Genomic DNA, 288,358 nt, shown 5'->3' on the forward strand with positions numbered 1-288,358 from the left:
TAATTTCCCTTACACATATGCCACACACTGTTAATGCCCTTATACACATAATGACACACATAATGTCCCTTACACATATGCCGCACATTATTAGTGCCCTTATACAAATAATGACACACATAGTGCCCCTTACACATATGTTACACATTATTAATGCCCTTATAAATATAATGACACATATAGTTCCTGGCGTGAGTTATCTGGCAGCTCTGCTAACGTTGGGTGCCTATTTTTTTATGAAAATGCATCTTATTTGCATTGCTATGTGGCTAGGATGCACAAGCAGCTTCTGCTGATTAAAATGATATGTGGCATGCCTATATACTGTGTGCGACTGCGGCTGTATCTGCATGCGAAATGCTACACACAGAATATAGGCATGCCACATATAATTTTAGTCAGCAGAAGCTGCTTGTGCCCCTAGGCATACCAGATGCCCTAGGCAATTGCCTAGTTTGCCTATACATAGGGCCGGCTTTGCGTATATTGAAAAAAACATGTATATTCAATCACAGCAGCAGAAAAAAGCTCTCTATATATATGCTTGTGAACATATATTATTCTACACATCAATCTGACGTTTAATGTATAAGAAAAGAACTACAATTTAGTGAGAGCATGCGCTAATCTTTATCATCATGAAGTCTGACATGGGCAGAAATTACAGCATAGGATTAATCATAAAATAAAAAAGATAGATCTTCTTTTGTCACGAGCAGGGTCCTCTTCCCTCATCTGCTTTCTTGTCCCTTACGTAACCTATCTTCTTTTCAATACTCCCTTCGATGGCACCAAATCCCTCAGTTTTCTGCCACGCTGATACTTATTTCAGTGTTGTCTGAAAATGCAACTATGTTTATATACCCTGTACATGTCCTATATTGTCTTGAATTGTAAGTCACTGTTTTCTTGTTTTGATTATTTGTTTATGTACTCTGTAATTGGGCGCTGCGGATTCCATGTGGCACCATATAAATAAAGGATATTGGGGCAGATAGAAATTGGTGGTGGTACTGTTTACGTGCGCACAATTGGGCAACTCTAATGAGCCAAGAGATATGGGATCACACCTAGGGTCCCCAACAATACATGCAGAAAAACAAATTTATCTCTGGCTCATATGTGCGCCCCAAACAGAAAAAAACAAATTGATCACAGATAATAAATAGATGTACTTCCCTGGTTTCATGTGCTCTCTAATGACTCCACTTGTCAATCTTCTAGAAACGATGTTTTGACATAAAAGAGAGAACAAAACACAGGGATCCTCGTGTGATACTGTTAGGTATAATTGCACGCATCAAATGAAATTAAACCACTTTACTAATACTAGTTTAATGATTTATGTCGGGGTTTTAACCCCTAAATCCAACCACTCACAATCAGAGATGGGACAAAAATGCTTATTAATTATCTTTCATCAATAAAAGCACTGAAACCAGGAATAATTTTTTTCAGGGGGTGCCCCCTACAACAGTGAACTCACAAATTAAAACTTGCATGTAGGCATATAGAATAATTCTACTTTACCAATTAACTCTCTGCGCTATTTATTATGGTATGGCTGGCGTTCAAATGATCAAACTGCAAATTTCACTATATTTTATATGTTTTAATACACATAAAAAATTAGACCGGTCTGATAAAGCTAAATATTTATCGTGTATATAACCCTTTATGAGGTCTAAGAACACGGTACGCTATCTACGTAAGAAGTACCGTAAGGGTACGCAAGTTGCGTATCGATCGCTTAGCCGTGATCGAGACGCTCAGGCGTCACGTTCACTCACGGCCAAGTGATCGCAGGCAGGCAGACTATTGGCTGTTGACTTATCGTAATGATTCGCTATAGCGTAGCAGCGCTCGGGACCACGAGGAGATCACCAGCGATGCAGACGCTCACAACGTTAAACCTTTATATCTATACCTTTAGTAATGAAATACACAGCAAACCTTAATGTAGAGACAAAGTGTAAGTGTAACCTTGTGTAACCTGATTAACTACAAAGCTGCTTGAGTGTCACCGATGCTCAGGGAGTACTTAACACTATAAAGAATACGCAGATACCTGGGCTTAGGGTCCGAAACCTATTATGTGTATTATGACTATTATACTTGCAAAAGGAATCACAGTACAAAGCATACACTACAATATAACATAAACCAACTAACCAGATAACTACACAGGAAATACAATACAATACAATTCAAGTCTAATCAAGGAAAAATACGAGAGAAAGAGAAGAGAGGGAGAGAGAGAAATGGCTCACAGTAAGACAATATGATTACGGAGAGAACTTACGCACAAGGGGAACGATCGCATGTGCCTCGATATCCAGCTCCCGATTATCAGCAATGAGAACCGTTGAAGAGAGTGAAGTTGGATATGGTCGGCCTGCTATTTATGCCCCACACACAATACAATTCAATGGTCCCTACAATCTCATTGTTCATTGGACACAGGAATTCGGCTTCGCATTATAACAAAAGGTCATAGGTTGATTCATACAGGTGGGCTGTGACTATTTCCAACTGCTCAGGTGGGAGGGAAACTGGGTTTCCCGCCGCATGGGTAATAAAGTGCAAATAAAGGAAATGTTCATAAACTTCTTATGTCCATAACTATTCGCACGAGCGATTGATCTGCTTCAAACCAACACCGGAATATTTCTAATTAAATATTCTTCCGATGGATACTAAACACCACTGTATTACTCCTATCTGACCCTTCGTATCAAACAAAGAGGGATTCCTCTGTTCATAAACATTCTATATTAACCAAACTTTCAGAATCTATCAAAGGGACCATGATCTACAAAATACATTATTAGTGAAAATATGTAATGATTGAGTCGCACGCTATGATCGCATAAACTCTACCGTAAATACGCATACCATGCGCCTGCGGGTGCCCGCGACTGTGAGTATGCGCACGTACGGGAGAGCGTACGCATGCGCAGCACGGACCTGTGTGAGGTGCAAATATGGTAGTGTGCATAGAGATATTTTTCTGACTTTGACAGTCCACCCTTTGGCAGTCAATAATAACTGCCACTTCCTGAAAACATTTCAAAAGGAGAAAAATATATGTCAGGGGTTAATTCATTTCCATGGTTGGGTAAGGGAGGAGAGAGGAGTAGGTGGGAAGAGGGTATGACCTAGTGAGATAGCAGAAGCATGTGTGTATGAGTCCATGTTTGGGGGGTCATGTATCATCGTGCCGTACGTGTTGTAAATCAAGCTTCGAGGTATTGCGAAGTATACATTTGAATTCCTTCTTATCCCGTGGTACAGGTCTGTGGATGGGCTGTCAAACTTTACCGAGCTCTTTTCGGATTTTGAACAAAATGGGGAGCACATTTTAGTTGATGATACATGAATGGGGGAATATGTGATTGCTGATATCTGTGCCTGTATTCCCTATACTATGTGTGTCATTACCTGAGGGTTGTAGAAATGAAGAAAAGACATAATTACGGTAAATGCGGTGGTATTCTATGTCAGGTTAATGTACATCTGTCGGTTGAAGTTTTGTTCGGTATCAGTTGAAAGTCGTCTTCTTTGCGCTGTTTTGCTCATTAAGCGTGAGCAATAAGCTTTGTCAATGCCATTAGATTTACAAAAAATGTTGGGCTAGCGTAATTTTAAGAATTCTAGGGAAACTGGGGATCCATGGCAAAGTTCATCAAATGTCCATATCTCAAGTGGTCAAAACTCCTTCTTTGGTCCATCCGTTGTCTGTATAGCGTCTCATCAACTTCCTCGTCCAAGGGGGTCTTGTTATCTTGGAGAAAAACCAGAAAAACAGGTGAAAGAAACGGACCGTAGAAATCGCATTTTCATCACATCATTGTTTCTATCGTTGGGTCGTAAATCAAATCCAGGTTAATTACAGTTTCCTCACTCCTCAAACTCATCACTCTGGTACTTTGTTTGCACCTCATTAAAGCCTGCCCGCATCTAAATATCAATCCAATCGATATAACGACACCTAAGATACATAGTAGAAACTTCCCAACATCCATTATGACTCCTTGTGCCCAGTCTCCTAAACCAGAGAACCAATTTCGCGGGTTCAACCATGACACCCATCCAGTCAGCTCATTACCTACAGCAGCAAGAGTGAGATTGTGTTTTCGGCGAAATTCCCACTTTAATTGGAGAATATCGTCCATCTTTTGGTCTATGACCTCTACCGGATCCTCGGTGCTATTTGTGATATACGTGCAACACTTCACGCCGTACTGTGTTGCCAATGTAACACAATATCCGCCTGTCACTGCTGTGAGGTAATTAAGAACCATTCTATGCTGTACCAGTTCTGTTTTATAAGCTTGAAGTTCTCTTCCAGTATATCTAAACGTGTCATCATACATTTCAGTGATATTATCTAACAAATTGGCGAGTGCGGAAATGTATCTATAATTCATCACTCCTCGAGCGGTGCGAGTGAAATCTAACGCCACCAGAACCTGAATCCCGGTGGATTCATGGATCAGATCAGAGGCCGGATGCTCTAACCTTTCTGACAGTTGTCTTTTAACGAGGTGCTCGTAATGAGTGTGAGTATAAGGAGCTTGGGCACCACGGTGTATGTTTTCATTTTATCATGAGTTACAGTCATTACTTCAGGCAATACTCTTCCAATATAACACAATCCTTCAGAGTTTGGGGCAAGCCACTTGTACGCCTTTCTCCCGCATATGAAATATGCATCATCGGGGAGAACATATGGGACGGAGAAAGACATTACCATATTACACACCTTCCAGGTGAAATCTCCTAGCCCTAATTCTTCCATCTGCTTAATGCACGTATCAGGTTGTACGATATGTGCACAGTATCCTGGTGATACTTCTCCAACTCTAGTAATCCTATTTCCTAAGGTGTATCTATACCGGAAAGATTTTCCTCTACTGGCTATGTGGCGTACAAGCTCTGTATCTGTAGGCATTCTATCTGCTCTATGTGAAAAGGTCATGGTGTGGTTACTCCATGATACTTCCCAATTTCCCGGCTTTCTGGGATTGGAGATGTTAAAACATAATAGGGACCTATCCACGTGGTATTGGTGGAGCTTCAAACTAGGAGGGCTGGAGATATTAAACCTCCGGTCCACCGGTCTCCCACCATTTAACTCAAGTACCTCCCCTATCGTTAAAGGAAATGGTACTAGCCCTGATTTGCTATGACCCTGAGGTACTTGAGAGCATACCCAACAATCTGTTTTGTTTAATACATTACCCACTAAGGAGTGATAATCACTCAATGGATGTCGGTCCATATGGATATTAAAACTGGATTGGCATTTCTTAATGCACCCATCTTCAATGACATTGTTACAGAGCCTACAGATACAGTTTTCTTCAGCTAACAATCCGTCACAATTTCTTCTGTGGTCAATGCTATCGGATCGTTTTCTGATACTCGCCTTTGCTTGTTGGTTAGGTTGATCTTGGAAAACTACGCCTCCATCTTTATCATCAGAACCCATTCCAGAACCTCTATCGACCTCCATGGTACTCTCGCCGGAACAGACTGCTCTGGTCAACATCATGGTCAACAGGAAAATCCGGATCACAGTCTCTTGGGGCAAGTCCATCTTTGAGGAGGAGACGAAGAAGAATGAGAAGGAGGAAAAATACATTTGAGGGAGAGGGGATGGGAAGTGGAAAAAAAAACAATAAAAGGGAGTGGGGAGTCGACAACAGCTCTCGGTCTTCAAGGCTCAGGTGCCGCCTCAGTCCTCCTGGAACAGACACTCCAGTGATACAACCTCTACCGTCTGTTCCTTATCACGGGACTTCTCTGGATCAGCAACCTTCTTGCAGTGGGATGAATGGACCCAAGTCTCTCTCTCAGCAACCTTCAATGCTGTCGTGCTAGTCAATAAGACCTGGTATGGTCCTTCCCATCTGTCAATAAGGCAACCTGAGCGTAGAAAATTTCGTATCATTACATAATCCCCAGGTTCAATGTCATGACAACTACTATCAGGTAGATCAGGAATCACCAACTTTAGATTATCATTTTGATTCCTTAACTGTTTACTCATGTTAATCAAGTACTTTACAGTTACTTCATTGTTACATTTCAAATCATCCTGAGGGTTAATCATAACATGCGGTTGTCGACCAAACAAGATTTCAAAAGGGGACAGATTAAGAGGGGACCTGGGAGTGGTTCTGATGCTGTACAGTACAATGGGTAAAGCTTCTGGCCATGTCAATCCTGTCTCTGCCATCACTTTACTCAATTTATTTTTAATAGTGCTGTTCACTCTTTCGACCTTCGCACTCGCCTGTGGACGGTACGGAGTGTGCAGCTTGCTATCAATTCCCATCAACTTACACATTCCTTGAAAGACATCACCTGTAAAATGGGTACCCCTATCACTTTCGATTATTCTAGGGATACCATATCTACATACAAATTCCTGCACAATTTTCTTAGCTGTAAACATAGCGGTATTTGTAGCTGCAGGAAATGCTTCGACCCAATTCGAGAAAACATCTATACAAACAAGTACATATTTCAAATTCCGACAAGGGGGTAATTGAATGAAGTCAATTTGTATTACCTGGAAAGGGCCGCCGGCAGGTTGGATATGGGATGGTTCTGTAGGTATTGCCTTTCCAATATTCTTTCTCAGACAGGTAAGGCATGACATTGCTCTTTTACTCGCATGAGAGGAGAATCCTGGGGCGCACCAATAGGCTCTTACCAATTTGCACATTCCCTCCTTGCCTAGATGAGTCAGCCCGTGAGCTGCTTCAGCCAGACATGGAAGATATGCTCTGGGGGCCACTGGTTTACCATGTCCATCCGTCCAGAGTCCTGAGGACTCTTGGCCACATCCCTTTGCCTTCCAGACTGCCTTTTCCTGTGTGGAACACAAATTTTGCATTTTACACAACTTCTGTGTGTTGATGGTATTGAATACCATCAGTTGTGTGGTGTCTGTCTGTATGGGGGTAGCAGCTGCTAACTTAGCAGCTTCGTCTGCTCGGCTGTTACCAAGTGATACCGGGTCTTGGCTATATGTGTGTGCTTTACATTTGATAACAGCCACTCTGTCGGGTTCCTGTATCGCTGTTAGAAGCCTTTTTATGTGAGCTGCATGCGCTACCGGTGTACCAGCTGCCGTCATGAAATTTCTGAGGCGCCATAGGGCTCCGAAATCATGGACTACCCCGAATGCGTATCTAGAATCGGTGTAGATATTGGCTGACTTACCCTTAGCCAATTCACATGCTCTGGTTAGGGCGACCAGTTCAGCAACCTGGGCTGAGTGAGGTGGGCCTAGCGGTTCCGCTTCTATGGTGTCTTGGTCATCTACGACTGCGTATCCAGTACACAAGTCTCCCGAGTCTGACTGTCTGTGACAACTACCGTCCGTGTAGAACGTGAGTTCTGCATCTTCCAGTGGGTTGTCACTGATGTCAGGCCTTGCGGTAAAATTTTGGGTCAAATATTCCATACAATCATGTGTATCTTCCTTTGTATTAAATCCTCCTTCCCCAGCACTCTCACCTTCCACCCTTTGTGCCTGACCAGGCACACCTGGGAGATATGTTGCAGGATTTAATGCACTGCATTTCCTTATGGTGATGTTTACGGGGGCCATTAGTGCTAATTCCCATCTTGTAAACCTCGCTGATGAGACGTGTCTGGTTTGGGCAGAATTCAATAAGGCTGATACCGCATGTGGCGTATGGATTGTGAGGTTGTGGCCTAGCACGACATCTTCGCTTTTTGTCACTAGCAATGCTATCGCAGCAACGCTTCGCAAGCATGTGGGGAGGGATCGCGCTACCGTATCTAGCTGAGCGCTGTAGTATGCAACTGGCCTGCTGGCATCACCGTGTTTTTGGGTTAGTACGCCTGCCGCGCAACCAGCACTTTCTGTTCCGTATAGTTCAAAGGGTTTCCCATAGTCTGGCATACCTAGTGCTGGTGCCTGCGTTAGGCACTGTTTGAGTCTCTCAAATGCTGTTTCGGACTCGTCTGTATGCGAAATCCTATCAGGTTTGTTCGAGGAGACCATTTCCTGCAAAGGTAACGCTAAAATGGAAAACCCTGGGATCCAATTACGGCAATACCCACACATTCCTAAAAACGTTCTGATCTGTTGCTGGGTTTGTGGCAGAGTCATGTCTCTAATTGCTTGAATTCTATCAGCGGTCAGGTGTCTCAGTCCTTGTGTTAGACAGTGTCCCAAATATTTTACCTTAGTTTGGCATAATTGCAACTTGTCTTTGGACACCTTGTGTCCGGTGTCTGAAAGATGAAACAGGAGCTGTTTCGTATCCTTCAGAGATGCTTCCAGTGAATCTGAACACAGTAATACATCGTCCACATACTGTATCAATACTGATCCACTGTCTGGTTGGAAAGACTGTAAACAATCACGCAAAGCCTGAGAAAATATACTTGGACTATCTATGAAACCTTGGGGCAATCGAGTCCACGTGTATTGGACTCCTCTGTATGTGAATGCAAACAAATATTGGCTGTCAGGGTGCAGAGGTACCGAAAAGAAAGCGGAGCAGAGGTCAATAACAGTGAAAAATTTGGCAGTGGGAGGGATTTGCATTAGGATGACAGCTGGATTTGGCACTACGGGGAACTGACTCTCAACTATTTTGTTAATCCCCCTTAGATCCTGCACTAGCCTGTAACCCCTCCCCCCACTCTTCTTAACAGGGAAGATGGGACTATTGGCAGTGCTGGACGTTCTTACCAGAATGCCCTGTTGTAGCAAGCGCTCTATTACTGGGTAAACTCCTAACTCCACCTCTGGCTTCAGAGGATACTGTGGGATTTTTGGAGCTATCCTACCATCTTTTACTTGTACAACTACTGGAGCTACGTTTGCCATTAATCCAGTGTCCTGTCCGTCTTTTGTCCAAAGTGACTCTGGTATCTGAGATGTCATCTCTTCTACTTGGGATGGATTCCTATTTGTCATAATGGTATGTGACATTAATTTTGATGGGGAGTCTAACATGTCTCGCACTTCCTGAGCGTGTTTCTCAGGTATGTCCAAGAATACACCTTCAGGAGTACAATAAATGACGCACCCCATTTTACACAGTAAGTCTCTTCCCAGGAGATTGGTTGGTGCCGATGCAGCCAGCAAAAAGGAATGCTTGGTATGCAAAGGCCCTATTGTAATCTCGGCTGGTTTGCTAACAGGGTAGTGCTGGACTACTCCTGTTACTCCCATGGCTGGAATTGTCCTACCAGTGGTCCTCATGCCCACTGTCGAATTTATCACTGACTTGGCCGCCCCTGTGTCTACAAGAAAGTTTAAAGTTTTACCAGCTACATTGATTGCGACCTCGGGTTCACTTTCAAGGTTGGCAATCAATTTCACTGGCTGCAGATTACAGGTATGGCCACACCCCTATTGGGTATGGTGACCTCCCTGAATCCCGCTGGCAGCAACTATTTGTGAGGGAGATAGTTGGGAACTACCAGAGGCATGCCAGTCTCTGTTTGGGGGATATCTTTTTGTTTCCCCTGTATGTGGCTCATAACTTCGTTTCTGCGGACCTTGCTCCCAATGTCGTGTGTCGTGTCGTTGTCTAGGGGGTTGGTATGATCTTTGCGAATTTTTCGCTCTACAGTCTCGTGCATAGTGTCCCTGTCTTTGACAAGAATAACATGTTATCATAGTTGACTTACCCACAGGGTTGGATGGTACATACGCAGGCTGCTTTGTGGTCAGAGCCTGTATACTTACTGACATTAGCTTATCACTCTGCGACTCCCTGTGTCTGGTGATGTTTCGGTCGTGATCAATAGCAGCCTCTCTCAAAGTGGACACTGACAGACCTCGCCAACATGGTTGCGTGGTCTGTACCCTTGCCTTTAATGTTTCCTTCAAACCATCCATTAGTACAGATACTGCTACTTCTCGATGGTTTGGATTTGTCCTAATGTCCTCTATACCAGTGTACTTTGCCATTTCTAATAATGCCCGGTGAAAATATTCTGCAGCTGTTTCTGACTCTTTTTGTTTAATGGAAAATATTTTGTTCCATTTAACAACTGCTGGGAAATGCTCCTTTAACTGTAAGTTTATCCTTCTTACGTTATCTTTGTTGTACACATCTGTAAGAGGTACATCCAGATCTAGTCCACAATCAACTAAAAATTGAGCTGAGTCGACATTGGAGGGTAAACAAGCTTTTAGCAATATCTGCCAATCTTTATTATTGGGCTCTAAAGTGTTTCCTAAGTCTGTGATGTATTTTTGGCTGGCAACTAAATCTTTTCTAGGGTCAGGGAATTCAGACACTATGGTCCTTAATTCCATTCGGGAAAATGGGCTGTACATGGCAATGTTCCTTATGGGAGTGGCTCCTGATACATCTGTTTTCCCATTGGGAACTGCTATTACCCTAACAGGAGTAATTCTAACAACCTCATTCTGTGTAGATTCTACAGCTTGTGGTGAAATAGTCTCAGCATAATGCATGGTGCCGTACTTACCAGTTGATACGACCTCACCTATCCCTCCGCTAGGGGCCTTTACTAATCTCGTGGGTGTTGCTGTGCCTACTGTGGTCTCTGCTATGGTGGCTGCTAGAGAGAGCGCTGAAATCGTTGTCGCTTCGTCCTCTTGATCACACTCCTGAGGAAAGTTCAAAACAGGGTACAACTTGCACGGGTTAATACTTGCATGGGTTAATGGGTTAACATTATCATTAACATTTACACAGTTACTAAGTGATTTTGTGTTACACCTTAGTGCGTCTTTCTCCGTAATCAACTTCTCTCCTGATATATATGGTGGCGGCGGGGCCGTGGCAATCAGTATTCTGTTAGAGCCTGATCCCGCCGCCTGAGCCAAACCTCTCTGTATCTCACCTTCCTGTTGCCACAACTGTAAATAATCATAATGCTGAACTCGTCTCTTTGTTGATTTTATGAGACATATCCTCCTCCTTAAATTTTGTAACACCTCTGGGCTGAAGCTACCTATTCTTGGGAATTTCTCCCGGTCTTGTACCGTCATTCTCTCCCATTCATCACATAAAACCTCTGTGTGACTTCCATATTTCTCACACATGATATACCTGGCCGACCCAATTGGTCGGACCACTGAATCAACCCGAACCGAGGTTGATCGCCCCCTACCTGAACAACTGGCCCCCATAACTCTGCAGGCGTTGCTTGCTCTACCTCTGATCTCTATATCAAGGTCTTCAGCGAACCCTTACAGAAAACCAGATTGTTCACAATAGGCTGACGGTGGCGGTTTACCGAGTACCCCACTCACTCGCCCACGCCGACCAATGCGACCTGATTACACCGATATGGTGCTGGCGCACTCGACCCAGGGCACCTATAAAAACCGTTGTTTACTGGAACATGCGAGGGTTATCCGCAGAACACTTACTCTTTCCAGTAAAGGTGAGGTTTGTCAGATAGTTCCTGAGTGACCAGCGAACTTCCCTTCTTGAAAAATAAAAAATTACACAAATCACGTCAGAATGTACAAATAGCGTTTGTGACCCCTTTACTCTAATGGTACTAGGTCAGATTACTAACTACTGTACACAATTACGTGCGGTCCAGTCGTTCAGTACACAAACAACTAAGCTTGTATACGGAAAGACCAATGGAATCGAAACTTACGACTGCGAATTCCTTCAGCCAGAGCTTGTACGGCCTGTATGGGTCTTGCACCAACCCTTCTCTTGGTGTTGTGCCTCTGAACTGTATAGCGGACTTCCCTGTTTACTGTACCTGGACCTGCTGGTCTACTATGACCTCCTGGTCTTGTTCTGTATGACCTCCTGGTCTGACCTCCTGGTCTTGTTCTATACTGGTCCGCTATACTCTAATGCTCAAATATTATGTTTAACCAAGGATGCCTCCCTAGCCACCGTGCACGTCACTTACACGCGTGTACCTCACGAGTACTCGACTTTTCTTGTGGTTCAACCTTTAAGTTATATAAACTTATGTGATACAAAAACACTCACTCATCACATGTACACTTTTGCTTCTATTTCTATTTCTGCGCAGAAATTTTTCTTTAGCCCAGCTGTGTTACCAATTAGGAGCAGGATCTGTTAATTTAAATTTTGGATTTCCAAAAATAGACTTGCGTTATTTATCGCCTGTGGCGCTATTTACCGCTTTGCGTTACTTATCGCGTTGCGTTAAAAATCAACTTATCGTGACTTGAGCTACGTGGGCGTAACCGGACGCTCCGTTGCGTAATGTACGCTGCGTGCGTCCGCCTTTGGATTGCGTACACAAGTCTTTTGTTAGGGACACGTGTACGCAAAGCAAAGATCCACCGTAACACAATTTATATTTTTATCAATGTAGATGATCCCTGGTCATCTACCACACAACACACTGACTTCGCCTTATCTCCCAGGCAAAACTGTGTGTTTGTCTATCTTTTAACTATATTACCTTTACTCTTAAACTATGAAATAACGGCAAATCTTTTTTTAGCACTTCTATCGACTATAAAACTGGCAGACAGGAGAGTGATATACGAAAATGAAAAAGAAAAAGAAATGCAGATATATATGTGTGCGTGCGTGTGTACGCAAGACAGAAAAATACAGTTTTAAAAGACACTAGCGTTTTGTTCTTACCTCCGGTTCCCGGATTCCTTCAGCACTCTTTTATCTAAGCGAAGCAGACGCTTATCCCGTCAGCACTACGAGACAACCTCCCGCCCTTTGCTGAGGGATAATGTCTGCTGATCTACCTAGTGCAGATATGTGAAGGACAGGACGAGCCGCCAATTGATAAAGCTAAATATTTATCGTGTATATAACCCTTTATGAGGTCTAAGAACACGGTACGCTATCTACGTAAGAAGTACCGTAAGGGTACGCAAGTTGCGTATCGATCGCTTAGCCGTGATCGAGACGCTCAGGCGTCACGTTCACTCACGGCCAAGTGATCGCAGGCAGGCAGACTATTGGCTGTTGACTTATCGTAATGATTCGCTATAGCGTAGCAGCGCTCGGGACCACGAGGAGATCACCAGCGATACAGACGCTCACAACGTTAAACCTTTATATCTATACCTTTAGTAATGAAATACACAGCAAACCTTAATGTAGAGACAAAGTGTAAGTGTAACCTTGTGTAACCTGATTAACTACAAAGCTGCTTGAGTGTCACCGATGCTCAGGGAGTACTTAACACTATAAAGAATACGCAGATACCTGGGCTTAGGGTCCGAAACCTATTATGTGTATTATGACTATTATACTTGCAAAAGGAATCACAGTACAAAGCATACACTACAATATAACATAAACCAACTAACCAGATAACTACACAGGAAATACAATACAATACAATTCAAGTCTAATCAAGGAAAAATACGAGAGAAAGAGAAGAGAGGGAGAGAGAGAAATGGCTCACAGTAAGACAATATGATTACGGAGAGAACTTACGCACAAGGGGAACGATCGCATGCGCCTCGATATCCAGCTCCCGATTACCAGCAATGAGAACCGTTGAAGAGAGTGAAGTTGGATATGGTCGGCCTGCTATTTATGCCCCACACACAATACAATTCAATGGTCCCTACAATCTCATTGTTCATTGGACACAGGAATTCGGCTTCGCATTATAACAAAAGGTCATAGGTTGATTCATACAGGTGGGCTGTGACTATTTCCAACTGCTCAGGTGGGAGGGAAACTGGGTTTCCCGCCGCATGGGTAATAAAGTGCAAATAAAGTAAATGTTCATAAACTTCTTATGTCCATAACTATTCGCACGAGCGATTGATCTGCTTCAAACCAACACCGGAATATTTCTAATTAAATATTCTTCCGATGGATACTAAACACCACTGTATTACTCCTATCTGACCCTTCGTATCAAACAAAGAGGGATTCCTCTGTTCATAAACATTCTATATTAACCAAACTTTCAGAATCTATCAAAGGGACCATGATCTACAAAATACATTATTAGTGAAAATATGTAATGATTGAGTCGCACGCTATGATCACATAAACTCTACCGTAAATACGCATACCATGCGCCTGCGGGTGCCCGCGACTGTGAGTATGCGCATGTACGGGAGAGCGTACGCATGCGCAGCACGGACCTGTGTGAGGTGCAAATATGGTAGTGTGCATAGAGATATTTTTCTGACTTTGACAGGTCTAAAATATCATAACAATGTAAAACAATAATAATCAGTATTAACAAAAATACTATAAAATTAACATAAGGAGGTGGAGCCAAGCTGATCTGTGCACAGTTCTCAAAATGGACAAATTATTTTAACTGTATTTCAGTCCGCATAATATACTTGTTAAAATGCACAATACTTTGTTTCTATAACCCATGTAAAGACATAAGTTCCTTAGATGTTTTTTGAAAATGAGCAATGTTCCATATTTAACTGCTCGTCAGCAAAGACAGAAATAGAGCATGACAATGCGCTCCTGGACGGAGCCTTACGTGTAATAACCGTCCGTGTTGTATATCGCAAATTGAAGCCCCAAAGGTAAGTGTAGCGGTCCCGGTTTCAGGGGATCAAGCGTCTGCAATGACGCCTGCTGATGACGAGGATGTCCAGCCACAGGGAACAACGAGACTGCACCGTTCCAGTGCTGCTTGCAAGCACCCAGGTCCTGGTCTCTCTACTCTCAATTGCTGATGGGCTAATGTTGATGGCGATGAACAGCAATATAGATGGGTTCAAAGAAAATATATGGGTCCAAAAATCCATACTACTGACGCGTTTCGCTCCTTTTACAGAAGCTTTATCCTTTATGCAGGCTAGGTGGGTCTTTTACTCTTCTTTAGAAATCCACATTCACCTCTTAGAATGAATCCTCGAAGTAAAGTGAAATAATACCGGTTTGGGATAGTATAAAACACTTTATTTTAAAATAACAATTTCTTTAAAACTCTAGGGAGCATACCCAGATTGGAGATTGTCCAGGGAATTGTTGATAAATGCACAGAATGGGGCCTCGTTTGAGCAATCCCAGAATCCTCTCCTCTCCAGATAATGTCCCTCTTGGTGCACAGGTTACCCCACCTACGCGTTTCAATCCTCTGGGGATCTTTGTCAAGGTGTATCAGTAAAAGACCCACCTACCCTGCATTTTATACAAGATCCAGTGTGTGAGTGTCTCGCTGAAGGGGGCATCCCCTGATTTCTTTCTCTTTGGAATAATGAGATAGAACTTTTTATGCCTATATACAAGTCATATCTTGTGAGTTTATCATTGAAGGGGGCATCCCCTGACTTATCCTTTGATTTGATGGAACTATAAGATAGAATTATTCTATATGCCTACATGCAAGTTTTAATTTGTGAGTTCACTGTTGTAGGGGGCACCCCCTGAAAAAAATTATTCCTGGTTTCAGTGCTTTTATTGATGAAAGATAATTAATAAGCATTTTTGTCCCATCTCTGATTGTGAGTGGTTGGATTTAGGGGTTAAAACCCCGACATAAGCCATTAAACTAGTATTAGTAAAGTGATTTAATTTCATTTGATACGTGCAATTATACCTAACAGTATCACACGAGGATCCCTGTGTTTTGTTCTCTCTTTTATGTCAAAACATTGTTTCTAGAAGATTGACAAGTGGAGTCATTAGAGAGCACATGAAAACAGGGAAGTACATCTATTTATTATCTGTGATCAATTTGTTTTTTTCTGTTTTGGCGCACATATGAGCCAGAGATATTGGGGCAGATGTATTAACCTGGAGACGGCATAAGGAAGTGATAAACCAGTGATAAATGCAAGGTGATAAATGCACCAGCCAATCAGATCCTAACTGTTTATTTACATATTGGTGCTGATTAGCTGGTGCGTTAATCACCTTGCACATATCACTGGTTTATCACTTCCTTATGCCTTCTCCAGGTTAATACATCTGCCCCAATAATAATAATAATAATAATAATAATAATACCTCTGCATATGAGAGTAAAATTTACTGCAGAATTTTTTTTAAATTGGGAACATGCATAAACCACACGCAGTGGCAAGCCTTTCTTTGTGACTGGAGGTCCTGCTACTTGCTGTCATGCAATAAAAAACCTATTGGGTTAGCCAGGGCCAAACACAGTCATTCATCTTCTGTAACTTCGCATTCAACACCTTCTCACTCTGAGGGCCTAATTCAGATCTGATTGCTCGCTAGTTTTGTTTTTGCAGCGCTGCGAACAGATAGTCGCCGCCCATAGGGGAGTGTATTTTAGCTGTGCAAGTGTGCGAATGCATGTGTAGCAGAGCTGTACAAACAGATTTTGAGCAGTCTCTGCACAGCCCAGGACTTACTCAGCCGCTTCAAACACTTCAGCCTGTCCGGGACCAGAATTGACGTCAGACACTCGCCCTGCAAACGCTTGGACACGCCTGTGTTTTTCCATCTGTCTCTTTTTATCTTCAGCATCATTACAGATGCCATGAACCCTCAGGTATTGTGAGAAGGGCAATCCCTTAATAAGCGGAGCCGGGTGATGGCTCGCCGCCAGTGTCGGACCTGGGCATGTAGGGCCCACCGCGGTTATGCAGTGGTAGGAGCCCATGTTTAGGGGTGTGGCAAATCTCTAGAAGGAGTGTGCCCAGCTGCCACATTGGTTTGCCTAACCATTTTGCATGGGTTGGGGCACTTGAAAAATATATACAGTAAATACTGTAGTGCGTGCGCGATAATGTTCTAGATTAATAGCAGCACAGTCTGGAACCTGATCCCTAGAGGAGGGAGTGGGTCACTAGCAGACCTTAGGGCCCACTGGTGGTTTCCCCTGTACCCCTGTGGGCCAGTCCAACCCTGCTCGCTGCTGATAATAAGCTGTTACTGTTAGGTTCCTGGTGCTCAGAACAAGGGAGATGTTACGTAGTGAGTCCTGAGCACCAGAACGTGACGCTGAAATAAGGTGTGGTGTGGAAATAGCCCCTAGCACCCTACCTCCGTTGTTTTACCCGTGTGGTCAGTTCACGCCTGAGTGACTATGGTTTCTTGGGCCCACGGCAGCCGCGTTTGAAGGGCGGATTATGTCTGCCCAACTCCGATGCCCCCAGGTCTTAGCATGAGACAAGGGGTGAACCGAGACAGGATAATAACAAGGGGACCTCTAACTAAAACAACAGAAAGCTAGGGGCTACTAACTACCCTAAAACTAAATATATGTGCGGCACGCCGCTAAAGGAAAAGAACAAAGGAAATGCTGTCCACACGCCGACACAATACTTTTGCGTACCGGCGGTGACAGCATAAGCAGAACCCTCTGCAAAACACCAGTAACTAAATATAACCAAAGAATACTGCGGCCTAGGCCGACGGACGCGGCAAAGCCGCTACTCACGGAACCGGTACAAATACTGGCAAATGGACAGGAACGCTTCACGGCAGGACACAGGATCAGACACTGGAATCGACACAGGAACCAACACTCAGGAACCGACACTGGAAGCAGCTAGACAGACACTGCTAGACAGGAGCTCAGGAACTGGCAGAGACTAGCTCAGAACTCAAGAACTCTGGAACTCAGGAAATATCACCAGCGTCTGTGAATTGCACTGAGCCAGAATATAACAGAGAGTCTTAATTAATTATGTTGTGCAGCTGACCTGCTGCACAACTGAGAGGTGCAATCAACAGACAGGTGAGGCTGAACACATGGGAACAAGCTGCAATTACACAGACTCACCACCGGCAGCAAACAAGAGTATTCTTAAACCAGAGCAATGGGAAATCCTGGCCTGCAAGACAACTATAAACATAAAATAGGAATGAACCACTACCTGTGGTTCATAACAGTTACAATGTGTTGGTTTGCTAAATACCAATCCAGAGCCTAGTCTGGTAATATCAACATCCAAAAAATGAATATTAAGAGACTGAATGTCAAATGTAAATGTAATATCCTCATCCAGTTGATTAACTCAATCCATCATAGATAGAAAAGCATATTTCGAGCCAGTCCATAATAGAAATACGATAAAATAGAATAGAAATCTATAGAATGAGTGTAAAGATGTCTGCAAGTTTTATATTCTTCCACCAAAAAGGAATAATCTCTTCTCAACCCCAAACATAAATGAGTTTGCGTACGCTGGAGCTGCACACGAACCCATCGCACACCCTAAAATTTGTACAAAAAAACTTGTTATTAAAGATGAAGTAATTTGTATTTAATATTAAACCAAGTAGTGTTAGAAACAATTCAATGTCTGGACCTTTGTACTGTGGTTCATCTGTAATGAGTTTCTTCACAGCGTCCAAGCCTCGTGTATGGCGGATATTAGTATACAAACTAATCACGTCCCCAAGCTCTTGTAATTTCTCCAAAAACGATGACGTGTCCTTCAAGTATGCATTGTCACATTGAATAACTGGCTGCAAATAAATATCTATGTATTTGGATACTTGTGAGAACAAAGAGTCCCTAGCACTAATTATGGGACGTCCCGGAGGCATCTGTAGACTCTTGTGAAGCTTGGGAATGGTGTAAAACACCGGAACCCTTAGTTTATTGTTAAGAAGAGCCAACATAATATTTTCTGGAATAATACCCTTATCTGCTGCCTCTCTTAAAAATTCCTTCCAGTTCTTTCATAAATTCATTAGTGGGATCATAATCCAATTTCTTATACACAGCTGTGTTGGACAATTGTGAGCAATTTTACCACTGAAAGTCAGAAACTGACTTCTGTAGCTAAGAGAGTTTGGCTGGTCATTCAAACAGACCCTGATCTGACGTCGTTAGTCTATACTTCGCTATTATAAACGTGGGAGAAATATCAGGGATATATTAGTACATACTGATATTTCCAAGTTTACATCTGATGCCAGTAGCCATTTCCTAACTATAAAAAAGTGAGTAACTACAAATGTATAGGGTGCACGACTTGCACTTATTTGGAGACAGGAGACTATGGGGGTAATTCTGAGTTGATCGCAGCAGGATTTTTGTTAGCAGTTGGGCAAAACCATGTGCACTGCAGGGGAGGCAGATATAACATTTGCAGAGAGAGTTAGATTTGGGTGGGTTAATTTGTTTCTGTGCAGGGTAAATACTGGCTGCTTTATTTTTACACTGCAATTTAGATTGCAGATTGAACACACCCCACCCAAATCTAACTCTCTCTGCACATGTTATATCTGCCTCCCCTGCAGTGCACATGGTTTTGCCCAACTGCTAACAAAATTCCTGCTGCGATCAACTCAGAATTACCCCCTATATTATCCATCCTCAGTCGGGATGTAAAATGTAAATTAATCACGTCTTAACATGTACTATCAGGTATGTTGTATATGTGATACATTGACCCCTATTATGTGGGTAAAACTGCATGTCAATTTAGGGAGAGTATGACACAGCACCGCAGTGCTATTGAACAAGCACTAGAGGGTAAATCTATAGACCAGCCCGTGGCTAAACTTTTAAACAGTTTCAACATAACCTTTCTGCATGATAAAACAATAGTAGATCATGTTCCTTTTGATAGTAGTGTGTGTGTGTTTGTGTGTGTGTGTGTGTGTGTGTGTGTGGGGGGGGCGCGGGGAATGGAGGAATAATCCTCCTTCAGATCAGAGCTAAATGGATACATTTACTGAATACGGTTTCCCCTCATGGACTAAATTAAACTCTGGGGCAGATGTATTAGCATGGAGAAGGCATAAGGAAGTGATAAACCAGTGATAAGTTCAAGGTGATATACGCACCAGCCAATCAGCTCCTAACTGTTAATTTACATATTGGAGTTGATTGGCGCGCGTTCCCGAAAAGGGGACGTGGCCTATGAAAAGGGGCGTGGCTTCACGGGAGGACCCGCGATCGCGAGCCACGCCCCATTTTCATCACTGAGGGGGCGTGCCCAGCGCTCTGTGAGCCCCTGGCATGCCCCCTCTCCCTCTGACTCCACTGAATAGACGCTGTGCGCATGCGCATTTGGAGAGGACGACAAGCCAGAGAGCCGGGAGCTGCGCTGAGCTCAGCCTTTCCGGCCAGAAACGCCAGATGGTCAGTGTTCACATGTATAAAGGTAAGACATTTTTTGTATTGTATTCCTGATAAAGATTCAAATAAATTGAAATGTAGAAGAAATACAGGTGTGCAGCTCCTGTTACTACCGGTTGAGAGTCCGTGAGATCCGCCAACACTGTATCTATCTATCTATCTATCTATCTATCTATCTATCTATCTATCTATCTAGTGAGAGGACATGTCTCTGTCCTCAATGTCTGTGCGGGCGGGAAAGTGGGGTGGCGATTATAGTGCTGTCTTGTGCTGCATCAGTCAGTCCAGTGACCAGTCACAGTGGTGGTGTCCTCTGATGCCATATGTCCAGTGCTGCTGTATAATAAGTCCCTTACAGTGTCGCTGTGTTGTCCTGCATCAGACCAGTGGTCATTGTGATGTTAGTGTATTAGAATGCTTAATATTTGTACACACTCCCTTACTAATGTTTGTAAGCCTGTATCTTCAGTGATGGTCCCTGGGACCAGGGGAATGCTGGGAAGTGGGTGGTCCAGTGTGCAGTGTGCCTGGAGTTGGTGAGGGAATAAAGCAGCACAGCAGTGAACATGTCTCTGTGTCCTGATGACTGGATTTACAAACATATGAACTAAACAGTCGTGTCCTGTGGGCTATATTATTTACTCCAACTAAAGGGGTTATTTACATTTAATCCAAATATAATTTTTACAGGGTTTGCCCTGAGTGGTGTAGGGGTACGCTCTCCTATGCCACATATTGTGTTATATCACTGCAGAAAAATAATGGAGAACAGAAATTTGGAGGACAAAATAGGGAAAGATCAAGAACCACTTCCTCCTAGTGCTGAAGCTGCTGCCACTAGTCATGACATAGACGATGAAATGCCATCAACGTCATCTGCCAAGGCCAATGCCCAATGTCATAGCAGAGGGCATGTCAAATCCAAAAAGTTCAGTAAAATTACCCCAAAAAATAAATTGAATTGTTCTGAGGAGAAATGTAAACTTGCCAATATGCCATTTACGACACGGAGTAAAGAACGGCTAAGACCCTGGCCTATGTTCATGACTAGTGGTTCAGCTTCACATGACGATGGTAGCCCTCATTCTCCCACTATAAAAAATATGAGTTAAGCTGGTAAAAGCACAGAAAAGAACTGTGCGCTCTAAGATGGTATCACAAATCCCCAAGAAGAATCCAAGTGTGTCGGCGGTTGCGATGCCTGACCTTCCCAACACTGGATGGGAAGAGGTGGCTCCTTCCACCACTTGCACACCCTCTACAAGTGCTGGAAGGAGCACCCACAGTTCAGTTTCTGATATTCAAATTAAAGATGTCACTGTTGAAGTACACCAGGATGAGGATATGGGTGTTGCTGGAACTGAGGAGGAAGTTGACAATGAGGATTCTGATGGTTATGTGGTTTGTTTAAATCAGGCACCAGGGGAGACACCTGTTGTCCGTGGGATGAAGAAGCCCATTTTGATGCCTGGGCAAAATGCCAAAATGCCTCTTCGGTGTGGAATTATTTCTCCACAAATCCGGACAACAGGTGTCAAGCCATGTGTTGCCTCTGTCAATCTATAATTAGTAGGGGTAAGGACATTAACCACCTAGGAACATCCTCCCTTATACGTCACCTGCTGCGCATTCATCAGAAGTCAGTGTCAAGTTGTGAAACTTTGGGGAAGAGCGTAAGCAGTCCACTGACACCTAAATCTCTTCTTCCTCTTGTACCCAAGCTCCTGCAAGCCACACCACCAACTCCCTCAACGTCAACTTCCTCCTCAGTCAGGAACATCAGTAGTCCTACAGGCCATGTTACTGGCAAGACTGAGGAGTCCTCTACTAACCGGGATTCCTCCGCAGGATCCTTGAGTGTAACGCCTACTCCTGTTACTGTCGCTGCTATTGTTGCTGCTGGGGGTCGATCGTCATCCCAGAGTGGAAGTCGGAAGATCACTTGTACTACTTCAACTAAGCAATTGACTGTCCAACAGTCCTTTGTGAAGAAGATGAAATATGACAGCAGTCATCCTGTTGCAAAGGGGATAACTGAGACCTTGACAGCTACGTTGGTGTTAGAGGTGCGTCCGGTATCTGCCAATAGTTCAGTGGGACTTAGAGAATTGTTTGAGGTAGTGTGTCCCCGGTACCAAATCCCATCTAGGTTCCACTTCACTAGGCAGGTGATACCGAGAATGTACAGAGACGTCAGAAAAAGTGTCCTCAGTGTCCTAAAAAATGCAGTTGTACCCACTGTCCACTTAACCACGGACATGTGGACAAGTGGAGCAGGGCAGACTAAGGACTATATGACTGTGACAGCCCACTGGGTAGATGTATTGCCTCCTGCAGCAACAGTAGCAGCGGCACCAGTAGCAGCATCTCGCAAATGCCAACTCGTTCTTAGGCAGGCTACGCTATGTATCACTGCTTTCCGTAAGAGGCACGCAGCTGACAACCTCTTACGGAAACTGAGGGAAATCATCGCACAATGGCTTACCCCAATTGGACTCTCCTGGGGATTTGTGATATCCGACAACGCCACCAATATTATCCGTGCATTACATCTGGGCAAATTCCAGCACATCCCATATTTTGCACATACAATTAATTTGATGGTGTAGAATTAAAAAAAAAATATTACAGGGGTGTGCATGAGATGCCAAAAATTGCATGCCACTTTCGGCATTCAGCCACCAAGTGCCGAAGACTGGAGCGCCATCAAACACTCCTGAACCTGCCCTGCCATCACCTGAAGCAAGAGGTGGTAACGAGGTGGAATTCAACACTCTATATGCTTCAGAGGATGGAGGAGCAGCAAAAGGCCATTCAAGCCTATACATCCACCTACGATATAGGCAAAGGAGGGGGAATGCACCTGACTCAAGAGCAGTTGAGAATGACTTCCGTCTTGTGCAAGGTTCTCCAACCCTTCGAACTTGCCACACGTGAAGTCAGTTCAGACACTGCCAACTTAAGTCAGGTCAATCCCCTCATCAGGCTTTTGCAGAAGCAGCTGGAGAAATTGAAGGAGGAGCTAAAATGGAGAGATTCCGCAAAGTATGTGGGACTTGTGGATTGAGCACTTCATTCGCTTTGCCAGGATTCAAGGGTGGTCAATCTGTTGAAATCAGAGCACTACATTTTGGCCACCGTGCCTGATTCTAGGTTTAAAGACTACGTTGTATCTCTCTTTCCGGCAGACAGAAGTCTGCAGAGGTTCAAAGACCTGCTGGTGAGAAAATTGTCAACTCAAGCGGAACATTACCCATCAACAGCTCCTCCTTCATTTTCTCCCACAACTGGGGTTGCGAGGCAGAGGATAAGATCTCCTAGCCCACCCGCTGGTGGTGATGCAGGGCAGTCAGGAGCGAGTGCTGACATCTGGTCCGGACTGTGTGTGTGTGTGTGGGGGGGGGGGGGGGGGTGGCGCTCGAGCAACATGGAATCCTATAATTGTACTTATTTTTAAATGGTGGCAATGTGTGTCTATATTTTCCAGGGTGCGGTTGGTGGGGTAGTGCATGTTATGATTGGGAGCCTGCCATTTCAATGTTATCCAGAGCCGTTTCTTGCGGTGGGCGAGGCGTGCATTCGCACGGGGCACCCACTGTGGCTTTAGGTGGCTCAGTTTGCTGCTTCCCCTCCTCCCCGTCATTACTAATCCATTCGGTGGGCGACGTTTCATTTAATGACGCATTTGCATTTTGATGTCATGATGCAAACGTGTTATTACATGAAACTCAGCCGCCGAGCGGAGTAATGATGACGGGGAGCCTGCCAGCAAGCTAGGAGGAGGGAGAGGCGGGCCGAAGAGCAGGACGCGGGAGGACCCCTGCAAATGTAAGTATAACTCTTTCTTTCTTTCTTTCTTTCTTTCTTTCTTTCTTTCTTTCTTTCTTTCTTTCTTTCTTTCTTTCTTTCTTTCTTTCTTTCTTTCTTTCCGTAATGTGTAAAATGGGGACTCTTGCCTGTCGGAATGTGTAAAATGGGGACTCTTGCCTGTCGTAATATGTAAAATGGGGACTCTTGCCTGCCTAATGTGTAAAACGGGGACTCTTGCCTGCCGTAATGTGTAAAACAGGGACTCTTGCCTGTCTAATGTGTAAAAAGGGCATTACTGTGTGGGGCTTAATATGGTAGAAATTTTTTTTTTGTCTTTGGTGTCCGTGATCTGTTGGTGCAGGGTCAAAAATTGGGGTGTAAGGTAGTCTTTCCAGGTGAGGCCACGCCCATTTTAATGACACCACACCCATTTTTAACAAGGCCACGCCCTCTCCGGGAGCATGCGCACCTTCAGCACAAGTTCTTTCTTTTTTATATTTATGGGGGGGGGGGCACATTTTTATATGGCAATGGGGGAGGGGGGGGGGGGTATTTTTAAATCTCGCTCTGGGAGCCAAATTGCCTAGAAACAGCCCTGATCAAAATTAATTATAAATTCCTTCGGGAAGGACCTTGACCAGCAATTGCCTACAGTAAGCACACTGGGACCTATGATGGTGGATTCCAGTGGGGACGAATTAATACTCTGTGAGGAGGAGGATGTACACACTGAAAGGGGTGATGAATTGGAGGATGAGGTCGACATCTTGCCACCGTAGAGCCAGTTTGTGCAAGGAGAGATTGATTGCTTCTTTTTTGGTGGGGGCCCAAACAAACCAGGGATCTGCAGGACGAAGCAATGGGCTGTGAAAGCCCTTTGAAAATGCATGGGGAAGCGGCACCTATACTGGTGCCTCAATGACAGGGGCGTGCATTCAGCCCCGATGAATGCACGCCCCTGTCAGTCGCCCAGATGTGCTTGGCCAGCGGCAGGGGTGAATTTGGACGCCGGATCAGTTTCCGGTTTGCCGATCCCGACGTCCCCGCAAGGTTGGTTCTAAATCCTAGTGGAAGAAGTGTCCCCTCAGTGGCCTTCACTCACCCCTGTGTCTGGCTGGCTTCTGCAATCGGGCAGCGTAGGGAGCAGTGTCGGCCTGACACATACGAGTAGCTGCGAGTTTCAGGGAATCCCGGTCCAGATCAGCTCAGTGCAGTGACCTCCTGCCACTGGGGAGCTATGTAAGTACGTCCCCATCCGGCGGCATGTCCGCGATGAGCTGTCAGCAGGGAGGGAGAGATCTTCCCGGCTTCCCGCTCGAAGCTGCTCCCGCACTGCCCGAAGGCTGTCAGCCCTGCACAGTGGCACTGTCTGTTTGCTGCTGTCACACGGGGGAGCACTGTGCAGGGCTGACAGCCTCCTACCTACCCCACTGCTGCTACAATCGGGTAGGGGGAGGGAGGGAAGAGTACTGAGATAGCTGCAGCACCAGCAGCTATCTATATAACTCAGGCTGCATAAGAGGGGGCAAATGTCTTTAATGCAGCATAAATGACCCTTTGCTCACTGTTTTTGCTTCCCAGCGGCAGAGGTCGCTGCAGGGAGCTGATCCGGTCCGGTGTTCTGGAAACTGGTCCTGGTCCGAATCCCCACCGCTGCTGACAGTGAGTGAGTCACCGTCACTCACTGTAAAGCACTGCGGCCGCCCTCCCGCCTTGTATACAGGCTGCTCTCATGCCCTCTCTGGCAAGGCCGCCTGGCTCACGCTGCTATCCGGGCTGCAGGTACCGTGATCACAGCGGGCACTATGTCCAGAAGTCAGAGAAGGTGAGAGCCACCATGTCTCTCTCTGTCTGTCTCTCTCTATTTCTCTCTCCCTCTCCCCTTCTCTTGCTTCCCCCTCTCTGTCTCTTGCCCCTTCTCTCTCATCCCCTCTCTGTCTCTCTCTCTCACCCTCCTCTCTCTCATCACCTCTCTCCCATCCCTCTCTCTGTCTCTCTCTCTCACCCCTCTCTCTGCCTCGCCCTCTCTCTCTCCCCCTTCTCTCTCTCCCATCTCCCCCCTCTCTCGCACCCCCCTCTCCACCCCCAGTGTTCTTGTCAATAATTATACCATTTATAAATGAGCCTAGTTTATCTAGTCAGTGGCAGTTCTAGGGGTGGACAACATGTAATTTGTACAAGGGGCTATACCATGGCATTATGTGTAAAAGAAGCTCTACTGTGGTGTAACATGTAAGCTAACGGATGCTACTGTGCTGTGTAATGTGACTAGCGGAGGCTACTCTGTAGTATAATGTGAGTAACTGACACTACTGTGCGGTGTAATGTGAGTAACTGACGCTACTGTGAGGTGTAATGTGAGTAACTGACGCTACTGTGAGGTGTAATGTGAGTAACTGACACTACTGTGAGGTGTAATGTGAGTAACTGACACTACTGTGCGGTGTAATGTGAGTAACTGACGCTACTGTGAGGTGTAATGTGAGTAACTGACGCTACTGTGAGGTGTAATGTGAGTAACTGACACTACTGTGCGGTGTAATGTGAGTAACTGACACTACTGTGCGGTGTAATGTGAGTAACTGACGCTACTGTGCGGTGTAATGTGAGTAACTGACGCTACTGTGCGGTGTAATGTGAATTGGTACTATTCTGTGGTCACGCCTCTTCCCCATGAAACCACGCCAGTACATATTACATTAAGCGGCACCAAAATATATTTTCGCTAGCCAAAAAAATTAGACTTGGGCAGGCCCTGGAGACAGCATGCGCAGAAGCTTAATCATTGTCAGATGTGCAGCGCTACCTCCCGTCCCTTAGCAGTCACAGGGAAGGAGGTCTCCACTACCAGTGTCTAGGGACCGTGCTGCGGCGTCCATGGCAAACAACCTCACTGCAGCACAGGTTCAGTGTCTGCCTGCGCTGCATGTAGGAAAGTAGAGGAGTGCCCCAGCGATAGTAGTGCAGCTGGTGCCTGCCTCAGCCGCCACACTGAACAACTTCCGCCAAATTACCAGGCAGTGCGTCTGGCCTGGCTGTTCCTAACTCTATTCATCCTCTCCCTGGCCGGCCCGGTCTCCTGCACCAACTTTCCAAATGAACCTGTCACCATGGAGGAACCGCCCCCAGCCACAGCCACCTAACCGAAGGTAAACAAACAGCTCTCTTCTCCTCAAACCCCCCTCCTCACAGCTCTCCCCCCTACTCAGATCCCCACACAAACCCCTACCCTCCTCATACAGAACCCTCCCACAGCTCTCCCCCCACTCAGATTCCCACACACAGCTCTCCCCTCCTCACACAGCCCCCCCACAGCTCTCCACCCCACTCAGATCACCACACACAGCTCTCCCTTCCTCACACAGCTCCCCCCACTCAGATCCACACACACAGGTCTCCCTTCCTCACACAGCTGCCCCACAGCTCCCCCCTACTCAGATCCCCACACACAGCCCTACCCTCCTCATACAGAACCCTCCCACAGCTCTCCCCCCACTCAGATTCCCACACACAGCTCTCCCCTCCTCACACAGCCCCCCCACAGCTCTCCACCCCACTCAGATCACCACACACAGCTCTCCCTCCCTCACACAGCTCCCCCCACTCAGATCCACACACACAGGTCTCCCTTCCTCACACAGCTGCCCCACAGCTCCCCCCTACTCAGATCCCCACACACAGCCCTGCCCTCCTCATACAGAACCCTCCCACAGCTCTCTCCCCCCCACTCAGATCCCCACACAAAGCCCTACCCTCCTCATACAGAACCCTCCCACAGCTCTCCCCCCGACTCAGATCCCCACACACAGCTCTCCCCTCCTCACACAGCCCCCCACAGCTCTTCCCCCACTCAGATCACCACATACACCTCTCCCCTCCTCACACAGCTCCCCCCACTCAGATCCACACACACATGTCTCCCCTCCTCACACAGCCGCCCCACAGCTCCCCCCCCACTCAGATCACCACATACAGCTCTCCCCTTCTCACACAGCTCCCCCCCACAGCTCCCCCTGCCCCACTCAGATCCGCACACACAGCTCTCCCCTCCTCACACAACCCCCCCACAGCTCTCCCCCCCCCACTCAGATCCCCACACACAGCCCTGCCCTCCTCACACAGATTGTATTTGTCACCGCCCGTCACTGAAACAAACCAGTCATTTCAGCCACTAATTTTGGTCGTGTGGCAGACCTTGTCGCTGAAATGATTGGTTTGTTAAAGTGTGCAGGTCCTGTTTATACAACATAAGCGTGGATGGGAGGGCCCAAGGACAATTCCATCTTGCACCTCTTTTTCTTCTTTGCATCATGTACTGTTTGGGGATTAGTGCCATCCTGTCTGACACTGCCATACAACTCCAGGGGTACTGCCGTATTCGTCCAGGGGTACTGCTGTATAAGTCCAGTCCAGTGGTGGTGTCTTGTGCTGCATCAGTCCAGTGGTGGTGTCCTGTGCTGTATATTATTTACTCCAAATAAAAGGGTTATAATATATACATTACTTATATTTTTATCCAAATAATTTTCACAGGGTTTGTCCTGTGTTGTGTAGGGGTATGCTCGCCTGTGCTGCAAATTATTATAATAGTTCCAAATAAAAGGGTTATTATTATACAAATTGATTTTATAGGTTTTGCCGTGTGTGTGGTTCAGAGGTACGCTCTCCTGTGCCACCAATATTGTACGTGTATTACATCTTGTCACGATCCGGGTATCTGGACCCCATTACCTGCCGTTTAGGTATCTTCTGAGACTGGTCCAGCGTTCCAAGTCCGGATCTCATCTGTGTCAACACTCTGCACATCTCTCCTGTCATTCTGAGACACTACCACAGCGGCGCCATGTTTGAATCCAACATGGCGACTCCCGTCCTCCGCGGCCTCCGCCGCCGTTACTGTGTTATTGCTGCAGGTTCTCAGAATCATGTATCATGCCTGCCGCGGCCTCTGCTGCCCTCCAAGTGTCTCAGCATATAACTGTCATCTGGCGTCTCCTGTCCTCTGCGGCCGGCGCCGCCATTATCACTATGTTTGCACATTTCATTTCAAACCAGTTTTCCCTCCAGGTTCCAGCATGGGCGCAGCCATGTTGGATTTGATCACATGCTCCAATTCCTCCAATCCACCATCCCTGGGAATCTGCATAATTGCCCAGCCAATGCCTTCATAGCAGCAGGTATAAGTATCCTGTGTCTGGGCCAGATAGATGTCAGTGCTTTGAATGTCATACCTTGTTCCAGTCTCTCCCTCCTGTGGTTTGTTTCTCCAGGTTCCAGTTCCTGTCTCCAGCATCCACAAAGAGACCCGCACCTGCTTTCCATCTTGCGGTGCAGCCTGACTCTACAGTCTTTCGTGGCTGTCCAAGTTTCCAGCTATCTACTATCTGTTTCCAGCAGCCAGCTTTCAACAGATTTCAGCTTCTACTAAACACCGGTGCTGATCCAGCGGATCCTATCTTACCAGCAGTATCCACTACCACCGGTAATCATTTATCAGCTATTCTGTTTCTACGTTCCCTAGCATCTCACATCATCCACTCTGTGTTTTATCACCTGGCTGGTTCCATCCAGCATCCACTCCGTGACTTTAGTACCTGGCTGATTCCTTTCAGCAACCACCCTGTGTTTCATCACCTGGCTGATTCCACTCAGCATCCACTCCGTGTCTTACCACCTGGCTGGTTACATCCAGCTGATACAGCAGCTTACTCAAGTTACCAGATTCACCTGTTACAACTACTGGCATGTTCCTTGGTTATTTCTACTACTACAACCAGGCCTGGTAAGGTGATTCCATCAAAGGACTTTTACATCTGTTCTAAACCTACCAGTGCTCTGAGATACCTTCTATGGTTATGTGTTCCAGGAACTGTGTTATTTGCTACTGTCTTTGCTGAACTTTGAATGCTGCTTGTTATCACACGGAGTCTGTTAATAAACTTTTATTTTGAATTTTAAACTGGTTGTCATGGTCACACCTTCGGGTAATCATTCTGCACTTACATGTCCAGGGGTCTGATTAAACCTCCCAAGTTTAATTTCATCTCAGCCCCTACAACTGAGGCTTCCTCCCGTCAGCTCAAACCCTCAGTTGTGACACATCTGGGCAAATTCCTGAACGTCCCATGTTGTTTGTGCCGCACACTTGTGTCGCTAAGCTTAGTCTTACAGCCACCTCATTGCACCTCTTTTTCTTTTTTGCATCATGTGCTGTTTGGGGCCTATTTTTTAAATCTGCCATCCTGTCTGCCACTGCAATGCCACTCCTAGATGGTCCAGGTGATTGTGCCGCACACTTGTGTCGCTTAGCTTAGTCATACAGCCATCTCGGTGCAACCTTTTGGCCTAAAAACAATATTGTGAGGTGTTCAGAATAGACTGGAAATCAGTGGAAATGAATATTATTGATGTTAATAATACCGTAGGATCAAAATGACCCCCGAATTAAGTGACTTTAGCTGTTTTTATGTTTTTTTCAAAAATCATCCAGATCCAAAACCAAAACCAAAACATGAAAGGGTGGTTTTGGCAAAACCAATCCAGATCCAAAACACGAGGATGGAGCCAGAACCAAAAACACGAAAAGTGCCCGCTGCACATCTCTAGTTTAAATGTATGTGCAGCACTGAGCTGGGATTGCAGGTCCCATGCTGCAGCTCTGCAGTGGGTTGAAGCTGGCACAACGTTTATGTGAAGTGTATTTAAAATGTATTTCTGCTGCAGGGTACACTGGGCTCCACAAGGATTGGACAATGGGGTGTAGAGTAGGATCTTGATCCGAGGCACCAACAGGCTCAAAGCTTTGACTGTTCCCAGAATGCACAGCGCCGCCTCCACTATAACCCCGCCTCGCTGCACAGGAGCTCAGTTTTGTAAGTTGGTGCTGCAGTAAGCAGGCACTTAACAGGAAGGCTGCTACAGTCAACCCTAAAAAGAGCTTTTTTGTGAGAAAAAAGTGAAGACTTCAAGGGCAGCAGCGGTGGTAAATGTCTTGTGACATTCTCTGCTGCTGCTCCAGCTCTCCCCAGCGGCGCTGTACACTCCCGAACCCTGTTTGCCGGGTACCTACAGCGGAGGCTCCGGTTTTCTTCACGTAAGACACACACGGCTGGGCCTCTCCAGGATCGCGTGGCCGTGCTTCGGGACGTGGTAAGTGGGTCCCGCTTGCGGGACCCGGTCTTTATCGCGATCTGGCGTGGTCGGTGGGAGGCGGGCCGCGTGCGCTGGCAGTGGACACTGTGACAGTACAGGCGATCCCACTAGATCACCAGGGCATGGGTGCAGGTCAGGTTTTCTCTCTAAACCGATTTTTATATCGCCCACAGTACCCGGTGGTTTTGCCAGCAAGGGGGATAAGGCTTAGACCTGAAGCCCCTCCCCCAGCCCCAGGGCGCCGTTTCTAGCAAGTGTTCCCGCCCTGGAGCTGCATCTCTGTCTTTTCCTCACTCCCTGTCAGTGTCTGCGGCGCCATTATCCCTCAGCTCACTGTTCCTGGGACTGCTTGGGCAAATCCTCCTATGTAAAGCCGCCTGGTTGTCAGCGCTGTGCCTTTACATGACACTTAAGTATTCTACCTGCCTTTTTTTAGTCAGTGTTAGTAAGAAAGAGTGCACTTAGGGGGGTCATTCCGAGTTGTTCGCTCGTTGCCGATGTTCGCTATACTACGATTAGTCGCTTACTGCGCATGCGCAAGGTTCGCAGAGCGAATGCGCTTAGTTATTTTACACAAAAGTTAGGTATTTTACTCACGGCATAACAAAGCTTTTTCATTGTTCTGGTGATCGTAGTGTGATTGACAGGAAGTGGGTGTTTCTGGGCGGAAACTGGCTGTTTTCTGGGAGTGTGCGAAAAAACGCTGGCGTTTCTGGGAAAAACGCGGGAGTGGCTGGAGAAACGGGGGAGTATCTGGGCGAACGCTGGGTGTGTTTGTGACTTCAAACCAGGAACGAAACTGACTGAACTGATCGCAATGTAGGAGTAAGTCTGGAGCTACTCAGAAACTGCTAAGAAATTTCTATTCGCAATTCTGCTAATCCTTCGTTCGCAATTCTGCTATGCTAAAATACACTACCAGAGGGCGGCGGCCTAGCGTGTGCAATGCTGCTAAAAGCAGCTAGCGAGCGAACAACTCGGAATGAGGGCCTTAGTCGGGGTTTCCTAGTACAATTACCCTGTGATATACATCCAGTTATTACTGTGTACTGTTATATCTCCTGTTATATAGCTGTGTAAGTTAGTCCAGTGCAGTATTATTGTCAGTAATAACCTCTGCATTGTACAGATTGTGACTATTTGTGTGTGTATTTGACAGCTGAGTGGTGTCCATTTCGTGTCTTTCACTCAACCTGATATCCCTATATTCTATAACCTGAGGGGGCTTGGTGCATCAGGTTTTATATTGATATAGGGTTTTCACAAAGATATACTGTATTACGTATTTTTCTCTGTGATTTAGTCACCATATCTCTCCTTTATCTCTGCTGGTGCTGACTTCACTGCGCAGGGGTTTGGGTTTAGAGGTATAGTGCTGCTGATAATTGTACTGTGTTACCTCATACTGCAAATTATATCATGTCTGCTTCTGAGCGTAACGGTTCTGGGCCTGAACACACTGCCGGTGTTGCTGAAGCCGCAGATAACTATGAGGAGAATATAGCAGCTTTGGGCTCTGGTTCTGGGGGCTCCTTGCCCCCCAGTGGGACTGTGGCAACGGAGGCACATACTGACCCACCGTGGGCCGCTTTTTCCACGCTTCTGCATACGCTAGTTCATAAACGAACACCCCCTATGGAACCCCCAATGCCGGTACAACCGTACGTGGTCCCTGCAGCTAACCCGCCGTGTGCGGACGATTTATCTGCTCAATTATAGAAGTTGAACCAGTCCCTGACTACTAAAAAGTCTCACTATGCTAGCCTAAGTCCAAGGGGTCCTCTAAGCGAGCGCTTATCTCCTCACAATACACTGCTGTCACTGACACCGCGTCTGATGAAGACACTGACCCCTCAGGTTCTGACTCAGATGAGGCTGACGGGGAGGGTAGTTCACATGTGGCTGTTCCTGACCTTTTGGAGGCTATGAAGTTAATTCTACAGATTACGGATGATCCCGAGCCATCCGTCCCTCCTGAGAAACCAGATAGGTTTAAGCATCAGAAGGTGGTTAAACAAGTTTTACCTCACTCTGACCACTTAGTGGATATACATCAGGAACCCTGGGAAAACCCGGGTACGAAGTTTGTGCCTCAAAAGAAGATGCTGGCTCACTATCCCCTCGGGCCAGAGCTGTCTAAGAATTGGGAAACGCCTCCTCCAGTGGACTCACATGTGGCTAAGATGGTGGTTTCCTCAGCTCTGCCTGTCACTACCGTCACGTCTCTAAAAGAGCCTACGGATAAGCGTATGGAGGGTTGTCTGAAAGCAATTTACACCCTCACGGGTGCTGCACAAAGGCCCACTATTGCAGCTACATGGGCTGCCGAGGCTATTGAAGCATGGGCCTTGGAGTTAGAAGCTGAAATCTCCTCTGACCATGCTAGACAATGCTTGTCATATATTGTCGCAGCTTCGGCTTCTGATGCCGGTATCCTAGCAGCCAAGGCCTCTACTACGTCAGTCCTGGCTCGCCGGATACTGTGGCTGAGATCCTGGTCTGTGGATCTGGACTCTAGAAAAACCCTGGAGGTACTCCCTTTCAACGGAGATATTCTGTTTGGGGAGGACATAAATAAGATAGTGGCTGACTTGGTTACTGCCAAAACTGCTTGTCTGCCAAATACCGCTCCTTCTGTGTCGAAGGCTAAAGGTACGTCCTTTCGCCCCTTTCGCCCTTCAGGTAAAGCAAAAGGTCAGGCGTACCACAAGCAGGCCCGCACTTCCAAACCTGGTAAGCCGAAGCCCAAAAGAGCCTGGGCTGCCCGTCAGCCAGCTTCCAAGTCCGATAAGCCTGCCGCATGATGGGGCGGGCCTCCCCCTGGGGAATTCCAGGGTGGGGGGCCGGCTTCTATGGTATACCCAGGAATGGTTGAAGACCACTTCAGATGCCTGGGTACGAGAAGTCGTCACTCGAGTTTACGCCATAGCCTTCAAAAACCGACCCCCTCATCAATTTTGCCATACAGACGTCCCGTCGGACCAGGCAAAGGCAAACACTCTGCATTCGGTGGTACAGACCCACCTAGATACAGGAGTTGTAGTACAGGTGCCTCTTGCTCAGAGGGGCCGGGGGTACTATTCTCCACTGTTTCTAGTCCCGAAACCGAATGGGTCCTCCAGGCCCATTCTCAACCTCAAGGCATTGAACAGGTTTGTGAAGGTTTCCAAGTCCCGTATGGAAACCCTTCGCTCTATAGTTCTGGCCTTGGAACCTGGGGACTACATGGTCTCACTGGACATACAGGATGCTTACCTGCATATTCCTATAGCAGCGTCACATCAGCAATACCTGAGGTTCGCTATTGGCAACCTCCATTACCAGTTTCGGGCGTTACCTTTTGGTTTAACAATGGCTCCGCGAGTCTTCACCAAAGTAATGGCGGTGATGACGGTGGTACTCCGCTGTCAAGGGGTCAGGATACTGCCGTACCTGGATGACTTGCTAAATCCTGGCAAATTCCCCAGAACTTCTCCTGTGTCATCTGGATATGACGGTCCGGTTTCTACAAGCCCACGGGTGGCTCATCAACTGGAAGAAATTCTCTCTGGTCCCTGCCCAGAGCATGGTGCACCTGGGAGCGCTCTTGGACACTCACAACCAGCGTTTGTTCTTGTCTCAGGAGAAAGTCCTGAAGCTTCAGGACAGGATTCGTTGCTTCCTTTCTCGTCCGCAAGTGTCGATACATTCGACAATGCAGATGCTGGGCCTCATGGTCTCAGCATTCGACATGGTGGAGTATGCTCAATTCCATTCTCACCCCCTCCAGAGGCTGATTCTCACCGGATCAGGTCTCAGATGATCTCCTTGACTTCGGAGGTCCGTCTGTCGCTACTTTGGTGGCTCCAGGGCCGACAGTTGTGCATGGGCCGTCCCTTCTGGATATCCAACTGGGTCCTGTTGACCACAGATGCCAGTCTAAGAGGTTGGGGCGCGGTGCTGGAGCAACACTCCCTTCAGGGTTGGTGGACCAAGGAGGAATCTCTCCTCACGATCAACATTCTGGAATTGAGGGCGGTCTTCAATGCGTTGAACCTGGCCCAGTATTTAATTCAGAACCGTCCTGTTCAAGTACAGTCAGACAACGCACCACAGTGGCTTACATAAATCATCAAGGCGGCACTCGAAGCTGTTTGGCAATGAAGGAAGTCTCACAGATTCTACGTTGGGTGGAACGCCATCTACCGGCCATATTGGCAATATTCATTCTTGGAGTCCTGAATTGGGAAGCGGACTTTCTCAGTCGTCAGGACGTGCATGCCGGCGAGTGGAGCCTCTATCCAGAAGTGTTTCAACTCCTACTGGAAAAGTGGGGTTTTCCAGATGTAGATCTGATGGCGTCTCGACACAATCACAAGGTTCCGGTCTTCAGAGCAAGGACAAGGGATCCTCAAGCAGCATTCGTGGATGCGCAGGCGGTGCCGTGGAGGTTTCGGCTGCCGTACGTGTTCCCTCCGGTGTCACTCTTGCCCAGGGTAATTCGGAAGTTCAAGCAAGAAAAAGGAAATCTGCTTCTCATAGCTCCGGCGTGGCCCAGACGGCACTGGTTCTCAGACCTGCAAGGCCTATCGTCAGAGTGTCCACTTCTACTTCCACAACGCCCAGACTTCCTTGTTCAGGGCCCCTGTGTCTACCATGACCTAGCCTGGCTGTCTTTGACGGCGTGGCTCTTGAAGCTTCCGTCTTGAGGGCTAAGGGTTTTTCTGAAGAGGTTATTAAAACTATGTTGCGGGCCCGGAAACCGGCTTCTGCTCGGATTTACCATCGGGTCTGGCATTCCTACTTTGTTTGGTGCGCATCTATAATTATGACGCTTCCAAGTTTAGTACAGCCAAACTTTTGGCTTTTCTGCAGCAGGGCCTAGATTTAGGCCTGGGTCTGGCCTCCCTCAAGGTTCATATTTCTGCCTTGTCGGTGTGGTTTCAGAGAAAAATTGCGACTTTACCCGATGTTCATACTTTCACTCAGGGTGTGTTGCGTATCCAACCTCCCTATGTCCCGCCTGTGGCTCCTTGGGACTTGTCGGTGGTTTTGGAGGCGTTACGGGAGCCTCCGTTTGAACCCCTGGGTTCAGCTGACCTTAAGTGGCTTTCCCGTAAGGTGGTGTTCTTGCTGGCTATTGCCTCTGCTAGAAGAGTGTCGGATCTGGGAGCCTTGTCTTGTAGTTCCCCATATCTGCTTTTTCACCGTGACCGAGCGGTTTTTAGAACTCATCCCGGATATTTGCCTAAGGTGGTTTCTTCGTTCCACCTTAATCAGTAGATTGTGGTTCCGGCCTTTTTCTCTCCTGATTTGTCTCCCAAAGAGCGGTCTTTGGATGTGGTACGGGCTCTCCGTATCTATGTGAAGAGAACTGCTTCTATTCGAAAATCTGATTCTCTCTTTGTTTTGTTTGGATTTCACAAACGTGGCTGGCCTGCTCACAAGCAGACCCTGGCCAGATGGATTAGAATAGTGATTGCACATGCTTATGTGAGGGCTGGTCTGTCAGCTCCTGCTCACATTACGGCCCATTCTACTCGGTCTGTTGGACCCTCTTGGGCGGCCCAACGTGGTGCGACCCTAGATCAATTGTGCAAGGCGGCTACATGGTCCTCTGGGAACACGTTCATAAGGTTATATGCCTTCGATACTGCCACTTCCCAGGATGCTTCCTTTGGACGCCGGGTTCTTGTGCCCGCTACAGTGCGTCTCCTCCCATTAGGAACTGCTTTAGGACATCCCTATTGTCCAATTATTGTGGAGCCCAGTGTACCCCGCAGCAGAAAACGAGATTTATGGTAAGAACTTACCTTTGTTAAATCTCTTTCTGAGAGGTACACTGGGCTCCACAAGGCGCCCACCCTGACGCACTTAGCTTCTTTGGGTTGGTATGGCATTAGTCGCTGACACTTCTCTTGTCGTGAGAGTGTGGTGTATGTGGCTTCTAACCGTTGTCGTCTCTTTTCCTGCTACTGCATTGGGCTGGTTAACTAAAAACTGAGCTCCTGTGCAGGGAGGCGGGGTTATAGAGGAGGCAGCGCTGTGCATTCTGGGAACAGTCAAAGCTTTGAGCCTGTTGATGCCTCGGATCAAGATCCTACTCTACACCCCATTGTCCAATCCTTGTGGAGACCAGTGTACCTTGCAGAAAGAGATTTAACAAAGGTAAGTTCTTACCATAAATCTAGTTTTTTAAAGTAATATTCACTTGCCTTTCTCCCTTGTGGTCTAGGGGGAATCCGGAGCGCTCTGTGGGCTGGTGGGCCCCACTAACATAGTCAGGGGACTCTGTCCGGTGACATTGGTTGCCCATATCTGGAGCGCAGTTTCAGGCTAGAGATGGGGAGCTGGGTCCCTTAGCAGATTCCAGGAAGATGGTTTTAGAGGAAACCTTCCTCCACCCCAGACATGCTGACCCCTGGGCTTTTCCTAACTCCCCGAGTTGGCCAAGACACAGAAAAGTGACCACTCCCCATTGTCCATATGGGACAATGTTAAAGGTGATCATGCCTTGGCCATGCACAACACACACACTTAACTTGATTGGGTAAAGACAACATGGTGGAACTACCTCCTGTGGTATTGTGTGTTGGAGGAAAATAAAATGGAGGGCTGTGAGCCTTGAGTGTACATCTTCTGTAACATCTCAAAGTACAGTATATACCTGCTATAAACATTGTGTATGCTGTACTCTCTGAGCAATGCATGCAAGGAGGAAGGGTCTTTTTTAAGACTGTGAGCAATAAACATATGAGGCCGAATGTAATGGCTTGCGAGACCTGGGTGGTTTTGCCTTGTAAACATTTGCTGCTTTAAAAAAACGTACGAGTTTGGCCAGGGTTTCGGAGCTCTGGCCGTCTCGCAAGCCAATACATCCAGCTAATGGTCTTCAAGAAAACTGCCTTTATCTTGCGACTACCAGGAATGCAGCAAACACAGTCCTGTTCTCCACCTGTACTGGGGTGAGCCAGCATCTCCAAGCTCCTCCCTCTGCCAGCTACTGATGCAGAACCTGGTCAATGGTCAGTGACCAGTGGGGGTCAACCAACACCAGTCAGGAGGTGGTCAGCAGCGTGTCCACACATTCACAGCAGCAAGCGGTAACAGGTGCCTGTGGTAGGAGCCTGGTGGTGGCAGTGACATACCCACCCACTGCTCAATGGGTGGTGTCAGTAACAGGTGGTTGCCCTATTGGCCCAGGTCCCGTGAGACCCTAAACCCAACCTGTGATAGCTTGGCACATTCAGCAAAGGCGCATCTGGTCACAGATATAGATAGTAATCATGTAATTTGTTTAATGCTTTTTCCAGTGCGCACACTGAAGATACACAGGGCAGCATGGATGGTGTAATGGTTAGCATTACTGACTCACAGCACTGAGGTCAAAGGTTTGATTTTCACCATGGCCCTACCTGTGTGTAGTTTGTATATTCTCCCCGTACTTGCGTGGGTTTCGTCCGGGTACTCCGGTTTCCTCCCACAATCCAAAAATATACTGGTAGGTTAATTGGCTCCCAGCATAAATTAACCCTTGAGTGTGTGTGCATGTCATTGTAATAAGTAGATTGTAAGCTCCACTGGGGCAAGGACTGATGTGAATGGCCAAATATTCTCCGTAAAGCGCTGCGGAATATGTCTGCGCTATATAAATAACTGGTAAAAAATAAATAATAATCTAATAAGATAAAAAGCAGAACACTGTCTCACAAAACAAAATGCCACAATTCTCACTTCCTAATATTCACATTTTATAGTCTCAATATCAGGAACCAGACAGAAAGAGCCCGAGCAGCCACCACTACTCTTATATTGCATTTCCTTTTGATAAGATCTTCTGAGGAAACATGGCATTGTTTAATATTATGAACTATTCATGTGTCAGTCTATTGTGGCTGAACAAGATAAGGGGAATTTGTTGCAACATTTTATTTTTTCTGTTTCATTATACTATGGATAAGGTTTCACCAATGCCCAAAATACTTGTGTTTATTATTCTAGTAATTATCTATATATTAATAGCAGAAGGGCAACTTTTTGGAGTGACATATTTCTATGATGCCATGGTCTGATCAGATCTTATACTGATCTTATACTGTATACCAAATGAAAGGTCTTGGTCAGTAGATTTGAAGAAAAATATTGGCATTGTAAATGGTTAGAGTTATGTGACAAAATGTCCGACTGCCATTTACAATGCATCACCATTGTGCTCTGGAAAATGTGACAGTGAACTCTCCCTGTGCACCTGCTGGGTGACCTGGAACATGTGACCCGTTGGGTGGTCTAGAAACTGGGACAGCTATTTATAGCAATGCACAAAGCAGGGATACTATGGGGTATCTACTCCTAGGGGGTTGAAAAGGGGTAAAATGTTTTGTTCAGCAAATCTTTGCCCTGTTGAAACTGGGCATGTCAGCTAATTATTTATTATTATTATTATTATTATTATTAATATTTAGATTGTATAATGTAAATGAAAAGAGTGATAGAGTTAACAAATATATATTCTATTTAATGTCAATTATTTTCAAACCATAGCCAGATTAACACTATAGAGAAGTAATGGGTAGAAATTGCATGTGGGGGAAAGAGAACAAAAAATATAGTATTAGGGCTATGCTACAAGCTGCCTGGTATTAATGTATCTGATGAGAAACTGTTACTTAAGCAAATTGAAAAAGCGGCAGGAGTAGGAGACATAAAAGTAATGGGAGATTTTAACTATCTGGAGATTAATTGGACAAATGATTCAAGTGATACTGATAGGGGTAATAGGTTTTTAAACTCACTAAATGATAACTACTTACTTCAACTAATCGAGGAACCAACTAGGTACAATGCAATCTTAGACCTCGTATTAACAAACAAAGGGGGATTGAAATCAAATATTATAGTAGAGGAGCCCATGGGAAACAGCTACAACAATATGGTCACATTCAATATCAGTTTTCATAAGCAGTCCTATATAGGCTCAACTAGGACTCTAATCTTTAGCAAAGCTAGCTTTGACATGATGAGGTAAGCTTTAAGGGACATTGAATGGGAAATGTAGTTTCAAGGAAAAAATACTACGGAGAAATGGGAGGTATTAAAAACCCTGCACGATAATTATACTCATAAATTTATTCACATGGGCAGCAAACAAAGGAGTAATAATTCCAAACCAATGTGGCTTAACAAAAAGATTAAGGAACTAATGGGCAAAAAGAGGCGAGCATTCAAAAAATATAATTCAGACGGGAAAGCGGAGTCATTCCAGTACTATAAGGATTGTTACAAAATATGCAAGAAGAAATAAGGGCTGCTAAAATAAAAACTGAAAAGCTAATAGCAAAGGAAAGTAAATCAAACCCCAAAAAGTTTTTTTAAATACATCCACAGCAAAAGATTAAAGAAGAAGGAGAGTATAGGCCCTTTAAAGGACAAGTTGGGCGTCTTAATCAAAGACAATAATGACATAGCAGAAAAATAAATTCATTTTTCTCATCTGTATTCACAAGAGAGGATCAGAAGGCGGGATTAACACATTACCTAAGTAACAATAATGTCACACTGCTTAGTGCTTATTTAAGTGAGAAAGTAGTCTATGACCGATTAAAGATTGATAAGTCACCTGGTCCCGACGGAATTCACCCAAGGGTTCTCATGGAACTACACTTTGAACTAGCAAGACTGCTATTTTTGATCTTCAATTACTCACTTACATAAGGCATGGTTCCCAAAGACTGGAATATAGCAGAAGTAGAGCTGATATTCAATAAGGGAAGTAAATCTGAATGGGTAATTACAGACCAGTAAGTCTTACATCTATAGTGGGGAAGTACTGGAAATTATTTTAAGGGATAGTATACAGATGTTCCTTGACACCAATAAGGTAATTAATAGGAACCAACATGGATTTGTGAAGGATAGATCATGTCAAACAAACTTACTAGGCTTTTATGAAACAGCGCGAACCTAGATCAGGGTAAAGAGGTGGATGTAATCTTTATAGACTTTGCTAAAGCTTTCGACACAGTACCACACATGGGACTTATCTATAAGTTACAAGAACTGGGGCTAGGAAGCACAATATGCACTTGGGTTAGAAATTGGTTAGATAATAGGGAGCACCGAGTTGTGGTAAATGGAACTTTTTAAAATTGGATTGAAGCACTAAGTGGTGTGCCACAAGGGTCTGTACTTGGACCACTATTGTTCAACATTTTCATAAATGATCTAGCAGTAGACCTAGAGGGTATCCGGACTCCAGGTCTACAGCACAAAGGTCGACACACTTTAGGTCAACACCAATTGGTCGACACACATTAGGTCGACAGGGTCAAAAGGTCGACAGGGTCAAAAGGTCGACAGGAACAAGGTCGACATGGAAAAAGGTCGACATGAGTTTTTCACAATTTTTTTCTTTTTTTGAACCTTTTCATACTTAACGATCCACGTGGACTACGATTGGAACGGTAAAGTGTGCCGAGCGAAGCGAAGGCACCATGCCCGAAGCATGGCGAGCGAAGCGAGCCATGCGAGGGGCCGCGGTGCACTAATTCGGGTTCCCGGTCACTCTACGAAGAAAACGACACCAAAAAAACATAAAAAACTCATGTCGACCTTTTTCCATGTCGACCTTGTTCCTGTCGACCTTTTGACCCTGTCGACCCTTTGACCCTGTCGACCTAATGTGTGTCGACCAATTGGCGTCGACCTAAAGTGTGTCGACCTTTGTGCTGTCGACCCTGAGTCCCAGACCCGACCTAGAGAGCATGGTGCCAATTTTTGCAGACGTTACCAAGCTCTGTAAGGTTAGAAATTCGGAGGGAGATGCTGAGTCTCTACAGAACAATTTATTTAAACTGGAAGCATGGGCAGCAAAATGGAGAATGAGGTTAAGTACAGACAAATGTAAGGTAATGCACTTTGGTAGCAAGAACAAAAATACCACCTTAATACTAAATGAGGTAAAATGAGGGATTCTGTACTGGAAAAAGACTTAGGCAAACAAGATATTAGCATGTATAAAGCAGGGAATTGAGGCAAGGGATGAGAGTGTTATACTCCCATTATATAAATCCCTAGTGTGGCCACATCTTGAATACTGTGTGCAATTTTGGGCACCATACTACAAGGATATCCTGGAACTAGAAAAGGTTCAGAGGCGGGTGACTAATTAAGGGGATGGAATAGCTGGAATACGAGGAAAGGCTTACTAGGCTAGACATGTTTACACTGGAAAAGAGGAGATTAAGGGCATAATTCAGACCTGATTGCTGCTGCAAATTTGTAAGCAGTTGGGCAAAGCCATGTGCACTGCAGGTGTGCAGAGCCGGCGCCACCGCTAGGCAGCTTTTGGCAGCAGCCTATGGGCGTCGGCCACTTGAAGGCAGCAGCTCACGCTGCCGATGAGCGATTCCCCTCTTCTTTAAGAGGAATGTTACGGGCGTTACCGCAGCGAGGAGCGGAAGACAGTTGCTATAGCAACTGTAACAATATCCGGCAGCACGCTGCTTACTCTATGTGTATAGAGTATTAGAGCTGCTGCCAATGGGTTACTCTGACCGTGCTGCAGGGATGCCGCGGCCGCCCAACTGTTATCAGCCGGCCGCATGGACAGTGTCAGTGTAACCCATCGGCAGCGGCTCTAATACTCTATACACATAGAGTAAGCAGCGTGCTGCCGTATAGTGTTATAGTTGCTATAGCAACTGTGTTCCGCTCCTCACTGCGGTAACAGCTGTCATACTCCCACCTTGCACCACTAGAAGAAGCTGCCACAAACTCACCCCACATATTACACCCCGCCCCGTGCGATTGTAAGAGCTCCATTTATTATATAAAGGGTCAGGGTGGGAGGGGGGAAATACTTAGGGGGTGGAGGATCATTAAATCTATACAGTAATTTAAATATATAAAAGGCAGAAAGGAATTACTTTTTTTTACATATATATATATATATATATATATATACATACAGAGGTGGTGATCCGGCACAGCCACAAATTGCAATGATAACCTGGGTGCCCTCACAAGAGAAGAACGAATAGCAGACTGATGGTGCGGCACTCCAAGGATTTTGACACTAACACTGAGTGGATCGTTATCGTTATATTAGTGTCAAAATCCTTGGAGTGCCGCACCATCAGTCTGCTATATATATATATATATATATATATATATATATATATATGTGTGTATGTATATATAATACACTAGTTACCAGGCCAGTCAAAATGACAGAACATCGTAACAGTAATGTCAGTGCCAGTGACTGTGTGCGCCCAAACAGAGCAACACTTGAACTGCTCGATCGGGCACCATATAGTCACCGCCAGCATGCAAAACACTTGAATTCCCCCCATACAGGTGAGGAGCAGCATTCGTCTTTAATTACATAGTGTGTGTGTGTGTGTGTGTGTGTGTGTGTGTGTGTGTGTATATATATATATATATATATATATATATGTATAGGTTGTGTTTTTTTTAAATGGCGTGCTCATGTTCCCCCCACCGCTGCTCCCAGTCACGGCGGTCGGTGCCGGAGCTCTGAACCCCACTACTCTCCAGCAGTAATGGCGGACACACACTCCCCCTCCCTCCTCCAGCAGCCGCCCGTGCACAGTGCCTCGATTCCTCCAATTACTCAACCGGGTGCCTCCAATTACTCAACCGGGCGGCCACGTCACCATGGGGCTGCATAGATGCTGGTGCTTGGATCCTCCTGCTGCCGGCCTCCTCTTCGGGCTGTGCCTGGGTCTGCGCTGCAGGACTCCCTTGTTGACAGTGACACCCTGCAGCTCAAGCTAAGGTTGACTGGACATGGCGGTGGTGAGTGACTGCTGGAGAGCCCTGTGCCCTCCTGCCCCCCCCTTTCCCCATGTGTATGGACCCTCCCTCTGTGTGCGGACACCTTGTGCCCCCCTGTCCCCCCCACTGCCTTTGTGTGTATGTCATCCAGTGCTCCTGTACGGGTTCACTACGGCTGGCCGGCGGTCGGGCTCCCGGCGCCCAGCATACCGGCGCCGGGAGCCCGACCGCCGGCTGACCGACAGCTTGGCGAGCGCAAATGAGCCCCTTGCGGGCTCGCTGCGCTCGCCACGCTACGGGCACGGTGGCGCGCTACGCGCGCCACACTATTTTATTCTCCCTCTATGGGGGTCGTGGACCCCCACGAGGGAAAATAAGTGTCGGTATGCCGGCGGTCGGGCTCCCGGCGCCGGTATACTGAGCGCCGGGAGCCCGACCGCCGGCAAACAGAATGCCACCCCTCCTGTACACCTGTTGCCCTCTGTGATGACCCTCCGGCCCATATATGGTGCTTTGTACACCCCCTGCATGTGTGACACCCTGTCCCCCATGTTTCGGCTCATTCCGTGTGCTATAATGTAAATTTCAACTCATACCGGGTGCTATAATGTAAATTTCGGCTCATACCATGTTCTATAATGTAAATTTCGGCTCATTCTGTGTGCTATAATGTAAATTTCGGCTCATACCATGTTCTATAATGTAAATTTCGGCTCATACCGTGTGCTATAATGTAAATTTCGGCTCATTCTGTGTGCTATAATGTGAATTTTGGCTCATACCGTGTGCTATAATGTGAATTTTGGCTCATACTGTGTACAATAATGTGAATTTTGGCTCATACTGTGTGCTATAATGTGAATTTCGGCTCATATCGTGTGCTATAATGTGAAAGGGGCACCAGTACTAGATAGTATAAGGGGTACTACACTGAAAGACATGCCCCCTTTTGAGTGGCCACTCCCCCTTTTCCGGAGCGCGCGCACCATAGGCACGCACATAATTGCAACCTTTACTTTTCCATACACCCACTTCAAAATTTCCACTTCGACCACTGTATAGATATATATATATATATATAGGCCCCCTGAAGGCTTAATCCAGCCCTGGTCTAGCGGTTCTCACGCACCCTGGGTTGAACGCCTACAGCATTACAGCAGCAATCTAACCTGAAGTTTCCACTAAGAGTCAGCTGGATGGGATGTACTAACAGGAAAATGCGATAAAACCTGTTTTCTGGGTATTACCGCATTTCCTGTATGTATTAAGACTCAATGTGTGGCAGGGTGGGGGGGGGGGGGGGGGGCAGCAGTCTGAAATTTTGCCTAGGATGTTGAGAAGCCTTGCACCGGCCCTGCAGGTGGGGCAGATATAACATGTGCGGAGAGAGTTAGATTTGGGTGGGTTATTTTATTTCTGTGCAGGGTAAATACTGGCTGCTTTATTTTTACACTGCAATTAAGATTGCAGATTGAACACACCCCACCCAAATCTAACTCTCTCTGCACATGTTACATCTGCCCCACGTGCACTGCACATGGTTGTGCCCAACTGCTAACAAATTTGCGGTAGCGATCAGGTCTAAATTAGGCCCTAAGAGGGGACATGGTTAACATTTACAGATATATAAGGGGACAATACACAGAGCTAGCGGAGGAGCTGTTTTTGATAAGATCAACACAGAGGACATGTGGACACCCGCTTAGGTTGGAGGAGAGGAGATTTCGTACACAGAGACGAAAAGGTTTCTTCTAGTGATGAGCGGGTTCGGTTCCTCGGAATCCGAACCCGCCCGAACTTCAGCTTTTTTCCACGGGTCCGAGCAGGCTCGGATCCTCCCGCCTTGCTCGGTTAACCCGAGCGCGCCCGAACGTCATCATCCCGCTGTCGGATTCTCGCGAGGCTCGGATTCTATCGCGAGACTCGGATTCTATATAAGGAGCCGCGCGTCGCCGCCATTTTCACACGTGCATTGAGATTGATAGGGAGAGGACGTGGCTGGCGTACTCTCCGTTTAGATAGAGAGTGAGACACTTGATTTACTGGAGCATTAGGAGTACTCAGAGAGTGCAGAGTTTTGCTGATAGTTATACTAGTGACCACCAGTTTTATTTATTATTTAATAATATAATCCGTTATCTGCCTGAAAAAAAATGATACACAGTCACATACCATATCTGTGCTCAGCCTCAGTGTGCTGCATCATCTATGTATATCTGACTGTGCTGAGTGCTCACTGCTCATACAGCTTAATTGTGGGGGAGACTGGGGAGCAGTTATAGCAGGAGTACATATTTAACAGTGCACACTTTTGCTGCCAGAGTGCCACTGCCAGTGTGACTGACCAGCAGTGACCACCAGTATATTGTCTGCCTGAAAAAGTTAAACACTCGTGTGGTGTTTTTTTTATTTATTCTATAAACGCATTCTGCTGACAGTGTCCAGCAGGTCCGTCATCATATAATATATACCTGTCCTGCAGTAGTGATATATATATATTTTTTATATCATTATCATCCAGTCTATACTAGCAGACGCAGTACGGTAGTCCACGGCTGTAGCTACCTCTGTGTCGGCATCCGTGCTGCAGGGATGCCGCGGCCGCCCAACTGTTATCAGCCGGCCGCATAGACAGTGTCAGTGTAACCCATCGGCAGCGGCTCTAATACTCTATGCACATAGAGTAAGCAGCGTGCTGCCGTATAGTGTTATAGTTGCTATAGCAACTGTGTTCCACTCCTCGCTGCGGTAACAGCCGTCATACTCCCACCTTGCACCACTAGAAGAAGCTGCCACAAACTCACCCCACATATTACACCCCGCCCTGTGCGATTGTAAGAGCTCCATTTATTATATAAAGGGTCAGGGTGGGAGGGGGGAAATACTTAGGGGGTGGGGGATCATTAGATGATCTATACAGTAATTTAAATATATAAAAGGCAGAAAGGAATTACTTTTTTTTACATATATATATATATATATATATATATATATATACAGAGGTGGTGATCCGGCACAGCCACAAATTGCAATGATAACCTGGGTGCCCTCACAAGAGAAGAACGAATAGCAGACTGATGGTGCGGCACTCCAAGGATTTTGACACTAACACTGAGTGGATCGTTATCGTTATATTAGTGTCAAAATCCTTGGAGTGCCGTGTTGAAATATGGACAACAGACTATGGTTTTGTTTATATGCATGTAGTTACCGTACAGGGGCAGCAGATGGCGCTGTATAGTTACAGAGATGTAGTGTTTGTCTGTTGCATATGTTATGTACTTGTTTGTTTTACCTCACATGTGTTTTCTAGAAGAGTCTCTGAGGGAGAAGGAGATAAGCTGATGATACTGAAACCTGTTGTATTGATCCTGCTATTTCAGTACTATATAAACAAGATATACATCTCAAGTCTCGTTCTGTCTGTATACAAGGTAACTCCTGAGGTAATACTTTATCTAAGGCTCCCCACTGCACACCTATGGTATCGATCCATCGCACTATACCAACAGGTTATGGGCCCAGACTGGAGTCTGTACAAGATAAAGTTTTCAGGAGTGCATCCTAAGCAGCATCCAGATCACGAGTCGCACTGCAAGTCCCAGCAGGCGCAGACAGCAGACTGTGTAACGCACAAGAAACAACCCAGGAGAACCTTGGAAAGAAAACTGTGAGTAAAACAAGTTTAATACCACAGAAGAATAGAGAGATCTATACAAGGAAGGGTTATGGCAAATTACACAGATCTCAGACTAGCTGCTAGCAAGCTTTCTAATGAGAACTATCAAACATGGAAGTTTAAAGTAGAAATGCTATTAACCAGAGATGATTTATGGGATGTTATAAATGCAGACAGACCTGAAGGAGAGGATCAGCAGTGGATTAAGAAGGACAGACAGGCAAGAGCCACTATAAGTTTACTAGTGGAAGATGAACAGCTTATACACATAAGACAAGAGAGTACAGCTAAAGGCATGTGGTGTGCTTTGCAGAGAGTGCATGAAGGAGCAAGTTTGAACAGCAAACTATTCCTATTAAGAAAATTATATCAAATGAGATTTAATAAAGGCAAGACAATGCAAGAACACATCAGTGCACTACTAGAGATAACCATACAGCTCAGGTCAATGGGAGAAGAAATCAAAAGCAACCACATAGTAGCTATCATCCTTTGCAGTTTACCAGATACATACAGTGCACTAATAAACGCACTAGAAATGAGACCTGAAGCAGAAATCACACCAGACTTTGTGAAGAACAGGCTCATAGAGGAGTATCAACGCAGAAAGGAGCTTACAGAGTGCAATACTGAAAGTGACACAGAGAAAGCACTTAAAATGGCGGACACTAAGCCACACACCAGGGAAACAAGAGCATGTTTCAGATGCAAGAAAGTGGGTCACCTGAAAAAAGATTGCACCATATGGAAGACAGAGCAGCACAAACCACCAGAAAGATTACACAAACAAAGAGCCAAAGCCACACTTACAGATACAGGAGCACACAATTGGAATGGAACATTTAAAGCGACAGTAACCCAATTATCAGAAAAGTGGTATGTAGACTCAGGAGCGACTAGTCACATGACAAATAACAAGGACTTCTTTACTGAACTTGATTTGAACCATAAAGAAACAATCTACCTAGCAGATGGAACAAATATCATTGCAGAAGGGAAAGGGAATGGCCAATTCCTATGCTCCAAGGGTAATGGCAGCTACGCAGAAATACCCGTAACAGATGTGCTATATGTTCCCAAGCTTGAGGGAGCACTGCTATCAGTAAAGAATCTAGTAGAAAAAGGACTTACTGTAAAGTTTCAGAATAATAAGTGTTTTATCCAAAACGGAAGAGAAACACTAGCTACAGCCAGAATAAAAGAACATTTATACTGTCTGGATATCGCAGCACAGCAGGCAAAGCTGAGTACACAGAAACACGCTGACTGTATTCACAAATGGCATAGAAGATTAGGACACAGACACCCAGATTGCATAAAGGAAATGCAGAAGAGAGACCTAGCCAGGGATCTAAAAGTGTCAGACTGTTCAGAAATGATGAAGTGTCAATGTTGCATAAAAGCAAAAGCAACGAGGATTACAATTCCTAAGAAAAGTGAAAACAGAGCTTCCAGACCACTAGACTTGGTACATAGTGATGTATGCGGACCTATGAAAACGCGAACCGTAGGAGACAAAAGGTATATGCTGACATTCATTGATGACTACTCCAGGTTCACAGTCACTTATCTAATAAAAAGTAAAGATGAAGTCTTAGAAAAGCTGCAAGACTATGTGAACATGACCAGAAACAGGTTCAAGAGGAATATGCTAACTCTTCGCAGCGACAATGGAGGCGAGTTCACAGGACAGAAAATAGAACGGTATTTAAGAGGACTCGGTATTGAGCATCAGAAGACAGTACCATATACACCAGAGCAAAATGGCGTATCTGAGAGGAAAAACAGATCACTAACAGAAATGATAAGGTGCATGCTTACAGATTCAGGACTACCTGATAAATATTGGGGTGAAGCAGCAGCAACAGCCACCTATCTTCAAAACAGACTACTTTCCAAAGCAGTAAGGAAGACACCATATGAGCTGTGGCACGGTAAGAAACCCAGCTTAAAGCACATTAGAGTTTTTGGATGCAGAGCCTTCGTTTACATTCCTGCTGAAAAACGAAGCAAGTTGCAGAACCGAGCAGAAGAGGGAGTTCTAGTCGGCTATAGTGAACATTCAAAAGGCTACAGAATCTTAAATCCAAGAACTGGAAAAGTAGTTATAAGCAACAGTGTGACATTCATAGAAGAAACACGAGATGATGTCATAATTCCAGTAGACTCTACTGAAGAAGAAGAAAGCACCAAATCCAAAGAAAAAGATGAAGTAGAGATCATTCAAGAAGTTGAAGTACAACACAAGACAAATACCAGCGACACTCATGAGAGTGCATCCGAGGGTGTGAGACGCTCTTCAAGAGAAAATAAGGGAAAAGCACCTACACGTTTATCTTACAAAGCAAAAGCCATTAACATACAAGAACCTGCATCATGGGAAGAAATTGCCAATTTTTCTGAAAGAGAAGCACAGAAATGGCTAGGAGCCGCAAAAGAAGAAATGGAATCAATGGAAGACAATCAGACATGGACATTGACCAGACTACCATTAGACAAAAAGGCCATAGGATGTAAATGGACTTTTAAGGTCAAGTATGATTCTGAAGGAAAAATAGAAAGATACAAGGCAAGACTGGTTGCTAAAGGATATTCACAGAAATTTGGAGAAGATTATGATGAAACGTTTGCTCCAGTTGTGAAGCACACTACCATTAGAACCTTACTCCTAACAGCAGCCATAAAGGGTATGCAAGTGAAACATTTCGATGTAAAGACGGCTTTCCTACATGGTGAACTAAAGGAAGATATATACATGGAACAACCACCAGGCTTCGTGAATTCTCAGAACCCAGATCACGTATGTAAACTGAACAAGAGTATATATGGTCTTAAACAAGCAGCAAGAGCATAGAATACAAAGATAAATGGAGTTCTGACAGAAAAGGGATTCATCAGAAGCAAAGCAGACCCATGTCTCTATACGAAGGTGATAGAGGAAAGATGGTTCTATGTATTAATTTACGTGGACGATTTGCTAGTTTGTTTCGAACAAGAAGGGGACGAAGTTGAATTATTACAAGAACTAAACCGTCAGTTTGAAACAAAAGACCTCGGCCACATAACGCATTACTTGGGAATGCAAATCTCAAGAGAAGGTGATGGAACATTCACACTAAGTCAGAAATACAAAATTCAGGAAACCATTGAGGAATTTGGTATACAAGATGCAAAGACAGCAAGCACTCCTATGGAGACAAGTTATGAAAAGGAACCAAATGATCAGAGCAACCTGTTAGAGGATAACCATCTATACAGAAAAGCTATAGGAAAATTGCTATACATTGCAACCGTCACCAGACCAGATATCTCCACAGCAGTCGGGATTTTAAGCAGAAAAGTCTCAAAACCAACAAAGATGGATTGGAATGCAGTTAAGAGGGTAATTCGTTACTTAAAGGGAACGATTAACAAGAAGCTTAAGCTCTCAGCAAACACAAGTCACAAGTTAACAGGATACGTTGACGCAGATTGGGCTGGAGACACAAGTGACAGAAAATCCACAAGTGGATATCTATTCTCTATTGGAGAAGAATTAATCAGCTGGACAAGCAAGAAGCAGTCTACCGTAGCACTATCTTCTACAGAAGCTGAATATATTGCAGCAGCTCACGCCAGTCAAGAAGTGGTATGGTTAATGCAACTACTATCAGACCTAGGAATGCCTCAAGAAGAACCTATCAAGATATATGAGGATAATCAAGGATGCCTTGCATTAGCGCAAACAGAAAGAGTGAACCCAAGAACCAAGCACATTGATGTCAAGCATCACTTCCTGAGGGATCTACAGGAACAAGGTCTTATAGAGTTGAACTATTGCCCAACAGAAGATATGACAGCTGATATCATGACTAAGCCTCTTACCAGAGAGAGACATTGGAGACTTACGTCAAAGATGGGTCTAACTGAAGAAACCCAGTCTGTTGAGAAGGGGTGTTGAAATATGGACAACAGACTATGGTTTTGTTTATATGCATGTAGTTACCGTACAGGGGCAGCAGATGGCGCTGTATAGTTACAGAGATGTAGTGTTTGTCTGTTGCATATGTTATGTACTTGTTTGTTTTACCTCACATGTGTTTTCTAGAAGAGTCTCTGAGGGAGAAGGAGATAAGCTGATGATACTGAAACCTGTTGTATTGATCCTGCTATTTCAGTACTATATAAACAAGATATACATCTCAAGTCTCGTTCTGTCTGTATACAAGGTAACTCCTGAGGTAATACTTTATCTAAGGCTCCCCACTGCACACCTATGGTATCGATCCATCGCACTATACCAACATGCCGCACCATCAGTCTGCTACATATATATATATATATATATATATATGTGTGTATGTATATATAATACACTAGTTACCAGGCCAGTCAAAATGACAGAACATCGTAACAGTAATGTCAGTGCCAGTGACTGTGTGCGCCCAAACAGAGCAACACTTGAACTGCTCGATCGGGCACCATATAGTCACCGCCAGCATGCAAAACACTTGAATTCCCCCCATACAGGTGAGGAGCAGCATTAGTCTTTAATTACATAGTGTGTGTGTGTGTGTGTGTGTGTGTGTATATATATATATATATATAAAAATGCAGAAAATCCCGGCACTCCTCTTGTGATCTATTAATAATGCTGCGGTGCCCTCCCAGAGGCAAAGTCCTCAATGGATATGGTGGAGAATAAGGGTGGCACTCAAGCAGGCTGTTGCAAATGTAGATGATCAGTTTTTATTGAACCGACATGTTTCGGGGACTAGCCCCGTCCTCAGGGCCTTAACAACCCAAACTGAGCAAAAACCAAACATTTAAACCCAACCCCAGACATACAATCATGTGAAAATGTCACTCACCTGCTCCACGCCGCCGTGCAGACTTCCAGACGCCGAACAGCTCATTCACGTCGCTCAACCCTGACGACATCCAGCGGCGCCGCGTCTCCATCTCCTAGGCAACCAGACGCTACGCTCGCTGGGCGCCTGGGGATACTCAGCTACTCCGTGCTGACGACCCGTGATGTCATCTTACGGCGTCCGTGGTGCGGTTACTGTGACAACCATAGCAATTCTAAAAAAATGATACATAACATACAAACATTAATAAGTAATTATAAAAAATGACACAGGTGAAATACAATGCATTACTCTCCTACCAACTGGCTGATAATAGATTAAAGACACGGACCGCCATGTTATGGAAGCTATAGATGGCTAAAGTACATTGCATTACAGTGCATTACGAATTTTGGGATGCTGCCCCACAAAGTGGTGTGTGGGACTCATATGACTAAGCCACTAACCTACGAGTTTAGTGCTGTGGACACGTAATTTATAGTAAGATAACTGTTTTTAAACCCTTAAGCTAGGTAATGATGGATAAATACAAGTTAAAGACCTCATAGAAAGCTCTATAGCCTATGTGGGTAAGACCATACGCCAGTTTCGTGAACGCATGGCTTTACATAGGAGTGGAATTAAAAAAGCACTAGAGAAGGGTCAGAGTGATCAACCTTTCGCTCGACACTGCTTAGAATTTAAACATGGAGTGGCTAGCATTAGGGCCATTTTAATAGACCATGTTCCCAAGACACTTAGAGGGGGAGACAGGGACCGAGCCCTATTACAGCATGAATCTAGATGGATCTACAAATTAGGCACCCTATCACCTAGGGGCTTGAATGAGAACCTTGGCCTCCAGAGCTTTCTATGAGGTCTTTAACTTGTATTTATCCATCATTACCTAGCTTAAGGGTTTAAAAACAGTTATCTTACTATAAATTACGTGTCCACAGCACTAAACTCGTAGGTTAGTGGCTTAGTCATATGAGTCCCACACACCACTTTGTGGGGCAGCATCCCAAAATTCGTAATGCACTGTAATGCAATGTACTTTAGCCATCTATAGCTTCCATAACATGGCGGTCCGTGTCTTTAATCTATTATCAGCCAGTTGGTAGGAGAGTAATGCATTGTATTTCACCTGTGTCATTTTTTATAATTACGTATTAATGTTTGTATGTTATGTATCATTTTTTTAGAATTGCTATGGTTGTCACAGTAACCGCACCACGGACGCCGTAAGATGACATCACGGGTCGTCAGCACGGAGTAGCTGAGTATCCCCAGGCGCCCAGCGAGCGTAGCGTCTGGTTGCCTAGGAGATGGAGACGCGGCGCCGCTGGATGTCGTCAGGGTTGAGCGACGTGAATGAGCTGTTCGGCGTCTGGAAGTCTGCACGGCGGCGTGGAGCAGGTGAGTGACATTTTCACATGATTGTATGTCTGGGGTTGGGTTTAAATGTTTGGTTTTTGCTCAGTTTGGGTTGTTAAGGCCCTGAGGACGGGGCTAGTCCCCGAAACATGTCGGTTCAATAAAAACTGATCATCTACATTTGCAACAGCCTGCTTGAGTGCCACCCTTATTCTCCACCATATATATATATATATATATATATATGTATAGGTTGTGTTTTTTTTAAATGGCGTGCTCATGTTCCCCCCACCGCTGCTCCCAGTCACGGCGGTCGGTGCCGGAGCTCTGAACCCCACTACTCTCCAGCAGTAATGGCGGACACACACTCCCCCTCCCTCCTCCAGCAGCCGCCCGTGCACAGTGCCTCGATTCCTCCAATTACTCAACCGGGTGCCTCCAATTACTCAACCGGGCGGCCACGTCACCATGGGGCTGCATAGATGCTGGTGCTTGGATCCTCCTGCTGCCGGCCTCCTCTTCGGGCTGTGCCTGGGTCTGCGCTGCAGGACTCCCTTGTTGACAGTGAGACCCTGCAGCTCAAGCTAAGGTTGACTGGACATGGCGGTGGTGAGTGACTGCTGGAGAGCCCTGTGCCCTCCTGCCCCCCCCCCCTTTCCCCATGTGTATGGACCCTCCCTCTGTGTGCGGACACCTTGTGCCCCCCTGTCCCCCCACTGCCTTTGTGTGTATGTCACCCAGTGCTCCTGTACACCTGTTGCCCTCTGTGATGACCCTCCGGCCCATATATGGTGCTTTGTACACCCCCTGCATGTGTGACACCCTGTCCCCCCTGTTTCGGCTCATTCCGTGTGCTATAATGTAAATTTCAACTCATACCGGGTGCTATAATGTAAATTTCGGCTCATACCATGTTCTATAATGTAAATTTCGGCTCATTCTGTGTGCTATAATGTAAATTTCGGCTCATACCATGTTCTATAATGTAAATTTCGGCTCATACCGTGTGCTATAATGTAAATTTCGGCTCATTCTGTGTGCTATAATGTGAATTTTGGCTCATACCGTGTGCTATAATGTGAATTTTGGCTCATACTGTGTACAATAATGTGAATTTTGGCTCATACTGTGTGCTATAATGTGAATTTCGGCTCATATCGTGTGCTATAATGTGAAAGGGGCACCAGTACTAGATAGTATAAGGGGTACTACACTGAAAGACATGCCCCCTTTTGAGTGGCCACTCCCCCTTTTCCGGAGCGCGCACACCATAGGCACGCACATAATTGCAACCTTTACTTTTCCATACACCCACTTCAAAATTTCCACTTCGACCACTGTATAGATATATATATATATAGGCCCCCTGAAGGCTTAATCCAGCCCTGGTCTAGCGGTTCTCGCGCACCCTGGGTTGAACGCCTACAGCATTACAGCAGCAATCTAACCTGAAGTTTCCACTAAGAGTCAGCTGGATGGGATGTACTAACAGGAAAATGCGATAAAACCTGTTTTCTGGGTATTACCGCATTTCCTGTATGTATTAAGACTCGATGTGTGGCAGGGTGGGGGGGGGGGGGGGGGGGGGGGGCAGCAGTCTGAAATTTTGCCTAGGATGTTGAGAAGCCTTGCACCGGCCCTGCAGGTGGGGCAGATATAACGTGTGCGGAGAGAGTTAGATTTGGGTGGGTTATTTTATTTCTGTGCAGGGTAAATACTGGCTGCTTTATTTTTACACTGCAATTAAGATTGCAGATTGAACACACCCCACCCAAATCTAACTCTCTCTGCACATGTTACATCTGCCCCACGTGCACTGCACATGGTTGTGCCCAACTGCTAACAAATTTGCGGTAGCGATCAGGTCTAAATTAGGCCCTAAGAGGGGACATGGTTAACATTTACAGATATATAAGGGGACAATACACAGAGCTAGCGGAGGAGCTGTTTTTGATAAGATCAACACAGAGGACATGTGGACACCCGCTTAGGTTGGAGGAGAGGAGATTTCGTACACAGAGACGAAAAGGTTTCTTCTAGTGATGAGCGGGTTCGGTTCCTCGGAATCCGAACCCGCCCGAACTTCAGCTTTTTTCCACGGGTCCGAGCAGGCTCGGATCCTCCCGCCTTGCTCGGTTAACCCGAGCGCGCCCGAACGTCATCATCCCGCTGTCGGATTCTCGCGAGGCTCGGATTCTATCGCGAGACTCGGATTCTATATAAGGAGCCGCGCGTCGCCGCCATTTTCACACGTGCATTGAGATTGATAGGGAGAGGACGTGGCTGGCGTCCTCTCCGTTTAGATAGAGAGTGAGACACTTGATTTACTGGAGCATTAGGAGTACTCAGAGAGTGCAGAGTTTTGCTGATAGTTATACTAGTGACCACCAGTTTTATTTATTATTTAATAATATAATCCGTTATCTGCCTGAAAAAAAATGATACACAGTCACATACCATATCTGTGCTCAGCCTCAGTGTGCTGCATCATCTATGTATATCTGACTGTGCTGAGTGCTCACTGCTCATACAGCTTAATTGTGGGGGAGACTGGGGAGCAGTTATAGCAGGAGTACATATTTAACAGTGCACACTTTTGCTGCCAGAGTGCCACTGCCAGTGTGACTGACCTGCAGTGACCACCAGTATATTGTCTGCCTGAAAAAGTTAAACACTCGTGTGGTGTTTTTTTTATTTATTCTATAAACGCATTCTGCTGACAGTGTCCAGCAGGTCCGTCATCATATAATATATACCTGTCCTGCAGTAGTGATATATATATATATTTTTTATATCATTATCATCCAGTCTATACTAGCAGACGCAGTACGGTAGTCCACGGCTGTAGCTACCTCTGTGTCGGCAGTCGCTCGTCCATAATTGTATACCTACCTGTGGTGTTTTGTTTTTTTTCTATCTTCTTCATACTAGTAGTTTAGAAGTCTGCAGTGCTGACAGTGTCCAGCAGGTCCGTCATCATATAATATATACCTGTCCTGCAGTAGTGATATATATATATTTTTTATATCATTATCATCCAGTCTATACTAGCAGACGCAGTACGGTAGTCCACGACTGTAGCTACCTCTGTGTTGGCAGTCGCTCGTCCATAATTGTATACCTACCTGTGGTGGTTTTTTTTTTTTCTATCTTCTTCATACTAGTAGTTTAGGAGTCTGCAGTGCTGACAGTGTCCAGCAGGTCCGTCATCATATAATATATACCTGTCCTGCAGTAGTGATATATATATATATTTTTTATATCATTATCATCCAGTCTATACTAGCAGACGCAGTACGGTAGTCCACGGCTGTAGCTACCTCTGTGTCGGCAGTCGCTTGTCCATAATTGTATAGCTACCTGTGGGGTTTTTTTTTTTCTATCTTCTTCATACTAGTGGTTTAGGAGTCTGCAGTGCTGACAGTGTCCAGCAGGTCCGTCATCATATAATATATACCTGTCCTGCAGTAGTGATATATATATATTTTTTATATCATTATCATCCAGTCTATACTAGCAGACGCAGTACGGTAGTCCACGGCTGTAGCTACCTCTGTGTCGGTAGTCGCTCGTCATCCATAAGTATACTAGTATCCATCCATCTCCATTGTTTACCTGAGGTGCCTTTTAGTTGTGCCTATTAAAATATGGAGAACAAAAATGTTGAGGTTCCAAAAATAGGGAAAGATCAAGATCGACTTCTACCTCATGCTGAAGCTGCTGCCACTAGTCATGGCCGAGACGATGAAATGCCATCAACGTCGTCTGCCAAGGCCGATGCCCAATGTCATAGTACAGAGCATGTAAAATCCAAAACACCAAATATCAGTAAAAAAAGGACTCAAAAATCTAAAATAAAATTGTCGGAGGAGAAGCGTAAACTTGCCAATATGCCATTTACCACACGGAGTGGCAAGGAACGGCTGAGGCCCTGGCCTATGTTCATGGCTAGTGGTTCAGCTTCACATGAGGATGGAAGCACTCAGCCTCTCGCTAGAAAAATGAAAAGACTTAAGCTGGCAAAAGCACAGCAAAGAACTGTGCGTTCTTCGAAATCACAAATCCACAAGGAGAGTCCAATTGTGTCGGTTGCGATGCCTGACCTTCCCAACACTGGACGTGAAGAGCATGCGCCTTCCACCATTTGCACGCCCCCTGCAAGTGCTGGAAGTAGCACCCGCAGTCCAGTTCCTGATAGTCAGATTGAAGATGTCAGTGTTGAAGTACACCAGGATGAGGAGGATATGGGTGTTGCTGGCGCTGGGGAGGAAATTGACCAGGAGGATTCTGATGGTGAGGTGGTTTGTTTAAGTCAGGCACCCGGGGAGACACCTGTTGTCCGTGGGAGGAATATGGCCATTGATATGCTTGGTGAAAATACCAAAAAAATCAGCTCTTCGGTGTGGAAGTATTTCAACAGAAATGCGGACAACATTTGTCAAGCCGTGTGTTGCCTTTGTCAAGCTGTAATAAGTAGGGGTAAGGACGTTAACCACCTCGGAACATCCTCCCTTATACGTCACCTGCAGCGAATTCATCATAAGTCAGTGACAAGTTCAAAAACTTTGGGCGACAGCGGAAGCAGTCCACTGACCAGTAAATCCCTTCCTCTTGTAACCAAGCTCACGCAAACCACCCCACCAACTCCCTCAGTGTCAATTTCCTCCTTCCCCAGAAATGCCAATAGTCCTGCAGGCCATGTCACTGGCAATTCTGACGAGTCCTCTCCTGCCTGGGATTCCTCCGATGCATCCTTGCGTGTAACGCCTACTGCTGCTGGCGCTGCTGTTGTTGCTGCTGGGAGTCGATGGTCATCCCAGAGGGGAAGTCGTAAGAGAACTTTTACTACTTCCACCAAGCAATTGACTGTCCAACAGTCCTTTGCGAGGAAGATGAAATATCACAGCAGTCATCGTGCTGCAAAGCGGATAACTGAGGCCTTGGCAGCCTGGGCGGTGAGAAACGTGGTTCCGGTATCCATCATTACTGCAGAGCCAATTATAGACTTGTTTGAGGTACTGTGTCCCCGGTACCAAATACCATCTAGGTTCCATTTACAAGGCAGGCGATACCGAAAATGTACACAGACCTCAGAAAAAGACTCACCAGTGTCCTAAAAAATGCAGTTGTACCCAATGTCCACTTAACCAAGGACATGTGGACAAGTGGAGCAGGGCAGACTCAGGACTATATGACTGTGACAGCCCACTGGGTAGATGTATTGACTCCCGCCGCAAGAACAGCAGCGGCAGCACCAGTAGCAGCATCTCGCAAACGCCAACTCGTTCCTAGGCAGGCTACGCTTTGTATCACCGCTTTCCAGAATACGCACACAGCTGAAAACCTCTTACGGCAACTGAGGAAGATCATCGCAGAATGGCTTACCCCAATTGGACTCTCCTGTGGATTTGTGGCATCGGACAACGCCAGCAATATTGTGTGTGCATTAAATCTGGGCAAATTCCAGCACGTCCCATGTTTTGCACATACCTTGAATTTGGTGGTGCAGAATTATTTAAAAAACGACAGGGGCATGCAAGAGATGCTGTCGGTGGCCAGAAGAATTGCGGGACACTTTCGGCGTACAGGCACCACGTACAGAAGACTGGAGCAACACCAAAAACGCCTGAACCTGCCCTGCCATCATCTGAAACAAGAACTGGTAACGAGGTGGAAGTCAACCCTCTATATGCTTCAGAGGATGGAGGAGCAGCAAAAGGCCATTCAAGCCTATACAACTGAGCACGATATAGGAGGTGGAATGCACCTGTCTCAAGCGCAGTGGAGAATGATTTCAACGTTGTGCAAGGTTCTGCAACCTTTTGAACTTGCCACACGTGAAGTCAGTTCAGACACTGCCAGCCTGAGTCAGGTCATTCCCCTCATCAGGCTTTTGCAGAAGAAGCTGGAGACATTGAAGGAGGAGCTAACACAGAGCGATTCCGCTAGGCATGTGGGACTTGTGGATGGAGCCCTTAATTCGCTTAACAAGGATTCACGGGTGGTCAATCTGTTGAAATCAGAGCACTACATTTTGGCCACCGTGCTCGATCCTAGATTTAAAACCTACCTTGGATCTCTCTTTCCAGCAGACACAAGTCTGCAGGGGTTCAAAGAACTGCTGGTGAGAAAATTGTCAAGTCAAGCGGAACGCGACCTGTCAACATCTCCTCCTTCACATTATCCCGCAACTGGTGGTGCGAGGAAAAGGCTCAGAATTCCGAGCCCACCCGCTGGCGGTGATGCAGGGCAGTCTGGAGCGACTGCTGATGCTGACATCTGGTCCGGACTGAAGGACCTGACAACGATTACGGACATGTCGTCTACTGTCACTGCATATGATTCTCTCCCCATTGAAAGAATGGTGGAGGATTATATGAGTGACCGCATCCAAGTAGGCACGTCAGACAGTCCGTACTTATACTGGCAGGAAAAAGAGGCAATTTGGAGGCCCTTGCACAAACTGGCTTTATTCTACCTAAGTTGCCCTCCCACAAGTGTGTACTCCGAAAGAGTGTTTAGTGCCGCCGCTCACCTTGTCAGCAATCGGCGTACGAGGTTACATCCAGAAAATGTGGAGAAGATGATGTTCATTAAAATGAATTATAATCAATTCCTCCGTGGAGACATTGACCAGCAGCAATTGCCTCCACAAAGTACACAGGGAGCTGAGATGGTGGATTCCAGTGGGGACGAATTGATAATCTGTGAGGAGGGGGATGTACACGGTGATATATCGGAGGATGATGATGAGGTGGACATCTTGTTTCTGTAGAGCCAGTTTGTGCAAGGAGAGATTAATTTCTTCTTTTTTGGTGGGGGTCCAAACCAACCCGTCATTTCAGTCACAGTCGTGTGGCAGACCCTGTCACTGAAATGATGGGTTGGTTAAAGTGTGCATGTCCTGTTTATACAACATAAGGGTGGGTGGGAGGGCCCAAGGACAATTCCATCTTGCACCTCTTTTTTCTTTCATTTTTCTTTGCGTCATGTGCTGTTTGGGGGGTGTTTTTTGGAAGGGCCATCCTGCGTGACACTGCAGTGCCACTCCTAGATGGGCCAGGTGTTTGTGTCGGCCACTAGGGTCGCTTATCTTAATCACACAGCTACCTCATTGCGCCTCTTTTTTTCTTTGCGTCATGTGCTGTTTGGGGGGTGTTTTTTGGAAGGGCCATCCTGCGTGACACTGCAGTGCCACTCCTAGATGGGCCAGGTGTTTGTGTCGGCCACTAGGGTCGCTGAGCTTACTCACACAGCTACCTCATTGCGCCTCTTTTTTTCTTTGCGTCATGTGCTGTTTGGGGGGTGTTTTTTGGAAGGGCCATCCTGCGTGACACTGCAGTGCCACTCCTAGATGGGCCAGGTGTTTGTGTCGGCCACTAGGGTCGCTTAGCTTAGTCACACAGCTACCTCATTGCGCCTCTTTTTTTTCTTCTTTCCGTCATGTGCTGTTTGGGGGGTGTTTTTTGGAAGGGCCATCCTGCGTGACACTGCAGTGCCACTCCTAGATGGGCCAGGTGTTTGTGTCGGCCACTTGGGTCGCTTAGCTTACTCACACAGCTACCTCATTGCGCATCTTTTTTTTCTTTTTTGCGTCATGTGCTGTTTGGGGGGTGTTTTTTGGAAGGGCCATCCTGCGTGACACTGCAGTGCCACTCCTAGATGGGCCAGGTGTTTGTGTCGGCCACTAGGGTCGCTTAGCTTAGTCACACAGCTACCTCATTGCAACGGTTTTTTTTTTTACTTCTTTGCGTCATGTGCTGTTTGGGGGGTGTTTTTTGGAAGGGCCATCCTGCGTGACACTGCAGTGCCACTCCTAGATGGGCCAGGTGTTTGTGTCGGCCACTAGGGTCGCTTAGCTTAGTCACACAGCTACCTCATTGCGCCTCTTTTTTTCTTTTTTGCGTCATGTGCTGTTTGGGGGGTGTTTTTTGGTAAGGGCCATCCTGCGTGACACTGCAGTGCCACTCCTAGATGGGCCAGGTGTTTGTGTCGGCCACTAGGGTCGCTTATCTTACTCACACAGCTACCTCATTGCGCCTCTTTTTTTCTTTGCGTCATGTGCTGTTTGGGGGGTGTTTTTTGGAAGGGCCATCCTGCGTGACACTGCAGTGCCACTCCTAGATGGGCCAGCTGTTTGTGTCGGCCACTAGGGTCACTTAGCTTAGTCACACAGCTACCTCATTGCGCCTCTTTTTTTTTCTTCTTTGCGTCATGTGCTGTTTGGGGGGTGTTTTTTGGAAGGGCCATCCTGCGTGACACTGCAGTGCCACTCCTAGATGGGCCAGGTGTTTGTGTCGGCCACTTGGGTCGCTTAGCTTAGCCATCCAGCGACCTCGGTGCAAATTTTAGGACTAAAAATAATATTGTGAGGTGTGAGGTGTTCAAAATAGACTGAAAATGAGTGGAAATTATGGTTTTTGAGGTTAATAATTCTTTGGGATCAAAATGACCCCCAAATTCTATGATTTAAGCTGTTTTTTAGGGTTTTTTGAAAAAAAACACCCGAATCCAAAACACACCCGAATCCGACAAAAAAAATTCGGTGAGGTTTTGCCAAAACGCGTTCGAACCCAAAACACGGCTGCGGAACCGAACCCAAAACCAAAACACAAAACCCGAAAAATTTCCGGTGCTTATCACTAGTTTCTTCACAGTAAGGACAATACGTGTTTGGAATTCCCTGCCTGAGAGAGTAGTAATGGGGGACTCGGTCAATACTTTTAAGAATCGGCTAGATAAATTCCTAATGGATAAAGATATACAGTGTTATTGTGGGTAGATCACGCACTATAGTTAAAAAAGAGGAATAGACACAATGGCCGACTTTTTAAGCATATCTTTAATGTAATGTGTCATCCTAGAGTCCCTGCTTGTTTCCCACCATGTTACATGATAATTCAGCCACTGCACTCTGCAGGTCTGGTGCATACTTGCCTACTATTGAAAAAGCATTTCAGGGAGACTGTGAAAGTAACATCTCTCAGCGCGGACGTGTACAGCTACATCTGAGAGGCGTGTCATGAAAATGACTGACATCCAAATGTAAATCAGCCCCAAAGTCAGTAAGATCTACTTGTTGAAGAAAATACACTGATATTTTGCAGGATTTGTTTGTGTATTGTGTTTTACAAGAATTTCCATATACTGTAAGTGGCCACGAGAAACCGTCTTTAAAATGTAGGTAGCCATAGGGATCTTTGTGCCTTATAACCAATACAGGAAAATTGCACTGATGATCCCATTTGAATGTATATATCTCTAATTTATCGCTAATTTATTTTTTTCTCCAAGAATGTAACAGCTATATAATGGGGGTAAGGTGCAACCAGGGAGATTGCTGGTCTATTCAGGGAGTCAGGGAGATTGCTGATATTTCAGGGAGTCTCCTGCAGAATGAGGGAGGGTAGGCAACTATGGTCCTCTGTTCTTAGACAACATGACATCCTGCATTAGCAAAGTGCAAAGTTCAATATGGCTTCTTCTATTCTCTGATTATTACTATTAGATGGAGAATATAAGGAAAACAGGACATCAGTGCAGAGTTATGTAAGACTCTTTATTTCAGTTAATATTTATATTCAAAGCTATATAAAAAACGTAAAATAAAAAAACTTTGTATTACTTCTTAAATGACAGTATCAGCCTACATTTCCATTTTTATCCACCAGGGGGCGCCCTGATCATGTTAGTTACCCACATAGTGATGCAGCTGGTACATTACAGTTAAGACTTTCCTATAAAGCCAACCTGGTAAGTAATACATGCTATGCCCAGAATCTACGCTTTTGTTGCCTACCGTGAGTTTATTCATAACGTTTGTGTTGATTTTATTATGTCAAATGCCGATTCCAACACGTCTAGCATTGGTAATCTATTAGGTGTGTGGCCTTTCTGCAAATCTGAGTGAACTGAAGGATAATCATTGTTTCTATGAACCACAGAACAGCGGGTATAATGCTGTATTGTTCGAAGAAGGGATTTTTTTGAGTAGTGAGGCGTTGTTTCGCAATGAGGGAATCCCATTGACCCGCAGGGCCACTCATATGACTATGTATTTATTTATACAGCACTTATATATCTCTGTAGAATGGTCATGTGACAGAAATTCCTTATCCCAGGCAGTCCTGTAGAACATTGGACCGACCTAAATGAAGGGGATTCAGGGGGAGGGGGTGCTTTTGGCACTAAAGCAATGGGATGGTTTGAGTTGGCCGGCTGCCCGCGTTCTTGCCCAGGGCGGTGATGTTTTATGCTGCATTTGCTTGGGCATGCCCTATGAAGATGTAGCACTGGCTTGTTTGGAAGACTTGTTTTAATACATTTGGGACACTGGCCTCAGAGGGGGATCTGGGAAGAGTCAGTGGTTTTATCATGCCCTTTTGGTTTCCTCTACCATTGCTGGTGTATTTTATCACACCTTCCTAGAACTTGTACCACCAGGCTCGTCCATTCCAGCCACTTAATAAGCCACTTATACCCCTTTCAGACTGACTTTAAAATCCTGGATTTTTGTGTGTGAACGAACATCAACCATGGAGTACTGTATGTCTGAAAGGCACCAACCCAGGAACCTGTTCCTGAGTCGGCACCTCCTGCTTTTTCCAGAACATTCGCCCCGGGTAGACAACCCAGGTTAATGGTCGATGGTTCGACCCAGGATTTTACTCTCAAGTCCCACTCTGATATGCTGTTCGGGGCTGCCTGGGGGTGGCGGCTGCCAGGAAAGGTCCAGGACTGTGCTTACACCCTGGGCTGTGTGCCGTCGGAGGTGCGCTTCCAGCTTTCCTCACCTGGTGTGTGTGTATGATTTGTGTATGTGTGAGTGTGACGTATGTGTGTATGACGTGTGTGAATGAGCGTGATGTGTGTTTATGAATGTGACATGTGTGTGTGTATGTGACATGTGTGTGTGTGTGTTTCTGACATGTATGCATACCTTCCAACATGACCCTCTCCAGAAGGGACAGTATACTCTGCTCCTGGACTTCTCTCTTCATTTACGATTGCCATCACCTTTGCTGAAACACGGGCCCTCATTCCGAGTTGATCGCTCGCAAGGCGAATTTAGCAGAGTTGCACACGCTAAGCCTACGCCTACTGGGAGTGTATCTTAGCTTCTTAAAATTGCGACCGAAGTATTCGCAATATTGCGATCACAAACTACTTAGCAGTTTTAGAGTAGCTCCACACTTACTCTGCCTGTGCGATCAGTTCAGTGCTTGTCGTTCCTGGTTTGACGTCACAAACACACCCAGCGTTCGCTCAGACACTCCCCCGTTTCTCCGGCCACTCCTGCGTTTTTTCCGGAAACGGTAGCGTTTTCATCCACACGCCCCTAAAACGCTGTGTTTCCGCCCAGTAACACCCATTTCCTGTCAATCACACTACGACCGCCGGAGCGATGAAAAAGCTGTGAGTAAAAATACTAACTTGATTGTTAAATTACTTGGCGCAGTCGCAGTGCGAATATTGCGCATGCGTACTAAGCGGATTTTCATTGCGATGCGATGAAAAATACAGAGCGATCAACTCGGAATGAGGGCCACCTTTCTTATCCATTAACCTGTTCAAAACAGGTTACGGCAATCATAAGTTAATAGAAAAGTCCAGAAGCAGAGCATTGTGTCCCTCCTGTAGAGGGTCATGTTGGGAGGCTGAAAGGGGACAACCTTGGAATTTCTCAGGTCTCAGGTAATGTGAAAGGGGGTCTCAAGCAAAAAACTGGGATTTTTGAGAGTGCTCCCTTGAGGTGGAGCTCTATGAGAGACTCCCACAGACAATCACAATAAATATCCTTAAATATTCCAGATTACTGACTTTTATTAATTTATATAAACACTACGTTCCTTCTGCAACACATTTCAGTTCCTCTTCTCAACTCTCTCTTCATCCTCTTCTCCAACAGCCTCTCAACATTTTTCCCATTCACGTCATTTCTTTATCTATACTTTATTACCTTTCTTTCTTCCTCTGAGCTGCACTATGGCCCTCTTTCCAAGTTGTTCGCTCGCAAGCTGCTTTTAGCAGCATTGCACACGCTAAGCCGCCGCCTACTGGGAGTGAATCTTAGCATAGTAAAATTGCGAACGAACGATTCTCAAAATTGCGATTACACACCTCTTAGCAGTTTCTGAGTAGCTCCAGACTTACTCGGCATCTGCGATCAGTTCAGTGCTTGTCGTTCCTGGTTTGACGTCACTAACACACCCAGCGTTCGTCTAGACACTCCCCCGTTTCTCCAGCCACTCCTGCGTTTTTCCCAGAAACTGTAGCGTTTTTCCGCACACACCCAAAAAACCTCCAGTTTCCACCCAGAAACACCCACTTCCTGTCAATCACACTCCGATCACCAGAACGAAGAATATACCTCATAATGCCGTGAGTAAAATACCTATCTGCATAGCAAATTTACTTGGCGCAGTCGCAGTGCGGACATTGCGCATGCGCACTAAGCGGAAAATCGCTGCGATGCAAAGAAATTTACCGAGCGAACAACTCAGAATGACCACCTATATCCTGCCATATTTTTATGACTGAACATAGGTAGGGATCAGGACACCCTTTGATACTTCAGCAAATCCTGTCATCCTCCCATTTTTATTTCCCTCCTTTTCCCCACACATGGTTAGGTGGAGTGCAGTCAGTATATACAGGCAAGAGTTGGCTCCCCAAGTGTTGGAGAACTACCGGTATCAGCATTCTAATAACAGCAAGAGAGAGCTACAGGTGTGTACCCAGAGCCGGCCCTAACCAATATGATGCCCTAGGCAAGAGTTTGGCTGGTGCCCCCTAGCACCACCGCTAGTTCCACCTCTGACCCTGCACCCCTTTCCCAGCACCATCACCCCCCACCCATAGCAGTCCTTTTTTTTGTTTTCCTACCCCATGTAATTTAAATAAGAACAGTGTGCACATTTGGCGCACAGCCCAAAAAGGTATGTGTTTTTGTTGGCAAGCGGCATGGCCACACAATAGTACCCTCAATTCAAATTTTGCCTCACAGTAGTGCAACTTTATTCACAATTTATCATAGGATAGTGTCCCTTATTCACATTACATCACACAGTAGTACCAATTTACCTTATATACGTTACTTCTCACAGTAGTGCCCCTCATTCACATAACATCATACTGAATTGCTCCTTATTCACATTACACCACACCATATTGCTCTTTATTCTCATTACACCACACCATATTGCTCCTTATTCACATTACACCACACCATATTGCTCTTTATTCACATTAGACCACACAGTTGTGCCCTTTTTATACGTTACGCCACACAGTAGAGCACCTTATACACACATAATGCCACACATTGGTAATGCAATTATACACATAATACCACACAGTAATGCCCCTTACACATATGACACACATTATTAATGTCCTTATAAACATAATGCACTTTACACATTATGCCAACCCTTATTAATGCCCTTATACATATAATTTCCCTTACACATATGCCACACATTGTTAATGCCCTTATATATATGACACACATAATGTCCCTTACACATATGCCGCACATTATTAGTGCCCTTAAACACATAATGATACACATAGTGTCCCTTACACATATTTTACACATTATTAATGCCCTTATACAAATAATGACACATTCCATAGTTCCTGGCGTGAATCAACTGGCAACTCTGCTAACATCGGGTACCTATTTTTTATGAAAATGCATCTTATGTGCATTGCTATGTGGCTAGAATGCACAAGCAGCTTCTGCTGATTAAAATGATATGCAGCATGCCTATATACTGTGTACGACTGTGGCTGTATCTGCATACGAAATGCTACACACAAAATATAGGCATGCTGCATATCATTTTAATCAGCAGAAGCTGCTTGCGCCCCTAGGCATACCAGATGCCCTAGGCAATTGCCTAGTTTGCCTATGCCTAAGGCCGGCTCTGTGTGTACCCATCCTATATTCTGAATCTGCTCATGACCCCATTTACCAGTTATTCTGGATATTTTATGATGCACGGTGGGCGCTAAACCATATCAGATCCAGAACAAAAGGACAGTTTTTGTTTTACCAACTATTTAAAAAAATTTCTTTTAGCAAAGGTGTAGAGCAGAGGTTCTCAAACTCGGTCCTCGGGGGCCCACACAGTGCATGTTTTGCAGGTCTCCTCACAGAATCACAAGTGAAATAATTAGCTCCACCTGTGGACCTTTTAAAATGTGTCAGTGAGTAATTAATACACCTGTGCACCTGCTGGGTTACCGGCAAAACATGCACTGTGTGTGCCCCCGAGGACCGAGTTTGAGAACCTCTGGTGTAGAGAGTGTGTGAATTCAGTCAGGGCTCACGTGGGATTTCTCCTGTATGGACCTACTCACAGGAGAAAACCTATGTTCAAGGTGTGACACCAGCAGGTTTATTTCATACAGGGTGAAGCAGTACTCAGGAGGCAAATAACAGGGACCAGAGTCCAGTCACAACGGTGGTATAAGTATTAAGGGCCGAATAAATTTGCAAGGGAAGGTTATAGGCAGCAAATTAATCAGGTGGCAAAAACAGGACATTATATGCAATAATGGTAATGATATAGATCCGAATGGAAAGTTAATCGCTGGATGCTGTGATTGATGGTAACAAGGTGAAGTCCAGAAAACCCAATTTAAACCCGTACGAAAATAAAAGCACAAAGTTGGTAATATAGACCTGATCGCGGCAGCAAATATGTTAGCAGTTGGCCAAAACCATGTGCAGTGCAGGTAGGGGGATGGAGGAGGCAGATATAATATGTGCAGGGAGAGTTAGATTTGGGTGGGGTGTGTTCAACCTGAAATCTAAATTGCAGTGTAAAAATAAAGCAGCCATTATTTACCCTGCACAGAAACAAAATAACCCACCCAAATCTAACTCTCTCTGCACATGTTATATCTGCCCCCCCTGCAGTGCACATGGTTTTGCCCAACTGCTAACACATTTGCTGCTGCGATCAGATCAGAATTACCCCCTAAGTCCCAATTCGCAATTGAATTACACACAGAGGGTGTAAAGTAGTGTTCCAGAAAACTGACTTGAGGAGCATGAAGACAACACATAGCAGTGGGCCAGAACCTAGAAGCAGCAGGAGAGCAGAGTGTACTTGCTAGAGGCATGATCCAGGATGCAGACACACGTACTTGACATAATGAACTGGCAACATGGAGCTTGTGTGGCTGATCTATATAGGTGTGATAGCTGGGCAGCGCCAGGTCATACTTGCCTACCTGACCCTCTACATGAGGGAGAAAATGCTCTGTTCCTGGACTTTCCTGGTAATGTATCATTGCCATCACCTGTGGTGAGCTACCGTATTTGCCGGCGTATAAGACGACTTTTTTGCCCTGAAAAACATGCCTCCAAGTGGGGGGTCGTCTTATGCGCCGGGTGCACTTCAGTTGGGATAGACATAGCTGCCATAGTGGCCTTCCGATACTCGCCCGGTGCCCATAGTGTCCTCCCGATGCCCGCCCACCTCATTCTACATACCATCCAGCATCGCGCGGTATCCAGTGCGGCCGCGGCGGGTCACTAGTGCCAATTACAGGGAGATGCAGGGACTGGCCGGAGGCGCTGCGGTCGCGTTGTGGCCGTACAATGGTGACAATGACAGGTACTGTAATGGCACTAATACTAATACTAATGGCACTCATGTGAAACCGGTAACAATAAATGCACACAGGGGTATACTTTTATTCATTTTACAACTTTCTCCTCGCCCCCTCCCCCCTTCTTATACATACCTTGATAAATACGCCCTATCCAAATCTCTTATCAGGTCATAATATACAGTATGTCACAAATCTGATGTTCTTTTAGGTTTTATTTGGTGTGTGGAAGGGGGTAGTCTTATACGGCGAGTATATAACAAACCCTATATTTTGAGTGGAAATGTTGGGGGTCGTCTTATACGCCCAGTCGTCTTATACGCCGGCAAATACGGCAGTTAATTGATAAGAAAGGTGTTTCACCACAGGTGATGGCAATCATACATTACCAGGAAAGTCCAGGAACAGAGCATTTTCTCCCTCATGGAGAGGGTCAGGTAGGCAAGTATGCACCAGGTTCATCAGTGATTTTAAAAGTATTGCACACCAGGACGTCTCCTCACATAAGCAAGCAGTTTATTCACAGTTCAGACAGATTTATCACGACAATAACATTTGATTTCTTGCACCAAGTGGGGCCTGGCACTGTGGGGCAATGTAACTGGCACTGTGGGGCAATGTATCTGGCACTGAGTGGGGCAATGTATCTGGCACTGTGGGGCAATGTAACTGGCACTGAGTGGGGCAATGTATCGGGCACTGAGTGGGGCAATGTAACTGGCACTGTGGGGCATGTAACTGGCACTGTGGGGCATTGTAACTGGCACTGAGTGGGGCAATGTATCTGGCACTGTGGGGCATGTATCCGGCACTGTGGGGCATTGTATCCGGCACTGTGGGGCAATGTAACTGGCACTGTGGGGCATGTATCTGGCACTGTGAGGCATGTATCTGGCACTGTGGGGCATTGTATCCGGCACTGTGGGGCATGTATCCGGCACTGTGGGGCAATGTGACTGGCACTGTGGGGCATGTATCTGGCACTGTGGGGCATGTATCCGGCACTGTGGGGCATTGTATCCGGCACTGTGGGGCAATGTAACTGGCACTGTGGGGCATGTATCTGGCACTGTGAGGCATGTATCTGGCACTGTGGGGCATTGTATCTGGCACTGTGGGGCATTGTATCCGGCACTGTGGGGCAATGTGACTGGCACTGTGGGGCATGTATCTGGCACTGAGTGGGGCATGTATCTGGCACTGTGGGGCAATGTATCCGGCACTGTGGGGCATGTATCCGGCACTGTGGGGCAATGTAACTGGCACTGTGGGGCAATGTAACTGGCACTGAGTGGGGCATGTATCTGGCACTGAGTGCGGCATGTATCTGGCACTGAGTGGGGCATGTATCTGGCACTGTGGGGCAATGTATCTGGCACTGTGGGGCATGTATCTGGCACTGTGGGGCAATGTATCTGGCACTGTGGGGCAATGTATCTAGCACTGTGGGGCAATGTAACTGGCACTGTGGGGCATGTATCCGGCACTGTGGGGCAATGTATCTGGCACTGTGGGGCATGTATCTGGCACTGTGGGGCAATGTATCTAGCACTGTGGGCCATTTTCAGTGGCCACACCCCTTCTGGAGCATAGACACACCCCTTCTGGTGTGTGGCCACGCCCATTTTCCCTCACAGCTGTGGTAACAGCTAATTACCAAGCTGCAGATACTCAGACCAGCGTGCTGAAGCACCAGAGCACAGAGCGACACACCAAGCACAGAAGAGAAACTACGGATTGTGACATATTCTGCTCAAATGCATCTGTGGAGGATTAGTGGGTGTGATAATCTCTAACGTGTACATTTATGGCTTAATGGGAAAGATTCTTATGAAACTGCAGTTGATTATACAAATAACACAATGGTGGCCATATTGCCTCTCCAGGATCAATGATTGTCAGTGTGTCATACCTCCCAACATGACCCTCTCCAGGAGGGACACAATGCTCTGCTTCTGGACTTCCCTGTTACTGTATGATTGCCGGCACCTGTGCTGAAACACCTTTCTTATCCACAAACCTGTTCAACACAGGGGCCGGCAATCAGAAATGAAGAGAAAAGTCCAGAAGCAGAGCATCGTGTCCCTCCTGGAGAGGGTCATGTTGGGAGGTATGAGTGTGTGAATGGTGAACATTGAGAAGAACAGGTTCCGCCATGTAGGATTACGGAAGCCATCCATATTCCACAGACCAGGTCTGTGCTACCGGTGCTGTAATATCCACCTTCTACCCGTTGCAGAACATCGCTCCTCTTCAACTTTCGCCCTCACACTGTAGAGGCATTTAATGCTGCCAGACTATATCCCCTAAATCTTTCTTCGGAAGGCAAATTATCTTTTCTTCTCTTCATGCGGCACCATACAGCAGTGCCAACAGCTGCAATTCCGAGAACAATTCCAATTACTGAGATTAGTATGATCAGTGTCTTCTTTGCAGAATTGTTACCTTCCGATGGTGCGCTGCCTATAAGAGAGGAGGAGAATACATAAAGGTGTTAATCGGATTATTGCTGCCGGACTGAAGCTGAATTGATGCCTCTAGCTATGGCATAGGGACATTTATTTATTAACAGTTACATTCCTGTTCAGTTGGAAAGAAAACAGTAATAAAATGAAACTGGGTAATAACAGACGGACAGAGAGATAATAGGACACAGAAATGACTTTGCAATCTAAGAACATAGAGTATATAACGTGCAGTACCGTACAGGTGGCCATTATCATTTATGCTTGCGTTTGACGCTTTGGTGGTGAGTGGGAATGTCAGCGTGGTAGGTCCATCTGTTCCCGTAGCCCCAGTTGGCTTTTGACCTCTAGCGTCCTGGCGCTGTGTGGAGACATCTTTATTGGCTACGGACCTTGTTGTGGAATCAGGGGATGTGGGGGGCTTCTCGTCTGAGACTTTGGGCCAAGCTTGCTGAGATTCAGTGTGTGAAGTCATTGCAGGTGGACTTGTCCCTGTGGGCAGAGCCGGCCCTAACCAATATGATGCCCTAGGCAAGATTTTGGTTGGTACCCCTAGCACCACCGCTAGTACAGCCTATGACCCTGCACCACTTTCCCAGCACCATCATCCCTCACCCATAGAAGTCCTTATTTTGGTGTTCCTACTACCTATATTTTAAATAGGAACAGTGCGCCCAAAAAGGGGCGTGTTTTTGCTGGCAAGGGGCATGGCCACGCAATAGTACCCCCAATTGAAATTACGCTACACAGTACTGCAACTTTATTATCACACTGAATTACTCCTTATTTACATTACACCACACCATATTGCTCCTTATTCACATTAGACAACACAGTAGTGCCCTTTGTATACGTAACAACACACAGTAGAGCACCTTATACACATAATGCCACACATTAGTAATGCCTTTATACACATAATACCACACATTACGGCCCCTTACACATATATACATATAACACACATTATTAATGTCCTTATAAACATAATGCACCTTACACATTATGCCAATCTTTATTAATGCCCTTATACACATAATGTCCATTACACATATGCTGCACATTATTAATACCCTTAAACACACAATGACACATAATTTCCCTTACATATATGCTGAAATTATTAGTGCCCTTATACACATAATGTCCCTTACACATATGCCGCACATTATTAATGCATTTATACACATGACACGCATAATGCCCCTTACACATATGCCAAATACTATTGAACAACCAACCCACTCACACACAGCACTCACACGGCCATTTACACTATGACCTCTGCTTGGATATAGATGTGTCCTCATAAATCTTGCCTCAATGCCAGAGCCGGATTAACAATGGGGCGGATGGAGCTGCAGCTCCAGGCCTCCCCATGAAAATAGGCCCATTCAAGACAGACAGGCAGAATTGACAGGAAAAAAAAGTTCCTATCAAAAGCTGCCCCGTGCAAACCCTGGTGGCTCTGGCTGTCCCCTCTCCTCCCTACTCCACCCAGGAGAATACAGGTGCCTGCATGTCCGCCTCCTCTCCTCCCGTCAAAGCTTACAGTGCAGCCGCGGCTGCCCCAAGTTCAGCGTGACCACCCGCGCGTCCAGAGGTTACAGTAAGCCCGGACTCCTTAACCCCCACCGGAGTTTGAAGGAAGCTACTGACCATAAAGTCCGATCCCCCTTCTCCAACCCCTGGAGCTTACAGTGCAGGCTGGACTTCCCTACCCCCACCGGAGGTTACAAGTAGCCGCGGGCATTAATCCCCGATCATCTCCCTCCTCTCTCCTCCTCCTCCTCCTCTACCCCCCCCCCCCCCCGCAACCCCACAGAACACAGTGCAGGCTTGACCCTTTCACCCCCCCCCCAGAGGTTATAGTGAGCCCTGGGCATTAAAGCCCGATCCCCTCTGCCGGAGCTCCTCCCCCCTACCCGAGGCTACACCACAGACAGAGCCTTAGGCAAGTATATCTGCAGTACCAAAACTGCTGCATGGCTGACGGAGGGGTCGTGCTTGGACAGAGCATCACAGTTCCACTGCTGGTGAGCCTCCCTCTCACCTACCATCCGTCTGTCCCTCTGTCTGTCGATGCCCCCCGTCCATCTATTGCCCCCACCATCTGTCCATTTGTCTATACCCTGCTCCTGTCCATCTATCCATCTGCAGTATGCCCCCATATGGTGTTCTGTCCATATATGCCCCCACCCCCAATCCATCTATGCCCCGCTCCTTCTATGCCCCCATATTGTGCTCTGTCTATGACTCCCCCACCCCCATGTCTGTCTATCTCCTTCTATCCTTTTATGCCCCCATATGGTGCTCTGTATGTCTGTGCCCCATCCGTTCATTTATGCACTCCTCCTGTTCGTCTATCCATCTATGGGGGTCATTCCGAGTTGATCGCTAGCTGGCGGTGTTCGCAGCGGCATTTCTGCACATGCATATGCCCCGCAATGCGCACTTGCGACGTACGGGTACAAAGTTCTTTGTGGTTTTGCACAGGTTCTAGCAAAGTTTTCATTCGCACTGGCGGCCGCAAGAAGATTGACAGGAAAGGGGCGTTTCTGGGTGTCTACTGACCGTTTTCAGGGAATGCTTAGAAAAACGCAGGCGTGTCTGGGAAAATGCAGGCATGGTTAGGCGAACACTGGGCGGGTGTGTGACGTCAAAAGCCAGTCCTCCAACGTTAGAATCAATGCACATGAAGAGTAACTACAGGGCTGCACTTGTTCTGCACAAAATGTGTTTGCAGGCACTCAGCTGCACAGGCGTTCGCACTTCTGCAAAGCAAAAATACACTCCCTGGTGGGCGGCGGCATAGCGTTTGCACAGCTGCTAAAAACTGCTGGCGAGCAATCAACAAGGAATGACCCCCTGTCCATCTATGCCCCATATGGTGCTTTGTCCATCCGCATGTCCATCCATGCCCCCATCTATCCCCGCCCCTTGTCAGTCTATCCATGTATACCTCCATATGGTGCTCTGTCTATGCCAATTCCCCCACCCCCGGTCTGTCAGTCTATGCCCCCATATGGTGCTCTGTTTGTCCATGCCCCCCTATCCGTCTGTCCTTCTAACATCCCCAACCCCCCCCTTTGTCCAGTGCTGTAGTCAGGTAGTGTCTCTTGCTTGCTCCTCCTCCTCCTTTCACCACCTTTCCCTAACTCTCTCTCTCCCAGTCTTTCTCTCTGACAGTATCTCTCTCCCTGACACTCTTTCTCTCTCCCCCTGGCACTGTCTTTCTCTGACACCATCTCTCTCTCTCTCCATGACTCTCTCTCTCTATGTCTCTCTCTCTCTCTCTCTCTCTGACACTGTTGCCTTCTCTCTCCCCCTCTCTCTCCCGGACACACTTTCTCTCTCCCCCTGGCACTGTCTTTCTCTGACACCATCTCTCTCTCTCCATGAGACTCTCTCTCTCTGACACTGTTGCCTTCTCTCTTCCCCTCTCTCTCCCTGACACCCTCTTTTTCCCTGGAACTCACTATCTTGCCCCCTCACTGATACACACTCACTCACTCCTACTTGCCACTTCCCTCTCCCTCTTGCTCTTCCCCTCTATCTCCCTAATGCCCCCTCTCATCCCTTTCTCTCTACCTGACAACCTCTCTCTCGCTCCTCTCATTCCCTCATTTTTCATGAAATCCTCTCTTTCTCCCCTTGGCGCCATCTTTGTCTCTCGCTCCCTCCTGCCCCCCCTAAGTGAAATGAGCCCACTGCCAGTAGACAACATTGATATTGCCCCGAGCAGCCTCTGCACCACCCAGCATGGCGTGTGTATATATATATATATATATATATATATAGCAAACACACATGCCCCGGCACTCAAATTACCTATCCAGGTCGTACTATGCTCCAGTGCCCTCCTTAAGGGGATTGCACCCCTAAATATGCAGCATTTGGAGGGAGGCGGCACACTGGAGACTATACACAAGTAAATCTCACCAAAACGTGTTTATTCTGTCAGACAGAATAAACACGTTTTGGTGAGATTTACTTGTGTATAGTCTCCAGTGTGCCGCCTCCCTCCAAATGGTGTGTGTGTGTGCATATATATATATATATATATATATATATATACACAGATTCCAGATGGACGGCACTCCTTAAGTCCCACAGCTTCCCAAGGTGCCAGTCAGAGCGGCGTTTAGAAAGTAAACAGGAGGCAGCACTAAATGGTCTTGAACAGCATGACAGAATAACTCAATACTCCATGATTTCAACGTTTCGGGTTTATTCCAACCCATCGTAAGGATTTGCTGCTGTATCCTGGCGATGGGTTGGCATAAACCCGAAACGTTGAAATCATGGAGTATTGAGTTATTCTGTCATGCTGTTCAAGACCATTGAGTGCCGCCTTCTGTATCTCCTATATAATAGCCCAGATCTGTGACTTTGTGCTTCATTTGCTGACGCTGGGCGGAGTCACAACAGTGGGCGGAGTTATTCAAATCAGTCACAGATCTGGACAAATCTATAGGACACTAGGAGCAGAAGCAGATAGTATGGGCATGGCACAGGCAGGGGTGCATACCTCCCAGCTTACACACACACACACACACACACACACCTCCCAGCTTACACACACACACACACACACACACACACACAAACAAACACACACACACACACACAGCGAAAAGGGGCGTGGCTTCACGGGAGGGCCCCGTTTTCGTCAGTGAGGGGCATGCCCAGCGCTCTGTGAGCTGCTGGCATGCCCCCAGGGGCGGATTATGAGTCCGGGGGGCCCAGGGCACTTGAGACAGGGGAGCCCTATCTCATTGCTGTGCCTGCTGTGGGTTGTGGGCGTGGCCTAATCTCGCCACGCGTTGCCACGCCCCCTTATGCAAAATCCAGGATATTTATTTTTTATTGGATTTTGGCCCCTCAGCTTGGGGTAAATCCAGAGGAGGTGGTCGCTCCCCCCTACACACCCGCACAGGCAGAAGAGAGCAGGGAGACTGCTGCCTCCCTGCAACACCACAGACCTGCCAATACGCAGCAGCGTGTGCTGACTGTAACACAATGCTGCCGTTGTTGCTGGGGGAGCTTCTGAGCTGGGACAGAGCTACTCCAGCCGGGGGGCCCCCAAAAACTGTGGTGCCCATGGTACGTACCCCCTGCCCCCCCCTTAATCCGGCTCGACTACTGGAACCCCCCCTTAATCCGTACCCCCTGATGCCCCCTCTCCCTCTGTCTCCACTAAATGCACCGCTGCTCTGCTAAGCAGAACAGCAAGTACAGGAGCTTTCCAACTGCCCCCCCCCCTACACACACACACATCAACACCACCACTACCGCGGGACACTGTGGCCCGCGGATGGGACAGCGGGACAGACCCTAAAAAATGGGACTGTCCCGCGAAAATCAGGACAGTTGGGAGGTATGGGGGTGTGTGAGGGGGTATGCCGTACAGACAGATGGGCACCGGCTCACTGTGTGCTTGACCCCCCACATCAGCATACTCAGCAGGGTCTCTCTGGCGCAGAGGAGCGTCACTTTCTTGCACACTCCACGCTTCTTAGCTGCAGTTTTGTGGGGCACCTGTCGCTGTGAGGTTCCGCACTGCCTCTGTTATCTCCAGCCCCGGCAACCCCACCGCTAGCTGCAGAGTTGCCACCTGCAGTGAGGTGCGCCCAGCTCCTTCACACACTTTAGCTGGCGGGTAGCGCTGCAGAAGTCTGCGCTGCTTGCAGGCTCCGACCCCTTCCACCCTGCAGCCGCAGCGTCTCCTGGGGGCTAACCAGCTCCCAGTCTCCCCTTACCACAGTGCCCAGCAGCCGTGAGGTCCGCGCCACGTGCATGCTATGACCCCCTCCTACCTCCAGCCGCAGCATCTCCTGGGAGCTAACCAGTCACTCCCAGTCTCCCCTTACCACAGTGCCCGGCAGCCGCACGAGGTCTGCGGTGTGTGACTGAGGAGGGGGGAGGGATGTGGACAGGCAGAGGAAGCAGGACTCCAGCCTGAGAGAGTCAGCCATGCCAAGTCTTCACCAGCAGCAGATCCCAACAGGTTGGAGTGGAACAGCAGCAGCCAGCAGCAGTGACTTCGGTAAGACACATCTGTCTGTCACCACTGTTCTGTCCCTAATACCAATCTCTCCCGTGCCCTGTGTTCTGTTATGTCCCTGTCACCCTTATCCTGGCCCTGTCACCCTTATCCTGGCCCTGTCACCCCTATCCAGGCCCTGTCACCCCTGTGCTTGCCCTGTCAACCCTATACTGGCCCTGTCACCCCTGTCCTGGTCCTGCCGCCCCTACCCTGGCCATGTCACCCCTATCCTGTCCCTGTCATTTCTGTCCTGGCCCTGTCGCCCCTGTTCTGGCCCCGTCGCCCCTGTCACCCCTGTTCTGATCCTGTCACCCCTGTCCTGGCCCCGTCACCCCTGTTCTGACCCTGTCACCCCTGTCCTGGCCCTGTTACTGCATACCCTCCAACTACCTTTTTGGCAGGTACAGTACCCGCAGCACCTCCAGACCCCTCCCCAATGCATCACACCTCTGCACCTTCCCCTCTACCACATGCGGCACCCCACCCCTCCCCCACACGCTGTGCCTCCAGACCCCTACACCACCCGCGGATTCCACTCCTCCGCCCCTCCACCACCCACAGCACCTCCAGACCCCCTCAACCATCCACCTCCCATATATGTCTCCACCCACACCTGCCCCCCCTCCACCTGCAGCATCTGCAGACACCCTCCTCCATCCGCGGTGCCCCCCTCCCCCACCCCTCCCCCACCTGCCCCTCCACCACCTGCAGCACCTCCGGACCCCCTTCCCCATCCGCCGCACTACCCGTACCTTCCCCTCCCCTACTCACGGCACCTCCGGACCCCCTACCTCCCCCCCAGCCCCTTCCCATCCCACAGCACCTCTGGAACCCCTCTCCCACCCTTGGCACCCCTGCCCTTCCCCCACCTGCAGTGCCTCCGGACCCCTCCCCCATCTGCAGCCCCCACTCCTCTATCCCTCCCCCACCCGCAGCATCTCCCGACCCTTCCCCCTCGCTTCCGCCACCCCCTCCACCCGCTGCATCTACAGACACCCTCCCCCATCCACTGTCCCCCCCGCACCCGCTACATTCTGTACATTGTGCCCTGCAGGTGGTGTTCACGCCGTCACCATCACCATCGCACGCCCTTTCATTGTGCAATATTTAACCACTAACAAAGGAATGCAGGTAATACTCCATATAATACAAATATTGAACCCCAGAAAGGCATGCAAGGGTTAAGGGGGAGTAGCCCCTTGCGACGGTGTGAAGAGAGCCCGTAGGGCGCGATGAAGCACCTAGTACTTTTATATATATATATATATATACCGCCATCCTGCATGAGGCAAGCCGCACACACCTAATATTCCAATGAGTGGAGTGCATACTTGCCTACCTGACCCTCTCCATGAGGGAGAAAATGCTCTGTTCCTGGACTTTCCTGGTAATGTATGATTGCCATCACCTGTGGTGAAACACCTTTCTTATCAATTAACTAGCTCACCACAGGTGATGGCAATCATACATTACCAGGAAAGTCCAGGAACAGAAAGAGAGGTAACCAATTACTTGGAAGGGGCGCTCAAGCTGTGGCTCCAATTTAACAAGTGATTAGCAGCTGTCTGTATAGGCTAGTCACGCCTATAACATAATACAAACAAAATTACCCAAAAAATGAGACAGCGCTGACTGAGATGAATTGTAAAAATAGTTTGCAATGTTATTTAATAATAATTATACAATAAAATACATAAAAAACATAAAATAAATGGATATCTCACTGCGCTAATGAGCTCATAGTCACCATATATGGGATATTATTCGTTTGCTGCTTGATGAAATGTCCCTATAGGATCCGCACATTAGAAAATCCCTTATCCTGGGGTTGTAGCACAGTCCCCGGGCCGAAGAATTTATGAAGACAACGCTGGAGGAATCACCTCCATTGGATATCTACTATCACTTGGACCCCTAAGGACTCCGCAAAAATAGCGCTATTTACACCCATATCCACTAACAAGGACCGAATATCAAGACTACCACGCATCACTGGTGAGGACCCCCCGTTGTATTGCCAAACTACTGGGACAGTTATTCCTCCAGCGTTGTCTTCATAAATTCTTCGGCCCGGGGACTGTGCTACAACCCCAGGATAAGGGATTTTCTAATGTGCGGATCCTACAGGGACATTTCATCAAGCAGCAAACGAATAATATCCCATATATGGTGACTATGAGCTCATTAGCGCAGTGAGATATCCATTTATTTTATGTTTTTTATGTATTTTATTGTATAATTATTATTAAATAACATTGCAAACTATTTTTACAATTCATCTCAGTCAGCGCTGTCTCATTTTTTGGGTAAGTCCAGGAACAGAGCATTTTCTCCCTCATGGAGAGGGTCAGGTAGGCAAGGAGTGCCAGGCTCATACAATGTTGATTTCAGATAGAAGTAAGCAGCCAGCAACATCCAATGCAAAATAGAAAAAGAGCCTTTATTCCCCCTTCCCCTTCTCTCCTTCCTCCTCTGGCGGCACACAATAGGCCCTTCAGACATTTCAGCTCCAGGCCCATGTGGACCTTAATCTGGCACTGCTCAATGCACCATGCACCAGGAGATGCCTGGCGTGGGTGAGCTGGCAGTTCTGCTAACGTCGGGCACCTTTTTTTTAATGAAAATGCATCTTATTTGCATTGCTATGTACCTAGGATACACAAGCAGCTTCTGCTGATTAAAATGATATGCAGCATGCCTATATACTGTGTGCAACTGTGGCTGTATCTGCATATGGGCCCTCATTCCGAGTTGTTCGCTCGCAAGGCGAATTCAGCAGAGTTACACACGCTAAGCCGCCGCCTACTGGGAGTGAATCTAAACTTCTTAAATGTGCGACCGATGTATGCGCAATATTGCGATCAAAACCGAGTTAGCAGTTTTTGAGTAACTCCAGACTTACTCTGCCTGTGCGATCAATTCAGTGCTTTTCGGTCCCGGCTGACGTCATAAACACACCCAGCGTTCGCCCAAGCACTCCCACCGTTTCTCCAGACACGCCTGCGTTTTTTCCGGAAACGGTAGCGTTTTCATCCACACGCCCCTAAAACGCTGTGTTTCCGCCCAGTAACACCCATTTCCTGTCAATCACAATGCGATCGCCGGAGCGATGAAAAAGCCGTGAGTAAAAATACTATCTTCTTAGTAAAGTTACTTGGCACATGCGCTGTGCGAACATTACGCATGCGCACTAAGAGAATTCTCACTGCGATGCGATGAAAAATACCGAGCGAACAACTCGGAATGAGGGCCATGAAATGCTACACACAGAATATAGGCATGCTGCATATCATTTTAATCAGCAGAAGCTGCTGGGGCCCCTAGGCAGGGCCGGATTAACAATGGGGCGGGTGGAGCTGCAGCTCCAGGCCCCCCATCAAAATAGGCCCACAGGATCTGCTTTGCTGCAGCCAGGGAATTTTATTCCCTGCTACAGCAAGAGCCGCCCCCTCCTGCCAGCAGCGTAGATGCCAGCAGCCAGCCATACCCACCTGGGAGCCGCTCTGGCAGCTGCAGGGCCGCTGGCAGCGCAGGGGATACAGGTCGGAACAGTCACAATGTCACTGCCGGACACATGACTCGGGGGCGGAGCTACACGGGACTCGGGGGCGGAGCTACAGGGCATGCTGCTGCTCACATGCTGTGAGAGGGGAGAGAAGAACGAAGCTGCTGCAAGGCATCCAGGGACGGCCCAGCCTGTGAGACTGCTGTAGTGTGTAAGGTAAGAGTGAATGGAGGAGGACACAGAGTGTGTGTGTGTGTGTGTGTGTGTGTGTGTGTGTGTGTGTGTGTTTGCAGGGAGTAGGGTAAAATATAGCACGAGGGTGAGGAAGTATGTCAGTGAGATAGAGTGCAGGCTCAGGGTGAGGGAGAGCGTCAGTGAGATAGAGCGCAGGCTCAGGGTGAGGGAGAGCGTCAGTGAGATAGAGCGCAGGCTCAGGGTGAGGGAGAGCGTCAGTGAGATAGAGCGCAGGCTCAGGGTGAGGGAGAGCGTCAGTGAGATAGAGTGCAGGGTGAGGGAGAGCATCAGTGAGATAGAGCGCAGGCTCAGGGTGAGGGAGAGCATCAGTGTGATAGAGCGCAGGGTGAGGGAGAGCATCAGTGAGATAGAGTGCAGGGTGAGGGAGAGCGTCAGTGAGATAGAGCGCAGGCTCAGGGTGAGGGAGAGCATCAGTGAGATAGAGCGCAGGGTGAGGGTGAGCGTCAGTGAGATAGAGCGCAGGGCGAGGGAGAGCATCAGTGAGATAGAGTGCAGGGTGAGGGAGAGCGTCAGTGTGATAGAGCGCAGGGTGAGGGAGAGCGTCAGTGAGATAGAGCGCAGGGTGAGGGAGAGCGTCAGTGAGATAGAGCGCAGGCTGCAGGGTGAGCGTCAGTGAGATAGAGTGCAGGGCGAGGGAGAGCATCAGTGTGATAGAGTGCAGGGTGAGGGAGAGCGTCAGTGAGATAGAGTGCAGGGTGAGGGAGAGCGTCAGTGAGATAGAGCGCAGGCTGCAGGGTGAGCGTCAGTGAGATAGAGTGCAGGGCGAGAGAGAGCATCAGTGTGATAGAGTGCAGGGTGAGGGAGAGCGTCAGTGAGATAGAGTGCAGGGTGAGGGAGAGCGTCAGTGAGATAGAGCGCAGGGTGAGGGAGAGCATCAGTGAGATAGAGCGCAGGCTCAGGGTGAGGGAGAGCGTCAGTGTGATAGAGTGCAGGGTGAGGGAGAGCATCAGTGAGATAGAGCGCAGGCTCAGGGTGAGGGAGAGCGTCAGTGTGATAGAGCGCAGGGTGAGGGAGAGCGTCAGTGAGATAGAGCGCAGGGTGAGGGAGAGCGTCAGTGAGATAGAGCGCAGGCTGCAGGGTGAGCGTCAGTGAGATAGAGTGCAGGGCGAGGGAGAGCATCAGTGTGATAGAGTGCAGGGTGAGGGAGAGCGTCAGTGAGATAGAGTGCAGGGTGAGGGAGAGCGTCAGTGAGATAGAGCGCAGGCTGCAGGGTGAGCGTCAGTGAGATAGAGTGCAGGGCGAGAGAGAGCATCAGTGTGATAGAGTGCAGGGTGAGGGAGAGCGTCAGTGTGATAGAGCGCAGGGCGAGGGAGAGCATCAGTGAGATAGAGCGCAGGGCGAGGGAGAGCATCAGTGAGATAGAGCGCAGGGTGAGGGAGAGCATCAGTGAGATAGAGCGCAGGGCGAGGGAGAGCATCAGTGAGATAGAGCGCATGGTGAGGGAGAGCGTCAGTGAGATAGAGCGCAGGGTGAGGGAGAGCGTCAGTGTGATAGAGCGCAGGCTCAGGGTGAGGGAGAGCGTCAGTATGATAGAGCGCAGGGTGAGGGAGAGCATCAGTGTGATAGAGCGCAGGGTGAGGGAGAGCATCAGTGTGATAGAGCGCAGGGTGAGGGAGAGCATCAGTGAGATAGAGCGCAGGCTGCAGGGTGAGCGTCAGGGAGATAGAGCGCAGGGTGAGGGAGAGCGTCAGTGAGATAGAGCGCAGGCTGCAGGGTGAGGAAGTGTGTCAGTGAGATTGAGCGCAGGCTGCAGGGGGAGGGAGAGCATCAGTAAGATAGAGTGCAGGCTGCAGTGTGAGGAAGAGCGTCAGTGTGATAGAGCGCAGGCTACAGGGTGAGGAAGTGTGTCAGTGAGATTGAGCGCAGGCTGCAGGGGGAGGGAGAGCGTCAGTGTGATAGAGCGCAGGCTGCGGAAGAGTGTCGGTAAGATAGAGCGCAGGGTGAGGAAGTGTGTCAGTAAGAAAGAGCGCAGGCTGCTAGGGGGAGGGAGAGCGTCAGTGTGATAGAGCGCAGGGTGAGAGAGAGTGTCAGTGAGGTAGAGCGCAGGCTGCAGGGTGAGGGAGAGTGTCAGTAAGATAGAGTGCAGGCTGCAGGGTGAGAAAGTGTGTCAGTGTGATAGAGCACAGGCTGCAGGGTGAGGGAGAGTGTCAGTAAGATAGAGTGCAGGCTGCAGGGTGAGAAAGTGTGTCAGTGTGATAGAGCACAGGCTGCAGGGGGGGGGGGAGTGCATAGGTGTGATAGAGCGCAGGCCACAGGCAGAGGGAGTGCATCAGTGTGATAGAGCGCAGGCCACGGGAGCTGGGAAAGCGTCAGTGTGATAGAGCAAAGGCCGCTGGGGAGGGAGTGCGTAGGTGTGATAGAGCACAGGCGGAGGGAGTGCATCAGTGTGATAGCGTGCAGGCCGCATGTTGGAGGGACTGTGTAAGTGTGATAGCGTGCAGGCCGCATGTTGGAGGGACTGCGTAAGTGTGATAGAGCGCAGGCCGCTGGGGGAGCGAGTGTGTCAGTGTGATAGAGCGCAAGCCGCAGGGGGACTGAGTGTGTCAGTGTAATAGTAAGAAGTCCGTGGGAGGAGGGAATGTGTGTGAGTGATAGGGTTCCGGGAATGTGTGAGTGTGATAGGGTGCAGGGGACGGAATGTGTGAGTGTGATAGGGTGCAGGGGACGGAATGTGTGAGTGTTATAGGGTGCAGGGGACGGAATGTGTGAGTGTTATTGGGTGCAGGGGACGGAATGTGTGAGTGTGATAGGGGGCAGGGGACAGAATGTGTGAGTGTGATAGGGTGCAGGGGAAGGGAATAAGTGAGTGTGATAGGGTGCAGGGGAGGGAATGTGTGAGTGTGATAGGGTGCAGGGGGAGGGAATGTGTGAGTGTGATAGGGTGCGGGGGGAGGTAATGTGAGTGTGATAGGGTGGCGGGGGAGGGAATGTGAGTGTGATGGGATGCAGGGGAAGGGAATGTGTGAGTGTGAAAGGGTGCGGGGGGAGGGAATGTATGAGTGTGATAAGGTGCAGGGGAAGGAAATGTGTGAGTGTGATAGGGTGCGGGGGGAGGGAATGTGTGAGTGTGATAGGGTGGCGGGGGAGGGAATGTGAGTGTGATAGGATGCAGGGGAAGGGAATGTGTGAGTGTGATAGGGTGCAGGGGGAGGGAATGTGAGTGTGATAGGGTGCAGGGGGACGGAATGTGTGAGTGTGATAGGTTGTCGGGGAGAGTGTGTAGGGCCAAGATTTTTTTCCTATTGCAGCTATTAAGTTTTGTTTCCCCCCGTTTGGGGTTCAGTGTGTCTTATTTTACCTGTAGTGGCCAATGTTTTTTATTTATTCCTATTGAGGCCATTATATTAGTTTTTTTCCTGTAGTGGGGACAGTGTTATTTCCTGTAAGTTTTTTGGGGTGATTGGGTAAAAACCAGAATGGTACGGACCCTAGAACGCCGGACAGGACCTGCTCCCTGCAGCAAACTGTAATTCTGGAGCTTGTAGTACTTGTCCTCATCCGGGTGGTGTTATGTTCAGGAGGGTGCTTGTGACAGCTGTCACCAGGGAGGCAGTGAGGGAGAGATTACAGCCTCCCTGTATGATTCCAACCGTTATGGCTATTACCCCATCTCTGGATTATACAGGGAGGTGGTAATCTTTACCTCCCCAACTCCCTTGCGACAGCTCCCCACAGGTAGGACACCCCCTGGACAGAGACAAGCACTACAAGCTCCAGGAAGCGGGTCCGGTCTGGCTTTCCAGGGTCTGAACTGTTCCGGTTTCTATCTAATCCCGTTTCTTTTTACATGTACAGTAGGTGCTGTTTTATTATTTTCCAGAGGGGAGAGAATGTGTGTGACAATAGGTGTCTCAATCCTCGCACATTCAGACGCATGCATGTACAGATGTAGCCAGTCAGTCTTCCCCCTGTTTGGCCCTGTCCAGGCGACACCCTCTCTCCAACCCCACTCCATCTATCCACCAGTCCTGATATCTCTTCTTCGCATAGCTGTTATTAAAAAGGTAAGGTCTTTTTTTACATATAGAAAGATTTCACATTTACAGTATGACATCACTAAGCAACCCGTAGCCTCTTTCATTGAGAGGTTTCATATTAGCGTCATCACTATATTTTTCATATTACGGTCATGTTAACAAGATGTTTTACTTTGTCCATTTGTAGATTGTCACATTACACTATTGATATAAGAGAAGAAGGGAGGGAGATTTAAGTTTTTCAAGATAGGCGCTAGTCACACCCTATGGCACAGGCCACATCCCCTGTGCAGACAGACCTCATAACATCAACCACACACCCCCATTACTAGTCATACCCCCACAGCTTTTTTCACTTCCTCTGCGGTGGCATATAATAGGCCCTTCATAAACTTCAGCTCCAGGCCCATGTGGACCTTAATCTGGCACTGCCCCTAGGCATAGCAAATGCCCAAGGCATTTGCCTAGTTTGCCTATGCCGAGGTCCGGCTCTGCCTGTGGGAGTCATAGATGGTCACATGTTATTCCAACATGTACTGTAATATAAATCAGAGACATCGGCCCATTGTTCCTAAGCTGCTAAGTGACAGGAGCTCAGGTGTTAAAGTGCCACAAAACATACATTAGAGTGGCTCTGTATAAGAAAACCCCTAAGAATCCTTCTGTACCGTATATGTACATTGATTGGCTGACAGCTGTGGATAATGTATTGATGTGCTGGCTATGTGTATTTTATTTATGTTTTCTCCTGATGGTGTAGTCTTTCACCAACATAACAAACCCACACATACATAGATGACGCAGCTTCAGCCAGTACAACACATCGTACAGGAGATCCGTACCTCCACCGTGGTTCTCCCAGCAGATCAGACACCTACAAAGGCGCTTCTGTGCCTATGCGTACCTACGGGTGCCATGGAAGAAACCTGGAACTCTGACCCCACTACAAATATATTTAAAATAGATTTTGTAGACAAAACATAATATGTTAATAAGATAATAAGATACAACAACAACATGTGAGGTGCTATGGCTTATACAATCATGTATCTTGATATGTGCATCATAGTTGCCCACTCCCTGCATCCTGCGGGAGACTCCTGATTCGCAATAGAGTCTCCCGCTGCCCAGTAGTGAATTTACCACTATGCGACCAAGCAGTCGTTTAGAGTCCAGACAGGTCCCAGGGGGCCTGTCGACAGGGAGTCACTGTTACTAGCACCGGTTTCCCGCAACGCACTACAGTGAAGAAATTAAAAAATAAACGACAGCTGCAAGCATCCCTTGCTACTGGGTGCGCGGGGCGTCACTTCCGGAGTCCTGTGCTGCACTCACATGACCCGGCACCCGAGAGATGCAGCTTTTGACTATCGGCTATTGCGCTGCATCAACACATTGTGCCTGTACTTATCTCTCCACTACGGACAGATATTTCAGCAGGCTCTCATCCTAGAGTATATCGGGGATGGCGGTCATTAGGTTGACATGAGTTAGGTCGACATACATTGGTTGACCACGTTTGGTCAAAATGCATTAGGTCGACGTGATCACTAGGTCAACATGGAAAAAGGTCGACATGAGTTTTTCACAATTTTTTTCTTTTTTTTTAACCTTTTCATACTTAATGATCCACGTGGACTACAATTGGGAACGGTAATCTGTGCCGAGCAAGGGCGTAGCTAGTAGCTACCATAGGTGCAGGCAGTGCAGCTGCTATGGGGCCCAGAGCTGAGAGGGGCCACCTTCCCTGTCACAGTTACATGTGTTATATACAGGGGAGTAGTTACCATAGGTGCAGGGAGTGCAGCTGCTATGGGGCCAGAGCTGAGAGGGGCCCTCCTTCCCTGTCACAGTTACATGTGTTATATACAGGGTTGTAGCTACCATAGGTGCTGGTAGTGCAGCTGCTATGGAGCACAGAGCTGAGAGGGTGTCACCTTCCCTGTCACAGTTACATGTGTTATATCAGTGGCGTAACTACTGCCCCCGCAGTCCTCGCGGTGGCTTGGGGGCGAGGGGCTGCGGGGCCGCCACTGATTTACAGCAGACTGACATGCGGACGAGCGTCCGCATGTCAGTCTGCAGTCTCCTTCCCTCCGCCGCTTGTTGGAGGGACACGGAGGGCACAGCGTGTGCCTCCCTGTGTCCCTCCTGCTGCATCATCTCCGGCGGCCGCGGGTCTAATAGGGGGAAGTGCCGTCCGTGAGCTCTAATTGGCTCACGAACCGGCACTTCCCCCTATTAGACCCTCGGCCGCCGGAGATGATGCAGCAGGAGGGACACAGGAGAGACGAGCTGTGCCCTCCGTGTCCCTCCAAAAAGCGACGGCAGGGGGGGGGTAAATATCTGGCACTGAAGGCATATATGGCACGGGGGGGGAGGGAGGAATATCTGGCACTGGGGCATGTCTGGCACTGGGGGGAATATCTGGCACTGGGGGAATATCTGGCACTGGGGGGGGATATCTGGCACTGGGGCATATATGGCACTGGGGGGGAATATCTGGCACTGGGGGCATATATGGCACTGGGGGGGCATATATGGCACTGGGGGGGGATATCTGGCACTGGGGCATATATGGCACTGGGGGGAATATCTGGCACTGGGGGGGGATATCTGGCACTGGGGGGGAATATCTGGCACTGGGGGCATATATGGCACTGGGGGGGATATCTGGCACTGGGGGCATATATGGCACGGGGGGAATATCTGGCACTGGGGGCATATATGGCACGGGGGGGAATATCTGGCACTGGGGGGGAATATCTGGCACTGGGGGCATATATGGCACTGGGGGAATATCTGGCACTGGGGGGGAATATCTGGCACTGGGGGCATATGTGGCACTAGGGGGGTATATGTGTACCTGGCACATGGGGGGGACGACTATATTTGGCACTGGGGCATGTAAGTACCTGGCACCGTGGGGGAATATCTGGCACTGGGGACATGTGGCACTGGGAGCACAGCCCTAGCAACAAGGACTACCTCCTAGCAACGAGCATGACACCCAGTACATGAAACACCTGGCAACGAGCATGACACCCAGTGCATGAAACACCTGGCAACGAGCATGACACCCAGTGCATGAAACCCCTGGCAACGAGCATGACACCCTGAGCATGAAACCCCTGGCAACGAGCATGACACCCAGTGCATGAAACCCCTAACAACGAGCAGGTAATTGAAAAGTAATTAGAAGCCTTACTGTAGGACTTAATGTGTAATGGGCATTACGGTGTGTGGCATAATGTATCACGGACATTGCGGTGTGTGTCATAATGTGTCACAGGCATTACGGTGTATGGTATACTATATCGCGGGCATTGTGATATGTGGTATAATGTCTCAGGGTCATTGCAGTGTGTGGCATAATGTATCATGGACATTGCGGTGTGTGTCATAATGTGTCAGGCATTACGGTGTGTGGTATACTATATCACGGGCATTGTGGTATGTGGTATAATGTCTCAGGATCATTGCAGTGTGGCATAATACATAAAGGGCATTGCGATGTGTGGCATAGAGTATAACGGGCAGGGCATTGCGGTATGTGTCACAGGCATTACGGTGTATGGTATACTATATCACGGGCATTGTGGTATAATGTCTCAAGGTCATTGCAGTGTGTGGCATAATGTGTCACAGGCATTGTATGTGCTATAATGTATCGGGCATTGCAGTGTGTGGCATAATGTATCACGGACATTGCGGTGTGTGTCATAATGTGCCACAGACATTGTATGTGCTATAATGTATCAGGGGCATTGCAGTGTGTAGCATAATGTATAACGGGCATTGCGATTCCTGTCATAATGTGTCACAGGCATTACGGTGTGTGGCATAATGTGTCGGGGGCATTACGGTGTGTGGCATAATGTGTCGGGGGCATTACGGTGTGTGGCATAATGTGTCGGGGGCATTACAGTGTGTGCATATTGTGTCGTGCATTATTGTGTGCGGCATAATGTCTAAGGGCCATTGCAGTATGTGGCATAATGTATACTGGGCATTACTATAAGGAGGAAAAATGACAAATAATGTAAGGGGCATGAATCAGGATTATTTTTCTTTCCTGTGGTGGCCAACGTATGGGCGTGCAGATTGCAAAACTGGGGTATAAGGTAGTCTTTTCCTGCAATGCCACGCCCCTTTATGCGAAACCACGCCCACTCCAACAAAACCACGCCCCTTTTTGGCGCGCGGGTCACCTTCCCTGTCACAGTTACATGTGTTATATACAGGGTGTGGCTACCATAGGTGCAGGTAGTGCAGCTGCTATGGGCCCCAGAGCTGAGATGGGCCACCTTCCCTGTCACAGTTACATGTGTTATATACATATTTTGCCATAGGGTGGTACGTAGGGATCCTTTCAAACTTTTTCCTTGTGTCCTGCAATATACCTAGGTATGCCTCTGGACCTGCTCATTGTAGTGTGGTATAAAATGAACTGGAGGGCATGTTAATATTACATAATATGACCCAGGGCACTGTGATGAGGCACAATATGAACAGGGGGCACTATATATAATGTGAACTGGGGGTACTGTGCGGAATAATGTGTACCGGCAGCTCTGAGATGTGACATAGGGTGAACTTAAGCACTACTGAGATTCATAAAAGAAACTAGGGCACTACTATGGGGCATATAATTAAATAAGGCTCTACTGTGGTTCAGAAAATGACCTACTGTACAGTACTGTAAGACACTATTACCTCTCCTGGCATTAGTAACTATTATATACTGTACATACAGTATATTTCACATTTTGTTCTTACTGATTATAAATTGGGGCATTTACCCCTTCATGAGTATAATTTGTAATATGGATACCTTCTTGTGTATTTAATTGAGCTACAGTATTTATTACTGAGCAAAATGTACCACTTTAAAGTATCGTTTATCATGTGGGAACCATTTTTGTGTGTATTTTATTGGATCATTTACTATTGAGGATATGAACCACTGAATTTACATATTTTTGTTCTTTGAGTGTTGTTATTGAGGTAATTCTACCTCAGGTCAATAGCTGTATATGTTATGTTTATATATATTGTATGATTTCATGCTATTAAACATTATTTGAAACTCTGAATTAACAGCTACGTTTTATTATTACCAATGTAACAAGAGAGAGTTATCTTTAGTTGGACCCACCCTATGGCCGATCATTGCAATTTGAGTAGTACCATCTTGCCTAGGGAGGGTAGGGGGGATGGTGGCATACACCGACTGAGTTGGGGGGGGGGGGGGGTTTACCAGACATTGGGGTATATTCAATTGGGGTCGATCTATTCCGACATGCATTTGTCGGGATGGATCCGACAACCCCTATTCAATCTCATCTCAATTCGACTTTTTCAAGTCGAATTGAGATGAGTGACCCAGGAGGAGAGGGGGGAGGGGAGCCGCCGACAGCCAGAGGAGATCAGCGCTACAGTAGAGCTGCAGGAGGATGTCACATAGCCGCCCGACCTCACGGCAGTATCCACCCGGCTCCAGCAAGATTGCTGGAGCCGTGTCAGGAATCGGCGCTCTGCTACGTCTCACCTACCAGCGCGCTGGTGTGCGGGCCTCCGGAGGTCATGGCCCCAGTTGCGGCTGCATGTGTGTATGGACCGCAAGCGTCATCTTCCGCCTTGCTGAGTACCCCTGAGTCTGGTCCTATGTGCATTCTGCTGTGTGCCGGCGTCCTGCCTGTGAGGTCGTTGCCATGACTCCTGCACTCAGCTGATCCGGGTGTGCAATCCAGCACTGTGTCTCCACCCAGAGTTCAGTGACCAATCACTGCAGAGCCATGGGTATAACTCCCAGTCCGTGGCTCACTCACATTGCCTCAGACAACGAGTCACATACAGTGTGCCTTGTTCTCCGGACTCCTGTGTTCCTGTTTCCAGCGATTCCCCGTGGTTACCTCCTGTCATCTCATCTCACTACAGCTCTCCTGTTTTCTTCAGACTTCATCCACAGCCAGTTACCAGCTCATCAAGCAGTAAGAGACTTTCCTCAGGTGTTACATTCATTACTACCTGTGCACTGCTAATTGCATACTATCTGTGCATCTCTGCAAGTATATCACCTTATTGCATAGAGACTGTCTCCTGCTTGGGCCTAGTGTGGCCATATGGACTTTGTTATACAGAAACTGTGTGTTTTACAAGTCTTACCAGAGTTCTGTTTATTTCATTTACATTCAGCATCAAGTCACTATATATTTCTGTTGCAAGAGACTTTTCAGTTGTTTCGGATTCAGTTACCAATCACTGTTACTTTATTGCCTGGTTTCAGTTTGTCATTCACTGCTATACCATTCACTCTGTGATCCCTGTGTAATAAACATCAGCGCTTATGCGCCGGACTTTCATATTGCCTCCCCGCTTTGTACATCGCACCAACACTGACCCACTAGTGCCCCCGCCGGGGACAGACAAACCCAGAGACCTGACAGTTTGTCTGAGGCCCATGGACCCGGACGGTGGTCAGAGTGTGGGGTCAGGGACACTCCAAGACTTAGTGTCACGACTGGATGGTCAAGAGGCTGCGCAGCAGCAGATTATACAATTTCTGCAAGAAATGTCTTCTCGCTTAGATACTCTGCAACAGTCATTTCCAACTTCAGTTTCTTCAGTGTCCTCATCAGTTTCTGCTCCTGTTCCTAGTTCCACAGTTTCTAGCTCTCCAGTTGCTCCTGTTCCAATGTCTCACATCCATCTACCTACTCCAAGTAAATTTGATGGTAATGCTAAGATGTGTCGTGGATTTTTGAATCAATGCGAGGTTCATTTTGAATTGCAACCACAGAACTTTCCAACACCTAGAACAAAGGTTGCTTATATTGTTTCTCTTTTAGCCGGCTCTGCCCTGAACTGGGTCTCTCCGCTGTGGGAGCGAGCAGATGCTTTGTTGAACAACTATACAGAGTTTGTTGCCACATTCCGACGCATCTTTGACGAACCTGGGCGTACGACCTCTGCTTCTTCAGACCTCCTTCAGATCCGCCAGGGAACACGTACTGTGGGTCAGTACGTTATCCAGTTCCAGACATTGGCATCAGAGGTAAAGTGGAACAACCAGGCATTGGTTGCCGCCTTCTGGCATGGTCTCTCCGACCGCATAAAGGATGAGTTGACTACCCGAGACTTACCAGAGCAACTGGAAGCTCTAATTTCCCTATGCGTCAAGCTGGATCTACGTTTACGCGAGCGAGCCTGTGAACGCTCTCGAGGTGATCTTCGCAAGCACCGAGCTATGCCTCCTGTACAGTCTCTACCTATTATTGCTGATGAACCCATGCAGGTAAACAAGTTTCGTTTAACACCTGAGGAGCGGTCCAGAAGATTAAAGGAAAGACTGTGTCTCTATTGTGCTGCTGCTGGTCATCTGATTGGTTCCTGTCCTGCTCGGTCGGGAAAACGCCAGGTCCTAACTTGTAGAGGTGGAGTCAAGTTAGGGACCTTGAATAAAGCTCCTTCTTTTCAAGACCTTACACTACCTGTCACTTTGGAAATGCCAGATGGACTCCAGTCTCTGTCCGCCTTAGTGGATTGTGGTGCTGCTGGGAATTTTATCACACAAGCTGCAGTGGATAGACTTCATCTCCCAGTGTCTAAACTGTGTCGTCCAGTATATCTCACTGCCGTGGACGGAAGCCGTATTCCTGAAGGTTCCATCATTCAGCAAACCAAGCCAGTGGTTCTGGGAGTAGGCTTCCTGCATTCCGAGCTTATTGAGTTCCTGGTTATACCTAAAGCTGGCTATGAGATCGTACTGGGTATGCCTTGGCTTCAATTGCACAATCCACAATTCGACTGGTCTACACTACAGTTAACAGCATGGAGTTCCCCTTGTCATCAGTCATGTCTGGCTCAAGTACTTCCAATCAAGTCTTCAAGTGTAAAGTCTCAGTCTGGCCTTCCGGAGGCCTATCAGGAATTCACTGACGTCTTCAGTGAGAAAGCAGCGGATGTCTTGCCTCCCCATCGAGAGTGGGATTGTCCCATTGATTTGGTTCCAGGGAGCAAGCCGCCTAGAGGGCGTACATACCCTCTTTCAGTTCCAGAGACCCAAGCAATGAGTGTATACATTAAAGAAAATTTACAGAAAGGGTTCATCCGTCCATCCTCTTCCCCAGCTGGTGCTGGATTCTTCTTAGTCAAGAAGAAAGATGGAGGACTTCGTCCCTGTATCGATTATCGGGGTTTAAATGACATCACGATTAAAAATAGCTACCCGTTACCTCTCATCACAGAGTTGTTCGACAGAGTTAGAGGTGCGTCCATCTTCACGAAACTGGATCTTCGCGGAGCTTATAATCTTATCAGGATTCGAAGTGGTGATGAGTGGAAAACCGCCTTCAATACTCGTGACGGCCACTATGAATATCTAGTGATGCCCTTCGGCTTGAGTAACGCCCCGGCCGTGTTTCAAAACTTTGTCAATGAAGTATTCAGAGATCTCCTGTATAAATGTGTGGTAGTTTACCTCGATGACATCTTGATATTCTCTCGTGATTTAGGTTCTCATCGCCAACAAGTAAAAGAGGTTCTTCGACGTCTTCGACAGAATCATCTGTATGGCAAGCTGCCCAAATGCACATTTGAAGCTTCTTCAATATCTTTATTGGGATACATTATTTCCGGAACAGACCTTCAAATGGACCCAGCTAAACTGGAAGCTATAGAGAGCTGGGCTCTTCCAACAACACTCAAGTCAGTTCAACGTTTCATAGGCTTTGCTAATTACTACAGAAAGTTTATTAAAGGCTTCTCCACGTTAATAGCTCCAATCACCTGCCTTACCCGGAAAGGGGGGAATCCTTCCCAATGGTCTGACGCTGCACTGTCTGCTTTTCATAAAATAAAACAAGCTTATTTCAGCTCCTGTGTTACAACAGCCGGATGTCAATAAGGCCTTCATCCTGGAAGTAGATGCCTCAACGGTTGGCGTGGGCGCAGTCCTGTCCCAGGTGGGCGTTGATGGTAAGACTCACCCCTGTGGGTTTTTCTCTCGTAGGTTCTCACCCGCTGAAATTAACTATACCATCGGTGACCAGGAGCTGTTGGCAATCAAATTGGCCCTTGAAGAATGGAGGTATCTGCTGGAGGGTACGAGATGCCCTATTACCATCTACACGGATCACAAGAACCTTCTTTACCTGAAAGCTGCGCAGTGTCTGAATCCTCGGCAAGCAAGGTAGGCCCTATTCTTTTCCTGTTTTGACTTTAAGTTAATGTTTAGGCCTGGCTCACAAAACGTTAAAGCAGATGCTTTGTCTCGCTCTATGAGCTCAAATGAGGAATCTTCAGAACAGGCTGCTCGACCAGTATTAAATCCTGTGGTTTTCGCAGCTACAGGGGTGTCGCAAGTTCCACCTCCAGGCAAGATGTTTGTCTCTCCAGAGCTTCGTTCAAATCTCCTGTCTTGGGCTCATACGTCCAAATTTAATGGTCACCCTGGGGTTCTCAAGACTTTCAAGTTCCTGTCCCAAACGTATTGGTGGCCTCGAATGAAAATAGATATTCAAGAATTTATAGCTTCATGTCCCAAATGTGCTCAGCATAAAGTTTCTCGTCAGGCTCCCGCAGGCCAATTGTTACCCAATTCCATTCACAGGCACCCTTGGTCTCACTTATCGATGGATTTTATTTCAGATCTCCCTCCATCCAAAGGGTATGACACCATCTGGGTAGTAGTCGATAGGTTCTCAAAAATGGCGCACTTCATTCCACTCATGGGGTTACCCTCTGCTCCAAAATTGGCACAGTTGTTTTGTCACGAAATATTTAGGTTACATGGACTTCCAACAGAAATTATATCTGACCGAGGTGTACAGTTTGTGGCCAAGTTCTGGAGGGCTCTGTGTTCTGCGCTACAAGTAAAACTAAAATTCTCTACAGCCTATCACCCTCAAACAAATGGGCAGACAGAGAGGGTAAATCAAGAGCTTGAGACCTATTTGAGACTGTATATCTCTTCTTCACAGGATGACTGGGTAGAATTATTGCCCTGGGCAGAGTTTGCTCATAATTTTCGTTATCATACTTCTACAGATACAACTCCTTTTTTCGCAGTTTATGGACAGCATCCTAGAGTACCTGATTTCCAAGAGTTACCCGTCATAGATGTGCCTGCGGCTGCTTCTGCTCTTCAGCGGTTCGCTCAAATTTGGAAGAAGATTCATTTATCTCTTAAAAAAGTTTCTCAACGGTATAAAATGTTTGCTGATCGAAAGAGACGAGCAGTTCCTAGTTTAAAACCGGGCGACAAAGTCTGGTTATCTACCCGAAATCTCCGTCTCAGAGTTCCATCAATGAAATTTGCTCCTCGGTTTATTGGGCCATTCCCGGTGGAAAGTGTTATTAATCCAGTGGCTTATAAGTTAAAACTGCCTGCTTTTTTGAAAGTTCCCAACTCATTCCATATTTCTCTCCTCAGACCACTAATTCTCAATCGTTTCCAGAGAACGCTTCCAGCAGCTCCAAAGGTACAAACTCATCGGGGCGTGGAATACGAGGTGGAGAAGATCTTAGACTCTCGACATCGTTATGGTCATTTGCAATACCTGATTGACTGGTCTGGATATGGTCCTGAAGAGAGGAGTTGGGTAAACGCCACGGATGTCCATGCTCCACGGTTGGTCCAAGCCTTCCACAGACTCTTCCCTGCCAAGCCTCGTGGGTGTTCGGTGCCCACCCATAAAGGAGGGGGTACTGTCAGGAATCGGCGCTCTGCTACGTCTCACCTACCAGCGCGCTGGTGTGCGGGCCTCCGGAGGTCATGGCCCCAGTTGCGGCTGCATGTGTGTATGGACCGCAAGCGTCATATTCCGCCTTGCTGAGTACCCCTGAGTCTGGTCCTATGTGCATTCTGCTGTGTGCCGGCGTCCTGCCTGTGAGGTCGTTGCCATGACTCCTGCACTCAGCTGATCCGGGTGTGCAATCCAGCACTGTGTCTCCACCCAGAGTTCAGTGACCAATCACTGCAGAGCCATGGGTATAACTCCCAGTCCGTGGCTCACTCACATTGCCTCAGACAACGAGTCACATACGGTGTGCCTTGTTCTCCGGACTCCTGTGTTCCTGTTTCCAGCGATTCCCCGTGGTTACCTCCTGTCATCTCATCTCACTTCAGCTCTCCTGTTTTCTTCAGACTTCATCCACAGCCAGTTACCAGCTCATCAAGCAGTAAGAGACTTTCCTCAGGTGTTACATTCATTACTACCTGTGCACTGCTAATTGCATACCATCTGTGCATCTCTGCAAGTATATCACCTTATTGCATAGAGACTGTCTCCTGCTTGGGCCTAGTGTGGCCATATGGACTTTGTTATACAGAAACTGTGTGTTTTACAAGTCTTACCGGAGTTCTGTTTATTTCATTTACATTCAGCATCAAGTCACTATATATTTCTGTTGCAAGAGACTTTTCAGTTGTTTCGGATTCAGCTACCAATCACTGTTACTTTATTGCCTGGTTTCAGTTTGTCATTCACTGCTATGCCATTTACTCTGTGATTCCTGTATAATAAACATCAGCGCTTATGTGCCGGACTTTCATATTGCCTCCCCGCTTTGTACATCGCACCAACACTGACCCACTAGCGCCCCCGCCGGGGACAGACAAACCCAGAGACCTGACAAGCCGGGTGGACGCTGCCGTGAGCGTCGCGGCTGTGAGACATCCTGCTGCAGTGCTGTGCTGTAGCGCTGATCTCCTCTGGCTGCCCGCGGCTGTCCCCCGCCTCCCTGCGGCTCTCCTCCCTCTCATCCTCTGGGTCTGCATCTCAGTCTGACATCTTTTGATGTCAGACTGAGATGGTCGAAAAGGGGGTCAAAACCTGTCGGTTTGGCCCTGCTGTATTGTTCTCTGTATTGTATTGCAGCTGAGAACAATAGATGAAGGGTTTATGCTAATAAATCATGTCGCGCCTAGGCGCAGAAAACTAGTTAAGATATTTGTGGACCCATCTGTATACTGCCGATCCACATGCTTTTTGCCAAGTCGAATTTCTCAACTTGTCGAAAATATTGAATATGTTGGAACCCCTTACAGCTGTCTTTTCGACAGACGGCAGCTTTCGACATCAATTGAATATACCCCATAGACTGACTGGGAGGAGTAAGGAGGGATTTGGCATACACTGACTGATTGGGAGGGAGATTGTTTGAGGAAGGGGGGCCTCACATCAATGTCTTCGTTAGGGCCCCATGAGGTCTAATTACACCTCTGCTGCTCCCAATGGAAAGTTAAACAAACCCGCCGGTTTTCCCCCTGCCTTGTCTGGAATCTGGATTGCACATGCACGAGTTCGGATGAGGGACCAGGCATCCAATCAAAAATAATCTCCCTCTCATTGCCCGGAGCAGCTGTGACATACAGTGCCTTGCTAAAGTATTCACCCCCCTTGGCTTTTTACCTATTTTGTTACATTACAACCTGTAATTTAATTTTTGTTTTAAATCTAAATTATATGTGATGGATCTGCACAAAATAGTCTAACTTGGTGAAGTGAAATGAGAAAAATTTATATACAAAATAATTTCTATAAATAAAAATTTGAAAATTGGCATGTGCATATGTATTCACCCCCTTCGCTATGAATCCCCTCAAAAGTTCTGGTGCAACCAATTACCTTCAGAAGTCACATAATTAGTGAAATGAAGTCCACCTGTGTGCAATCTAAGTGTCACATGATCTGTCAGTACAAACACACCTGTTCTGAAAGGCCCCATAGGCTGCAACACCACTAAGCAAGAGGCATCACACCATGAAGACCAATGAGCTCTCCAAACAAGTCAGGGACAAAGTTGTTGACAAGTACAAGTCAGAGCTGGGTTATAAAAAAATATCCAAATCTTTGATGATCCCCCGGAGCACCATAAAATCCATCATCTTCAAATGGAAAGAACAACAAACCTGCCAAGAGAGGGCCGGCCACCAAAACTCACAGACCGGGCAAGGAGGGCATTAATAAGAGAGGCAACACAGAGACCAAAGGGACCCCTGAAAGAGCTGCAGAGTTCCACAGCAGAGACTGGTGTATTTGCGCATGGGACCACAATAAGCCGTACACTCCACAGAGCTGGGCTTTATAGAAGAGTGGCCAGAGAAAAGCAATTACTTAGTTTTAAAAATAAGAAGGCAATTTTTGAGTTTGCCAAAAGGCATGTGGATGGCTTCCCAAATGTATGGAGAAAGATGCTCTGGTCAGATGAGACTAAAATTTAACTTTTCAGCCACCAAGGAAAACACTATGTTTGGCGCAAACCCAACACATCCCATCACCCCAAGAACACCATCCCCACAGTGAAACATGGTGGTGGCAGCATCATGCTGTGGGGATGTTTTTCAGCAGCAGGGAGTGGTAAACTGTTTCGAGTCGAGGAAAAGATGGATGGTGCTAAATACAGGGATATTCTTGAGCAAAACCCGTTTCAGTCTGCCTGTGATTTGAGACTGGGACGGAGGTTCACCTTCCAGCAGGACAATGACCCTAAGCATACTGCTAAAGCAACACTCGAGTGGTTTAAGCAGAAACATTTAAATGCGTTGGAATGGCCTTTGCAAAGCCCAGATCTCAATCCAATTGAGAATCTGTGGTCAGACTTGAAGATTGCTGTTCACAAGCAGAAACCATCCAACATGAAGGAGCTGGAGCAGTTTTGCCTTGAGGAATGGGCAAAAATCCCAGTGGCAAGATGTGGCAAGCTCATAGAGACTTAACCAAAGTGACTTGCAGGTGTAATTGCAACAAAAGGTGGCTCTACAAAGTACTGACTTCAGGGGGGTGAATAGTTATGCACGCTGAAGTTTTCTGTTATTTTGTCCTATTTGTTGTTTGCTTCACAATAAAAAAAAAAGTCTTCGAAGTTGTAGGCGTGTTCTGTGAATGAAATGATGCAAACCTTCAAACAATCCATTTTAATTCCAGGTTGTGAGGAAACAAAACTTGAAAAATGCAAAAAAATGTATACTGTAATGGTGTCTGTGTCTTTATTTGAATATTTATTTTGTTGCGTAACTACAGGTACCAGCGGGCCCTTTAAAGCCCAGCATGCTGATACTTGTGGTTCTCCAAGTACCATCATGTGGGGGAGGCTTGCTGGGACCTGTAGTTCCACAGCAAAAGACAATATTTATTTATTTTTGTGTTTTACACTTTTATGCCTGCCATCCGCAGCCAATGGATGGCAGGGACAGCCTTGGGCTTCATCCCTAGCTCTTAGGTGCCTGGAAGGGGGAGACCCCTTTATTTTAGGGGTCCCCACTCCCCCAAGGAACCCTGGCCAGGGGTGACTAGTTGGGGGTGTGATGCTGCTGCTGCTGCAGGGATCTATATAAAAGTGTCCCCCCAGCTGCAGCATTACCTACGTGGCTAGTGGAGCCCAGTGTTGGTTTTAAAAATACAGAGGACCCCTACTTCTTTTGTCCCCCATATTTTTGGAACCAATACCAGTACAAGAGTCCGGTTCTGGTTGTTTAAATACCGGGAACCCCTACTCAATTTTGTTTCCTGTATTTTTGCAACCAGGACCGGCTCAAAGAGTCCAGGACTGGTTATACTGTTGGGGGAACCTGCATGTCTTTTTTTACATTTTGAACTTTCTTTACTTTTACACACAGAAGCATGCATGGATCTCACTGATCTGTGCATGCTTCTGTAAATCTCCCCATCAGAAGCTGGTCTATTTATTAACAATTTTTTGGTAATGTTTTAAGTGCGCATCCTATTACATTGCCCGAGTTGTATGTTTGCAATGGCAAAACATCTGGATGTGAGTTTTGTCATTGCCCCACACATCTCACTGACTGCCTTTCTTCAGAGTCTCATTTTCCAGCTCTACTCAGCCTGGCATGTGGTCTTCTAGACCTTTCTCTACAAGTCACTGCCACAAAGTATAAAATAACATACATGCATAAATAAATAAATATATTACATAACAATAATATCTTGACATAAGTTTCCTGTTAAAGCGCACACACACACACACACACACACACACACACACACACACACACACACACTGTATATATAGATATATAGATATATATATACATACACACACACACACACACACACACACACACACACACACACACACACACTCTAAAGCAACATACATATCTCTGTGAATGTCTCTATATAATCTAATTATTACTGCTATATGACATTAGGGATTACATTCTCCCCTTGGTGCTCAGGTACTGAAATACTATATATTCTGCTTTCAGAACCCAGAGCACCAGTTTTAACACAACCTTCTGTGTTACTTCTTCTAATATTGCATCAAGTGGTGATTCATATTATCCCTATTCTAATAACCACTCCCAAAATAAGGCTACATATTTACTAAATATGGCTGTACTACTCTTGGTACCGCAATAGGTTTTCCAGGCTTCTCATAAGTTAGTACCACAAGTGGTTTCCACTCTCGCCCCAATTGGTTACAAAGAGCTTCATCTGAGTATTTGCCACCTTCAACTATTACGATGTAACTCAAGATTAAAATTGTTCCAATACAGCTCTAAAAATTGATTCACTCTCTTTATTTCTCCCCTCACCAAGGCCATTAGATGGGCCTGTGGGGTCACTAGTTCTATGACCCATCTGATGATCATATTTAGTCAAGGAGGCTTTATCATTTACCAGTGAGTGTATACTGTCTCTGTAATAATATCCACCAGCACTATATTCAAAGCTATCATCCTGTGTATATCATCACTTTCAATATAAGGGGGTGCACTAACAAAGGTAGCTTGATGTTTTTCTACTGTACAATTCAGGCAGTTAACTCCTTTCCCATCAGTGGTGTTATTTAGAGATTTTTCCATAGGCTCAGGTAATATAACTGCATGACTAATCGGTAACAGATGGTGGCGGTGATTTGATAACCCATGCCCTGACCCATTTTCCAACTTAAGTCTATAAACAGGAAGATTGGGGAGCTTTTCTAAAATAATGTTTGGTTCTTCCTTCCAACGGTTACACAACTTCTTTTTCTTGGGTAGTCCTAATTGTCTCAAGAGTACCCTATCCCCAGTATTCAAATTAGGCCCTCTTACTTTCTTATCATAATGGGCCAGCTTCAGTTGTAGTTTTGCGAAAAATTGCAAAACTACAACTCTTTTCTTTAACATTCGGGTGGCCGCCCAGGACAGGGCAAGGCCACCCCACAAGCCAGGTCCTGCCCCCCGCTAACATGCAAGCGCATCACTATACAGCAATGCGCTCTCATGGTTAAGGTAGCCCCCTGCCTATGCAGCCTAGCAGTACTGTCAGTCGAAGGGCCGCCATCTTTTGGTGCGACATCATGCAGCAACCATGGCCCACCCCTTCAATGGTTTGGACACAACTCCGTTGTCCGGACTGAACCCCTAAAATGAAGCAGCCACCATGGCCCGTTCCTCCAACGGTCTGGATACACCGCCGTTGTCTGTTCCCACCCCCTCCAGGTCTTAGACTTGCGATCACCTGTGATCTCAGTTCAGGACCTTGCACATGCGTGCACTGGTGTCTGTGCATGCACAGAAGTGCTGAAATAGCAATTTCAGCACTATTGCATCTGAACCTGAATCGGACCCAATGTGTCTTATCCACCCCCCTAGATTTCTGTGAGGATTGATGAGCAAGTTGATATGCCTCTTTCAACTCTTCCCTCAAATGTTTTATGTATGTGGTGTGAGATTGGAAATAAGAGTTGTTGATTGAGAGTCCCATGCATACCTCAATTGGTAATCAGGCCTTGCGCCCAAACATTAATACGTAAGGGGAATACCCTGTTGAATTATTTCTGGTGAAATTGTATGCATGCACTAGCTGACTCAAATATCTATTCTGCTGATGTTTTGTCTTGGGATCTAGTTAACCCAACATATCAAGTATTGTTCTGTTAAACAGTTCAGATTGAGGATCACCCCGTGGAAGGTATGGAGTTGTTTGCGACTTAACGATAACATGCTCAGAGTTCATGGATTAGATGACTCTCAAACTCCTTGCCTTGTTCAGTGTGTATTCTTGTCGGAAATCCATAATGGACAAAAATATTGTCCCACAATGTTTTAGCTACAGTATTGGCTTTCTGATCTGGAGCAATTTAAGCTTGGGCATATCTGGTAAAATGATCAGTTATAACCAGGATATGATATTCTGCCAAATAGTCCCTCGAAAGAAAAAAAAATCCAAACAAATAAGTCTAATGGTCCTTGACTGGTTATGTTAACCATTGGAGGCACTGCTGAGATTTGGTACTGAGGTCTCCTTTCAACCAAACAGTATGGGAAGTATAGAAACACTCTCTGGGTATAATGTCTACAGTACACATGGTGTCAAAACTTTGGGTTGGAGTTCGACAGAAGTTTTGGTTTATGTGGAAATTTAAAGGAAACTCTAAGGAGGAAGTTTTAGGGGTATCAAGAAAACTATTTATTATTATTATTATCCTTTATTTATATGGCACCACAAGGGTTCCGCAGCGCCCAATTACAAAGTACATAAACAAATAATCAAAACAGGAAAACAGCAACTTACAGTTGACGACAATATAGGACAAGTACAGGGTAAATAAATATAGCTATATCAGCAGATGGCACTGGAATAAGTATCAGGTGGCAGAAGACTGCTGGATTTGGTGTAGTTGAAGAATATTAAAGTAAGAAAAAGGCCAAGCACATGAGGGAAGAGGGCCCTACTTGTGAGATCTTACATTCTAAAGGGGAGGGATAGACAGACAGGAGTGACACAGATAGGGTACATAGAGCGCGTGGAACAGAGGGTTAGGATGAGATTTGGCTGGGTTTGGTGAAGAAGTTGGTCTTGAGAGCACGTTTGAAGTTTTGTAGAGAGGTGGAGAGTCTGAGGGGGAGAGGTAGGGAATTCCAGAGAAATGGAGCAGCACGTCAAAAAATCTTGGAGGTAGGAGTGGGAGGAAGTAATCAGTAGGCAGGAGAGTCGGCGTGCATTAGCAGAGCGAAGAGGATGGATGGGAGTGTAAAGGGAGATAAGGTCAGAGATGTAGATGGGAGAGGAGTGGGTGAGGGCTTTGTAAGTGAGTGTGAGAAGCTTGAAATGGATTCTGGAAGGGAAGGGAAGACAGTGAAGGTCTTGTAAGAGAGGAGAGGTGGACACAGTGCATTTGGTGAGGAAAATGAGCCGGACAGCAGCATTGAGGATAGATTGGAGTGGAGAGAGGTATTTGTCAGGGAGACCAGTCAGGAGGAGATTACAGTAGTCTAGTCTGGAGATGACAAGTGAGTGGATAAGAGTCTTAGTAGCATCCTGTGTCAGAAAGTGTCTGATCCTGGAAATATTTTTAAGATGGCAGGTTTGCAAGAGGTGCTGAATGTGTGGTTTGAAGGAGAGGGAGGAGTCAAGGATTACTCCAAGACAGCGTACTTGGGTCTAGAGGAGATAGTAGTGCCATCAATAGATAATGAGATTGTAGGAGGTGAGGTTATGCGGGAGGGAGGGAAGATGATCAGCTCGGTCTAAGACATGTTAAGTTTAAGAAAGCACTAGGACATCCAAACAGAGATAGCAGAGAGACAGTTGGAGATACGAGTGAGGAGAGCAGGGGAGAGGTATGGAGAGGAAAGATAGATTTGAGTGTCATCATCATAGAGATGATATTGGAAACCAAAAGAACTAATGAGCTTATCTAGTGAGGACGTATAGAGAGAGAAAAGAAGAGGACCAAGGACAGAACCTTGGGGTACACCTACAGTTAGTGGAAGTGAGGGGGAGGTGGAGTCGTGAGAGGAGACCTACATGGGATATTTTGACCTCAGGTGGTAAATCAATGGAGGGGAGCATGATGCTATTCGTGCTCTGCTTATTAAAAATGTGAACGTGTTGGAAACAGCTTTAAGCCCTTTGGTGATTGTAGTAGAGAAAGAACAGGGTAGGTGATGGCAAATACAACAGCTAACAATAGTGAATAAATAACAGAGTTTACAAATGGCTCATGGGAGGTGAACAACAGACCACAGGCCCTAGACATCCCAGATACAATCCGGGTTAGAGAAAACAACGAGAGGGTAAATCTGTAAGAATGGTGTCCTCCACAAGCACAGTGAATTTGCTAATGCGGATTCGGAAGACTCAGGGTGCTAAAGCAGTCCATTTAGGGAGACCTTCGGTTATACCCACAGAAGACCATTTAAAAAAACCAAGAGGCAACAAAAGCCAGGCAAACAAGAAGAAAACCTGATTTATAACCTCTCCTCTAGAACTTTTAGTGACACAGAATATTATTTGTTAAACAAAACATAACTTTTTTGCCAACTAACCCTCATGATGACCTAACATGGAGGATTGACTTACATAGACTATCGCGTAACTTATGTTTACAATAATTCTTCCAAAGCAAACAGAGTGATGTAAACACCAATTCCTTTTCTGGGTTTGTTGCCAGCAGATACTCTTCCAAGTTTGAACTACAATCCACAAATACATCCATTAAGACATTTACACTGCTATTAGATGAATCAGTTACAAAATCTACAAAAGCATCAACAGGAACTCATCATAATATGACCAAGGCGGGACTATCTGCTCTAAAAGATTTGGGAAATTATAGAGACATTAATTTTACACCCATGGGAAAAAGGAGGTGATATTGTCATCCAAAATTTGGATGATTACACCAATGAAATAGACAACTGGATTATAACCACCTGTACTGACGATTAACAGGTGACCCAAAAAGGTAATACAAACAAGAACTTGATGGTATCCTGCTGACAGCCAAGATCGAGGGCAAATTGATAAGCTCTACAGAGCCCTATTACAAAAACAACACCTAAAATCCACAAGAACAAAGAAAAAACACCGGAACAGCCTATAATTTTGGCAAGGAATTCTCTATATCAGCCAATTTCCCAATTTTTATATGTCATTCTACAACCATTAGTGGTCAAGCAAACCACATTTATAAAAGACACCACCAGCTTCTTGAATTCCATCAACAGTGGTATAACACACATCCCACTGAGAACACTATTGTGTGTTATGGATGTCTGCAATCTCTATACCTGTATCCACCATGCAGGTGGACTGGAAGCTATGAACCAATTTTTACTCAAAGAAGAAGTGGAACAAATTGACCACTCTATTTTTTTTACATTGCTTGAGCTTACCCTCACACAAAACAATTTTCTTTAAATGGAAGCTTTTACAAACATCAAGCAGGGTGTGCGATGGGAAGCAACATGGCGCCATCATACGCCAACATTTTTATGTTCCAAGAAGAGTGTAAACTATTTCTGAATGACCCCTCTCTAGCGACACATATCCTATTGTACTCAAGATTCATAGACAACCTATTTATGCTCTGGACAGGAGGAGTAGAGAGCTTTAAGCAATTGATGGAATATATTAATAACTTAGCATCTCCTGTTAAGTTAAGATTCCAATGCAACGAATGGACTATCCACTATTTCGATGTACAAATCACCTTGGCCAACAATGAATGACTACAAAGGTATTTTCTAAACCAATGGACAAAAATACTCTCTTGTGAGCTAATAGTCACCATCCTAAGGCCCTCTTTAGAGGCTTGCCCAAATCGCAGATGTCCAAAACAGCAAGAATCAACAGTGATCAAGATCAGCTTGATAGTTAATTGGATACGGTGGTCTCCAGAGTTTCACAGCGTGTCTATGATCCCGACCTCCTGAAGAAAAAAAAACTAGAGGTCTCTTTGTATGATAGACAAGCACTACTTACTCCACAAAGTAAACATGTCCACCAAGAAATAATCCTTTGGAAAAACAAATATTCCACTGCCAGTACAGTGATCCAACGTGCAACAAGAGTGTCATGGCCTATCATCACCACTGATAACAGCTTACCCTGGTTCAAGAAAAAAAAGACCAGTCACCTGCTTTATAGGAGCAAGAAACATCAAGGACTCTATTGTCCATACATATATCATGGGCTTTACCGCACTACAACCAGCAACGTTTATGACAAGAGTCCCAGGCTGTTATAAATGCCTGGGATGCACCACCTGGTCACATATGATTACTGGCCAGACATTTCAACATCCACAAACCGGACAAGCAATGAGGATTAGACATGTGTTGACGTGCACAACAAATGTAATCATTTACTTAATTATGTGCCCTTGCGGCAAGGGCTATGTTGGCAAGACCAATCGGACAATTCAAGAGCATATGGCCCTCCATCGCTAAGCTATCAAGCACGCGTTGCTGAACAAAGTATCAGAGCAACCGGTCGCAAGACACTTTGCGGAATATAACCATTCCTTATCATCTTTAAGGCAAATAACCACTGGCCACATTCCAGACACCTTGAGAGGTGGCGACAGAAATACTTCACTGCTCCAGCTTGAGGCCATTTTTAAGTAATTTACATAATGTATGCTCCTCTTTAGTAGCAGTCCTTTAACCAGGACCCAGACCCTGCGCTGATATAGCAGCACTGGTCAAGGAGCCATATTAAAAGGGGTACCCTATTGGGTGAACTGGAACAATGATACATTTCATCCCTACGAGATGTAGTTATCATCCCGGCAGTCGAGATCCCAGTGGTCTGTATACCGACGCCGGTATCCTGGCTGCAAGAATGCCATCAGGGGGCCCAGGACTAATCCCACTCGTGGGTGTCCATGACACCGAGCCCGCAAGGGGCTGCGTTGTGCTCGCCCTCCTGCTGGCATTCTGGCGACCGGGATCCCAGCACCCGGTCAAGCAAACCCAATGTCATCACTACTTACAACATAGTCCAGAACACCTATTTGAACACACACACACACGCATGTACTCCCCATAGATATGTATGGTAATAGAGGTCACTATTAATGACTTAATAATTGACATCAATCGATTAACAACTCATACAACATACATATAAGATATTACATGTGACAAAATTCATTAGTTTAGATGTATAAATACATACATGTTAATCCCTCATAACAGCGTCACAGTTTGCTACAATCTTTACAGTTTAACTGTTTATATGCACCTTACCCCTATTTAGGTCTAGGTAGGTAATTATCACTTCAATATAGGTGATCGAGAAAACAGACATGTAGCCACTGCAATACTCCTAGGTACCATTAAATAGGGACCTGTAATAGCACTTATATACATAGAGACTTCAACGGCCCCTATAGTGTGACTACAGACAGAGGACAGACTATGTAAAATATGCGTAGATGGTCATTTTGTTATGTCAGGTATGACGACAGCATTTGCACAGAAATTGTGTAACCATTTTGCTTATTGTATTTATGTGTACCATGGCCCTCATTCCGAGTTGTTCGCTCGCAAGCTGCTTTTAGCAGCTTTGCACACGCTAAGCCGCCGCCTACTGCGAGTGAATCTTAGCTTATCAAAATTGCGAACGAGAGATTAGCAGTTTCTGAGTAGCTCGAGACTTACTCGGCATCTGCGATCAGTTCAGTGCTTGTCGTTCCTGGTTTGACGTCATAAAACGGCCAGTTTCCGCCCAGAAACACCCACTTCCTGTCAATCACACTACGATCACCAGAACGAAGAAAATACCTCGTAATGCCGTGAGTAAAATACCTAACTGCATAGCAAATTTACTTGGCGCAGTCGCGCTGCGGACATTGCGCATGTGCATTAGCGACTAATCGCTCCGTTGCGAAAGAAAAATAACGCGCAAACAACTCGGAATGACCATCCATGTCTGTTAAAAGGTAAAACTTGCATTTATGTAAGCATGCTATTTTCCATTTTCCCAACCTCTTCTCCCTATGTATATGCCTTCAACCAGGCGGAACCCTAGACGCTTCTATTATACATTGGTAATTGTAAGGTGTGAGGGTCTCTGTAAATGTATGACCCTTTCACTATGCACAGCCCCGGCCTGCGCACGCTAACCAGCTTCAGCGACACTATGGCAACCCGATAACTGTGGCGTGTGACGTTATGACGCCGGAAGACCCAGAGTAACGTGGCTCAGACCGCAGTGATGGCGCCGGGGACGTCCCTCTCACACTGGCGGGCTTCTTCACCTAATATAAGGTTAGCTTTGTACATAACTTGACAAAGGGTCTACGGGCACCGAAACGTTGGTGTGATGTTTTTGTGACATATCTGAATACCGTTTTTCACATACAAGACCCGGAGTGCCGCTGCTTGCTCTTGCTATGCCATTTTGATACGGAGGGCACCTGGGCAATTAGAAACAGGATCATTGGAGTGCCGGATTACCTACAACAACCCTCCCACATCTGCACTTTAAAGTGAATCTGGAGCCTCCCGCTACCCCATAAAGCTAAACAAAACCCCCGTATTTCTCTGTGCCCCTCAGGAATCCGGACTGCGCATGCATAAGTCTGGATATGACTAGGCCAGAGAAGACATAACATTGCAAGTTTTTTTTGTAGTTTGGAGAAGCTGTAACACGTTGGAAGAAAGCTATACTGCACCATGCCAGCCCTGACACCAGCCATAAGCCCCTACCTTGAGCCCATATACAATTCATATGTCCCTACCTGGGCCCTGGCACAACCGCAAGTCCTAACCCTCCCCTGCATCTTCCCTCACCCACCCTCACCATGTACCACCTGACCATAAAGCAGATGAGATAGGTGGCATCAACCAATAGTAATGCTGCTGCAGCTCCAGCCCCGTAAGCAGAGAAGGTTGTGGCCAGGCACTATCTAACTCCGCACTGCACCAACGCAGTAATAAAGCCCAGCCAATTAGCAAAAGAGATAAATGGCGGGTGCGTCTTGATACTCCACTGCCTCCCTCAAACGACAGACAGTGGCACAGAGAGAAAGTGGAAATGGGTACTTATTATGGGCAGCATAGACGGTGTAATGGTTAGCATTACTCTCTCACAGCACTGAGGTCATGGGTTCAATTCCCACCTTGGCCCTAACTGTGTGGAGTTTATATATTCTGCCCGTGCTTGCGTGGGTTTCCTCTGGGTGCTTCGGTTTCCTCCCACAATCCCAAAAATATACTGGTAGGTTAATTGGCTCCAACAAAAAATAAAAAATTAACCATAGCGTGAATTTATGTCTGTGTACATGTGGTAGGGTATATAGAATCGTAAACTCGACTGGGGCAGGGACTGATGTGAATGGCCAAATATTCTCTGTAAAGCGCTGCGGAATATGTGTGCGCTATATAAATAACTGGTAATAATAATTAAAAGAATTACCAGGGCCCAGTGCCGCAACTAGGCATTTTGGTGCCCTGTGCCAGAAAGAGAATTGGTGACCCCCACATGTGATAAATGGATTGCCAAAATAAATGGGCGTGATTTAGGTGGTAATTTAGAGTTGATCATTTTAGAGTCAATCATTTACTCTGACATGCGGGAGGACGCCCAGCACAGGGCTAGTCTTCCCCGCATGTAGGCCCTGCCCCCCCGGTACAAAAGCATCACTCGTCAGTGATGCTTTTGTACCTGACAAGCAGCTCTCTGACAGCGCAGCTCATGCGCACTGGCAGGGGGCTGACCACTGCGTCCCAGGTCGCAGCGGATGCGTGTGACATCAGCGGTCTGGACCGCGCCCTGCCAATGGCGTTTTAACACTGTTGGCACGCCCCGCGACCGCGTCTGCCTGTCAGTCAGGCAGAAGCGATCGCACCAGTGAGATGCTTTCGCATCTCTCCCTGCCTGCATGTGCGCAGTGCGCCCTGCGCATAGTAATTCAGACTGCAATGGTCGCTGCTGCAGCGATGCAGTCGGACTTACCCCGTTAGTGGGGAAGGGACATGGCCACAGAATAGAACAAATTCACATTACACCACCCAGTAGTGACTGTTATTCACAATGCACCACACGGTAATGTAGTATACCATGCCCTGCTATTATTTTTAAACACAGTTGCTCTGGCAATGCTTACCAGAGCAGAGAGATGATGGGCTGGGTACGAAATGCCGGCGGTCAGTGAGAATGCAGACACCGGACAGGGGTAAGTATTTTACCCCTTTCCCTAACCCTCCGGGGGTGTTGGCTGGGGCTATCCCTAACCCCTCCCTAGTGCCTAACCCTAATCCTCCGGGCCTTAAACCTTACCCCCACCCAGATAATCACCTTTGGAATGTTGGCGGTCCGTGTCCCGGCGACGGTCTCCTGAGGAGTGTCACATGACCGCCAGCCATCTCTTCTCCTGAAGTAACAGCTTTGTACTGAGCTCCCAGGTACTTTACATTATCTGGCTCCTAATGGCTCTGTTCCAGTTCCAGTCTGGTAAATACCAAGTCTTTGGTAATATTTACAAAACCATCTGCATCTACAAGAGACTATTCAGTGTCACCATTCTGAATCCAGTATGGTCAGCACTCCGGTTCCAGTGCGGTCACCATTTCGGTTCCTGTCCGGTCACCATTAAGCTTTCAGTCCGGTCACCATTCCGGTTACACTCCACTCCAGTATCACTCCACCTTGAAAAAGACACCCTAAGGTGTCAAAACATGTTGGAGGAGTGAAAAGGAGAGACAGATGCCGCTATACCGGCCACACACAGAACGTTGTCAGCAGTAACACTACCTGGGTTCCATTTCTATCTGTTGCTATCTCTGTGATTTACCATTGTTTGTTTCAGTTATGGAGGCATTTCTCCCTTTATTTCAGGTGTATTAAGATGTGTTTTTATACTACACCATGAGGAGCGATTTACCTGTTTTAATTCCATGATCACTCATAAGGATTGTCAAGAAACCCTGATGAGTCTGTAAAATACCATTCTGAAGTAAGCCAATGTGTAAGCACTGACAGTAACCTGCACTTTGTGGTGTAATTAATTTCAGCTGGGGATCCTCAAAAGATATTTTGATAGGAAACTACCGCACTTTTGATATGTAAGCACAAATGTGAGCATCTTCATCTATTCTTCACACTGAGGGTGTTAGAAAACTGATTTGATTCTCACCCTCGTCCGGTGTTGAAAAAAGTTTTGATACTGCTTATTTACATGTTTGACTGATAGTTTTTTTTTTCTAATTTTTTATTCTTCTTTTCATATGAAACTCCATTGAGAATACTTTGGTTTACTACCCCAAAGGAAAATTCAATGTAACAACAATATTACAGATGTTGGAAAAAATTGTCACAAGATCTGACTACCTATTTCTACCATTGTATCTAATTTGTATCAAGTTTTGGTGACTTGTGTTGGTGGACTTTGCTGCCTTTCTGGATGCGCTCATTGTCTGGTTATATTTCTATTGTATAATAGCATTCCGGTTCTAGTCCGGATATCTGCCGGTTCCAGTCTGGTCACCTGCCAGTTCTAGTACAGTCAGCATTCTGGTTCCAGTCCAGTCGCCATCTGGTTCCAATCCGGCTCCAGTTACATACCAGTTCCATTCTCTCTAGTCCGGTTCCATCCCTGTACAAGTTCCATTCTGGTTCCACCTACAGTTCAGTTCCAGTTTTATTCCAGTTCCCTCTCTAGCCTGTACAGTAAAGTTCTACAATTCAATGCACGCCTTTGGCAATCCACTTCTAAGTCACAAGCATCATTCTCCAGTACAAACCTACTGTACCAACCTACCGTACCACTATCCAAGCCTCACAACTTCATCCATACACCCTTAGTAGCAGCTTCAACACTCCATGCCTACCCAAGCCAGATCCAACCTTCTGGTTTGACAATGGTCAGTTGATTGAATCCAACATTGCTATGCCCATACTTTTGGAGGGAACTCCGATGTGGAGCCGGAGTACCAGCATGGTGAGGGAGCGCAGAGAGAGCAGAGTTCTGCTGAGAACCACATCCAGGGTCAGCAGCAAGCTACTGAGAAAGCTGTGCAGAGACCGCATGAGTGGACCTCAGCACCAGCAGGGACAGACACTGCAGCGGAAAGAAACTTGATATAAAAGTCTGGAGAGTGACACCACCATGCCACCAAAATGTAAATGGTGTCAACACAATGCGAGGATATGCCTTACAGGCTATTTTATACATAATATTAATGTCAGGTCTGTTTTTCAAATCTATCTATCTATCTATTATTCTTTTTCTTATTCTTATTATTTACGGTTTCATATATAGCGCAGCATGTTCCGTTGCGCTTTACAATTGGAATTAACAGTGATAAGACAAACTGGGTAATAACAGACAGACATAGAGGTAGGAAGGCCCTGCTCGCAAGCTTACAATCTATAGGTAAATAGGAAGGCTACACAAGGATAGGCTCTATCTATAGCATAGTAGTCTTCAGATTGCAAAGACAGTCCTGTTGCAATGTAATTAGATAAAAATGCTTCTGAAGGTTATGTGGGCAGTTCAGTTATCTATCTATCTACATATGAGTTGAGCAATATAGTGTTACATCTCTGTGCTATACCGTATAGTTGCTTATTATCGTTTGGGTTTGAGTCTGGAACATCTGGTACTGGAGTCTGGGTAGGCGTGTGACTGTCAACCATCCGGCTCTGGGTGGAGACATCTTTGTTGGGTGCTGATCTTGTGGAGAAGACAGTGGAAGTCGGGGGCTTCACTAGACACACGTGTCTTCCTGTACAGAGGAGAACTAGAGGATTATATGTAACATAAACAAATAATACAACACAGTACTACAGTATCATTCCATTGTCTCTTTGTTGCTAAAATCAAAAGCTCTTCACAAAGTATTATCTTAGTACTGTACACATTTTTGCAATCAGGCAACTGTAGATTTTGTATGTCACTTACATTTCCAAAACAATGTTTATCACTTTATATTTTCTTGATTCCAAGGCCACATTGAAGGTGAACAAATGTCTGAAATTATTTATTTGACATATATAATGGTAGATGCTCAATCAGCTTAATGATATAATTCAGGTGCTCGAAAGGGAGGGGTATTTCTGAGCAAGAAAAAAAGAGACATTGTTTACCCCAGCACCCTTAATGATAACAGTAACCAGATATAAATCCCACATAATATTAGAATTCAGAGATCTTGGTTACACATATTTGCACAAATGTGTGGTTAAGCCCCAACGCCGCATCAAGGCATCTCTGTATATTTGGGGTCCCTAGCGCTATATCTAGGTGCAGGGTGTGGCACCCCAAAACACCAGCAAAAGCCAGAAAGCCCAGGGCAGCATAACAGTGAAAAAACTATAGTGTTAATAAATGAATATTTAGGATGCCGAAGCTATAGAGAAGGGGATACAAAAATGTAATGTAATTAAAATAGAGAAATAGTGTTGAGAAATTAATAAGTGAAAAGTGTTAATAGAATGTAAAGGTATGCCACACTAAGGCCATCCAGCTCAGCCAGTCCAGTTTATTAACACTATAGTAGTGTTCACTGTAGGAGTGAACTGGGGCAGGGCGCCGGACTCAGCGGGGCACACGTGCGCGCGCGGCGTAGCCGCGCGCGCGCCCGAAATGGGGGCGTGGCCACGCAAATTAGGGGGCGGTGCGGCCCACAGACGCTACTATAGAGAGCGTCTGTGGCCGGCGACGTCACTGTTGGGGGCGTGCCCAGCACCTCCGTCGGTGCTGGGCTTCCCCCAGCCCTCTCCCAATGCGTAAATGGATGCCGCGCGCATGCGCACGGCATCTATACACGCCGGGAGGGCAGGGAGCGGGCGGCTGTTATAGCAGGGCGCCGCAAAAGGGCAGGGCGGGTTTTGCCTGTTAAAAAACGGGCAGGGCGCGGCGCCCTGCTAAAACAGCCTAGAGGGAACACTACTATAGTTTTTTCACTGGTATGCTGCCCTGGGATTTCTCGCTTATGCTGGTGTTTTTGGATGCCACACCCTGCACCTATATATAGCACTAGGGACCCCAAATATACAGAGATGCTTTGATGCGGCTTTGGGGCTTAGTCACACATTTGCTCAAATATGTGTAACCAAGATCTCTGAATTCTAATATCATGTGGGATTTATATCTGGTTACTGTTATCATTCAGGGTGCTGGGGGTAACAATGTCTCTCTTTTTTTCATGATTTATTTGACCTCAGGATTTACGTCACGAAAATCTACAAGTCTTATACGGATGTATAGACTGTTGTTTTGCAATTAGTAGATGTTTTATACAAACCTACTTGGATTCTAGGTTTAGTGTCTCTTTCAGGTTGGTAACCAAAAGAAACAAAAAAAAATGTTGATGGAAGGCTTGATAGAGGCCCAAGTTAATTCCCAGTGTCAGTTAATATTGATTTTGGGTAAGTAACTTTGTGACAGCCAGCTCAATGAGGCGCAAATGGTGCTGTAAATCCTATGGAGGGTGAAGGGTGATGGAGTAGCCTTGGATCCCCCTGATCAACCAAACCTCCCTGCTGGGTTTATTTATGGCTGGGACTTGTCAGAGAAACGGGGCTCCGAAGAGGGTGATGGGCTACTTAAAAAAAATGTTTATTATACGTGTTAGTGCATGTTTAAAAGTAGCATATTAGTAATAAATGGTATTATTGGTTTATTATAACCTATTCATTCGTCTATCTATCTATCTATCTATCTATCTATCTATCTATCTATCTATCTATCTATCTATCTATCTATATATACACACACACATAACAGACAAAGAGGGCCAGGGGTGCTAATCCCCACCCCTAAATTTCCCTTCAGCACACTAAAAAATTACCTGTAACCATACCTGAACCTATCTGGTAATAGAAATTTAGAGAATTGGTCACACATGTTTGCAAACGCATGTTTAAGCTGCTGAGCAACTTCACGGCTTCTTTGATATCAGCAGTCCTAACACTACATAATAGCAGTGCTCACATAGGACCAAGTAATTTGTCACAGTAGGCCTCATGATAAAGGCTAATACTAAAACACATCCAGACAGAGAGCTAAGCTACCCGGGAGCAACCCCCAGGATCTCCCATTGGCACTACAAGAAACAGCATGCCTTCCAAATACTGCTCCCATTCAATGCCTCTCGCACACAAGCAGACAAACAATGGTAGTTGCTCCCCATTTCCAGCACCTGATACACAATTATCTCCAGGAATGACCGAGCAACTACCATTGTTTGTCTGCTTGTGTGCGAGGGGCATTGAATGGGAGCAGTATTTGGAAGGTATGCTGTTTATTGTAGTGCCAATGGGAGATCCTGGGGGTGGCTCCTGGGTGAGTTAGCTCTCTCTCTGGATGTGTTTTAGTATTAGCCTTTATCATGTGTGACTAATTCTCTGACTTTCTATTATCAAATAGGTTCAGGTATGGTTACAGGCAATTTTTAGTGTGCTGAATGGAAATTTAGGGCTGGGGATTTGCACCCCCGGCCCTCTCTGTCTGTTGTTTGTCTGTGACCCCTCCCCCTTTCCAGCACCTGATACATAATTACCTCCAGTAATGACCGAGCAACTACCATTGTTTGTCTGCTTATATATATATATATATATATATATATAAAAAAAGGGGGGGGGGGGGGAATATAGCGACCAACGGTGTCTTTAAAAACTCACAAAGAAGGTAAAAAATATAAATACAATTTATTCACATAAAATAAAGTTTTCACATAAGGTTTTACAAATAAAAATATATCTTAATAACAGTTCTCTTTAAAAAATGGGATAAAAACAATTTACACAATTCTAAGTATATTACCAGTTAAAAATGGATAAGAAGATTGTAACTTAACTGGATATAAGGTCACTGCCAGGTCGCTATATTCCCCCCCCCCCCCTTTTTTTACATTCTCTTATATCGCAGGGAACTACCATCCCTGTCTGGGGGTCAGCTGACACCCTTTTGAATCTTTAGGGAGTGTCTATTTTAAACTTTACTTTTTATATTATATGTTATTTCCTATTTCTAATAATTGTGAAACACAAGTGGCGCAATAACTCCCCCCTATCCATATATATATATATATATATATATATATATATATATATACATACATACATACATACATATTTACACTCACTTTTTCATCAATTTAGAAAAGGATTTCCCCTGAGGAAAACCTTGCTGGTTGAAACAGCTGTTGGGCCATAGCTGTCAGATTGTGCTTCACATGGATTTTTCTTGGAGAATAAAACTCTTTTCACATTCATCTAACCATGAGTGCTGGTAATTTATTTTTCTAAATTGCTGAAAAAGTGAGTGTATATATTATTATCTTTTACCCTGCACCACCACCTTGCCAATGATTTACAATAGCTTTGAGTGCTGTTTTTCTCCAAAACTATATATATATATATATATATATATATACAGTACCAGTCAAAAGTTTGGACACACTTTCTCATTCATTTGAATGGGAAAGTGTGTCCAAACTTTTGACTGGTACTGTACGTATATATATATATATATATATATATATATATAGAACAAGGGTATTAGAAGTACTTTCAGAACACCATGATTTGCATATAAGCATTAGTCCTGTGTATCTTCCAGTATCCTATATCCTGTAGTCCAAGTGTCATTGTTGTGATTTTGTGATGGATTATGATATATTAGGCAACATCTAATCCTTTATCAGGGCTGTCACTGGGGTCACAAACACCAGATGCAGCAGAAAAGGACACTTTCCTGCACTGTGGACACGCTCCACTGAAGATGTGGGGTGGCATCACAGGAAGAGGGCGTAGCCTCACAGCCTGACCCTGTTTTTTGCCACTCCCCGCGTGTGCCCAGCATCCCCAGTGATGCTGGGCTGCCCCAGGAGACTTGTGTGGCTGCACTGCCAGCTCCTACACTGTATCAGGAACAGAGTGCTGCATGTAATGCTACAATGCAGCACCCGGCTCCTGTCAGTGAGTAAGGTGATACCCAGGTGCGGTCCACCCCCCCTAGTGGTGACACTGAACTTTATGTTTACTAATTGTAATTCTTTTAATTAACAGCATGGTGTCCTGCAATTGGCTCATGATGTGTCAGGGAAATATTATATCACTGCTTTCAATCCCCTGACCTGCTTGGAGACAGGGTGTCAGTCAGATATAGAGAGATGCTCAGATCAGGGAACAGATAACAGTTTATGGGAAGCAGGGTTGTAATTAGGTGTGTGCGGATGGGGCACCGCACATAGCGCTGAAGGGTAGGGGGCGTTGTTGGCAGCACTTGTCAATTATCTGTTTTAATTGCTTTCACTTGCAACTTCCCCCCTTTTTGAAGACCAGCATCTCCTGACTGCCGCTGTCTCCTACCCTGACCCCTTCTGGCACTAATACCTAACCAACTTTCACACTGTTCTTTATTACATTTCAAGTTGCTGACATACCCGGGATTCAAACCCATCGCCTGTGGCATTGCAGTCAGACAATGTAGTCATTGAGCTATCTGCCCTTGCATAGAAAGCTAGAGAATTCTAACTATTTGAAGCTTACCTTGTAGTTTGTGAAAAAATTATCAGCATTGAGGCTGAGCAGATTTATGTAGTGTGTGGCTGTAGGAGATATATAAATTGTGGGAAGGGGCATCATTGTATGGGCTTTCTATGGGATCAATCTTGCAGTGCCCCTTCTCCATGAGGCATGCGCCTTATGTCCCTATTGAAAAAAAATGGCGGGATGCGCCAATTCTCTCTCTGGCACAGGGAACCAAAAAGTCTAGTTACGGCTCTGATGGGAAGGTCATAAAGTTTTGTACAGTGACTATTGTCACTAATATGTTAATGTTCATATGGCATGTTAATCTACTCCTCAAATACCTTGAAGATCGGTGATCCTATATCAAAGACCCCGACCAACACAAACCCATACACTGAAAGAATGTTATTATGTTGACAAGCAGGAACATTGCTAATTTGCATTGACATTGAAAGCCAAAAAAAGAATGTGGGCTATGTAACAGCCCAGACAGGGATAAATACCGTATCCCACATGTGAAACATTGTACAGTATATCAGAGCCAGTCTGACATCAGAAATTGGTCCATCTTCTTGTGTCTCCACCCAGATTCATGTAAGTGAGACTGTTCATTCATTTTTCCTTTTTGTTTAGAGATTTTTTTCCCCATAATACTATCTTTGTGTTTCATTCTTACTGATTTTGTACATACTTTAAGCGTTGTATCTTTCTCATATTAAACTTAATTTAATAAGATTGGTCTCTGTGTTTCCTATCTGATCCAATTTGTCTGTGTATTTGTCTTATCCAGGATATACACTGCTCAAAAAAAATAAAGGGAACACTAAAATAACACATCCTAGATCTGAATGAATGAACTATTATTATTAAATACTTTGTTCTTTACATAGTTGAATGTGCTGACAACAAAATCACACAAAAATTATCAATGGAAATCAAATTTATTAACCCATGGAGATCTGGATTTGGAGTCACCCTCAAAATTAAAGTGGAAAAACACACTACAGGCTGATCCAACTTTGATGTAATGTCCTTAAAACAAGTCATACCATACCACCCTCATGGAGTCTGTTTCTGATCGTTTGAGTAGACACATGCACATTTGTGGCTTGCTGGAGGTCATTTTGCAGGGCTCTGGCAGTGCTCCTCCTGTTCCTCCTTGCACAAAGGCGGAGGTAGCGGTCCTGCAGCTGGGTTGTTGCCCTCCTATGGCCTCCTCCACGTCTCCTGATGTACTGGCCTGTCTCCTGGTAGCGCCTCCATGCTCTGGACACTACGGTGACGGACACAGCAAACCTTCTTGCCACACCTCGCATTGATGTGCCATCCTGGATGAGCTGCACTACCTGAGCCACTTGTGTGGGTTTTAGGGAGGTCATACAGGCATGTGGAGGCCACACAGACTACTGAGCCTCATTTTGACTTCTTTTAAGGACATTACATCAAAGTTGGATCAGGCTGTAGTGTGTTTTCCACTTTAATTTTGAGGGTGACTCCAAATCCAGACGTCCATGGGTTAATAAATTTGATTTCCATTGATAATTTTTGTGTGATTTTGTTGTCAGCACATTCAACTATGTAAAGAACAAAGTATTTAATAAGAATATTTCATTCATTCAGATCTAGGATGTGTTATTTTAGTGTTCCCTTTATTTTTTTTGAGCAGTGTATATCCTGGATAAGACAAATACACAGACAAATTGGATCAGATAGGAAACACAGAGACCAATCTTATTAAATTAAGTTTAATATGAGAACGATACAACGCTTAAAGTATGTACAAAATCAGTAAGAATGAAACACAAAGATAGTCTTATGGGAAAAAAAAATCTAAACAAAAAGGAAAAATGAATGAACAGTCTCACTTACATGAATCTGGGTGGAGACACAAGAAGTATTTAATAAGAATATTTCATTCTTTCAGATCTAGGATGTGTTATTTTAGTGTTCCCTTTATATTTTTGAGCAGTGTATATCTCTAGTGCAGGTTATTATTTAGATAATGATAACTGTAATTGCATAGGGAGATCAGAAACGTCCTACTTGGACTGTCTCGCTCCTGCAATCTTTTCCGTGGTGGCAGTTAAATTTGACAAATTGATAGCGAGTGGAGCAGATATTGGGGGGTGTAATAATTCCAGTAAACAGTCCAGACGGTTTCTGATTAACTGTGTCAGACTGACCTTGACAAAGTTATGGACAGTGGCTAGAGATTGGAGCCTGGCCTGGCGTTTTGCACAGGATTGGTGGTCTTTAGTATTAGGGATGGGGCACAACCATGTAGATGAGGGCATGACCCTACTCCCATTGTGAAAGGGGCATGGCTACAGCTCCCTGGCAGGCCCAAACAAAGGTACTCTGCGCCACCATATCAGTGCCTATGGCAAAACAATACTTTATCCCCCTGTATTATTTATAACTCTGAAGACCCTCACCTCTGTCAATGCAGCTGATAACATCCTGCACCCGTTTTTCCAAAAACTGATCAAGACAAATATTTCCTCTTGGTAATGTAAAGCTGAAAAGAAGAAAAGAAGACAGCAGGTAGAGACAAGAGTGAGAGGAAAGGAGTAATGGTTAGAGGTAGGATACAGGTAGGAAATAGGTTCGGAGGACAACCAGACAGAGGGCACAAGCTAGAGTGAGATTTCATCTTAGCTGAAGATAAGAATGAGTTGGAATAGGACAGTTTGGTTACAGGATATTGATATTGCTCTTACTTAAAGACGTTGGTGCGACAAACAGCATATGATGCTTTCTCCACTAGAAATGGAAAATAAGATTCTTTCCATGGTGCTGTCTTTTGACAGCATTTGAAGCCGCTGACCCATTGAGAAAATCCTGAGAAATGAACAGAAAAAGATGGTTAGGACAGATAGTACATTCATATGTATATATGTAATAAACTGTTTTATGTATAATAGGTGTAAACATCTGAGTATATCAATAAAGGGAGAGAGCTAGTGATGAATCCAGCAGCCCAAGCAGGACAGGGATGTGCGGTGAGGTAAATGGCTGGTGAGAGACTTTCTGGTACCGGAGCCAGATTTACACACACTATGGGGTATATTTACTAAGGTCCCGATTTTGACCGAGATGGTGTTTTTTCTTCAAAGTGTCATATCGGGAATTTACTAAACTCCAATCACGGCAGTGATGAGGGCATTCATATTTTTTTGGAAGTCCAAGTTAAAAAATATGAATGAATACACCATCGGTCAAATACACCTGCAAATTGGTAGAACTCGGTAATTTACTAAAAAATGTAATTCACAAAATAACCAAACACTGCCGTGAAAAAATACAAATCGTAAGAAAGTGCTCAAATAAAACAGACCTGCTTTTTTTTACCGTGTTCTGATATGCATGCACGGATCCATGAGATCCGTGCATGTTTATCAGTGGGAAGGGGTGTGAAAGTGTTAATTTTTATGAAAAAAATGCGTGGGGTTTCCCCCTCCTAAGCAAAACCAGCCTCGGGCTCTTTGAGCCGGTCCAGGTTAAAAAAATTTTCCCCATATTTTTTCAACCAGGATCGGCTCAAAGAGACCGAGGCTGGTTTTGCGTAGGAGGGTGGACCCCACGCATTTTATTTTGTTCATTTTAACTAAGTTTAACTTTTTACGAACGGTGCACAATGAAGCCCAGCACGGATCGCACAGATCCGGCCGAGATTCATTGTGTTAAAGTCGGCAGTGTTTTACAATTCACTCCCGTAAAACACTGCCAAAAAATACGAATGACATCGAAATCGGTAAATACGAAAATGCAGAATACGACAGCTTAGTAAATTAGTCATAATAAATTCAAAAAGTTGCAAATTTACACTTTCGATGTCATTCGTGTTTGAACTTTAACCTCATTCCTGAAAATACGAATTTTAGTAAATATACCCCTATGTGAGCCAAAGGGTTCATGTGGGCATTATACACAGGTGCAGCAGTATATACATGTGTGCATTATACACAGGTGCAGCAGTATATACATGTAGGCATTATACACAGGCGCAGCAGTATATACATGTGGGCATTATACACAGGCGCAGCAGTATATTCATGTGGGCATTATACACAGGTGCAGCAGTCTATACATGTGGGCATTATGCACAGGTGCAGCGGTATATACATGTGGGCATTATGCACAGGTGCAGCAGTACATACATGTGGGCATTATACACAGGCGCAGCAGTATATACATGTGGGCATTATGCACAGGTGCAGCAGTACATACATGTGGGCATTATACACAGGTGCAGCACTATATACATGTGGGCATTATACACAGGTGCAGCAGTACATACATGTGGGCATTATGCACAGGTGCAGCAGTACATACAGTACATGTAGGCATTATACACAGGCGAAGCAGTATATACATGTGTGCATTATACACAGGTGCAGCAGTATATACATGTGGGCATTATACACAGGTGCAGCAGTATATACATGTGGGCATTATACACAGGTGCAGCTGTATATACATTAGAGATGTGCACTTGAAATTTTTCGGGTTTTGTGTTTTGGTTTTGGGTTCGGTTCCGCGGCCGTGTTTTGGGTTCGACCGCGTTTTGGCAAAACCTCACCGAATTTTTTTTGTCGGATTCGGGTGTGTTTTGGATTCGGGTGTTTTTTTAAAAAAACACTAAAAAACAGCTTAAATCATAGAATTTGGGGGTCATTTTGATCCCAAAGTATTATTAACCTCAAAAACCATAATTTACACTCATTTTCAGTCTATTCTGAATACCTCACACCTCACAATATTATTTTTAGTCCTAAAATTTGCACCTAGGTCGCTGGATGACTAAGCTAAGCGACCCTAGTGGCCGACACAAACACCGGGCCCATCTAGGAGTGGCACTGCAGTGTCACGCAGGATGTCCCTTCCAAAAAACCCTCCCCAAACAGCACATGACACAAAGAAAAAAAGGCGCAATGAGGTAGCTGTGTGAGTAAGATAAGCGACCCTAGTGGCCGACACAAACACCGGGCCCATCTAGGAGTGGCACTGCAGTGTCACGCAGGATGGCCCTTCCAAAAAACCCTCCCCAAACAGCACATGACGCAAAGAAAAAAAGAGGCGCAATGAGGTAGCTGTGTGAGTAAGATAAGCGACCCTAGTGGCCGACACAAACACCGGGCCCATCTAGGAGTGGCACTGCAGTGTCACGCAGGATGTCCCTTCCAAAAAACCCTCCCCAAACAGCACATGACGCAAAGAAAAAAAGAGGCGCAATGAGGTAGCTGTGTGAGTAAGATAAGCGACCCTAGTGGCCGACACAAACACCGGGCCCATCTAGGAGTGGCACTGCAGTGTCACGCAGGATGGCCCTTCCAAAAAACCCTCCCCAAACAGCACATGACGCAAAGAAAAAAAGAGGCGCAATGAGGTAGCTGTGTGAGTAAGATAAGCGACCCTAGTGGCCGACACAAACACCGGGCCCATCTAGGAGTGGCACTGCAGTGTCACGCAGGATGTCCCTTCCAAAAAACATTCCACAAACAGCACATGACGCAAAGAAAAATTAAAGAAAAAAGAGGTGCAAGATGGAATTGTCCTTGGGCCCTCCCACCCACCCTTATGTTGTATAAACAGGACATGCACACTTTAACCAACCCATCTTTTCAGTGACAGGGTCTGCCACACGACTGTGACTGAAATGACGGGTTGGTTTGGACCCCCACCAAAAAAGAAGCAATTAATCTCTCCTTGCACAAACTGGCTCTACAGAGGCAAGATGTCCACCTCATCATCATCCTCCGATATATCACCGTGTACATCCCCCTCCTCACAGATTATCAATTCATCCCCACTGGAATCCACCATCTCAGCTCCCTGTGTACTTTGTGGAGGCAATTGCTGCTGGTCAATGTCTCCACGGAGGAATTGATTATAATTCATTTTAATGAACATCATCTTCTCCACATTTTCTGGATGTAACCTCGTACGCCGATTGCTGACAAGGTGAGCGGCGGCACTAAACACTCTTTCGGAGTACACACTTGTGGGAGGGCAACTTAGGTAGAATAAAGCCAGTTTGTGCAAGGGCCTCCAAATTGCCTCTTTTTCCTGCCAGTATAAGTACGGACTGTGTGACGTGCCTACTTGGATGCGGTCACTCATATAATCCTCCACCATTCTTTCAATGTTGAGAGAATCATATGCAGTGACAGTAGACGACATGTCCGTAATCGTTGTCAGGTCCTTCAGTCCGGACCAGATGTCAGCATCAGCAGTCGCTCCAGACTGCCCTGCATCACCGCCAGCGGGTGGGCTCGGAATTCTGAGCCTTTTCCTCGCACCCCCAGTTGCGGGAGAATGTGAAGGAGGAGATGTTGACAGGTCGCGTTCCGCTTGACTTGACAATTTTCTCACCAGCAGGTCTTTAAACCCCAGCAGACTTGTGTCTGCCGGAAAGAGAGATCAAAGGTAGGCTTTAAATCTAGGATCGAGCACGGTGGCCAAAATGTAGTGCTCTGATTTCAACAGATTGACCACCCGTGAATCCTTGTTAAGCGAATTAAGGGCTCCATCCACAAGTCTCACATGCCTAGCGGGAATCGCTCCGTGTTAGCTCCTCCTTCAATGTCTCCAGCTTCTTCTGCAAACCCTGATGAGGGGAATGACCTGACTCAGGCTGGCAGTGTCTGAACTGACTTCACGTGTGGCAAGTTCAAAGGGCATCAGAACCTTGCACAACGTTGAAGAATCATTCTCCACTGCGCTTGAGACAGGGTGCATTCCACCTCCTATATCGTGCTCAATTGTATAGGCTTGAATGGCCTTTTGCTGCTCCTCCAACCTCTGAAGCATATAGAGGTTGAATTCCACCTCGTTACCACTTCTTGCTTCAGATGATGGCAGGGCAGGTTCAGTAGTTTTTTGGTGGTGCTCCAGTCTTCTGTACGTGGTGCCTGTACGCCGAAAGTGTCCCGCAATTCTTCTGGCCACCGACAGCATCTCTTGCACGCCCCTGTCCGTTTTTTTAAAAAATTCTGCACCACCAAATTCAAGGTATGTGCAAAACATGGGACGTGCTGGAATTTGCCCATATTTAATGCACACACAATATTGCTGGCGTTGTCCGATGCCACAAATCCACAGGAGAGTCCAATTGGGGTAAGCCATTCCGCGATGATCTTCCTCAGTTGCCGTAAGAGGTTTTCAGCTGTGTGCGTATTCTGGAAAGCGGTGATACAAAGCGTAGCCTGCCTAGGAAAGAGTTGGCGTTTGCGAGATGCTGCTACTGGTGCCGCCGCTGCTGTTCTTGCGGCGGGGAGTCCATACATCTACCCAGTGGGCTGTCACAGTCATATAGTCCCTGACCCTGCCCTGCTCCACTTGTCCACATGTCCAGTGGTTAAGTGGACATTGGGTACAACTGCATTTTTTAGGACACTGGTGAGTCTTTTTCTGACGTCCGTGTACATTCTCGGTATCGCCTGCCTAGAGAAGTGGAACCTAGATGGTATTTGGTAACGGGGGCACACTACCTCAAGAAATTGTCTAGTTCCCTGTGAACTAACGGCGGATACCGGACGCACGTCTAACACCAACATAGTTGTCAAGGCCTCAGTTATCCGCTTTGCAGCAGGATGACTGCTGTAATATTTCATCTTCCTCGCAAAGGACTGTTGGACAGTCAATTGCTTACTGGAAGTAGTACAAGTGGGCTTACGACCTTCCCCTCTGGGATGACCATCGACTCCCGAGCAGCAACAACAGCAGCGCCAGCAGCAGTAGGCATTACACTCAAGGATGCATCGGAGGAATCCCAGGCAGGAGAGGACTCCGTCAGAATTGCCCAGTGACATGGCCTGCAGGACTATTGGCATTCCTGGGGAAGGAGGAAATTGACACTGAGGGAGTTGGTGGGGTGGTTTGCGTGAGCTTGGTTACAAGAGGAAGGGATTTACTGGTCAGTGGACTGCTTCCGCTGTCACCCAAAGTTTTTGAACTTGTCACTGACTTATTATGAATGCGCTGCAGGTGACGTATAAGGGAGGATGTTCCGAGGTGGTTAACGTCCTTACCCCTACTTATTACAGCTTGACAAAGGCAACACACGGCTTGACACCTGTTGTCCGCATTTCTGTTGAAATACTTCCACACCGAAGAGCTGATTTTTTTGGTATTTTCACAGGCATGTCAATGGCCATATTCCTCCCACGGACAACAGGTGTCTCCCCGGGTGCCTGACTTAAACAAACCACCTCACCATCAGAATCCTCCTGGTCAATTTCCTCCCCAGCGCCAGCAACACCCATATCCTCCTCATCCTGGTGTACTTCAACACTGACATGTCACGATCCGGGTATCTGGACGCCATTTCTTACCCATCAGAATGCCTCCTAAGGCTGGCTCAGCGCTCCAGGACCGGATCCCATCTGTTATCCTGATGTGTACATTCCTGTATCCTCTCCTGTCACTCTGGGACGCTGTCACAGTAAACGCCATATTACACCTGGCATGGCGTCTCCCGCGGCCTCCGCCGCCGTCCCTGAACTTCTGCATGCAGAGTGTCTGAGTGGCGATTACGTCAGCCGCGGCCTCCGCTGTGTCCGCGTGGTTGGATGTGCATCTGTCAGCCTGGCGCCTCCTGTCTCCGGTGGCCGGCGCCGCCATTACTGTTTTCATTACCACATGGATTACAAACCAAACTTCCCTCCAAGTGTCTGCATGGGCGCAGCCATCTTGGATTCTGTCAGCTGATCATTTCCACCAATCTGTTCTCAGTATTGATAATCTGCATAATTGCCTAGCCAATCCCTTCCTTGCTGCAGGTATAAATACACTGTGCCTGAGCAAGGAAGGCGTCAGTGCTTTGGTTGTCAAACCTAGTTCCTGTTTGTCTCTCTCCTGTGATTGTCTTCCAGGTTCCAGCTCCTGTCTCAAGACTTCCACCATAGAGACCCGCACCAGCATTCCACCTGCGGTGTAGCCTGACTCTCCAATCCATTGTGGATTCATCTGTTTCCAGCTACAACATTACCTGCTTCCAGCTCAGCTTCCAGCAGAGTACAGCTTCCCTTAAAGGGCCGGTGTCCTTTCTACACTTTACCACTCTCCACCGGTATTATTATTTCTCCGCTCTCAAGTTCTACATTTCAGTTCATATTTCATCGCTCCCAAGTTCATTTATTATTTAACTGGTTCCAGCCAGTATCCACTCCGTGCTAACAACAGTCTGGTTCCAGCCAGTATCCACAGCAACACGAGAAAAGAATATGTGTGTCTGGCGCTAAGTCTTTCCCAACTGTAGCCTCTTAACATAGAGAACAACCCAAAGTAGGCTGCCTTCACAAAATGGACCTGGAAATCCACTTAACATCTAATGTGTACCTAAAGAAAATATGAGTGAAGGCGCACAATGTAATAACCGACTGCTTCTTTGATACAATTTATCTAGTTTATTAAAATTACTGATTAAAAATCAATCTTATATAGACAGTAAGGCAAATTCATTTAGCCAATAAATTTCATATTACCATAAAACAATAATTAAAACAATTACTCTATGAGCAAGCAAGTGTAAACTCCACACAGATTGCACTTTGATTGATATAGCTCCTTTAGAAAGCTTGATTGCAAGCACCTGTATTATTAAACCAATTGGAGAAGGATTATCATTCAGCCGAAATACTTCTCATACAGAAATAGGCAAAGATACTGTTATTTCCAAAGCAAATGGTTGTTAGTTCACAAATTAATATGTGGGCTGTATGCACTCATGCAATGAAGTGTTAATATGCCTCCTTCGGCTGAGTAGATGTGAAATCATGCACCAATCTTTGAGAGAATTTGACTCCAAACAAACTGTCTGTAATGACGTGCAACAGATACTTCACTTAATAAAGGATGCTGTTCATATGGGGGGTGTGAGTGTGTAGATACTTCACCCATCCGTTTGTGTCAGGAGCGCTCCTGGGTGGTGCAAGCCCGTATATCCTCCTGGTGTTTCCTCCTGCCTGGTCCACAATGCTGGTATCGGGCGCAGGGGATGGGGGACTCGTAGCTGAATCTACGGGTTTCTTGCACTGCCACAGACTGTGTGATGGTGGACTGTTTGCACGTGTCGCGTCTCGCGACTTCCGGGTTCGGGCTTCCGGCTTCCGGACTTTGCGTTCCACTTGCGGTTCACAGAAAATTGGTCACCTGATGCGTTTCTCCGCCCACAACGATGGCGGTTTCATCAGAGGATGAAACCGCCATCGTTGTGGGCGGAGAAACGCATCAGGTGACCAATTTTCTGTGAACCGCAAGTGGAACGCAAAGTCCGGAAGCCGGAAGCCCGAACCCGGAAGTCGCGAGACGCGACACGTGCAAACAGTCCACCATCACACAGTCTGTGGCAGTGCAAGAAACCCGTAGATTCAGCTACGAGTCCCCCATCCCCTGCGCCCGATACCAGCATTGTGGACCAGGCAGGAGGAAACACCAGGAGGATATACGGGCTTGCACCACCCAGGAGCGCTCCTGACACAAACGGATGGGTGAAGTATCTACACACTCACACCCCCCATATGAACAGCATCCTTTATTAAGTGAAGTATCTGTTGCACGTCATTACAGACAGTTTGTTTGGAGTCAAATTCTCTCAAAGATTGGTGCATGATTTCACATCTACTCAGCCGAAGGAGGCATATTAACACTTCATTGCATGAGTGCATACAGCCCACATATTAATTTGTGAACTAACAACCATTTGCTTTGGAAATAACAGTATCTTTGCCTATTTCTGTATGAGAAGTATTTCGGCTGAATGATAATCCTTCTCCAATTGGTTTAATAATACAGGTGCTTGCAATCAAGCTTTCTAAAGGAGCTATATCAATCAAAGTGCAATCTGTGTGGAGTTTACACTTGCTTGCTCATAGAGTAATTGTTTTAATTATTGTTTTATGGTAATATGAAATTTATTGGCTAAATGAATTTGCCTTACTGTCTATATAAGATTGATTTTTAATCAGTAATTTTAATAAACTAGATAAATTGTATCAAAGAAGCAGTCGGTTATTACATTGTGCGCCTTCACTCATATTTTCTTTAGTATCCACAGCAGCTGTTTTATCTTCAGCAACCCAGCTTTTCCTGGAACACCAGCTGGCACAATCCTGGGTTATCTCCATTGCTACAGTCGGGCCTGGTAAGGACTTTCCATCTAGAAGATCATAAGAACTATCTCACACTACCAGTGCCCTGTGGCTCCTGCCATCCTGTAGTACCCAGGAACTGTATTTATTCTTTGCTGACTTTTACGTTTTCTTTTACTGCTGCTGTGTTGCGGAGTTGTCATAATAAACATCATTGACTTTTATCCAAGTTGTCGTGGTCACGCCTTCGGGCAGTTATTATTCATGTTACTTACATGTCCAGGGGTCTGATACAACCTCCCAGGTTCCGGTACATCTCAGCCCCTACAACTGAGGCTGCCTCCCGTCAGCTCAGGCCCTCAGTTGTGACAGTAAGCACTGACCTAATGAATCCAGCCGGAGACCAGGATCAAGCGGCCAGGCCGATGCAAGAACTGGCAGCCCGACTAGAACATCAGGAGGCTGCACAGGGCCACATCATCCGCTGTCTCCAGGATCTCTCTACTCGGCTGGATGGGATTCAGACAATTCTCCGTGGATCAGGCGCGTCTGGTGCGTCAACCACAGTGACTCCAGCTACAACCCCACCCACCTTACCCATTTCTGCTCCACGTCTTCATCTTCCAACGCCAGCAAAATTTGACGGATCTCCAAGATTCTGCAGGGGATTTCTCAACCAGTGTGAGATTCAGTTTGAGCTACAACCTGGCAATTTTCCCAGTGACCGTACAAAAATTGCCTACATTATTACTCTTCTCAGTGGCTCAGCCCTTGATTGGGCATCACTGTTATGGGAGAGGTCCGACACCCTGCTATCTTCCTACACTGCCTTCGTGTCAACATTCAGGCGCATCTTCGACGAGCCAGGCCGGGTAACCTCAGCTTCATCCGAGATTCTCCGTTTACGCCAGGGGTCACGTACTGTAGGACAATATCTGATACAGTTCCAGATCCTGGCATCCGAACTGGCATGGAACGACGAGGCCCTGTATGCTGCATTCTGGCATGGCTTATCTGAGCGTATTAAAGATGAGTTAGCTACCAGAGACTTACCTTCTAAGTTAGATGAGCTAATCTCACTCTGCACGAAAGTTGATTTGCGTTTCAGAGAGAGAGCAACTGAGCGTGGAAGATCATCTGCTCCAAAATCTTCTGCTCCTCCTCCTCGTCAACTGTCACCATCTAAAGATGAGCCCATGCAACTTGGCCGTTCCCGTTTAACTCCTGCTGAGCGCCGAAGACGTCTCTCCGAGTTTCTCTGTCTCTATTGTGCAGCTCCGTCTCACACCATTAATGCCTGTCCCAAACGTCCGGGAAACTCCAAATCCTAGCTCGCCAAGGAGAGGGCCGGCTAGGAGTAATGATCTCCTCTCCATCTCCTCAAGATTGTAATCTCCCAGTCTTGCTTCAAGTTGCTCAACGTTATCGGAATGTCATTGCCCTCCTTGATTCCGGAGCAGCTGGGAACTTTATTACCGAAGCCTATGTTAAACGGTGGTCCCTACCCACCGAGAGACTTCCTTCGTCCATTTCTTTAACTGCCGTGGATGGCAGCAAAATTTTTGATGCAGTTATTTCTTTAAGGACTACCAGTTCGTCTGAGAGTGGGAGTTCTTCATTCCGAACTTATTTCACTTTTAGTGATTCCAAGAGCCACACATCCTGTGGTCCTGGGCCTTCCATGGCTCCGTCTTCACAATCCTACAATTGATTGGACGACTACGCAAATCCTGGCATGGGGTCCCTCCTGTGCTGAGACATGTTTGTTTAAAGTGTTGCCTGTCTGTTCTTCCTCCCCCAGGTCGTCTGATGTTCCACCTCTTCCATATCAAGATTTCACGGATGTGTTCAGTAAAGCTTCTGCTGATATCCTTCCTCCTCATAGAGAATGGGACTGTCCGATTGATCTCGTTCCAGGGAAGGTTCCACCTCGAGGCCGAACTTATCCGTTGTCTCTGCCTGAGACGCATTCTATGGAGGAATATATTAAAGAGAACCTAGCAAAGGGGTTCATTCGACCTTCTTCTTCTCCAGCCGGCGCAGGCTTCTTTTTTGTAAAAAAGAAAGATGGTGGTCTGCGGCCGTGCATCGACTACAGAGGTTTGAACGACATTACCATCAAGAACCGTTATCCTTTACCCCTGATTACTGAGCTCTTTGACAGAGTTAGCGGAGCTACCATCTTTACAAAGCTGGACTTGCGAGGTGCATACAATCTCATCCGGATCCGCGAGGGTGACGAGTGGAAGACCGCCTTTAACACCCGTGACGGACATTATGAGTACCTCGTCATGCCCTTCGGATTGAGCAATGCTCCAGCTGTCTTCCAGCATTTTGTCAATGAGATCTTCAGAGACATTCTATACCGTCATGTCGTGGTCTATCTAGACGATATCCTCATTTTTGCCAACGATTTAGAGGAACATCGTTTTTGGGTTAAAGAGGTTCTGTCCCGTCTCCGTGTCAATCATCTCTATTGCAAATTAGAAAAATGCGTCTTTGAAGTCAAGTCCATTCCGTTTCTAGGGTACATTGTGTTCGGTTCCGGACTAGAGATGGATCCTGAGAAACTACAAGCAATCCAAAATTGGCCGGTACCCTTAACCCTCAAAGGGGTCCAGAGGTTCTTAGGGTTCGCCAACTATTACCGAAAGTTTATACGAGACTTTTCCACCATTGTGGCGCCTATTACTGCTTTCACTAAGAAGGGTGCTAACCCGTCCAAGTGGTCTGAAGAAGCCATGCAAGCATTTCATCTTTTAAAACAAAGGTTCATCTCTGCGCCTGTTCTGAAACAGCCTGACATCGACTCTCCTTTCATCTTAGAGGTGGATGCCTCCTCCGTTGGAGTAGGAGCGGTGTTATCTCAGAGGGCTAAAGATGGCCATTTACACCCTTGCAGTTTCTTCTCCCGGAAGTTCTCCCCAGCTGAGCGCAACTATGCCATTGGCGACCAGGAGTTGCTAGCCATCAAGCTCGCTCTAGAAGAGTGGAGGTATCTGTTGGAGGGAGCTTCTCATTCAATCACCATACTTACAGACCACAAGAACCTTTTATACCTGAAGGGCGCACAATGTCTCAACCCTCGTCAGGCCAGATGGGCACTTTTCTTTTCCAGGTTCGACTTTAAACTCCAGTTCTGTCCGGGCTCTCAGAATCGCAAGGCCGATGCCCTTTCCCGCTCATGGGAGCAAGAAAATGAGTCAGAGTCTTCAGACAAGCATCCTATTATAAATCCGTTGGCATTCTCCACGGTAGGGATGGACTCTACGCCCCCATCAGGGAAAAGTTTTGTGAAGCCGATGCTAAGGAAGAAGCGCATGCATTGGGCCCATGCTTCCCATTTTGCCGGACATACAGGTATCCAAAAAACCCTGGAGTTTATCTCTAGGTCCTATTGGTGGCCAACTCTGAAAAAGGACGTCTTGGAGTTTATTGCATCTTGCCCAAAGTGTGCCCAACATAAAGTATCCCGCCAGTCGCCTGCGGGGCAACTGGTTCCACTATCCGTTCCCCGTCGACCATGGACCCACTTGTCGATGGATTTCATTACAGACTTACCCATGTGCAACAAGTTCAATACCATCTGGGTGGTAGTTGACCGGTTCACCAAGATGGCACACTTCATTCCTCTCACCGGTCTTCCGTCAGCTTCCAAGTTGGCTCAAGTATTCATACAAGAGATCTTCCGACTCCACGGTCTTCCTGAAGAAATTATCTCAGATCGAGGAGTTCAATTCACAGCCAAATTCTGGCGAAGTTTATGTCAAGTCCTCCAAGTCAAGCTAAAGTTTTCCACGGCTTACCATCCTCAGACCAATGGTCAAACCGAGAGGGTGAATCAGGACTTGGAGGCCTTCCTCCGCATCTATGTGTCCTCCTCTCAAGATGACTGGGTTCAATTACTTCCCTGGGCCGAGTTCTGTCATAACAACCAGTATCATTCTTCATCTGCTTCAACACCATTCTTCACTAACTTTGGATTCCACCCTAAAGTCCCTGAGTTCCAACCGCTTCCAGCAACTTCTGTTCCCGCAGTGGATATCACCTTGCATCAGTTTGCCAATATCTGGAAGAGCGTACGATCAGCTCTGCTCAAGGCATCGTTCAGGTACAAGGAGTTTGCGGATAAGAAGCGTCGAGCAGTTCCTGCTCTCAAGGTGGGTGATCGGGTATGGTTATCCACGAAGAATTTGAGGTTAAGAGTTCCCAGTATGAAGTTTGCACCTCGCTATATCGGTCCTTTCAAGATTGAACAAGTCATCAATCCTGTTGCTTACAGACTCCAGTTGCCTCCCTTCTTAAAAATACCCAGGACATTCCATGTTTCCCTGTTGAAACCGCTGATCTTGAATCGGTTTCATTCCTCACTTCCTCCAACTCCGAAAGTCCAAACTCAACGAGGCGTTGAGTATGAAGTGGCCAAGATCCTGGACTCACGTCACCGTTACGGTCAACTACAATATCTTATTGACTGGAAGGGTTATGGTCCTGAGGAACGTTCATGGACCAATGCTTCTGATGTCCATGCTCCTGCCTTGGTCCGGAGATTCCATTCCAAGTTTCCTCAAAAGCCAAAGAAGTGTCCTGGGGCCACTCCTAAAGGGGGGGGGGGGGGTGCTGTCACGATCCGGGTATCTGGACGCCATTTCTTACCCATCAGATGCCTCCTAAGGCTGGCTCAGCGCTCCAGGACCGGATCCCATCTGTTATCCTGATGTGTACATTCCTGTATCCTCTCCTGTCACTCTGGGACGCTGTCACAGTAAACGCCATATTACACCTGGCATGGCGTCTCCCGCGTCCTCCGCCGCCGTCCCTGAACTTCTGCATGCAGAGTGTCTGAGTGGCGATTACGTCAGCCGCGGCCTCCGCTGTGTCCGCGTGGTTGGATGTTCATCTGTCAGCCTGGCGCCTCCTGTCTCCGGTGGCCGGCGCCGCCATTACTGTTTTCATTACCACATGGATTACAAACCAAACTTCCCTCCAAGTGTCTGCATGGGCGCAGCCATCTTGGATTCTGTCAGCTGATCATTTCCACCAATCTGTTCTCAGTATTGATAATCTGCATAATTGCCTAGCCAATCCCTTCCTTGCTGCAGGTATAAATACACTGTGCCTGAGCAAGGAAGGCGTCAGTGCTTTGGTTGTCAAACCTAGTTCCTGTTTGTCTCTCTCCTGTGATTGTCTTCCAGGTTCCAGCTCCTGTCTCAAGACTTCCACCATAGAGACCCGCACCAGCATTCCACCTGCGGTGTAGCCTGACTCTCCAATCCATTGTGGATTCATCTGTTTCCAGCTACAACATTACCTGCTTCCAGCTCAGCTTCCAGCAGAGTACAGCTTCCCTTAAAGGGCCGGTGTCCTTTCTACACTTTACCACTCTCCACCGGTATTATTATTTCTCCGCTCTCAAGTTCTACATTTCAGTTCATATTTCATCGCTCCCAAGTTCATTTATTATTTAACTGGTTCCAGCCAGTATCCACTCCGTGCTAACAACAGTCTGGTTCCAGCCAGTATCCACAGCAGCTGTTTTATCTTCAGCAACCCAGCTTTTCCTGGAACACCAGCTGGCACAATCCTGGGTTATCTCCATTGCTACAGTCGGGCCTGGTAAGGACTTTCCATCTAGAAGATCATAAGAACTATCTCACACTACCAGTGCCCTGTGGCTCCTGCCATCCTGTAGTACCCAGGAACTGTATTTATTCTTTGCTGACTTTTACGTTTTCTTTTACTGCTGCTGTGTTGCGGAGTTGTCATAATAAACATCATTGACTTTTATCCAAGTTGTCGTGGTCACGCCTTCGGGCAGTTATTATTCATGTTACTTACATGTCCAGGGGTCTGATACAACCTCCCAGGTTCCGGTACATCTCAGCCCCTACAACTGAGGCTGCCTCCCGTCAGCTCAGGCCCTCAGTTGTGACATGACATCTTCAATCTGACTATCAGGAACTGGACTGCGGGTGCTCCTTCCAGCACTTGCAGGGGGCGTGCAAATGGTGGAAGGTGCATGCTCTTCACGTCCAGTGTTGGGAAGGTCAGGCATCGCAACCGACACAATAGGAGTCGGACTCTCCTTGTGGATTTGGGATTTTGAAGAACGCACAGTTCTTTGCGGTGCTACTGCTTTTGCCAGCTTGAGTCTTTTCATTTTTCTAGCGAGAGGCTGAGTGCTTCCATCCTCATGTGAAGCTGAACCACTAGCCATGAACATAGGCCAGGGCCTCAGCCGTTCCTTGCCACTCCGTGTGGTAAATGGCATATTGGCAAGTTTACGCTTCTCCTCCGACAATTTTATTTTAGGTTTTGGAGTCCTTTTTTTACTGATATTTGGTGTTTTGGATTTGACATGCTCTGTACTATGACATTGGGCATTGGCCTTGGCAGACGACGTTGCTGGCATTTCATCGTCTTGGCCATGACTAGTGGCAGCAGCTTCAGCACGAGGTGGAAGTGGATCTTGATCTTTCCCTAATTTTGGAACCTCAACATTTTTGTTCTCCACATTTTAATAGGCACAACTAAAAGGCACCTCAGGTAAACAATGGAGATGGATGGATACTAGTATACTTATGGATGGACTGCCGAGTGCCGACACAGAGGTAGCTACAGCCGTGGACTACCGTACTGTGTCTGCTGCTAATATAGACTGGATGATAATGATATGAAATCAATATATATATGTATGTATATATAATATCACTAGTACTGCAGCCGGACAGGTAGATAATATATTTATTAGGTAATGATGACTGATGACGGACCTGCTGGACACTGTCAGCTCAGCAGCACCGCAGACTGCTACAGTAAGCTACTATACTATAGTAGTATGTACAAAGAAGAAAGAAAAAAAAAAACCACGGGTAGGTGGTATACAATTATGGATGGACTGCCGAGTGCCGACACAGAGGTAGCTACAGCCGTGGACTAACGTACTGTGTCTGCTGCTAATATAGACTGGATGATAATGAGATGAAATCAATATATATATGTATGTATATATAATATCACTAGTACTGCAGCCGGACAGGTAGATAATATATTTATTAGGTAATGATGACTGATGACGGACCTGCTGGACACTGTCAGCTCAGCAGCACCGCAGACTGCTACAGTAAGCTACTATACTATAGTAGTATGTACAAAGAAGAAAGAAAAAAAAAAACCACGGGTAGGTGGTATACAATTATGGATGGACTGCCGAGTGCCGACACAGAGGTAGCTACAGCCGTGGACTAACGTACTGTGTCTGCTGCTAATATAGACTGGATGATAATGAGATGAAATCAATATATATATGTATGTATATATAATATCACTAGTACTGCAGCCGGACAGGTAGATAATATATTTATTAGGTAATGATGACTGATGACGGACCTGCTGGACACTGTCAGCTCAGCAGCACCGCAGACTGCTACAGTAAGCTACTATACTATAGTAGTATGTACAAAGAAGAAAGAAAAAAAAAAAAACCACGGGTAGGTGGTATACAATTATGGATGGACTGCCGAGTGCCGACACAGAGGTAGCTACAGCCGTGGACTACCGTACTGTGTCTGCTGCTAATATAGACTGGATGATAATGATATGAAATCAATATATATATATGTATGTATTGTAACACTGTAGGGGTGCAAGGCGCCTTTTCCTGGGGAATATTGCCGCACGCAGCAGCTGAGGAATAACACAAGTCCAGTTTCTGGTACAACTGACCCCGGCCAGTTTTATTGAAACAGAAAATAAAACAAATCCCAAAATAAAAATACCTTGCCTGTCCGGCACTAACTAAACATAAGATATTCCTAACTGTCACTAAACAAAACACAGAGTTCTTCAGTACATACTGTATAGCTTACTTGCATCAGAAAGCGTGTCTCTCACACACAGATCCTCCAGCCTTCCCAGGCAGTCTGCCCATACTAATCAAGTTAGAAGCCCTATAACACACTTACACAGCTGAAACCCTGATTAGCCCTCTGTGAGGCCAAAGACCCGAACTGGGCCCAATGTCTAGAACTCGCCTTATCTCTCTCTCTCAGAGCCTTTACCCAGCTTTTACAGCAAACTGAAAAGGTTCAGACAAAACAAAAAGCATTTTTCCTATAAGTTAACATTTTCTAAAACATGTAAGACAAGAACCTGGGACAAATATACCTGCCCTCAAACACTATCCCAGTGTTCTTGTCACAGTATATATAATATCACTAGTACTGCAGCCGGACAGGTAGATAATATATTTATTAGGTAATGATGACTGATGACGGACCTGCTGGACACTGTCAGCTCAGCAGCACCGCAGACTGCTACAGTAAGCTACTATACTATAGTAGTATGTACAAAGAAGAAAGAAAAAAAAAAAACCACGGGTAGGTGGTATACAATTATGGATGGACTGCCGAGTGCCGACACAGAGGTAGCTACAGCCGTGGACTAACGTACTGTGTCTGCTGCTAATATAGACTGGATGATAATGAGATGAAATCAATATATATATGTATGTATATATAATATCACTAGTACTGCAGCCGGACAGGTAGATAATATATTTATTAGGTAATGATGACTGATGACGGACCTGCTGGACACTGTCAGCTCAGCAGCACCGCAGACTGCTACAGTAAGCTACTATACTATAGTAGTATGTACAAAGAAGAAAGAAAAGAAAAAAAAACCACGGGTAGGTGGTATACAATTATGGATGGACTGCCGAGTGCCGACACAGAGGTAGCTACAGCCGTGGACTACCGTACTGTGTCTGCTGCTAATATAGACTGGATGATGATATGAAATCAATATATATATGTATGTATTGTAACACTGTAGGGGTGCAAGGCGTCTTTTCCTGGGGAATATGGCCGCACGCAGCAGCTGAGGAATAACACAAGTCCAGTTTCTGGTACAACTGACCCCGGCCAGTTTTATTGAAACAGAAAATAAAACAAATCCCAAAATAAAAATACCTTGCCTGTCCGGCACTAACTAAACATAAGATATTCCTAACTGTCACTAAACAAAACACAGAGTTCTTCAGTACATACTGTATAGCTTACTTGCATCAGAAAGCGTGTCTCTCACACACAGATCCTCCAGCCTTCCCAGGCAGTCTGCCCATACTAATCAAGTTAGAAGCCCTATAACACACTTACACAGCTGAAACCCTGATTAGCCCTCTGTGAGGCCAAAGACCCGAACTGGGCCCAATGTCTAGAACTCGCCTTATCTCTCTCTCTCAGAGCCTTTACCCAGCTTTTACAGCAAACTGAAAAGGTTCAGACAAAACAAAAAGCATTTTTCCTATAAGTTAACATTTTCTAAAACATGTAAGACAAGAACCTGGGACAAATATACCTGCCCTCAAACACTATCCCAGTGTACTTGTCACATATCCCCCTCCCCTGTTTCGACCTAGGGGCCGGAACACTTGTAGCCCCCAAACAGAAGATGCGAGACAATGCATCTGCGTTGGCCAATTGTGTTCCCGGTCTATGTTCGACAGTAAACTTAAAGTCCTGCAACGCTAGAAACCATCTACTTACACGAGCATTCTTGCCTCTGTTTACATACATCCATTTTAAAGGGGCATGGTCTGTCACTAGTCTGAATTGTCTACCCAAGAGGTAATATCTCAAGGTATCTAGTGCCCACTTAATGGCCAAAGCCTCCTTTTCCACAATGGCATACCTTTTTTCATGCTCATTGAGTTTCCTACTCAAATAAATGATAGGGTGTTCGTCCCCATCTCTGGTTTGGGACAGCACAGCCCCTATCCCTACCTCTGAGGCATCTGTCTGTACAGCAAATTCTTTTGAAAAATCTGGTGTTATCAATACCGGTTGTGAACACAAAGCCACTTTTAACGCTTGGAACGCTTTTTCTGCATCAGGGTTCCATTTCACCATATTTGACTGCTTCCCTTTGGTAAGGTCTGACAACGGCACCGCCGTGGTTGCAAAATTGGGAATAAACCGTCTATAGTACCCAGTTATTCCCAAAAAAGCCCTTACCTGTTTTTTATTCACTGGACGAGGCCAGTTTTGAATAGCATCAATTTTATTCAATTGGGGCCTAATCAGACCTCTGCCTATGGTGAAGCCCAAGTATTTGACCTCCTCCATTGCGAGGCAGCACTTCTTTGGGTTAGCAGTTAACCCTGCCTCTCTAATTGAGTCCAGTACTGCTTGTACTTTAACCAAATGGGACCCCCAGTCTGTACTGTGAATTACCACATCATCCAAAAAGGCAGCTGCATATTTTCTATGGGGCCTCAAAATTTTATCCATTGCCCGTTGAAAGGTTGCTGGAGCCCCATGCAACCCAAAGGGTAACATCTTGTACTGGTACAGCCCCTCCGGAACCGAAAAGGCTGTTTTTTCTTTTGCGCCCTCAGATAAAGGTATTTGCCAGTAACCTTTGGTCAGGTCAAACGTGGTGAGAAACCTGGCTGTTCCCAGCCTTTCTACAAACTCGTCCACACGGGGCATGGGGTATGCGTCAAACTTGTACACCTCATTTAACTTACGAAAGTCATTACAGAAGCGTATGCAACCGTCCGGCTTCGGGATGAGAACTATGGGACTGGACCACTCACTGTTAGATTCCTCTATGACTCCAAGTTCTAACATGGTTTTAACTTCTTTAGAAACAGCTTCTCGCTGAGCTTCCGGAATCCTATATGGCTTTAAATGGACCCTGACCCCTGGTTCTGTGACAATGTCATGTTTTATTATGGTCGTTCGGCCAGGCAACTCTGAAAATATTTCCCTATTTTGGATGAGAAATTCTTTAACCTGATTTTTCTGACCAGCTGATAATGTCTCTGACACCTTCACTGCGGGGAGCAACCGAGGTGAAGACACCGAAGGGCAAGGCTCCGCTGACAGAGACAACCTATCTTTCCAGGGTTTAATTAAGTTAACATGATAAATTTGTTCAGGTTTTCTCTTTCCCGGCTGGTATACTTTGTAATTAACCTCATTCACTTTTTCCCTAATCTCAAACGGACCCTGCCATTTAGCTAGGAACTTGCTTTCCACAGTGGGCACCAAAACAAGAACTCTATCTCCAGGAGCAAATTCCCGTATCTTGGCACTCCGGTTGTATACCCTCTGTTGAGCACTTTGGGCCTGTTCCATGTGCTCTCTGACAATAGGTACCACGGCTGCAATCCTATCCTGCATTTGTGATACATGTTCAATAACGCTTCTATAAGGAGTGGGCTGTCCTTCCCACGTCTCTTTGGCAACGTCCAACAGCCCTCTGGGGTGTCTACCATACAACAAATCAAATGGAGAAAACCCCGTAGAGGACTGAGGAACTTCTCTGATGGCCATTAACAAGTAGGGCAACAAACAATCCCAATTTTTCCCATCTTTATCAATCACCTTTTTTAACATACTTTTTAATGTTTTATTAAACCTTTCCACCAACCCATCAGTTTGGGGATGGTAAATGGACGTCCGGAGGTGAGTGACCTTAAATAATTTGCACAATTCTTTCATGACCTTTGACATAAATGGAGTACCTTGGTCAGTCAAAATTTCTTTTGGTATTCCCACTCTACTAAAAACCTGCACCAGCTCCCTAGCTATCGCCTTGGTTGTGATAGTGCGTAAAGGGACAGCCTCAGGATATCGAGTGGCATAGTCCATTATTACCAGGATATACTGATGGCCCCGAGCGGACTTTAACAAGGGCCCCACGAGATCCATGGCTATTCTGTCAAACGGGACCTCTATAATAGGCATGGGAACTAGTGGGCTCCTGAAATGGGGTCTAGGGGCATGATACTGGCATTCAGGACAGGAAGAACAATATTCAGACACTTCTTTATAAACCCCTGGCCAAAAGAACCTTTGTAAAACTCTTTCAGTGGTTTTTTCTGCCCCTAAATGTCCTGCTGTAACGTGACTATGAGCTAAATCTAGTACCGTTCTCCGATAAGGCTGGGGTACTACCAGCTGTTCTACCACATCCTCACCCTTTTTGACAATGTGGTACAAGAGCTCATTACAGATGGCCATGTGGGGATACGTCACCCTGTCACCTGGTACCACAGGCTCCCCATTAACAATCTTAACATTCTCTCTAGCCTTTATCAAGGTAGGATCCTTTAACTGTTCAGATGCAAACAGATCCTTTTTTACCTCCAGGTCAGGCACGCTTTCATTTCCAACCACTATGTCTCTGTTCCCAGCAAGAGGGTCCTCACTGGACTCCCCATCTGTCACTTCCCCAGCCAAACTGGCAAAAGGCAAAGGGTCAGTAAGTTCCGAAGACACACGTACATCCATACAATCACCGGCACTATCAACTGGCTCTTCACTTCTCACCTCTGTTGATAAACGTGATTCCCACAGTTTCCAAAAATGAGGAAAATCCCTCCCTATTATGGCCTTATGCACCAAGGTGGGGACCAGTCCTACTTTAACCATTGCTGACCCACAACAAGTTTCTATATTCACTTCAGCAGTGACATAACACTGGGTATCCCCATGTATGCAATTTACCCCAATAGGTATTTGCTGGACCTTTAAGGGGTTCACTAACCCAGCTTTCACGAGGGTAACTAAACTTCCTGAATATAGCAAGGCCTCTACCCGGTTACCCTCTAAGAACACATCGCACATTTGTTTTTCCAGCACAGGTGAAGGTACCACAGTACAGGCTAACCTAGCAAAGAAAGACATTCTGCGACATTCAAAGGCAGCATCACATTGCATGGGTTCTTGCATGACTGGGCAATTGGCAATAACATGACCTGGCATACCACATCTAAAACATTTAACCACGCGATTATCAACCCGTTTGGGCAACATAGACCGTTCTAGCCCCATTGGCCGGTCTCCAGGGCCAGTGTTTACAGTCTCTCCAGCCTTGCGTTATCTTAACCGCCCAGCAACGTTTTCCCACGGAACAGTCTTACCAGTCTTTACTGAAGGGCGCTGTCGAGGATCTATGGGTTGCTGGGTGGTCATCAGTAGTTCCTCTGCTGCCAAATACCGCTCTACCATGTCCACTAATTGGTCAGCAGTACCCGGGTTTCCATGGCTCACCCACTTGCGCAGGACCATGGGCAAAGATCTCAAGTAGCGGTCCATGACGACTCTTTCAACCATCTGGGGACCAGTTAATGTCTCTGGCTGTAGCCATTTTTTTGTTAGCTGAATAAGGTCGTGCATCTGAGAGCGCGGAGGCTTCTCCATGGCGTACACCCAACGGTGCACCCGTTGTGCTCGAACTGACAGCGTGACTCCCAGGCGGGTCAGGATCTCAGTCTTTAGTTTATCATAGTCCCGAGCCTCAGCAGGGCTTAAATCAAAGTACGCTTTTTGGGGCTCACCTGACAAAAAAGGTGCCAGCAGACTGGCCCACTGCGCTTTCGGCCAGTTCTCACGCTCGGCCGTCCTTTCAAACGTGGTCAGGTAGGCCTCCACATCATCAGCCTCTGTCATTTTCTGCAGGAAGTGACTGGCCCGTATAGAACTAGAGCTGGTCGGAGCACTGACGGCCACATCTCCAATCCGGGCTGCAAGGCTCTGCACCACTTCTGTTAAGGCCTCTCTATCCTGACGCTGTTGCCGGTAAAGTTCGTCAACAGCTGCCTGCTGTTGCCTCCTATTTTCCTCCATAGCCACCTGCTGCTGTCTGTTGGCCTCCTGCTGAGCCGCTGTAGCTTGCAGCAAGGCTTTAAGCAGATCCTCCATGTCGACAGATTTTCCAGGCGGCTTTATAGCTGCTTTCACCCAGGACATATATCAAATCCTCAGGGCAAGTCTCAGTAACATCACACTGAGCTGTATCTGCACAAGTCACTGTTTTCTGCAGGCCTCACAAAGCTGCTGCTTTCACTTATGCGCAGAACGGAGTGCTCGCATTCTCCACCAAGTTGTAACACTGTAGGGGTGCAAGGCGCCTTTTCCTGGGGAATATGGCCGCACGCAGCAGCTGAGGAATAACACAAGTCCAGTTTCTGGTACAACTGACCCCGGCCAGTTTTATTGAAACAGAAAATAAAACAAATCCCAAAATAAAAATACCTTGCCTGTCCGGCACTAACTAAACATAAGATATTCCTAACTGTCACTAAACAAAACACAGAGTTCTTCAGTACATACTGTATAGCTTACTTGCATCAGAAAGCGTGTCTCTCACACACAGATCCTCCAGCCTTCCCAGGCAGTCTGCCCATACTAATCAAGTTAGAAGCCCTATAACACACTTAAGCCCAGTACTCACGGGCCGATCAAGGAGAGATGTGTGCTGAGCGAACCGCTCAGCACACATCTCTCCTGCCGCTCAGCACAGCGCGATCTGTGCTGAGCGTGCGGGGGGAGACGGGGGGCCGCTCACTTCACCCAGCGGGTGAAGTGAGCGACCCGCTAGATTGGCCTGCATGCAGGCCAATCTAGCAGCGGCGATAGCGATGTGCGGGGCCGCGCATCGCTATCGCCGAGGGGGCTACACACGGAGCGATCCTGCCGATATTCTAAGCAATCTAGTCAGATTGCTTAGAATATCGCTCCGTGAGTACCCCCCTTTACACAGCTGAAACCCTGATTAGCCCTCTGTGAGGCCAAAGACCCGAACTGGGCCCAATGTCTAGAACTCGCCTTATCTCTCTCTCAGAGCCTTTACCCAGCTTTTACAGCAAACTGAAAAGGTTCAGACAAAACAAAAAGCATTTTTCCTATAAGTTAACATTTTCTAAAACATGTAAGACAAGAACCTGGGACAAATATACCTGCCCTCAAACACTATCCCAGTGTTCTTGTCACAGTATATATAATATCACTAGTACTGCAGCCGGACAGGTAGATAATATATTTATTAGGTAATGATGACTGATGACGGACCTGCTGGACACTGTCAGCTCAGCAGCACCGCAGACTGCTACAGTAAGCTACTATACTATAGTAGTATGTACAAAGAAGAAAGAAAAAAAAAAAACCACGGGTAGGTGGTATACAATTATGGATGGACTGCCGAGTGCCGACACAGAGGTAGCTACAGCCGTGGACTAACGTACTGTGTCTGCTGCTAATATAGAGTCTAGACTGGATGATAAATTATTGATAATGAGATGAAATCAATATAATATCACTAGTACTGCAGCCGGACAGGTACTATATATATTTATTATGTAATGACTGATGACGGACCTGCTGGACACTGTCAGGTCAGCAGCACCGCAGACTGCTACAGTAAGCTACTATAGTAGTATGTATAAAGAAGAATGAAAAAAAAAAAAAAAACACGGGTAGGTGGTATACAATATTATATATATATATATATATTATATACAATTATATATATATATATATATATATATATATTAAACTGGCGGTGATTGATTATTAAACTGGTGGTCAGGTCACATTGCAACTTGCAACTAGTACTCCGAGTCCTAAGCAGACAATCACAAAATATATTATTATACTGGTGGTCAGTGTGGTCACAACAATGGCAGTGTGGCACTGACTCTGGCAGCAAAAGTGTGCACTGTACGTTATATGTACTCCTGAGTCCTGCTCTCAGACTCTAACTGCTCCCCACTGTCAGTGTCTCCCCCACAAGTCAGATAATTAATACAATACACTTACAGTCACACTATCTAATTTATATCACTTCAGCAAGTAGTATAGTAGTATAGTAGTACTCCTCCTAATAATGCTCCCCAAAATTACTACTACTGTGTCTCTCTCGTCTCTACTGTGTCTCTCTCTTCTCTAAACGGAGAGGACGCCAGCCACGTCCTCTCCCTATGACTCTCAATGCACGTGTGAAAATGGCGGCGACGCGCGGCTCCTTATATAGAATCCGAGTCTCGCGATAGAATCCGAGCCTCGCGAGAATCCGACAGCGGGATGATGGCGTTCGGGCGCGCTCGGGTTAACCGAGCAAGGCGGGAAGATCCGAGTCGCTCGGACCCGTGAAGAAAAAACTGAAGTTCGGGCGGGTTCGGATTCAGAGGAACCGAACCCGCTCATCTCTAATATACATGTGGGCATTATACACAGGTGCAGCAGTATATACATGTGGGCTTTATACACAGGTGCAGCAGTATATACATGTGGACATTATACACAGGTGCAGCAGTATATACATGTGTGCATTATACACAGGTGCAGCAGTATATACATGTGGGCTTTATACACAGGTGCAACAGTATATACTCCTGGAAATATGGTGAGATATGTGGAAAACTCCTCTAGAGTTTTGACTATAAAAAAGATTAGAATAATAAAAAGATGATTTTTCTAACATTATTTGTATTTTTCACATACTTTATGCAAAACTCTGGTGCAACCATTAGTATAACAGGAAAGGCCTCACCCCACCGCACGTCTCTGACGCAGAGATGTTGGGAGGATCCATATGTGACATAAACTAAGACCATAAGTACAAAATGATGACACAAATTCCCATATATCACATTACGCAATTATTTTTTGAATAGTGCAACTGATGGGGGTCATTCCGAGTTGTTCGCTCGTTATTTTTTTCTCACAACGGAGCGATTAGTCGCTAATGCGCATGCGCAATGTCCGCAGTGCGACTGCGCCAAGTAAATTTGCTATGCAGTTAGGTATTTTACTCATGGCATTACGAGGTTTTTTCTTCGTTCTGGTGATCGTAATGTGATTGACAGGAGGTGGGTGTTTCTGGGCGGAAGCTGGCCGTTTTATGGGAGTGTGCGAAAAAACGCTACCGTTTCTGGGAAAAACGCGGGAGTGGCTGAAGAAACGGGGGAGTGTCTGGGCGAACGCTGGGTGTGTTTGTGACGTCAAACCAGGAACGTCAAGCACTGAACTGATCGCAGATGCCGAGTAAGTGTGGAGCTACTCAGAAACTGCTAAGAAGTGTCTATTCGCAATTTTGCTAATCTTTCGTTTGCAATTTTGATAAGCTAAGATTCACTCCCAGTAGGCGGCGGCTTAGCGTGTGCAATGCTGCTAAAAGCAGCTTGCGAGCGAACAACTCGGAATGAGGGCCAATGTTCTAGATACATGGCTGATGTTTTCCAGGACAAGATTATTTAATGAGACAGATATGTGGAGAGGGAAAATGGTTTTATTTTCTATCAACCATGATGCAGTGCGGATCAGGTGCGCTCCGGGTGTAGTATGGGTTGCTGGCGGTCGGGGTCCCGGCGACCAGCACACCGGCGCCGGAATCCTGACCACCGGCATACCGACAGCTGTGCGAGCGTAAATTAGCCCCTTGCGGACTCGCTGCTTCGCCACGCTGCGGGCACATTGGCACGCTACGCGTGCCACGCTATCTATTCTCCCTCCAGGGTGGTCATGGACCCCCAAGAGGCGCCGGTATGGTGGTCGCCGGGAGCCCGGCCGCCAGCAATCTGAAGACCACCTGGTGCACTCCTGTACTTTTAACGCATTTTACTTCTCACAGTTGTACTTTTGCAGAAATGCATATTACCGTGCAGTGGTGCTAAGGGAGGGGGGGAGAGGGTACAAATTACCCAGGCCCAGGTCTGATAGAGGGGCCTAGTGCGGGCCCCTGGACACTCCCCTTTGCATGGCAGCAGCAGCTGCAGATGTTCTCAGCCCAGCACACTCTGCTGTGTGATGGGCTGCAGTGTGGCAAGGGAGGTGCTTAAAATACAATTTTTTTTTCAGTATTTTTATCTAAGGGTGCATGACCACGCCTCCTGTGATTAGGCCATGCCCCCTGAAAAGTACCTGGGCCCAGCCCGGCTCTCTACTGCTATGTTACCATGTACACTTCAACCAAGTGACTTTGGTGTAGGCTCATATATCATTCATTCATTCACCACTTAAATGAGGATAAAAACATCAGTATTTAAGATGAACAATGGTTGTTGCACTTTACTTTTCCTGCCATGTACATTTTTGGGTCATCCACACAATTAGATGCAGATTCATATTCCGAGGCAGTTACATGGTCCTGGATATGTGCTAGTGGGGGAATAGAAGCACATAAGGGGAAAGTGTAGGCCTGTAATAAGCAAAGATGAGCAGGTTCGCTTCTCCCAAACATCCTGTTCCGAGACAGAATCTGAGTCCAGTTCGGTACTTCCCACCAGACTTGGAAACCAGAACGAGGCAAAATGTCATCAATGGATTGAAACAGCCGCGCATCGCAATCATTTTCACTCCGGACTTGGAGAGTGAGGGAGACAGACCTCTGGCTCTCTCTGTGGGTGTTGGCTTTGGGTGGGGTCAGTGTGTACTCTGTAGGGGTGCTGCAGTCACTGTGGTGTCCCTGTGATATTAGGGGTGCTGTCCAGGCTGTCACTGGTGTTTCATGTGTTGTTAGGGGTGCTGCAGCTGTACATAGGTGTTGCTGTCCTGGCTGTCACTGTGTTGTACAGGGGGCAGGGGCACTGTCCTCCTGTATGCAGTGAAAATACAGGAGTGCTGGCCCTGTCCTGTATGCTGTAAAAATGCAAGGGTGCTGTTGTTAAAATAAATGTACACTGGTCCTGTCTTGCATGCTGTAAAAATTCAGGGGTGCATTAAAATAAATGTACATTGGCCCTGTCTTGTATGCTGTAAAAATTCTAGAGTGCAGTGAAAATCAATGTACACTGGTCCTGTATGCTGTAAAAATACAAGGGTGCTGGCACTGTCTGCAGTTGCGATGTCTAGGCCTCACCTTCACAATACTGTATGGTAAGAGGAGGCTCCTACCACCATTTGCACACCCTCTGCAAGTGCTGGGAAGAGCATGGTCAGTCCAGTTGCTGATATTGAGATTGAGGATATCACTGTAGAAGTACACCAGGATGAGGAGGATATGCGTGTAGCTGGCGTTGCAAAGGAAGTTGATGATGAGGTTTCTGATGGTGATTTGGTTTGTTTGGAGACAGTTGTTTTCCATGGGATGAAAAAGTCCATTATCATGCCTGGGCAAAATACCAAAAAAGCGACCTCTTCGGTGTGGAATTATTTCTCTACAAATCCGGACAACAGGTGTCAAGCAATCTGTTGCCTTTGTCAATCCATAATAAGTTGGGGTAGGGACGTTTACCACATAGGAACATCCTCCCTTATACATCACCTGCAGCGCATTCATCGTAAGTCATTTTCAAGTTCAGAAACTTTGGGAAATAGTGTAAGCAGTCCACTGTCACCTAAATGATGTGGTTTTGTTTGAATATTATTTCTCTCTGAGGATGAATAAGTGAACACTGAAGGGGGGGGGATCTGAGGATGAGGACGACATTTTGCCACTGTAGAGCCAGTTTGTGCAAGGAGAGATTAATTGCATTTTTTTTTGGTGGGGGCCCAAACAAACCAATAATATCAGCAACAGTCATGTGGCAGACCCTGTCGCTGAAATGATTGGTTTGTTAAAGTGTACATGTCCTGTTTATACAACATAAGGGTGAGTGAGAGGGCCAAATGACAATTCCATCTTGCACATCTTTTCTTTGCCACATCATTCCAGGGGTGATGCCCTATATGGGGTGTTGCCCCTCTGCCCTATCAGTGCAGGGGTGCTGCCCCACTGCCATTTAAGTCCAGGGGTGCTGTTGCCTGTCTGCTGTGCTGTGTAATTCTCCAGGGGTGCTGCCTATGCTGTATAACTCCAGGGGTGCTGCTGTACTTTATCCTAGGTTTAAATGAAAGCCTAGAGCAGATATGAAGCAAGTTTCAATATCACAATCAGATTTGTGAAAACATATCCGCAAAGGTGGAAATGGAAATTGCTATTTTGACTAAGTCTTTTTAAATAAAGTGGGGAGAGACCACATTTGTGGCCAAAGTCAGTGTGACTCAGAAGAGACTGAATCATAATCCAGCACAACTGCCGAAGAGGTAAAAGTGATGTTTGGTGCTTATATCACTCAGATAATATTCCTAGAGGTGCTGATATCACTCATATAATATCCCGGAGGTGTTTATAGCACTCATATAATATTCCTATAGGTGCTTATATCCAGGGCTTAAAGTGGTCCAGGAGAGGTGGTGGAACTAATTAACCACACCACTTACCCTCCCATTTGGTGGAGCCAGGGCCAGTGCTTGGGTGTTCAGCATACACCTGTAAACTATAGATTTGTGCACTACCTCCCATACTTTATAAAGAGATAATGGTCTCACAAGGAAGGGGCGTGGTCACACAATAGTACCAATTATAATTATGCCACACACCGCATGCAATGCTCCTTATTCATATTACACCACATAGTAGTATCTTTGATTCACGTTACAACACACAGCAGTGCCCCTTATTCACATTACGTCACTCAGTAGTGCCCTTTATTCAAGCTACACTACATAGTGGTACCGCTTATACACGTGATGGAATTACTGTGCTAGGCCATGGAGGCGGTGGAACTAGTTCCAACTACAATTACAGGTGGTGGAACTCAGTTCCACCTTGTGTCCCCCCCCCCCCCCCCTCTCCACACACACTTTAACCCCTGCTTATATCACTCATATAATGGAAACAAACGTGTTGAACAAATGCGCTACCTAAACAATGCTGCCTGCTTACTAAATAAAGGAATCCTCATCAAATTCCAAAGAAGGCACAGTAGAATATAAATTTAGTAAGTGGGCGCAATGAACCTACATAAATAGTGTCCACAAAGTGACGAGTAATTCCAAGGATGACACAAAACCAGTTCTTATATCCTCAGGGCCACTAAATGGTCAGTCAGGTGGTATTCCAGTAGTGTCACAGTGTCCTGTGTCAAATAAACGTGTTTGTCCCTAAAAATTCTATCTGCACCATGATCTATTCTTCTTTTGTATATTGAGAGAAAGATTTTCGGGGTGCTTTGGGAATTGGAGAACATTGACTGTGACACTACTGGAATACCACCTGACTGACCATTTGGTGGCCCTGAGGATATAAGAACTGGTTTTGTGTCATCCTTGGAATTACTCGTCACTTTGTGGACACTATTTATGTAGGTTCATTGCGCCCACTTACTAAATTTATATTCTACTGTATCACTCATATAATGTTCCTGGAGGTGCTTATATCACTCATATAATATCAGGGAGGTGCTTATATCACTCATATAATGTTCCTGGAGGTGCTTATATCACTCATATAATGTTCCTGGAGGTGCTTATATCACTCATATAATATCAGGGAGGTGCTTATATCACTCATATAATGTTCCTGGAGGTGCTTATATCACTCATATAATGTTCCTGGAGGTGCTTATATCACTCATATAATATCAGGGAGGTGCTTATATCACTCATATAATGTTCCTGGAGGTGCTTATATCACTCATATAATATCAGGGAGGTGCTTATATTACTCATATACTATTCCTGGAGGTGCCTATAACACTCATATAATATCAGGGAGGTGCTTATACATATAATATTTCTGGAGGTGCTTATATCACTCATATGATATTCCTGGAGGTGCTTATATCACTCATATAATATCAGGGAGGTGCTTATATTACTCATATAATATTCCTGGAGGTGCCTATAACACTCATATAATATCAGGGAGGTGCTTATACATATAATATTCCTGGAGGTGCTTATATCACTCATATGATATTCCTGGAGGTGCTTATATCACTCATATAATATCAGGGAGGTGCTTATATTACTCATATAATATTCCTGGAGGTGCCTATATCACTCCTATAATATCAGGGAGGTGCTTATATTACTCATATAATATTCCTGGAGGTGCTAATATCACTCATATAATATCAGGGAGGTGCTTATACATATAATATTTCTGGAGGTGCTTATATCACTCATATGATATTCCTGGAGGTGCTTATATCACTCATATAATATCAGGGAGGTGCTTATATTACTCATATAATATTCCTGGAGGTGCTTATATCACTCATATAATATCAGGGAGGTGCTTATATTACTCATATAATATTCCTGGAGGTGCTTATATCACTCATATAATATCAGGGAGGTGCTTATATTACTCATATAATATCAGGGAGGTGCTTATATTACTCATATAATATTCCTGGTGGTGCTTATATCACTCATATAATATCAGGGAGGTGCTTATATTACTCATATAATATTCCTTGAGGTGCTTATATCAATTGTATAATATCCTGGAGGTGCTTATATCACTCATATAATATCCCCGAGGTGCTTATGTCACCAGCGGTGCAAGTATGCGGGTACGCTCGGGTACGGAGTACCCATAAGAATTTTGCAGCGGGTACGCAGTATCACCTGCCACACACTTTGCTATTACCACAATTATAATGTGCCAAAGCAACGAAACTTGGCAGCATGACGGCTCCTCCCACTTTATCAGGGTTACTGTGAGTGTGACAGTGGCTGTATTTTCCTGCTATAATGGAGGCTTTGGCCCCTGGTTTTTCACTTTGTCCAGTAATGTGGTCATTATATATTTGCTTGGTTGAAGTCCTTTCTGTTCCACACTAATATAGGAGTGGAGGTGAAAGCCATGTGTTGTTCCTGATTGCATGTGCCTTTTAAGCACCTTCTTGACATTGTCCTCTTCCTCTTGCCTCTTTTCATAATGTGGAAAGTCATCAAATATGGAGGTGGTATGTTTGTAGCTAGCTACGATTCGGAGAACTTGGCGAGCTTTTTCCAGGGGGACCACCTGTTGCTGAAATGATGGGTTTATTAACCTGTGCAGGTCCTGTTTAAACAACATACATTAAAGGTGGGTGGGAGGGCCCAAAACAATTCCATCTTGCACCTCTGTTTCTTCTTTGCATCATGTGCTGTTTGGGGCCTAGATTTTAAATCTGCCATCCTGTCTGACACTGCAGTGCCACTCCTAGATGGGCCAGGTGTTGTGTCGCTTAGCTTAGTCATCCAGCGACCTCGGTGCAACTTTTAGGCCTAAAAACATTATCATGAGGTGTGAGGTGTTCAGAATAGACTAGAAATGAGTGGAAATTAATGTTATTGAGGTTAATAATACCGTAGGATCAAAATTACCCCCAAATTCTGGGATTTTAGCTGTTTTTATGTTGTTGTTTTTTCAAAAATCATCCAAATCCAATTCAAAACCCGAAAGGGTGGTTTGCGCAAATCCAATCCATATCCAAAACACGAGTGGGGAATCCAGATCCAAAACCAAAACACAAAACCCGAAAAGTGTCCGCCACACATCTCTAGTAATAAGATGTGTGGTGGCCACCGTTATCCGCTTTGCAACAGGTTGACTGCTGTCATATTTAATCTTCCTCGCAAAGGACTGATGGTCAACTCCTAGCAGAAACAACAGCAGCAGCACTAGGAGGAAGTGGTTCTTGATCTTTCTCTACTGTATTTTATCCTCCAAATTTTTTTTCTCCATTATTTTTCTGGAGATATATAACAATATGCGGCACGTGAGAGTCAGTGACGTGCGGTGAGGTCAATGGCTGGGGAGGCACTGGCTTCTCCAGTACATCCCCAGCAGCACAAGAACACAAACCTCAACTCAATTTTTAGGAACAGCAGATACATTACGGTATATGGAGGGTCGGCTGGTACTGCAGTCATTGTGTATATACTGTGATTACAGGATAGACCCCGAAGTACCCAGACAGCAGCCAGAGCCGGCTCCAGGCCTACTAGAACACTGAGTAAGATCATTTGAAGTGCCCCCTCTCCCCAATGTGTGCGCCTTCACTCCCATAATAGTGGGCATGGCCTCGCAACTATATATTATGAAATCAACTTATAAATATATATACCGTATTATCAGCCACCCTACACACACAATTGGCAGTATTACACATAATGCCCACAGCAGTGCTACTTACACGTAACTCCCCCAGTATAGTGCCAGATAAACGTAATGCCCCCAGTATAGTGCCAGACAAATGTTATGCCCCCAAAATAGTGCCAGTTACACGTAATGCCACCAGTATAGTGCCAGTTACATGTAGTACCCCCAGTATAGTGCCAGTTACACGTAGTGCCCCCTGTAGTGCCAGTTACACGTAGTGCCAGTTACACATAATGCATCCCGTAGTTCCAGTTACACGTACTGCCAATTACACATAATGCCCCCTATAGTTCCATTTACATGTAGTGACCCCCCTGTAGTGGCAGTAACACATAATGCATCTTGTAGTGCCAGTTACGTGTATTCCCCCCCTGCAGTGCCACTTACATGTAATGCATCCTGTAGTGCCAGTTACATGTAGTGCCAATTACATGTAGTGCCAGTTACATGTAGTGCCAATTACATGTAGTGCCAGTTACACGTAGTGCCCCTTGTTTTGGATGTGGGGATAAGCTACCCCCGGCGGGAGAGTGCAGCAGGCACGGTGCTGCTACTCAGAGCCGGCCCTAAACAATTTGATGCACTAGGCAAGATTTTTGTTGGTGCCTCATAGCAGATAATCCCACCCCTTCTCCCAGTATGCTCTGCACGGCCAGAGATTTGGCCACAGCAGCTCACCGTCGACCTGAAGAGTGATGATTGATCTCATCACCTTTCATTTGAACTGATGACATCACTACTATGGGTCCCATCAGAGTTTCCCAAACTCCACCATTACAGTCCAGGTTTTCAGGATATCCATGCTTGAGGCCAGATAGTTAAGTCAGATCGACTGAGTTACTAAGTCACCTGTGCTCAAGCATGGCTACCAAGTCCCCTGTGCTCAAGCATGGCTATCCTTAAAACCTGGACTGGATATCGGAGTATGCAAAACTCAGGCCTACATTAAAAAAGCTAGATCCAAATAAAAATACATTGAAAATGCCAGACCCATACATATATTAAGAGAGCCAGATCCACATGAAAATACACTGAAAATACCAGATCCACTGAAAATCCATGAACAAAAAAACAGATCAATATAAAATTACATTAAAAAAACAAAAAAACAGATCTACATAAAAATACAGAAGGGTGTGGGGTGACGGACTGTGACCAGTGGGTAGATGTATGGGGTAACAGGCTGTGAGCTGGTGACATGTTGTGTGAGGTGATAGTATGTGAACATGGGTAGAGGGTGTGGGGTGACAAGCTGTGACTGTGAGGTTTTGGTGTAAAGAGCTGTGGCTGGGAACAAAGGTGAATACATTATTGATTACGGGTGATGATGACGGTTTGTGACCAGGGGACACAGGAATTTGTGGATGCTGACTGGGAGCCAGAGTCGAGAGAGGAGGGGGGAGGGGGTATACAATAAAAAATCCAATTCAACCCCTTTCACAGGTACATTGCTGTTAGTGTATATATTACAGATAAAAGCATGCATGGGTGGTCTTCAGTATGCCTGCTGTTGGGATCCCGGCGCTCAGTTTACTGGCGCCGGAATCCCGACACATGGCATACCAACAATTATTCTCACTCTTGGGGGTCCCACCGTTCCCGCAGCGCGGCGAGTGCAGCGAGCCCGCAAAGGGCTCATTTGCACTTGCCCCGCTGTCGGTATGCTGGGATCCTGGCGGCGGTATGCTGGGAGCCCTACCGCCGGCAAACCATACTACACCTGCATGCATATAGAAGAGTGAAAGACCAACATACAGTACTGTATAATATGGGGGGAGGGGTTTTACAGGGTGACAGACACACAAAGGTAGTAGGAACAGTGTGTCAAACATGGGGGGGCTAGGGGGTACAAGGTGTCACACATACAGGGGTGAGGAGGTACAGGGGGTCACACATACAGGGGTGAGGAGGTACAGGGGGTCACACACACACAGAGTTACCAGGTTACTCACCGTGCTGTGTCTAATCAACTTCGGGATGAGCTGCACTGCTGCAGGGTGTGATTGAGGGAGGCCCGCGGACCCAGGTACAGCTCAGAGGAGGTCGGCGGAAGGAGGATCCACGTTTGATGCGGTGGCTGGCTGACTGCACAGTCAGACTCTGCAAAGGCTGCTGCATCTAGGCATGTGCAGTGCAGAAGTGCAGCAGCCCTCCCCCAGGACTAGCAGTCATATTTGTTAGTGGCAGCTGGCCCAGTTAGTGTTAGTGGCAGCCAGCTCTCCCCCACCCTACTCTGGCATGGCAGGCAGGTATTGCCAGCTGTGCAACCCTCAGCTGCCGAGTCAGGTCAGCTTAATGAGCTGCCCTGCCGGCGACCTCCCTAACAGAGCGGTGTGTTTGAAATTTGCCTCTCCGGTGCTCCTTCCCACTGCAGGCTCAGCTCAGCTGTGTGAGTTGTCCTGCCGGCTGCTGCCCGATCTCAATGGAGACGGGCAGCGCAAATGCAGCGGTCACCGGCGGGTGACCCGCCTGAGAGGAGGAGAGTGCCGGGCCAGCCGCTGCTGCTCTGGGCTACACACTAAATGCCGCTGCTGCACTTTGCTCTCCCGCTCCCTGGTGCTGTCGGCTACGTCTGCAGGGTGATCACCGGGTGCGGGCGGCTGTGGGGTAACGGTGATCACCGGGTGCGGGCGGCTACAGGCTCCCACCACCAGCAGCAGGTGAGGAGGAGCCAGGGGAAGGGGATAGTAATTATAGACAGCACTGAGACCCTTGTCCCGCCGCCGCTTACGGGTGATTGGACCAGCGGATCCAGCACTGGATCCGCTGTCCAATCACAAGTGCCTCGCTGACAGGGATGTGCTTCTTGTCAGCGAGGCACTTCTATAGGTGCCGCTTTTTACAGTTTTTTCAATGGGCTTTTATAGCCCAGCGCTTAGCCTCGCCTCCTCTCTCTGTCTCATTCTCATTGACTACGGGAGGCACTGCTATCAGTGCCTCCCAAACGACTTTAATTAGTTACAATGATCAGAATAATATAAAGAGGATACTTATGACACAGAATATGTGTCATAAGTATCTTCTTTGTATTATCTTAATCATTAATGTCTGGGGAATGACAGGGGAGGCACTGCCTCCCCTGACTGCACGTCCCTGGTGAGAGTGTACCCCTACATCACACAGGGCAAACCCTGCAAAAATTATTTGGATTAAATATTAATAACCCCTTTATTTGGAGTAAATAATATACAGCACAGGACAGCCCCACTGGACTCATACGGCAGCACCACTGGACTGGACTTATACGGCAGTACACCTGGATTTATACAGCAGTACCCATTGACTAATAACAGCGGTACTGCTAGATTCATATGGCAGTACCCCTGGACTTATGCGGTAGTACTGCTGGACTTATATGGCAGTACCCCTGGACTGGACTTATACGGCAGTACCCCTGGACTGGACTTATACGGCAGTACCGCTGGTCTTATACGGCAGTACCACTGGACTTATACGGCAGTACCACTGGACTTGTATACAGCAATACTCCTGGACTGGACTTATACGGCAGTACCCCTGGACTTATACGGCAGTACCGCTGGACTTATACGGCAATACCCCTGGACTGGACAGGACACCACCACTGGACTGATGCAGCACAAGACAGCACCACTGGACTGGACTTATACTGGAGCAGCACAGGACACCACCACTGGACTTATGGCAGCACAGGACACCATCACTGGACTGATGCAGCTCCAGACAGCACCACTGGACTGGACTTATACAGGAGCAGCACAGGACACCACCACTGAACTTATGGCAGCACAGGACACCATCACTGGACTGATGCAGCACAAGACAGCACCACTGGACTGGACTTATATAGCACCACTGGACTTATACGGCAGTACCCCTGGACTTATACCACAGTACTGCTGGACTTATATGGCCATACCCCTGGACTTATACGGCAGTACCACTGGACTTATATGGCCATACCCCTGGACTTATATGGTGGTACCGCTGGACTTATACGGCAGTACCCCTGGACTTCTACAGCAGTACCACTGGACTTATACGGCCATACCCCTTGACTTATACGGCAGCAGCACTGGACTTATGGCAGCACAGGACACCACCACTGGACTTATGGCAGCACAAGACACCACACTGGACTGATGCAGCAAAGGACAGCACCACTGCACTGGACTTATCCAGCACAATGGACTTATACGGCAGTACCCCATGACTTATACGACAGTACCCCTGGACTTATACGACAGTACCGCTGGACTTATACGACAGTACCGCTGGACGTATACGGCAGTACCCCATGACTTATACGGCAGTACCCCTGGACTTATACGGTAGCACCACTGGACTTATGACATCACAGGACACCACCACTGGACTTATGGCAGCACAGGACACCACCACTGGACTTATGGCACCACAGGACACCACCACTGGACTTATGGCAGCACAGGACACCACCACTGGACTTATGGCAGCACAAGACGGCACCACTAGACTGGACTTATACAGCAGCATTGGGCTTATGGCAGCACAGGACACCATCACTATGACTGGACTGATGCAGCACAAGACAGCACCACTGGAATGATACAAAAGAGAAGGTTGCCACCCCACCCACGTGCCACGCCACTTTCCCGCACAGACACTGAGGAGACACACTCTCCAGGACTGGAGTGAAAATGGCGTTTTGCCTCGTTCTGGTTTCAGAGTCTGGCTGGAAGTCCTGAGCCAGATTCGGAACCAGGCTCAGGAAGCGATGTTCGGGGGGGGGGGTGAGGGGGTTCGGCTCTCAGGGAACCCGCTCATCTCTAAGGCAACCGACCTGTGACACGTCGCGTACTGATGCCGGCTGTGAGTCCAGCGGCAGTGGAGCCGGGCCTGCTGGCGGGCGGAAGTGCGAGCGCTGGAGGGCAAGTAGCGTGACGAGGTCATGACAGCCCAGCTGCGCCAAAGCACGTCCAAATGTCAGAGGAGCGCGACACAGAGAACGCATGGAACACGCTGACTGAATGGCGCGCAGTTGAACAGGTGAGTTGAGTTAATGCACTGATGTTCTGGTCTGTTTTGTATAAATGTATGTGGTTATGGTCACTTTATTTTGTCTGACCCTGAGGACGGGTGTCTCCACTCGAAACCTGGCGGCTGAATAAATCCACTTTCTTTCAACTGCCGTGATACGTCTGCCTGAGTCCCGCCATCCACACCTCCTATTTTATATATATATATATATATATATATATATATTATTCAGTGGGGCAAAAAAGTATTTGGACAGCCACCTATTGTGCAAGTTGACCCACTTAAAAAGATGAGAGAGGTCTGTAATTTCCATCATAGGTACACTTCAACTGTGAGAGACAGAATCTGAAAAAAAACAGGAAATCACATTGTATGATTTTTAAACAATTTATTTGTATATTCTTGCAGAAAATAAATATTTGGACAATCAAAAAGTTTAACTCAATAATTTGTAATATAACCTCTGTTGGCAATTACAGAGGTCAAACGTTTCCTGTAGTTCTTGACCAGGTTTCCACACACTGCAGTAGGTATTATGGCCCACTCTTCCATGCAGATCTTCTCTAGATCTGTCATGTTTTGGAGCTGTCACCGGGCAACACGGACTTTCAACTCCCTCCACAGATTTTCTATTGGGTTGAGGTCTGGAGACTGGCTAGGCCACTCCAGGACCCTGAAATGCTTCTTACGGAGCCACTCCTTAGTTGCCCGGGTGGTGTGTTTGGGATCATTGTCATGCTGGAAGACCCAGCCACGTTCCATCTTCAATGCTGTTACTGAGGGAAGGAGGTTTTTGCCCAAAATCTCAGGATACATGGCCCCATTCATCCTCTCCTTAATACGGATCAGTCGTCCTGTCCCCTTTGCAGAAAAGCAGCCCCAAAGCATGATGTTTCCACCCCCATGCTTCACAGTGGGTATGGTGTTCTTGAAATGCCATTCATCAGTGGAGTTTATACCAAAAAGTTTAATTTTGCTCTCATCTGACCCCATTACATTCTCCCAATCCTCCTCTGGATCATCCAGATGGTCACTGGCAAACTTTAGACGGGCCTGGTCATGTGCTGGCTTAAGCAGGGGGACCTTTTTGGGCGCAGCAGGATTTCAATCCGTGACGACGTAGTTTGTTACTAATGGTAGCCTTTGTGACTGTGGTCCCAGCTCCCTTGAGGTCATTGACCAGGTCCCCCTGTGTAGTTCTGGGCTGATTCCTCACCGTTCTCAAGATCATTGATACCCCATGAGGTGAGACCTTGCATGGAGCCCCAGGTCAAGGGAGATTGTCAGTGATCTTGTATTTCTTCAATTTTTTTATAATTGCGCCAACAGTTGATCTCTTCTCACCAAGCTTCTGGCCTATTGTTAAGTAGGTCATCTCAGCCTTGTGCAGCTCTACAATTTTGTCCCTGGTGTCCTTAGACAGGCGGACTGGCAGCAGGACATAGGACGCTGCAGTACAAGGTTCCCCTACCCCCCCATCTACAGCGCAGACACTTGCTGCAGATTCAGTGGATCTATTTTGGGGTGTGGACCTGGAGCTGCAGCTCCATCAGCCCCATTGTTAATCCTGGTCTGGGAACACACAGCAGCCAAAGCGCAGAGCCTCCCATTGGATGTAACCTGTGGGGGAGGGCATTTCTCACCCAATCAGCTGTGGTCTGGGTGTGATAGACCTGCTGCTAACCCAATAAGAGCTCCTAGCCACGCCCAGTGTTATACACACAGTCACTGTGGGCTATTATATTGAGATTTTGTGATCTGAATGATTGCATAATTACATCGGAGATGATGAAAAAATCGACCTTTAAAGTATCCCTATCAGTGGCGTATCTATAATGGATGCAGTGTGTGCAGTGCACACGGGCCCATGGGTCCAGAGGGGGCCCACACCACACACACTGCACTAATTTCTTCTATATACTTACCTTTCTGGTGTCCGGGTGTGGGCCTCCTCCTCTTCCAAGTCCCGTAGCCGGCAGCCGCAGCAGCACTGTTAGTGCTCTGTCTGAGCACTCGAGACTCTGGCACAGTGCCAGAGCCTGCAGCTCATGCGCAGGTCTCCGAAAAAATGGCCGCCGAGCCATTTTTTTTGGAGACTTGTGCATGCGCTGTAGACTCTGGCACTGTGCCAGAGTCTAACAGCGCTGCTGCTGGCTACGGGAAGGGGAGAGGAGGGAGCCCACACCCGGAGACTGCACACGGGTCCCCTCCTCTCTAGATACGCCCCTGATCCCTATGGGCACATGTATTTAGATGCATGCGCCATGTTTTCTGTCTACGGGACAGAATTCATAGCCTGAGACACACCCTGAACGTGGTAACATCACGCCTGCGTTTTTTCTGGTACTTCCTGTTTCCTTCCCCGAATGCTTCCTGTCAATCACTTTGTGGATAAATCCTCACTGCGAGCTAGTTACCTTGGTGTATGGGTAGTGCGAGTTACCTGCGTGCGCAGTCTTCCTATATTCACCCAACTGCAAGAACATCAGCATTGCATGCATCTGTGATCCAGGCCCACAGCAATTACAGAGATTACGATAGTGTAAGGCATAGTCAATCTGCCTGAGGCGGGTTCAACCAGAGCTGGATTAAGGGGGGTGCCCCGGGGGGTAAGTAACCCCGGGCCCCCCTGTTTAAAAGGGCCCCCCGACACAGTGGCACAGATCGGATCTCTTATAGATCCGATCTGCTGGGCACTACTGCGCTCCCATGTCCGGCTTCTCACTGCACACTAGCAGCCAGCAGGGCACCGAAGTTGGAAATCCGTATAGGGCAGCTGAGCGACGGCTCAGCTGTCCAATAACGTTGAAGCAGCAGCCTGTGTGGAGGGAGGAGGAAGGATACCTGGCAGCAGCGTCAGCCCACGGAGCCGCCCGGCACGCGGAAAATGTGTGCTGCTAGTTGGAGCTCTCCTGCTTTGTCCGTGGTCACAGCTCCCTGTTTGCTAGCCAGCCATAGAGCATAAAGTTAGGTTGGCTATATTGCAATTTAATTAAATTAGCAAAAAGAGAGAACCAAGAAGTAGTTGCTTAGTTGGGCGCACAAAAAAATTATTTAATAAAACTTAGCTTTTATTGCTTATGCCTTCTAAAAAAAACCATTATCTGGGGATTACACAGCAAAACATAGAGGTTAAAAATTGGACACATACAAACAATGAGTGAGAAGAAATAGAATAAATGTGAGTAGATTTAAAAAGCGGTACTCCCACTAATAGCTCCCACAAGGTGTAATAATAATAGGAATACTTGTGGAGATACTGAGAGTCTATAACAGGCTTTTTCAACCAGTGTGCCGCGACCAGTTGCAAGGTGTGCTTTCCTTGCCCACCCACATCCACACCTGCCCGACCGCCCGCTGCTCAGTATTCGCAGAACTCCACTATGAACAACCCCCGCCACTGAGGGACAGGGAGGAGGACAGCTGATAATAATATTTGTTATTTTACTTCTCCTGTGGGGAACAATAGGATTTCAATAGGATTTGTGTGGGTAGAATAAGAATTTATGGATTTATGGGGGGAACAATGTGAATAATTCATGTGGGGAGCAATAGGATTTATGTGGGGAGAATTGTGATTGATTTATGTGTGGAGCAATAGGATTTATGTAGGGAGCAACATGACTTATGTGGGGAGCAATGTGAGTGTTTTTTCTGTGTAGGCCAATGTATGTGTGGATTTCTTTTTTTACTGTGAGGGCCAATGTGTGTGTTTTGTTTTTTTCTGTGGGGAACTGATGGTGTGCCTTGGCAAATTTAAAATATTGTTCGGGGTGCCGCGAGTAAAAAAAGGTTGAAAATCACTGGTCTACAATGAGTTGAATGATTTTATTGAGCTCTTGTGTGATGTTGTAAACATAAAATCTGAAATATTCTTTCACACAATAAATTGCTCCTGAAAACAATTATGTGTTTTTATTCGTACAATATGCAACTTTTCATTGTATTGTTGAATTCTACAGATTCACCTCACATTATACATCATTGATTTTATTTGGAAATGCCAAGGGCTAATTCCCATTCAATGAAGATAAACAATACCAGAGGGATGTGTCACATAATTGTCTTGCACCCTTTAGATTGTATATGTGGTCAATCCGCAATTCTTATACGGTTGACAATGGGGGTAATTCTGAGTTGATAGCAGCAGAATTTTGTTAGCGGTTGGGCAAAACCATGGCCCTCATTCCGAGTTGATCGGTCGCAAGGCGAATTTAGCAGAGTTACACACGCTAAGCCTACGCCTACTGGGAGTGTATCTTAGCATCCTAAAATTGCGACCGATGTATTCGCATTATTGCGATCACAAACTACTTAGCAGTTTTAGAGTAGCTCCACTCTGCCTGTGCGATCAGTTCAGTGCTTGTCGTTCCTGGTTTGACGTCACAAACACACCAAGCGTTCGCTCAGACACTCCCCCGTTTCTCCGGCCACTCCTGCGTTTTTTCCGGAAACAGTAGCGTTTCCATCCACACGCCCCTAAAACGCCGTGTTTCCGCCCAGTAACACCCATTTCCTGTCAATCACACTACGATCGCCGGAGCGAAGAAAAAGCCGTGAGTAAAAATCCTATCTCCATTGTAAAATTACTTGGCGCAGTCGCAGTGTGAATATTGCGCATGCGTACTAAGCGGATTTTCATTGCGATGCGATGAAAAAGAACGAGCGAACGACTCGGAATGAGGGCCCATGTGCACTGCAGGGGAGGCAGATATAACATGTGCAGAGAGAGTTAAATTTGGGTGGGGTGTATTCAAACGGAAATCTAAATTGCAGTTGTAAAACTAAAGCAGCCAGTATTTACCCTGCACAGAAACAATATAACCCACCCAAATCTAAAGGGCCCTACTCACTGGCCGACCCGCCGCCGAGCTGCCCGACGGCGGATACGGCCGACGAGCGACCCGGCGGCGGGGGGGGGCAGTGACGGGGGGAGTGAAGTTTCTTCACTCCCCCCGTCACGCGGCTCCATTGAAGTTCAGGCAAATATGGACGAGATCGTCCATATTGGCCTGCATGCACAGCCGACGGGAGACCAGCGATGAACGAGCGCGGGGACGCGCATCGTTCATCGCTTAAGTCTCCACACTGAAAGATATGAACGAGTTCTCGTTCATTTATGAACGAGATCGTTCATATCTTTCAAAATATCGGCCAGTGTGTAGGGCCTATAACTCACTCTGCACATGTTACATCTGCTCCCCCTGCAGTGCACATGGTTTTGCCCAATTGCTAACAAACTTGCTGCTGCGATCAACTCAGAATTACCCCCCATATTCGATTTCCAGTAATACTCTACTGCTGTATTTTTCATACAAAGCTGTCTAGATATTGTGACAGCTTGTTCTTGTAATAGCAAGTATGAAAACAGTATTGTTACAATAGTATTCTCGTCCTAGCTACACCTGTGCTCTGTGTTCATACACTGTATCGATATTATATTGCACAGTTCACTTCATTCATGTATCAATATTTATTACACAGTACACTTCACTTATAAATTGCTGGTTTACATTTGAAACCTATAAAGTATATGTTAGAATGCTGAATTATGTCTGTTGAGTTGCTAGGGACAGCGCAACACATGTGTTTATACAATACAAGGTAGCCGTACAATGCTGTTGCTGATGACAACACCATACATGTTAATAAATAACATCAGTCATTCATAGAGTCATATCAGGGTAGGTCACAAATGTGTTCTCTTATCACTCTCAGTATTACTCCAAAATGGCCACTCCTGACACATAAATTATATTTTAATAACCTCAAAATAAGAGAGTGTCACAGAGAGTCTATTTGAGCTTTTTATCTAAATAACTTCTACACCATTGTGAATAAATGAAGGAGCGTGGGAGGTCGCCAAAATGCTGACGTGCACGTTTCGCTGTACAGCCTCGTTAAAGCTATACAGCGAAGCGTATCTCCACAAGTATTCCTATTATTATTGTACCTTGTGGGAGCTATTAGTGGAAGTATCGCTTTTTAAATTTACTCACATTTATTCTATTTCTGCTCACTCATTGGGGCAGATGTATAAACCTGGAGAAGGCATAAGGAAGTGATAAACCGGTGATATGTGCAAGGTGATGAAGACACCAGCCAATCAGATCCTAACTGTTAATTTACATATTGGAGCTGATTGGCTGGTGCCTTTATCACCTTGCACATATCACTGGTTTATCACTTCCTTATGCCTTCTCCAGGTTAATACATCTGCCCCATTGTTTGTATGTGTCCAATTTTTAACCTTTATGTTTTGCTGTGTAATCCCCAGATAATGTTTTTTTTAGAAGGCATAAGCAATAAAAGCTAAGTTTTATTAAATGATTTTTTTTGTGCACCCAACTTTTTTTCTGGTTTTAAATTAAGTTGCAACTGGGCTGCACCCCCACATAGTCGGATCTATCAGCAGATTTATAACCAATTTATTGGGGTCCGTATGTAAGACAAGATCTAATTAGTCTATAGACCTTTCAAGTGTGCAGATACATTTTCCTTCTCCTATCCAACTTAATTAAATTAGAATGTTAGGCATGTGTATATAAAAGCTACCCAGTCCCTCCAAGCTACTTGAGAGACTTGTCTACACTCGCCTTACACACTTTCTTAACTCGCACAACTTATTGGACCCACTTCAGTCAGGCTTTCGTGCGCAGAGACAGCACTGACCAAAGTAGTGAATGATCTAGTCACTGCTAGATCAAAAGGCCATTACACACTACTTATTCTTCTAGATCTCTCTACTGCTTTTGACACTGTTGACCACTCTCTTCTCATACAAACACTACAATCCCTAGGTCTTCAGGACACATCCCTTTCTTGGTTCTCATCCTACCTATCTAATCGCTCTTTCAGTGTTCACTTCTCTGATTCTACCTCCTCTTCTCTACCTCTATCAGTTGGAGTACTGCAAGGCTCAGTCTTGGGTCCTCTGCCTTTCTCAATCTATACCTCCTCTCTTGGTAAACTAATCAGCTCCTTTGGATTTCAGTATCATTTGTATGCTGATGATACTCAAATCTACCTATCCTCCCCAGATTTGTCACCACCGGTATTGGCTCGTGTCACTGGATGCCTGTCTGACATTTCATCTTGGATGTCATCTTGCCACCTCAAACTCAACATTTCCAAAACCGAATTAATTATTTTCCCACCAACTAAGAGTAGTTACCAACCTGATATCTCTATAACTGTTGACAATGCAACTATTCACCCCACCCCACAAGCTCGCTGCCTAGGTGTCACCCTTGACTCTGAACTGTCCTTTGCTCCACACATTCAATCTGTCTCTACATCATGTTACATGCACCTTAAAAACATATCCAAAATACATCCTTATCTTACACAGGACACTGCAAAAACTCTAATCCATGCACTCATCATCTCCCGCATTGATTATTGTAATAGTCTCCTTACTGGTCTTCCCAAACATAGGCTATCACCACTTCAATCCATTTTAAATGCAGCTGCGAGGCTAATCTTCCTCGCCAGACATTCTTCATCTGCTGATCCGCTCTGTCAGTCTCTCCATTGGTTACCGGTATTCTACCGTGTCAAATATAAAATACTTTTACTTACATACAAGGCTATTAACCAAACTGCAGCATCATCTCCTCACTCATCTCAAAATATCTCCCTACCAGACCCCTCTGCTCTGCACAAGATCTGCGTCTCTCATCCACATGTATTACCTGTTCCCACTGAAAATTACAGGACTTTACCCGGGCTTCACCCACTCTGTGGAATGCCCTCCCACGCACAATAAAACTCTCCTCTAGTCTCCAAACCTTTAAACGTTCTCTGAAAACTCATCTCTTCAGACAAGCCTACCAAATTCCAGTCCCACACACATAACCTTCAATGCTTCCCTATCAAGTTACATCCTCTCTGTACAGTCCACATAAACTCACATTTTGTCTTCCAACATTGCTTGGTGATCATATCATATACAACCCATTAAGAACCTAGCAACCTGGGGAACCATTATGTAACAGGTAGCATCTATCCTTGTGTATCAATGCCTATTTCCCTATAGAGTGTAAGCCTGCGAGCAGGGCCTTCGTACCTCAATGTCTGTCTGTCTTTGCCCAGTTTTGTTCTATAATTGTTGTTCTAATTGTAAAGCGCAATGGAATATGCTGCGCTGTATAAGAAACTGCTAATAAATAAAAAAAAAAAAATATATATATATACACATACACATACATACTGTGTATATATATGTGTGTATATATATATATATATATATATTGTGACAAGAACACTGGGATAGTGTTTGAGGGCAGGTATATTTGTCCCAGGTTCTTTTCTTACATGTTTTAGAAAATGTTAACTTCTAGGAAAAATGCTTTTTGTTTTGTCTGAACCTTTTCAGTTTGCTGTAAAAGCTGGGTAAAGGCTCTGAGAGAGAGATAAGGCGAGTTCTAGACATTGGGCCCAGTTCGGGTCTTTGGCCTCACAGAGGGCTAATCAGGGTTTCAGCTGTGTAAGAGTGTTATAGGGCTTCTAACCTGATTAGTATGAGCAGACTGCCTGGGAAGGCTGCAGGATCTGTGTGTGAGAGACACGCTTTCTGATGCAAGTGAGCTATACAATATGTACTGAAGAACTCTGTGTTTTGTTTAGTGACAGTTAGGAATATCTTATGTTTAGTTAGTGCCGGACAGGCAAGGTATTTTTATTTTGGGGTTTGTTTTATTTTCTGTTTCAATAAAACTGGCCGGGGTCAGTTGTACCAGAAACTGGACTTGTGTTATTCCTCAGCTGCCGCATGCTGCCATATTCCCCAGGAAGAGGCGCCTTGCACCCCTACAGTGTTACAACTTGGTGGAGAATGCGAGCAACTCCGTTCTGCGCATAAGTGAAAGCAGCAGCTTTGTGAGGCCTGCAGAAAACAGTGGTTTATGCAGATACAGCCCAGTGGGAAGTTACTGAGACTCACCCCTGAGGGTTTGATATATGTCCTGGGTGAAAGCAGCTACAAAGCCGCCTGGAAAATCTGTCGACATGGAGGATCTGCTTAAAGCCTTGCTGCAAGCTACAGCGGCTCAGCAGGAGGCCAACAGACAGCAGCAGGTGGCTATGGAGGAAAATAGGAGACAGCAGCAGGTGGCAATGGAGGAAAATAGGAGACAGCAGCAGGTGGCAATGGAGGAAAATAGGAGACAGCAGCAGGTGGCTATTGATGAACTTTACAGGTAACAGCGTCAGGATAGAGAGGCCTTAGCAGAAGTGGTGCAGAGCCTTGCAGCCCGGATTGGAGATATGGCCGTCAGTGCTCCGACCAGCTCTAGTTCTATACGGCCAGTCACTTCCTGCAGAAAATGACAGAGGCTGATGATGTGGAGGCCTACTTGACCACGTTTGAAAGGACTGCAGAGCGTGAGAACTGGCTAAAAGCACAGTGCGCCAGTCTGCTGGCACCTTTTCTGTCAGGTGAGCCCCAAAAAGCTTACTTTGATTTAAGCCCTGCTGAGGCTCGGGACTATGATAAACTAAAGACTGAGATCCTGACCCGCCTGGGAGTCACGCTGTCAGTACGAGCACAACGGGTGCACCGTTGGGTGTACGCCATGGAGAAGCCTCCGCGCTCTCAGATGCACGACCTTATTCAGCTAACAAAAAAATGGCTACAGCCAGAGACATTAACTGGTCCCCAGATGGTTGAAAGAGTCGTCATGGACCGCTACTTGAGATCTTTGCCCATGGTCCTGCGCAAGTGGGTGAGCCATGGAAACCCGGGTACTGCTGACCAATTAGTGGACATGGTAGAGCGGTATTTGGCAGCAGAGGAACTACTGATGACCACCCAGCAACCCATAGATCCTCGACAGCGCCCTTCAGTAAAGACTGGTAAGACTGTTCCGTGGGAAAACGTTGCTTGGCGGCTAAGAGAACGCAAGGCTGGAGAGACTGTAAACACTGGCCCTGGAGACAGGCCAATGGGGCTAGAACGGTCTATGTTGCCCAAACGGGTTGATAATCGTGTGGTTAAATGTTTTAGATGTGGTATGCCAGGTCATGTTATTGCCAATTGCTCAGTCATGCAAGAACCCATGCAATGTGATGCTGCCTTTGAATGTCGCAGAATGTCTTTCTTTGCTAGGTTAGCCTGTACTGTGGTACCTTCACCTGTGCTGGAAAAACAAATGTGTGATGTGTTCTTAGAGGGTAACCGGATAGAGGCCTTGCTAGATTCAGGAAGTTTAGTTATCCTTGTGAAAGCTGGGTTAGTGAACCCCTTAAAGGTCCAGCAAATACCTATTGGGGTAACTTGCATACATGGGGATACCCAGTATTATGTCACTGCTGAAGTGAATATAGAAACTTGTTGTGGGTCAGCAATGGTTAAAGTAGGACTGGTCCCCACCTTGGTGCATAAGGCCATAATAGGGAGGGATTTTCCTCATTTTTGGAAACTGTGGGAATCACGTTTATCAACAGATGTGAGAAGTGAAGAGCCAGTTGATAATGCCGGTGATTGTATGGATGTACGTGTGTCTTCGGCACTTACTGACCCTTTGCCTTTTGCCAGTTTGGCTGGGGAAGTGACAGATGGGGAGTCCAGTGAGGACCCTCTTGCTGGGAACAGAGACATAGTGGTTGGAAACGAAAGCGTGCCTGACCTGGAGGTAAAAAAGGATCTGTTTGCATCTGAACAGTTAAAGGATCCTACCTTGATAAAGGCTAGAGAGAATGTTAAGATTGTTAATGGGGAGCTTGTGGTACCAGGTGACAGGGTTACGTATCCCCACATGGCCATCTGTAATGAGCTCTTGTACCACATTGTCAAAAAGGGTGAGGATGTGGTAGAACAGCTGGTAGTACCCCAGCCTTATCGGAGAACGGTACTAGATTTAGCTCATAGTCACGTTACAGCAGGACATTTAGGGGCAGAAAAAACCACTGAAAGAGTTTTACAAAGGTTCTTTTGGCCAGGGGTTTATAAAGAAGTGTCTGAATATTGTTCTTCCTGTCCTGAATGCCAGTATCATGCCCCTAGACCCCATTTCAGGAGCCCACTAGTTCCCATGCCTATTATAGAGGTCCTGTTTGACCGAATAGCCATGGATCTCGTGGGGCCCTTGTTAAAGTCCGCTCAGGGCCATCAGTATATCCTGGTAATAATGGACTATGCCACTCGATATCCTGAGGCTGTCCCTTTACGCACTATCACAACCAAGGCGATAGCTAGGGAGCTGGTGCAGGTTTTTAGTAGAGTGGGAATACCAAAAGAAACTTTGACTGACCAAGGTACTCCATTTATGTCAAAGGTCATGAAAGAATTGTGCAAATTATTTAAGGTCACTCACCTCCGGACGTCCATTTACCATCCCCAAACTGATGGGTTGGTGGAAAGGTTTAATAAAACATTAAAAAGTATGTTAAAAAAGGTGGTTGATAAAGATGGGAAAAATTGGGATTGTTTGTTGCCCTACTTGTTAATGGCCGTCAGAGAAGTTCCTCAGTCCTCTACGGGGTTTTCTCCATTTGATTTGTTGTATGGTAGACACCCCAGAGGGCTGTTGGACGTTGCCAAAGAGACGTGGGAAGGACAGCCCACTCCTTATAGAAGCGTTATTGAACATGTATCACAAATGCAGGATAGGATTGCAGCCATGGTACCTATTGTCAGAGAGCACATGGAACAGGCCCAAAGTGCTCAACAGAGGGTATACAACCGGAGTGCCAAGATACGGGAATTTGCTCCTGGAGATAGAGTTCTTGTTTTGGTACCCACTGTGGAAAGCAAGTTCCTAGCTAAATGGCAGGGTCCGTTTGAGATTAGGGAAAAAGTGAATGAGGTTAATTACAAAGTATACCAGCCGGGAAAGAGAAAACCTGAACAAATTTATCATGTTAACTTAATCAAACCCTGGAAAGATAGGTTGTCTCTGTCAGCGGAGCCTTGCCCTTCGGTGTCTTCACCTCGGTTGCTTCCCGCAGTGAAGGTGTCAGAGACATTATCAGCTGGTCAGAAAAATCAGGTTAAAGAGTTTCTCGTCCAAAATAGGGAAATATTTTCAGAGCTGCCTGGCCGAACGACCATAATAAAACATGACATTGTCACAGAACCAGGGGTCAGGGTCCACTTAAAGCCATATAGGATTCCGGAAGCTCAGCGAGAAGCTGTTTCTAAAGAAGTTAAAACCATGTTAGAACTTGGAGTCATAGAGGAGTCTAACAGTGAGTGGTCCAGTCCCATAGTTCTCATCCCGAAGCCCGACGGTAGCATACGCTTCTGTAATGACTTTCGTAAGTTAAATGAGGTGTCCAAGTTTGACGCATACCCCATGCCCCGTGTGGACGAGCTTATAGAAAGGCTGGGAACAGCCAGGTTTCTCACCACGTTGGACCTGACCAAAGGTTACTGGCAAATACCTTTATCTGATGGCGCAAAAGAAAAAACAGCCTTTTCGGTTCCGGAGGGGCTGTACCAGTACAAGATGTTACCCTTTGGGTTGCATGGGGCTCCAGCAACCTTTCAACGGGCGATGGATAAAATTTTGAGGCCCCATAGAAAATATGCAGCTGCCTATTTGGATGATGTAGTAATTCACAGTACAGACTGGGGGTCCCATTTGGTTAAAGTACAAGCAGTACTGGACTCAATCAGAGAGGCAGGGTTAACTGCTAACCCAAAGAAGTGCTGCCTCGCAATGGAGGAGGTCAAATACTTGGGCTTCACCATAGGCAGAGGTCTGATTATGCCCCAATTGAATAAAATTGATGCTATTCAAAACTGGCCTCGTCCAGTGAATAAAAAACAGGTAAGGGCTTTTTTGGGAATAACTGGGTACTATAGACGGTTTATGCCCAATTTTGCGACCACGGCGGTGCCGTTGTCAGACCTTACCAAAGGGAAGCAGTCAAATATGGTGAAATGGAACCCTGATGCAGAAAAAGCGTTCCAAGCGTTAAAAGTGGCTTTGTGTTCACAACCAGTATTGATAACACCGGATTTTTCAAAAGAATTTGTGGTACAGACAGATGCCTCAGAGGTAGGGATAGGGGCTGTGCTGTCCCAAACCAGAGATGGGGACGAACACCCTATCATTTATTTGAGTAGGAAACTCAATGAGCATGAAAAAAGGTATGCCATTGTGGAAAAGGAGGCTTTGGCCATTAAGTGGGCACTAGATACCTTGAGATATTACCTCTTGGGTAGACAATTCAGACTAGTGACAGACCATGCCCCTTTAAAATGGATGTATGTAAATAGAGGCAAGAATGCTCGTGTAAGTAGATGGTTTCTAGCGTTGCAGGACTTTAAGTTTACTGTCGAACATAGACCGGGAACACAATTGGCCAACGCAGATGCATTGTCTCGCATCTTCTGTTTGGGGGCTACAAGTGTTCCGGCCCCTAGGTCGAAACAGGGGAGGGGGATATGTGACAAGAACACTGGGATAGTGTTTGAGGGCAGGTATATTTGTCCCAGGTTCTTGTCTTACATGTTTTAGAAAATGTTAACTTCTAGGAAAAATGCTTTTTGTTTTGTCTGAACCTTTTCAGTTTGCTGTAAAAGCTGGGTAAAGGCTCTGAGAGAGAGATAAGGCGAGTTCTAGACATTGGGCCCAGTTCGGGTCTTTGGCCTCACAGAGGGCTAATCAGGGTTTCAGCTGTGTAAGAGTGTTATAGTGCTTCTAACCTGATTAGTATGAGCAGACTGCCTGGGAAGGCTGCAGGATCTGTGTGGAAGAGACACGCTTTCTGATGCAAGTGAGCTATACAGTATGTACTGAAGAACTCTGTGTTTTGTTTAGTGACAGTTAGGAATATCTTATGTTTAGTTAGTGCCGGACAGGCAAGGTATTTTTATTTTGGGGTTTGTTTTATTTTCTGTTTCAATAAAACTGGCCGGGGTCAGTTGTACCAGAAACTGGACTTGTGTTATTCCTCAGCTGCCGCATGCTGCTATATTCCCCAGGAAGAGGCGCCTTGCACCCCTAGTGTTACAATATATATATATGTATATATATGTGTATATATATATCTGTGTATATGTATGTATATACTGTATATGTATATATATATATATATATATATATATATCTATCTGTAGAGGCAGGGGAGAAGAACAAGCGCCATATGGTGTAGTATTTTAGATAAGTCGGAGTATTATGTACACGTATATAAAATGTAAGTACCGGATGGATTCTTGAGATCAGGCCTGTCTGTCTCTCTCTATTCTTGGTGGCTGTTCCCCACCTATATGTTAGGAGACAAAGATCATCGCCATATAGTGTAGTAACCTCGTATTTCTCTTAGGGAACCCTCCCCTATATTTCATGCGTACCAAATGAAAAATTCAATTTAGCATATAAGATATAAGATATAGCATATAAGATATACTTATATCCAGGTGGATCAAGTCGGTCCGGTATGATGTATTAGCTCAATCAATCGCCTGCTGCTGCCTTATATAGCAATATCAGAATTTTAATCAACAAATATAATATACAAAATTCAAATAAAGATAAATCAAATAAAAAATCTTAGCTGATTGATATAAGCAGTAGGTAGGTCAGTCTCAACGCGTTTCGCCTCCAGGGCTTCCTGGATATAAGTATATCTTATATGCTAAATTGAATTTTTCATTTGGTACGCATGAAATATAGGGGAGGGTTCCCTAAGAGAAATACGAGGTTACTACACTATATGGCGATGATCTTTGTCTCCTAACATATAGGTGGGGAACAGCCACCAAGAATAGAGAGAGACAGACAGGCCTGATCTCAAGAATCCATCCGGTACTTACATTTTATATACGTGTACATAATACTCCGACTTATCTAAAATACTACACCATATGGCGCTTGTTCTTCTCCCCTGCCTCTACAGAATTGCATGACTGAATATACCCAGGTCATATTTTGAAGAACTGAGCAGCCACCAAAGAAGCTTGGGAGGTGTCTATTGACGGAGCATTCACGACCGATTAAGTCCAAACATCTGGACTTTTTGACGACCCCTTCCTTCAAAGGAACATTTGAACGTTAGACTAAGCGCACTGACCTATAAAACTCTTTCCATATATATATATATATCTATATATATATATATATATATATATATACACACACACACACACACACACACAGTATATACATACACCAGTCAAAGACAGCAGCATATATTCATATGATTCATTGGCCTGCCTCTTTATTAGGGGCCTGGCGGTCTGAAGTGCCCCGGACCCCCCATAGCCTTAATCCGGCTCTGGGTTGAACCCTGAGGTTGGAGGGGCGTTCTGCCATTAAGAATCATCGCTAGCTACCTTAATGATTTGCATTGTTTTATTTACAGCCTTAGGGTTTCATAAAGGTGTGTTTAACTGGTTATATTACCCTTTGCTTTTGTGTGTCTTTTGCATATAATGGCGTAAAGAACGGTAGTTTTGGGGCAGATGTATTAAGCCTGGAGAAGTGATAAAGCAGTGTTAAGTGCAAGGTGATAACGCACCAGCCAATCAGCTCCTAACTGCCAATTTACATATTATAACTGATTGGCTGGTGCGTTATCACCTTGAACTTATCAGTAGGGAGGGCCATCGGTGTGTTCGCCATTGATGGTTGCCATCGATGGTGAAACTGTGAGTGGCCATTGATGGTCCCTATCTATGCTATGGGAAACCATCGATGGTTTTACTAATTGATGGCTATCCCAGTTATGTCCGTGAATGACTCGCAGGCCAATCACATGCCAGGGGGCGGGGCTTCATGGGTGCTGGGGGTGGGGCTATGCTCCGTGTCCTAGTATCTTTAAAAAAAACAAAAAAACCTATTCGTTTAGGTTAAGCCATCGATAGAGAGAAACCATCTGGTTATCTCCCATCGATGGCAAAACTATTCAACATCAGCTGCAAACCATCGATGATTAGGAATCATCGATGGTTGATAGCCATCCCTACTTATCACTGCTTAATACATCTGGCCAGTTTTATATTTTAGATGGGTGCACTCTGCTTATGCAGTTATAGGCAAATTGGTCCCTACTGGGAAATGACACAGCCCATCCAGGAGTGCTTCTTCAGGAGATCAATAAACACTAACAAATCTCTTTGGTATGCATGTTATTGTTGTATTGGTCTGTTCTTTGTTCTTTGCCTCCATACTAACTTTAATGATATTAGCTCAAGTATATTTGATGATTCAAGAATTTGCATTCAGTTGGTTGATGTCAAAATAAATGGAACCTAATTAATCCCAACTGTTGTCCGTGTATTTATATTAGATAAATATTTAGAGTTGAGATAAGTGTCAGGGAGTTTATTAAGTCATTTACATCAGTCCCTGTCCCAGTGGAGCTTACACTCTATCAGAGGTGTGCGGTCCGGTACTCCAAAAATCTGTCTGTACTGTAAGTGTGACATATAGCTGTACTTACCGCTGGGACTAGGTTTCACCTAATTAAATTGACCCTATAGTGTCTCATTCCTGGATAAAAGAGGGACATGGGGTGAGCATTGTGTCTTCTGATTGGTTCTGCCCCTCATATCTCCTTCAGCTACAGTATTTTAGGTGGTAATGTAGCATTACTTATTTTCTTTTTAAGAGGGAGATTTAACAGACATCGGAGAGACATAAAGTACCAACCAATCAGCTCCTAACCGTCATTTTACAAGCTGTGTTTGAAGAATGACATGAGCTAGTTGTTTGGTACTTTATCTCTCTCCAAGTTTGATACATTCCCCCCTAAGTCAGAAATTTTTAATGAATTAAAGAACATGTAAAGTACGTCTGGATCTGATGACTATTGAGCCTGGGGAGCCTCATTATAATATAAAAAACAACAACTATACAGCTCATGTATCTGCATACATAGGGCACACAAGCTATATTTGTAAATGTAGTTACCCAACATGTTAAAACAAGTTACTGTCTCTGCCAGACTATTCAGCCCTAGGGCAGCAATGGGGGGTAAGAATCTGACGAAGTTTCAACAAGAGATGATTATATATTACACAGAGATTTCACTAATAACTAGAGATGTGCGGCTGGCACTTTTCGTGTTTTGGTTTTGGTTCTAATTCCATTTTCGTGTTTTGGTTTTGGCTTGGTTTTGCCAAAACCACCCTTTCGTGTTTTGGTTTTGGATCTGGATGATTTTTGAAAAAACATAAAAACAGCTAAAATCACAGAATTTGGGGGTAACTACAGTATTATTAACTTCAATAACAATAATTTCCATTCATTTCCAGTCTATTCTGAACACCTCACACCTCACAATATTGTTTTTAGGCCTAAAAGTTGCACCAAGGTCGCTGGATGACTAAGCTAAGCGACACAAGTGTGCGGCACAAACACCTGGCCCATCTAGGAGTGGCACTGCAGTGTCAGGCAGGATGGCACTTCAAAAAACTAGTCCCCAAATAGCACATAATGCAAAGAAGAAAAAGAGGTGCAAGATGGAATTCTCCTTGGGCCCTCCCACCCACCCTTATGTTGTATAAACAGGACATGCACACTTTAACAAACCAATAATTTCAGCAACAGGGTCTGCCACACGACTGTGGCTGAAATAATTGGTTTGTTTGGGCCCCCACCAAAAAAGAAGTGTCACAACTGAGGGCCTGAGCTGACGGGAGGCAGCCTCAGTTGTAGGGGCTGAGATGTACCGGAACCTGGGAGGTTGTATCAGACCCCTGGACATGTAAGTAACATGAATAATAACTGCCCGAAGGCGTGACCACGACAACTTGGATAAAAGTCAATGATGTTTATTATGACAACTCCGCAACACAGCAGCAGTAAAAGAAAACGTAAAAGTCAGCAAAGAATAAATACAGTTCCTGGGTACTACAGGATGGCAGGAGCCACAGGGCACTGGTAGTGTGAGATAGTTCTTATGATCTTCTAGATGGAAAGTCCTTACCAGGCCCGACTGTAGCAATGGAGATAACCCAGGATTGTGCCAGCTGGTGTTCCAGGAAAAGCTGGGTTGCTGAAGATAAAACAGCTGCTGTGGATACTGGCTGGAACCAGACTGTTGTTAGCACGGAGTGGATACTGGCTGGAACCAGTTAAATAATAAATGAACTTGGGAGCGATGAAATATGAACTGAAATGTAGAACTTGAGAGCGGAGAAATAATAATACCGGTGGAGAGTGGTAAAGTGTAGAAAGGACACCGGCCCTTTAAGGGAAGCTGTACTCTGCTGGAAGCTGAGCTGGAAGCAGGTAATGTTGTAGCTGGAAACAGATGGATCCACAATGGATTGGAGAGTCAGGCTACACCGCTGGTGGAATGCTGGTGCGGATCTCTATGGTGGAAGTCTTGAGACAGGAGCTGGAACCTGGAAGACAATCACAGGAGAGAGACAAACAGGAACTAGGTTTGACAACCAAAGCACTGACGCCTTCCTTGCTCAGGCACAGTGTATTTATACCTGCAGCAAGGAAGGGATTGGCTAGGCAATTATGCAGATTATCAATACTGAGAACAGATTGGTGGAAATGATCAGCTGACAGAATCCAAGATGGCTGCGCCCATGCAGACACTTGGAGGGAAGTTTGGTTTGTAATCCATGTGGTAATGAAAACAGTAATGGTGGCGCCGGCCACCGGAGACAGGAGGCGCCAGGCTGACAGATGCACATCCAACCACGCGGACACAGCGGAGGCTGCGGCTGACGTAATCGCCACTCAGACACTCTGCATGCAGAAGTTCAGGGACGGCGGCGGAGGCCGCGGGAGACGCCATGCCAGGTGTAATATGGCGTTTACTGTGACAGCGTCCCAGAGTGACAGGAGAGGATACAGGAATGTACACATCAGGATAACAGATGGGATCCGGTCCTGGAGCGCTGAGCCAGCCTTAGGAGGCATCTGATGGGTAAGAAATGGCGTCCAGATACCCGGATCGTGACAGCACCCCCCCCTTTAGGAGTGGCCCCAGGACACTTTTTTGGCTTTTGAGGAAACTTGGAATGGAATCTCCGGACCAAGGCAGGAGCATGGACATCAGAAGCATTGGTCCATGAACGTTCCTCAGGACCATAACCCTTCCAGTCAATAAGATATTGTAGTTGACCGTAACGGTGACGTGAGTCCAGGATCTTGGCCACTTCATACTCAACGCCTCGTTGAGTTTGGACTTTCGGAGTTGGAGGAAGTGAGGAATGAAACCGATTCAAGATCAGCGGTTTCAACAGGGAAACATGGAATGTCCTGGGTATTTTTAAGAAGGGAGGCAACTGGAGTCTGTAAGCAACAGGATTGATGACTTGTTCAATCTTGAAAGGACCGATATAGCGAGGTGCAAACTTCATACTGGGAACTCTTAACCTCAAATTCTTCGTGGATAACCATACCCGATCACCCACCTTGAGAGCAGGAACTGCTCGACGCTTCTTATCCGCAAACTTCTTGTACCTGAACGATGCCTTGAGCAGAGCTGATCGTACGCTCTTCCAGATATTGGCAAACTGATGCAAGGTGATATCCACTGCGGGAACAGAAGTTGCTGGAAGCGGTTGGAACTCAGGGACTTTAGGGTGGAATCCAAAGTTAGTGAAGAATGGTGTTGAAGCAGATGAAGAATGATACTGGTTGTTATGACAGAACTCGGCCCAGGGAAGTAATTGAACCCAGTCATCTTGAGAGGAGGACACATAGATGCGGAGGAAGGCCTCCAAGTCCTGATTCACCCTCTCGGTTTGACCATTGGTCTGAGGATGGTAAGCCGTGGAAAACTTTAGCTTGACTTGGAGGACTTGACATAAACTTCGCCAGAATTTGGCAGTGAATTGAACTCCTCGATCTGAGATAATTTCTTCAGGAAGACCGTGGAGTCGGAAGATCTCTTGTATGAATACTTGAGCCAACTTGGAAGCTGACGGAAGACCGGTGAGAGGAATGAAGTGTGCCATCTTGGTGAACCGGTCAACTACCACCCAGATGGTATTGAACTTGTTGCACATGGGTAAGTATGTAATGAAATCCATCGACAAGTGGGTCCATGGTCGACGGGGAACGGATAGTGGAACCAGTTGCCCCACAGGCGACTGGCGGGATACTTTATGTTGGGCACACTTTGGGCAAGATGCAATAAACTCCAAAACGTCCTTTTTCAGAGTTGGCCACCAATAGGACCTAGAGATAAACTCCAGGGTTTTTTGGATACCTGTATGTCCGGCAAAACGGGAAGCATGGGCCCAATGCATGAGCTTCTTCCTTAGCATCGGCTTCACAAAACTTTTCCCTGATGGGGGCGTAGAGTCCATCCCTACCGTGGAGAATGCCAACGGATTTATAATAGGATGCTTGTCTGAAGACTCTGACTCATTTTCTTGCTCCCATGAGCGGGAAAGGGCATCGGCCTTGCGATTCTGAGAGCCCGGACAGAACTGGAGTTTAAAGTCGAACCTGGAAAAGAAAAGTGCCCATCTGGCCTGACGAGGGTTGAGACATTGTGCGCCCTTCAGGTATAAAAGGTTCTTGTGGTCTGTAAGTATGGTGATTGAATGAGAAGCTCCCTCCAACAGATACCTCCACTCTTCTAGAGCGAGCTTGATGGCTAGCAACTCCTGGTCGCCAATGGCATAGTTGCGCTCAGCTGGGGAGAACTTCCGGGAGAAGAAACTGCAAGGGTGTAAATGGCCATCTTTAGCCCTCTGAGATAACACCGCTCCTACTCCAACGGAGGAGGCATCCACCTCTAAGATGAAAGGAGAGTCGATGTCAGGCTGTTTCAGAACAGGCGCAGAGATGAACCTTTGTTTTAAAAGATGAAATGCTTGCATGGCTTCTTCAGACCACTTGGACGGGTTAGCACCCTTCTTAGTGAAAGCAGTAATAGGCGCCACAATGGTGGAAAAGTCTCGTATAAACTTTCGGTAATAGTTGGCGAACCCTAAGAACCTCTGGACCCCTTTGAGGGTTAAGGGTACCGGCCAATTTTGGATTGCTTGTAGTTTCTCAGGATCCATCTCTAGTCCGGAACCGGACACAATGTACCCTAGAAACGGAATGGACTTGACTTCAAAGACGCATTTTTCTAATTTGCAATAGAGATGATTGACACGGAGACGGGACAGAACCTCTTTAACCCAAAAACGATGTTCCTCTAAATCGTTGGCAAAAATGAGGATATCGTCTAGATAGACCACGACATGACGGTATAGAATGTCTCTGAAGATCTCATTGACAAAATGCTGGAAGACAGCTGGAGCATTGCTCAATCCGAAGGGCATGACGAGGTACTCATAATGTCCGTCACGGGTGTTAAAGGCGGTCTTCCACTCGTCACCCTCACGGATCCGGATGAGATTGTATGCACCTCTCAAGTCCAGCTTTGTAAAGATGGTAGCTCCGCTAACTCTGTCAAAGAGCTCAGTAATCAGGGGTAAAGGATAACGGTTCTTGATGGTAATGTCGTTCAAACCTCTGTAGTCGATGCACGGCCGCAGACCACCATCTTTCTTCTTTACAAAAAAGAAGCCTGCGCCGGCTGGAGAAGAAGAAGGTCGAATGAACCCCTTTGCTAGGTTCTCTTTAATGTATTCCTCCATAGAATGCGTCTCAGGCAGAGACAACGGATAAGTTCGGCCTCGAGGTGGAACCTTCCCTGGAACGAGATCAATCGGGCAGTCCCATTCTCTATGAGGAGGAAGGATATCAGCAGAAGCCTTACTGAACACATCCGTGAAATCTTGATATGGAGGAGGTGGAACATCAGACGACCTGGGGGAGGAAGAACAGACAGGCAATACTTTAAACAAACATGTCTCAGTACAGGAGGAACCCCATGCCAGGATTTGCGTAGTCGTCCAATCAATTGTAGGATTGTGAAGACGGAGCCATGGAAGGCCCAGGACCACAGGATGTGTGGCTCTTGGAATCACTAAAAAAGAAATAAGTTCGGAATGAAGAACTCCCACTCTCAGACGAACTGGTAGAGTCCTTAAAGAAATAACTGCATCAAAAATTTTGCTGCCATCCACGGCAGTTAAAGAAATGGACGAAGGAAGTCTCTCGGTGGGTAGAGACCACCGTTTAACATAGGCTTCGGTAATAAAGTTCCCAGCTGCTCCGGAATCAAGGAGGGCAATGACGTTCCGATAACGTTGAGCAACTTGAAGCGAGACTGGGAGATTACAATCTTGAGGAGATGGAGAGGAGATCATTACTCCTAGCCGGCCCTCTCCTTGGCGAGCTAGGATTTGGAGTTTCCCGGACGTTTGGGACAGGCATTAATGGTGTGAGACGGAGCTGCACAATAGAGACAGAGAAACTCGGAGAGACGTCTTCGGCGCTCAGCAGGAGTTAAACGGGAACGGCCAAGTTGCATGGGCTCATCTTTAGATGGTGACAGTTGACGAGGAGGAGGAGCAGAAGATTTTGGAGCAGATGATCTTCCACGCTCAGTTGCTCTCTCTCTGAAACGTAAATCAACTTTCGTGCAGAGTGAGATTAGCTCATCTAACTTAGAAGGTAAGTCTCTGGTAGCTAACTCATCTTTAATACGCTCAGATAAGCCATGCCAGAATGCAGCATACAGGGCCTCGTCGTTCCATGCCAGTTCGGATGCCAGGATCTGGAACTGTATCAGATATTGTCCTACAGTACGTGACCCCTGGCGTAAACGGAGAATCTCGGATGAAGCTGAGGTTACCCGGCCTGGCTCGTCGAAGATGCGCCTGAATGTTGACACGAAGGCAGTGTAGGAAGATAGCAGGGTGTCGGACCTCTCCCATAACGGTGATGCCCAATCAAGGGCTGAGCCACTGAGAAGAGAAATAATGTAGGCAATTTTTGTACGGTCACTGGGAAAATTGCCAGGTTGTAGCTCAAACTGAATCTCACACTGGTTGAGAAATCCCCTGCAGAATCTTGGAGATCCGTCAAATTTTGCTGGCGTTGGAAGATGAAGACGTGGAGCAGAAATGGGTAAGGTGGGTGGGGTTATAGCTGGAGTCACTGTGGTTGACGCACCAGACGCGCCTGATCCACGGAGAGTTGTCTGAATCCCATCCAGCCGAGTAGAGAGATCCTGGAGACAGCGGATGATGTGGCCCTGTGCAGCCTCCTGATGTTCTAGTCGGGCTGCCAGTTCTTGCAGCGGCCTGGCCGCTTGATCCTGGTCTCCGGCTGGATTCATTAGGTCAGTGCTTACTGTCACAACTGAGGGCCTGAGCTGACGGGAGGCAGCCTCAGTTGTAGGGGCTGAGATGTACCGGAACCTGGGAGGTTGTATCAGACCCCTGGACATGTAAGTAACATGAATAATAACTGCCCGAAGGCGTGACCACGACAACTTGGATAAAAGTCAATGATGTTTATTATGACAACTCCGCAACACAGCAGCAGTAAAAGAAAACGTAAAAGTCAGCAAAGAATAAATACAGTTCCTGGGTACTACAGGATGGCAGGAGCCACAGGGCACTGGTAGTGTGAGATAGTTCTTATGATCTTCTAGATGGAAAGTCCTTACCAGGCCCGACTGTAGCAATGGAGATAACCCAGGATTGTGCCAGCTGGTGTTCCAGGAAAAGCTGGGTTGCTGAAGATAAAACAGCTGCTGTGGATACTGGCTGGAACCAGACTGTTGTTAGCATGGAGTGGATACTGGCTGGAACCAGTTAAATAATAAATGAACTTGGGAGCGATGAAATATGAACTGAAATGTAGAACTTGAGAGCGGAGAAATAATAATACCGGTGGAGAGTGGTAAAGTGTAGAAAGGACACCGGCCCTTTAAGGGAAGCTGTACTCTGCTGGAAGCTGAGCTGGAAGCAGGTAATGTTGTAGCTGGAAACAGATGAATCCACAATGGATTGGAGAGTCAGGCTACACCGCAGGTGGAATGCTGGTGCGGATCTCTATGGTGGAAGTCTTGAGACAGGAGCTGGAACCTGGAAGACAATCACAGGAGAGAGACAAACAGGAACTAGGTTTGACAACCAAAGCACTGACGCCTTCCTTGCTCAGGCACAGTGTATTTATACCTGCAGCAAGGAAGGGATTGGCTAGGCAATTATGCAGATTATCAATACTGAGAACAGATTGGTGGAAATGATCAGCTGACAGAATCCAAGATGGCTGCGCCCATGCAGACACTTGGAGGGAAGTTTGGTTTGTAATCCATGTGGTAATGAAAACAGTAATGGCGGCGCCGGCCACCGGAGACAGGAGGCGCCAGGCTGACAGATGCACATCCAACCACGCGGACACAGCGGAGGCCGCGGCTGACGTAATCGCCACTCAGACACTCTGCATGCAGAAGTTCAGGGACGGCGGCGGAGGCCGCGGGAGACGCCATGCCAGGTGTAATATGGCGTTTACTGTGACAGCGTCCCAGAGTGACAGGAGAGGATACAGGAATGTACACATCAGGATAACAGATGGGATCCGGTCCTGGAGCGCTGAGCCAGCCTTAGGAGGCATCTGATGGGTAAGAAATGGCGTCCAGATACCCGGATCGTGACAAGAAGCAATCAATCTCTCCTTGCACAAACTGTCTCTACAGAGGCAAGATGTCGACCTCATCCTCATCCTCCTCCTCACATAGTATTAATTCGTCCCCACTGGAATCCACCATCACAGGTCCCTGTGTACTTTCTGGAGGCAATTGCTGGTAAATGTCTTCCCGGAGGAATTTATAATTCATTTTGATGAACATCATCTTCTCCACATTTTGTGGAAGTAACCTCCTACGCCGATCGCTGACAAGGTTACCAGCTGCACTAAACACTCTTTCAGAGTACACACTGGAGGGGGGCAACTTAGGTAAAATAAATCCAGTTTGTGTAAGGGCATCCAAATTGCCTCTTTTTCCTGCCTACTTGGATGCTGTCACTCATATAATCCTCCACCATTCTTTCAATGGTGACAGAATCATATGCAGTGACAGTAGACATGTCAGTAATCATTGGCAGGTCCTTCAGTCTGGACCAGATGTCAGCTTTCACTCCTGACTGCCCTGCATTACCGCCAGCGGTTGGGCTAGGAGATCTTATCCTTTTCCTTGCAGCCCCAGTGGTGGGAGAATCTGAAGGACGAGCTGTTGATGGGTCACATTCCGCTTGAGTTGATAATTTACTAACCAGCAGGTCTTTGCACCTCTGCACACTTGTGTCTACTGGAAAGAGAGATACAACGTAGGCTTTAAACCTAGGATCGAGCACGGTGGCCAAAATGTAGTGCTCTGATTTCAACAGATTGGCCACCCTTGAATCCTGGCAAAGCGAATGAAGGGCTCCATCCACAAGTCCCACATACTTAGCGGAATCGCTCCATCTTCGCTCCTCCTTCAATTTCTCCAGCTACTTCTGCAAAAGCCTGATGAGGGGAATGACCTGACTCAAGCTGGCAGTGTCTAAACTGACTTCATGTGTGGCAAGTTCGAAGGGTTGCAGAACCTTGCACAAGATGAAAATCATTCTCCACTGCGCTTGAGTCAGGTGCATTATCCCTCCTTTGCCTATATCGTAGGTGGTTGTAAAAGGCTTGAATGGCCTTTTGCTGCTCCTCCATACTCTGAAGCATAAAGAGTGTTAAATTCCAGCTCGTTACCACCTCCTGCTTCAGTTGTTGGCAGGGCAGGTTCAGGAGTGTTTGCCGAAAGTGGCCCGCAATTTTTCGGGCCCACCGACAGCATCTCCTGCACACCCCTGTCATTTTTCAAAACATTCTGCACCACCAAATTAATTGTATGTGCAAAACATGGGACATGCTGGAATTTGCCCAGATGTAATGCACGCACAATATTGGTGGTGTTGTCCGATATCACAAATCCCCAGGAGAGTCCAATTGGGGTAAGACATTCTGCAATGATGTTCCTCAGTTTCCGTAAGAGGTTGTCAGCTGTGTGCCTCTTACGGAAAGCTGTGATACATAACATAGCCCGCCTAGGAACGAGTTGGCGTTTGCGAGATGTTGCTACTGGTGCCGCTGCTGTTGTTGTTGCTGCGGGAGGCAATACATCCACCCAGTGGGCTGTCACAGTCATATAGTCCTTAGTCTGCCCTATTCCACTTGTCCACATGTCCGTGGTTAAGTGGACACTGGATACAACCGCATTTTGTAGGACACTGGTGACTCTTTTTCTGATGTCTGTGTACATTCTCGGTTTTGCCTGCCTAGAGAAGTGGAACCTAGATGGGATTTGATACCGGGGGAAACAGTACCTCAAACAATTCTGTAAGTCCCACTGAACTAATGGCGGATACCGGATGCACGTCTAACACCAACATAGCTGTCAAGGCCTGAGTTATCCGCTTTGCAAAAGGATGACTGCTGTCATATGTCATCTTCCTCACAAAGGACTGTTGGACAGTCAATTGCTTACTGGAAGTAGTACAAGTGGTCTTCCGACTTCTCCTCTGGGATGACGATCGACTCCCTGCAGCAACAACAGCAGCGGCAACAGCAGGTGTACCACTCAAGGATCCTCCGGAGGAATCCCGGTTAGGAGAGGACTCCTTAGTCTTGACAGTGACATGGCCTGCAGGACTACTGATGTTCCTGACTGAGGAGGAAGTTGACGTTGAGGAAGTTGGTGGGTGTGGCTTGCAGGAGCTTGGGTACAGAAGGAAGAAGGGATTTAGGTGTCAGTGGACTGCTTACGCTCTTACCCAAAGTTTCACAACTTGACACTGACTTATGATGAATGCGCAGCAGGTGACGTATATGGGAGGTTGTTCCTAGGTGGTTAACATCTTTACCCCTACTTATTACAGATTGACAGAGGCAACAGATGGCTTGACACCTGTTGTCCGGATTTGTGGAGAAATAGTTCCACACCGAAGAGGTGGCTTTTTTGGTAGTTTGCCGAGGCATCACAATGGGCTTCTTCATCCCATGAACAACAGGTGTCTCCCCCGGTGCCTGACTTAAACAAACCACATCACCATCACAATCCTCACCGTCAACTTCCTCCTCAGCGCAATCAACACCCATATCCTCATCCTGGTGTACTTCAACAGTGACATCTTCAATTTGAATATCAGGAACTTGACTGTGGGTGCTCCTTCCGGCACTTGCACAGGGCGTGCAAATGGTGGAAGGAGCCACCTCTTCCCGTCCAGTGTTGGGAAGGTCAGGCATTGCAACCGCCGACACACTTGGACTCTCCTTGGGGATTTGTGATACCATCTCAGAACGCACATTTCTTTTCTGTGCTCTTTCCAGCTTAACTATTTTAATTTTTCTAGCTGAAGCATGAGGGCTTCCATCGTCATGTGAAGTTGAACCACTAGCCATGAACATAGGCCAGGGCCTCAGCAGTTCCTTGCCACTCCATGTCGTAATTGTCATATTAGCAAGATAACGTTTCACCTCAGACGATTTAAATTTCTTTTTTTGGGTCTTTTTACTGAACTTTGGCTTTTTGGATTTTACATGCCCTCTAATATCACATTGGGCATCGGCCTTGGCAGACGACATTGATAGCATTTCATCGTCTATGTCATGACTAGTGGCAGCAGTTTCAGCACTAGGTGGAAGTGGTTCTTGATCTTTCCCTATTTTATCCTCCAAATTTTTGTTGTCCATTATTTTTTGGGAGCTATATAAGACAATATGCAACACAGGAATGACTGATGGCTGATGGCCAGGACACTAGCACTGATCTGATGCAGCACAACAGCACTGTAAGGGACTTGTTCTTATTGTTATTATTATTATTATTATTATTATATGGCAGCAGTGGACATATAGCAGCAGCGTATACCACTGTGACTGTCTCGTCACTGGAATGACTGATGGACAGGACACTACCACTGTTCTGATGCAGTACAACACAACAACACTGTAAGGGACGTATACAGCTACACTGGATATATGGCAGCAGAGGACACCACCACTGTGACTGGTCACTGGACTGATGCTGCACAAGACACTTCCCTGGTCTAATGCAGGACAACACAGCACCACTGAAAGGGACTTGTACAGCTAAACTGGATATATGGCAGCAGAGGACGGGTGGTCTTCTGTATGCCGAATGTCGGGATACCGGCGCACAGTATACTGGCGCCGGAATCCCGACACCCGGCATACCGACAACTATTCTCCCTCATGGGGGTCCACGACCCCCCTGGAGGGAGAATAAAATAGTGTGGCGCGCATAGCGCGCCCGCAGCATGGCGAGCGCAGCGAGCCCGCAAGGGACTCCTTTGCGCTCACCACGCTGTCGGTATGCCGGCGGTCGGGCTCCCGGCGCCGGTATGCTGGTCGCCGGGAGCCCAAGCGCCGGCATACCGTACGACACCCGCAGAGGACACCTCCACTGTGACTGGTCACTGGACTGATGCTGCACAAGACACTTTCCCTGGTCTAATTCAGGACAACACAGCACCACTGAAAGGGACTTATACAGCTACACTGGATATATGGCAGCAGAGGACACCACCACTGTGACTGGTCACTGGACTCATGCCGCACAAGAGAGACACTACCCCTGGTCTGATGCAAGACAACACAGCAAAAATGCAAGGGGCTTATACAGCAGCACTGGGGACATATAGCAGCAGAGGACACCAACACTGTGATTGGCTGGACTGATGCAGCATAAGACACTGACTACACTGGACTGAGCAGCACAACACAGCACAAGACTCGCCACCTCACTTTCCCGCCCACACAGACACTGAGGACACGTCCTCTCAATACACTCTCCGAGACTGCAGTGAAAATGGCCGCGACGCGCGGCTCCTTATATGGAATCCAAATCCCGCGAGAATCCGACAGCGGGATGATGACGTTTTGCCTCGTTCGGGTTTCCGAGTCAGGCGGGACTCGGGTAGGGAGGTTCAGTAGGGTTCGGATCTCAGGGATCCGAACCCGCTCATCTCTACTAATAACATGCAACAATTATTGTTATTCTCTAAAAAATAAGTCAGTTAAGAATTTCATCTAAACATTAGCGCAATTCAATTTTTTAACAGAATCTTGTGCATGCAGTCAGTAACCCAGAGTATGGAGATTGTGGTAGAACTATAAGTCCCAGCAGACTGCCCCAGACCTTTCAGAAACACTTTTTGATGTAGATCTTATATTAAAAAGAGTGTATGTACTGTATGTGTGTGTGTTCTGACAGAGCAGTATAAAGGTACTCTCATAGCTACAAGACGTGTGAATGTATAGATCTGGCACATAAGTCCCTACCACTGATATGCAGAATGTGTTATGTTACACAGGTGTGGGGTGTATAGTAAACGTGTCACATACCTGGCTGGTAGATCTGCTCCAAGATCACAGAGAGAGAGAGAATAAGAAGCGGAGTCCTTGAAACGTCATCTCCACAGCAGCTCTATGACAATGTATATAATACTTGTATGTTCTATATCCAAGTCACATCTCTGTAGCTGTCTGACCCTCGGTGTCAATTACTGGCTGTGATACACCTGTCTGTCTGGTCCACTACTCCCCCCTTCCCCCGATTTCTCTCATTGTACCACTCTCCCAATCTTTCTCTCACTCTGTATATATATATATTTATGCCAATTTCTCCTTTTCTCTATTCTCCTCCCATCTCCTCGCCCCCGTCTAGCTTGTTCTCTGCCTCATCTCAAAGCTTTACGGGCTGGCTGGCATCTTTTAACACGGGACGGGGCGGGCGAATGCAAGTGGCCCTGGCTTTTCTACCTGAGCACAGCAACGGACAAATGGGCATGAACAAGGTGTATACAAGTACAAGCGATAAAATAAACAACCTGCTACATATACACCAACAATATCAGCAAACTAGTCACCACTTTATATTGGTAAAAGAAAAATATATATAATTCCCAGTAGTTTTCTTACTTTAACAATCAGACCCCAGATCTGACAGTCTCCCTCTTCCATCAATTATAATCATACCCAAACCTGACAAACCCCCCCTTCCCCCCTCAATTTTAAACATGCTGCAGACATAACAACCCTCTCCCTCCCTCAGTAAAAATCAAGTCCCAGAACCATCTGTTCAGATCCTGCCAGAACTTCCCCACAATGCGGTAACCACAACCACTAACATTTCCTTGCAAAAATAATGTCTGGGTGGATTCCTCACATCTGTTCTTCAAACAGAAACCTTAAAACCAAAAAAATCTCCCCAAAGGGAAAAAAAACCTCTGATGGTGTAATATTGCTTTACTGACTTTACTGTGGATGTGCACTTTATTTATATATTGTCTTCATCCTCCAACTATGTGATGATCTGTACAACTTCTGAGAAATTTGAGGAAGGAGGAGAATACTAAGGAAGAACACCTGTAAAGATACCTGTACAAGCTGACCATTTTCCTATGTCTGGTACGCGAATTTGGTTGTCACTTTTGGATTAGAGTTATTGTCACATTCACCATTTTTAATCTGAACACTGAAGGCGCATCTGATTTACTACTATATACATATATATATATTTTTTTTATATATATATATATATATATATATATAATATATATATAGCGACAGCACCACCTAGACTTAGTGCAATCCAAATCTCTTTATTTCCATCTCAGGCAGGTTACATAGCACATGCAGGATTTGCAGGTCAGGTTTACAGGCAGTCATTAAGCAGCAGCACAATAATCCAAGTTCTGGTAATCACAAGCAGTACACATTCCAAATGGCTCCTAATGTAACCCCAGATTCCTAACCTATCACCTGTCCACTTGCTGGCATCAGGAGCAATAGCCTACTGACCAGACACCATTTTTAAAGGTAGCAGAGAAGTTGTAGTGATTAGCCCAGTTGTGGCTCACAACAGACTCATCTAAAAGCTGGACTGGATTACATCAGACCTATTGCTGCTGCTCCAATCCTGCAAAATCCTGCCATGTGAAAACAGTGGATGGTTTATTCACTGCAGCTTATCAGCCACTGCACAGCAGGTAACAAGTCAAGTATTACAGAATCAAAATCCTGCACTAGAGACACAATCTAATTGATTGCATTTAATGTGAAAGGATATATTATTCAGGTAAATTACCAGTATTTAAAAAAAAAAAAAATTCAAAGGGTCAAAAAGATCCTTTAAAAACAGTTAGAATTGGGTGCTACCCACTGATTCAAGTATACAGATAACACAAAACAAAAAAAGGAGAGGAATCAGTTTTGAGTTGGATGCACTTAAATTCCTTAGTAGCAAAAGACTGTTTTTTTTTTTTTTTATATCACTGTTTATTTAGAATTTATTTAAAAGGTATTAATATCCATATTTCATATATTTTATGCTGTCATTGCCAAAACATATTTTAATGACCTTATATTAACCACTTGCCTGGCATGGTGGCATCAGATGCGACCATGCCTGCAAGTGCTCTATCTGACCTGGTCGCACAGGATGCGACCAGTCAGATAGAGCGTGTTAGCAGTGGCAGAGAAGGGAAACTTCCCTCCGCTGCTGCTGTTAGAGGGACCGGAAGGTCCCTCTGCCTCCCTGCACTCTCCCCTTCTGATTGCCGTGCTGCGGATCACTGCTGATCGGTCAGCACGGCAGGATTCCCCCCTCCACCGGCTGCAGACAATGGCAGCCGCTGGGAAAGTGTAAACCAACCCCCCCAAGCCACCCCTAGCACCCACCCTGTGTACCTGATAGCTGCCTTCGGTGTAAAAAGTAACGTTGCGATGGTCGCGATGTTACCAATGTTCCATTGTTAACGATCTTCCATCCAATGTTCCGATGTTTGAAAAAAAAAATATTTTTTTTAAATTCTTTTTTTTTTTTTTTTTACTAAAATCATTTTGGATAGGGTTAAATTCATGGTCTTCACCTTACTCACTCATTAAAAAAATCCGACAATATCTGAGCGGTTTTGGGTGAAAAAAATTGTTAGTTAAGTGGTTAAGGTTAAGAGAGTGAAGCATTAAAATTATGATAGAGAAGGGGTATGAGAACGTTTTGAGAAAAGAATATCCTGTCAGTAAGAGTTCATTAAAGTTAAACAAAGTGATTTTTTTACGTACTTGTATATATGTGACCAATTTATTGTTTCATTAATTTTCATTGCGATTATATGTGTAAGTGTGTTCCTCTGTAAGCATGTGTGTACATATATTTTACATGCATGTATGTGAGTATCAATGTGATCTACATAAATCATAAGTGAAAATAATGTGAAAAATATATTATTGTTTTATTAAGAACATAAATAAATATGTATGTAATCTGATAATGTGAAACACCAGTGAGAAATGTTATGAGTGTAAAAAAAATACATATCCATTATTGAAACAACTTTCAAGGATTTAATGCACTGAGGTGCAGATGTAATAACCTGGAGAAGGCATAAGGAAGTGATAAACAAGTGATAAGTGCAAGGTGATAAATGCACCAGCCAATCAGCTCCTAACTGTTAATTTACATATTGGAGATGATTGGCTGGTGCGTTTATCACCTTGCACATATCACTGGTTTATCACTTCCTTATGCCTTCTCCAGGTTAATACATCTGAATGTGGTAGTGAATATTCAGTAACCATGGAACAATTTCTATCTTTAATCCTCTAAGTCTATAGGGAGTCACAAACACCATATCTATATTGTGTTACAGAGATATAATATTTAGATAACGTGTGGCAAATATTTGCTGATAGAATAATCTATAACAATAAGAAATTACACTGCAAACCACCTTGTGAAATATACAGGATATTATAAACATCACACTTGTATTGTGTAACAATGAATCACTTGTACATCCTATGTGAGGCTAATGAACCAAACTATAAATAAATGGATTATAAACCAGGTTTGCACGTAGCCTAAGAAACTACATTGGAATATCTACAGAAAATAACAATAGAGGTTATATCATATAACAGCAGATACCTGTCCAGCAAGCAACTATACACTGAGATATTTGCGGAGTGTGGATTTTGTCTATACTTATTGTGGCTGTAGAATAATACCGCTTTCAGATCGCTAGTGCCGGGTAGCAATTGAAATTGGGTGCGACCTGGCATTGGACCCTGAGAACTGACTTCCTGATCCGTCATATTGCCGGTTTGGGTTGCCATCGGGGGCAGGGACCGTAGTGTCATCGGAGGCGGGGGCGGAGGCACTGCTAGGAGATGAGATCATCTCTGTGCCGCCTCTGCCTATGCTGTGAATGGGTCCTTGGTCGCATCGACCTGCGAAACCTGTTCACACTGCACCTGAACCAATAATAACCTGGGAATAACCCTTCTTTATTCCCGAGTTGAATTACTGGGTCAGGCGACCCAGGAATTTGGGAGTGACCCTTTCAGACCGCACAGCGACCAGTGTTAACCCGGAAAAATACCAGCTTGATACCGGGTTATTTGTGCTGTCTGAAAGGGGTTTAAGAAATATCTGACTGAGTAACATTGAACCTAATTCAGACCTGATCGTAGCAGCAGCAAGTTTGTTAGCAGTTGGGCAAAACCATGTGCACTGCAGGGGGGGCAGATATAACATGTGCAGAGAGAGTTAGATTTGGGTGGGTTATTTTATTTCTGTGCAGGGTAAATACTGGCTGCTTTATCTTTACACTGCAATTTAGATTGCAGATTGAACACACCACACCCAAATCTAACTCTCTCTGCACATGTTACATCTGCCCCACTTGCAGCGCAACATGGTTTTGTCCACCTGCTAACAAAATTGCTGCTGCGATCAGGTCTGAATTAGGCCTATTGTACAATAAGACATGATGGAGTCACAACTTTGGATACAAATGTAAACTTTCTGAAGTCTGAACTCAGTGGACACAATATAGATAGATTTGTTACATTTAAAGAGCAAAAGTGAAGTGCTTTAAATTGCAATTCAGGTGATGAACTTATACTTCTGAGATATAAGTAGCTTAAAAGGATTACATTAATATTTGATCCCTATTTTGCCCTACCTAAAAGTCTACTATAAATTACATGGCTTTGAAAGCCACACAGATATAATAACAATGGGGGTAATTCTGAGTTGATCGCAGCAGCAAGTTCTGCGTAGAGTGACCGGGAACCCCAATTAGTGCACCGCGTCCCCTCGCATGGCTCACTTCGCTTGCCATGCTTCGGGCGAGGTGCCTCACTGCGCTCGGCACAGGTTACTGTTCCCAATTGTAGTCCACGTGGATCGTAAAGTATGAAATAGTAAAAAAAATGTGTAAAACTCATGTCAACCGTTAGGGCCATGGTGGGAATTGAACCCATGACCTCAGTGCTGTGAAGCAGTAATTACACCATCTGTACTGCCCTAATAATTCTTATGTAAACATATGCTGTCTCGTGAGTCTAGATAAGAGAGTCCATTTTGTATCTCTATTCCTGCAATAGTATAATTGCCAGTGCTGCAGGATTTGTCTGGTGTTCGGGGGGTGGCGTCCTGCTCCCCTATAATATTAGCATACAGCGCTGTAAGTTGCGGTCATTGGCCCTCATTCCGAGTTGTTCGCTCGCAAGCTGCTTTTAGCAGCATTGCACACGCTAAGCCGCCGCCTACTGGGAGTGAATTTTAGCTTATCAAAATTGCGAACGAAAGATTCTCAAAATTGCGAATAGACACCTCTTAGCAGTTTTTGAGTAGCTCCAGACTTACTCGGCATCTGCGATCAGTTCAGTGCTTGTCGTTCCTGGTTTGACGTCACAAACGCACCCAGCGTTCGCCCAGACACTCCTCCGTTTCTCCAGCCACTCCCGCGTTTTTCCCAGAAATGGTAGCGTTTTATCACACACACCCATAAAACGGCCTGTTTCCGCCCAGAAACACCCACTTCCTGTCAATCACACTACGATCACCAGAACGAAGAAAAAACCTTGTAATGCCGTGAGTAAAATACCTAACTGCATAGCAAATTTACGGTAGCAGTGCCGGACATTACGCATGCGCATTAGCGACTTATCGCTCCGTTGCGAGAAAAAAATAACGAGCGAACAACTCGGAATGACCACCATTGTTAGGTGTTAACTTTGGGGTACCAGAGTGTCCTCTTCCCGCCTGAGGGCGGGAAATAGGCTATGAGTACTTGCCAAGGGATCCAGGCAGAAAGGCTCAGCTGCAAGGTCAGCTCCCGCGTTATGTCCTTATTACAGGGCAGATCCAGTGGCTGGAGCTGTGTGCTGTGCCTCTCATTGCCTGGGAGGGTAATCCACCTGTTAGAGCTCGTGTGAACCTTTTGTCAGGGTACAGGGCAAAACATCAATAAAAATATATGCAGTACAGGAATGGGTGCCGCAGGGGCACAAAATTCTTAAATATCCTTAAGTTATATGGGACACAAAATCATTAAAAATAAATATGGAAAGGAGTGGGGAGGTGCATTTATTGGTTGGTAATACCCTGTTGTGTGCTTTGTTTTATTTACATGAGTGGCACCTTCACACATGCTTACTATATATACAGTATATACCAATCTTGGATCCGGCACTCAACCCTTGCAATAATAAAACAATATACTTGCTCCGGTGCCCTCAGATTCACACTGCACAGAGGCAGTGTTACCTACATACAATGCAGAGCCGGCGCTACCCGCTCAGCAGAGTCTGCAGAGCAGGGAGGTGCTGGGATAGAGAGGCGCTCTCCCTGCTCTGCGACTCTGCTGCTGTGCGCTTCTGCTGGCTGTGCTGCACCTGTCAGACTCTGTGACAGACAGCGCTGCAGGCAGAATGAAGCTCCAGTCCAGACCACCCACTGATCTCCCATCCGTTCCTCCTTCCCAGTAGAGTAGAGCACGCAGCGGCAGGAGGGGTTTCATAACAGTCTGAAACTCCTCAATTTCCCACGGGCTGTCTGGGTTCAGTTTCTGTTCCTGCTGTTGGTGATTTAAGCAAGTAACAGTTCTCCCTGCACTCTGATTTTTGTGTCCTTCCCCGTCTACAGGCTGATGCACGAAGCTTGTCTGTGGGCATAATTCAGACCTGATCACTCGCTAGGTTTTTTTTGCAGTCCTGCATTCCCATAGTCACCGCCTACAGGGGGAGTGTACTTTAGCTTTGCAAGTGTGTGATCACATGTGTAGCGGAGCTGTACAAACAGATCTTGTGCAGTCTCTGCGCAGCCCAGGACTTACTCAGCCGCTGCGATCACTTCAGCCTGTCGGGGACTGGAACTGACGTCAGGAATCCTCCTGCAAACACTTGGTCCCGCCTGTGTTTTACCAACCACTCCCTGAAAACGCTCAGTTGCCACCCACACACGCCCTATTCCTGTCAATCTCCTTGCGAACGCCCGTGCAAATGGAACCTTTGCACAAACCCATCGCTGAGCGGCAATCCGCTTTGTACCTGTACGATGCGCCTGCGCATTGCGGTGCATACGCATGCGCAGTTCTGACCTGATCGCAGCGCTGCAAAAAACGCTAGTGAGCGATCAGGTCTGAGTTACCCCTATGTTCAGGGCAGCCAAACACAACAGTGAGTTTAACTCTTTGAAAACCTTGTTCTCTACAGGAATTTTATGAATCCTTCTGTTGCAAGTGTGTGCTTCCAATTTCTTCTGAATATTTTTTTAAGCGACACTGCTACCGTTGGCATGTATTTAAGTGGCACAGATACTGTGGACATGTGTATAAGTGGAACTGCTACCGTGGACATGTATATAAGCGGCACTGCACCGTGGATATGTGTATAAGTGGCACTGAACCGTGGACATGTGTATAAGCGGCACAGATACTGTGGGCATGTATATAAGCGGCACTGCACTGTGGACATGTATATAAGTGGCACTGCACCGTGGATATGTGTATAAGTGGCACTGCACCGTGGACATGTGTATAAGTGGCACTGCTACTGTGGGCATGTATATAAGTGGCACTGCTACCGTGGATATGTGTATAAGTGGCACAACACCGTGGACATGTGTATAAGTGGCACTGCTACTGTGGGCATGTATATAAGTGGCACTGCTACCGTGGACATGTATATAAGTGGCACTGCTACCGTGGACATGTATATAAGTGGCACTGCTACTGTGAGCATGTATATAAGTGGCACTGCTACTGTGGGCATGTATATAAGTGGCACTGCTACCGTGGACATGTATATAAGTGGCACTGCTACCGTGGACATGTATATAAGTGGCACTGCTACTGTGAGCATGTATATAAGTGGCACTGCTACTGTGGGCATGTGTGTAACATAACATATGTATGATGTATAATTCAAGTGCACAGTCTAGAACCTGATCCTTAGAGCAGGAGGTGGGCCCCCAGGCAGGGGGGCCCACCAATGGTTTCCCATGTACCCATGTGGGCCAGTCCAAGACTGCTTCCATGTATATAAGCGGCACTGCTACTGTGGGCATGTGTTTAACTGGCACTGCTACCATATGCATGTAAATATGTGGCACAGATACTGTGGGTGTGTGTGTAAGTGGCGAATAAGTGGCACTGCTACCGTGGACATATGTGTAAATGGCACTGCTACCGTGGGTATGTGTATAAGTGGCACTGCTACTGTGGGCATGTATATAAGTGGCACTGCTAACATTGGCATGCAGATAAGTGGCACTGCTACCTTGGGCATGTGTATAAATGGCACAGATACTGTGGGTTTGTGTATAAGTGGCACTGCTACCGTGGGCATGTGTATAAGCGGCACTGCTACCGTGGCCATGTGTATAAGTGGCACAGATACTGTGGGTGTGTGTATAAGTGGCACTGCTACCGTGGGCATGTGTATAAGTGGCACAGATACTGTGGGTGTGTGTATAAGTGGCACTGCTACCGTGGGCATGTGTATAAGCGGCACTACTACCGTGGACATGTGTATAAGCGGCACTGCTACTGTGGGCATGTGTATAAGTGGCACTGCTACCTTGGGCATGTGTATAAGCGGAACTGTTACCGTGGATATGTGTATAAGTGGCACTGCTATTGTGGGCTTGTGTATAAGTGGCACAGATACTGTGGGCATGTGTATAAGCGGCACTACTACCGTGGACATGTGTATAAGCGGCACTGCTACTGTGGGCATGTGTATAAGTGGCACTGCTACCTTGGGCATGTGTATAAGCGGAACTGTTACCGTGGATATGTGTATAAGTGGCACTGCTATTGTGGGCTTGTGTATAAGTGGCACAGATACTGTGGACATGTGTATAAGCGGCACTACTACCGTGGACATGTGTATAAGCGGCACTGCTACCATGGTCATGTGTATAAGTGGCACTGCTACCGTGGACATGTGTATAAGCGGCACTGCTATCGTGGGCATGTGTATAAGTGGCACAGATACTGTGGGTGTGTGTATAAGTGGCACTGCTACCGTGGGCATGTATATAAGTGGCACAGATACCGTGGACATGTGTATAAGCGGCACTGCTATTGTGGGCTTGTGTATAAGTGGCACAGATACTGTGGGTGTGTGTATAAGCAGCACTGCTACCGTCATCATGTGTATAAGCGGCACTGATACTGTGAGCAGTATTATGTGTATAAGCGGCACTGATACTGTGAGCAGTATTCTGTGTATAAGTGGCACTGATACTGTGAGCAGTATTATGTGTATAAGCGGCACTGATACTGTGAGCAGTATTCTGTGTATAAGCGGCACTGATACTGTGAGCAGTATTATGTGTATAAGCGGCACTGATACTGTGAGCAGTATTATGTGTATAAGCGGAACTGATACTGTGAGCAGTATTATGTGTATAAGCGGCACTGATACTGTGAGCAGTATTATGTGTATAAGCGGCACTGATACTGTGAGCAGTATTATGTGTATAAGCGGCACTGATACTGTGAGCAGTATTATGTGCATAAGCGGCACTGATACTGTGAGCAGTATTATGTGTATAAGCGGCACTGATACTGTGAGCAGTATTATGAGTATAAGCGGCACTGATACTGTGAGCAGTATTATGTGTATAAGCGGCCCAGAAAGTAACCCCCTCCCCTTGACAAGTGGCTCAAATTCTGACAATAGCGATGGTATATACTGTAATAAGATTACTAGATCTGCCACCAGTGCAGTGTAAGGGACAGAGCAGAGCTGCTGCATATGCCCAGTGGTAGCAGCATCTTCTACAGCGTTTGCTATGTGTGTGGTTCTGAGTCCTCAATTAGTGCAGTGGTTCAGAGAGTAGCTACCAGGGAGAAGAGACAGGAACCTTATCATGAGGTGGGAGAATGTGTTCTTGGAAAGTGCAGTACTGCTTCTATTATGTTTGTGTATTTATTTATTTATTATAGTATGTTTAACCTATTCTTGACCACTTTTTTATATTATTGAAATATGTTTGATACAGACTATACTAGAGACCATCTATAGAGGTAAATATTACATAGTAATAATGTAAATGAGGTTGAATAGAGGCAAAATGCCCATCGTATTCAACCAGTATTCTGTATTAAGATGGGTTCATTATAATGCTAATCCTAAAATATGAATACTGTATTTTATGATCCGCAGAGTGGGAGATTGTGGATTACATTTGAAACCCCCCCCACCCCCCCTCTAGAAATCCTGCGTTTGCCACTGCCCTCACCTGGCTGGCTTCGCTCACCATGCTTCGGACAAGGTTACTATTCCCAATCGTAGTCCACATGGATTGTTAAGTATGAAAAAGTTCAAATAAAGAAAAAAATTGTGAAAAACTCATGTCGACTTTTTGACCTGTTGACCTAGAAACCCTGTCCACCCAGTTACTGTCGACCAATATTGGTCGACCTAGGCATTGTCGACCTAAGTATGGTCGACCTAGCGACCGGATACCCAGACACACACATCTGCTTACGGCTATCGTATTAAAGGGATAGATGAACAGGGCTCCATCTGTAAAGTGTTAATAAGCAATAGCGCAAACTGGATTTATTTGGTATAACCCCAACTGTTTCTTCATTTATCACACAGGTATTCTAAATGACACTGGCAAAGTAGTACCCAACCAACCTGTATTGTGTGGACAGTCATAGGGTAATCGTAGACGCTGATAATATAATATTGGTGTACAGTTAAAGTATATGCGTAAAATAAAACTGTTTCATATACGCTCAAGGGGGTTACGTAAGATTGCATTTATGGTCACATATAGGGGGTAAGAGAGTTAGATTTGGGTGGGTTATTTTATTTCTGTGCAGGGTAAATACCAGTGACGTGCGGTGAGGTAAATGGCTGGGGAGGCACTGGCTTGTATCAGAGCCAGATTTACACACGCATATATGAGCCCAATAGAGGAGTACTGTACCCTAACCCTAAACCCTCTTCTGACGGCTAAACCTAACCCCCCTTTCCCCCCCTCCCACGTGATTGCATCCCGCTGATAGAAGGATCAGGATTACGGGCATCGGTATTTAGATGCCGGGATCCCGAGTCCTGTCTGGATGTCAACGCCGGTGTTCTAGCTGCGTACGGGATTCCGTCGTCAGTTTTTCCAGTGCCGGGATCCTGTCAGTCGGTATCCTCACTGCATCCCTTTTACCAAGCATGTTGTGTATGTATTACAGTCAATGTAACATTTTGGAGGGTTTGTCTGTCACTTAACTTGCAAGCTGGTGCCGCTGTATGGTCAGAACCGAAACCTCAGGATGATTTACAGAATTAAAAAGTCTGGCTAGCAATAAATAAATATGTAAAGTCTGTCCTGCCTCTGACGTTTACTATAAATCATTACTGTATTTATCCGGTTACCAGTCTGACACACATACAACTTTTTCACATAAAACAACTGCAGCATACCTAAATGAACACACAAAACTAGATGTGACCTTTTTGCCGGCTTTGTAAGAGAAGAGTATAGAGGAACCTACACACACTTTGGAATCTGGAGAAGTAATCATTAGACAGCTATATTAATGACCCCTAAAACACCCAGTGAGTGTACAGCCCATCAGCAGCTGATCATCTCACAGCCAGCATGCAGTGATACCTACGCTAATATAATACCAGACAGAAAATGAAATTACCGGATGAAGCAGTTCCACCCGGTAATTTCATGAAACACCAGGGTCCTTTTTCTGTCTGAAAGGGTCGACCCGTGTAGTAATTCCCGAGACTTCGACCCTGGAATCTACCAGGGTCGGAGACACTGGAATTTCGACACGGGTTGACCGTTTCACACAGACAAAATACCCGTCTTGATCTACAAATTACCGGGTCGAAATTCTCGAACCGGTAATTTGCACGTCTATGTGAAAGGGGAGTCAGGCAGGTCCCGGCAAAATGACCCGGCACTGAAGAGAGGAGGAGGGAAGAGGGAGCATACAAAGTAAAGTTACAGTACTTTTTATTCCAGTACTGCTGTGTAGATTAAAAAAAAAGTACATGTTGGCAATTATGTGATAAAACCACACACAAAACTAAAAATAATACCAAAAATTGCAGTTAATGTTATTCCAGTTTCAGAGGGCAACACTACAAAACAACAACTTAAAGTGTTCTATACACACATTAACTGCATTCTATATTAAATACACATACTGTAGCTAAAGGTCCCACCTGGGCAATTCAGATTGGTCACTGCCACTAATCACATACAGTATAAATGTGCAGAGTATGCTACATGTAGTACTGCATATACCAGATTACAGTCAGGGCAGCTCCTGATGTGCAGATTTTTATCAAAATAACAAGATGGGTGAGTATGATATTGCAGAGCCAAAGTCCTGTGGTTCCCCTGTGCAGAGCTCTCAGCCAGCAGCATCACACAGAGACTGCTGCATGCTGTGCACAGGGGTGGGCTGTCAGTGCCCATGAGCCTTGACCTCTGCACCAGTGTAGGGCAGCAGGCAGGCTCATGTCACAGAGGAGAGAATGATTGATCAGCTGTGTGCTAACAGTGCACAGCATACTCACTCACTTTGGGGAACTGTGAGTACACAGAGCTGAGGCACACAGGACCTTACCTAGCCAGGGCACAGGAGGCTTAGGAGCATCACCGCAGCAGCAGTGCTCTGTCTCTGAAGTGAGCTGTCTGAAGTCTGAACTTCCTGGTTACGTCCTGGACAGGTCACCTGATCATCATTGAGGCAGATGTAGTAGCTGCCTCTAGTGGTCCGTTTTCTCTGCGGGATTATTGGCTGCTGTGGAGCCCCGCCCCCCCTGCACCAGGTCGTTCTTATTATCACAGTGGAGGGGGCTGCATGTTGCCTCACGACTCTCTGTGTCTTCCTGGAGCAGTGCAGCATTTGTGAGTTTACACTATAAAAATGATTTGAAGACTACAAAGATTATATATGATTATATTTATAAATTAGAAATAATTACTTTGTATTTTCCAGATTATTTTTATAATAAAAACTGTGTAGTATGACAGGTGAGGCACTGCCTCCCCTGCCTCCCCTGACTGCACGTCCCTGGTAAATACTGGCTGCCTTATTTTTACTCTGCACATTAGATTGCAGATTGAACACACCCCACCCAAATCTAACTCTCTCTGCACATGTTATATCTGCCTCCTCTGCAGTGCACATGGTTTTGCCCAATTGCTAACAAAAATCCTGCTGCAATCAACTTGGAATTACCCCCATAGCCTGCTGTATATGCTTAAATGTGTACATTTATTGGGGGTAATTCCAAGTTGATCGCAGCAGGAAATTTTGTAGCAGTTGGGCAAAACCATGTGCACTGCAGGTGGGGCAGATATAAGATGTGCAGAGAGAGTTAGATTTGGGTGGGGTGTATTCAAACTGAAATCTAAATTGCAGTGTAAAAATAAAGCAGCCAGTATTTACCCTGCACAGAAACACAAAAACCCACCCAAATCTAACTCTCTCTGCACATGTTATAGCTGCCTCCCCTGCAGTGCAGATGGTTTTGCCCAACTGCTTAAAAAATGTCCTGCTGCGATCAACTTGGAATTACCCCCATTGAGAGGAAAACAAAGGAGTCGAGACTACTGGAAGCAGTTTAATAAACAAGTTTATCGAGCCTAGAGTCTCATTTATTAACATTATTTTTACTAAAATAATGTGAGAAAAGGGAGTTCTCTGTTTTCACATCCTTTTCACATAATTTTAGTATTTCTTAAATGTATTAAAGGGCTTTTGGAGCAGTTTTCATGAAAAATTGCTCCAAACCCTTTCATTCACTTTCTTTTTGTAACCCACATCGCATTCCCCATACTTATAATGGGAAATGCGATCTGGGCCGAATTTACAAAAAAAAGTGAAAAAAAAGTGGAAAAAAAACCAAACATCTCAGTGTGTCCTGTGATAATCTCGCCAGCTCAGGCTGGTAAAATCACAGGGCAGCACTGCGATAAGCTGCCTTCTGCCCAGCTTTCTCTGCCCCCTGGCAGAGACAGCTGTGCAGGGGCCCAGCGATGTGATCAGCTCTGTGTCTCTGATAGACACACAAACTGATCACTTGTAACCACCCCCCCCCCCCAAAAAAAAAAAATACCTGTCCAGGAGCTGATGAACGGTGCACCGGAGAAGGCTGCAGGGTCCTGCATGTGCTGTGACCCCCGATGCAGTAAGGTGACACTGCAAAATGGCAGCTCACTTTACAGCACCGGGGGTCACAGCAGCGAACAGTGGGGGTAATTCCAAGTTGAACGCAGCAGGAACTTTGTTAGCAGTTGGACAAAACTATGGGGGTAATTCCAAGTTGATCGCAGCAGGAAATTTTGTAGCAGTTGGGCAAAACCATGTGCACTGCAGGGGGAACAGATATAACATGTGCAGATAGATAGATTTGGGTGGGATGTGTTCAATCTGCAATCTAAATTGCAGTGTAAAAATAAAGCAGCCAGTATTTACCCTGCACAGAAACAAAATAACCCACCCAAATCTAACTCTCTCTGCAAATGTTATATCTGCCCCACCTGCAGAGCACATGGTTTTGCCCAACTGCTAAAAAATTTCCTGCTGCGATCAACTTGGAATTACCCCCTATGGCCCTCATTCCGAGTTGATCGCTCGCAAGGCGAATTTAGCAGAGTTGCTCACGCTAAGCCGCCGCCTACTGGGAGTGTATCTTAGCTTCTTAAAATTGCGAACGATGTATTCGCAATATTGCGATTACAAACTACTTAGCAGTTTCTGAGTAGCTTCAGACTTACTCGGCATCTGCGATCAGTTCAGTGCTTGTCGTTCCTGGTTTGACGTCACAAACACACCCAGCGTTCGCCCAGACACTCCCCCGTTTCTCCAGCCACTCCTGCGTTTTTTCCGGAAACGGTAGCGTTTTCATCCACACGCCCATAAAACGCTGTGTTTCCGCCCAGTAACACCCATTTCCTGTCAATCACACTACGATCGCCGGAGCGAAGGAAAAGCCGTGAGTAAAAATACTTCCATCATAGCAATTTTACTTGGCGCAGTCGCAGTGCGAACATTGCGCATGCGTACTAAGCAGAAAAACGCTGCGATGCGAAGAAATTTACAGAGCGATCAACTCGGAATGAGGGCCCATGTGCACTGCAGAGGAGGCAGATATAACATGTGCAGAGAGAGTTAGATTTGGGTGGGTTGTGTTCAATCTGCAATCTAATTTGCAGTGTAAAAATAAAGCAGCCAGTATTTACCCTGCACAGAAACACAATAACCCACCCAAATCTTACTCTCTCTGCACATGTTAAATCTGTCTCCCCTGCAGTGCACATGGTTTTGCCCAGTTGCTAACAGAATTCCTGCTGCGATCAACTTGGAATTACCCCCATGGTTTTGCCCAACTGCTAACAAAATTCCTGCTGCGATCAACTTGGAATTACCCCCAGTATCCGGCAGCCCTGCAGGCTCCCTGGACTGGTGAGTATATTTACAGTGCCATGTGTGTGTGTGTGTGGGGGGGTGAGTCACGATGGGGAGGTCAACATGGCACATACGCATATTTAAACCTAATACTTACCTGTCAGCCTGTATTGCTTCACCTGTCTGCTACCTACTGCTGACGCTGGTTAACCGTGTTTGACTGTGCATAAAGCTACAGCCAGCCTGCTTTGTAATTTCACCTGTTTGCCACCTCCCCTGCTACAGCTTGTATTCCATGACTGAGTTATATTAAAGCCAACCTTTACTATGCCCCCGTATCTTATGTAAACTGTCCTTTATATGAACTGTTATGTATGGTTCCATTTTATCCTTGCAATTGTTTCCCTTTACAATGTTCAGTCATATAACAATAAAATGGCGTTGGAACCATAGGCGTTTCTGTAATGGGTGCAGTGTGTGCAGTGCACACGGGCCCGGAGTCCAGAGGGGCCCACACCGCACCAATAGAATATACTTACCCCTCCTGAGTCCCGCGTCGGAGGCCTGCTACTACTGCCGGAGAGGAGGGGGCCTGTGACGGAAGCTGCACATGGGTTCTCTCCTCTCTTAAAACGCCCCCGGTTGCATCCTGAGCCATGGTGTGTCATTGTGTCTGAGGGGTAAAAACTGGTTTCCCCCTCTGATCATCCCCGAACCTAGTCCGTTTTAGTACCCCACACTTAGGGGTACATTTACTAAGCAGTGATAAGAGCGGAGAAGTGAGCCAGTGGAGAAGTTGCCCATGGCAACCAATCAGCACTGAAGTAACATCTATAATTTGCATACTATAAAATGATACAGAGATGCTGATTGGTTAATGGGGAAACTTCTCCGCTGGCTCACTTCTCCGCTCTTATCACTGCTTAGTAAATGTCCGCCTTGGTTTATTGTACCTGTACCGGATTTGTGGGTGTTACATTAATGTAAGAAAACTATTGGGAATCCAATTTTTTTTTTTATTTTACCAATATACAGTGGTCACTATTTGATTGATATTGTTGGTGTATATGTAGCACGTTGTTTGTTTTATCTCTTGTACTAGTTACACTCAGGGCCGCATTAAAGTCCACATGGGCCTGGGACTAAAAATGATCAAGGGCCTATTGGGCGAAGTTGAGGAGGTGTGGCTAATGTTGTGTGGGTGTGGCTAGTGACATATGGGCGTGTACACTATAAGACGTGAAAAGACTGATCATGCTCAAATGGGCGCCCCCTATTATAGTGCTACCATCACACAGAAGAAATTAGTAAAAATATATACATTCCTTAGAGTTGTTCCATAAATAATTCCATCCACATCGAGTTTTTGCAGATTATTCACTCCACATGTGGGGAAAAAACATACACTTTCAGGTGTAGCACAATAAAATTTGAAATTTAATGACAATTAACACAAATAAAACAACAAGAAATCTGATGTTCCCCCGGTGATGTCCCTAGGGGACTGAACAATTACCAGATACGATGGAAAACTGGTAGTTAACAGTTCTCAAACACAGCTCTTAAATTTAATCCGAAGAGGGTCCACCCGGGTAGGCAAAACTCCGGAAAAACGGGAATCGATCTGGCCTCCGCTCAGCACCTCAGGGACAGCTCCGGAAGTCTGAATCCTCTGACACAATAGACCGACGCGTTTCAACCCTTTTAAGTTTGGGTCTTTTTCAAGGCAGTGATGTCAGAGTGCAATCCTTACAATCCTTATAAATGAGGTTTGTCCAATCACCATCTCCCTTCAGTGACGTGAATTTCCCGCCTTTTTTCCTATCTCCATTCGTTGGCAGGAAGTCTATCTAGTTCCCCTTAGATGACAATGCCCAGAGGTCCATCCTCAATATGCCTCCTACCGGCAGCGCGTCAGATGCGGTACTTTCTAGTCCTGATCGGAAATACGTCATCTGCAGTATCCGCTCGTCATAGCCGGAAGTGGCCCGGCGCCGCGTACTTCCGTTCTATACTTTGTCCTGGCGGAAGTGTCCCACAGTTCATATGAGCAGCCTGGCGGAAGTGGGCAACAAATGTAAACATAACTCTTTGTTCATTAAAGTCCACATACTGTCCTTTGGTATAACCTTAATGTAAAAGAGTATATAATAAAACGGAGCATCAATATAGGAATAGCAGCATAGAAAAATATAAAATAATAAACAAGATATAAAAACAGGGTAACAAAACAAGGCATCAATACACAAATAGCAGCATAAAATAGTACATATTTAAAAATCTTATTTTTAAAAAAAAGTTAATATAGAGATAGCAGCTCAAGTAGACATATAATAAACACCTATTTATAAAACCCACTTCAATTCGAAGTCAATATTTAAGCCATGTGGTTGTAGCGTATTGCATTCATAAATCAGTTGCATCTCACTCTTTGCCAAACGGGATGCAATATCCCGTTGGCGAAGATTGCTTTTTAAAAGTTTGATGCCTGCAAATCGGATGACATGTTTTGGGGAACAATTGTGTACCTTCTTAAAGTGGAATGATAGACCATGCGTTTCTAGACCCCTTTTGATATTACGACAATGCTCCCCAATCCTGACTTTAAGTGCTCGAGAAGTGCGTCCTATATAAAACAGGTGGCATGTGCATTCAATACAATAAATAATATTACTTGTATTGCATGTGATAAAATCCCTAACATACACACTTTTTTCATTAATTTGAATTTTATCCAACTTTTTGGTGCCATCACTCTTTATCTCACGGCAGCCAATACACATGCCACAACGATGGAACCCCTTGGTGATGATTCATGGTTCTCTTTTTATAGGTGGAAGGTAACTATTTACCAAGGCATTCCTAAGATTTGGAGCTTTTCGGTAAATAAAAGTCGGGCGGTCTGGAATCTTATTCCCTAGCACCGGGTCTTTTTTTTAAATATTCCAGTTTCCCTTAATGGATTTTTCTAAAATTTTGATGTTGAGAACTGAAACTAGTAATAAATGCCCATTCGAACCTTTCCTTCCTAGTATGTTCGGAAGGTTTAGTAACTAAAAGATCACTTCTTTTAGTTTCATTGGTCTTTTGTACTGCCAATTCAACAATGTCCTTTCTGTATCCACACATTTCAAGTTTTTTTTGTAGTTCACAGGCTTGTTGTTTGAAAGTGCTATCTTCCGTACAATTCCTTTTACTAATTTACCAATTCCTAATTATTATAGGAAGTTCATCAGAGGATTCTCAACTCTCATTGCTCCTATTACCAGTGATAAAGCTAAATATTTATCTTACTTAAAACCCTTTAAGAGGTCTAAGAACACTGTACGCTAGTGATGTATGGAATACCGTAAGGGTACGCACGTTGCGTAACAATCGCTTAGCCGTAGTCGAGACGCTCAAGCGTCACGTTCACTCACGGCCAAGAGATCACAGGCAGGCACGCTATTGGCTGCCGACTAACGTAATGGTTCGCTATTAGCGTAACGGACGCTCGGGACCACGAGGAGATCACCAGCAGCGCAGACGCTCACAATGTTAAACCTTTATAACTATACCATAAAATAGTGTATTATGCAGTAAACCTTGGTGTAGTGTTAGGGTGTAAATGTAACACAGTGTAACCTTATTAACTTAAAAGCTGTTCGAGCGTCTCCGACGCTCTGAGAATACTTAGAAATATAAGAAATACACAGATACCGGGCTTTGGTTCTAACACCTTATATGAACGTTCTATTTGCAAAAGAATAATACAATACAAGTCATACACTACCAATATAACATAGACTAACTAACCAGATAACTACACTTAAAATACAATAATGGTACAATAACACTTTAAGAGGAAAAGAGAGAGAAAAGGGAGAAGAGAGAGAGAGAGAGAGAGAGATATGGCTCACAATAACAATAAAGACAATATGATTGCGGAGAAAACTTACGCACAAAGGGAACAATCGCATGCGCCTTTCTGAATATCCAGCTCCCGATTATCAGTGATGAGAATCGTTGAAGAGAGTGAGTTGGATCAGATCGGCTTGTCTATTTATGCCCCACACACAATACAATACAATGGTCCCTACAATCTCATTGTTCATTGGACACAGGAATTCGTCTTCGCATTATAACAAAAGGTCATAGGTTGATTCATACAGGTGGGCTGTGACTATTTCCAACTGCTCAGGTGGGTGGGAAACTAGGTTTCCCGCCGCATGGATAAGTGAGTGCAAATAATAGTAAAAGTACATAAACTTCTTATGTCCATAATTATTCGCACGAGCGATTAATCCGCTTCAAACCAACACCGGAATATTGCTAATTAAATACTCTTCCGGTGGATACTAAACACCACTGTATAACCCATGTCTGACCCTTCATATCAAACAAAGAGGGATCTCTTTGTCTATGAACATGCTACATTAACTAAACTTTCAGATTCTATCAAAGGGACCATAATCTACAAAATACATTATATGGTAAAAATATGTAACGATTGAGTCGCACGCTAGGCGCACATAAACTCTACCGTAAATGCGCATACCGTGCGCCTGCGGGTGCACGTAACAGCGGGTATGCGCACGCACGGGAGAGCGTACGCATGCGCAGCGCGGACATGTATGAGGTGCAAATATGGCAGTGTACATCATGATATTTTTCTGACTTTGACAGTCCACCCTTTGGCAGTCACCAATAACTGCCACTTCCTAAAACATTTAAAAAAGAGAAAAATATATGTCATGTGTAAATACATTTCCATGGTTGGGTAGGGGAGGAGAGAAGAAGGTGTGAAAAGGGTATGACCTAGTGAGATAGCAGAAGCATGTGTGTATGAATCCATGTTTGGGGGGTCATGTATCATCGTGCCGTACGTGTTTTAAATCAAGCTTCGAGGTATTGCGAAGTATATATTTGAATTCCTTCTTATCCCGTATTAAGGGTCTGTGGATGGGCTGTCAATCTTTACCGAGCTCTTTTCAGCTTTTGGTTGTAACAAAATGGGGGAGCACATTTTAGTTGATGATACATGAATGGGGGAATATGTGATTGCTGATATCTGTGCCTGTATTCCCTGTCGACTATGTGTGTCATTACCTGAAGGTTGTAGAAATGAAGATAAAGAACAATTATGGTAAATGCAGTGGTATTCAATGTCAGGTTAATGAACATTTGTCGGTTGAAGTCTTGTCTGGTGTCTGTTGAATGCAGTCTTCTTTGGGCTTTTGCCAAAAAGTGCGAGCAAAAGCTTTGTCAATGTCCATAGACTTACAAAAGTGTTGGGCTAGCGTAAATTTAAAATTTCTAGGGAAACTGGGGGTCTATGGCATAGTTCATCAATTATCTGTGTATAAGGTTGTCAAAACTTCTTCTTTAATCCATCTGTTGTCTGTATAAAGGATCATCAAATTCCTCGTCCAAGTGGGTCTTTTTACCTTGGAGAAAACGGAGAAACAGGTGAAAGAAACGGACCGTACAATCGCATTTTCATCACATCATTGTCTCTACCGTTGGGTCATAAATCAAATCCATTGGAATTACAATTTCCTCACTCCTTAGACTCATTACCCGGGTACTATGTTTGCACTTCATCAAAGCCTGACCGCATCTAAATATCAAGCAAATCGATATGACAACACCTAAGATACATAGGAGAAATTTCCCTACATCCATTATGACTCCTTGAGCCCATTCTCCTAAACCAGAGAACCAATTTCGCGGGTTCAACCATGACACCCAACCAGTCAGCTCATTACCCACAGCAGCAAGGGTGAGATTGTGTCTCCTGCGAAATTCCCACTTTAATTGGAGAATATCGTCCATCTTTTGGTCTATGACCTCGACCGGATCCTCGGTACTATTTGTGATATATGTGCAGCATTTCACGCCGTACTGCGTTGCCAGTGTGACACAATATCCACCTGTCACTGCTGTGAGATAATTAAGAACCATTCTATGCTGAACCAGTTCTGTTTTATAAGCTTGAAGCTCCCTTCCGGTATACCTAAAAGTGTCATCATACATTTCTGTGATATTGTCTAACAAATTTGCAAGCGCAGAGATATATCTATAGTTCAGCACTCCTCTAGCGGTGCGAGTGAAATCTAACGCAAGTAGAACCTGAATCCCGGTGGATTCATGGATCAGATCAGAGGCCGGATGCTCTGTCCTTTCTGTCAGTTGCCTTTTAACTACGTGCTCGTAATGGGTGTGAGTATAAGGAGCTTGGGCACCACGGTGTATATCTTTCATTTTGGCATGTGATACAGTCATTACCTCAGGCAGTACTTTTCCAATATAACACAATCCTTCAAAGTTTGGGGCAAGCCACTTATACGCCTTCCTCCCGCATATGAAATATGCATCATCGGGGAGAACATATGGGACCGAGTAGGACATAACCATATTACACATCGTCCATGTGAAATCTCCTAACCCTAATTCTCCCATCTGTCTAGTACACGTATCCGTTTGTATGATATGTGCACAGTATCCTGGTGATACCTCTCCAACTCTCATGATCCTATTTCCTAGGGTATACCTATATCGGAAAGATTTTTCTCTACTGGCTATGTGGCGTATAAGCTCTGTATCTGTAGGCATTCTATCTGCTCTATATGAAAAGGTCATGGTTTGGTTACTCCATGACACTTCCTAATTTCCCGGCTTTCGGGGATTGGAAATGTTAAAACATATTAGGGATCTATCCACATGATATTGGTGGAGCTTCAAACTAGGAGGGCTGGAGATATTAAACCTCCTGTCCACCGGTCTCCCACCCTTTAGCTCAAGTACCTCCCCTATCGTTAAAGGGAATGGTACTAGTCCTGATTTGCTATGACCTTGAGGTACTTGAGAGCATACCCAACAATCTGTTTGATTTAACACACTACCCACTAAGGAGTGATAGTCACTCAATGGATGCCGGTCCATGTGGATATTAAAACTGGATTGGCATTTCTTGATGCACCCATCCTCAACTACATTGTCACAGAGCCTACAGATACAGTTTTCTTCAGCTAACAATCCTTCACAATTCCTTCTATTGTCAATGCTATCGGATCGTTTTCTGATACTCGCCTTTACTTGTTGATTAAGTTGTTCTTGGAAAACTACGCCTCCATCTTTGTCATCAGAACCCATTCCAGAACCTCCATGGTACTCTCGCCGGAACAGACTGCTCCCATCATGGTCAACAGGAAAATCCGGATCACAGTCTCTTGGGGCAAGTCCATCTTATAGGAGGAAACAGAGAAGAATGAGAAGGGGGAAAAAAATAATTGAGGGAGATGGGATGGGAAGTTGGTGAAAAACAATAAAAGGGAACAGGGAATCGACAACTGCTTTCGATCTTATGATTTTCAATGCTCAGGTGCCGCCTCAGTCCTCCTGGAACAGACACTCCAGTGATACAACTTCCTCTACCGTCTGCTCCTTATCACGGGACCTCTTTGGATCAGCAACCTTCTTACAGTGGGACGAATGAACCCAAGTCTCTCTCTCGGCAACCTTCAATGCTGTAGTGCTAGTCAATAAGACTTGGTATGGTCCTTCCCATCTGTCAATAAGGCAACCTGAGCATAGAAAATTCCGTATCATTACATAATCCCCAGGTTCAATGTCATGACAATTACTATCTGGTAAATCAGGAATCACTAACTTCAAATTATCATTTTGATTCCTTAGCTGTTTACTCATGTTAACCAGGTACTTTACAGTCACTTCATTGTTACACTTCAAATCATCCTGAGGGTTAATCATAACATGCGGTTGTCGACCAAACAAGATTTCAAAGGGAGACAGATTAAGAGGGGACCTGGGAGTGGTTCTGATGCTGTATAGTACAATGGGTAAAGCTTCTGGCCATGTCAATCCTGTTTCTGCCATAACTTTGCTTAGTTTATTTTTAATAGTGCTGTTCACTCTTTCCACCTTTGCACTCGCCTGGGGGCGATATGGAGTGTGCAGCTTACTATCAATTCCCATCAACTTACACATTCCTTGAAAGACATCACCTGTAAAATGGGTACCCAGTGGCGGATTTAGGGGGGGGGGCACCAAGGCACGTGCCCCCCCTGTCATTTTTAGTGCAGACTGACATGCGGACGAGTGTCCGCATGTCAGTCTGCGGTCTCGTTTCGTCCCCTGCTGTTAGGATGGACACGGAGGGCACAGTGCGCGCCTCTCCTGTGTCCCTCCTGTGTCTCCGGCGGCCGCTGGTCTCATAAAGGAAGTGCCGTTCGTGAGCACTTCCTTTATTACAGTGACCCGCGGCCGCCGGAGACCCAGGAGGGACACAGGAAGGCGTGCACTGTGCCCTCCGTGTCCCTCCTAACAGCAGGGGAGCGGGGGGAGCAGCGGCGGCGGCGGCGGAGGAAGGGGGGGGACGGGGGACGCACTGGGGGGGAATATCTGGCACTGGGGGCATATTTGCAGGGAGGGGGGGGGGCGAATATCTGGCACTGGGGACATATATGGCACTGGGGGGAATATCTGGCACTGGGGGCATATCTGGCACTGGGGGGGGGATATCTGGCACTGGGGGCATATGTGGCACTGGGGGGGGGATATCTGGCAGGGAAGGGATATCTGGCACTGGGGCATTGTCTGGCACTGGGGGCATATGTGGCACTGGGGGGGGGGAATATCTGGCACTGGGGCATATGTGGCAATGGGGGCATATATAGCTCTGGGGGCATATGTGGCACTGTCGGGGAATATCTGGCACTGGGGGTATATGTGTACCTGGCACATGGGGGGGGCTATATTTGGCACTGGGGGCATGTGAGTACCTGGCACCGTGGGGGAATATCTGGCACTGGGGACATATGTGGCACTGGGAGCACAGCCCTAGCAACAAGGACTACCTCCTAGCAACGAGCATGACACCCAGTGCATGAAACCCCTGGCAACGAGCATGACACCCAGTGCATGAAACCCCTGGCAACAAGCATGACACCCAGTGCATGAAACCCCTGGCAACGAGCATGACACCCTGAGCATGAAAACCCCTGGCACCGTGCATGGAACCAAGAGCATGAAACCCCTGGCAACGAGCATGACACCCAGTGCATGAAACCCCTGACAACGAGCAGGTATTTGAAAAGTAATTAGAAGCCTTACTGTAGGACTTAATGTGTAATGGGCATTACGGTGTGTGGCATAATGTATCACGGACATTGCGGTGTGTGTCATAATGTGTCGCAGGCATTACGGTGTATGGTATACTCTATCGCTGGCATTGTGATATGTGGTATAATGTCTCAGGGTCATTGCAGTGTGTGGCATAATGTATCACGGACATTGCGGTGTGTGCCATAATGTGTCAGGCATTACGGTGTGTGGTATACTATATCACGGGCATTGTGGTATGTGGTATAATGTCTCAGGGTTATTACAGTGTGGCATAATATATAACGGGCATTGCGGTGTGTGGCATAGGGTATAACGGGCATTGCGGTATGTGTCACAGGCATTACGGTGTATGGTATACTATATCACGGGCATTGTGGTATAATGTCTCAAGGTCATTGCAGTGTGTGACATAATGTGTCCCAGACATTGTATGTGCTATAATGTATCAGGGGCAGTGCAGTGTGTAGCATAATGTATAACGGGCATTGCGATTCCTGTCATAATGTGTCACAGGCATTACGGTGTGTGGCATAATGTGTCTGGGGCATTACAGTGTGTGCATATTGTGTCATGTGCATTATTGTGTGTGGAATAATGTCTAAGGGCCATTGCAGTATGTGGAATAATGTATACTGGGCATTACTATAAGGAGGAAAAATGACAAATAATGTAAGGGGCATGAATCAGGATTATTTTTCTTTTCTGTGGTGGCCAACGTCTGGGCGTGCAGGTTGCAAAACTGGGGTATAAGGTAGTCTTTTCCTGCAATACCACGCCCATTCCAACGAAGCCACGCCCATTCCAACGAAGCCACGTCCCTTATGGTGCCCCCCCTGTAATTTTTTTCTGGATCCGCCCCTGTGGGTACCCCTATCACTTTCAATTATTCTAGGGATACCGTATCTACATACAAATTCCTGCACCATTTTCTTAGCAGTAAACATAGCGGTATTTGTGGCCGCAGGAAATGCTTCGACCCAATTTGAGAATACATCTATACAAACAAGTACATATTTCAAATTTCGACAAGGGGGTAATTGTATAAAGTCAATCTGTATTACCTGAAAAGGGCCGCCTGTAGGTGGGATATGAGATGGTTCTGTTGGTATTGCCTTTCCGATATTCTTCCTCAAACAGGTAAGGCATGACATTGCTCTCTTACCTGCATGGGATGAAAATCCTGGGGCGCACCAATATGCTCTTACCAACTTACACATTCCCTCCTTGCCCAGATGAGTCAGCCCGTGTGCTGCTTCAGCTAAACATGGAAGATATGCTCTGGGGGCCACTGGTTTACCATGTCCATCTGTCCAGAGTCCTGAGGACTCCTGGCCATATCCTTTTGCCTTCCAGACTGCCTTTTCCTGTGTGGAACACAAATTTTGCATTTCACACAACTTCTGTGTGTTGATGGTATTAAATACCATCAATTGTGTGGTGTCTGTCTGTCTGGGGGTACCAGCTGCTAACTTAGCAGCTTCGTCTGCTCGGCTGTTACCAAGTGATACTGGGTCCTGGCTATATGTGTGTGCTTTACACTTGATAACAGCCACTCTGTCGGGTTCCTGTATCGCTGTTAGAAGCCTTTTGATGTGAGCTGCATGCGCTACCGGTGTACCAGCTGCCATCATGAAATTTCTGAGGCGCCATAGGGCTCCGAAATCATGGACTACCCCGAAGGCGTATCTAGAATCGGTGTAGATATTGGCTGACTTGCCCTTAGCCAATTCACATGCTCTGGTTAGGGCAACCAGTTCAGCAACCTGGGTTGAGTGAGGTGGGCCTAGCGGTTCTGCTTCTATGGTGCCTTGGTCATCTACGACTGCGTATCCAGTACACAAGTCTCCCGAGTCTGACTGTCTGTGACAACTACCGTCAGTGTAGAAAGTAAGATCTACGTCTTCCAGTGGGTTGTCACTGATGTCAGGCCTTGCCGTGAAATTTTGGGTCAAATATTCCATACAATCATGCATGTCATCTTTTGTATTAAATCTCCTTCCCCACCACTCTCATCCTCCACCCTTTGTGCCTGTCCAGGCACACCTGGGAGATATGTTGCAGGATTTAATGCACTGCATCTCCTTATGGTGATGTTTACGGGGGCCATTAGTGCCAATTCCCATCTTGTAAACCGCGCTGATGAGACGTGTCTGGTTTGGGCAGAATTTAGCAAGGCTGACACTGCATGTGGTGTATGAATTGTGAGGTTGTGACCTAGCACTACATCTTTGCTTTTTGTTACTAGCAATGCTATCGCAGCAACGCTTCGCAAGCATGTGGGGAGGGAACGCGCTACCGTATCTAGCTGTGCGCTGTAGTATGCTACCGGCCTGCTGGCATCACCGTGCTTTTGGGATAGGACGCCTGCCGCGCAACCAGCACTTTCTGTTCCGTACAGCTCAAAGGGTTTCCCATAGTCTGGCATACCTAATGCTGGTGCCTGCGTTAGGCACTGTTTAAGTCTCTCAAATGGCACCTCGGACTCGTCTGTATGCGAAATCCAATCAGGTTTGTTTGAGGAGACCATCTCCTGCAAAGGTAATGCTAGAATGGAAAATCCTGGGATCCAGTTACGGCAATACCCACACATTCCTAAAAACGTTCTGATCTGTTGCTGGGTTTGTGGCAGAGTCATGTCTCTAATTGCTTGAATTCTATCAGAGGTCAGGTGTCTCAGTCCTTGTGTTAGACAGTGTCCTAAATATTTTACTTTAGTCTGGCATAATTGCAACTTGTCTTTGGAAACCTTGTGTCCTGTGTCTGAAAGATGAAACAGGAGCTGTTTCGTATCCTTCAGGGACGCTTCCAATGAATCTGAACACAGTAGTAAATCGTCCACGTACTGTATCAATATTGATCCACTCTCTGGTTGGAAAGACTGTAAACAATCATGCAAAGCCTGGGAAAATATACTTGGACTGTCTATGAAACCTTGTGGTAATCGAGTCCATGTGTATTGGACTCCTCTGTATGTAAATGCAAACAAATATTGGCTGTCAGGGTGCAGAGGTACCGAGAAGAAAGCGGAGCAGAGGTCAATAACAGTGAAAAATTTCGCAGTGGGAGGGATTTGCATAAGGATGACAGCTGGATTTGGCACAACGGGGAACTGACTCTCAACTATTTTGTTAATCCCCCTTAGATCCTGCACTAGCCGGTAACCCCTCCCCCCACTCTTTTTCACAGGGAAGATGGGACTATTGGCAGTGCTGGATGTTCTTACCAGAATGCCCTGTTGTAGCAAGCGCTCTATTACGGGATATACTCCTAACTCCACCTCTGGCTTCAGAGGGTATTGTGGGATTTTTGGAGCTATCCTACCATCTTTTACTTGCACAACTACCGGAGCTACGTTTGCCATTAATCCAGTGTCCTGTCCATCTTTAGTCCAAAGTGACTCTGGTATCTGGGATGTCATCTCTTCTACTTGGGATGGAGTCCTATTTGTCATAACGGTATGTGTCATTAATTTTGATGGGGAGTCTAACATGTCTCGTACTTCCTGAGCGTGATTCTCAGGTATGTCCAAGAATACACCTTCAGGAGTACAATAAATGACGCACCCCATTTTACACAATAAGTCTCTTCCCAGGAGATTAGTAGGTGCCGATGCAGCCAGCAAAAAGGAATGCTTGGTATGTAAAGGCCCTATTGTAATCTCTGCTGGTTTGCTAACAGGGTAATGCTGGACTACTCCCGTTACTCCCATGGCTGGAATTGTCTTACCAGTGGTTCTCATGCCCACTGTCGAATTTATCACTGATTTGGCCGCCCCCGTATCTACAAGAAAGTTTAATGATTTACCAGCTACATTAATTGCAATTTCGGGTTCACTTCCAAGACTTGCAATCAATTTTACTGGCTGCAGATTACAGGTATGGCCACACCCCTATTGGGTGTGGTGACCTCCCTGAATCCCGCTGGCAGCAACTACTTGTGAAGGGGTTAACTGGGAACTGCCAGAAGCTTGCCAGTCTCCTTTTGGGGGATATCTTTTTGTTTCCCCTGTATGTGGCTCATAACTCCGTCTCTGCGGACCCTGATCCCAATGTCGTGTGTCATGTCGTGGTCTAGGGGGTTGGTATGATTTTTGTGAATTTTTCACTCTACAGTCTCGTGCCATGTGTCCCTGTCTATGACAAGAATAACAAGTTACCACATTTGACTTACCCACAGGGTTTGGTGATTTATACAAAGGCTGCCTTGTGGTCAGGGCCTGTATACTTACGGCCATTAACTTATCACCTTGTAATTCCCTGTGTCTGGTGATATTCCGATCGTGATCAATAGCTGCCTCTCTCAAAGTAGCCACCGACAGACCTCGCCAGCATGGTTGTGTGGTCTGTACCCTTGTCTTTAATGCTTCTTTTAAACCATCCATTAGCACAGATACTGCTACTTCTCTATGATTTATGTTGGTTTTAATGTCCTCTATGCCTGTGTATTTAGCCATATCTAGTAATGCCCTGTGAAAATACTCTGCAGCTGTTTCTGACTCCTTTTGTTTAATGGAGAAAATTTTGTTCCATTTAACTACAGCTGGAAAATACTCATTTAACTGTAAATTTATTCTTTTTACATTGTCTTGGTTGTACACATCTGTAAGGGGTACATCCTGATCCAATCCACAGTCAGCTAAAAATTGAGCTGAGTCGACATTGGAGGGTAAACATGCCCTAAGCAGTATCTGCCAGTCTTTGTTATTGGGCTCTACAGTGTTCCCTAGGTCTCTGATGTATTTCTGGCTAGCAACTAGATCTTTTCTAGGATCAGGGAATTCAGACACTATGGTTCTTAATTCCATTCGGGAAAATGGGCTGTACATGGCAATGTTTCTGATAGGAGTGACTCCTGTAGTGTCCGTTTTCCCATTTGGCACTGCTATTACCCTAACGGGATTCAGCCTAACAACATCATTCTGAGTAGATTCTACAGCCTGTGGTGAAATGGTTTCAGCATAGTGTAAGGTGCCGTACTTACCGGTTGATACGACCTCACCTGTCCCTCCGCTAGGGGCCTTTGATACTAATCTTAAGGGTTGGGCCGTGCCTACTGTTGTTTCTGATTTGGTGGCTGCTAGAGAGAGCGCCGATATTGTTGCCGATTCGTCCTCTTGATCACACTCCTGGGGAAAGTTTAAAACAGGGTACAACTTGCACGGGTTAATATTTGCATTAGTTAACTTATTAACATTATCTTTAACATTTATACAGTTGCTAAGTGTTTGTTTGTTACATCCTAGTGCGTCATTCTCCGCAACCAATTTCTCTCCTGATATATATGGTGGTGGCTATCAGTTTCCTGATAGGGTTAGATCCCGCCGCCTGAGCCAATCCTCTCTGTATTTCACCCTCCTGTTCCCATAACTGCAAATAATCATAATGTTTGATTCGTCTCTTTGTTGATTTAATGAGACATATCCTCCTCCTTAGATTCAGTAACACATCTGGGCTAAAGCTACCTACTCTTGGGAACTTCTCCCCGTCATGTACCGTCATTCTCTCCCATTCATCACATAAAACCTCTGTGTGTGAATCGTATTTTTCACACATTACATACCTTGCCGACCCGATTGGTCGGTTTACTGAATCAACCCGAACCGAGGTTGATCGCCCCCTACCTGAACAACTGGCCCCCATAGCTTGCAGGTGTTGCTTTCTTCAGCGAACCCTTACAAAAAACCAAAATGTTCAAGATAGGCTGACGGTGGCGGTTTACCGAGTACCCCACTCACTCGCCCACGCCGACCAATACGACCTACACACTGCCCTAGTGCTGGCGTACTCGACCCAGGGCCCCTGCGACCTGAACCTCTATTTACTGGAACATGCGAGGGTGATCCGCAGAGCACTTACTCTTTCCAGTAACTATTGGTTGTTGGATAGTTCCTTAGTGACCAGCGAACTTCCCTTAAAATAAAAAATTACACAGATCACGTTAGAATGTACAAATAGCGTTTAAGACCCCTTTCGTTCACAAATGGAACTAGGTCAGATTACTAACTAATGCACACAATTACGTGCGGTACAATCGTTCAGCACATAAGCAACTAATCTTATGTACGGAGCGACCAACGGAATTGAAAATTACGGCTGCGAACTCCTTCAGCCAGAGCTTTATGGCCTATATGGGTTCCGCACCAACCCTTCCTGGTGTTGTGCTACTTGTCTCTATAGCGGACTTCTTAGTCTGCTGTAACTGGACCTCCTGGTCTTGTTATAAGACCTCCTGGTCTGCTACAGTATGACCTCCTGGTCTGCTACACTCTAATGCTCAAATTTTATGTTTAACAAGGGATGCCTCCCTAGCCACCATGCACGTCACTTACATGTATGTACCTCACGAGAACTCGACTTCTTGTGGTTCAACCTCAAAAATTGTAGAACTTATATATGCAAACACTCACTCACCACATGTACACTTTTACTTTTGTTTCTATTTCTTTCTATTTCTGCGCAGAAATTTCTTTCCTTTAGACCAGATGAGTTGTAAATTGGAGAAGGATCTATTAGCTTAAATTTCGGACACTAAAATCGACTTGCGCTATTTATCGCGTTGCCACCTTTTCGCCTGTTAAAATAATACTATCGTGCGATTTGAGTTACGTGGGCGTACCCAGACGCTCCGTTGCGTAATATACGCTGCAAGCGTCGGCCTTTGGGTTGCGTACGCGGGTCTCAGTCTTTTGTTAGAGACACGTGTACACAATGCAGATATCCACCGTAACACAATTTACACGTTTATCAATGTAGACGATCCTCGATCATCTACCGAGCACCACACAGATCTCTCCTTGTATCTTTAGGCAGAGCTGTGTGCGTGCTTTTCAATTTACACCTTAATGTATTATTTTTACTCTTTAACTATTAAATAGCGACAAATCTCTCTTAGCACGTTTATCAATTATAAAATGGCAAACAGGAGAGTGATATGAAAACACACGAAAAGAAATGCAGATATATGCATGATTGCGTACGCAAAACAGAAATAAACAGTTTTAAAAGACACTAGCGTGTTGTTCTTACCTCCGGTTCCGGATCCCTCAGCACCCTTTACTAAGCGAAGCAGACGCTTATCCAGGCAGCACTACGAGGAATACGATCTCCCGCCCTTTGCTGATGGATAATGTCTGCTGAAATTACCTAGTACAGATATGTGAAGGACGGACGAGCCGCCAATTGATAAAGCTAAATATTTATCTTACTTAAAACCCTTTAAGAGGTCTAAGAACACTGTACGCTAGTGACGTATGGAATACCGTAAGGGAACGCACGTTGCGTAACAATCGCTTAGCCGTAGTCGAGACGCTCAAGCGTCACGTTCGCTCACGGCCAAGAGATCACAGGCAGGCACGCTATTGGCTGCCGACTAACGTAATGGTTCGCTATTAGCGTAACGGACGCTCGGGACCACGAGGAGATCACCAGCGGCGCAGACGCTCACAATGTTAAACCTTTATAACTATACCATAAAATAGTGTATTATGCAGTAAACCTTGGTGTAGTGTTAGGGTGTAAATGTAACACAGTGTAACCTTATTAACTTAAAAGCTGTTTGAGCGTCTCCGACGCTCTGAGAATACTTAGAAATATAAGAAATACACAGATACCGGGCTTTGGTTCTAACACCTTATATATACGTTCTATTTGCAAAAGAATAATACAATACAAGTCATACACTACCAATATAACATAGACTAACTAACCAGATAACTACACTTAAAATACAATAATGGTACAATAACACTTTAAGAGGAAAAGAGAGAAAAGGGAGAAGAGAGAGAGAGAGAGAGAGATATGGCTCACAATAACAATAAAGACAATATGATTGCGGAGAAAACTTACGCACAAAGGGAACAATCGCATGCGCCTTTCTGAATATCCAGCTCCCGATTATCAGTGATGAGAATCGTTGAAGAGAGTGAGTTGGATCAGATCGGCTTGTCTATTTATGCCCCACACACAATACAATACAATGGTCCCTACAATCTCATTGTTCATTGGACACAGGAATTCGTCTTCGCATTATAACAAAAGGTCATAGGTTGATTCATACAGGTGGGCTGTGACTATTTCCAACTGCTCAGGTGGGTGGGAAACTAGGTTTCCCGCCGCATGGATAAGTGAGTGCAAATAATAGTAAAAGTACATAAACTTCTTATGTCCATAACTATTCGCACGAGCGATTAATCCGCTTCAAACCAACACCGGAATATTGCTAATTAAATATTCTTCCGGTGGATACTAAACACCACTGTATAACCCATGTCTGACCCTTCGTATCAAACAAAGAGGGATCTCTTTGTCTATGAACATGCTACATTAACTAAACTTTCAGATTCTATCAAAGGGACCATAATCTACAAAATACATTATATGGTAAAAATATGTAACGATTGAGTCGCACGCTAGGCGCACATAAACTCTACCGTAAATGCGCATACCGTGCGCCTGCGGGTGCACGTAACAGCGGGTATGCGCACGCACGGGAGAGCGTACGCATGCGCAGCGCGGACATGTATGAGGAGCAAATATGGCAGTGTGCATCATGATATTTTTCTGACTTTGACACCAGCTTAACTCGAAAAGGGGCAGATCATTCCAACTGGTCAGAAGATGCCTTGGCTGCGTTTCAGAAAATCAAGCAGGTTTTCATGACCTCCCCAGTTCTGTCACAACCAGACGTTAACAAGCCATTCGAGTTGGAGGTAGATGCTTCTACAGTGGGAGTCGGAGCTGTTCTCTCCAAAGTGGGGGTTGATAGGAAGATTCACCCTTGTGGGTTTTTCTCTCGCAAATTCCTTCCTGCGGAAGTTAATTACTCCATCGGTGACCAAGAACTACTGGCGATCAAGCTGGCTCTGGAGGAGTGGAAGTATCTCCTGGAAGGAGCAAAGTTCCCATTTAACATCTATACGGATCACAAGAACCTCCTCTACCTAAAGGCAGCCCAGTGTCTTAATCCTCGCCAGTTCCGGTGGGCAATGTTCTTCTCTCGTTTCAACTTTAAGCTTAATTTCCGTCCAGGTTCTCAGAATACCAAAGCTGATGCTCTGTCTCGTTCTATGGAATCCGAAAAGGAGATTTCCGATCCAGTTCCGCATTCTATTTTGAATCCAGTTGTGTTTGCCTTGTTTCAAGTTACTCCTGTTCCGCCTCCTGGCAAGATTTTTGTTTCCCCTGAGCTTCGTTCTAAATTGCTGTCTTGGGCTCATCAGTCCAAGTTTACAGGGCATCCTGGTGTCCTAAAGACTTTCAAGTTCCTGTCTGAAACTTACTGGTGGCGGAAAATGAAGGTCGACATCAAGGACTTTGTGGCATCCTGCCCCAAGTGTGCCCAGCATAAGACTCCCAGACAGTCTCCGGCAGGTCAGTTACAACCATTATCTGTACCCAGCCATCCGTGGTCTCACCTGTCCATGGACTTCATCTCCGATCTACCCTCCTCTCAAGGATTCAATACCATCTGGGTAGTTATTGACAGGTTTACCAAAATGAACCATTTTGTTCCACTCCAAGGTCTTCCTTCCACTCCAAAACTTGCTCAAGTCTTCCTACGGGAGATTTTCCGCTTACATGGACTGCCTACTGAAATCATGTCTGACCGTGGAGTTCAGTTTGTAGCAAGGTTTTGGAGAGCCCTCTGTTCTGCCCTACAAGTTAAGCTTAAATTTTCGTCAGCCTACCACCCTCAGATGAATGGACAGACGGAAGTTTGCATCACGCTTCATTTGTCCTTTTTCTATTGGCAAATTCATCAGTCCTGTAGCGTACAAGCTCAAATTGCCTCCTTACTTGCGGATACCTAATGCCTTTCATGTCTCTCTCCTTAGACCCTTGATCCTGAATCGGTTCCAAAGAGCTCTTCTAGTTGGCCCCAAAGTACGAACCCTACAGGGCATTAAGTTCGAAATAGAGAAGATTCTGGATTCCCGTTGCCGGTACGGTCGTCTGCAATATCTAATTGACTGGTCCGGTTATGGTCCTGAGGAGAGGAGTTGGGTAAATGCTACAGATGTTCATGCTCCAAGGTTGGTCCATGTTTTCCACAGAAATCATCCTTCCAAGCCACGTGGGTGTTCGGTGCCCACCCATAAAGGAGGGGGTACTGTCAGGAATCGACTTACCACAGCTGCATCTGTCCGATGGTGCGGTCCCCGTCCGGGGTCTCTACGTCTCGCTGTCACTGGTCGCCTTGTCACCGGACGTCATCTTGGGCTCCTGTTGTCAGCGTGCATGCATGCACGCCGCGTTTCCGCCGGGCCGCGGCATGGGCGCCACCATGACAGTTTTCATCAGACTACCGCACCGGCCAATCCAGAGCTTGGCCGCACCTCCTCATTCACTTCCCACCAATACCTACAGACCGGGGGGTATATCAGGAGCAGCAGGGTGAGTCAGTCCTTGTCCTGGACTTCGTGTCACTCCTATGACCTGTGTCTCTGGCTCTGTTCTCCAGTTCCTCCGTTTACCTGCTTGCCTTCCAGTTTGTTCCTGTACTACCGTGGAACTACAAGCACCAGCAACCCTTGCCCTTGTTCTAGCTTCACACCTTTACCAGCTACAGTGTGCTCCAGTCCTCTGCAGTAGAGACTCTCCTCCAGGTGCATCTCGTCATCTACACCTGTTCATCAGCCTGCAAGCTGCCAGTGTTATTCAAACTGCACTGAGAACTTTAACACTTGTCTCCTGCAATTGCTACCAGGTTTGCTATTTCCACCAACATCTCTGCTGGCTCCACGGTCCAACAACTATTGGTTCCCATACCGACACATCGATCCCCTGATAGATTGAACTTACCATACGGACTTTGCCATAGACTCTCAGCTTCTACGCTGCATATTCACAATTGCATTTGTTTCTGTTGTTATCAAGTATTCCTGCTGCCATATTGTTTAAAGCCTACTGTTTAATAAACAACATTGCGCACATGCGCAGGAATCCAATCCGGCCTCCTCACTTCTTCCATCCTACCTCCACTGACCCACTAGCGCCCCCTCCGGGGACACAAACTAAACAGAACCTGACAAGCAGTAGATGTGGTCTTTGTAGATTTTGCAAAAGCCTTTGATACAGTGCCTCACAGGAGACTGATCATCAAATTAAGGGAATTTGGACTAGGAATACTATTTGTACAGGGATAGGTAATTGGCTGGATAACAGGGTACAACAAGTAGTGGTCAATGGAATGTCCTCCAGCTGGACACCAGTAGTCAGCGGAATACCACAAGGGTCCGTACTTGGCCCGCTACTGTTCAATATATTTATTAATGATCTAGGAATAAGCCTGGGAAGCACAGTGTCAATCTTTGCAGATGATGCTAAACTGTGTAAGGTAATTAATTTAGAAATCGATGTGGAGTCTCTACAGAAATACTTATGTAAACTTGAAACCTGGGCATCTAAATGGGGAATTAGGTTCAATATTGAAAAATGCAAAGGTATGCACTTTGGGATTAAAAACAAATTTGCACCCTACACACTCAATGGTGAAAATATAGGGGTAACAGTAGTGGAAAAATATTTTGGGGCTCATAACAGTACACAATGTCAAAATGCAGCAAAGAAGGTAAGTAAAGTCCTTGCGTGCAGAAAACGAGGTATTGAGACAAGGGACGAGGATGTAATCCTGCCTCTGTATAAATCATTGGTATGTCCACCACTGGAATATTGTGTTCAATTTTGGGCACCATATTATAAAAAAAGATATCGGAAGCTCGAAAGAGTTAAAAGGCGTGCTACTAAACTGATTAAAGGGTTAGAGAAAATGGAGTATGAGGAAAGGCTTACTAAGTTAAATATGTATTCCCTTGAGAAGAGGAGACTAAGAGGAGACATTAATAATATCTTCAACTATGTAAAGGGTCAATATAAATAGTTAGCAAGGGATTTGTTTATTAATAAAACTCTGTATAGGACACGTGGGCACTCACTGAGGCTAGAGGAGAGAAAATTCCGTACACAACGTAGGAAAGGGTTCTTCACCGTAAGGGCAATAAGGATTTGGAGAAGATAATAATGGCAGACTCTTTAAATGCATTTAAAAACAGATCGGACAGTTTTCTAGCTGAAAAAGGTATCCAAGGCTATAGCATTTAATATATTGACATTATATATATGGTAGTGATACGAAAAGGAGATTTATGGCAGACTTACCATAGTTAAATCTCTTTCTGCGAGGTACACTGGATTCCACAGGGAATACATTGGGGTGTACAGTTGGATCTTGATCCGAGGCACCAACAGGCTAAAGCTTTGATTGTTTCCAGGATGCACTGCACCGCCTCCTCTATCACCCCACCTCCAGGCACAGGAGCGCAGTTTCGTTAATCAGTCCAATGCAGTAGCAGGTAAAAGAGACGGCAGATGTTAGTCACAAAGAACGACATTCTCACGACAGGAGAAGGGACCAGCGGCTAATGCCCTAAAAACCCAAAGAGGCTAAGTGCATCAGGGTGAGCGCCCTGTGGAATCCAGTGTACCTTGCAGAAAGAGATTTAACAAAGGTAAGTCTACCATAAATCTCCTTTTCTGCAGCGAGGTACACTGGGATTCCAAAGGGAATACATCAGGTATGTCCTAAAGCAGTTCCTCATGGGAGGGGATGCACTGTATCGGGCACAAGAACCCGGCATCCAAAGGAAGCATCCTGGGAGGCGGAAGAATCAAAGGCATAGAGCCTAATGAACGTGTTCATTGAGGACTAGGGCAGATATCGGGGGGGGGGGGGCTGTGGGGACTGGTGTCCTGGGCCCTTACAGACAGGGGGGCCCACCCCTGTCTACTAATACCAATACCTGTAGAGCTGCAGAGTGAAGACTTTTTAAAGCAAGCCTTCAACTGTGCATCAGCTCTCTATGAACCATTCCTGTAGGTCCGCAACACTCCACCTATAGGTAATATCGCAATATATGACATCACGTAGGTGTGGAGTATTGTGGCAGAATTTTATTTTGAGGAGGGGAGGGGCCCTGTCTCTTTTGTCAGTCCTGGGCCCCACAATTTCTGATGGCAGCCCTGCTGAGTACCACATAGCCACCTTGCACAATTGTTCAGCGGACACACCTCGGCGGTCCAAGAAAATCCAACAGACCGAGAAGAATGGGCTTTGATAGCAGCAGGAGCTGAGTCCAGCCTGCGCATAGGCTTGTGCAATCACCATTCTTATCCATCTGGCCAAGGTTTGCTTATTCGCAGGCCAGCCACGTTTATGAAAACTAAAAAGTACAAAAAGGGTATCTAACCTCCTGATAGAGGCAGCCCTCTCCACATAAATACGGAGAGCCCATACCACATCCAAAGACTGCTCTTTGGATGATAAACCAGAAGAGATAAAAGCCAGAACCACAATCTCCTGTTTAAGATGGAAAGAGGACACCACCTTAGGGAGATAACCAGGGCGAGTTCTAAGAACTGCCAGGTCACAGTGAAAAATCAGAAAGGTTGGACGACAGGACAAAGCGCCTAAGTCCAACACCCTCCTAGCAGAGGCAATAGCCAACAGAAAAACAACCTTAAGCGTAAGGCATTTAAGGTCCACAGACTCAAAAGGGTTCAAATGGAGACTCTATAAAACACCCTGAGTGAAAGTATGAATGTCAGGAATAGACACAATTTTCCTCTGAAACCACACCAACAAGGCAGATATATGAACTTTGAGGGAGGCCAGACGAAGGCCTAAGTCTAGGCCCTGTTACAAATAAGCCAAAAGTCTGGAAGTTCTGAAAGTATATGCATCATAGTTCTTACTAGCACACCAGGTGAAGTAAGAATTCCAAACCCTGTAATAAATCTGAGCTGAAGCCGGTTTACGGGCTTTTATCATAGTTTGGATGACCACCTCATAGACTCCTTTGGCTCTCAGGAGTGATGCTTCAAGAGCCACGCCGTCAAAGCCAGTCTGGCCAGGTCCGGGTAGACACAAGGGCCCTGAACGAGAAGGTCTGGGCGTTGAGGAAGTAGAAGAGGACGCTCGATCGATAGACCCTGCAGGTCTGAGAACCAATGCCGTCTGGGCCACGCTGGAGTGACTAGAAGTAGTATTCCTCCTTCTTGCTTGAACTTCTGTAGTACCCTGGGCAGGAGTGACACTGGAGGGAACACGTATGGCAGCCGAAAGTTCCATGGAATTGCCAGTGCGTCCACGAACACTGCTTGAGGATCCCTTGTCCTTGATCTGAAGACCAGAACTTTGTGATTGTGTCAAGACGCCATCAGGTCTACATCTGGTAGACCCCACTTGTCCACTAGGAGTTGAAAGACTTCTGGATGAAGACTCCACTCTCCAGGCATATATGTCCTGACGATTTAGGAAGACCGCTTCCCAGTTGAGGACTCCCGGAATGAACACTGCCGATATTGCTGGCAGGCGGCATTCCGCCCAAATGTAGAATATTTGACACTTCCATCATTGCCATGTGGCTTTGAGTGCTGCCTTGATGATTTATGTATGCCACCGTGGTGGCGTTGTCTGATTGTACTTGAACAGGCCTGTTCTGTACCAGAGGCAGAGCAAGCGTAAATGTATTGAACACTGCTCACAATTCCAGAATATTTATTGGGAGGAGAGATTCCTCCCTGGTCCACCGACTCTGGAGAGAGTGTTGCTCCGGCACCGTGCCCCAACCTCGCAGACTGGTGTCCCTTGTCCAGAGGATCCAGTTGGAGATCCAGAAGAGATGACCCCTGCTCAACTGTTGGTCCTGTAGCCACCAGTTCAGTGACAGATGAACCTCCGGAGTCAGGGAGATCATTTGAGACCTGATCCGATGAGGCAGGCCATCCCACCTGGAAAGGATTAACCTCTGCAGAGGGCAGGAATAAAATTGAGCGTACTATACCATGTCAAAAGCCGAGACCATGCAGTACTTGCATTGCTGAGTGTATCAACACTCTTGGGCGAGAGAGGAAGTATCTGATCCTGTCCCGAAGTTTCAGGACTTTCTTTGGAGACAGAAACAATCTCTGGCTGTGTGTGTCCAGCAGTGCACCCAGGTGCACCATGCTCCGAGCAGGGATCAGCGAGGACTTTTTCCAGTTGAAAAGCCACTTGTGGGCTTGTAGGAATTGGACCGTCTGTTCCAGATGACTGAGGAGAACATCTTGGGCGTTTGCCAGGATCAGCAAGTTGTCCAGATACGGCAGGATCCTGATTCCCTGATGGCAGAGAAGGGCCGTCATCACGGCCATGACCTTGGTGAAGATCAGAGGGGACGTGGCCAGTCCAAATGGCAGAGCCTGGAATTGATAATGTAGGTTGCCAATAGCAAACCAGAGTTATTGCTGATGCAATATAGCAATAGGTATGTGCAGGTAAGCATCCTGTATATCCAGTGATACCATATAGTCTTTGGGTTCCATGGACAGTACAATAGAGCGCAGAGTTTCCACACGGAATTTGGACACTCTCACAAATTTGTTCAATGATTTGAGGTTGAGTATCGGCCGGAAGGACCCATTTGGCTTTGGAACTAGAAACTGGGTCAAGTAGAAACCCCTGCCTCTCTGGGACAGAGGTACCGGCACTACCACTCCTGTGTCCACCTGCACAACCAAATGTAGAGCTTGCGCTTTCAACAGATCTGAAGGGATAACCATGGCGCAGAACTGGCGAGGGGGACATTTCTTTAAAGAGATTACGTACCCGTGAGAGACCACTTCCCTCACCCAGGCATCCGAAGTGGTCCTTAACCAGGCCTTGGAGAACTGCAGAAGTCTGCCTCCCACCCTGGGGTCCCCCAGGGAGAGGCCTGCCCCGTCATGCAGCAGGCTTGTCTTGTTTGGAAGCAGGCTGACAGGCGGCCCAGGATCGTTTAGGATTGGGCTTAGTGATTTTGGAAGCACGAGCCTGTCTCGGGTACGTCTGACCTTTTGCTTTCCCTGGAAGTCAAAAGGAACGAAAAGTGGTACTCTTAGCCTTCGGAGCAGAAGGATTAGTATTTGGGAGAAATACAGTCTTAGCAGTCGCCGAGTCAGTCACAATCTTGTTCAGATCCTCCCCAAAAAGGATGTCTTCCTTGAAAGGGAGCGCCTCCAAGGTCTTTTTGGAGTCCAGATTCACCTTCCAGGAACTTAACCCGCAGAATACGGCGAGCAAGGATAGATGTAGTAGATGCCTTGGCCGCCATAACACCTGCCTCAGAGGCCGCCTCCTGAATATAGTGGGAGGCTGTGGTAATATAAGACAGATATTGTCTGGCAGTGTCAGAAAAATCCTGAGGCAGCTCATTCTTAATTGCCTGAACTCATGCTTCAACTTCCTTTCGTGGCCCAGGAGACTGCTATAGTGGGTCTATGTACAGCACCTGTAAGGGAGTAAATAGACTTCAGGCATCCCTCCACACGCTTATCCGTCGGTTCCTTCAGTGAGGTGACAGTGGTGACAGGCAGAGTAGATGACACCACAGGACGGACGACATGAGAGTCCACCGGCGGTGGAGTTTCCCACTTCTTACTCAACTCCGCAGGGATAGTATAGCATATTTTTAGACAGGGAAAATGTCTTTCCTGGAGACGACCAGGATTCCTGACGTATGTCAATTAAATGGTCAGAATGTGGTAAGACTACTTTAGTAACCTTCTGACGTTTTAACTTATCAGGTCTCTTAGATGCAGCAGTGGGCTTGATCTCATTATCTATTTGGAGAATCAGCTTAATAGCCTCCACTAAGTCAGGAACATCAACCTGGGTTGTAGATTCCTCGTCAGAAGCGACTGTATCAGTGTCTGACGGATCAGTATATTCCCCATCCTCATCAGAAGAATTATCCAAAATATTTGTGGATTGTGAGGAAGAAATGGCCCGCTTAGATGACCCCTTGGCACCCGAGGGGCGTGAGGTAGACTTTTGTCTAACCAATGATTGACTTAGTTGTTGTAACTGGGTAGACAGAGTGTCAGCCCAAGGCGGATTAACTACAGGGACAATGTGTCGCTGCAATGGCACAGGAGGTCCCACAGGGGGCGTAAGACGTGTCACAAGCGTATTCAGCATACTTGAGAACGCTGCCCAAGGTGGGTCCTGGGTGCTGCGGGATGACCGGGAGCTGTATAGCATCCAGTGCCTGAACTATCAGCTAAAACTTCCCCATCAGGTAAATCCACGGTGCCAGCACTGCATGATGGAGAAGCGTCTGCGGATTTCCCGCCCTGTGTGGCAGACATTATAGGGACAGTACAATATAGCCAGATAAACACAATACCTGCAAATAACCCCCTGTGTTATGTGACAATAAACACAGGGCACAAACAAAGGATTTAAGCGGTAACTAACACTGTCTAATATGACATGTAGAATACTTAAGTGTCTGTAGTGTAAATGCACAGTGCTGATGAGACAGGCGGCTTTACAGAGGAGACAGTGCCCAGCAGTCCCGGAGATCAGCTCAGCTATCTGAAGACGGCGCCAAAATCTCTGTCAGGGAGTGAGGGAGAGTGAAATGTAGATCCAGGGCGGGAACACCAGCAGTAGATGGCGCCTGGAGATGGGGGAGGGGCTACAGGTTAGCGCCTTATCCCCAATGTTGGTCGTCACCACTGGGTACTGTGGAGCTTATGCAAAATGGATTTTAGTAAATCTGACCTATGTCTCTCTGTGCAGTACAGTGTCCACGCCAGCGGCGCGGTCAGTATACTGGGACTACTACTAGACCGCGATTTACCGGCGGGTCCCACCTGGGGGACCCTCTTACCTCCTCCCTGCTGTGCAGCCACGCGATCCTTGAGTGCGTCAGCGGTGGTGTGCCTGATGACCGGTACGCCTCCACTGCAAGTACCCGGGAACCAGGCCGCAGGAGTACGCAGCGCTGCTGGGGAGGTGATGGAGCCGCAGCACAGTATGTCACTTTGACATATAAAGTGCTGTGGCCCTTGAAGTCTTCTTAAAAAGCTCTTTTCAGGGCTGCCTAGCGCAGCCCCACCTGTTAGTGACCTAACAACTCACAAACTGAGCTCCAGTGCCTGGAGGCGGGGTTATAAAGGAGGCGGTGCAGTGCATCCTGGGAACAGTCAAAGCTTTAGCCTGTTTGTGCCACGGATCAAGATCCAACTCTACACCCCAAAGTATTCCCTGTGGAATCCCGTGTACCCCGTGAAACCATTATTTTCGGCTGATGCATTATAATGTGCACTGCTTAACGCAGATACAGGTTAAACCTGATCAGCATTTTGCCTCTTTTGAACCTCATTAATTATGTTACTATGGGGGTCATTCCGACCTGATCGCACACTGCTGTTTTTCGCTGCGCAGGGTTCAGGTTGCTACTGCGCATGCGTATGCACCGCAATGCACAGGCGCGTCATACGGGTACAAAGTGGATCTTTGCTGGACGATGGTTTTAACGAAGAATCCATTTGCACAGCCAATCGCAAGGAGATTGACAGGAAGAAGGCATTTATGGGTGTCAACTGACCGTTTTCAGGGAGTGGTTGGAAAAACGCAGGCGTGCCCAGGCGTTTGCAGGGCGGGTGTCTGACGTCAATTCCGGGACAGGACAGGCTGATGTGATCGCAGCGGCTGAGTAAGTTCAGACCTACTCAGAAACTGCACAAACTATTTTTGTAGTGCTAGGCTGCACAGGCATTTGCACACTTGCAAAGCTAAAATACACTCCCCTGTGGGCGGCTACTATGCGTTTGCACGGCTGAAAAAAGTAGCTAGCGAGCGATCAACTCGGAATGACCTCCCATGTTACTATGTTACTCTGTCAGAACACACACACATACATACACTCTTTTTAATATAAGATCCTCATTAAAAAGTGTTTGTGAAAGGTCTGGGGAATTCTGCTGCTTATAGTTCTACAACAACTACCACAATCTCCATCCTCTGGGTCACTGACAGCATACACAAGATTCTTTTAAAAAATTCAATTGCGTTAATGTTTAATTGAAACTCCTTATTGACTCATATTTTGGAGAACAATAATTGTCACATGTTATTACTAATCTCTGTGTAATATAAAATCTTGTGGAAACTTTGTCAGACTCTTACCCCCCATTGATCACCTAGGGCTGAATAGTCTGGCAGAGACAGTAACTTGTTTTAACTTGTTGGGTAATTCAATTTACAAATTTAACTTGTGTACCTTATATATGCAAATACAGAAACTGTATGGTTGTTTTATTTACTATTATAATTAGAGATGAGCAGGTTCAGTTTAGAGATGAGCAGGTTCGGTTCCTCGGAATCCGAACCCCCCCGAACTTCAGCCTTTTTACACGGGTCCGAGGCAGACTCGGATCTTCCCGCCTTGCTCGGCTAACCCGAGCGCGCCCGAACGTCATCATCCTGCTGTCGGATTCTCGCGAGGCTTGTATTCTATCGCGAGACTCGGATTCTATATAAGGAGCCGCACGTCGCCGCCATTTTCACACGTGCATTGAGATTGATAGGGAGAGGACGTGGCTGGCGTCCTCTCCGTTTAGATAGAGACACTTGAGTTGATTTACTACTAAATTTAGTAATTTTGGGGAGCATTAGGAGTACTCAGAGTGCAGAGTTTTGCTGATAGTTACTAGTGACCACCAGTTTTATTTATTATTTATAATCCGTTCTCTGCCTGAAAAAACACGATACACAGTCACATATACCATATCTGTGCTCAGCCTCAGTGTGCTGCATGATAATATCATCTATATGTATATCTGACTGTGCTGCTGAGTGCTCACTGCTCACACAGCTGAATTGTGGGGGAGACTGGGGTGCAGTTATAGCAGGAGTACAGTGCACACTTTTGCTGCCAGTGTGACTGACCAGTGACCACCAGTATATTGTCTGCCTGAAAAAGTTAAACACTCCTGTGGTGTTTTTTTTTTTTATTCTATAAACGCATTCTGCTGACAGTGTCCAGCAGGTCCGTCATTCATTATATTATATAAATATTTACCTGCAGAAGTGTTATATTTTTTTTTGTTCATCTCTATCATCTTTATCATCTCTATATTAGCAGACGCAGTACGATAGTCCACGGCTGTGGCTACCTCTGTGTCGTCAGTGCTCTTCCATAATTGTATACCTACCTGTGGTGGGGTTTTTTTTTCTATCTTCTTCATACTAGTAGTTTAGGAGTCTGCTGACAGTGTCCAGCAGGTCCGTCATTATATTATATATACCTGCAGTAGTGATATATATATTTTTTTTATATCATTATCCTCTCTATACTAGCAGACGCAGTACGGTAGTCCACGGCTGTAGCTACCTCTGTGTCGTCAGTGCTCGTCCATAATTGTATACCTACCTGTGGTGGGTTTTTTTTTTCTATCTTCTTCATACTAGTAGTTTAGGAGTCTGCTGACAGTGTCCAGCAGGTCCGTCATTATATTATATATACCTGCAGTAGTGATATATATATATTTTTTATATCATTATCATCTCTATACTAGCAGACGCAGTACGGTAGTCCACGGCTGTAGCTACCTCTGTGTCGTCAGTGCTCGTCCATAATTGTATACCTACCTGTGGTGGGGTTTTTTTTCTATCTTCTTCATACTAGTAGTTTAGGAGTCTGCTGACAGTGTCCAGCAGGTCCGTCATTATATTATATGTACCTGCAGTAGTGATATATATATATTTTTTATATCATTATCATCTCTATACTAGCAGACGCAGTACGGTAGTCCACGGCTGTAGCTACCTCTGTGTCGGCAGTCACTCGTCATCCATAAGTATACTAGTATCCATCCATCTCCATTGTTTACCTGAGGTGCCTTTTAGTTGTGCCTATTAAAATATGGAGAACAAAAATGTTGAGGTTCCAAAAATAGGGAAAGATCAAGATCCACTTCCACCTCGTGCTGAAGCTGCTGCCACTAGTCATGGCCGAGACGATGAAATTCCATCAACGTCGTCTGCCAAGGCCGATGCCCAATTTCATAGTACAGAGCATGTAAAATCCAAAACACAAAATATCAGTAAAAAAAGGACTCAAAAATCTAAAATAAAATCGTCGGAGGAGAAGCGTAAACTTGCCAATATGCCATTTACCACACGGAGTGGCAAGGAATGGCTGAGGCCCTGGCCTATGTTCATGGCTAGTGGTTCAGCTTCACATGAGGATGGAAGCACTCAGCCTCTCCCTAGAAAAATGAAAAGACTTAAGCTGGCAAAAGCACAGCAAAGAACTGTGCGTTCTTCGAAATCACAAATCCACAAGGAGAGTCCAATTGTGTCGGTTGCGATGCCTGACCTTCCCAACACTGGATGTGAAGAGCATGCGCCTTCCACCATTTGCACAGCCCCTGCAAGTGCTGGAAGGAGCACCCGCAGTCCAGTTCCTGATAGTCAGATTGAAGATGTCAGTGTTGAAGTACACCAGGATGAGGAGGGTATGGGTGTTGCTGGCGCTGGGGAGGAAATTGACAAGGAGGATTCTGATGGTGAGGTGGTTTGTTTAAGTCAGGCACCCGGGGAGACACCTGTTGTCCGTGGGAGGAATATGGCCATTGACATGCCTGGTGAAAATACAAAAAAAATCAGCTCTTCGGTGTGGATGTATTTCAACAGAAATGCGGACAACATTTGTCAAGCCGTGTGTTGCCTTTGTCAAGCTGTAATAAGTAGGGGTAAGGACGTTAACCACCTCGGAACATCCTCCCTTATACGTCACCTGCAGCGCATTCATCATAAGTCAGTGACAAGTTCAAAAACTTTGGGCGACAGCGGAAGCAGTCCACTGACCAGTAAATCCCTTCCTCTTGTAACCAAGCTCACGCAAACCACCCCACCAACTCCCTCAGTGTCAATTTCCTCCTTCCCCAGGAATGCCAATAGTCCTGCAGGCCATGTCACTGGCAATTCTGACGAGTCCTCTCCTGCCTGGGATTCCTCCAATGCATCCTTGAGTGTAACGCCTACTGCTGCTGGCGCTGCTGTTGTTGCTGCTAGGAGTCGATGGTCATCCCAGAGGGGAAGTCGTAAGACCACTTTTACTACTTCCACCAAGCAATTGACTGTCCAACAGTCCTTTGCGAGGAAGATGAAATATCACAACAGTCATCCTGCTGCAAAGCGGATAACTGAGGCCTTGGCATCCTGGGCGGTGAGAAACGTGGATCCGGTATCCATCATTACTGCAGAGCCAACTATAGACTTGATTGAGGTACTGTGTCCCCGGTACCAAATACCATCTAGGTTCCATTTCTCTAGGCAGGCGATACCGAAAATGTACACAGACCTCAGAAAAAGACTCACCAGTGTCCTAAAACATGCAGTTGTACCCAATGTCACTTAACCACGGACATGTGGAGCAGGGCAGACTCAGGACTATATGACTGTGACAGCCCACTGGGTAGATGTATTGACTCCCGCCGCAAGAACAGTAGCGGCGGCACCAGTAGCAGCATCTCGTAAACGCCAACTCTTTCCTAGGCATGCTACGCTTTGTAACACCGCTTTCCAGAATACGCACACAGCTGAAAACCTCTTACGGTAACTGAGGAAGATCATCGCAGAATGGCTTACCCCAATTGGACTCTCCTGTGGATTTGTGGCATCGGACAACGCCAGCAATATTGTGTGTGCATTAAATATGGGCAAATTCCAGCACGTCCCATGTTTTGCACATACCTTGAATTTGGTGGTGCAGAATTATTTAAAAAACGACAGGGGCGTGCAAGAGATGCTGTCGGTGGCCAGAAGAATTGCGGGACACTTTCGGCGTACAGGCACCACGTACAGAAGACTGGAGCAACACCAAAAAACGCCTGAACCTGCCCTGCCATCATCTGAAGCAAGAAGTGGTAACGAGGTGGAATTCAACCCTCTATATGCTTCAGAGGTTGGAGGAGCAGCAAAAGGCCATTCAAGCCTATACAACTGACCACGATATAGGAGGTGGAATGCACCTGTCTCAAGCGCAGTGGAGAATGATTTCAACGTTGTGCAAGGTTCTGCAACCTTTTGAACTTGCCACACGTGAAGTCAGTTCAGACACTGCCAGCCTGAGTCAGGTCATTCCCCTCATCAGGCTTTTGCAGAAGAAGCTGGAGACATTGAAGGAGGAGCTAACACTGAGCGATTCCGCTAGGCATGTGGGACTTGTGGATGGAGCCCTTAATTCGCTTAACAAGGATTCACAGGTGGTCAATCTGTTGAAATCAGAGCACTACATTTTGGCCACCGTGCTCGATCCTAGATTTAAAACCTACCTTGGATCTCTCTTTCAAAGAACTGCTGGTGAGAAAATTGTCAAGTCAAGCGGAACGCGACCTGTCAACATCTCCTCCTTCACATTCTCCCGCAATTGGGGGTGCGAGGAAAAGGCTCAGAGTTCCGAGCCCACCCGCTGGCGGTGATGCAGGGCAGTCTGGAGCGACTGCTGATGCTGACATCTGGTCCGGACTGAAGGACCTGCCAACGATTACGGACATGTCGTCTACTGTCACTGCATATGATTCTCTCACCATTGAAAGAATGGTGGAGGATTATATGAGTGACCGCATCCAAGTAGGCACGTCAGACAGTCCGTACTTATACTGGCAGGAAAAAGAGGCAATTTGGAGGCCCTTGCACAAACTGGCTTTATTCTACCTAAGTTGCCCTCCCACAAGTGTGTACTCCGAAAGAGTGTTTAGTGCCGCCGCTCACCTTGTCAGCAATCGGCGTACGAGGTTACATCCAGAAAATGTGGAGAAGATGATGTTCATTAAAATGAATTATAATCAATTCCTCCGTGGAGACATTGACCAGCAGCAATTGCCTCCACAAAGTACACAGGGAGCTGAGATGGTGGATTCCAGTGGGGATGAATTGATAATCTGTGAGGAGGGGGATGTACACGGTGATATATCGGAGGATGATGATGAGGTGGACATCTTGCCTCTGTAGAGCCAGTTTGTGCAAGGAGAGATTAATTGCTTCTTTTTTGGTGGGGGTCCAAACCAACCCGTCATTTCAGTCACAGTCGTGTGGAAGACCCTGTCACTGAAATGATGGGTTGGTTAAAGTGTGCATGTCCTGTTTATACAACATAAGGGTGGGTGGGAGGGCCCAAGGACAATTCCATCTTGCACCTCTTTTTTCTTTCATTTTTCTTTGCGTCATGTGCTGTTTGGGGAGTGTTTTTTGGAAGGGCCATCCGGCCTGACACTGCAGTGCCACTCCTAGATGGGCCAGGTGTTTGTGTCGGCCACTAGGGTCGCTTAGCTTACTCACACAGCTACCTCATTGCGCCTCTTTTTTTCTTTGCGTCATGTGCTGTTTGGGGAGTGTTTTTTGGAAGGGCCATCCTGCGTGACACTGCAGTGCCACTCCTAGATGGGCCAGGTGTTTGTGTCGGCCACTTGGGTCGCTGAGCTTAGTCATCCAGCGACCTCGGTGCAAATTTTAGGACTAAAAATAATATTGTGAGGTGTGAGGTGTTCAGAATAGACTGAAAATGAGTGGAAATTATGGTTATTGAGGTTAATAATACTTTGGGATCAAAATGACCCCCAAATTCTATGATTTAAGCTGTTTTTTAGGGTTTTTTGAAAAAAACACCCGAATCCAAAACGCACCCGAATCCGACAAAAAAAATTCGGTGAGGTTTTGCCAAAACGCGTTCGAACCCAAAACACGGCCACGGAACCGAACCCAAAACCAAAACACAAAACCCGAAAAATTTCCGGTGCACTAGTTCAGTTCTCAGAGAACCGAACCCCCCTGAACTTCAAGATCCAAGCCGGGAACCAAGTCCAGCTTGGGACTTCCCACTAGACTCGGATCCCAGAATGAGGCAAAACGTCATCATCCCACTGTCGGATTCTCGCGGGTTTCGGACTCCATATAAAGAGCCGCGCGTTGCTGCCATTTTCACTCCGGAATTGGAGAGTGACAGAGACAGACCTCTGTTTCTCTCTGTGGGTGGTGGCCTCGGGTGGGTTCAGTGTGGTGCTCTCCAGTGTGCTGTTAGGGGTGCTGCCCTGTTACTGTGGTGTCATGTGCTGTTAGGGGTGCTGCAGCTTTACATATGTGTTGCTGTCCTGACTGTCACTGTGCTGTACAGGGGCACTGTCCTGTATGCTGTGAACATACAGGGGTGCTGTGAAAATACAGGGGTGCTGATTCTGTCCTGTATGCTGTAAAAAATACAGGGGTGTTGTAAAGGTACACTGGCCCTGTCTTGTATGCTGTAAAGATACAGGAGTGCTGTGAAAATAAATGTACACTGGCCCTAACCTGTATGCTGTAAAAATACAGGGGTGCTGTGAAAATAAAGAGGCACTGTTCTGTGTGCTGTAATAATAATGGAATGCTGTCCTGTGAAATGGAGAACAAAAATTTGGAGGAAAAATAGTGGAAGATCAGGAACCACTTCCAGTTCCTAGTACTAGTGCTGAAGCTGCTGCTGCCACCAGTCATGACATTGATGATGCAGCTCCATCAACATTGTCTGCTAAGGTCGATGCCCAATGTCATAGAGGGCATGTAAAATCCAAGGAGCAAAAATTAATAACCAAATAAAAAAAAGACATTATCTGATAAGAAACGTAAAATTGGCAATATGCCATTCACGTTACGAAGTGGCAAGGAAAGGCTAAGGCCTTGGCCTATGTTCATGACTGGTGGTTCAGCTTCTCATGAGGATGGAAGCCCTCCTCCCTCTCAAGAAATAAAAAATTAAGCTTGTTAAAGCACAGGGAAAAACAACTGTGCGTTCAGAGATATCACAAATCCCCAAGGAGAGTCCAAGTGTGTCTGCAGTTGCGATGCTTAGGCCTGACCTTCCCAAGACTGTATGGGAAGAGGTGGCTCCTACCACCATTTGCACGCCCTCTGCAAGTGCTGGGAGGAGCAACGCCAGTCCAGTTGCTGATTATGAGATTGAGGATGTCACTGTAGAAGTGCACCAGGATGAGGAGGATATTGGTGTAGCTGGTGCTTAGGAGGAAGTTGACGATGAGGAGTCTGATGGTGATGTCGTTTGTTTGAATAAGGCACCAGTGGAGACAGTTGTTGGCCATGGGATGAAAAAGTCCATTGTCATGCCTGGGAAAAATACAAAAAAATACACCTCTATGGTGTGGAATTATTTCTCTGTGAGGATGAGGATGTAAACACTGAAGGAGGTGAGAAATCAGAGGATGAGGATGACATCTTGCCTCTGTAGAGCCAGTTTGTGCAAGGAGAGATTAATTGCTTCTTTTTTGGTGGGGGCCCAAACAAAGCAATCAGTTCAGCCACAGTTGTGTGGCAGATCCTGTCACTAAAATGATTGGTTTGTTAAAGTGTGCATGTCCTGCTTATACAACATAAGGGTGAGTGGTAGGGCCCAAGGACAATTCCATCTTTTGCATGTCTTTCCTTTATCTGCCACATCATTTCAGAGGTGCTTCCCTAGATGGGGTGCTGCAGAGGGCCCTATCAGTCCACGGGTGCTGCCTCACTGCCGTTTACGTCCAGGGTTGCTCTTGCCTGTCTGCTGTGCTGTGTAATTAGTCAGGGTGCTGCCTATGCTGTATAACTCCAGGGGTGATGCCTATCTGCAGTATAAGTCCAGAGGTGCTGCCGTATAATTCCAGGGGTGCTTCTGTACTAGATCCTAGATTTAAATGGAGGCCTACAGCAGAATATGAAACAAGCTTCAGCATCACAAGATTTATGAAAACATATAGCCACAAAGGTGGAAACGGAAATTGCAATTTTGACGAAGTGTTTTTTTAATGAAGTGAGGAGAGACCACATTTGTGGCCAAAGTCAGTCAGACTCAGAAGAGAAAGAATCATAATCCAGCATAACTGCCGGAGAAAACTAGATTTTCACACACCTATGTCTATATGTCTGCCATATAATTCCAGGGGTGCCCTGTCTGAACTCGCTCATCTACATCTTCTAGTATGCACTGTGTACCCAGCATTAGAGATAGGTTCTTCTCAATTATTTCATGTTAGGGACTCAAATGAATGGCTCCAATTAGTCAACCTTAATTTTGATTTATTATTAATGTTCCACATTTTGGGATTATTTACAAGATGCACATTTGTTGTACAGGGTGCTTATCCTTTATTTTGTAAATGTTGTCTACTTAATAATTGTACAATGTAAGGGCTGTGTAGGGTTATCGCAAGACCTTGCGGTGTTAGAAGAACAGAGTTTCAGTAATCTTGCATTGCATCAGCTTTCCATTGCACTGCAGCACTAGATGGGCCAGGAGCTCCTGTGAGGCACAAACAGTTACTGAATAAGGCCCAGTATGGAGTCTCATTGTGGCTTACAGCCAGGAACATGTCGGGCTTGCCAGGCTGAGGCATGCTGTTGGCACAGAGGTTAGCATTGCTTACTCCCACAGTCCTACTTATAGTATGAAATTAGTTTCAACTGTAGAGTGGTAAGTTTCACTAGGGCAGGGTCTCAATTACAAAAAATCACTGCACAATCCTGCTTAGTACTGTACCGAACCCACCCAAACTCAATTTGGCCAATCCCGGGCAGCTGTGGGGGCTCAGGAAAGGCTGCAAAAACATCTAAGGGGCCGCTTTATTTAAAAATAAAATATGAATAAAATAAACAAGACACAGGCAGAGCCAGATTAACGGGGGGGGGGGGCTCTGGGGGTAAGTTCCCCGGGCCCGCTCGTCTGAAAGGCACCCCTGCCTCCCACCACAGATCAGATCTCTAATACGAGCCGATCCGCGGCGTTGTGCTCCCCTCTTCATGTTCACAGCCGCAGCACTGAGCACTCTGCCGAGCTTGCTGGGCTGCTTGGTGAGCGACGGCTCAGCCGCCCAATAGGATGTTAAGCTGCAGCCTGTGGCTCTGTGACTGGCTGAGCAGGTAGGCTGCAGGAAGAAGGAGGTTCCCTTCCCTGGCAGTGTGTGTAATTGTGGATTATGGCTGTGCTTGGTGGAGAGACAGAGAGCAACGTTAAGGCTCTCACTCTCCTGTTCTGCGCATGCAAGTCAGGATGTATTGTTTTTTTTTTTTTTTATGTTCTGCATTAAACTTAGGCTCTGGGTTATGTGTGTGTATGTATGTATATATATCCATTGTGAAGAATACTTTTCGGAAAAAAGCCTTTTAAGAACTACTAGTGGTCACCGAGCGCTCCCCATACAACCACCCACTTCGATAAACTACTGGTTCTTCACTGGCAAGAGGACCTGTTCTGGGAATAGCTGCTGATTCCTCCAAGGACTATAGTATCTGTGGTGGTCTACTTGAATCATAGTGCAATTTGGTTATTCTATTGTTTTATATATATATATATATATATATATATATACACTGCTCAAAAAAATAAAGGGAACACTTAAACAACACAATGTAACTCCAAGTCAATCACACTTCTGTGAAATCAAACTGTCCACTTAGGAAGCAACACTGATTGACAATCAATTTCACATGATGTTGTGCAAATGGAATAGACAACAGGTGGAAATTATAGGCAATTAGCAAGACACCCCCAATAAAGGAGTTGTTCTGCAGGTGGTGACCACAGACCACTTCTGAGCTCCTATGCTTTCTGGCTGATGTTTTGGTCACTTTTGAAAGTTGGCGGTGCTTTCACTCTAGTGGTAGCATGAGACGGAGTCTACAACCCACTCAAGTGGCTCAGGTAGTGCAGCTCATCCAGGATGGCACATCAATGCGAGCTGTTGCAAGAAGGTTTGCTGTGTCTGTCAGTGTAGTGTCCAGAGCATGGAGGCGCTACCAGGAGACAGGCCAGTACATCAGGAGACGTGGAGGAGGCCGTAGGAGGGCAACAACCCAGCAACAGGACCGCTACCTCCGCCTTTGTGCAAGGAGGAACAGGAGGAGCACTGCCAGAGCCCTGCAAAATGACCTCCAGCAAGCCACAAAATGTGCATGTGTCTACTCAAACGATCCGAAACAGACTCCATGAGGGTGGTATGAGGGCCCGACGTCCACAGGTGGGGGTTGTGCTTATAGCCCAACACCGTGCAGGACGTTTGGCATTTGCCAGAGAACACCAAGATTGGCAAATTCGCCACTGGCGCCCTGTGCTCTTCACAGATGAAAGCAGGTTCTCACTGAGCACATGTGACAGACGTGACAGAGACTGGAGACGCCAAGGAGAACGTTCTGCTGCCTGCAACAACCTCCAGCATGACCGGTTTGGCAGTGGGTTAGTAATGGTGTGGGGTGGCCGCACAACCCTCCATGTGCTCGCCAGAGATAGCCTGACTGCCATTAGGTACCGAGATGAGATCCTCAGACCCCTTGTGAGACCATATGCTTATGAGACCATATCCTTGTGAGACCATATGTTGGCCCTGGGTTCCTCCTAATGCAAGACAATGCTAGACCTCATGTGGCTGGAGTGTGTCAGCAGTTCTTGCAAGACGAAGGCATTGATGCTATGGACTGGCCCGCCCATTCTCCAGACCTGAATCCAATTGAGCACATCTGGGACATCATGTTTCGCTCCATCCACCAACGCCACGTTGCACCACAGACTGTCCAGGAGTTGGCGTATGCTTTAGTCCAGGTCTTGGAGGAGATCCCTCAGGAGACCATCTGCCACCTCATCAGGAGCATGCCCAGGTGTTGTATGGAGGTCATTCAGGCACGTGGAGGCCACACACACTACTGAGCCTTATTTTGACTTGTTTTAAGGACATTACATCAAAGTTGGATCAGCCTGTGGTGTGTTTTTCCACCTTAATTTTGAGGGTGACTCCAAATCCAAACCTCCATGGGTTAATAAATTTGATTTCCGTTGATAATTTTTGTGTGATTTTGTTGTCAGCACATTCAACTATGTAAAGAACAAAGTATTTAATAAGAATATTGAATTCATTCAGATCTAGGATGTGTTATTTTAGTGTTCCCTTTATTTTTTTGAGCAGTGTATATATATATATATATATATATATATATATAAACTCCCAGCTCCAGCACTCAACGGGATCTTAATAAATGCTGCTCTTGGTGCACTCCACAAATCAGCTGGCAATGCTGCATGTAATACAATACTCCAATGGCAGCACTCAGGATTATTACAAACGACACGATATAACAGCTTTGTTAGGCAACGTTTCAGCACCTGTCAGCGCTTTTCTCAAGCCACAAACGTTTCCTAACAAAGCTGTTATATCTTATCGTTTGTAATTATCTTGAGTGCCGCCATTGGAGTAATATATATATATATATATATATATATATATATATATATATATGTATATAATTTTCATTTTTGAGTTTAGAGCCCCCCTGATTTAAATACCCCGGCCCCCCAATGCCTTAATCCAGCTCTGCACACAGGTATGCTCACATGCGTGTAACTGGGTGCTGTGATAAATGAAAATAAGGCATCTGCCACAAAATATGTAAGTAAAAAAATGTAAAAAAAGAAACCCACGAGATTTTCACATTTTCCGTGCAGGAGAAAATATCCAATCTTGATCCTGTGGTATACACAAGTTTATTTGCATCCCATCATTAAATCCGAGATTATCTTAATCCCTGAAAATGGAGAAGGGGGTACAAATACGGAGGCTTTGGCCCCTAGTTTTTCAGTTTGTCCAGTAATGTGGTAATTATATATGTGCTTGGTTAAAGTCCTTTCTGTTCCACACCAATATAGGAGTGGAGGTGAAAGCCTGTGTGTTGTTCCTGACTGCGTGTGCCTCTCTAATTTTTAATCACCTTCTTGACACTGTCCTCTTCCTCTTGCCTCTTCTCATAACGTGAAAAGTCATCAAATATCGAGGTGGTATGTTTGTAGCTAGCTATGATTCAGAGAACTTGGTGAGTTTATCCAGGGGGACCACCTGTCGCTGAAATGATTGGTTTGTTAAAGTAGGCATGTCCTGTTTAAGCAACATAAGGGTGGCTGGGAGGGTCCAAGACAATTCCATCTTGGGCCTCTTTTTTTTCTTTGCATTATGTGCTCTTTGGGGCCTAGTTTTTAAAAGTGCCATCCTGTATGCTACTGCAGTGCCACTCCTAGATGGGCCAGGTTTTTGTGCCGTCCACTTGTGTCGCTTAGCTTAGTCATGCAGCCACCTCGGTGCAACCTTTTGGCCTAAAAACAATATTGTGAGGTGTGAGGTGTTCAGAATAGACTGGAAATGAGTGGAAATGAATGTTATTGAGGTTAATAATACAGTAGGATCAAAATTACCCCCAAAATTATGTAATTTTAGTTGTTTTTTATGTTTAAAAAAAAATCATCCAAAACCCGAAAGGATGGTTTTAGCAAAACCAATCCAGATCCATAGCCCCTTGACTGAAGGGCACAGCAGACCCTTGACGGACAGACACAGCAGCCCCTTGACGGACAATACAGCACCCCTTTATGTACAGCAAAGCACCCCTGGGGACAGACCACCTACAGCAGGGGTCGCCAACTCGCGGCTCTCGAGCCGCATGCGGCTCTCCCCTTCATTTGATGTGCCTCCCACACCCGCACTTGTCACTGGTCCCAGTCAATATCATCCTGCCTCCTTCACAGGAGGCTTGGGATGCGCCGGCACCGCTCTGCTTTGCGTGCTATTTGACGTCCTGACGTCACATCGCGTAATGAGAGGCGGAGGCGCTGCCATGAGGAGAGGAGAGACGCAGTTCTGAGACTCGTGGATGCCGCTGTGAGTATGTATTTATCCCTAGGCCTAGTAGCCCACAGAGACTATGCTTGGGGGGGCGAGCATGGAGCCTGCCTGGGGGCCGAGCCTGGGGAGAATGGAGCCTGCCTGGGGGGCGAGCCTGGGGAGACTGGAGCCTGTCTGGGGAGACTTGAGCCTGCAGCCTCTTGCCTGCCGTAATGTGTAGAATAGGGACTCTTGCCAGCCGTAATGAGTAAAATGGGGACTCCTGTCTGCCGTAATGTGTAAAATGGGGACTCTTGCCTACCTGTTAGGATTACTAGGTTTCTCTGTGTGTGCATACCTGAAATGAGGTCAGCTGAAGCCAGGTGAAAATTAAACAAGGTTTATTGTAGAAAAGAACCAGCAAAATATCAGCATACAGAAACTGGATCCTTGATTAACACGGAATAGAACACAATATTGCCAGATAATAGTAATGGCTTGTAATAGAAACAGGGAGGAAGGTTATGCTTGAGTATTGGTATAGTCCAGGTTAATTACGGAGGTGAAATGAACATAAAGAAATCCGGGTTCAAACCAAGCAGGGGGAAAATAACATACCAAAACGTAGTAATCAGGCAGGGGTGGAAACAGACTGCGAATAATAATACAGGAATGCAGATGTTGATCCAGCAGGGTTAGAAGTCTTGTAGCAAGGCATATGTAACAGCAAACTGCAGGAAATGTCTCCAAGATGTAGGTATGGCAGAAGCAGGACAGGATAACTGGAGAGAGCCTAGTCACACTCCAGACGGAACCACAATGATCTGCACATGAGCTGGAGCTAAATAGCAGCATAAGGTGTTGGCCACAGCTGCTCACAATCAGGTAATCAACCTGCAGGGACAGAGTGTGCAACTGCCATTCAGACCTAAGGCAGCAAGTGAGACCCCTAGAGGCAGGAATGAGACAATGCAGGGCAACACAAACACACAGACATTCCTAACTCTACCATAATGTTTAAAATGGTGACTCTTGCCTGCCGTCAGTGGCGGATTTAGGGGGGGGGCACCCAGGCACGTGCCCCCCCTGTCATTTAGGATATATTCATAATACAGTAGCTGCATGGGCTGTGGGGACCGCATGCAACCTGCGGTCCCCACAGCCCATGCCGCTACTGTATTATGAATATAGCGTGTCACCAGGAAGCAGGGCTGGCCGGAGCGGAGTAGCGTGGTCACAGCGGCGGATTGGCTCCTATATCCGCGGCTGCGGCGATAAGAGCTTCTGCGCATGCTCAGAAACCCTTTCAAGCCGGAGCCGCGGCAGTGAAGAGAGAGTCTGCTGGCTGCTGCCCTCACCCGTGTATCCGTGTATGTCTGACTTTGCAATGCGTCCTCTCGCTGCTGCAGGGAGAGGACGCATTTGCAAAGTCAGACATACACGGATACTGCACGCTGTGTAAGATGGGACTGTTCTATGATAGGAGGTCAGGGTTTGGATGCCTAGGAGAGCTGCAGGAAAGTTATTCCTGAATCCTCAGTGTCAGTTTGTGTATATCAGTAAGTCAGCATCTGTGTCAACATCTGTTTGTCAATGTATCAGCATCTGTGTGTCAGTGTCTGTGGCAACATCTGTCTGCGTCAGTGTGTCAGCATGTTTCTGTGTGTCAGTGTCAGTGTCTGTCTGTGTTAGCGTCTGTGTGTCAACAGCTGTCTGTCAGCATGTTTCTATGTGTCAGTATCAGCATCTTTCTGTGTGTCTGTGTCAGCAACAGTGCGTCAGTATCTGTGTGAGTGTCAGAACCTGTGTGTCAGCTTCTGTCTGTGTGTGTCAGCCCCCTAGAAAGAGTACCCCCAATCCCCCCCCCCACCACCAAATGCAGCACATACACTGTCCACCCCTTTTTTTTATTTTGTAGGCCAATGTCTTTTAATATTTTCCACCTGGGGGCCAATGTATTATTTTTTTTGTGAGGCATACATTATCTTTATTTTTACTGTCCGGGGCCAATGTAGTTTTTTTTCTGTAGTGACCAATGTGTTTTATTGTTTTCTGTAGTGGCTAGTGTGTGGGTTTTTTCTGTGTGTGCCAATATGATTTTTTTCTTTTTTCGTGTGTGTGTGTGTGTGTGTGTGTGTGTGTGTGTGTGCCCGGACTACTGTGGCTGGGTCCCACCGCTGCCTGTACCTGCTGCGGTCGCTGTCAGTCAGGGCAGCCTGATCATGGCGATGCCCTTGTGTGTGCGGGCGCTGCGGCTCTCCGGGGCTGCCCGGTTTCTGCGCTCTCTCCGTGTGCAGAATCTCCACACCAGCTCCACTCTGGCCTCCAAGGCGCCGGTGTCCACCGCAACGGGCCATGGTCATGACGACCATGAGGATGATATGACCGACTCCTATGCCAGGGTAAGACCCTCACTTATATACCTACTATAGTGTCATTGCCTATATGTGCCATACCCCCTATATCCTATAAACTGTGCCATGTGTACTGAGGTGACTCCCCCTGTATACCTGTCCATACTATTCCTATATACTGTGTGCCCTGTATGAGGTGATACCCCCTATATACGCACTCACTCCGTCCCCTACCAGACCTGTCCCTGCACACTCACCCTATCCCCTACCAGACCTGTGCCTGCACACTCACCCTATCCCCTACCAGACCTGTCCCTGCACACTCACCCTATCCCCTACCAGACCTGTGCCTGCACACTCACCCTATCCCCTACCAGACCTGTCCCTGCACACTCACCCTATCCCCTACCAGACCTGTCCCTGCACACTCACCCTATCCCCTACCAGACCTGTCCCTGCACACTCACCCTGTCCCTTACCAGACCTGCCCCTGCACACTCACCCTATCCCCTACCAGACCTGTGCCTGCACACTCACCCTATCCCCTACCAGACCTGTCCCTGCACACTCACCCTATCCCCTACCAGACCTGTCCCTGCACACTCACCCTATCCCCTACCAGACCTGTCCCTGCACACTCACCCTGTCCCTTACCAGACCTGCCCCTGCACACTCACCCTATCCCCGCACACTCACCCTGTCCCCTACCAGACCTGTCCTTGTATACTCACCCTGTCACTCACTAGCCACCAGACCTGTACTCCATGTCCACAGCGTGATAAAAAGTGAGGTTGTGGCTCGTTGGTATGGCACTGTGACGTCACAACCCTTGTTATGAGACCACACCCACCTTCCCAGGAGCGTGCGCAAAAATCCCCCTCCCCCCCCCCCCCCCCCCCGCCTTCCCCTGTCATGGTGCCCCCCCTGTCATTTTGTTCTGGATCCGCCCCTGCCTGCCGTAATGTGTAAAATGGGGACTCTGCCTTTCCGTAATGTGTAAAATGGGGACTCTGCCTTTCCGTAATGTGTAAAATGGGGACTCTTGCCTGCCGTAATGTGTAAAATGGGGACTCTTGCCTGCCGTAATGTGTAAAATGGGGACTCTTGCCTGCTGTAATGTGTAAAATGGGGACTCTTGCCTGCTGTAATGTGTAAAATGGGGACTCTTGCCTGCTGTAATGTGTAAAATGGGGACTCTTGCCTGCCGTAATGTGTAAAATGGGGACTCTTGCCTGCCGTAATGTGTAAAATGGGGACGCTTGCCTGCCGTAATGTGTAAAATAGGGACTCTTGCTAGCTGTAATGTGTAAAATGGGGAATCTTGCCTGCCGTAATGTTTGAAATGGGGACTCTTGCCTGCCGTAATGTGTAAAATGGGGACTCTGCCTTTCCGTAATGTGTAAAATGGGGACTCTTGCCTGCCGTAATGTGTAAAATGTTTGTGTGTCTCACACCCAATGTAACTAAAAAGGGGTGTGTGACACACGGTCATGCTCCTACGAACGTCATACTGAAGGCCGGCGAACAAAAATTGGGCGTGGCCTTGTGACAGTTAGGCCACGCCCCAGTTTTGGGCGCGCCCATGATACCAGCTCTTTGGCTTGACTACAGATTTTTTTGGGCTCTTTGCCTCTGACTGGTTGGCCACCCCTGACCTACAGTGTAACAATACATGTATGACACACTGCGGTCTGACCGGCAGTGTCACAGAAAAATAATAATATAGTACACTAGGGTATAATACAAAAAATATTTTTTCAATTATATTTTTAGCTTTTATTATTTTTACACTGGGGCAGAGCACCCCTATATTGACAGAGCACCCCTGGACGGACACAGCAACCAGTTGTTGGACAGAGCATACCTCTCAGGCTATGACTTTGGTCCCGTATATGGAAAACATGGTGCATGCATCTCAATACACAAGTTCTGTGCGTGCAAGGCCTGGAAAATACAGTCGTAACGCAGTGATGCAAATGCCTCTGTCTGACTGACAGGCAGAGGTGTTAGCAGGGCGGTCGGGATGGCTATAAACATGGGCGGTTTTAGTCAGTTTTTGGGACAGCTGCTTGACATTTCACACGGCTGCTACGAAAGGAAATATGGCCGCGCTGCACCGGCCTTCACAGCCAGACTGTGCAGGCAGGGGGCTACCCTCATTTCGCCAAGTCTGCGATGCGATTGCAATTGAATTGCGATTACATAGCTGGTAGCAATTGGCATGCTGGGTATCCTCGCCCTATGCTGGGGAGACCCCAGAATACGATTGCTAGCAGTTGGTTTTTGGCTGTTTTAGCAAAACTGCAACTGAAGCTGAATCAGCCCCTAAGTACATACATGGACATTATTACACGTAACTTACTTTCTAGAGACTTGATACTGTTATTTGAAAGCTGTATAAACTAGAAATGAGCGGGTTCGGTTCTCAGAGAACCGAACCCTACCGAACTTCACCATTTGAGGCCGGTTCCGAACCCGGCTCGGGTTTTCCCGCATGACTCGGAAACCACAACGAGGCAAAATGTCATCATCCCGCTGTCGGATTCTCGCAGGGTTTGGATTCCATATAAGGAGCCGCGCGTCCCCGCTATTTTCACTCCGGCATTGGAGAGTTTAGAGAGAGGACGTGTCTCCGTTCTCTCAGTGTCCTCAGTGTCCATGTCTTGTGCTGAATCTGTCCAGTCACAGTGTTGTGTCCTCTGCTGCCATATGTCCAGTGCTGTCCAGTGGTGCTGTTTTGTGCTGCATCAGTTCAGTGGTGGTGTGTTGTGCTGCATCAGTCACAGTGGTCAGGGCCGTCTTAACGGCAGTGTAGGCCCCTGGGCACAGCAATGCATTGGGCCCCCTACCCATCCTCCAGCGGTAGGGCTGGGGGGTGCTATCAGCGGTAGCTTTGATGTCCCGTGGGTGGTAGGGGGTGTTCTATCTTCCGCTCAGCATGTAGGACCTAGAGCAGTAACTTGCTCCTTTACTGCACAAATGGGGAGGGAGGGAGAACACTAAACTGTAGAAGGGGGCATTGGGCTGAATGAAGGCGCCCTGGTACATGACTTCCGGGGTGGTAGGGGGTGTTTAATAGAGGGGTGGCTAATGGAGTGGGCTTAATATTTATCATTTTCTGGTGGGAGGGCAGCTTGCTTGACTGCAGATATCTCAAGTTCCTGAAAATATATTTCTTAGCTTTGAATTAGATAAAAAAACTAGAGAGTCCCACCTTTCAGAAGGTTCTGGGGACTTGGGGATCAGAGGTCAGGAGCCAGAGCAATCCTCCAATGAATATATAAAACTGTATAGCAGGCGTGTGGAGCTGGAGCAGGGACCAGCTGCTGGAAGGCTGGTATCTCTGGTTCTGGGCACAGTAGAGACAAGCTGACAGTGTCAAGCAAAAGGGAAGAGTCTCAGCTTTTGGATTATACCCTCAGAAAAACTCTATGTCAGACAGAACCTGAGATATCTGGCTGGAAAGAGCAATTAACAGGCTCGGATGGGGACCACTGCTTTCACGTTGGATATCTCCGGTTCCCCAGGGCCGATTTTCAAAAATCTGGTACCCCTGGAAAGAGGGGACCCTCAGCTATCAGTCTAGGGCCCTTATAATCCTGGGGCCCTTGGGCAAAAGCCCACTGAGCCCATACGAAAAGACGGCCCTGGGTGGTGTCTTCTGCTGCCATATGTCTAGTGCTGCTGTATAATAAGTCCCTTACGTGTTGCTGTGTTGTCCTGCATCAGACCAGTGATAGTGTCCTGTGCATCAGTCATTCCAGTGACCAATCACAGTGGTGGTGTCATCTGCTTCTATATGCCCAGTGCTGCTGTATAATTATCTGTGTTATCCTGCATCAGACCAGTGCTAGTGTCCTGTGCATCAGTCAGTCATGTGACCATTCACAGTGGTGGTGTTCTCTGATGCCATATGTCCAGTGCTGCTGTATAATAAGTCCATTACAGTGTTGCTGTGTTGTCCTGCATCAGACCAGTGGTAGTGTCCTGGCCATCAGACATTCCAGTGACCAGTCACAGTGGTGTCCTCTGCTGTCATATGTCCACTGCAGCTGTATAATAATAATAATAATAATAATAATAATAATAATAACAACAGCAAGTCCCTTACAGTGTTGCTGTGTTGTAATAAAAATATATATGATATGGCTGACAATAATAACAAACTCCTATAAAATTAAAAATGTTTAATAATACATGAATAATCACAAATTATAAAACAAGACCGGTCTTAATAATTTAAACATCTAAGATAACCAGTATAAATGCTTTCCATTAAAAGGAGGTGGACTTGAGCATATTCTGTGCACAGAAGTGTATGAACTAGCTCTATAGGCAAATGACTAAATATATGTATATAAAAGTCAAACTAGATCACGTATAACTGCTAGTGGAGCCCGTATATTAGATGTTTCCAATGAACAGTCACTAAGTATCAAAGTTCCTTTGAACATCACAATCCAACACAGGAGTGTAAACTGAGTGAGAGCCGCTCCAACCAGAATCTTACGTGAGGTATGAGCAAATAATGTCAGCAGGAAGAAGTCCCGACATCTACCACGATGGCTTCTGGCTGCGGGAAAACCGGCACCTGCACTGGCGCCTGCTGTAACCTGTCCTGCTCGATCTGAATGCTCCACAGATCTCCACCTCTACGTGCCGTTTGCGGGCACCGATGAGCAGCTCCTCTCCACTCGAAAATAATTCGACCAGCAGATGGATGATGCAGCTGGTGTATGATACGGGTCTAACTCCAGCAGGGGTCCAACTGTAAAACTTCTGACGCGTTTCGCTCCTCCCACAGGGGCTTTATCAAAGAATTCTTTGATAAAGCCCCTGTGGGAGGAGCGAAACGCGTAGAGGTGGAGATCTGTGGAGCATTCAGATCGAGTAGGACAGGTTACAGCAGGCGCCAGTGCAGGTGCCGGTTTTCCCGCAGCCAGAAGCCATCGTGGTAGATGTCGGGACTTCTTCCTGCTGACATTATTTGCTCATACCTCACGTAAGATTCCGGTTGGAGCGGCTCTCTCTCAGTTTACACTCCTGTGTTGGATTGTGATGTTCAAAGGAACTTTGATACTTAGTGACTGTTCATTGGAAACATCTAATATTCGGGCTCCACTAGCAGTTATACATGATCTAGTTTGACTTTTATATACATATATTTAGTCATTTGCCTATAGAGCTAGTTCATACACTTCTGTGCACAGAATATGCTCAAGTCCACCTCCTTTTAATGGAAAGCATTTATACTGGTTATCTTAGATGTTTAAATTATTAAGACCGGTCTTGTTTTATAATTTGTGATTATTCATGTATTATTAAACATTTTTAATTTTATAGGAGTTTGTTATTATTGTCAGCCATATCATATATATTTTTATTATAGCGCAAGAGTTTAAAATTGGAGTTTTGTGGTTAATTGCATCTGGGTGGTCCAGTGCAATGTGATTGACCTGCTAACCCCAGGTCATCAAACTTTTTGCAGCTGATTTTGATACTATCCAAAAGGATTTTTTTGAAAGTACATGTTATTAGCGCCTGGTAAAAAGGTTTTTTTCAGTGTTGCTGTGTTGTGCTGCATCAGACCAGTGGTAGTGTCCTGGCTATCAGCCATCAGTCATTCCTGTGCCACATATTATGTTATATAACTCCTGAATAATGATGGAGAACAAAATTTTGGAGGATAAAATAAGGAAAGATTAAGAACCACTACCTCCTAGTGCTGAAGCTGCTGCCACTAGCCATGACATAGACAATGAAATGCCATCAGCATCATCTGCCAAGGCCAATGCCCATTGTGATAGTAGAGGGCATGTAAAATCCAAAAATCTAAAGTTCAGTAAAGAGACCCAAAAAAAGAAATTTAAATGGTCTGAGGAGAAATGTAAACTTGCCAATATGCCATTTATGACACGGAGTGGCAAGGAACGGGTGAGGCCCTGGCCTATGTTCATGACTAGTGGTTCAGCTTCACATGATGATGGAAGCCCTCATAACTGAGGCCTTGAGACTTATGTTGGTGTTAGACGTGCGTCTGGTAACTGCCATTAGTGCAGTGGGATTTAGACAATTGATGGAGATATTGTGTCCCTGGTACCAAATTCCATCTAGATTCCACTTCACTAGGCAGGCGTTACCGAGATTTTGCCATTTAATTCCAGTGATTTGGATGTATAATTATTTATTACAGTGATTTTGCCAATTAATTCCAGTGATTTGGATGTATAATTACAGTGATTTTGCCAATGAATTCCAGTGATTTGTACGTATAATTATTAATTCCAGTGATTTTGCCAATTAATTCCAGTGATTTGAACGTATTATTAGAGTGATTTTGCAAATTAATTCCAGTGATTTGGACGCATAATTATAGTGATTTTGCAAATTAATTCCATTGATTTGGATGTATAATTATTAATTCCAGTGATTTTGCCAATTAATTCCAGTGATTTTGACGTATAATTACAGTGATTTTGCCAATTAATTCCAGTGATTTGGACCTATAATTATTAATTACAGTGATTTGGACGTAAAATTATTATTATTATTATTATTATTATTATTTTTAAATATTTTATTAGGGAGATGAGATACAGTACAGAGAGTAATAGTAACAGTGTACAATAGGAATCCTGCGGATTCGCCAACATACAGAAAATACCCCAGCAGTGGGAAGTCAAAAACCCACAAAGGTAGATTTTCGTAAACATATACAATTATACATCATTAGTCTGTCTCATCATTTTTTTTATATTATCAGAAACAGTATAAGACCAGGAAGAAGATGAAGGAAAGAGAGATGAAAAAGGGAGGTAAGGAACAAAGATTAAGAGAAGAGGGGGAGAAAAAGAAGAGTAGTAAAACGTAGCATTGAGAAATGAAGGGATAACTCGACCGGTCCTGTCCACCGGGAAATAAACTGAAAAAACATTGTAACGTGATGGAAACTGCTTATTGAATGTGGTAGAGCAGAGGTCAGTTAATGAAAGGGTGGAGAGGTATTGAAAAAGGACGTCCATGGCTCCTAGACCCTAAGAAAGGTCCCAGAAGAGCCCTTTAGGATACTGGTAATATGTTCCATAGTATAGATATGCCATATTTTCCCTATAATTTCTCCCAGGGTGGGAATTTCCAGGCCGATGCTATGGCACACCTAGTCGCAAGAACCATATGGGTAAACAGTTTAGTCTGACATCGAGAAGCCTCAGACAATAACACGGTGAAAAGGAAATGTTTGGGGCACAGCGGTACATGAACACCCAGGATTGAGTCAATTGGGGACCCTACTTCTCTCCAAAGGGGGAGTAGTTTCGGTCACTCCCACCAAATGTGCAAGAATGTTCCATATAATGTCTGACATCTCCAACATAAAGGAGATAACTCCGGGTACATTTTAGCAAGCCGAGTGGGGACATAATACCATCTATAAAAAGCTTATATGCGTTTTCTTTTGCACGAACACAAATGGAGCTAGACGCTAGGCTCGAGTAAATATATGACCATTCATCAGAATCAAACGTTTCCCCCAGGTCCAGTTCCCATGCCCTTTCATGGGGGTCTTTGTCTGACTGTGAGGGGAGCAACAGTGATCTATAGATAGTGGAAATAAGTCCTTTAATCAAGTCCCTATGCATTGCAAGATCTTGGACATATAATTATTAATTCCAGTGATTTTTCCAATTAATTACAGTGATTTAGATGTATAATTATTAATTCCAGTGATTTTGCCAATTGATTCCAGTGATTTGGACATATAACTACAGTGATTTTGCCAATAAATTCCAGTGATTTGGATGTATAATTACAGTGATTTTGCAAATTAATTCCATTGATTTGGATGTATAATTCCAGTGATTTTGCCAATTAATTCCAGTGATTTGGACGTATAATTATTAATTACAGTGATTTTGCCAATTAATTACAGTGATTGGGACGTATAATTACAGTGATTTTGCCAATGAATTCCAGTGATTTGGACGTATAATCACAGTGATTTTGCAAATTGATTCCATTGATTTGGACATATAATTATTAATTACAGTGATTTTGCCAATTAATTACAGTGATTTGGACGTATAATTACTGTGATTTTGACAATTAATTCCAGTGATTTGGACGTATAATTATTAATTACAGTGATTTTGCCAATTAATTCCAGTGATATTGACATATAATTACAGTGATTTGGATGAATAATTATTAATTACAGTGATTTTGCCAATTAATTCCAGGGATTTGGATGTATAATTATTAATTCCAGTGATTTTTCCCAATTAATTACAATGATTTGGACTTATAATTATTAGTTACAGTGATTTTGTCAATTAATTACAGTGATTTGGATGTATAATTCCAGTGATTTTGCCAATTAATTCCAGTGATTTGGATGTATAATTATTAATTACAGTGATTTTGCCAATTAATTCCAGGGGTTTGGATGAATAGTTACAGTGATTTTGCCAATGAATTCCAGTGATTTGTATGTATAATTATAAATTCCAGTGATTTTGGCAATTGATTCCAGTGATTTGGATGTATAATTACAGTGATTTTGCCAATTAATTCCAGTGATTTGGACGTATAATTATTAATTACAGTGATTTTGCCAATTTATTCCAGTGATTTTGACGTATAATTATTAATTCCAGTGATTTTGCCAATAAATTCCAGTGATTTGGACGTATAATTACAGTGATTTTGCCAATTAATTCCATTGATTTGGACGTATAATTATTAATTACAGTGATCTTGCCAATTAATTCCAGTGATTTGGACGTATAATTATTAATTACAGTGATTTTGCCAATTAATTCCAGTGATTTGGCCGTATAATTATTAATTACAGTGATTTTGCCAATTAATTACAGTGATTTTGACATATAATTACAGTAATTTTGCCAATTAATTACAGTGATTTGGATGTATAATTATTAATTGCAGTGATTTTGCCTATTATTTCCAGTGATTTGGACATATAATTATTAATTCCAGTGATTTTGCCAATTAATTACAGTGATTTGGATGTATAATTCCAGTGATTTTGCCAATTAATTCCAGTGATTTGGATGTATAATTACAGTGATTTTGCCAATTAATTCCAGTGATTTGGACATATAATTCCAATGATTTTTCCAATTAATTCCAGTGATTTGGACGTATAATTAGGAATTATAGATTTTGCCAAATAATTCCAGTGATTTGGACATATAATTACAGTGAGTTTGCCAATTAATTCCCGTGATTTGGACGTGTAATTCCAGTGATTTGGATGTATAATTCCAGTTGGAATTGTTTGTATCGCTTGGCTTAGTCATACAGCTACCTCATTGCACCTCTTCGACATCTTTGCATGAGATGCTGTTTGGGGACTTTTTTTTGGATATCTGCCCTCCTGTCTGCCACTGCAGTGCCACTCCTAGATGGGCCAATTGTTTGGGACGCTTGGCTTAGTCATACAGCTACCTCATTGCACCTCTTCTACATCTTTGCATGAGGTGCTGTTTGGGGCCTAGTTTTTGAAAAGTGCCATCCTGTCTGACACTGCAGTGCCACTCCTAGATGGGCCAGGTGTTTGTGCCGCACACTTGTGTCGCTTGGCATGACCGTAACTAGGGGGGAGCTAGGGGGGCAGGCGACCTGGGTGCCGGATTAAAGGGGGCGCCAAGACCCCCTAACACCCTCTCCCTATGCGGCAACGGTAGCAGCATAGAGCTGTCGGAGCTGCCGCATTTCTGTGATTAAACTGAAAATAAACTACATCTCCCAGCAGCCCTCGGGAGCTGTAGTTTACTTTCAATTTCCTGTCTGCAGTGTGCTGTGCGGGACGAAGCAAGAAGTCTCTCTCTCTCCTCTGTAGCAGAGTCGGCTGGCTGCTGATGTCCCCTCTATTTTGCTGTGCGCTTGACATCATGACATTAGCGCACTGGAGAATAGTGTATACTGCGGAGCTAGCTGCTTCCTGCCTGCCTGCCACCGGTACATGAGAGGGATCGGCTGCTTCAGAGGTACAATACATTGGGAAGGGAAAGTAGGGCTGCTGCAGAGACGAGGATGGGTGTGGGTGGAGCGCTGCTGCAGAGGCACAAGTGGGTAAAGAGAGGGGTGAGGCTGCTGCATAAGCACATGGGGAAGGGGGGTAGAGGCTTCTGCAGGGGTACAAGTGGTGAGGGTAGAGGCTGCTGCAGAGGTACAATTTGAATTGGGGTACTATGGTGTGGCCTTCGGAGCAAGCTGTCCCTTGATTAAGTATGGGATGCAAGGGGGATGGATATGAAATTTATGTTAGAAAAGGCAATTTTTCATGTCAAAAAGTTCTGAAAGATATATATATATATTTATATACATAGGCAAGAACGAGTGGCACTCCGACGGTCTTGTATAAAATAACAAGCTACGCAAATGTAAGCTGGTGAAGAGCGATGTTTCGGATTTTAATCCTTTGTCAAGCAGAAAAACGTACAACATACCATAGCATTATTTTATTGTTTTCCACAGAAATAAGTACATCCAGATAATGCACTGATGTTTGGCTCATCTCGTATGTAATTGTAATCAGGCAATCTTTTGCATTAATGGCCTCCATCAGACCTATGAACTCTTCTTCCTCACCAGTCCATAACAGGAGTGTACAACAGGATAAAGATTTAAAGAATCTGAAACACACCAAAATGATGTCATGCTACAAACGCGGACGTAACATCAGAGACTGGGTAGTTCGTATTGACATATCGGGGAGGACCCCCTACAATACACATAAAAGACCCAATGGGTGTTACAAATGTGTGGGCTGTACTACATGTAGTTTCATGTTAGCCACTAAGTATATTGTACATCTACACAGTGGATGGAAATTTCAGATTAGACATCCTCTCACTTGTTTGAGCACATTTGTAGTATACGCCATTAAATGTCCATGTGGCCTATATTATATAGGTAAGACCATCAGGAGACAGGATAGCCCAACACTGCTCAGCAATTAGAGCGCCGATTGCTGGAAAAGAAAATGACCAATCAGTGGTTAAGCATTTTGCCCAGGAGAAACGCAATCTGTCTACCTTGAGATATGTGATCATAGATCATGTTCCGGATAACCTCCGTGGGGGTGATAGAAGAAAAAGACTCTTATGCCTAGAAGTACAATGGATCTTTAAATCAGATACGGTCAGACTGGGTGGACTTAACGAACAATTAATATTCAGTTCTTTTCTCTAGAGATAAATATATTGAGTCTATATGTGATTGCCATTGGTAGTAAAATGAGAATATATTTCTTATTTAGGTTTAAAATGTGGTGGTCATACTAATAGTATAACAGTAGTATATGAACATGAAGATATACCATAAACCATTATTGTTTATAATTTATTAGCTCCCAGTATATAACTTTGATATGCTGTACTCGTTATCTGTTTCTTATGTATGTTCTTTATTTATGTTTTTTATTTATGGATGTACTTTGTTCCCACAGTGGTTTTGCTTCCTGTTTGTATGGTTGCCTAGCCAACGCCCCGGTGTCATGCGCAGATCTCTGTCCGGAAGTGTGTACAGCTACAACACTAGTGGTGAGTAAGATGTGGGTGGAGCTTGTCTCCAACACTAACATCCTCCCCGAAGGTTGGATGCTAGGCTAAATGCCGCCAGAGATGGGTATGAGGCGGGATGACATCAGTAGAGGCGGGATGTGACGTCCACCGAAAGTGACGCCAACCGGAAGTGTGGGCGGCACCAGCACGATGCATGTGGAGGATGGAGATAGAGGGGCAGAGGGTATTTAGGGGAGCATAATGCTATGGTATGTTGCAGTGGCGTGCAGTGAGCTCAGTGGCTGGTGAGGCACAGCAGCCATAATGTCTGCTGTGTCCCGCCGATGCCCACCACTGCACCCATGCCAATGCCTGCTACCACCGCTGTCCCTGGGTCAGTGGGAGAGAAAGAAAGGCAGTGGGCGATTCCAGGGAGAAGCAGTGGGTGACAGCAGTGGGTGATGCACGGGAGAGGGTGTTGCCAGTGAGAGGGAGATAGCAGTGGATGACGCCAGGGAAAGGATGACAGTAGTTTGTAACAGGGAGATGGTAACAGCAGTGGGTGACGCCAGAGAGAGGATGATGCCAGGGAGCTGGTGACAGCAAGAGGGTCACAGGGAGAGGGTGACAGGAAGAGGTTGATGTCAGGGTGTTGGTGATAGGAAGAGGGGGAGAGGGTGACTGCAGTTGGCGCCAGCTGTGGGTGACGGAGAGAAGGTGACGCCAGGTAGAGGGTGACAGCAGTTGGTGCCAGCTGTGGGCAACAAGGAGCGGTTGACGGGTAGAGGTTGACGCCAGGTAGAGGGTGACAGTGAGAGGGCAGAGCAGTCTGTGCCAGCTGTGGGTAATGGAGAGAGGGTGATGACAGGGAGAGGGTGACAGCAGTCGGTGCCAGCTGTGGGTGATGGGAAGAGGGTGACGCCAGGGTTAGGTTGGCAGGGAGAGAGTGATAGCAGTCGGGGCCAGCTGTGGCTGACGGGGAGAGGGTGACAGCAGTCAGTGCCAGCTGTGGGTGATGTCGAGAGAGTGACACCAGGGAGAGGGTGACAGTGAGAGGGTACCAGCAGCCGGTGCCAGCTGCGGGTTACAGCAGTCGGTGACAGTGAGAGGGTCACAGGAAGAGGATGACGCCAGGGATAGCACATTACTGTCCCACTCTACCAGCAGTATAGAATACAACATAAGGAGTACAGCCCTGAGCCTTGGGTCCCTGATAAAGCATGGGTGAGCTCAGCCCATTTCAATCTAAAGTACCCGCCACTCTCCCCCGCCGCAGCCCCCACCGCACATAGCCATGCGCAGCACATTTTATTAGGAAGTGCACCGTCGTAGAGGCGTGTCTAGTACCACCTACCTACTGGGCATGTCTAGAAACACCTATAGGGCGTGTCTAGCACCGCCTATTGGCATTCTTTTCTATTCAATATGCACCTTACCTATATGGTGGCTTCTGATAACGGGGAACCTCTGAAGAAATATATCCTTCCTGGGCAGACAGCGTCTTCAGTCGGTCACATGATCCGGAAGATGCCTGTTTGTGTAGGAATATAACCAATGTGATCATCATACAACAGAGGTTCAACCAGACTCGTGTCACCTCCTTCCCTCGCATCTATCAGCCACACCATTACCCCTTCTCTGCATCTCTCAGCCACACCATCATCTTCGCCCTGCGTCGTCTCTCAGCCACACCATCATCTCCTCCCTGCGTCGTCTCTCAGCCACGCCATCATCTCCCATCTGAATCTCTCGCAATACCCCTCACTTTGTCTCTTATTCTCCCCACTTCACTATGAGGCTCTGAGCCTCCCACCCTTCTGTCTGTGCCTCTCAGTCGCCCGCCCTTCACCGTCTCTCAGCCTCATCAGTGGAGTTGATGTGCCCAGCAGGAGAACACGGGCAGATGGGCGGCCGTTCGCGTGGTGTGACATCATCAGGTCACATCGCACAGTACATTGAGGCGAAGGAGTAGTGTGGGGCAGCGGGCAGGATGGGAGTAGTGGTGCATAGCAGGGGGATAGGATGGGAGTAGTGGTGTGGAACAGGGGGGCAGGATGGGAGCATTGGTGCAGAGCGGGGGGGGGGGCAGGATAGGAGCAGTGGTGCTGAGTTGGGGGGGGGGGGGGAGAGCAGCGGGAGCAGTGGTCCAGAGCAGGGGGGGGGCAGGATGGGAGTAGTGGTGCATAGCTGGGGGGCAGGATGGGAGTAGTGGTGTGGAGCATGGGGGCAGGATGGGAGTAGTGGTGCATAGCAGGGGGCCAGGATGGGAGCATTGGTGCAGAGCAGGGGGCAGGATAGGAGCAGAGGTGCTGAGTTGGGGGGAGAGCAGGGGGAGTAGTGGTGCAGATCAGGGGGGGCAGGATGGGAGTAGTTGTGTAGAGCAGGGGGGCAGGATGGGAGTAGTGGTGCATAGTTAGGGGGCAGGATGGGAGTAGTGGTGTGGAGCAGGGGGGCAGGATGGGAGTAGTGGTGCATAGTTAGGGGGCAGGATGGGAGCAGTGGTGTGGAGCAGGGGGCAGGATGGGAGTAGTGGTGCATAGCAGGGGGGCAGGATGGGAGCAGTGGTGCATAGCAGGGGGATAGGATGGGAGTAACCTGACCTCACTCACAGGAGTGGGTATGCCTCGCGCTTGACAGGACTGATTCTCCTAAAGCAGCTGTAAAAAATTGGACCGTCACTCCAAACTAAACATAAAATACAATTGTACTAAAAGTACCAAAACAGCGCTAAAACAATAGTGGAATAAATAAAATAAATGGATGTATGCAGACAGGTGGAAAGGATCAATCAGTATTTAATAAATATCTATTTGGTCAGTTAAAAATAATTTGTTGCACATGAACGAACATCATAAGAGCATATTTAAAACATGACTGACTTTAAACAAGCCAGAGGATCCTATACGGGACACTTATAATTAACCAGTGGTTGGTAGACCTGTATATCCTGGGCCAAACTGATGTAAGTCTCTCCGTTGATAGTTACCGATCCTGGAAGAACCAATGCCAGATTCCCTGGTGATGTCTCAGCAAAGAGAGATTTCAGCACACCCGTTGGGGGAAAGTAGGTTCTTCGTTTAGCAATGGAAGGGTCGTCAGAGAGAGTCCCAGGCTTGTTTTAAAAGGTCCACCATCCAAATGTCCTGGATGACAGTGCCACAAGATCCAATAGGTAGGTCCTTACGCGTTTCACTGACTTCCAGGGGCAGCTTTATCAAAGGTATGTGCTCTCTGAAACAGTCATCCCTTATATAGGGCATAAATTGGTTAATCCACATCACCTGTCTGCAACATCAATCACATGTAAATTACCTCAAAATCTAATTTCAAAAACCTTCTTCTAGTAGAGGAGGCAAACTCATTATAAGACATATCTTTATTGCTAAAAACGAACACTAATATCAATGTTTTTAAACATACAATCCATCTAATTAAAACTAAAATACTTTTCCAAAAAAACCCCCAGAGGAATAGACACATGAGAAGACAGTGGGCTTCACTGTCTTCACTTCCTGTTGTTTCTATTATTACTCTAGTGGCTGTAGATCCTGCGGTCACGTGAGGCAGATGTCATAAACCACATGATCCGCATTGACCAACAGCCAGCAATATGATCCCTCAGTAAACAGTCATCGTTTGTGATCTCGGATGCCGAATGACCCGCGCCCACGTGACCGGGTCACGCGCCCCGGAACCACGTGATGCGGTCCACGGTCACGTGACTCAGTCACGCGATCCGGAGACACTCAAACCATTGGTTCACCGGCGGCCGCATTCATTGGACATGCGGTTGTAAACAAACCATCTTATTGGACAGCGAGTCTTCCATATACACATTGCAGAGTTGCCTACCCTCCCTCATTCTGCAGGAGACTCCCTGAAATAGTAGCAATCTCCCTGACTCCCTGAATAGACCAGCAATCTCCCTGATTTTACTTTACATTCTTGGGGTAAAAAAATAAATCAGAGATACATACATTCAAAGGAGTTCATCAGTGCCATTTCCCTGCATTGTTATAAGGCACAATGATCCCTATGGCTACATGCATTTTAAATAAGGTTTCTCTTGGCCACTTACAGTCTATGGAACCTCTTGTAAAACATAATACACAAACAAATTCTGCAAAATATCAGTGTCTTTTCTTCAGCAAGTAGATCTTACAAACTTTGGGACTCATTTACATGTGGATGTAAGTCATTTTTATGACACGCCTCTCAGATGTAGCAGTGACGTCCGCGCTGATAGGTGTTGCTTTACAATCTCCCTGAAATGCTTTTTCAAAAGTAGGCAAGTATGACACATTGGGGTAAATTTACTAAGCTCCCGATTTTGACCGAGATGCCGTTTTTTCATCAAAGTGTCATCTCGGTAATTTACTAAGCAATAATCACGGCAGTGATGAGGGCATTCGTAATATTTTGAAGTCCTAGGAAAAAAATCACGAATGAATACACCATCGGTCAAAACGCGGCTGTTTAAGTATGAATCTCGGTCATTTACTAAGAAGTGCAAAGCAAAAAAAAAAAAAACACTTCCGTGAAAAATTACAACTCGTAAAAAAGTGCTAAAAAAAAACAGACCTTTTTTTTTTATTCGTGATTGGATAGGCATGCACGGATCCATGAGATCCGTGCATGTATATCAGTGGGAAGGGGTGGGAAAGTGCTTATTTTTTCACAAAAAATTGCGTGGGGTCCCCCCTCCTAAGCATAACCAGCCTCGGGCTCTTTGAGCCGATCCTGGTTGCAGAAATATGGTGAAAAAATTGACAGGGGTTCCCCCATATTTAAGCAACCAGCATCGGGCTCTGCGCCTGGTCCTGGTTCCAAAAATACGGGGGACAAAAAGAGTAGGGGTCCCCCGTATTTTTAAAACCAGCACCGGGCTCCACTAGCTGGACAGATAATGCCACAGCCGGGGGTCACTTTTATATAGTGCCCTGCGGCCGTGGCATCAAAAATCCAACTAGTCACCCCTGGCCGGGGTACCCTGGGGGAGTGGGGACCCCTTCAATCAAGGGGTCCCCCCCCCCAGCCACCCAAGGGCCAGGGGTGAAGCCCGAGGCTGTCCCCCCCCATCCAATGGGCTGCGGATGGGGGGGCTGATAGCCTTTGTTGTAAAAGAAAAGATATTGTTTTTAGTAGCAGTACTACAAGTCCCAGCAAGCCTCCCCCGCATGCTGGTACTTGGAGAACCACAAGTACCAGCATGCGGCGGAAAAACGGGCCCGCTGGTACCTGTAGTACTACTACTAAAAAAATACCCAAAAAAACACAAGACACACACACCGTGAAAGTTTAATTTTATTACATACATACACACATACACACATACATACATACTTACCTTATGTTCCCACGCAGGTCGGTCCTCTTCTCCAGTAGAATCCAAGGGGTACCTGTTGAAGAAATTATACTCACGAGATCCAGGGGTCCAGGGTCCTCGGGGAATCCAGGTGTAATCCACGTACTTGAAAAAAATAACAAAACGGACACCCGAGCCACGCACTAAAAGGGGACCCATGTTTGCACATGGATCCCCTTTTCCCGACTGCCAGAAACCCACTCTGACTGATGTCTAAGTGGGTTTCTTCAGCCAATCAGGGAGTGCCACGTTGTAGCACTCTCCTGATCGGCTGTGTGCTCCTGTACTGAGTGACAGGCGGCACACGGCAGTGTTACAATGTTGCGCCTATGCGCTCCATTGTAACCAATGCTGGGAACTTTCTGCTCAGCGGTGACGTCACTTTAGGTCAACCGCAGGGCAGAAAGTTCCCAGCATTGGTTACAATGGAGCGCATAGGCGCTACATTGTAACACTGCCGTGTGCCGCCTGTCACTCAGTACAGGAGCACACAGCCGATCAGGAGAGTGCTACAACGTGGCACTCCCTGATTGGCTGAAGAAACCCACTTAGACATCAGTCAGAGTGGGTTTCTGGCAGTCGGGAAAAGGGGATCCATGTGCAAACATGGGTCCCCTTTTAGTGCGTGGCTCGGGTGTCCGTTTTGTTATTTTTTTCAAGTACGTGGATTACACCTGGATTCCCCGAGGACCCTGGACCCCTGGATCTCGTGAGTATAATTTCTTCAACAGGTACCCCTTGGATTCTACTGGAGAAGAGGACCGACCTGCGTGGGAACATAAGGTAAGTATGTATGTATGTGTGTATGTATGTAATAAAATTATACTTTCACGGTGTGTGTGTCTTGTGTTTTTTTGGGTATTTTTTTAGTAGTAGTACTACAGGTACCAGTGGGCCCGTTTTTCCGCCGCATGCTGGTACTTGTGGTTCTCCAAGTACCAGCATGCGGGGGAGGCTTGCTGGGACTTGTAGTACTGCTACTAAAAACAATATCTTTTCTTTTACAACAAAGGCTATCAGCCCCCCCATCCGCAGCCCATTGGATGGGGGGGGACAGCCTCGGGCTTCACCCCTGGCCCTTGGGTGGCTGGGGGGGGGACCCCTTGATTGAAGGGGTCCCCACTCCCCCAGGGTACCCCGGCCAGGGGTGACTAGTTGGATTTTTGATGCCACGGCCGCAGGGCACTATATAAAAGTGACCCCCGGCTGTGGCATTATCTGTCCAGCTAGTGGAGCCCGGTGCTGGTTTTAAAAACACGGGGGACCCCTACTCTTTTTGTCCCCCGTATTTTTGGAACCAGGACCAGGCGCAGAGCCCGATGCTGGTTGCTTAAATATGGGGGAACCCCTGTCATTTTTTTCCCCATATTTCGGCAACCAGGATCGGCTCAAAGAGCCCGAGGCTGGTTATGCTTAGGAGGGGGGACCCCACGCAATTTTTTTTAAAATATTTGACAGTGTTTAATTTAAAAAAAACAAAAAAAATGAACCCCAGCACAGATCACACAGATCCGGCCGAGATTCATTGTAAAAAAGTCGGCAGTGTTTTGCTAATCACTGCCGTAAAAATAGAAAAAAAAACACGAATGACATCGACATCGGAACAAAAGAAAAACCCGAATACGACAGCTTAGTAAATTAGTCGTAATCAATTCAAAAAGTTGCAGTTTTACACTTTCGATGTCATTCGTGATTGAACTTTGACCTGAAACGGGAAAATACGAATCTTAGTAAATTTACCCCATTGTGCTCTGATTATTACAATTGTCACTATTACTGTAGTTATCAATTAGATTAGAAACAGATCCAATTCAGTATAAACAACATGGAAAGAAATAATCTATTAATCAGAAAACAAATCTTAAAACATCCTAGTTGGCGATTCTGACGTTATCATGTTAAGAAAAGCAAAATGCGACTACTTCCCTTAATGAGAGCCCTCTCTTTTGATTGATATGATAATATAATTTTCATACAGGGTATGCTTATGATAGAACTGTGACTCATGCTAATAAACAGAAATTCTTTACTCTAGAATAAAGTGTATGTCGATAACGTCAGAATCGCCAACTAGGATGTTTTAAGATTTGTTTTCTGAGTAATAGATTATTTCTTTCCATGTTGTTTATACTGAATTGGATCTGTTTCTATTCTAATTGATAACTACAGTAACAGTGACAATTGTAATAATCAGAGCACAATGTGTATATGGAAGACTCGCTGTCCAATAAGATGATTTGTTTACAACCGCATGTCGAATGAATGCGGCCGCCGGTGAACCAATGGTTTGAGTGTCTCCGGATCGTGTGACTGAGTCACGTGACCGTGGGCCGCATCACGTAGTTCCGGGCGCCTGACCCGGTCACGTGGGCGCGGGTCATTCGGCATCCGAGATCACAAACGATGACTGTTTAGTGAGGGATCATATTGCTGACTGTTGGTCAATGTGGATCATGTGCTTTATGACATCTCCACTAGAGTAATAATAGAAACAACAGGAAGTGAAGACAGTGAAGCCCACTGTCTTCTCATTTGTCTATTCCTCTGTTTTTTTTTAGGAAAAGTATTTTAGTTTGAATTAGATGGATTGTATGTTTAAAAACACTGATATTAGTGTTCGTTTTTAGCAATAAAGATATGTCTTATAATGAGTTTGCCTCCCCTATAAGAAGAAGGTTTTTGAAATTAGATTTTGAGGTAATTTACATGTGATTGATGTTGCAGACAGGTTATGTGGATTAACCAATTTATGCCCTATATAAGGGATGACTGTTTCAGAGAGCCCATACCTTTGATAAAGCTGCCTCTGGAAGTCAGTGAAACGCGTAAGACCTACCTATTAGATCTTGTGGCACTATCATCCAGGACATTTGGATGGTGGACCTTTTAAAACAAGCCTGGGACTCTCTCTGACGACCCTTCCATTGCTAAACGAAGAACCTACTTTCCCCCAACCGGTGTGCTGAAATCTCTCTTTGCTGAGACATTGTTATGCACACCAGTGCCTGCAGGAATGTACTGGTGTCAGAACTGTTATGCACTCCAGTGCCTGCAGGAATGTACTGGTGTTTGAACTGTTATGCACACCAGTGCCTGCAGTAATGTACTGGTGTCTGAACGGATAGGTATGCAAAACAAATGAACTCACAGACAGACTGGGGAATATGACATAACGTACACAGAAGGTGATAGGGTAACAAAATACACACAAAGTGAACAGAGAAGCCCAGAGGCTAAGGAACTGGGTGTCTCCCTAGTATTAGTAATGCTCAGATGGGAAAAGCAAGATGTTGTGTTTTAATACGTAGAGAACCCGAAATGCTGTTGCTAAGGGCAACAGCAAAACCCTAAAGGGTTACCAACGGGTGTGGCAGTAAACTCCTTGGTCAGAGATGGAATGATAGACACAAGGAGAGTCTCCACAATCCTAATTCTCACTTGCAGTGTACAGGTTCAGCTTACTGCCACTAAACTGACACCTGACACCTTGCACAGTGAGACAGGTTTTAGGCAGGCAAGTCTTAGAATACAGCCGCAAACTTGCTAAGTTCACAGAGTAGTAAAAGAACCCCAGCAAGCTAAACGACTGACTCCAGTCTTACTGCTAGGTCTGGATTGGCAGAGTGTAGTACCAAATCCCCAGGCCTATTTGCAGTAAGCAACAACAAATACAAAGCTACACAGTACTGGCTAACTTTCAGGAACTGACTAACCAACAAGGATTCAGCAGCATCTGCTTAACCTGAGAAGAGGCCTTATAAAGCAGGTGCTGTCCACGCCCACTCAGACCTCACAGACTGTGAGCACAAAAACCAGCACTGGATCCCCTGCCGTGCACAGAGCCTGTAACCACTGCACAGCAAAACACCCGAACCGGAGTATCAGCTGCGCTCAGGTTACTCCGGTAGCATTTGTCTCCCGGTTGCCATGACGACGTGGCAGCACAGGGCAGGAGACCCTAACAGTACCCCCCCTCTGACGAGGGGTCAAAGAACCCCTACCACCGGGTTTATCGGGGAACTGCGAGAAGAAAGAGCGTATCAGTCTGGGGGCATGAAGATCACAACTGCGCACCCACGACCGCTCCTCCGGGCCATACCCCTTCCAGTGCACCAAAAATGACAGCCGACCCCGAACCATCTTGGAGTCAAGAATCCTTTCAACAACAATCTCCCTCTGGCCACGTATCAGAAGAGGGGAAGGTCTTCCACTGGAAGAAGGATTACTAATCGCCCGTTTTAAAAGGGAACAATGAAATGTTTTATTGATACCCAAAGAACGGGGCAGATCTAACTGAAATGCCACCGGATTGATAACCCTGGTGATCTTATAAGGGCCGATGAACCGGGGGCCTAACTTATGAGATGGCTGTCTCAACTTCAAATTCTTGGTAGACAACCAGACGAAGTCTCCTAATTTGAAGCTGCAGGGTCTTTTCCGCTTATCAAAACCCCTTTTGGTCACTAATGACACAGACACAAGGGCTTTCTTCACTTTCCGCCAAATACCTCTAAGGACCGAAACCACAGAGGAACCACCAGGCGTGGAGTCCAGGGGGTCAAAAGAATTGGCCTTAGGATGATGCCCATACACACAAAGGAAGGGAGAGATCCCTGTAGCAGAGTGAGCCGCGTTGTTATAGGCAAACTCCGCCATGGACAGATGAGCAACCCAGTCAGTCTGACACTTGGAGACATAACACCGGAGGAACAGCTCCAAGGACTGGTTCACCCTTTCAGTCTGCCCATTAGACTGCGGATGGTAGCCTGACGACAAGCTGACAGAAATCTGGAGATCGGAACAAAATGCACTCCAGAATTTGGCCACAAACTGGGATCCGCGGTCAGAGACCACATCAAGTGGCAACCCGTGGAGACGCACAACATGCAGCATAAATAATTCAGACAGGCGTCTGGCCGATGGCAGCCCAACCAGTGGAACGAAGTGCGCCATCTTCAAAAACCTGTCAACGACAACCCAGATGGCTGTCATCCCCGAGGATTTGGGCAAGTCCACCACAAAATCCATTGAAATGTGGGTCCATGGCTTAGATGGGATAGAGAGTGGATGTAATGGGCCAACAGGAACCCCTCTAGGAGTTTTATTTCGGGCACAGATGTCACATGCCCGAACCCACTGATCCACATCCTTAGCCACCGAGGGCCACCACACCGCCCTAGATAGCAACTCCCGAGTTCTGGCAATACCCGGGTGACCTGACGACTTCTTGGCATGGAATTCCAGGAACACTCGCTGTCTTAACCTAGGAGGCACAAACAAAAGACCTACCGGAAGGTCTGGAGGAGCCTGCTCCTGTTCTCTAAGGACTAATGATAAGAGGTCCTGGGTAATGCCCACTTTAATACATGATGGGGACACAATGGGCAATGGCTCCTCGGTGGTCTCCTGGATTGGAGTAAAACTCCGCGAGAGCGCATCAGCCTTGATGTTTTTTGACCCAGGGCGATATGTTATCAAAAAATTAAAGCGAGCAAAAAACAAAGCCCATCGTGCCTGCCTGGCATTGAGACGCTTCGCTGACTCTAAATATGCCAGATTCTTATGGTCGGTGAGAATTGAGACCACAAACTTAGCCCCCTCAAGCCAGTGTCTCCACTCCTCGAGTGCATCCTTAATAGCCAACAATTCCCGGTTACCCACGTCATAATTCATCTCGGCAGGCGAAAATTTACGGGAAAAGTAAGCACAGGGATGAAGGCGATTATCAGACACTCCCATCTGAGAAAGCACTGCCCCAATACCCATCTCAGAGGCATCCACCTCCACCACAAAAGGACGCTCTGGATCTGGGTGTCGCAGCACCTTGGCCGATACAAATGCCCTTTTGAGACGGGCAAAAGCCGCTTTAGCCTCACAAGACCAGTGAGCAACATCCGCCCCTTTCTTAGTGAGTGCCACCAAGGGCGCCACTATAGACGAAAATCCAGCGATAAATTGTCTATAAAAATTCGCAAAGCCCAGGAAACGCTGAAGCGCCTTCAAACTAGTGGGCTGCACCCAATCCAGGACTGCCTGTACCTTGGAACCCTCCATTTGGAAACCTTCTGGGGAGATAATATATCCTAGAAATGCGATTTGCTGAACTTCAAATTCGCACTTCTCCAGCTTCGCCCCAAGCCGGTGGTCTCTGAGTTTCTGGAGGACTAAGCGTACATGCTTCAGATGTTCCTCCAGGGAATGGGAGAAGATTAGGATGTCATCTAAGTATACAACTAAGAATCTATCCAAATATTCCCTGAGCACATCATTCATGAAATCCTGGAAGACTGCCGGGGCATTACAGAGCCCAAAAGGCATCACCAAATATTCATAATGCCCTGAGTGGGTATTAAAGGCAGTCTTCCATTCATCCCCCTCTCTTATTCGGATTAGATTGTACGCACCGCGTAGGTCAATCTTAGAAAAAATAGTGGCAGTACGAAGCTGGTCAAACAAGACCGAAATGAGAGGCAGTGGGTATGAGTTTTTAATCGTGATATGGTTCAATTCCCTGAAGTCGATGCAGGGTCGCAACGAACCGTCCTTTTTACCCACGAAGAAGAACCCCGACCCAACTGGAGACTGTGAAGGTCTGATAAATCCCTTAGCCAAGTTCTCCTGAATGTACTCTGCCATAGCCTGAGTCTCAGGACGTGACAGGGAGTACAACCTGCTCTTGGGAAGCTTAGCATTTGGCATCAAATCAATGGCACAGTCATAGGGGCGATGGGGAGTTAGTACCTCTGCAACTTTTTTGGAGAACACGTCCGCAAAATCTGCATAACACCCTGGCAATCCTGGCAAACTTAGCTGCGAGAGCCTGACTGGAAGGCTCAAGCAACTCCTGAAACAATCAGTACCCCAACTAAGAATCTCCCCAGAGACCCAGTCAAATTGAGGATTGTGGGCCCTTAACCAGGGTAACCCCAACACCAATGGGGCAAAAGTACAGACAGTCACATAAAAGGACAATTTTTCAGAGTGTGTGGCTCCAATAAACAAAGAAATCTGGCTAGTGCAAGAGGTAATTTTACCTTGGGATAATGGTTCCCCGTTTTACCCACAAATCTCAATTTCCGATGCCAAGGGTACTAAGGGAACAGAGTGTTTCAGGGCGAATTGGCGGTCCATAAAAACCCCGTCGGCCCCACTGTCCACAAAGGCCTCAGTCTTGACAGTTTGACCGAGGATCTTCAAGGTCACCGGAATGATAAAAGTCTTCTTGGGAAATTCTGACTTCTGGCCTGACAGGATATTTCCCATCACCCTCAGGCCCTGAAGTTTTCCGGCTTTTCTGGGCATGATACTACCACATGACCTTTATTCCCACAGTACAAACACAACCCCTGCTGTCTCCTCCGCGTCTTCTCACATGAGGAGAGGCGGGTAGCCCCAATCTGCATAGGCTCCTCGGAAAATTCCTCAGAGTCTGAGGTTCCCTTGGGAAAGAAGGAAATCTCAGTCTCCCTTTCAAGCCTACGCTCTCTCAGCCGTCTATCCACCCGGATGGATAACTGCATGAGCTGATCCAAGCTATCAGGCAAGGGATATTGTACCAGTTGGTCCTTTATCTGGTTAGAAAGACCTCTTCGGTACTGGTGTCTCAGGGCTGGGTCATTCCACTGGGTATCATGGGCCAACCTCCGAAACTCCGTACAGTAAACCTCAACTGGCCTTCGCCCTTGCTTAAGGATCGAAATCTGAGCCTCGGCTGAGGCCGTCTTGTCAGGGTCATCATACAACATGCCCAGTGCCGTAAAAAAAGCATCAACACTTTTAAGCGATGGACAGTCAGGCTGCAACCCATATGCCCAGACCTGTGGGTCTCCTTGTAGCAAGGAAATCACTATGCCCACCCGCTGAATCTCCGACCCAGAAGACTGAGGCCTAAGCCGGAAGTATAGCTTGCAGCTCTCCTTAAAACAAAAGAACTGCGAGCGATCTCCATAAAAACGATCCGGGAGATTTACTTTCGGCTCCTTAACCCCTGAAGGTGCTGCTGCTGCGGGAGCTCCGCCAGCGGCCTGGGAGGTGTGCATTTTAATGGACAAATCATTAAATTGTCGAGTCAGGACCTGCACCTGATCGACCACCTGTTGCAACGTATTTTGAGGGGTATGCTCCATATTCCCACAAAATTTCAACAGGAGTATTAGGCTGCTGAATATGTTATGCACACCAGTGCCTGCAGGAATGTACTGGTGTCAGAACTGTTATGCACTCCAGTGCCTGCAGGAATGTACTGGTGTTTGAACTGTTATGCACACCAGTGCCTGCAGGAATGTACTGGTGTCTGAACGGATAGGTATGCAAAACAAATGAACTCACAGACAGACTGGGGAATATGACATAACGTACACAGAAGGTGATAGGGTAACAAAATACACACAAAGTGAACAGAGAAGCCCAGAGGCTAAGGAACTGGGTGTCTCCCTAGTATTAGTAATGCTCAGATGGGAAAAGCAAGATGTTGTGTTTTAATACGTAGAGAACCCGAAATGCTGTTGCTAAGGGCAACAGCAAAACCCTAAAGGGTTACCAACGGGTGTGGCAGTAAACTCCTTGGTCAGAGATGGAATGATAGACACAAGGAGAGTCTCCACAATCCTAATTCTCACTTGCAGTGTACAGGTTCAGCTTACTGCCACTAAACTGACACCTGACACCTTGCACAGTGAGACAGGTTTTAGGCAGGCAAGTCTTAGAATACAGCCGCAAACTTGCTAAGTTCACAGAGTAGTAAAAGAACCCCAGCAAGGTAAACGACTGACTCCAGTCTTACTGCTAGGTCTGGATTGGCAGAGTGTAGTACCAAATCCCCAGGCCTATTTGCAGTAAGCAACAACAAATACAAAGCTACACAGTACTGGCTAACTTTCAGGAACTGACTAACAAACAAGGATTCAGCAGCATCTGCTTAACCTGAGAAGAGGCCTTATAAAGCAGGTGCTGTCCACGCCCACTCAGACCTCACAGACTGTGAGCACAAAAACCAGCACCGGATCCCCTGCCGTGCACAGAGCCTGTAACCACTGCACAGCAAAAGACCCGAACCGGAATATCAGCTGCGCTCAGGTTACTCAGCTAGCACTTGTCTCCCGGTTGCCATGACGACGTGGCAGCACAGGGCAGGAGACCCTAACAGACATCAGCAGGGAATCTGGCATTGGTTCTTCCAGGATCGGTAACTATCAATGGAGAGACTTACATCAGTTTGGCCCAGGATATACAGGTCTACCAACCACTGGTTAATTATAAGTGTCCCGTATAGGATCCTCTGGCTTGTTTAAAGTCAGTCATGTTTTAAATATGCTCTTATGATGTTCGTTCATGTGCAACAAATTATTTTTAACTGACCAAATAGATATTTATTAAATACTGATTGATCCTTTCCACCTATACATCCATTCATTTTATTTATTCCACCATTGTTTTAGCGCTGTTTTGGTACTTTTAGTGCAATTGTATTTTCTGGATAGGATGGGAGTAGTGGTGTGGAGCAGAGGGGGCAGGATGGGAGCAGTGGTGCATAGCAGGGGGATAGGATGGGAGTAGTGGTGTGGAGCAGTGGGGGCAGGATGGGAGTAACAGTGCTGAGTTGGGGGGGAGGGGGGTTGGGCAGGATGGGAGCAGTGCTGGGAAGGAGCGGCCAGTTAAGCATGTTAAATCACCTCTGACTGCCTCACACCAGGCAGACGAATAGTCCGTGCGCCGGGCGGGAGGGCGGAGGAGTCCGTGTGCTGGGCGGGCGGAGGAGTCCGTGCGCCGAGTGGGTGGGTGGCCGGGCGGAGGAGTCCGTGCGCTGGGCAGGCGGCCGGGGGATTCCGTGTGCTGGGCAGGCGGCCAGGTAGGCCATCGGCCAGCGGCCGGGGGATATTCCAATGAAGGGTATCGCGGTGGTGGCTCTATCTCCCCTCTGACTGTGGCCAGACTGCATTACCGGGGGGATGGGAGGACGGGGATCTAATAGGCGGCTGCACATGTAAATGACAAGTATTAAAAAATACATGCTGTGTCTCGTCGTCGTCCCCCCACCTCCATCCCCACGACTGGCCAATGGACAGGGGGCGTGCTTTCATATAGGCTGAAAGCACACCCCCTGTCGAAGAGGCACTTAAAGTAAGTGCCGCTTCTGATGATTTTTTTAATGGGCTTTCACTGCCCAAAGCTTAGCCCCGCCCCCCGCTTCCGGCCATTTCCCATTGATAGCGGGAGGCACTGGCAGCAGTGCCTCCGAAACACATTAAGACAGTTTTTATACCAGTAAAAAAAGTTTAAAATAATGTAAAGGCTAAAGCAGATAGTTATGACACAGAATATGTGTCATAAATATCTTCTTTACATTATTTTAATCATTAATGACAGGGGAGGCACTGCCTCCTCTGCCTCCCCTGACTACACGTCCCTGGTATGTTGTATGTTTTTCTGCTTGACAAAGGAGTAAAATCCGAAACGTCGCTTTTCACCAGCTTACGTTTGTGTAACTTGTTATTTTATACAAGACTGTCGGAGTGCCACTCGTTCGTGCCTACATACTCTTCTATTGGAGCAGAGCACCGCGGCAGCTTTATTAGAAAGTGGGAGTGCCGGTCATTGGCTGTGTGTATATATATATATATATATATATATATATATATATAAATAATATTTTTATTATTATTATTAATAAATGTATTTCTTTTTAGGGGGGCTCGCCAAAGGACTTCCTTGCCACGGGTGACAATAATCCTAGTTTTGGCCCTGCGCTTGGCTTAGTCATACAGCAATCTCGGTGCATCTCTTTTACTTCTTTGCATCATTTTCTGTTTGGGGCCTTTTTTTTATATCTGCCCTCCTGTCTGACACTGCAGTGCCACTTCTAGATGGGCCAGGTAGTGGCGTAACTACTGCCCCCGCAGCCCTCGCGGTGGCTTGGGGGCGAGGGGCTGCGGGGGCGCCACTGATTTAAAGCAGACTGACATGCGGACGAGCGTCCGCATGTCAGTCTGCGGTCTCCTTCCCTCCGCCGCTTGTTGGAGGGACACGGAGGGCACAGCGCGCGCCTCCCTGTGTCCCTCCTGCATCATCTCCGGCGGCCGCGGGTCTAATAGGGGGAAGTGCCGTCCGTGAGCTCTAATTGGCTCACGAACCGGCACTTCCCCCTATTAGACCCGCGGCCGCCGGAGATGATGCAGCAGGAGGGACACAGGAGAGGCGAGCTGTGCCCTCCGTGTCCCTCCAAAAAGCGGCGGCGGCGAGGGGGGGGGGCGGGATTGGGGGAAAGAAATATCTGGCACTGGGGGCATATATGGCACTGGGGAGGAATATCTGGCACTGGGGGCATATATGGCACTGGGGTGGAATATCTGGCACTGGGGGCATATATGGCACTGGGGGGGGAATATCTGGCACTGGGGGCATATATGGCACGGGGGGGAATATCTGGCACTGGGGGCATATATGGCACTGGGGGCATATATGGCACGGGGGGGATATCTGGCACTGGGGGAAATATCTGGCACTGGGGGCATATGTGGCACTGGGGGGGAATATCTGGCACTAGGGGCATATGTGGCACTGGGGGCATATCTGGCACTAGGGAGGAATATCTGGCACTGGGGGCATATGTGGCACTGGGGGGGAATATCCGGCACTGGAGGAATATCTGGCACTGGGGGGGAATATATGGCACTGGGGGCATATCTGGCACTGGGGGCATATGTGGCACTGGGGGGGAATATCTGGCACTGGGGGCATATGTGGCACTGGGGGGGTATATGTGTACCTGGCACATGGGGGGGGGCTATATTTGGCACTGGGGCATGTGAGTACCTGGCACCGTGGGGGAATATCTGGCACTGGGGACATATGTGGCACTGGGAGCACAGCCCTAGCAACAAGGACTACCTCCTAGCAACGAGCATGACACCCAGTGCATGAAACACCTGGCAACGAGCATGACACCCAGTGCATGAAACACCTGGCAACAAGCATGACACCCAGTGCATGAAACCCCTGGCAACGAGCATGACACCCTGAGCATGAAAACCCCTGGCACCATGCATGGAACCAAGAGCATGAAACCCCTGGCAACGAGCATGACACCCAGTGCATGAAACCCCTGGCAACGAGCAGGTAATTGAAAAGTAATTAGAAGCCTTACTGTAGGACTTAATGTGTAATGGGCATTACGGTGTGTGGCATAATGTATCACGGACATTGCGGTGTGTGTCATAATGTGTCACAGGCATTACGGTGTATGGTATACTATATTGCGGGCATTGTGATATGTGGTATAATGTCTCAGGGTCATTGCAGTGTGTGGCATAATGTATCACGGACATTGCGGTGTGTGTCATAATGTGTCAGGCATTACGGTGTGTGGTATACTATATCACGGGCATTGTGGTATGTGGTATAATGTCTCAGGGTCATTGCAGTGTGGCATAATACATAACGGGCATTGCGGTGTGTGGCATAGGGTATAACGGGCAGGGCATTACGGCATGTGTCACAGGCATTACGGTGTATGGTATACTATATCACAGGCATTGTGGTATAATGTCTCAAGGTCATTGCAGTGTGTGGCATAATGTGTCACAGGCATTGTATGTGCTATAATGTATCGGGCATTGCAGTGTGTGGCATAATGTGTCACGGACATTGCGGTGTGTGTCATAATGTGTCACAGACATTGTATGTGCTATAATGTATCAGGGGCATTGCAGTGTGTAGCATAATGTATAACGGGCATTGCGATTCCTGTCATAATGTGTCACAGGCATTATGGTGTGTGGCATAATGTGTCACAGGCATTACGGTGTGTGGCATAATGTGTCGGGGGCATTACAGTGTGTGCATATTGTGTCATGTGCATTACTATGTGCGGCATAATGTCTAAGGGCCATTGCAGTATATGGCATAATGTATACTGGGCATTACTATAAGGAGGAAAAATGACAAATAATGTAAGGGGCATGAATCAGGATTATTTTTCTTTCCTGTGGTGGCCAACGTATGGGCGTGCAGGTTGCAAAACTGGGGTATAAGGTAGTCTTTTCCTGCAATGCCACGCCCCTTTATGCGAAACCACGCCCATTCAAACGAAACCAAGCCCCTTTTGCTGTGCGCGCCGAAGGCGCGCGCATATTTATCCCTTTCTTGCTCCCAATTATGGAGCATGAAGGGGGGGCAGGGGGGGGGGGGGGCAGTGGGGCGCCAAAGATTTTTTTGGCTTGGGGGAGGAAAAAATTTCTAGTTACGCCACTGGGGCCAGGTGTTTGTGCCGCACACTTGTGTCGCTTAGCTTAGTCATCCAGCAACCTCTGTGCAACCTTTTGGCCTAAAAACAATATTGTGAGGTGTGAGGTGTTCAGAATAGACTGGAAATGAGTGGAAATGAATGTTATTGAGATTAATAATACAGTAGGGTTAAAATTGACCCCAAATTCTGTGATTTTAGCCATTTTTATGTTTTTTAAAAATCATCCAGATCCAAAACCAAAACACGAAAGGGTGGTTTTGCCAAACCAAGCCAAAACCAAAACACGAAAGTGGAATTAGATCCAAAACCAAAACACAAAACACGAAAAGTGCCCGCCACACATCTCTAGATTTTAGCCGTTTTTATGTTTTTTTTTTTCTTCAAAAATCATCCAGTTCCAAAACCAAAACACGAAAGGTTGGTTTTGTCAAAACCAAGCCAAAACCAAAACACGGAAATGGAATTAGAACCAAAACCAAAACACGAAAAGTGCCCGCCGCACGTCTCTAGTATAAACATACATGGATATACTGTATGCAACATTATTTGAGTATACATCAAAAAGCAGTTATAAAGTATAGCAATAGTTAAGTTCAACTACAATACCTCAGGGACAAGTGATTCCATTCTATTTAACTAATTAACATCAACAAATGCCGGTGTTGACTGAACATATATTTAATTGCTACTGTTCATGTATATGTTTATTCTGTGATATCACTCTATATTGTTGCTTTAATAACAAATGCTAATGTGCATCTTTGATGTATTGTTATAATTGCTTGGGTGAGGTGACTGTACACACTCTCTTTTGTTTCTAAAGAAAAGTGGAAAAATGAGGTGTGGGAATATGCCTGGATTTATTATTATTATTATTAGTATTAGTATTATTAGTATTATATACAGTGTCTTATATAGTGCAGCATATTCCGTTGCGCTTTACAATTGAAAACAATGATAAAACAAAACTGGGTAATAAACAAACAGTCATAGAGGTAGGAGGGCCCTGCTCGCAAGCTTACAGTCTATAGGGAGATCGGCATTGATACACAAGGATAGGTGCTATCTATTGCATAATGAAAATATATATAAATAAGACAGCACTGTGAAGAGAATTGGATGTAAGAAATTTAACTATTTAGTAGAGATGAGCGGGTTCGGTTCTCCGAGATCCGAACCCCCCCTAACTTCACCTATTTTACTCGGTTCCGAGGCAGCCTCGTATCTTCCCGCCTTGCTCGGTTAACCCGAACGCGCCTGAATGTCATCATCCCGCTGTCGGATTCTTGCAAGATTCATATTCTATATAAAGAGCCGCGCGTCGCCGCCATTTTCACTTGTGCATTGGAGATTGAACGGAGAGGACGTGACTGCGTTCTCTCCCTGAAAAGCTCCGTAATCTGTGCTCAGTGTGCTGCAAATATCTGTGCTCAGTGTGCTGCAAATATCTGTGCTCAGTGTGCTGCAAATATCTAAGGTTTCTGCCTGAAAACGGTCCATATCTGTGCTCAGTGTGCTGCAAATATCTGTGCTCAGTGTGCTGCAAATATCTGTTCTCAGTGTGCTGAAAATATCTACGTTCTCTGCCTGAAAACGCTCCATGGCCCTCATTCCGAGTTGATCGGTCGCAAGGCGATTTTAGCAGAGTTACACACGCTAAGCCTACGCCTACTGGGAGTGTATCTTAGCTTCTTAAAATTGCGAAAGATGTATTCGCAATATTGCGATTACAAACTACTTAGCAGTTTCTCAGTAACTTCAACCTTACACTGCCTGTGCGATCAGTTCAGTGCTTGTCGTTCCTGGTTTGACGTCATAAACACACCCAGCGTTCGCCCAGACACTCCCCCGTTTCTCCAGCCACTCCTGCGTTTTTTCCGGAAACGGTAGCGTTTTCATCCATACGCCCATAAAACGCCGTGTTTCCGCCCAGTAACACCCATTTCCTGTCAATCACACTACGATCGCCGGAGCGAAGAAAAAGCCGTGAGTAAAGATACTTTCTTCTTAGCAAAATAACTTGGCGCAGTCGCAGTGCGAACATTGCGCATGCGTACTAAGCGGATTTTCATTGCGATGCGATGAAAAATAACGAGCGAACGACTCGGAATGAGGGCCCATATCTGTGCTCAGTGTGCTGCAAATATCTGTGCTCAGTGTGCTGCATTGTGGGGGCTGGGGACCACCAGTATATATTTATAGTGGTACAGCACAGTAGGCCATTGCTGTATCTTGCAGCTCTGTGTCAAGTATACTATCTCTGTGCTGCATTATTGTGAGCAATATATAGTAGGACAGTGCAGCATTTTGGTGACCAGCAGTATACATATAGTACAGTACAGTAGGCCATTGCTATTGATATATTACTGGCATATAATTCCACACATAAAAAAATGGAGAACAAAAATGTGGAGGGTAAAATAGGGAAAGATCAAGATCCACTTCCACCTTGTGTTGAAGCTGCTGCCACTAGTCATGGCCGAGACGATGAAAGGCCATCAACGTCATCTGCCAAGGCCGATGCCCAATGTCATAGTAGATAGCATGTAAAATCCAAAAAACTAAAGTTCAGTAAAATGACCCAAAAATCTAAATTCAAAGCATCTGAGGAGAAGCGTAAACTTGCCAATGTGCCACTTATGACACGGAGTGGCAAGGAAAGGCTGAGGCCCTGGCCTATGTTCATGGCTAGTGGTTCAGCTTCACATGAGGATGGAAGCACTCATCCTCTCGCTAGAAAAATGAAAAGACTTAAGCTGGCAAAAGCACAGCAAAGGACTGTACGTTCTTCTAAATCACAAATCCCCAAGGAGAGTCCAACTGTGTCGGCTGCGATGTGTTTAGAAAACGTTTTCCAACCAGCGCGCCAAGTCAGCAGTGCTGCACCGTCAGCCGAAGTGGTTCCCCCGCTTCCAAAAAACGTATCTAGAGAATTTACAAGATGCAGAAGGGCGCACCCCGGGGTAATAGAGGTTGTCCAAATAAATTTTTGTGTTCAGAGATTCTCCCTTTTTAAAACAGAACAGGGTTCCTCTTCATTCCCCCTTATTTTGTGGTAGAATAATCCTTAATCAATCTCTGATGTTGACGCTGGTTCCCATCAGTGGCAAGGCAGGAAAGGTGCTCCAGGTGGTGGTATGGTTTTTCCGTTCTTTACAGTGCTGAAGGGGGGAAGGCACAGACCGCATCTGTAGCACCACGTCTGCTGACGGGGCTTTCTAAGCACAGCAACGATTGATGGAAATATGGTGTTTGAAGATGATGGATAGTAGGAGAACTTGCACCAGCTATGCAACAAGATAGTACCAGCAACGGACCTGCAGCAATGACAGCCTCAACGCGTTTCTCCGCTATATCTGTCAGCAGTTTCTTCAGGAGGAATAAATCAACGTGAAGTCAGTTCAGACACTGCCAGCCTGAGTCAGGTCATGCCCCTCATCAGGCTTTTGCAGAAGAAGCTGGAGACATCGAAGGAGGAGCTAAAACAGAGCGATTCCGCTAGGCATGTGGGACTTCTGGATGGAGCCCTTAATTTGCTTAACCAGGATTCACGGGTGGTCAATCTGTTGAAATCAGAGCACAACATTTTGGCCACTCACCAGCAATTGCCTCCAGAAAGTACACAGGGACTTGAGATGGTGGATTCCAGTGGGGCCAAATTAATACTCTGTGAGGAGGGGGATGTACACAGTGAAAGGGGTGATGAATCGGACGATGAGGAGGAGGTGGACATCTTGCCTCTGTAGAGCCAGTTTGTGCAAGGAGAGATTGATTGCTTCTTTTTTGGTGGGGACCCAAACCAACCAGTCATTTCAGCCACAGTCGTGTGGCAGACCCTGTCGCTGAAATGATGGGTTTGTTAAAGTCTGCATGTCCTGTTTATACAACATAAGGGTGGGTGGGAGGGCCCAAGGACAATTCCATCTTGCACCTCTTTTAAAAAATTTTTATCTCTGCATCATGTGTTGTTTGGGGCTAATGTTTTTAAGTGCCATCCTGTCTGACACTGCAGTGCAACTCCTAGATGTGCCAGGTGTTTGTGCCGCCCACTTGGGTCGCTTAGCTTAGTCATCCAGCGACCTCGGTGCAAATTTTAGGACTAAAAATAATATTGTGAGGTGTGAGGTGTTCAGAATAGACTGGAAATAAATGGAAATTCTGGTTATTGAGGTTAATAATACTATGGGATCAAAATTATCCCAAAATTCTATGATTTAAGCTGTTTTTGAGGGTTTTTGGGAAAAAAACACCTGAATCCAAAACAAACCCGAATCCTCCAAAAAATTTTCAGGGATGTTTTGCCAAAACGCATCTGAATCCAAAACACGGCCGCGCAACCGAATCCAAAACCAAAACACAAAACCTGAAAAATTTAAGTTTTTAGCAGCCGTGCAAACGCATAGTCGCCGCCCATGGGGGAGTGTATTTTCACTTTGCAAGTGTGCAAACTCCTGTGCAGCTGCGCTCTGCAAAAACAGTTTGTGCAGTGTCTGAGTAGGTCTGGACTTACTCAACCCTTGCGATCACTTCAACCTGTCCGGTACCGGAATTGACGTCACACACCCGCCCTCCAAACGCCCGGACACGCCTGTGTTTTCCCTACCACTCCCAGAAAATGGTCGGTTGACACCTATAAACGTCCTCTTTCTGTCAATCTTCTTGCGATCGGCTGTGCGTATAGTTTCTTTGTTAAATCCATAGCTCAGTAATGATCTGCATTGTACCAGTATGATGTGTGTGCACATTGCGGTGCATACGCATGCGCAAAAGAGACCAGATCGCAGCGCAGCAAAAATCGGCAGCGTGCGATCAACTCGGAATGATCCCCAGAGTCCTCTGATTTTCACCAGTCTGGGATTCATGACACTAGTCTCTCAGTGGTGTTGAGAGAGGGGGGGGAGAGGGTACAAATTACCTGGGCTTAGGTATGATGGAGGGTCCCCTCCCCTTCCCTGACAGCAGCAGCTGCAGCTCTTTTCCTCAGGCCAGCACATGCTGCTGTATGCTGGGCTGGACTGTGGCCATGGAGGTGCTAAAAATAAATTTTTATTCAGTATTTTTTTCTAAGGGTTCATGACCACACCTCCATTGATTAGGTCACGCCCCCTGAAAAGTACCTGGGCCCAGCCAGGCTCTTGACTGCCCTTCTCTCATTGTGAGGATTCCATGTACTGAATATATTTTAACAGATACTATTTTGCAGCAGTTTTTTAGTCCTGGCCCGGACAATTAATATCAGTTTAGAAAGTCTTGGGTAACAACTCACTCACTTAACCACTGGAGAGGTCCTGATGTCTCTGCATCCCTTAAGGATTCCCATAATTAGGTCACCTGGAGACACAATCATTCAGGGAAAGTATCCTCTTCACAGTCAGTGAGTTAATGCCGGGTTGTGCAACGTAGAAATGGGGGCTACTGAAGCGTTTCTCCACCTCCTCTAGGGGGTCAGCTTCCTCAGATGTCACGGGACAGTCATCTCGCTGATAAACCTATATAGTGGTATTCTGCCATTGTGCGCATGCGCGGTAGAGGTCCTTACATGCGATATCTATTGCACTCACTTCCGCTGATATCCAAGCCTCATTTTGGATTTGTAAACTGCACATGTGCAGGACCGTGGGATATTTGATCCTCACAACATTGACCTGGCCCTGACACAATTTTATGCCCCACACACAATAATGCCTCTTACAAATTATGCCACACAGTAAGGCTTCTAATTGCTTTTAAATTACCTGCCTGTTGTCAGAGGTCTCATGTGCATTGCCAGGGGTCCACTGTGCATTGCATGGGGTTTTATGCCTGTTGCTAGGAGTTTCATATGCGTTGCCAGGGGTTTAATGTACTTTGCCAGGTGTTTCATGCGAGTTGCCAGGGGTTTCCTGCGCATTGCCAGGGTTCTCCTGGCCGCTGCCCCAGTAGAGTTTGGGAAGGTGGGTGCGGGCATCAGTAATTATACCGCTAGTACCCGCAGCTCACGCAGTGGATTGAGATGCGCTGGGGGCTGCGGAAGAGCTTCCATCCATATCACTGTAAAAAAAAAAACCTCTTAAATTGCCCACCGCTGCTATGAATGGAAGTGCTTCCGAAGCCCCCAGTGCATCTCAATCCACTGCGGGGGCTTCGGGGGCTTGCGGTAACTTTACTGGGGCAGCGGCTGTTTCTGTGGGTGCTCTTCATTTACCCTGTGTGCTCGGGCCTGGGAGCACCCACGGAATCGACGCCTATGCAAAGAGGAGGTGGATTCAGAGAAGCAGACCCTGAAGGAGCGATGAGATAGGTAGGATAGGAACCAGTGACTAGATCATTCATTCCTTTAGTCAGTGCTGTCTCTTTGAACTGTTGGGAATGAAAGCCTGACTGAAGTGGGTCCAATAAATTGTGTGAATTAAGTAGCTTGGAGAGGCAAGGGAGCTGAGAGATGGGACATTAGTTTGAGAGTTAGGGTCAGAAGTTTGTTTTTTCAGAATGGAAGTAATCAATACATGCTTGTGAACAGTGAAGGAAAGATACCAGTAGAGAGAGAGAGAGAGAGAGAGAGAGAGAGAGAGAGGGAGAGAGAGATTACAGATGTTATTTCTGGTTGGGATGAGCACATGAGATAGAGATTTACTTAATTGTGAGGGTTAGGCTCAAGAGGAGAGGTATTAGAGTAGCAGGATGAGAAGAGTGTTGACACTTCACCTTCATTTGTGGGATCAAATAAAGAGAAGGTGCCAGAGGGTTCGGGTAGAGAATTGAGCAGGTCGCTGGCTGAAGAAGAGCATCCCATTTCATCTTGTATCTTGTCAATCTTGTCCTTGAAGTTAGAAGCAAGATCTTGTGCCTTGATAGTGGCTGGAGGGTTGGGTGAGATAGGGTTCAGAAGTGATTTAAATGTATTAAAGAGTAATTTGGGGTTAGAGGCTTGAGCAGAGATCGGAAATATGTTTGTTTGGCAGCCTCCAAAGCATTTCTATAAGAGTGGTAGACAGTGTTATATGTGAGGAAGTCACTTGAACTATGATATAAACGCCACTGACGTTCTACTTTATGTGATCGTTTTTGGTTGTGTCTTGTAAATTTAGAGTGCAACGGTTGACATCTAGACATACTCCACGTGTGATGAATAACTGGAGCCACATAGTCAAGGGTTATTTCTAGAGTCTGGTTCAGGTGTTATGCAGCCATCTCAGGAGAAGTAAATGCAGAAATAGGTGAGAGCAATTGTTGCAGAGAGGTGGACAGTTCTTGAAAAGTAATTGCGTTAATATTTCTGCGGGTTAGAGGAAGGTTGGAGGACTTCAATTACTCTGAGTTTGAAGTAATGTTGAAGAGCATGCAGGTGATAAGGTTGTGGTCTGAGAGAGGGAAAGGAGTGTTAGTGAATTCAGAAATGGAGCATAGTCTGGTGAATACTAGGTCAAGTCAGTGGCCCTCCTGATGAGTAGAGGAGTCAATCCATTGGAAAGGCCGAGAGAGGAGATTAGAGAGAGTATTGGGAGGTATGAGTAGCAGATTTCAGACTATCAGTAGCAATATTGAAATCACTCATGATGATGGTTGAGGTGTCAGAGGATAGGAAGTGAGGAATCCAGGCAGAATGTCAGGGAGAGTAGCAATAAAGGAAAAACCAGATGCTTGACACTCGTCGAATACAGTGTGCAGGCTTCTCAAGCCAAAAATGACTATATGTATATAAATATAATTTGGGAAAAATATACTTCTAGGTACTGTTTATGAACTATGGATACAAAAAAAATATTTTAATTTGCACGGGCTACTCAAGTCCAAAATGACTATTTGTATATAAATATATATTTACAATATATATACAACACTTATTGCACAAATTGAATGCAAACAGTTATATACAGTATGTATGCATATATGAATACATAGATAGACACACTGTAGATCAAGGAAAATCCGGCTATATATTAATCACTAATCAGGCAGCTTATCTTGACTCATGAAGTTGCATATATGGGGTACATGTATTAAGATGGGAGTTCTATTTAAGATGGGATGTTGCCCATTGCAACCAATCAGATTCCAGGTTTTATCTTCTAGAAGGTGCCAGATAAATGAGAAGTAGAATCTGATTTGTTGCTATGGGCAACATCCCATCTTAAATAGAACTCCCATTTTAGTAAATTTACCCCTATATGTCAATCCAGTAGATCAGGGGTGGCCAAACAGTCGATCGCGATTGACTGGTCAATCGTGGACATGCGACCAGTCGATCGCGATCCGCCGCCCATCCACCCGAAACCGCGCCTCTCCTGCCTGCCGCCCTTGCCCCTCAGTCTGGTCTCCTGCACTGATGGCGGAGTGTATAGCTCAAATCAGGTGCCGGTTCGTTAGCCAATCAGAGCTCGCGGACCGGCGCCTGATATGAGATATACACGCTGCTGTCACCGCTGGAGACCAGACTGAGAGGCAGGGCGGCAGGCAGGAGAAGCACGCGCTGCGCTCTCCACACATAGCACGATGGGCAGTACTATGGGGTCATATCTGGCACTGTGGGCACATGGCACAGTGAGGGCATATCTGTATCTGGCACTGTGGGGGCATATCTGGCACTGTGGGGTCATATCTGGCACTGTGGGCACATGGCATTGTGGAGGCATATCTGTATCTGGCACTGTGGGGTCATATCTGGCACTGTGGGCACATGGCACTGTGGAGGCATATCTGTAATCTGGCACTGTGGGGTCATATCTGGCACTGTGGGCACATGGCACTGTGGGGACATATCTGTAATCTGGTACTGTGGGGGCATATCTAGCACTGTGGGCACATGGCACTGTGGAGGCATATCTGTAATCTGGCACTGTGGGGGCATATCTAGCACTGTGGGCACATGGCACTGTGGGGCATATCTGTATCTGGCACTGTGGGGTAATATCTGGCACTGTGGGCACATGGCACTGTGGGGACATATCTGTAATCTGGCACTGTGGGGGCATATCAGCACTGTGGGCACATGGCACTGTAGGGGCATATCTGTATTTGGCACTGTGGGGGCATATGTGTTTGAGGTTTTTACCTGTGGGGGCCAATGTGTTATTTCGTGCGAGACAGTCATTACACTCTGTGCAGCAAGGCTACGTCCCTTTTTTGTTATACCACGCCCACTTTTTGTTATACGACGCCCACTTTTTTGTTATGCCCTGCCCCTTTTTGGGCGCTATTATTCCACTTAGGTAGATCACAAAAGCTTTTCAGCTTTCAAAGTAGATCGCCGACTCCAAAAGTCTGGCCGCCCCTGCAGTAGATGGTGCACCAAGACAATCACTGCATATAGAGACGCTGGTCATGTTACTTGCAACCTTTCAGTGTTACTGTAGGTAAAGTAGAAATGGATTTGGATCTACAAGATAATCGGCCTTATTCAGACCTGATTGCTGTTGTGTGAAATCGCCGGGTGGTCCGATTAACAGACGACTGCACATGTGTACAGATCGTAATGTGCAGATGTGAGGACAAACTGCAAACTGCGTTTTTTTTATCGCAAGGTGGACGTAGGCTGATTGACAGGAAGTGGACGTTTGTGGGTGGTAATTGGCGAGTGTCAGGAAAAACACAGGCGTTCCCAAAAGTTTTTAGAGCGGGTGTGTGACGTCAGCTTCGGCACAATCAGCCTGATTCTTTCACACTCTAGGGGGGAGATTCAATTGTTTGAAAAGTCAGTTGGGTGTTTGTTTTTTCCTATCTCAAAAAACACACACCCAACCGACTTTTCAAACATTTGAATTCCCCCCTAGGAGTCAGTCCTGGGATATTCACGGACTGCACAGACTGGAAAAATCATTAGATGGTGAGTGAGTTGCGAATGGATTTGTAGCTGACCGGCGTTTATAAAGCTTTTCGCACGGCGTATGCAGACTCACACGGTGCGGGAATTCACTCTGTCTGGGTGGCAACTATCTGACTGCAAACCTCTGCAAATTTGCACAGGAGCCATCTGGTCTGGATTAAGCCCAATATTTGTTTGACTAATGTGAAAATGAAATAGGACTGGAATGCGAGATTGATTTACATTAAATTTTGTGGTTTATATAAAAAATCCTGAAAACGCTGTATTATTGCTTGTTGGTGATCTGTCGCAGGGACAAACACACAAGGCTGCAGACGTAGATCTCAGGACCAGCATCTTCTCCCATGGGCAGCTTTACGTGGATTGCTGATGAGATAGTAGTCCCAAGCATCTTTTTGTGTTAATCCCTGCAAATATTGTTTACAAAGACATTTTGTGATGTCAATTCTATTCGGCAACTAAAGAATAGCGCCGGGAATTAGCTCCCGACGCTATTCAATTCAGCTAAAGTTAAGTCAGCGATGTCCCGTTCTCGCCGACTAAACTGGTTGAATTGTCGGGAGAACGGGCATTCTCCGACTTAACTCCCCGGTGCGAGGCTTATTCCCGACAGAATCAGCCTCGCGCCGGCCGCGAGGCAGCACTTTAGTCGGGTTTCTTCTCTCATCCCCCGGGGATGAGAGAAGAATTCCCGACAATTGCGGGTCACTAGCAGATGAAGTGAATAGCGTCGGGAGCTAATTCCCGGCGCTATTCTTTAGTTGCCGAATAGAATTGACCCCAATGTCTACAATATGAAATATACATCACAGTATTAGATGCCACTACTGTCTTTGCAAAATTAGTTTCTCTCTGCAATAACAGACATCCATACCTGCAAAGCCACGTGCAAATGCTAGTATTAAATATCCTGTATAACCTATCCTTACCTTTGCCAAGTTGTGTTGACATCATTTAATTATTATTTTTTTAATTCGGTAATTTTTTATTGATTTTTTCAAACATAAAATGTACATTTTGTAACATTACAAAACAAACAAAATAAAAGGTACATAATAAAAGTTAGCATCCATAGAATCTTGTGGTCTCATCATTACACCTTGGAAGCAGACAAATACACACTAGAGGGGGGTAATCCAGATCTGATCGCTGGGCTTCGTTTTTTGCTGTCCCGCGATCAGATAGTCGTTGCCTACAGGGGGAGTGTATTTTCGCTGTGCAAGTGTGCGATCCCATATGTAACTCAGCTGCTAAAAATCAGTTTGTGCAGTCTCTGCGCAGCCCAGAACTTACTCTTCCAGTGCGATTTATTCCTGCTGATTGGGGGCCGGAGCTGACGTCAGACACCCTCCCTCAAAACGCTTGGACACACCTGCATTTTTCCGGACAATCCCTGTCAATGGTCAGTTGCCACCCACAAACGGCCTCTTGCTGTCAATAACCTTGCGTACGCCCGTACGAATGGATCCTTCTCGTCATTCCGTCGCTGACCGTTAATGTCCGTTATAGCTGCCTGGTGCATACTCATGCGCAGTTTGAACCTGCTAGACTGCTGCGTGAAAACGCAAAGCAGTGATCAGATCTGAATTACCACCTTTGTTCAGACAAATGATTGCGTTGTTGGGTATGAACATATAGTTTCACTTTGTTAATTTTGCATCATTGACCAATATGTAGTGGGTTTACTTTATATGCTATGTATCATAGTAACACTAAGGGGGTCATTCCGAGTTGATCGCTAGCTGAAACTGTTCGCTGCGCAGCGATGAGGCAAAAAAATGGCACTTCTGCGCATGCGTATGCGGCGCAATGCGCACGCGTGATGTATTTTCACAACGGACGATGTGATTTAGCACAAGGTCTAGCAAAGCTTTTCAGTCACACTGCTGGCCGCAGAGTAATTTACAGGAAGAGGGCGTTTCTGGGTGTCAACTGACCATTTTCAGGGAGTCTTGGAAAAAATGCAAGCGGGCCAAGAAAAACGCAGGCGTGGCTGGGCGAACGCAGGGAGCGTGTTCGTGACGTCAAAACAGGAACTGAACAGTCTGAAGTGATCGCAAGCTAGGAGTAGGTCTGGAGCTACTCTGAAACTGCACAATTTTTTTTTGTAGCCGCTCTGCGATCCTTTCGTTCACACTTCTGCTGAGCTAAAATACACTCCCAGAGGGCGGCGGCTTAGCATTTGCACGGCTGCTAAAAACAGCTAGCGAGCGAACAACTCGGAATGACCCTTCAAGTGTCTGTCTGAGAAAGAGGGTTGACAGTGGATTGTAACAGATTATGCAAGGCATGTGTAATTAATCAACTAGAATATGGATAGTTGAGCAATCTATCCCAGATGTTATGATACTTCTGTTCCCCATTCCTTGCCAAATAAATATATTTTTCATGCATAATTGTTTTATTGACCAATGACTTCCAAGTTGTTAAAACATGTCATGTGGAGGCCAACCAGGTTCTGGCTATACAAACTTTGGCAATTGTACGTAAATTAAAAACATATTGCCTGGCAGACTTATCCAGAAGTTCTTCATCCATTATTGTCAATATACAAACTAAAGGAGTGAGTGAGTCAGTCTCTGGGGATATCATAGGATACAATAACATTAATGACATCTTTCCAGAACCTGTCAACAATAGGGCAAGTCCATAGCAGTTACCAAAATGTTCCCCCTCCCAGGATGCACTTGGGACGGTTTGAATGAGCCCTACTCCCAAATCTGAGCAGATGGACACAGGTGTCATGTAAAATCTAGGAACCAAAAATATTTGTACCGTATCTGTGGAAATCTGACTGAGTTGGCGAAAATTCCCTAATGCCTAATGCCAATATTCATCTAAATATCACCCACATTTGAAACCCATAATGAGCAAAGGTTCATCAAATTGGTCTTATGGAATGCTGAAAATAAGTCTTAGTAAATTATAGATACTAAGTGCCTTTGCCCAATTTTATGCGATAAAATCTTGACTAAAGACTCCTGCAAAACCAAATCAGTCCCCTCAAATTGCTTACTACGGGCGTGACGAAGCTGAAAGTACCTATACAAATATGTATTAGAAAGTGAAAACTCTAGTTTCAATAGCTGAAACGATTCAAGACCATCTAAAGTATAGAGAGGTCCTAACATGGGCCTTCCAATTTTACGCCATATTTCCCAGACATGCAACTCAGCTAACTCTGAAAGTTAATGAGAACTATGCAGTGGAATTTCTGGGTCCCAACCATGGTTTCCAAGCAACTTCTCAGCTTGTCCACAGACAATCACTGCCTGTTTAATAACTTGTGAGACATAATTCCATTAAGCAATAGTTGTAAAGAGGTATGGCCAGGTGATAACTGACCAACTAGTAGGGTCGGTAAATCTCCAGGGCCACTTTCATGTAACCATGATCTTAAGTGTGACAACTGGGTGGCCAGG

At 46.1% G+C, this 288,358-nt stretch overlaps 1 protein-coding gene across 1 annotated transcript; it reads right to left on the reverse strand.

Moving 5' to 3' along the window:
* Nucleotides 1-69,660: 69,660 nt before the first annotated feature.
* Nucleotides 69,661-227,304, reverse strand: LOC134934229 (uncharacterized). The gene is made up of 7 exons (XM_063929713.1): nt 227,238-227,304; nt 204,068-204,181; nt 199,263-199,346; nt 120,452-120,572; nt 120,167-120,249; nt 112,808-112,978; nt 69,661-71,715 (listed from the first exon to the last, which is right to left on the reverse strand). Exons 1-7 carry the CDS (start codon nt 227,302-227,304, stop codon nt 71,519-71,521), a joined length of 837 nt encoding a protein of 278 aa, XP_063785783.1. The 3' UTR covers nt 69,661-71,518.
* Nucleotides 227,305-288,358: the final 61,054 nt, after the last annotated feature.

The sequence above is a fragment of the Pseudophryne corroboree genome, chromosome 6 (genome assembly GCF_028390025.1).
Source record: "Pseudophryne corroboree isolate aPseCor3 chromosome 6, aPseCor3.hap2, whole genome shotgun sequence".
NCBI classification, from domain to species: Eukaryota; Metazoa; Chordata; class Amphibia; order Anura; family Myobatrachidae; genus Pseudophryne; species Pseudophryne corroboree.

Coding starts and splice junctions, on each gene's coding strand:
- LOC134934229 (XM_063929713.1), bottom strand. CDS start 227,304: ATGGCGGCCAAGGCATCTACTACATCTATCCTTGCTCGCCGTATTCTG. Junction 199,347..204,067: donor GACACTTCCGCCAGGACAAA/GTATAGAACGGA, acceptor GGACGTAACCAG/GAAGTTCAGACTTCAGACAG. Junction 71,716..112,807: donor CGATAATAAGCAACTATACG/GTATAGCACAGA, acceptor CCTCTCTTATAG/GCAGCGCACCATCGGAAGGT.